Here is a 261,965-nt window from a genome sequence, read left to right on the forward strand (position 1 = left end):
CGGCTGCGAAACAGAAGGAGCTCTCGCCTTTCTAACAGCGTGGACGGACCTAGAGATTATTATGCCAAGTGAAGTAAGCCAGTCAGAGAAAGACAAGTATGGTATGATTTCACTCATACGTGGACTCTAATGAAGAATATAAACAAAATACAGACTCAGAGAGAACAGACTGACAGTTGTCAGGGGCAGGGGCTTGTGGGACTGGGTGGAAAAGGGGACGGGATTCGGCAACCCCCCAAAAAAACCCCCACAAACAAAAAACCCCTCACAGACACAGCGGCACGGTGCTCACCAGACGGAAGGGCGGCGGGGGAGGCAGAAGAGGGCAAAGCAGAGATAAACGGTGATGGAAGGAGACTCGACTTGGGGTGGTGAGCACGATACGGTGCACAGATGGCTTATCATAGACCTGTACACCTTAAACCTGTGTAATTCCATCAGCCAATGTCACCACAATAAATTAAAATACATACAAGTGCACAAGAAAAAAAGGTGGGACTAAATGTGGGCAGGGGCGGGGCGGGTAGGGCAGGGAGAGCAATGGGGGAAAATGAGGACAAGTGTAACTGAAGAACAACTAAAAAAAGGGGAAAAAATGAGAACTTCAATTTTAAACCAAACAACGTGCAAGATTTTTTTTCTGCTTTAAGTTACTCTGCTTGTATTTTGCTTTTTCTTTTCACTACTGAAGTTAACAGCTTTTCATATTACCTTAAATGAAGTAAGTGAGCTTAGAAGGTATTTTGAAACAAACAAAAAATAAACCAAAAAACTGTGAATATAAATAACAATTTTACATGAATTTTATTTAATAAAACGATATATTTACAATTCAAAAAGTCCTAATTTGATACACTTTACTAAATAAGGTAAAAGGTTAACTGTACAAGCAATTAAAACATGATATGTAGCAAGTGTTACCAGGAATCTTCTATCAGCAAACTATTTAAAATAGTCAAAACTGAACAGCTAAAAAGAATCTTTCCAAGTGAAACTCGCATCCAGATGAGACTCCAGGCCGAGCAGGGCCGGGCACAGGCGGCTGGGCTGCAGCCTCCCCCTCCGATGTCCTGTGGTGACATCACCCGCAGCTCGGCCACCGGCTCTCGAACAGCCCTCTGTGGAAAGGGGCCTCATGACCCTGCGCAGGGGCTGGGAACTTCCTGGCCTCTCCGGGGGACAGAGCAAACCAGTCAGACCGCACAGGGTCCCTGAACAGGTCGTGAAAACCCCTTCAGAACCAGAGATTTGGTCAGTGTTCCAGGCCGACATAGAATGCCACTTGACACCTTAACGCCCCACCGGTCCCTGTCTAAAGACGCGTCCAACTGAGAGGCCTCGTCAAGGGCTGGGACCGAACACAGGGGCACTTTCTGAGGGGCCCGCACCACTCTGTCCCGACTTAAGGAGCACCCTTGCAGAAAGCAAGGGACTCTACGCATCTTCCAGGAACAGAGCGCCCATGTCATGGAACGGAGGGCTACGCCTGTGAGGGGCAGCTAAGCCTGGTAACATTCAGCATCGTGGGGTCCGGCACTGGCTGCGTGGGCAGGTGCGAGACCCAGGGGAGGGCCAGCAGGTAAAGGCCGAGGCAGAGAGAGCATCTGGGATGCTCCGCAGCCTCCTGGGAGGGCGCAGAGAGGAGATGGGGGAACCAAGGCGGTTCTGGGGAAACCACACACACAGCAGAGCCAGGTGTGGGGCGCAAGGACCGCCGCAGCCCGGCAGCTGGCTACTGCGCCTGGAGGTGTCGCCAGCGGCCCGGCATATATAGAAAACCTATAAAAATAACACAGAGCCAGGCTCTACCCTCCACTGCAGGTCTCCGAGCCAAAGGCCGCACTCTCGAAGCCAAGGGCACGCCCCACGTCAGGGACAGGGCCGACCTGGAGACGCTCCCTGGGCAGACGGTGCAGCCCGGGAGGGCGGGGCCCCAGGCCCGGGGCAGCCCCACCGCGCAGCTGCCCTACGGGACCGGGACCGGGTCTACCCAGACACCCAGGGACTAGCGCGGGGCCTGCGTCCGTAGAGAAGTGCAGGTCCTGGGACTGCTCTGAGAAGAAGCTGCTCACGTCTCTGAATTCGGGTAACCAAAGCTCCTCATTCAAAGCCCTCAGGGAAATCTGGAGCAAAGGGGCTGGTGAACCTGGGGAAGCCGGCCAGAGCGGGAAGGCCGAGGGCAGAGACACCCTGCGTGATGAGCCTGGGCTGCGGGGCGAGTGCGGCTGCTTCTCTGTCCCTGCCACGGTCTACCTTTAGGCCAAATGCGCGAGGGCAACCGCAGCACCCAGGGCTGATGCTGCTGCGCAGGTGACAAAGGGCAGCAGAGCCTTCTGCGAGCAGCCCCCCTACATGCACGACTGTGTCTCCGAGGCCTGCGCAGAACCCAGCAGAGTGCCGGGGTGCAGGTCTCAGCGTCCTCGGCCTGGTCCCTCTGCTGTGACGTGGGGGGAGACTGTTTTCATTCCGCCCGCAGCAGCGCGAGGCCTTTCTCTGCTGCCCCGGCCTTCTGTGTGCACAGCCCCGCCTGCCCAAACTCTCCTCTGGCGTGCGACAGGGGCACCCTCCGGGGGCAGCGCGCTCCCACGGGATCTACACGGGCCCCCCCGGCCCTCGGGCGGCAGCTGTGGCGAGGCAGCGTGGCAAACGTGAGCCGGGGCGCTCCCCGGTGGCCGCCCTGAGAGCGCGTTGCCCCCAGTGCATCTTTGGTAGGCGGGCTTTAAAAACTGGCCCTCTGTTTCTGAAAGAGTTATCTCGATAACTAAACCAGCATCCCTTTCTTACCGAAATAGAGAACTAGGAGCCAGCCACTTCTCTGAGGTCCCCCAATCGCTCCTCATGCACCTCGGCTAAGAAAGACGGGTACGTCTTTTCCTAGAGTTGACATAATAGCATCACCATTTAATAGCTTCTGCCGGAGCAAAGGGAGGGGTTAGCTGCCGCCCTGTTTTCAAACCATGCGGGTGTGCAGTGGTTGCCAGGTCAATACTGGGTCGTCGTTCCACTGAACTCCTTAAGGCTAAGCCTCGGTTTAATTCTCTAAAAGTTTTGTTTGTTTGGTTTAAGGCCAACTCCAGTGTTAGGGATCCAACGCCATCCACAGCCCGTCCTCAGCCGCCAGCGCGTCCGCCCCGAACAACACAGGGGCGCTGGGTAGTCCGCTCCGGCGCCAGTGCGCGCCCACCTGCGCCTCAGTGTCTGAGCGACGGGCTTCCTTTCTCCGTGTCCCGGCTGTCCCTCTGCAACGCAGTCAGCACCTGGGAATCACAGGGAAGACGTCTATGGGCGACCTGCAACACACACTGACCCGCGTTCCCGAGATGCTCATGGGGTGACTCTGCTCCCCGCTTCTGCGGCTCCTGAGGCCCACCCTCTACACCTGCCCCCAGACCTGCCTTCCTAACACGGAGAGCCGCCACGCCCCCTCTGGGCGACGCCCTCCAGCCGTCCCACCAGCCACGGCACTGACATCGTGACGGGGCTCTGGGGCTCCCCCCACCTCCTACCCATCACCCTGCCACTAAAACAGGTGCCTCCCCGAAAGCGACTTAGCTGGCTCCCTTCTCTCTGCTCTCTCAGCTCCTGGCTAACACCTTCGTTTTTTATTTATTTTTATTTATTTTATTTTTTAAAGGTTTTATTTATTTACTTTTATTGAGAAGGGAAGGGAAGGAGAGAAAAAACAATGTGTGAGCGATACGTGGATTGGTTGTCTCTTGCTTGCCCCCCGCCGGGGCCCTGGGCGCACCCCAGGTGTGTGCCCAGACTGGGGGTCCAACTGGCGACCTCTCGGATGGCCGGCCAGCACTCGCTCCACTGAGCCGCACCAGCCCAAGCAGCACCTTTATTTTTTTAAAATATTACATTCCACTGTGACTGCTTATAGTAACAGTAGCAACAAAATCGGTGGTGGCAGTTCGGGAACGCCCACCCCCCCGATGCCGAGCAGAGCCCTTGCTCCACCAGGCAGTCCACGTACAGCGCGGGCCAACCCGCACAACCAGCTGAGGCAACGTTGCAACGGGCATCCGCGGGAGTTGCTCGCTCCAAGGCAACCAGCTCACGTGGATTCACACCCAACCTGTCGGATTTCAAAGCCCAGGGGCCCTTTGCGGCCCCCGAGTGCCCCACCGGAGGCCGGGCGCGGTGCCACTGTGCCTGCGCCCCAAGCTACCAACAGGGGTGGGGCGGGAACAATATGCGCAGGTGTCAGGGCAGGCGGCAGGGACGAGGGCCCCCGCCTCCAAGAGACAGGACTGCCACCCAAACGTAAACAGCGACTTGCCCTGTGACACTCACCAGCGCCCTCCCCTCAAGCACAGCATTTGAGAGGAGCGTGCCCAGACCACAGTTCCCATGGGAGCGAACGGCAGAACGCTGGGCGCTGCTGAGCCACACCCACCGCCAGGCGACCGCCCACCACTCGCCCACTGTTACAAAACATCCAGGACTCGATGCGCCTGACTTAGTTTTAATCAGTTATTTTTACTTAGTTCCTAAACGCAGGTAGCAAAATGTCAGATCTGGCTTTAACCCTCTCTCTGTGTGCGCGCACCTGGGTGTGGGTGGGCGCGTGGGTGTGTGTGTGGTTGGGCCGGCACATACATGGGTGTGTGCACGTCCGTGTGTGCGTCCGTGTGTGCGGGCGGGTGGGTGTGCGTGGGGCCGTGGGCGGATATGGGGGCGCGAACAGGTGTGGGGGCGACCGCAGGGCAGCAGTGCCACGGAGAGGAAGATGAGCGGATGCTGACACACTCGTTGGAAAGTGGGGGGAGTCGCACCACCCGGGGGTGCTGGGGCGGGACTGCTGTCACGGGAAGCCGCCCCCACCCTCCACGGGAGGAGGGGCCCCGCGAGGGCTGGCTCCCTTTGAGTTCCGTCTCTGTCATTTTTAAGGGGTGAGGGGCCTGGGTTACAAAACGCTGTCTACTCTACAGTGGGCGCCTGCTGCCACTAGGAGCTCCGACCCCCGGGTCCACTGCGGAAAGTGCGGGGCGGCCCCTCCGTCAGGCAGAGAGGCCCAGGAGGAAGCGGCTGCCTGAGGCCCCGCAGGGCCAGCCCGGCGCCGGGTCTCCAGCGCGAGCTCCTCTGGGGACAGGGCGCTTCCTCCGCGGGCCTCTGCACACAGCGCTTCCTGTGTCACACCCACTGAGCCCCTTTCCCCGGGGGAGACAGCGGAACAGGAGGCCCTCCTACCTGGGCCCACTTCTTGTTTCGACTCTGCATCTGAATTGTAGCTATGGAGGCAAAAAACTCCTCGGCGGGCAGCTGGTCGGGCAGCCTGGTGAGGAACTGGGCCATGTGGATGAAGTCCATCCCGGTCAGGATGTCCTCGAAGAGCTTCAGGAGGCCCAGCGCCGTGCGGAACAGAAACTCCTCCCCGTCGCGGCAGAACACGTCCCACACGCGGCAGGCCAGGTCCAGGGGCAGGGATTTACTGTATAAGGTGAAGATCCTGCAAAAGAAGGTGGGGCTCCTCAGGTCTGCATGGCACAAAGACAGACCCCTGGATCGGGCCTGCTCCATTACAAACGCCCCCCACCGAGTCGGCCACTTCAGCGCTCAGACACGCATGGGGGGGCCGAAGAAACCCCGGAACTTACTAAAAAGTGTGTACTTATTCTGACATGTGTGAACTCCAGTCCCCTTCAAAGTGCTCTCCACGTGAGGCAGTGCCCCTATCGAGACGTTTTTCCCTGCTCAGAAGTTTTTGAACTTGATTTTGATGCCTTTTAGTGCTTCTGCCATTTTTCGTTTCACCTCTTCCATTTTGTCGAAACACTGCCCTGTGAGGACTTTTATTCATCCAGGGAAACATAAAATGTAACTCGGGGCAAAACTGGGTGAACAGGGAGGGTGTGGCACAGGGGTCCTGCCATTTTTGGTCAATTGCTGAATACTCAGCATGGTGTGGGCAGGTGCACTTGTAAATCAACAACTGTGAAATGGGCAAACATGTTGAAAGAGTCTTCAAAAACTTCACTGAAGCTGAACGCAGCCTCTCACAACACCACCAGCTGGCACATTGATACAAATGGGTCCCTAGAACACTCAGAGGGGGAAGCCTGTACTACAAGGGGTCCATCCTCCAGAAGGTAATTCTGGTTTTTGGGGTCCCCCCTCATACATGCAGGGCTGGCAGTGTGGGAGCAAAAAGCCAATGTAAAAATGTTATGAAACAGCATTACTGGCTCTCACGCAGAAATTCAAACACAGTACAATCTCTGAACTGATACTGATTACTTTTATGTGCAACAAGTATTTAATGTGGCAGGGAGGGCTCGGAGCCTGGTGGGGGATAAACAGTGAACAGAAATTTAAAACTCTGCACACATGTACACCACACTCATGAAGAGTACTGTACATTTTTTCCCCAGTAGGGGTCAGCAACGAACAAAGTAAATTTTTCCACATAAATGTGACTGGATTACAAGAAACTGACCTTAACAATGCAGACCACCAGATGAAAAAATGAAACACAAATATATATCCCCTTAAAAAATGTGATAATCACATTGCAAACGGCCGAATAGACGCAATCCGGAGCGGCCTCAGCACCCGGCAGGCAGGGTCCCGGGGAGGGGCCGGCCGGCCGGCCTCTGCGAGCCCCCTCCCCTCAGTGGGGGCGTGGCCTGGTACCGTCCCCGGGCCCCCGGCCCCAGCCTGGCACTCTCGTGGCCCTGGTGCTCGTCACAAGGCCCCGGGCTTGCCTCTGTCTCCCTTGGAGGCGGCACAGGGCAGGGACCCTGCCCACTCCTCTCTGGACACAGCACCCAGTGTGGGGCGACCCTTGCTGAGCGGGGACACATTGCACAGACCCCGATCTGCTTCAGAGGTCAGAGGGGGTGGTTCTCACTGGGAGTGGGGACTCTCAGCTGGTGGGGACAGTCCCCGTCCCTCCTGGGAAGTCGTTCTTCCACAGATGTCGGTATTTCCCAAGAGCCCACGCCAGCTCGGGAGACACGGGGCCCAGCAGACACCTGAGCCCAGGCGCTGGGCGCGCACCACGGGCTGCCCCCAGCAGCGGGACTCTCGCCTCGCTGTAAGGAATCCCACCCGGGGCCCAGCGCCCTGTGAGGAGCCAGCCTGCACACAGGTCCCACGGGCACAGGCCTTCAGTCTGTGGTGAACGCTGGGACCCGACTCAGTCCAACACCCTCCCCCGCCCCCGCCCCCGCAGAGCGCTCTGCCTGGAAACAGCCGCTCCTCCAGACCCAGAGGATCATCCCTACACTCAACCCCGCATGCTGATGAAGCCCTGGCCGCACTCAAGGCCGCCCCTGTGAGTGCCTCTACCCCGCGTAAGATGCAGGGAAGGCAGAGCCATTTAGGGGAACAGGGAGACAGGTGTCAGAGGAAAACCACCCCGGTCCTGCCACAGTTGGTGGTAGAGCAAGACTCTGAGCCCGACCCCAAGCCCACACCCAGATTACCCAGACGTCCTGGGACCCAGAAAACAATCTCATCGCTGAGACTAGCAGACAGAGAAAGAGAGACGCAGGAGATCTCCGCTTCTGGTCTCAATCGAGAGAACGTTCTCACTTCTATCTAGGACATGCTTATTTATTATTATTATTTTTTAAAAATATGGGTCAAACTCACGGGGTTTCACATCACAGGTTTTCACATCGTGAACCTGAAACCCAGGCGTGTGCCGCAGTGGGAAGCGGACCAGCGGCGTTTTGGAGCTGAGCCACACGGGCTGAGGCCGGGCGCGCTCGTTTTTTAAAAACGGAGGCAGAACTGGTCAGATCGGTGATGCCGCTGCTTCCTGCCCGTTCATTCATGGAAATCAGGTTCTCCCATCTTAAAAGCAGCTTCAGGCGAAAATGATCAGAAATCAGAGAGGCTACAAGAAGAGGAATAGTGACAACAAAGAAATCTCTCCGACCTAACAGTCCTTAGCTCAGGAACGTGTAGGCTTCCATATGCTACTGGAGAGCCTTGGAGCCTCGTGAGGCAATGCCAGCATGTGGAGGAAACACCAACGACGCCCAGAGCCCGCGTGCTCCCTCGCCGCCCCCGCCACGCTCACTGCTCTCCGGAGCCGCCCGAGTGCGAGGCCGCAGGCCTCCCGCAACCCCGCAGGCGAGCAGGGGCGCTGAGCGCGAGCGCGGCCCCCAGGCCCAGGGAGACGGAGAACCGACCGCTAAGCACACGCTTCGTGCAGGGCAGCGCCGGCTGTACCACGCTTGGCACCATTTGCTGTTTTTTGTACTGAAATGGAGTTTTAAGGCCTTGAATGTCATTATATCTTAAGTGTGCCTTAGAAGTTTTTTTTTTAATTTCCACCTGGCAGCCCAGGGCCACCCTGAGAGCTACCGGTCACCAGGATGGGTCCCCAGTTCTCCCTGCCCCAGGGCCTCTCCCCTGCCCCCTCTTCTGCAGGTGGACCAGCTCGGCTGTGCCTCCCGCCCCCCCTTTTCTCTCCGCTCCCTATCACTTGAAAACCATTCACTACCAGCGGCTTCCAAATGCGTGACTGTATTTTAAACCACATTTAGATTCAAAATCCAGCTGTGAAGAGGACAAACACTCCTCTCCTGGTCTGCTCTGGGAAGTGGTTAAGCATCCATGCCTCCAAGGGGCCAGCACAGCCCCACCCGGGAGCTGACACCTACCACAGGCTCTGTCGTGGCCCCGCGCAGCCCGGCCGGGGGCTCAGAACGCTCCCATCAAGCCCTCGGAGCCTGTCCCAGCCAGCACGGCCGCGGCGCTCTTCCCACAGGAGGAAGGGGCCCTCAGGGACTTCTGCCCCCTGGACCGCTGCGTGCGTTCGCGCGCTGTGTATCAGCAGTGCTGACGTCAGGCACAGATTCAACCAACACAAACGGCGCGCCTCTCTGTGGCTGATGCCCCGCGGTGCCACAGGCTCACAGCGAGCACTACTGTGTGCGTGGGGGAGACAGACAGCACAGGCACTCTCCCGGCAGGCCTTGGCACCCCCAGGCGCGTCCCTCCTAAGGGCCTGCCTGAGAGCGCGAGGGGACAGGGCGAGGCTCCCTCTCTGACCCTGGCAGGGAGGGAGCTGCCTTCTGCCTGGCCGCTTCTTCCTGCTGCCCGGGTTCAAGCCCCAGGGGCAGGACTGGGCGCCTTGCCAGCTTCCTGTGCAGGCACCGGGATGCCCACCGCCCAGGACAAGCAGTCAGCCTTTCCCGCTCAGGAGCCTGTGGGCGCACGGAGGTCGTGGAGACCCGACTTGGGCCTGAGGGAAAGGGGCGGCGGTCCAGCAGGCTCACCCCTTGAGGAGCTACAGCCAGAGGGGGGGGCCTTCAGGAACGGACACCACCAGTTTCCAGCTGTGCCTAGTGTCCCCGTCCTGACTGGTTCCCAGGAGCAAGCCCTGCCCGCGGGCTGCTGGAGGAAGTGGCTGTGAGCCCTAGCCCTCAATCCTGGAAGCAATTATATGTACCTCCGTGCCCAGACGGCACCTTCTACCTTGCGCCCAAAGGCACTGTCACCTTTTGTCCCAGATCCTAGTAGGGAAGCAGACCCGCTGCACTGGACGGTAGGCTCCACCTTCGGCCAGGCCAGGGCGGCTGGTGACCAAGGCCGCGCAGGCCCTTCCCGAGAGCAGGTCCCCACCACCGGCGGGGGCCCTGCTCCTCCTCCCTTCATCCCTCCCTGCACACGACACCCACACCCACACCCACACCCGCATGCACGCACACCCGCACACGCGCACCCTCATACCCGCACCACCCGACCACCTCATACCCCACGCACACGCACCATACCCACTCCCGCACCTACCCGCACATCACCCTCCCACTCACCCGCACACGCGCACCCTCATACCCGCACTCACCCGCACACGCGCACCCTCATACCCGCACTCATATATGCAGGCTCAAGCACGCCCACGTACTCACACATGCACACATGCGCTCACACACGTGCCGCACACGACAAGCACATGACAGCCCCAGCACACGCCAGATGCCGATCCAGAAGCACGGGGGCTCAGCGCGACAGCCCCTGCTCTGGGAGAGGTCTGAGGCAGGCCCGGACCCCAGAGTTAAGGACCCTAAGAGAAAACTGCAAAACACCCTGGAAGCGAAACGCTTCCAACAGGGATTTCACCTTGAACTGGTCCTGTAAGGTAGAGATTCAATGTAATGATAGGCTCAAGTATCACTAAACATCGTTACAAAAGTCGTTTAATTGTGATACAGAATGTACCACTGGTTTCTTTAATTCAGGATTTTTTATTATAAAAGCCACTCGTGCCTTCAAATAATCCTGCCATTTGGCGGCATTATCAAAGCAGGAAATGCTTTGATAAGTTAAATGACCACGTTAGTCCTCCCACAAAACGTGGACACTCAAAACCCTGTAGGATGGCAACGCAGCTGGTGCGACCTTGTTATGATCCTCCCGGTGAGCACAGAAGAGCGACAGCCCCATGAAATAAGACTCGTTGCCAGGAAGGCAGGATCGACAAGTAAATCTAACAGTCAACTGGCAAAGCCCCAGAACCCACCCGCAGACGGCATCCGCCAGGGCCCACGGCGGAGGGCCATGCCCCAGCGGGCTCAGGCGGGATCCTGTGTGCGTGAACCCAGGAGGGCCCCGTGGGACAAAGACGTCTTCTCTGACCCAGGACTCTAGCCACACACAGGGCCAGGCACGAGAAACTCACAGATGACTGACGAAGCACAGCCCACGACAGACTGCGAGGACAGCCTCCGAGCAGGTCGGCGCTGGGCGGGGGGCACCCAACGTGGGGGCGGCGAGGTGGGGGCAGCGCCTCTGGACACACAACCCTCAAACCGGGCCGGTGGGGTCCTGCAGCGCGACCTGCACGGCGCAGAGAAGCTGGCCCAGACGGAAGCCTCGCCCTAGGGGGCCCGCGGGGGGGCAGGTAGCGCGGCAGGGCAGGGCCGGGGCACCCGCACCGCGCGCAGGGACGCTCGGCCGGCCAAACCGCATGCGCCCTCAGCCCCGTCACGGAGCAGAACAAGAAGGCCCGCTGCTCAGGGAGCGAGCCACTGGCGCCCCAGCCTTCCTTGCGCTGCACAGACCATGCGGTGCAGGACCGCCGCGCCCTGCAGCTCCGAGGCAGGGCCGGCTGCCCCGTGAGAGGCAATACGGCGCAGCAGGAAAAAGGAGGCAGGCCTGCCCCGCTCACTGCCGGTGGCCGCTGGAGAAGGGCCGCGGGCCTTCTGTGCAGCAGACGCACACCGGCCCCGGGCAACGGGACGATGGCAGCGCGAGGAGTCTCCATGAGGCCAGCACCGAGACGAGGGCCTGCATGCCCCCGTGCCTGCCCGCGTCTGCTCTGCGTCCCCTCCTCACTCTGGGCCCTGACCCAGAGCCTGGGGCGCCGCAGACCAGCCCCGCACGTGTGGCAGAGTAAACGAGGCCTGGCCTCCAGTTCCTGATCCAACCGTATTTACTAAGGACCTGCTGTGGGCCTAGCCCTGCGTAGGGCCTGCAAACAGACGACACGCGGTCCTTACTCTAAGAAGCAGTCAGGCACGTCACGTCCGTCCTCAAGCAGCCAGGAGCAAGCCGACCCCCGCGGTGGCCGCACCAAGGCGCAGCGGGCAGCGCTCACGGGGCACGAGCACCGACACGTCCTGTTATCAGGCGTCGGCAGCAGAACCCCGGAGCCTCCCTACTGCTCAGACCCCCGCACTCTGCTTCCCTTGGCACTGCAGGCAAGGCTGGCCCCTGCTTCGCCCTCCCGGGAGCACCGCCAGTGCGGTGACACCGTCTCTGGAGCCTGAGCCAGGGGCCCTTGCCGTGGGTCACGCTGCCTCGTGACAAAATCCCCCAGAAAGGACAAACCCCCTGGGGAAGTGAAGCTCTGGCGCAGGCAATGTGGGCCCAGGTGCCCGCTTTGCCCTTCAGCTCACCCCACGGCCCCGGCAGCCCGTCCGCCGCGGAGCCTCAAGCTCCTCCCCCGTGAGACGGAGGTGTCGCGGTTCACTCCGAGGCTGTTCTGAAGGCTCAGCAAGGCGACGCGTGAACGCCCTGCGGCCAGCCACTGCGGGCACCAGGGCCTCCGCCGCTTGGGTCACAGCCGTCTTCAGACTGGAGCAGGCAGGCGGGCCAGCCCCCCATCCCCAAAGGGCTGCTTCCTGGCCTGGCATGTCCTGTGCCCCAGTGACACCAGGACTTGCGGTGTCGGCTACAAGTTCCGACCTCCAGCCTCATCCCCAGCAGGAACCTGGGCGTCAGAGCAGCCTCAGGATTTGGGAGGAGGAGATAAACACCAAGGGCCCAAAGGCTCGTTCCCACGGGTGCAGACGAGTCTGCATCATGGAAGGATCGAGCCTTTACATTCCCCAAAGAAGCCTTTTATCTCCTGAAGAAGTGAGGAGAAAAACGAAAAATAAACCAGCTCTTTGTTCACGGTGGTTTAGATTTATGGTGCATGTCGGTGCTGCAGCCCAAACAGGCCTTTCTAACTGAGTGGCACCTCCTTTGCTTCTGCAGAGCCCCTCACGTAAGCTGGGGGCTGGGGCGGCCACCTTACAATGCCTGGTGACGTTCGTCATTGAGGTTAATGGAGGAGGAGACAGGCTCAGAGGGGTGAAAACCTCACGGAGGCCGCGAGGCAGGCCCCGGGCAGGCTACGCCCGAGTGGGCCGCGGGGTGCAGGGCCACAGCCGCACCATGTCCGCAGTGACCCACGAGACTGCTCACTTCGCTCCCAAGTGCGTCACCAGTCTTCTCGCCTAGCCCCCCAAAACATGCGCCCTCTGGGGTGACGCCCACCCTTGCCTCAGGCAACCACAGTACCTCTGTAGTAAGAGCCGCTCCAGCCCAGAACCCTCTGGAACCTCCTATCTGCATGTGTCCAACAGGCCCCTCAAAACCAGTGTCCAAAACCAAATCCATTGCCCATCCTGCCGAGGCTGGCCCCTGTGCCCTGCAGCCCCGCTCCAGCACGACACCGAACACAGGCGGCAGCTCCCGGCCGTCTGCTGCGCCCCCGCAAGCCCTCACAGGCACCCGCCACTTTCCTCTCTCGAGCTCTCTCCACTCCCCACTCCACCCACATTGCAGGCTCGGTTCCAGCCTGGCCTTTCCCCTGCTCTGTCTCTGCCTCCAGGTTCCCTGGCTCCCAAAAACCCAAAGCTTCCTCTGGAGGTACCCACCTTCCCCATCGCCCCAGTCGAAAGCCTTCCGGCGGGCCCTGCACCCCTGCCCAGGCCCCTCAGCGTGGCACCCGGGTCGCACGGGGACCTGGCCAGCCAAGCACTCGCCTGTTGCGCCCCACCCGCCCTTAGGCCCCACCCCACCAAGCGCCCACTCCCACCAGGCCCTGGCGTGGGGTCAGGCGTTAACCCTGCACCCTCTGACCCCTAAGCCTGGGTCCAGGGCTCTCTGTCCTTCCTGCCCAGCTTCAGCGACAGCACTTCCCACACCATACAGCGGTCCATGGGCACATGTCTCCCTCTAGTCAGGAGCACTCGATGGCAAACTCTGTGTCCTGCTCGCCACCAAGCTCTAGGCCCCGCAGAGAGCCCAGCCCAGACAGACTTGGTGCTCAGCAACACCTTGTTTAACAAATCGGTACGTGGCTCTTTGAAACCAAAGAGATCCGAGACACCACTCCCCGCTGAAGGAACGTAGAAAGACCAGCAGGGGCCACAGACAGCAACAAAGAGGAGCCAACAGCACCAGCGGACGACTGGGGCACTGGAGCTCAGGGAACAGGCGGCGGGCAGGCGGCGGCAGGGCAGGTGCCGAGCCCTGAAGGGCACTGGCTGTGAGGCGGCAGGGCAAAGGGGTGCGGAGGGCAAGCACTCTGAAAACAAAAACGCACACTTACCAATCAATTAGGTAGATGTCTGGAGTTAAGTTGTTTTTCTTGAAATGAGCAAATAATTTCGGCAAGTTTTCTTCAAAGAATACCTCAAACGCAGCAAAATAAGTCAACATCTGGGAAAATAATGTGAAAGACACGAAACCATCAGCACGTATTTCCAATTGACAAAACAAAGTCAATGTGCTTCCGCCCTTCGGATGGGAAAGCCGGGACCGGGGCGCACGGACACCTCCGTCTGCAGCGGGCACAGCTCGTCCACCGCCCCCCGGCCACCTCCCGCGCTCCGCAGACCCTGGGCCACTCACGCACCAACAGCTGGCGTGGCCCCGCGCCCGAGAGCCTGTGAGTGCCGCTGCCCCGCGAGCACGGGGCGGCAGGAGCCGCTGGCAGCACAGTGTTCTTCAGTCAAGGCAGGCGCGCTGCCTCAGAGGCAACGCCACGGCACGCCTTGCCGACCACAGAGCAGCGCAGCGCAGCTTTGCCCGCACTGGGAGACCAGGGCGTCTGGGACTTGCTCTGCTGAGATACCCTCCCCTGCGGTGGTCGGGAGCTAAGCCCACAGCATCTCTGACTATGGCTGCGAACGCAATCGCTGATCTTCACAGCAACGTCTCTGGTTATACCTTATTTCTTCAATTTATAAAGAAGAAAACTGAAACCACTTGCCAAGTAAGGACACAGCGCGCACGTGTCCGGGGCTCACACCGTCTGTCCCATGGCACGGCGTTCTTTTCTAAGAACCAGGAGTGAACTACCTGGGTAAGCACGCACACCCCCGCCCCCAACCCGAGCGCGCCCGGGGGGCTGTGACCCTGACATCTCTGGCCCGGGTGATACCGCCCGACCTCACCATGCAGCGAGGGAGGAAACGTGCGGGGAGAGGCGAGCGGCCATCGCCTCTAGTTTACAGCACAGGCTTCTCAGCCGCCCACAGGGCCTGCGGGTGAACAGGGCACAGGGCGGGGGGTGGTGTGGAACAGCAGCCACAGCCGCACGGGGAGTGGCACGAGCTGGAGGCAGGCGGCCGGTCTGCTCCACAGGCCGGAGGCAGGTGGGCAGGCGTGGCCCTCGGACGCTGCCTGCCCCTCAGTGGGCGCCGGTCATCCTGCAAACCAGTTATCAACGGGGCGGGCCGACTCTGCCTCCTAGGGGACATTTGGCCATGTCTGAGGACATTTTTGGTTGTCCCAACTAGGGGAGAGGTGCCACTGGCATCTAGGAGAGGCCAGAGAGGACACCCAGTGTACAGGACAGCCCCCACCGCCAACACCGCTGCTGCTGGGAGACCTGCTCTGAACGCAGGTCCCGTTCAGCGTTCCGAGGCTGAGTTTTCCTCAGTAATCAGGCTGAGGTTCTGAAGTACAGTTCTTATTCCTGTGCTGCCAAAGAGACAGCTGGGGTCTTATTTTCAAAATGGGGAGCTACTGAGATGTAAATCACTTTATTACACGTGAAAAGTGTTTTCTGACTGCGAGAGCAGTGTCTGTGAACGCCCACCGAAGAAAAGGCGAGGTCGCCCGCCAACGCTGCTCGCGCGTGCCGCGGTTCCTCTCCCAGGGAACTGCGGGAGCCTGGCGGCCTGTGTCCGTCTCTCGCACCTCCAGAAACATCAGCGTTCACCTTCAGTGCTTTGCCCCAGTGCGGCTCTTTGGAAACATCACTGCTGCACTGGGTATGTTGCCGGATTTCCGTTAACCGTTTTGTATTCCCCAAAAATCATTTTTAAAGGTTTTCACTTTCACACTGAAATATGATTTTAAGTTATTACAAAATAATTATAAATAATTGTGTGACGACCTGCTTTGTGCATAATGCTTTGTCCGCACTTTGACTTAGATCTTTACAAGCAGAATTACATACCGATGCCCTTTATCACTATTGACGCTTAACACCAAATTTATTCTAAAAGGAGTCTGCCTATTTACCCTTCCCCTAACAGCCAGTCAGCGAGCAACAGCTTTTAAATACCTTAAAAAAAAAAAAAAAAAGCGTGTGTACTGCATGAGCAAAACAGACTCAGGAGTCCTCAGGATACTACGCAGGGGAGGTTTCCAGCCGACCCACCCATCCGCCACCCTGGCCACGGGGCGCTGGTGCTGACTCCCAGCCCCTCTACCTGCAGATCAAGGAAGCTCTAATTCGAGAGACGATGTGTGTGTTAAACTGGTGGCTGTCCTCTGGGCCACACAGAGTCTGGGGCTCTGGACAAGGAAGGGACGTGCGCGTGGCGCTTTCCTAGGCCGGCAGGGGGCCGTGCCCAGGGCCTACCGCCCTGAGCCTCGCTTCCCTGTCCCGGAAGCACACACAGGGTCTCCTGGGCCGCAGCCCTCGCTGTGCACAGTGCCTGGCACCGAGAGGGGACTGAGTCAACGGGCCCCTCCGTTCATCCAGTGGCCGCAAACGCGCCCTGAACACACTGCTGCCTTTGTCCAAGGGCGGAGCTGGCCAGAAACGTGCCTCCTGGCCCGCGAAGAGCCCGCCACACTGGGCAGCGTCCTGACGTGCCAGCGGGCAGCCAGACAGCTCGATTACGCCGCACGCTGCGCGACAGGCGTGCGCACGGAGGCTGCCCCACACTGCGCGCCCCGTTCTGTCAGCGCCGCCCTCCTCCCGTGTGCGCTGGATGTGTTCTCAGAAATACTTCCTGAAAGAGTGGATTCGCAAGTTCATACATGTAACTGTCAGCCACGTGTCTTTAACAATCAACACAATGCCCCAATAACCCTCCACCTCCTATGGTGCTATTTATTCTAAAGCTCTCTCAGTAGAGTGAAAATGGTTTCTTTTTCCACTGACAACACAGACCGATGAGGTGATTCCTGCTGTGTGAAGGGGCAGACACAGGGCATGTACACAGGGGATACTTACAAGGCCATGGTCCACTCGAAAAAATGCCATTTGACAAGGCTTATTCAAAAGATTAGAAAACGCAATGAAGGCATCCGCAGTATCTAAGTTCAGGATCAGCACCGCGGCTATGAAGGACATGCCCTGGACCTGCGGGAGGAAAGAAGGGCGTGTTGGGCCCCAGCAGCCCGCACGGCGGGCCGGAGGCTGGATGCCCCACGCCCCCGCACCAGCAGCCCCGCCCGCAGCCACCCCCACGGGGAGCTGACAGCCTCGGCGCTGACCTGTCTCACCCGGGAGCACTGCTGCTGCACCGCATCGGCTGCCTTGCCTGCTCTCCTTCGCCCCGTGTCCCCGTGTCCCCGTGTCCCTAGGCACCTGCCATCTGAGTTCCTGCCCCCAGAATGCGGCTCCCTGGTGCCCAAGAGATGTGCGTCTAACAGCGGGTTAGACCTGGCACCGCGCACACACATCTGCTAAGCCGCAGACACAGCAGCAGCGCAGTTTTAACATGGTTACTACTAAAGGCTTTTGTTTCCATTTAATGCAGAAAAGTCACATGCAAGAAACAAAAATCAAATCAAATTACAATGTGACAAATGCCACAGAGTGGCCATGCCTGCGCCATTTCTTTACAAGGAAACAGGCGACTGACTCCGTGGCGTGGGACTTCTCATATTCAACCAAAGAGGAGGGCATTAGACTCAACCTCTGCCGCTAAGATGTTCCGGGCAATATTCTAACTTTCTTTTGAGATAATAACATTATAAAATATTGAAAAAGTTCACTTACATAGCCCACATCCGGTCGGTAACAAGTATAAGCGCCCAAAATACTGTGCAACATGTCATGATACGGGCCGCCCTGAAAGGAGCAACACACCGAAAGGACACATGCAGAAGTCTTGTTAGTGCTCGGGACCACCTCTGCGCCGTCGCGCCGCCGCTCCCGCCGTGCGCGGACGGGAGCTCGTTGCCAAGCGTGTGCCAGCAGCGCTACGCATATTACGGGACTTAGCGAATTAACCGCCCATCCAGTGCGCCGGGGGCCTGCAACCCCATCTGCCAAGCTGCTCTGAAAACGCTGGGGGCCAGGTAGGAGCCCCTTGCTAGAAACATACCCTCAACTTGGCGCTTGCGGTGTAACTGCGTCCCCTTCAAAGGCCCCCAGGGCCCCCCTGCCCAAGCAGGTGAGTGCTCCCCGCTGCCCCGACTGCCTGCCAGCTGCGCCCCTCCCCCCGTTGCAGCCTGGTTTCTTATTTTTCAATATGACAGATTTAGGAAATACACTCCAAGTCCTAAGTCCTAACAGCCTCCACTTACTCCAAACCTTCTCCCAGCTCCCCCATCCCTCCAGATTTCCATTTGTTCCTGTAACTCCTTCTAAAAACGTAGGTGTTGCGAATCCTTTTGCTCAGAGCACAGAGAAAGCAGGGTGCCTCACTTGGAGATTTCCATTTGTTCCTGTAACTCCTTCTAAAAACGTAGGTGTTGCGATTCCTTTTGCTCAGAGCACAGAGAAAGTGGGGGTGCCTCACTAGGACGTCAAGCGTCCGAAGGTACCACGAAAGGGCTGGCTCGGTCCCCAGCGCTGACTGCACGTGCCTTCCGCGGGCCTGCAGCCGGCGCAGGACTACAAAGCGTGCCCGGGGTGTGGCTGGCAGAAGCCACTGCACAGGTGACCGAGCGTGGCTCACAGAACACCATGGCCCGAACCATCGCGTTCTGACATGGAAAGTGACACTTCCAGAGCACAGAGGGACAAAGGAGAAAACACCGAAAGGGGGGCCAGAAAACAGGACAGTCTGGGCTAGAGGGCGACAGAAGGGGGATGGAGGGCCTCCGTGGCAGCACCCAATGCCTCCCGAGGACTGGTGGCCTCACCGACGACCAGCGCCCGGCCCAAGGCCACGTGGGGGACTCAGAGCGCTGCCCGGAACCTCTCTCAACGCCGCGTGCCTGCGACCTCCCTGGCTCCCGCCACTGTGCTCGTGTCCTCCTCGCTCGGGCGCCGCACATCCTCCCCTTGGTGCGAAGGCGGGGGCAGCAGACGCAGCGCCTGGCTGTAAACGTCCTCCGCTAGGCCTGGGCGGCTCGAGTCTCCCACTCTCCGCCCCACCCTTCGTTCACCGTGTTGCACTCACGGAATCTGCAACTGTGGCAGCTGCAGACGGAGGGACACACGCCCAGAGGAACCCAGCGGCAAAGAGAAAAGCCATTTGTCCTAAACCCGCTCAAAAGAGGACCCTAAGGTGCCCCTCTTTCTGCACCAAGTAATCACCCAGTGACTCCCAAAGCCAGCGCAGCTGTGTCCCCAAGGATGCTACGCGAGGACAACGGGGTCCGGGAACGGGAGGGGCTGGGCCTCCACTTGGACAGGCGTCGGGCCCCCAGGACGCCGTCCCCATGCCAGCCCTGCCCCTACGCGCTTCCCTCCAGAGCCGCGCTTCCCTCCAGAGCCGCGCGCCCGCAGCGGCTCCCGGCTCACACGGAGCAGCCAGCGAGTCAGGAGCGTCTAGAGGCCCGGGCTGCGTGGCTTCTGTGCGCTCCGCTAGTGAGGCCCTGTCTCCCAAAGGGAACTGGGGCTCGCCAACCCCGCAGGGGTCTGATACCTCCATCCCAGTCCTTCTGCCTAGGACGTCTTTCCGTTCTCTGGCAGACTGTCGTTTAAGCCTAGTCCAAGCACAACCTAAGGGCCGCTTCCCCAGCGACACCGACCCTGACCCCGCCCCATGGCCACACCACCGGGGAGCGAGCCTCACCCCTCGGCGCTGTCAGAGTGCCCGGGGCACACCCACGGCTTTGCAAGGCCCAAGGGTCAAACTCGGCAGCTCCCGCTCATTCCGGGTGGCCCGTCGCTGAGGCGCTCTGATTTGCCCCACGCCCCCTTCCCGGGTTCCCAGTGTTGTCAGGTCTGGTGGCAGAAACAAGGGAGTGACAGAATCCAACGGCAGACTCCAAGGTCGCTCTGGAGGCAGTTAGGTGACTGGACAGAGGAAGAGAAGGCTAGGAGACATGCGTGGAGGCCGGGGGCAGTGGGAGCGACCAGAAAAGATGAGGCTCTGAACTAAGTAAAGGCAGTGGGAGCAGAGAAGGGACAGGTTCAGAAAGGCCGCGGGCAGAGCGACCCGAACCATCATGCACGGGACAAGGCAGGGGTCAAGCAGGGCTGCTGGGCGAGTGTCTGCCGGCACCTCTGCCCCACTGGCCCCGACTCCGGCTGCTGGTAGCCCGGGGCCTGCGGGCAAGCGCCTCCCCGGAGAGGACGCCCGTCCCGTGGCCACGCTGGCTCGAGCAGCGTGCCCGCCCGCCCGCCTGCCCCGGAGCCCCGCGGGCCGCCAAGGGCTCCCCTCTGCCCCTCGGACAGTGGCGCGCGGGGACCGTCCTCGGCGCGCGTGGCCCCAGCTGCAGAAGCGGCCCCAGGGCCCGGAGAGGCCCCGGCGTGTCTGCTCTGAGAGCACAGAGCTGCCTGCGAAGGCAGGAATGTGGCCACGGTGAGCATTTGTCAGGAAGCATCAGTGACTCTTGTTTTTAAACGTCTCAGTGTGTTAACAGAAGACCCCCTCCTCCTCCTGCCCCTCCCCCAGAAAGCCCAGGTACTTTTCAAACTTGATGCAAATATACGCAGTTTGACATCTGTGACTTTTACACAAACATACTTGAAAGCAACAAATCACAACCACCTACTTGCTGGAAGATGCAGAGGTTAGGGAATGTTCTAGAAATGTCCAGTTTAATAAGCTCCAGGCTGGCTTCTCTGTCCGCTGCTGAACACCCGGCATCTATCAAAAGATGGAGAGTCACTGTGCCTCTCGGAGGCAGCGGACACGGCGTCATTCAACGGCTTGGCGGTGCCACAGCAGTGGGACCGGGGAAGCTTTTCAGACACACAGGCCGGATCGCCACGCAAGCCAGCGGTCCGCAGAGCTTCCTGCTCGAGGAGCACATGCCAGGCGCTCTCCCCCTGGGGGGCGGACCACGCCATTCCCGCCCCCACTTTTTCCCCACCCCCTCTTTCCCCACAGGCAGCGGCAGCAGGTCCCAGGCTGAGCCCCAGCCCTGTCCCCGCACCCCCTTTCCCCTGGCCCCCCAGCGAGCTAAGGCGCCTGCGCAGGCTCTCCTGCTGCTCCTTCTGTGCTCAGCCCCTATGTGTTTCATTGTCCCCAACTTTAACAAGTGCACCCTCATAGTCACCTGAAAAAAAAAAAAAGCAAATGTCGTGCCACACCATCTAACGCTAGATCATCACCAGGTATTTTCTAGAGTTTGAAATCTCTAGTTCAAAGTCTCGTTCACTACCACGTTTCATCAGCAGTCAGCGGAAGCATTAAGGATGAGGAAGGGAATGTGCACACAGTCACTCAAGGAATAGCAAACAATAAACACTCATCGTTGGATCTAAAACATCACTGGTACAAACTTCAGACCACACGAGCAGTATGGCCACAGGACACCTGTGTCCTCTGGCCAGTGAGTACTCGTGAATAACTTGGGCTACGTTTTTTTTGGCTTTTGATACCATGTAGATGGTATTTTAAAAGATCAGTAAGGAAGACACTGCTGAGCCCTGGCCGGGCGGCCCAGCTGGCTGGAGCGCTGTCTGCACACCAAAAGGTCGAGGTCTGCTTCCCGGTCAGGGCACAGGCCTGGGCTGGAGCCCATACAAGACACAACCGATCAGTGCTCCTTGCATTGCTGTTTCTCTCTCTTCCTCTCTCTCTAAAAATCAGTAAACATATCCTCAGGTGATGATTAAAAAGAAGAGGGAGACACAATGTAACCAGCAGAGCATTATCCTTGCACACTGTGGGGGGCGCTGAAAGCACCATCGAGCAAACGCGGTGCTCGGTGTCTTGGGAGGCAGTGCCCACGCTGCTCTCGAAGCTGCTGCTCAAGCGCCCTGGGTGCCAGGCCGCTGCTCGCCTCGCCAGTGTGAGCGAGGGAGGCCGCGGCGGTTGCAGGCGGCCTTCCGGCATGTGAGTGCACAAGCCCCTTGCAGGACCCTACATGTTCTCTTTCTTAGAAAAGGGTTTTTAAAAAAACAAAAACAAAAACAACAAACTCACTCTTTAAAAAAAAAGAAAAGAAAAAAAGAAAACCCCCCTTCTCCATAAAGCTTTCTGTAGCTTCGCCCCAGCACCGCCTGAGCCAAGCACCTTTCCCTTGCCGGGTGATGACGCACCCCGAGCAGGGCCACAGGCCTCGGCGGCGTACGCACCTTCACTCTCCACTTCGGAGCCGCCCGTGCTGAAGGACCGCCACCTCTCCTTGGCTCTGGCAAGGCAGATGTCGAAGAGCTCTGGAAGAAAAGCCCCCGGCTGAGTGCCACGCGCACAGCGAGTGGCTTCCTCAGAAACGCCAGCGGACACGCCGCCGCGTCGTGGGGGCGCTGTGAGTCCAACCACAGGCTGCACCCTCATTAAGGCCAGCCGCCCCAGTAGGCTGAAGGCTCCCGCGCTGTCTGAAGCCTCCCTGCTTGCAGACAGGAGCACCCGCACCGCTGCACCTGGCCTCTCCCTCCACCGCACAGCCGGCCTGGGGGCGGCGGCAGCAGCGGCATTAGGGTTGTGAGCCCATCGCTCCCGCCAGACTGTGAGCTCCCTGGGGTAAGACCATGAGGGTCCTCCCTTCACATCTGCATCCTCAGCAAACAGACCCATACCATCAAGGACTGACGGAGGGAGGGGGAGGCCAGCACAGAACCTGTGCACGCCCACAGCACCGGAAGTGATGCATGAAGAAACCTGGCAAAGCCTCCAAACAGAGGGGCTCTTGGGGCAGAGAAGTATCAAGACAGGCCTCCCACACATCTCCTCCGCGCCCTCTGCACTCGCAAACTTCCCGCTGCACACGGGCCTCCGTGGGCGTCTCCATGTGCCCTCCCTTGGGGGGAGTGAGCGTACCGACAGGGCCCACAGACTGCCGGGCCCCCCGCCCTGTCTCAGGTGCCTCCAGCCCCCCGAGGGCCCCCGAGGCCCGGGCCACCAGCGACCGTGAAGATGCCAACTGCAACTCCCCAGGGAATTTCTACCACTTTCCTTTCTCATTGCTACTTTTGGAAGATAGAGCAGAGCACAGCTGCCTTCTGGGCAGTGCACACTGTTTTATTAAACTGTAAGTCAAACTCTCTCGTGCCCCAACAAGTGAATTCTTGATTAATGACCTTCCAGCCTCACGAAGGACCTGATTTAACAATCGCTGCTCGTCCGCGGACAGGAGAGGGCACGACTGTGCACTGACTTCCTACCACCCTCCTTCCCCAGGGCAGCACGCATCCTCATGCGGACGCTGCCGAGGGCGGAGCTGCAGGCTGCGGGGTCGGGAGCCTCCGGCTGCTCTTGGTCTCCCAGAGGAGGGCCCAGCCTCCGTCATTTCGGCAGGAAGAGAAGGAATACAACTGTGTGCCCCCTGACGCCTGGGACCCGCTTCCCAAGTGAGGTATGTGACAGCTACAGCACAGACCTCAAGGTGCCAGAGTCCGCAGGCCCGAGCTCGGACATACCTCCGGCTCCACTGTGTGCCCGCTGGGGGCGGGCGGGGGGACGTTAGAACAGGGCACACCCTCTTCCCAGTCCCCTAGGAGTGAAGTAGTGACCGTACAACAGGGCACCTTTCAGTGTGTTTCCAACTGCAGAACCACGAGAAGAGCACGACTCTGGGGCTCCAGAGCCAACAGGGCCCTGGCCCCGCCACACGCCGGCCAGGCCGGGCCGTCCTCGGCCTTCCTCCGGACGCTCAGCTCTCACCAGGAGACTGAGGTCGCAGTACCAGTCACCCTTGTTAAATAAGACAAGCAGGTGAAGATCCTAACACAGTGCCTGGCCTCAGCATCTGGACTTCACAATCACCTGTGTCCTCATCCTGGCTCATCAATGCGCAGCGAAACTGAGGCTGAGAAGGACCTAATAAGGTGGCATCCATCCATCCATTCGTTCATACATTCGTCACTCAACAAACCCTCCTGGAGGGCCTGCCGTGTGCAGACAGCCTCGCGGGGCCCAGGGACAGAGCGGAGAGCATGGCAGGGGCAGCCCAGCGTCCCAAGTGCCAGTAACAGTGGTGGCAAGGGGCCGTCGGCAGCTAATCCTGCAAGACGACGCCGTTTATACAGCATGAGCCAAGAGGAGGAGTTAGACAAACTTTCAAGATGTGTAATTGATTACCTGGAATTGGCTAATTAGCTATTTAGCCTAATCTATCAATGATATAGTCCACAGAAGATTTTAATTTAAATAAAACCAACCCAGGCATCAGTCAGAGCCCACAATTACGTGCACGCGCGCACACACACACACACACACACTACCCTGCACGCTGTTCAGCTGGCTTCGTTTGACAGAGCTGTTGATCGTTTAGGAAACTTTCAAGAACGAGGACTGGAATAACTGATCCACATTTTCTCCAAACCTCTACTTTTGGGTATGCTTTTTAAAAACTATGTGTCTTAAATGTAGTTTAAGAGTATAACCCAAGTTAAATGTTATACTTCTTCTCAAGTGACTATGCTCAGTCTCCGGCAGGCACGGGTCAGCCACACACGGAACTGAGAGGGGGTCGCTCAGCAGGAGCCCGACGTGGCCCGCCCAGCGAGCGGCGGTGGCTCCAGACGGAGAGCCCTGGCGGGCCAGGCGGCAGTCACCGGGCGGACGAAGGTCTCACCAGGCAAAACCGTAATGGCATGAACCCAGGTACACAGAAAATATACAAATCAATCTATTTTAAAATCAAGGCCTTCAACTGCTGCCATCACCTCCACAAGCACTTAACTGGGTGCAAACAACATAAAGAAGATGAGGAAGGCGCTCCTGTCCCCTGCAGACAGGGAGGAAAAAGGGAAAAGCAAAGACTACCCGTTAGTAAGCACTTAATCCCAAGTTGGGGAGCTGCTGGCCCGGATTTCGCCGGGACGCAGTGCTGGGCGCAGGGCGGGCGGGGGTGGAGGGCGGGCACGCGCAGACTGAGGGAACGCAGGCCGCAAGGGAGCCCAACAGCCCGAGGGGAGCCGGTCCGATCTCACCTCCCGGTCGACACTTTAGTCCCTAGGACCTCAAGCCCCCAGCCCAGTGTAGACTGCTGCCCCCCTGCCCCAGAGGTGCTTATACAGAAGCTGCCTGGAAAAAAATGTCACAAAAAACAACAGGGCCGCGACCATGCCCCGCACCTCTGCTCCCTTCCCCTTCACGTCCTGACCAAGGTTTGCTTTCCATGGGGCCAGAGAAGGGGTCCTAACGAAGCTCCGCCCACTGGCGCTACAGCCCTGACATCACACCCCCAGGTGCTGCCAGCTCTTCAAGTGAAGCTGGAAGGGGTCAGGAAGAAGGCCGGCCACCTCTGGGTCCCCAGGCACCTGAGGTGCTGGGAGTGAGCCCAGGCCCGCCCACAGCCTCCTGCTCTGGGAGGGCACAGTCTCCCGGCCTGGCCTCACAGGAGTCGCAGCTGCCCAACGGCGCTTCCCTTTCTTCCCACCAGGGCAGACAGGAGCGGAGACGCCCCGGGACCCTGGGGGCGGTCCCCACGCCTGCGACCACGCGACCACGCGGGCACTCACCGTGGGTGATGTTTAGCTCGTTGCCGATGGCCAGGCTCCAGACTCTGCCCCTCACGCTGGGAGGGATGCCCTGCCACCACAGGTCCCGCACTTTTCTAGAGCAGCACCTGCACACAGAGGGAGCGCGAGGTCAGCAGCCGGCTCTCCCTGAGGACGCGTCGGCCACGTACCCGGCCCCCAGCCACGGCAGCAGGAGTGCACGGCACAGCGGGCCGATGCTCCTGCGTCCCGGAGACCGGTAGATCGACGACTATCGCCACGGGGTGCCTACAGCAACAGGCACGTCAAGGACACTGCACAGGCAGGGAGGGTGCCACCAGCCCGAGGAGCTCAGGGCTCCGTTCTGGAGCCAAATCCTCAGCAGCAGGCAGTGGTCTAAGCATGTCAAGGAAGGGCAGGACGTCCAGAGCAGAAAGTGCACCCACAGGAACCCACCCGCTGCTGCAAGAGCTGCTGACAGCTGTTGGGGGTCGGGGGCCCTGCCGCGGAGCTGCAGGTGCAGGCGCAGGGCAGCCTCCGCGCCCCCTCCTGCACGGGGGAGCGCTTGGGGACAGCTGCCCAGCTCTACTGGTGCAGCGACCTCTGCGAACTCGGGGCGCTCAGCTGCTCAAAGCTGTGGAGGCCTGCTGCGCACAGGGACTTGCCCTGCCCGCTGACGGGGCCCCAGTGGCGGAGGTGGCGGGCCAGGCCTGCACCCCAACTCCAGGCTTCCCTGGAACCCTGAGAAGGCCTCCTCCTCTCTGGGCTCAAGCTGAGGAAAGCCCCCTGGAGGGCTGTTGTGGTCACCAGAGAGTGCCCAGCAACAGAGGCGCTGTGCCTGGCACCCAGCTGGTGCGCTACGTGGAAGCCGCTGACGGGTGCGGCATCCGGGCCACACGGAGTGCCATCGGGGCAGGAGGGGCGGGGCGGGGTCTGCAGCCACACAGGGAGGTGGCCCAAGGCCTCTGAGGACCTCAACTGTCGTCACTGGGCCCCATTTGAGGGAACGGAGAGGCTCCTGACATGCCCAGCCTGGTCAGGAAAGGCACTGCCTAGAAAAGCAGGCTCCGGGGAATGCCGGCCTCCCCAGTGGACACCCTCAACGGGGCCATCTGAGCCCTGGAATGAGACTGAGGGACACTCAGCTAAGTGCCAGGAGGGAGGTCCCCACAGCCTGACAGGTGGGTCAGGTTGAAAAGGACAAGCCCAGAAAGGAGACTGGCACCTGCGCTCCCGGCGGCACCTGCTGTCCACACCCTGCCCTGCGCGTCCTGAACCACAGGGAGAAACGACCTACAGCTGTCCCTCTGATGTCAAGATGACAGCAGCTGCCAGGCCCTGCTGGGCACCGGCCACGGGGGACTGTCCTCTGAGAGAGAGGACGACAGAAGCAGCCTAGCCAGGGGCGTCCCCTCCAGCCGCCAGGGTAGGAGGTCCTCCCCACAAAGACCGAGCTCTAAAGAACGAGCCAGCTGTGGAGCCACAGGGCCAGGGCGCTGCAGGCGGCGGACGCACGTGCAGAGACCCTCAGCTCCCACCGAGAGGGCGCCCTGGGGGGACAGCGAGGGAGCAGGGGAGGCTCAGAGGAGGTAAGGCATTCCGGCTCTAAACAGCACAGGCCTGGGCGTGAGACCGCTCTGGCTGCTGGGCAGGAGGTGAGCTGCAAGAGGCAGGGGGAGCGTTTGCGGGATCCAGGGATGGTGCAGCTGAGCCACGGCCGGGGAGCTGACCCTAGGTCGCTTCATCAGAGGCGGCGCGATGACCCACAAGCAGCCCCGCCGCCACCTAGGGCCCCTAGAGACAAACGTCTGGGCCAGCGGCGCCCGCTCTGCAAGGCTCACACGGTCTCCCAGTGGGGCAGAATCTCATTGTTCCAGGTGAGGACAGCGTTCCCGATGCTCTCCTCTAGCCGGCACCTTTCTTCCAGCTGCTTCTTCCTCCGCTGGGCTTCTTTCAGCTCTGGAAATCACAACGGAAAAGAGGAAGAAAACATCCGTTAACGGGTCTCCACCGTTTTCGAGTGAGGTGGCTCCTCTCAGAGGCATGTGGCACAAACCCCAGAAGGGCGCCGATGGAGGGCGTGGGGGCCCTCCCGGGACGCGCTTCTACCGTGCGGACTTTGGGACACTCAGGTGCTGTCTGTCTCTGAGCAAGCTTTCACAGCAGGTCATTCCTACTGAAAGCTACACAAATAAAACACGATCAATCATCATCCAGTAGACAAACCTGCGCATCTACCATCTCAGTCAGAGAACAGCGTTACCAGACCCCAGAAGCCCCTCGTGTGCGCCCGCCCAGGCCCCTGCCCAGTGCGAGCTGTGGCCTCACTCCTTGCAGTGTGAGCGTAACTCTCAGTGCATGACAGCAACTCTGAGAAACACCGCACGTTCACTGTACATATACTTTTTTGTATTTTAGTGTAGTGAAATACACAAAACAAAACGGGCCATTTTAACCGTTTTACGTGCGCCGTCAGCGGCATTAAGCACACTCGTGTTGTCACACAACCATCGCCGACATCACCCCCAGAATGCGCCCATCTTCCCAAAACGAAACCGCACCCACTGAACGCGACCCCCCCTCCCCTGGCCCCTGGTGACCCCCATCCTACCCCCTGTCCCTATGATTCTGACTGCTCTCAGGGTCCCAGGGAAGCGAAGTCACACGCTGTTCCTGTTTGTCCTTCCTGACCGGTTTATTTCACTGAACAGAGAGCATCTTCAAGGTTTACCCAGGCGGAGGCATGGGCCACGATTTCCTTACTTTTTTTTAAATAAAGATTTTACTTATTTATTTTTAGAGACAGGAGAAGGGAGGGAGAAAGAAAGGGAGAGAAATGCCAATGTGGGAGAGACACATTGGTCGGCTGCCTCTTGCACAATTCCCACCGCAGCCCAGGCCTGTGCCCTGACTGGGGAGTGAACTGACGACCTTTCAGTTCATCGGCCAGCGCTCAGGCTGCACCAGCCAGGGTGAGGGTTTCCTTACCTTTTCAGGCCGAGGAACATTCCAGCGTATGAACAGACTACATTATGTTGACCACATATTCTTTTTAAACATCCTAGACCCAGAGGATGTTGCAAGGGATTTTACGAATCCCATCGCCTCTTACACACAAGGAAAACTGAGCGCAGGGAGGAGGGACCTGATCATTGCTCCTGGCTGAGGCTTTCTCAAATCCAGTGTTTTTACCCTAAACCTGTGCTCTTCAACCTTTTTCATCTCGTGGCACACATGAACTAATCACTAAAATTCTGTGACATACCCAAAAAGGTATTTTTTGCCGTACACAAATACACGGGCATGACGCGGATGCAGTCACACCAGACGGCCACGGCCGTGCCGGCTGCCGCCCGCTCTGCGCCCGAGCGCCGACGGGAGAGCGGTCCCTGCCCGCCTCACAGACGCTGCGCAGGGCCAACGCTCCTGCAGCGCGCGGCATGAAAACCGCCGCCCTGGACGGTCTCTTTTCCAGTGTAAATTCAAAGTGTTATTTCCTTGAGTAAAGGCTACCAGGAATGAGGTTAACAGAAGCATACGTTTTGGGTGGAAAGTTATAAATTTCGAAACACTAAAAGCATTCAATGCAGTTCAGGTTCTAGGGCTCCAGATGAGAAAGAGAAAACACTCTGACAGACGCAGCATCTTGTGCTGCCTTACGTAAGCAGCACGCGTGGTGACTCCCTTACCTCGCTTCTTGGCCTGCACCACCATCTCTTCATACTGCTGCCTGTGTTTCTGAGCTTCCTCCGCCGGCTTCGCTGGGAGGTTTCTTGATAGAAAACAAATAATTTTTCACCGTTATGAATATCAAATAAAATTCTTTGAGAAACAAAACTTGAAGCATTACTTACAAAAAAACTGAAAAGCTCAAATACATCAAAATGACAAAGTCACAGCTCTTTCATAATCTAAAAGTATTTTCTTACAAAAGTAAAATAAGCTCTCTGTGAAAATATTTGAAGTATAACAATCAGTAGAAAGAAGAAAGTAACAACTGCCCATAATTCCAATAGAGATAAACACTTTAAGTGCTTTTTCACCTGGTTCCAAAGAAACTTTGGTTTGACAGCAATGCACTAAGAGCTGCTGAAAGCAACCCGGGAAGGAGGGAACCCTAAAAGCGTATATTATGTATGTGTAGGAACACATTTTCTGGCCAATCTGCAAGCGTGCAAGTGTCACATTAGCTACGTGGTTCACTGCTTTCTTTGTTTGGTTGTTTTTAATCCTCGCCCAAGGACATGTTTATATTGATTTTGGAGAGAGAGGAAGGGAGAGAGAAACATCAATCAGCTGCCTTCTGCACACGCCCAGATTCGGGATCGAACCCATCACTTTTCGGTCAGCATCAGCACCAGCCAGTCAGCATCAGCTTTGTTTTTATACACAAATGTATATCACAGTTCTAAGCATCTGAATGTGATGCGCAAACACAAATCCAATTTAAGAAATAAAACGTGAGCTCCCTTTCAGAAATGTGAAGTCCATCAAACAGGAGATACCAGAGGAGGGACGTGCTAAGAGCACGTGCTCCTGCGGGCCCCAACCAGCCCAGCAGGCCAGTCCAGGCGCTGCTCGCCCGGCAGTGCTGGGCTGTGGCCAAAGCACCCGACCTCCAGCACACTGCCAGTGTGTGCGTGCAGGCACAAGCCAGTCTATAATTTTTAAGAGCTACTTAAGTATTTTTAAGTGCTAAATTAAAATGAAAAATAGGGAATAAAGAGGCATTTTTAACGAGTGCTATGGCTTCCTCCTCTTCTCCTTCCCTCCTGGGCCTCTCGCTCTCCCCCAATGAAACACCGACCACAGGGCAAGGTGTGCGCATCCATTGCAGCATGCGCTACAGGCTCTCTGCAGGACTCACGCGGGTCTGTCCTCCAGGATGAGTGCGGTGGTGGAGAGCGGCTCAAAGTCAAGATTCTTCCTCACATTCTGCTTCGGGGAGGGTGGCCTGCTAGGTCGTCCAGCCTTGTCTTCATATTCCTAGGACAAAGGACCCAGGGTTAACTCCAGGCCTGACCAACTCTGATAGGATGAAGCCCTTTTGAAAGCAAGAGTTTTTTGTTGTTAAGTTCTTTTAAGGTGAGTTTGAGGATGAGGGGCAGAAAGATCTCTTGCTATTCAAAAGGAAGAACTGCCCGGGAAAGGGGCTGTACGGCCCTGCAGCGCAGGCCGTCGCTTGACATACGAGGACGGTGGACTCCCCAGGTTGGTGGGAAGGTCACCAAGGACCTCGCTGTCCCAGCTACCCCTTTATGACAGCCACAGGCATCGCCCCAGGCCTCCTGTGCTTCCCCTGGGGTAGGGCTATGTTTTCTGGATGCTCTCAAGTTTAACTGATTATTAACAGCGGCCACCGGGAACCTCAGAGCCAGACCAAGGGCCACTGCGGGCACTCACCTGAGCCCGGCCCCGCCTCATACCCCACGCCCCGCCGATCCCCTACCCTCATCCTGGTAGCCCGTGGCATTTCATGTATGTTTGTTAGCCCTCTAAATCTTTTCTAAAATGAGGAATGGTTTAAAATTTTTTGCATAAACATGATAAAAGCTGTTCTATTTCTTAAACCAGAAACATCAAAACAGAAAATTGAAAATCCGTGTATGAAGCCACCCCTGTGAGTGTTCCACAAACGGCGGTGCCACGCTCTGGAAATGTAACAGAGCCCCTCTGCAACCGGGTCACGGCGGCGCCATCGCACCTGGTGACCCACATTCCAAACGCTCAGCCAGAAGGGCTCGGGGGAGCCAAGCAGGCCGGCGCCACGGAGGCCCGCTTCTGACACTGCGGGCGTGAGCGTGCGTGCCCTCAGCCCCTGCAGATTAAACCGAGCCCCCTGCACCGTCTCACTGCCCGTTAGAGACAAGGCGGTCCCCCCGGGAGGACGGGACAGGCAGATGGGTAGTTAACCTAAGGCTGAAACGACCATCCCGGGTGACAACAGAAGCAGTGTCACGAGTGGAAAGGGATTAACTGCTAAATGGATTCCATTGACACCAGCTGCCAAGAGGGGTGCTACTGGTAAGGTTGTTCGGCAAGCAATCATTCTCAGCCAGAAAAGCCTATGGAGGCCCCCGCAAGAGGAGAGGAAACACGATCCCCACGCAGGCGGGCGACGCCAGGGAGTGCGCCACGGCGCAGGCGGGGCCGTTTCTGTGCACCTGGATGTGCGAGTCTGGGCGTCTTGACACTGCGTGCCCCGACCTAACGTGGCTCCACTAAAACGCTGCAATGGCCTCCACCGACCGAAACCTGGGACCGCAGACGCCCATCTCCAGCGGGCCAAACATCTGAGCACCTCCGTGGCCGGGCGCTCAGCTGCAACACCACCGTCAGCAGGAAGCTTCTAACCTGGCGCCTAGAAGTCGAAGTCTTGAATTTTATAGGAAACCCACCCAAAGCTGTGTGCTGAGGAGCCTGAGGCCTGCCGCGTTCTAATGAGGATCAGCAATGAGTGCCCCACACGGTGCTGCTCACTCACTGGCCAACTCTGGTCTAGTGAACAGTGTTTTCAAGCCCAAAGATGTGCGTGCACCAGTGAGGCATCCCAGATTCTGGACGCCCATTTCCATATGCTTCTGCGTTTTACACATGTCACTGTCTCACTTTATGTTCATGACAAGCTCCGTGGCAAGTGGCAGCCCATTTTACACGTGTGGCAGCTGACTGCTCTCAAGGACACAGCCAGCGGGCCGGCCTGCAGGACCAGGGCGTAGAGAGGCCACTGTGGCTGCGAGCACAGGCTCTGGCGCAGAGAACGGACCCTGGTGGCTGGGGGCCACGCCCTCCTTCCCCTCGGACCTGACAGCTGTAAGGGGCAGAAAAGATGCTCTGGGGTCAGGCCCCGATCAGGGGCCCTGCGAGGTCTGCAAACAGAACACTTAGGAAAAGGAGCAGGAAAATGAATTAAAGGCCTGACTCACCACCAACACCATGAATTGTCTTCGGTTGGAGCTCAGAAGCTCTGGTACAAACAAGCGGTAGCAATGACAACTGTCAAGGGCTTCAGACACACCGAGTTAGCACCCCCCTCCCCGCCCTCTCAGGGAGGGGCTGCGTCCTGCCCCTGTCACAGCTGGGAAGGCCCAGAGACGGCCGCGGCTCGCCCCGCTGGGGAACCGGGATCAGAGGCCGAGCACCAGGCTCTGTGGCCACCTTCTCAGAGGACCGCCTCTCCAAAACTCACGCAGCCACTCTCAGACATGATCCAGGAGTAATTTAATCATTCACATTCAGCCTAAAAAAGCTTTTCAACTACGACAGAAACCTGTACTACTGAATTCAGTGCACACGCTTACATTTTAATCACAGGGCATTATATGATTTAAAGAAAGAGATGTGGCCTCGCCTGGCCTGCCTGTACTTGAAACCCCAGGGCAACCCTTTTCAAAGTTCGAAGCAGCATTTCAGAGTGTGAATGGCACCGGAAGCTGCTGCAGATCCTGCTCCAAATCCAGCTCCCCCACGGCTGCCTAGGGGCCAACGGCGAGCTCATTTTCCAACCCAGACAAACCAACTTCAGAAACAAGAAAGAGGACTGTTCACTCCAAGGGTCCTCGAGGGGAGTTGGGGAACAGAGGCAGAGTAGTCTGCAGAGACACCGGGGTCAGCGCGCGATGTGGCAAGAGCTAGGGCTTTGGAAGCAAAAGTCTTGGCTCTCAGTCCTGGCTCTGACTTCAGGCAACTCATCTTGCTTCTGGCTGGGCCTCGGCTTCCCCATTTGCAAAATGGGGGCCACTGGGAGACGCCCGCGATGTTGGGAGGACGTGCGTCACAGCTGTCCGCTGTCTGAGTGCCCTCTCTGGTGCCAGGCGGCGGCGGGGGGGGGCGGGGGCACCCCGGTCTGACTCGTTATTGCCGAGTAGACAGCTGGTCTCTGCTCGGGGTCCTTATGGGACTGAGTTTGAAGCCTCCTGGTTTAAACCATGTGGCAATGCCCTTCACTGTTGTGCTGAGCAGAAGCCCTGCAGGCTTGTCAATATAAACCGCCGTTCAAACGACGGCACGGGATTCCAGTGCCCTGTTCAAGAAGGAATTTAGAACAGGGTTCTTCAAAGTTCTAGTCGCCAGTTTAAGTGGTCCTGCCAGCGTTAAAAAAAACCAAACAATAAAAGCATCAGAGTGCATGTAGCAAGGCCAGTTTGTTCCCGTTGTATACCTGGTTTCACCTGTGCATCGAGTCTCAGACTGTCTACCAGGGTTGGGGGAAGGGGGGGTTGTCATGTCACAAAAGTTCGCAAGGCACTAACTGAGAAGCACAGGAGGTCAAGTCCCTGCCCTGAGCAGTTCGGCGCGGATCCTGCTGGAAGAGAAGACCAGCACCGGTGAGACAGCAGCCAACAAATCACGCCGCACCTAACAGGGGGCTGGGTTGTGGGGGGCCGTCTGGGAACCCGGCAAAGGGTCAGGGAAACGCAGGAGGCAAGAGCAACTGAGCAGGACCTCAGCTCCACAGAGGCATGAGCAGAACAAACTTAGCCGCGAGAAGATGGGAAGAGCCGCGTCTGGGCGGGGGCCACACGGGCCCAGGGCGTCAGGGGACCCTGGGACCCAGCCTGCAGGGCTCACTCTCGTAGGAGCACGTAAGGTGCCAGCAGAGGCCAGGGACCCAGGGCAGACTGTGAAAACCGCCACGAGAACGGGAGCCACCTGCCACGGGAGCCCTGAGGGCAGGGCGACCCAGGCCACGGGGGCGGGGCCTCCTGACGGCACTCGGGAGCCGGCTCACTCACGGCTTAGCAGGCGCGCTTTCAGCAGAGAGTGACGCTCAAAGTTGTTTGCTCTAGATTTTAAGGTCTCAACAACGATCTGACTAGAGCTGGGGGACAAGGAGGGTGGCAGGAGAGCTGGATGTGGTGCAGAGCCAGGACGTAAGCTGTGAGGGGCGGCGAGCCTGCTCCATGCCCTGCGGCAGGGTCTACAGCCCATGCAGGATCCAAGCAGTGCTAAAGGCAGAGGACAAGGGCATCCAAGTCCTGAACTAAGTGCATCATTGGCCAGTTAAAAAAGGAAGAAAACCTACCTCAACAGACATTTGCTTTAAGAGAACAAAGAAAAGACCAAGGCTCTCAGGTGATGGGAACATATTCCTGGTAGCATGACAAGAGGGCTGTCCCCGCTAGCCAGAGCTGGACAGAGCTGAAAGGCGGCCGGTCCTGCTGGCAGTCTGGCCAGGAGAAGCCCCTGGCTGCTGGGAAAGCTCTTGCAGCTAGAAGGAGAGGGGACACCAGTCACAACCGGGGCCTACGTCTCTGACTCGGCTGTATGCGCGGCAAGGTCAGCCTTTTAAAGTCACCACTGAGGGTTCTGGAGGCGGGTATGGAATCAAGCGTGGCACCTCTGAAAAGACGGGACACAAACCAACGTCCGAGACAGCGCGGCACTGTGCGCGCAGCCTGTGGGTGAAGCAGCTGGGAACAGCAGCCGGCCTGGGTCTGGACCAGCACCGCCGGGACCAGCAGCCTGACCTTGAGCACACTCCTTCCCCGTTCCAAGCCTGTCTCCCCATCTACTAAGTGAGAAGATTAAATGAGAATGAATTAACATAAACATGGAGCCACAGCAGGTGCCCAGACAATGACAGGGAGTATTAATTACTGTCCTTGCTTCACTACAAAATTGCTTTTCACAGTACTTCCCATTAAGGGCGCTTAACAGGGCTGACGCGGTGAGGGGGGAGTCCCGGAACACTGCAGCGGCCTCCACGCTGCCATTCGTACCAGCGATTCTGGGGAGGGAGGCGTTGCTTGAGAATCTGACAGGAGACCCGCTCTGTCTTCGTCTTTGGTGGGGAGAGGGGCCTGTGCAGGTCTCACCAATGCTCGGCTTTCAGAAAGGCGGCCCCACTGACCGCTGAGGCTCAACCTCACACGAAGAAGGTCCCCGCGGAGCCTGAGGGGCCCCTCGTACTTCAGTGCTTTCCCTGGCTTACCAAGCGCTATTTTCCCAGGAAGCACTCTCTAAGTGACTGGAAACACTGGCACCGGGGAAACCAACCCTTGGGAGACCTTTTCTAATGGTTACATTCCTCCCAGGTCACCGAGAACAGCAAAGTTACAACGTGGACTCACAGGGACGTGCACTGCAACCGAACTGTAGGTTTTAACAAGCCTGGCTGCTCCGGCAGTCCCACCGCCTTATTCCGACCCGACCCCGAGCAAACAGGGCGCTGTCTGATCCTCAGGCAAATGCTCCCTCCGCCAGGACCTCCGACAAGGCCTCCCAGACGGTTGCCTGGCCCGGACTAACCTGGATCCGAAGACGGGATGCAATCGCATCCTGAGTGGTAAAAATTAGGGTCGCAGGGCGCACTGGCTCTCCTCCTTAAAATTTCTAACCACACCCGTTAAAACTGAACCCTGTTAGAACATTCCGTGGAATCAGAGACACAAAGCAGGGCAGGGAAGAGAAAGGCGCACCGCGCGGCCCCAGGCAGGCTCCCTGCTCGCTCTCTCGCTGAACAGATGAATGTGACACCCAAGCGCCCGGTGCACCCGCGGAGGCGCCTCCGGCCGGTGACACACAGCAGGCCCCTCGCAGCAGCTCGGGCGGCCGGGCCCACTCACCATGAACGCCGCGGAGCTCAGAGGCGCGCGGCCGGCGGCTCCATGCCCGGGCGGGCGAGCAGGCTCCGGCGGCGGTGCAGGGGCCTCGGGCGGCGGCTGGGCGGGCGGGGGCGGCAGTCTGCTCAATCGCGCACAGATGCCGCGCGGCCGATCCGCGCGCTCCGTGTCGGCGCGTCAGGCCTGGCTCCCGGGACTCTGGGCGCAGGGGGCGGCGCTGGGGAGGCGGGTGGACCCAGGCTTCCCTCTTCTCGCTGGGTAGGGAGCCGGAGGCCCCACGGGACGCCTGCAGGGGTTTGGATGCTGGAGGTCCCGTTCCCAGCCCGCGCGGCCTCACCGCTCGGAGCAGCGCGTTGGGCTGCAGCCTCCGCACGGACCTCGGGCTGGCGGGCGACGTTCCCGCCAGGAGGCAGCGAGCGCCGGCACACAGCAAAGCTGGGCTTTGTCCGCCTTTGAAAAGGGAGAAACGTACACTCCTGAGACGCACTCACACCAGCGACCAGGGCTGGCAGCGTGGGGTAAGGGCGTGGTGGTGAGCAATTTTTATCCTCTTCTTTAGACCCTCGTGCGGGTCATATGTTTTCTACAATAGGAGTAATTCGATCAAAACATCAGAGACACAAAAATACATACGGACAGGAATCTGACCAGTGATTACTCATCAAAACTAATTAAACAGCACACTGCAGAGGAGAGCATTCCACTGTTTGCAAATTATCCCGCAATTTTTAAAAATGTTTAAAATATGCGCGATTGTTTCTGGCCCGCCGCAGGCCGCGTGTCGGAAGACCCACCGAACTTGGTCTGGGACAACACAAGACCCTCCTGTGAGGGAAATTCGCCAGCCCCGTGACGAGCAGCCCCCGGCTACACTCAGCGGACTTCTGGGTAAACCGCGTTGCCAAGGTGCCGCCCGAAACTTCCTGACTCCGGTGAGGCCTGTGGCGTCCACAGGCTACAATCAGAGGCAATGATGAGTGGTGGCAACCCTCTGGAGAAACAGGACGTTTCTCGCCTCACCTGGGAAAGAGCGGCACTGTCCTGTCTGCTTCCATATACACCTACCACGCTCCTACCCGCCCCCCAGGAGAAATGAAACACCCACAGAAAGACCTGTGTGCAGGTGTTCACAGCAGCACCGCCCCTAAGACCCACCCCCAAGGACGACGCGAAAGCCCCTGCCGCGTGGACCCGGCGCCCGGACGCCATCGGCGGGGGCGCACCACCCACGCCCTGCGCTACGGGTGGGCGGCGCAGGCGTGCGCGCCGCCAAGGGCCCAGACGGAGGGTGACGTGTGCGGTCCCATGTGTATGGAGCTCGCTGCACAGACGGATCTGCAGTGAGGAAGCAACTGAGCGGTCCGCCTGAAGCCGGAGGGGCCGGGGGCCGCCGCCAACCGGCGGGAGGGGCCCCCCGGGGCGGACGCGCTCTGAAGCAGGGCTGCCCTGGTAGGTGTGCGATTGCGTGCGTGCCTGCGCGAAAAACCGCTGCGCGCGCCCGGTGGCGCGTGCGTGTTAGGGTGCAGTAACTCCGCCTCAGCAGAGCCATTTTTAAAAAGTAACGGGGTAACTTGCTCACATCGAGTGTCGGTGCGCGGCCCGAGGACAGGAAGAAAGGCGCCGCGGAGTCGGCCCAGGCGGGCAAGGATGCAGGGAGCAGAGCTCGGGGCCAGGCCGGAACGAGGTGGTCCGAAGGCCGCGTTCAGGACCAGCCCACTAACCTGGTGCGGAGCCGCGTACGACCCGCTCAGTAAGGAAGGTCGAACCGCAAGTGTGTGGCCCCGGCTGCGGCCTCTGAGCGACTGAAGACCCGCGTTCCCCGGCCAGGGCGGCCCTGCAGACGTGCCTTGGGAAATGCCTCAGTCCGCCCGTTCCGGAGCGCAGAGCTCAAGGACTGCGCACCAGAAGCACCAACGGCTGCGGGGGCGAGTCCCGCCTGCTGGGGAACACGCGTGAACAGCAGGTCCCACCGGTTGTCCTTTGTGGAAAACCTTCTTTGAAAAAAAGTAATGGGGTAAAAATGGAGAGGTTGATTCTGACTGGAAGGATTAAAGAAAACCTCGTTAAGAAAAATTACTCAAAATTTGGAAATGAAACAGGACAGCGGCGGGGAAGTGGCCTTTCACTTCTTCCCTGGGAATTTTTAACACGCCTGCCGGAAGCTCATTTATTTCCCCAGGACAGTGTGAGCCCAGACACTGTGAGGTGACGTATTACTTGTGGATTTATGTCCAATGGAAAAGATAAGTCCAAAGTCCATTGTTTTCTCGTCCCAACTAGTTTGATTTAAATCTAAATTAGTGATCTTATTTTAATGGTCTGTATGCCTGTAAATGCCTAGTTTCTCAAATGCCCTTGTTCTCAATGTCACCATCTTACTCATCTCCACAATGTGTTGAATCGATCTTTGACCATGGTCATTAAAAAAGAAAAAAGGTAAACATCATTTAAAAAAATGGCAGAATAAGTGTTTTCTATTAAGAGACTAAAGGGACATGTAACTACGGGCACCTGGGGGAAGTCGGACGTGTCCCGTAGTGAACATGATCCAAACGTGCTCATGGTCAGAGGCTCCATGGGACTCCGGAGAGTTTCCCAAGGTGTGTTAACAGCTTCATGGATGCACAGGAGAAATGTCCCCACTCAGAAGAGCTACAGGCAGATATGCATAGGGGTGAACAGGCATGATATCTGCAACTTACTTTCAAACGGTCCTCCTTTTTAAAAATAGAAAAAGGCACAATGCAATGAATAAAACAAAATGTCAACAACTTCGGTCTAAGAGGAACCTGAATGGGCATTCATTAAGGCATTTTTCTGAACCCTCCCGTAGGACTGACATTTTTCCATTTTTCTTCACGGCGGGGGCTGGGGTGGGGCGCGGAGCCGGGCCGGGGGCCGGGGGGAGCCAGAGGGAGGCTGGGGCCAGCGGCTCTGCAGACCACGCCCGCCCCACAGGGTCCCCCAACAGCTCCACAAAGCCCCAGGGGCTTCTGTCCCAGCAGCAGCGGCTGTTCCCTCGCAGCGCTTCATCACAGCTTGCAATTACACAACTGCTTGATTAACAGTCATCTCCCGCAAGACAGTCTGAGAGCCAGACAGTCTGAGAGCCGGGACTTCAGTGGTCTTTTCACAACTAAAGGCGGCTCTGGGAAGAGCATGGCACTCGGCACTTGTGGGCTTGACCTCCCTCCCTCCCAGCTCAGCGGGGCCTGGCCCCGGGACGGAGATGAACACCGTCGCTGCCGGGGTCGCTGGCAGACCAGCACTCAAACTACCACTGCCCTACACAGGTGCCCACCCTGTCCCTGAGGGAAACCTGAGTTTCCAAGAGCCCCGGGAAGGGGACGGCTGCTTGGAGACCACTCCTGCAGGTGGAGGTGGCTCGTGCTATGATGCTCTGTGCTCACGGGGCCGCAAGGGTTCTCTGCCTCCCATGCCTCCTACCAGCACCTTGTGCCACACACACTTTGGACGTCAGCCAACCCAAGCCCACAGGCTCACTCAGCTTAAATGTGAGACACATCAAGCATCTGTTCAATATGCATTAGGCACTTACCTAAACACACAGCTTATCTCTTCGGGCCGGCTGTAACATGCAAGTCACTATATGTATTTCAGAACTGAGTGCCTTCTACAAGGTTTTTACTATGTATTAGACCTCGTGATGACAGCCAGACTGTCACTAAAAGTGAACAGTGGCCTCCAAACATGCCCGTGCATTAATCCCCGGGACCTGTGACTAACACCTTACATGGCAGAAGGGACTTTACAGATGTGACGTGGCCACTAGCCAAGGAATGCCGGCAGCTTCTAGAAGCTGGAAGAGAAAGAAGAGATTCTCTCCTGGAGCCTCTAGAAAGACCAGCGCAGTCAATACCTCCAGCCTAATCTGAAGACTGCTTTCGGACTTCTGGCCTCCGAAACCGTAGAATAAATCTGCATGGGTTTATGCCACCAAGTCTGTGGTAATTTGTCAGAGCAGCCACAGGAAACGAATGCAAGTACCTTCGGCATCATCTCCTCTGCCCCCTTTCCCCAGCTGCAGCAACCGAGGGTCCGAGGGACTTCCCTGTGAACAGCTGGTAAGTGGCAGCAGAAGGGAGGAATTTAAAGCCAAGCCCCTTACTGTCAACTCCCTAGATGCGCTGCTGCTGACCCAAGATCTCCATTTCCTAAGACAGCACGCCCTTCGCGGCCCCGAGGCCATGCGAACTCTCGGACACAGGCGCAAGCCCAGGGAACCGCCGCCGCCGCCTTGCCTGTTAACCCGGGGCGCAGCATGGGATCTCTAGTGCCAGTGAGAAGACTCCTTCCAAAGTGCTTCCACACGCTGACATAATGGCTCTTTATGTGACATTTTGAGTTCAACTCTGATAAGGGACTTAAAAGTAAAATTTAGAAATAGCCTCACTTTCCTCAAATCTTAGATTTCTCAAAGTCCAGTGCAGTTAATTGTGGAGGGGAGCAGACTATGCTCCCCCAAAACGTGCCACAGTGACACGCTATTTTCAATTAGTCACTTGAGAACGGCTGGTGCCAGGATGCTCCGACCCTCCTCTTCCCCCAAGAGCAGGAGATGGGTCTCCCACATGAAGGGGCTCCCCCCGAACCAGGGGTGAGGGAGGCTTCCTCACCACCAGAGACAGAATTCACGCCACACAGCCGTAGGAACAAACCTTGTTACTTCTTCAGCATTTATTCCCAAGCTCAAACACCTCTGCCTTGTCAACTCTTCACAAGTTGACTGTTTCCTTGTCTAAAAAATGTAAAACCCTCCGGCTTTGATCAGTTCTTTGAGCCTCATCTTTTTATGGTGCTCCTGTATGCATAACATTGAATGTTTTTCCCATGTTAACCTGTTACGTCAATGTAACTATCAGATTAGCCAAAGAGCCTGGAAGGGAAGGAGGGGAAATGCCACGGCCCCAGCACAGGAGGACTCGGCCTCCTCGGGGGCACTGTGCGCCAGGCCCTGAACTAGGCACGGGCGGTATGAGATGGGCCAGCCGGGCCCGTGCCCACGGGCCTCTGGGAAAGGCCCAAGCAAGTGGCTCCCCCACCTCCATTTTCGAACCTCTCTGGACATGCCTACAGCAGTTTTTTTGCTTTTTAAAAAATTTCATCCACTCATGAGGGTGAAGGTGTAGGCACGCTGGGGCCCTGGGACCCGGACAAGAGGCTACTGCCCTGGCCTGGCTCCCCAGACACCGCCCCGCCCTCCAGGAGTGGCCCAGCTCCTCCCACTCAAACCTCCCAGGCTCAAGCAGAATGGGCATGGCCTTTGCAGAGGGGGCCAAAGTTCAGAGCGGCACAGGTACTGGCGAAGGCCACACCGCAGACTGTGAAGGACAGAACCAGGACATAGACTCAAGGCCTCCGGATCCCTTGATCAAAGTCGGGGCCCTTCCAGGAACATGGGGAACGGCCTCAGCAGCCGTGCCACACACAGAGCCACTCTGCCCTGTGGGGAAAAGAAACCACGCTAACTGGCGAAAATTTACTTATTTAATGATAGGGTTTTCAGTTCGTTTATTTGCTCCTTGTACAGGTTAAGGTAGAAAATGAGATTATTGATTTGCGAACATTTTTACTATAAATGTCCTTCTCAGCACCGCATCCCACAAATTTTGTTAGCTGATCTTTTTGTTCCATTCCAAACATATTCTCATTTTTCTCATGACTTCCATATTGTCCCAGAGTTTAACTGTAAATAGGTTACTCATCTAATTCCCAAGTTTGGGGAGATGCTCTTGTTATCTTTGTCGTTGCTTTCTACTGTAATTCCACTGTGGTTAGAGAACTTATTTTGTGTTATTTTAACCTTTCAAATTCATAGCTGCTTTTGCAATGCAGCTACATGAGGGCTGTCTTTGTGAATGGCCCATGCGCCCTTGAAGAGAACGTGTGCCGCGCGCACGCTGCAGGGTGCGCGTCCTCTCAGCGCCAGCTGCTCTGTCCCGGCCAGTCCTGCCCACAGTTCGGTCGGTTGGTGTCCAGAGAGGATGGCTGGCACCCCAATTTCAGCGGTGGCCTGTGCGCCTGTCTCACATCTGTCAGTGCTGGCACCGGGTGTTTTGCTGCTGTTACCAGGCGCAAACACATTTAGAATCATTCCATCTCTGTTAGGTAATGTCCCACCTTCTCCTTCATTGATTTTCTGTGCTCTGCAGCCTTTTTCTGAAATTAATATATCTACTCCATCTTCATTTTGATTAGTATTTCCATGGTATATCTTACCCATCCTTTAATTTTAACCTATATGATTTATAGTTAAAGTAAGTTTCTTTTAGATAGCGTATAGTTGGGTAATTTTTTTTAACCCATTCTGACATCTGTCAGAACTGGGTGTTCAGACACACAAGTGTAACGCTCAGGCCTTTACATTAGTGTAATAGTTGATATATTTCAATGTAGACCTACTATCTTGTTTGTTGCCTGGTTTTCCTTCCGCTATTCTTTCCTATCTTGACTTCGGTTTTTTTAATTTATTTTATAATTCCATTTTAATTTATTGGGGTTTTGGCTTCTCTTTAGTAGGTGATCTAGGGATTAAAATATATTTAAAGTTTCACAACCTATTTAGAACCAGTATGTCACCACTTCAGGTGGAATGCAGACACTTGACCACCAACCGTATCGCCGCCCCCTTTATATTTTCTTTGTTTTATGTATTATATCTACACACACTGAAAACCCCAGACATTATCTTTTCCTTTCAACCAATGATATTTTAAAGAACTCAGTAAGAACACTATTTCTGATCCTCTTCCTTCCCAAGTCCCAAGTCTCCTCCTGGCGTAACATCCCTGTCTGAAAACTTTCCCCTGGCAATTCTTTTAGATCTGCTGGCCACAAATTCTCTTAGTTTCCTTCATCTGAAAACATCATTTTTTTCATTTTCATGTGTGGGCATTTTTGGAAGGTACAGAATTTTGGGTTAATAGTTCTTTTCTTTCAGCACTTTAAAAATGCTGTTTCATTTCCTTCTGACAAAACTCAGTCATTCCATTTGTTGTTCCCCAATAAGTGATGCATTTTTTCTGGTTGCTTACAAAATGTTTTGTCTTCAGTTTTGGAATTTAGTTATAATGTGCCTGGGCAGGGACTGCTTTGTCTTCATCCTGTTTGGAGTTCATGGAGCCCCTATCCCCAAATCTGTAGGTGTTTGTCTCTGGTCAGATTTGAAACATATTCGACCATTGTTTATTTCAACAGGTTTTCTGCATCACATTTTTCTCCTCTTCTCCTGAAACTCCAGCAACACAAATGTTGGGCTTTGATGTTGTCCTGCACGTCCCGAGGGCTCTGCTCATTTTTCCAGCCTTTTCCTCTGTATCACTCAGGCTAATTTCCAGTGATCTGAAAGGTCACTCATTCTTTCCTCTCCCATCTCCGCTCAGCGACTGAGCCTACCCACTTAGTTTTCTACCTCAGTTACCGTCTCTCTCAGTCACACAATTTTGGGGGAGCTCTTCTCTGCACTTTCCATTTCTTTGCTGACACAGCTTCCCTGCGCCTTTCAGGAGTGCCTGCCCTTCCGGGTGGGGACACCTGCAGGGTAATTCTAACACCTGCGTTGTCTGGGACTGTGGTCTGCTCTTTCTCTTTTCCCGTGCGCGCTGAGATTTCCCTAGTTTTTCATACGCCAAGGAATTCTGAGCTGCACTCTAGACACTGTGACTAGTGTCACGAGACTCTGGGTCTTGTCTAGACCCCTAGGGGAATGTCTGTATTGTCGTTTTAGGAAGCAAGTGACCTAGCTGGATTCCAGGCCCAAGTTCCGACCAGCCTGTGTTTGCTGTGGCTCAAAGCCTTCGCAGTGCTTGATGCATCCATCCCACGTGTGCCCGCCCAGTGCCCAGTCTCGGGATCTGTGTGGTGGTCTGCCCCCGAGGTCAGTTCTCAACGTCCATGTATGTTATCTGGGACAGACGCATGTATCCACAACTTGGGAGTAAGCCCAGGTGTTCAAAACAACCTTAAGGGGTCACTTTCCTGAGCGCCTCCGCCCCACACTGCCCCCAGGACTCAGTGGTTTCCTTGGTCCTCCCTTTTCTGGTTCCCTAGCCGCACTCTCCCACAACTACATCTGCCCTGGGGCCGACTGGTGGGAGAGGACAAGCCATTGGGGATTGGTCTGCCCTGCCTTCCTGAGAGGGGCAGGCTCCTGCCAGGCCTCGCCCGGGGCCGTGACGCTGCTTGGGGGCTGGGAGAGGAGGCCAGCAGGGAGTGCGGGGCCTCTGTGCTCCCTGAGCGCGTGGAGATTCGCTCCCCAGGGCTGAACTAGGGGCGCCCCCAGCCCTCTCAGTCCATGCTAACACCCGCTCCTGGGCTTGGCGCCACCCTGAATTCAGGCTGTGAAGTACCAGAGGCGGAAAAATAGGAAACTCAGCCCATTTATAGTGGTATCAATTCTGGTTTTCCTCCCCAAGTTTCCTGCTACTGTTACTTTTCCAAATCGTCAAACAGCTGTTCCATGTGTTGTGTTCAGATCTGTAGCTGCATCCCCTGGGAGAGCTGGAACGGAGTGTGTGTCTTGTCCTCCCCCAGAACTGGGTTCTGCTCTCTTTGTGAACTTGTTCAAACTCCTTTTCCAAAGGTGCATGGGATGATGGCAATGACAGAAGTTGTCTTATCTTAGAATTCACCTGGAGGCCCACCCCAGTTACCTGCACGGATCCCCGAGGCTTATCCTTCCTGCAATGGGCGAGGATTCATGATTTCCTAAGCACCGCAGACCTCTCAGAACCCAGAGGGGAGAGGGCCCGCGATCACTGTAAGATGTCCTGAATCCGCCCTCTTCTGGGGTTCTCTCTTTCACAGCTAGCAGCTGGCTTGAAATTCCAGAAGGCCACCCAAGCCATCCCGGGCTATAAAAATCCAAACCCACGCACGTGTCTCCGCTCACACGGCAGCATTTTATCTAGGACACTGAAGCCCACAAGCCCGTCCTCGGCTACAGCTCGGTCCCTGCCACGGTCGGCAGCTGCCTCGGGGCCCAGCCAGGACTGAGGCTTTGTGCTCAACTTCCTCTCCTGACAGCAGTGCCAGTTTCTCAAGTCTGTGCACCTAGTGCTGTGTCTAAAAGATTCACGAACGCTGCTTGAAAGCCTCCCCAAACGTCTGCAGCCCTCAGTGCCCCTGACATCCACACAGGTTACAAAGGCTCACTTGCACTTAAGTGGTCTTTTCTTTAAAAAAAAAATTAAAAAGAAAGTGGAAAAATTACTGAAAGGAAAAATACCAAAAGGCAAATAGTAGTTATTTGGGGGCAGTAAGACTCCTGGTGTTTTCTTTTTCTTAATTTGCTAATACCGTAAACATCTACAAATGAATATAAGCAGGGAGCATGCATGCTAACTTATCCTAAACACCCCACTCCGCATTTCGCAGTAACTGGAGCACTGCGGACGCAGCCTGCCAACCACCGCAGGCCGGCAGGCTACGCAGGGGGGCCCTGCCGCCACAGGCCACCCGCACAGCCTCACGGGGCATCGGGCTTCCCAGCCAGTCCCTGCCCCTCCAACGAGACCACACATCAGCTTCCCCCATGGAGCTTCGACAAACACAAAGCATCCGTTCTACCGGAAGGGGCAGTGACAAAAGGGGCCAAGTCTGTCACTGACTAAAATGAGGAAAGGTATGAAGGAACGGGTCCAACAGAGTGGAAAAAAGAAAACACAGTTTAGGCCTGTCCTTGGCAGACAGGCACCGCCTGTGAGCCGTCCCTGTGGAGCTGCGCGCGCGGCCAGCCGCCTGAGTCTGGGGCCCGGGGGCGCGGGGGCGCGGTCCCGGCAGCAGGCGCACGCGGGGTGTTGGTGCGGCAGCACCTGTGAGCCTCGAGTCCCGCTGAGGCGTCCCAGAGGGCGGCCACCACCAAACGCACGCGGGGCACCCTACCATGCAGAGGCTGCCCCGCAAGGGCCGCGGAAAGGCGGAGGGGAGGCTGCCTGAGACAAGGACTGAGAGACGACTACTTGGGTCAGGCAACCGGCAGCCACTTAAAAACCTTGGGTTCAGAGAAACGTGCTCAGTGTTGCAAAAACGCCTCTCAACGCTGCACCTCACCTCTGCACAACACTGGCCACGGCTGCAATTGCTTGTGAGTTGTTTCAATCTCACCCACAAGTTCCAGCGAAGGCAGAAACCAAGTAAGTTTTGCGCTTCGCTGTAATCCCGGGGTGGGCCCACACGGTGGCTCAAATTTGTAGGACAAATGAAAGGGCCGTGGAACCTGGCGGAGACGGCTCCTCTTCATTCACAAGGCAAAGGCCTGCACCGGAGACAGCGTCACCACCATGCCAGCGTGCCCAGGGCCCCACGGCACACGCCCCCGTGACGGCAGGCCCGGAGGCAGCCGTCCTCAAAGGCCTCTCCCGTCTCGGCTCTCAAGCGCACGTCCAGTTTGCAGCAACTGCTGAGACGTGCGTGCCGCACGCCGGCCCGTCACCTGGCCACTCGGGCGCAGCCGGCAGCTTTCCTCCCGCGGCCCGACGCGCTCCGCCTGCATCGCAGCAGCGGCTCACACGTAGGCTGGCGTCAGAGCCCCCCCACCCCCCCGCGCCCTTGGAGGGACACAGCGGGTGGCGCCTCGGCCCCGGTGTTTGCTCTGCGTGTCGGGGGTCAGGCCTGCTAACGCGTGTCTCTAACAAATGCCCGGGCGGTGACGGCTTCGGTCTGGGGGCCCCACTTTGAGGGCCCCTGTTCCAGTGTGATTCACACAGGTGTCCGTGGCCATGTTTATTTACCCTGTTAAGAAAATCCCTCTGATATCATAATGTAAGCTAATAGAAAATAACTTACTTTTCAAAATTTTTATGAAATTTGAAAAAATAACTGAAAGTAACATTTCAACATTTCCTAAAAATGGCTGCCATGTTTATAGAAGAGGTCTATTCGGAAGGTATCCAGCCATGTAATATGAAAAACAGACACTTATTGAAGGAGATGTAAGATCGAACAAGAAACACTGAGCATAGGACAATGACACCTCAGTCCCTTTCAAAGCAGGCACCTTGGGACCTCATGCAGGTCTCCCAGTCGTATTCAGCTGCCCCGTCATGTTTTCCTGATTTTCACTGACAATCTGAAATCTCTTCTTTCAAAGGTGATTTTCGTTTTGGAAAAAGCCTGAAGTCACAGGGCACCAAATCTGCGCTACAGGAGGACTGAGTCACCTGGGTGACTGGATGTTTCGTCAAAAAACTCCACACAAGACATGATGCATGAGAGGGCGTGTTGTTGTGATGAAGCTGCCAATCACCAGTTGCCCATAGCTGCGGCCTCTGAGTCATCCAAATAATTTCCATGGAGGAATGTTTAATAATGGGAAATTTGATGCAGATTCATTGCTCTACTTGCTCGGTCATCTTGAATGTGATGGCCACACAATACAGATGCTCACTAAATGGCGTCTACCGCCCCCACTGACTGGTACAATGAAGTCATCAGTGTTCACGCATGCGCGTTCCAGTCTACACCCCTTGGCTGCCAGGTTATATCAGTGTCATACAAATTGTTCTCATTACATTAACAATGGCTGGACTTTTTCCAGAGAGACCGTATGTGTATGTATATATCTCTCAAGCCAAGAGAATCTGGCCAAGTTGGAACGAAGTCGGATGTGCCCCCAAAGTGTCACTCACAGCACCTAGGCCACGCACTAGGCTTGCTAATACTGAAAGCCACGACCGCCACTCCCTGAGCACCGACTCCGGGACGCATGCTGTGCTAAAATGGACAGAAATATCTCACATCCATTGTCTCTTCATCTATAAGAATCCAGTGAGGAGGAAGCACAATGTCCACTTCACAAATGAGAAAACCAAGAAGTGACTGGTTCAAGGTCATAAGGATAAAAGTGAAGCTGAAATCACAGCCACGCCCGCAAGTCCGAAGATCAACCACGCTGCCTGGGGCATGGCGACCGGGCACCCAGCACGGCAGTGTCTGCTCCGCAAGCAAACCAAAGGGGCCAGGGAGGGCTCGGGCTCCGCCCGCACACCATCTCCCTCCTGCTGTCCAAGGGGGGAGTGCCACAGGACAAACAGCGGCAGCCAACGCTTCCCAGGGCTCATGGCACATGCTGCTGTGGGGAGCATGTGGTGAGCACTCCTCCATCCTCCCCGCAGAGGCGGACACGAGTCTCCCCAGGTTTCAGAGAGTAGGTAAAACGAAGCCACACAGCCTCAGGGGCAGAGCAGGGCCACAAGCCCTGGCGTCTGACTCCAGAGCCTGTGCTCTGAAATCAGGGCACGATGCTGCCTCTCGCCAGCGATAAGAACATTCCGGAGGAGAGGGAGGAGGGCTCTGCTTCCTAAACACCTCCCGAGGCCTTTGCGCCGCCTGGGGCTGTCACAGCCACTTGGGACCACGAGCACAGGCGCTCGGGCCCCAGCCCTGAGCACGGGCTCTCTGAGCATGGGGCTGATGTTTGTGGCAGCGCCAGCTCGAGCCCGGTGCCCAGGAGCCTCCCCGCAGGGGCAGTCCCTGGCTCTGGACCCTCTTGGGCCTTGCTCGCTTGGGGGAAACAGGAAGGGAGGAGACACGAGAGGGCCAGAGACACGCAGGCGACTGACCCGGCAGGACGGTCTGGCTCCCGCCGGTGCAGCTACGCCTTCGGTACTGACTGCGGGAGCCAGGTGGCCCTCCTGTCTGCGGGCTGTGTCGCCACACAAGCAGCTGTGGTGACAAAAGCCCTTTACGTCTGAGAACACACCTATGGTCACCTTTAAAAGAATGCATAAAAAACATAGCAAAGAAATTCAAACACGGTGCAAGTGATGTTAAGGGCCTGGGTAAAAATCTATTTAGCATGATAGTTACTTTCTTGAAACTATAGATTTCTTTTAAAATCTTTTAACCGCTTAGCTGCTTAAGAAATTTATCGCTGAGTTTTGCAAACAAATCCATCATCATATTTTAATTTTATCCTACTTTAATAAGCCTATACAATAAGTGATCCAAATTTAGAATGTATCAACCTCTAAGAGCGAGTTCCAACACTGGTTTATTTTGTGAGTCTCCTGGGCCCAGACCGCTGCTACAGGCCACGCTCAAAACAAACTTCCCTTGACAAGGCATCAAAAAGGCGCAGAGCTGCCTCTCTGTCCAGCCAGAACCGCGGCGTGTGCTCCCTGCCTCACCCGCCCACCGCGCCCCTGGGCCGAACGTGACCCCACAGCTGCTGCGGCACCGAGGCCAACTCCGCGCCCCCGCCCCCGACTGGTACAAGGGCCACGTCCGCACCAGCATGACCGCATCACCGGTCCCAGAGCCAGTCCAGGCACAGCACACCGTCCCCCCGTGGCCCCCTGGGGAGCCCCATGCCTGCCTCCTGGGCCACGCTGCCCCCTCCTGCAGAGGCGGAGAGCAGTGGGGGCCGACGGCCGGGCTGAGTTCCAGCTCTGACGCGCACGAGCTGTGCAGCCATTCAGCCTGTGTCTCAGTCCTTCTTGGGTACAACGAGGATGGTAACAGTATGTTCTTCAAGAGGTTGTTGGGAGTTTCACAAGAGCCAGAAGCCCAAGTGCTGACTCAGAGTCGGCACCCAGTGATCGCCCGGTGCACGACCCGCCCCAGTGTTATCCACTCCCCGTCACGCCTTACACTCCCGCTCCTGGGTGGCCTCGCCTGGCAGCCCTGCCTCCCTCCCCGTGCACCTGCGCTGCTCCTTCCAACACCTGCCCCGGAATCACTGCCTCCCCAAAGGGTGCGGCTCAGCACAGGCGCTGCGTCGTCCCTGACCCCAGTGCCAAGCACGAGGGCCCGCGTCCGCAGGTCCTCAGGTGTCCACTGAACAACTGCTGCTGAGCACAAAACTGGGGTGGGAGGGGCAAGGCTCCGGAGGGTGGGGGGCAGTGCCACAGCCCCGGGCACACAGCAGACCAGCAGGGTGGCCGGGACACGTGCAGGGACAGCGCCCGCCCCGGCCGTGCTGTGTCCCTGCACGAGCCCCACCTTGGGAAGGCGAGCACATGCCCCCAGCGGCTGGCACCTCCCCTCCACGGGAGCCCCTGGCCAGGAGACCCCACAGACCGTGGCCTGTGGCCCTGGCCGGACCCTGACCCCTATCCCCTTCCCGGCAGGCAGGTGGGGGAAGGGGGAAGGGGTCCCTGCTGCCCGGGGGGACAGGCCCTGGCCTTCCTGGCCAGAGCTGCCCTGGAAGGATCCAGTTCCAGAAACCCATGGGACAGAGGAAGAGCACGCTTTGATATCAACCACAATTTGTGAAAATTAGCAATACACACATTTGCAACTATTACTGGCAACTGATTAAATTAAATCATTATAAATGTCTAAAGGCCCACTCTCTCAAATGAACACTCCTATGTGCACATTATAAACTGTAAGAAATGATAAAGGTTAAAGTCACCAACATTTCAAGAGAGACTTAAATTTTAGGAACTTGGCATGCAAATTAATACAAAGTTTCCCACGTTCAAAGCCTCAAAAACAGTCATTTCTTTAAGGTTCATCAATATACGCCGCACAGCATGTTTCCATGTTTCTTATCTTGTATACCTTTTGTATTCTCTTTGACTCTTTCTGAGCATTCTCTCGGAGTGGTATTTTTCCAAATAACTTCCATCCCAAGTCATTTTGTTTGTCAAGTCTTGCATTTTGTTTTCTAGCAAGCAAATTCCTATAGGAAAAAAATAAAACGGTTAGGGAATTTCTTGGTGTTTACAGAAACACTAGGACAGCCCAGTCCCTCTCTAATGAAAACAAGCAGACTTCCTATGAGTGAACAATGTGAGGAACCACGAACTACTTTTTCAGACTTGATTTTCATGTAGACACAGAATTGTGCAGCAGGCGAAAGAACGTGAACCGCAGATAAGCTTTCTCTTATTCACTGCTATGTGTAATTCTGTAATTTAAAGAAATGTATTCTATCATAACAAAGTATATCAGGAACGGTGAGCTTTGGCGTCAGACCAAAGCGACCTGGGGCTCTGACTCAGCCACGCACTGGCTGCGTGACTCGGACCCGCACCCCCACCGCTCTGGGCCCTGGGGTCAGATGTCCGACGAGGGGCTCTGTGGGCGTCAGAGCAGCGGGCACCCCTCGGTGCCCAGGGAACGGCTGCTTTGGTGCGCGACCCCTCTCTAGGCCGGTGTAGATGACCTGAGGCTAGACCTCTGTCACCACCTACAGCGTCTTCGTGTATCATAAAGTGAAAGCCACCCACGAAACTGTCACCCAGTCTTCTCTCCCAACAGGTAAACACAATTCCCAAATAACGCAAAGAAATCCCAAACGGCAGCACAGGAGGAGCTGGCTTCTGGAAAGCGCCGGACTGGCGCACTCGGTAGCAACAAGAGGCCCCAGGGCCCACTGGGAAGGGCGCCACAGCGGCACCCGGGCGCGGGGAGGGGGAAAGCACCCGAGTAGCCAGGGTGCGCCTCATGGGGCGGCTGCCTGTTTGGGGGGGCTCCTTCGGGTGAGAGCTGTAACAGTTTAATCACCCACCTAAATAATGACTACATATATAAAACAAGGGACGATAATCCACTGACCAGAGCAGAGACGCCTGAGCCCCCAAGGATGCAGACCAGCGAGCAGGCATGAACGAGGCGGAGCGGAGTGGCAGAGCGCGCCCAGTGCCAGATAAAGGTGATGGGTCAGGAACTGACCCCAGCTGCTGAGCCTCTAAGCAGGATGAGTAACAGGAATTGTACACACAGTACCTCCCGCAAGGTACTTGTTAACCACAGAGGCAAAAACAGCTGCTCCACACTGGGGACACCTCCTCGACCAAGGGATCCACAGCAGCACCTCTGACGTCAAGAGAGACAGCACACGCCGCCGTGTGGTTGGCAGCTGCCCAAAAATGCACCCCCCGACTCTAACCTACAGGACACGCAGACACACCCAGACTGAGAGACAGGCTATGACACAGTGGTTCTAGACTCCAAGATGTCAGGGTCGCGGAAGGCAAAGCCAGGCGGAAGGCCCGTTTCAGGTTAAAAGGCGACTCAGAGAGCTGCCTCGTAAACGCAGCGGGCGAGCCCGGACTGCAGCCTGGGCCACGGGGGAAGCTACAGAGATTACTGGGAAAATTGACAGAACGTGAGTACAGAGCACGGATCAGCAAACCGCCCCGAGCTGGTGGCAGTAGAGCTCCCCACCTGAGAGCTGGGGAGCAGCCCGGTGAGAGGAGGCCCCGAGCTCAGGAGACACTCGTGCTCGGGGAGAGGGGCGTGGCACTGCCAGTGGGTTCTTCCAGGGCCCAGGGCCATGTCCCTTGAGCGCGGCGTGGCATGGCTCTGAGCTGTCCCCAGGATCCGGCCCCGGCCCCGCAGGCTGCCCACTGCCTCTGCTGACGCGCCCACGCTCTTCTCTCCACCCAGCGATCCGGGCCCCTCCTGAGAGCAGAGAGGTCACCGCAGCCCTGACCTCAAGGGCCCTGTTCGTGCGCCGCTGCCTCGCTGGTCTCTCTGCCCTCCCTCAACACGCTCCCCAAGAGGGGACACATGTGCCCACTAGACAGGAGCTGCCACCACCATCGGGTCCTTTCTCTGCTAGGGAACGGAGGGCCCAGCAGAGAGGGCTGTCTGTCTCGGCCTGAAGCCGCCGGCTGGGCCAGCACTCTGCACAAAGGACAGCAGGCCTTAGAGAGGCCTGGGTGAGGCCGCCAGGTTTGCAGGAACGGTGGCCTGAGGGAGGGCGGCCCCCACCTGGGGTCTGGCACCGGCGCCGGGAGGCGGCCTTGGGAAGGGGCCGCGCCCAGCTGCAAGGGAAAGCCGGGAGCCTCAGGGCCAGAGGAGCAGAGAGCCTGGGCGGGAGGCAGGGTCGCAGGGACGCAGGAGGCCTGCGGCCTTTCCCAGGGCTTCCCTTGGTCTCCATAGGTTACAACTTAGAGAAAAAGACGTGAGACACCAACGTAGATGAGAAAGGGACTCTCTCGTAAATTGAACATGTCCAGTGACCGAAAGTAACCTCACTGGGTTATGGGACCTAAGTCCCTGCCAGCAGGTCACGTGGGTTGTCACACCCAGGCCACTCCGTCCTTCAGTCAGAGGCCCACTTGCTGAGGGCCGGCCACCACTGAAGCGCTCCCGTTCCAGCTTCCCTGGTGGCCGGGCTGGCCCTCCGCGCCTCGGCTTCTCCCGCCACCAGGGAATCCTCCTTGGGTCCCCCTTAACCCCAACCTGTGAAAGCAGCTGCGGAGCTGCCCTCCGGCAGAGCGCCGCGGACCCTGCTCCCGCCCCAGCAGCGCAGGCCATTTAGTTCAAATACACTTTTATGGAAATTCCCTATAGATTTGAATGTTTCTTACGTCAATGCCAGTGACAAAGTAATGTTATAAAGAAGGGCGTGTTAGTGCCTGCCTGCCAGCTCTCTCGTGAAGCCAGAAGCTCACAGGTCCACTGTGGAAGGCCAGGTCACAAGTAAATGGTGTCCCTAGAACCGGGGCGAGGTGGGCCAGTGACACATTACACGGGCATGAAGCAGACGCGAGACGCCCGGCCCCCACCGCGGCTCCCCTTCCCCTGGCCTCCCCACACCCGCTCCCTGTCCCGGGCAGCACAGGGCTCCCAGAGGCGGGGGCACAGAGGAGACTGGCAGCGGGCGGGGGCCCTGGGGCTGCATGGGAGCGGGGAAAGCCCAAACCCTGGGTGTCGGAGCAGCCCTCGCCCGACACAGCTTTAGACCTGGGTGTCCGGCACGGGAGCCGCCACCACGGTGGCTCCTGAGCACCTGCCACGTGTATACTGCCATGTTGAAATACGTCAGCGTTAATGTGATGTTTCTGAAGTGTCACAAAAAGACTGAAAACAACCCAAGGGTTCAAGACACATTCATATATGGCATTAAGAAGGGTCTGAGGGCGCTTTCTGGAAGGAGTGTGAACTACGGTTAAAGGAAGAGGCGGGTACGTGGCCGTGTAACGTGCGTCCTGCGAAATCACATCGTGCTGGTGGAGACACGTACAGGCTACCTCTGGAGGAAGATGGGAACTGCTGCCAGCCATGGCTCCGGGACGGGTTCCTGGTGGCAAAAGGCACACGGCAGGGAGGGGACCTGACACCATACACTCTCCTAGACTTTTTCGATTTTGAACCATGCAAAGGTGTCGCCCACTGAAAAAAGTTAATAAACCTAGAAACCATTGTTAATAAGGCATTTCTGCCAATAAACGAGGAATGTTCTGGCACCCCTCCCCTCACCCTCCTTCCCGTCGGCAAGGCCCCACCAAACCTCGGCTGTGGCCGGTCTCCCTGCGCGCATGGCGCGGGCGGCTGTGTTGGGCAGAGCGCGCCCCGGGGCTGCAAAGGCTGAGGGGGCTCGAGAAAGCTCCGTGACGCCCTCCTGTGGAGAACACAGGCCCTGCAGAGGGACGAGTGAAAACGTGTTTATTCAGCTGCAGGAGCGCTGGGTTGGCCAAAAATTGAGCATGGTTTTTTCTGTAACGTAAAAGACATTTTCATTTTCACCAATAACTTTATTGCTTTGGCTATTTTGAGTACGTCAGCTCTCTTCCCGGTTAATGATGCTGATTGTTCTCAATTGATGTCTTGACTTGATTACAAGCAGCTTCAGCGGGTCTACCTGACTGTGGGGCATCCGCCAGGGAGAAAGCTCCAGCACCGAACTACCAGCCCCTCTGGACACATTTGAGCAGTCACAGCACCTTCTCCATACACCCCACAAATCTTTTTTTGCTTCTCAGTTGCATGTTTACCTTTCTTGAAATAATAAAGCTATTTAATATGCTGAAAATATGGTGTATTTTCTTTCATCTTCAATATTAAAATGACAACACAAAAATTCATCCATCTTGATAAGGTTTTTAAAGCGCACGCTGACATGACAGCGGTCACAATGCACTCTAACAAAATCGTCCTGAGTGAAGTTACAGACAACCAAGCACTACCATCGCCATCAGACGGAGAAGACCGAACGGACTTTTCGGGCCAACCCAGTACCATCACTGCACCACGTGTGCCTCGACACGGATCCTGGGGGGACTGCTGAGCGGGGGGCTGCGTGGAGTGCCGCCCCGTGGAGGTGTCCGCTCGTGAGAGCATCGCATGTGAAAGCGTCACGTGTGAGGACACCACCCGGGAAGGCATCGCCCGTGAAGGCGTCCGGCCCGGCAGCCCTCCCGGCCTGGTGGCTGACCTCATGCAGCAGCTCTGCGGAGCGAACGCCCGCCCACTGCACAGGGAAACGGTGAATGGTGGCAGTGAGGCTAGAGGCAGTGTCCCGGAGAAAATGGCTCAGAGCTTAGGCAAGCTCCTGAGGTCACCCATGAGGGACTGAGCCCCAGGCCCCCGCAGGGCGGCCTGGCCCGCTGCTGGTGACGCACGGAGTCTGCGCCATGGGATGCGCGGGTCAGCCCGCGGGTAACAGGAGAGGGCACACAAGCTCTGCCGCATCCCCAAGCTTCTCCGACCGGAGAGCGACGCTGCGAGGACGTGGGGAGGACCGGGCAAGAGCTGTGAGAGGGCAGAGCTGCCGGGAGGCCCGCCTGAGGCCTGGCGCTCATCTGCTCGCAGGGAACCCCTGCTGCGTCGGCACTGCTGCCACCTGCTGCGGGGCACGCCCGGGTGCTGGGGGGCTCTTACCATCTGGGGGTGAGGGTTGTAAGAAAATAAAAACCTTCATCATGTGTGACTATGAACACAAAATTAGGCACAAGTGACGGGGTCCTGAGGGAAAATTGTCATTAATGCCCTAAGCCCAACTCCTCCTACCCAGCTGCTGACCCCAGGACCAGAGCAGCGGCCGGGCTGCGCTCACAGGACGGGCTGCAGCTGAGCCCTCCCTGGAGGTCGGTCTCCCCGGTTTCCGACAAGGCTGGGTGCCCAAGGGCCATCCTGGGCGCCGCCGGGCTGAGGCTGTCCCTCCACGTCCACACCCCAGCGCCTGAGCCTGCAGACGCTTCCGAGGTCAAAAGGCGATTCCGGGAGCAATTTCAAATGACCAGACAGATCAGGAGGTGCTGGCCGGCCCGTGCTGCCGCAGCCGAGGCGCTCAGCGCTGCTCGGGGCGGGCTGGGGGCGGCGCAGGCCCTGCCACAGGCGCCCCAGCGGGGCCCTTCCACTTGTTTTCCTCATCTCATCACCGGAAAGGAATGTCCCCGAGGGTGAAAACAGCAGGTCCTTGAATAACACCACTGTCGAGTTACACACGGACCAGACGCCGGGAGGCTCTTCACTCGTGTAGACCTCAGGTAGCCCACGGGAGAGCTGGTCTGCTCCTGCGTCGTTGCACTTAAACGTGCAGAGCCTGTGGACAGGTGGAGTGAGGGCTCATGCTGCCGCCCCTTCTACTCGCTGGGAGCCCCCAGTCTAGAACAGCCCCTGGCATGCAGGGGAACACCCCAACTTACTCGGTGCCTGCTTTCCCGGAGGGCCTCCACAAGGGCCACGCGGGAATTATCCCTGCCCTTCTACACAGAGGCGGCGGGGGCTGGGACAGAGCGGGGAGTCCCACGCAAAGACGCCCCGGTCAGACCCAGGTCTCTGAGGCTGTCACCTGGCAACTCAGGAGTCGGCGCCGCCCTGAGGGCAGGCAGGGGACAGCCGAGCGGGAGGCAACCCTCCTGACCGCCCGGTGGAGCAGGTTCCACAAGCCACCAACTCTCAGCCGGGATTTCTCACCACCTCTCGGCCTTGAGAAATAGCCCTCGAAGCCCCCCTCCTTCAGTGCAAGCGAACTCCTGCCGCAACAGGTCACTCGCTCCCTGGGCCCCTGCTCGCCCGCGCCCTCCTCTCACCAACAGAAGCTATGGCAATGCGACCGGGAGTAAACAGGAACACGCAGCACCCAGTCCCACAGGAACAGATGGGCGTCTCCTCCCCCGCTTCCTGAGCTGTAGTTACCTTTCACAGATCACCTGTCAGGTACCTCGGACGGCGCCTGGCACATCACGTACATTTCATGTGTGCAACAGCCCTACAAGGAAGGTACTAGAGTTGCCATGGTACAGACAGGAGACAGGCCTGGGGAGGTCAGGAGACTTACATCCAAAGGGACATACACATCCTGGCACTTGCCAGGGGTGGAGAAGACAAAAATCTTGAACAATTCTTCTAATCCCACTTCACAGTTTGGTTTTTCCCAGCTCTCCGCCCCCCAAACACCGACAGGCTTCATGGCCACAGAAGCTCACACTGGCCTCTGACTCTGCCCTGGACGAACGGGAGGGTGGGCCTGCTGCGCCCACCGTCCCAGAAGCATGGGGAAGAGGGCGGCGCTCTGCAAAGCAAGCCTCCCATGCAACGAGCCCTCCTCCCCAGTGGGAGATACGGTGGCCAGTCCATGGGCCCCAAATTCCCAGTTCCACACACAACGGAAAGTCCCCAAGAGCTACAAATACATGGAGCTGCTGCTCCTTTAGAACCTGAGGGGGGCACCTGAAGGGGGTCTGAAGGGGGGCAAGTGCAGGAGGGGCCAGCAGCCCCGCGCACACCAGCCCCTGCTCCGGGCACGCGCAAGCCTGGCTGCGCCACGGGGCCACACCCGTCTACCGAAGGAGGACCCCGGGCACCGGCCCTGCCCAGGGCCGCGCGGGGGGCCAGAAACCCCACACCTGGGAACACCCGGCTCCAGCTACGGCTCCAGTGACAAAAGCAAGGAAAGGCCGGGCAGCGACCACCAACCTGTCCATGAACAGGAGCGCGGAGGAGACAGACATCGCGTCACTGTGGCCCCGCAGTTCTGCGAGGTGGCCGCAGTCCCAGGGGAGCACCGGATGCCACCAGGGCCAAGCCCAGAGCCGTCGGGAAGGTTCAGGCCCCGGAAGGTTAAGGTGTGCAGGACGGAGCAGACCAGGGAGCGGCGGGGCGGGGCGGCAGGCTCTGCCTCCTCCAGAGTCACAGGGCGGGGGAGGAGGGCGGGCAGTCTGGGAAGTGACACAGGCCTAACCGACCGTGGTGCGGGGGGGTGCTCAGCACAGCCACTCCACGGCTCACTGCCGCACAGGCCCAGAGCCACACACGCCAGGAGAGGCCAACGAGCCACAAAACCCACAGCACTTCTGCCTGGGAAGCAAGGCGAAGTCACACTTGCAACAGCTTAAGCGTCTCCCCTGTGGCAGATGCTGACGTCTGTGAAGAACAGGGCGGCTCTCGGGTGAGTCACCAACGGGGCCACAGAAACTCCTGGCCAGATCCCGGCCTCTGCCGTCCCCAGGCGCTTTCCCTGTTCTGACCTCAAACACCCTGAAAGTCTTCTGAGCCAAGCAGCAACCGTAAGGCGCGCAAACCTGGCCCAGGCCGCACCCACAAGCAGCTGCTCCCGGTGGGCCGGCCTGCACTTCTGGCGGCATCAGGCCCTCTTGGGTCACCAATGAGCCCCTGGTGAAACCACACTCCGCGCCCGGCCAGGGTCCCCTCCTAACCAGCCCCAGCATCGCCCTCCAGCCCCAGGAAACCGCCCATCGGTGTCCGTCTGTCCGCGGCTGCAGGGCGAGGCTGACCAGAGGCCGTTGGGAGCTGGCCGTCTCGGGCAAGAGGAGCTTCTGAGGGGCCAAGGTAGACATTTTAATTTTACTTTACTAATTTCTGTATTGCTGAACAAAAAAATCAAATGAGCATGTATTCTTCCTTTTGCGGTTACCAAAAATACGACAATCAAACAGGGGAGACAGCAGGGCACAGCAGGGGCACTAAGCGCCTGGTCGGTGCCGGGCCCTGAGACTATGAACAAAACCCACGAGCTCTCCGCCCCCACGCCGCTGGTGGGGGCGGGGTGGGACAGAGACAAGCAACGAGTACACAATGCCACGGGTCCCAGGGCGCGGTGCCTGGGCTCAAGGCAGCAGCCCCCGGGGCCTGGCTGGAACCCCCAGCGCCTGAGCCGCACGCAGGCCTCCCGACGAGACACCGCGGTGGGGCCCGGCCGCCTCTGTTCGCAGGAGCCCTCCAGCTGGCAGGCGCGTGCGCCACTCTTCTGACCTCTGGCACACTTCAGACTTCTTGACCCGTTCCTCACTCCCCGAGGGGTCGAATCCACACGCCCTGCTCCTCATGGCGGCAGAGCAGGGCAGGGCCGGGCAACGCAGAGCCATCACTCCTAAAGCGCCACATCCCCACCTCCGCCTCCGGACACCTGTGCTCTCCGTCCATGGCAGAGTCTACGGTTGCATGGTCCCAGAGCCCTCCAAACGCCTCCTCAGCCTGCAATGTTCAGGCCTGGTAATAATTATATGCCAGCAAAACAATTTCCAAAAGTATTTAACATTAGACCCTCACAAAGAAAGCTCAGGCTCAGATAGCCTCGCTGGTGAATTCTTTCAAACATTTAAGGAAGAAATACACAAGCTCTTTCAGAGAACAAAACTTTAACTCCTGCCCCACCACCCAGGAGGAATGTATTAGGTCATTCAGTGAGTACAGTTATGGGCATTATTCAACAAGAAAAAGCTTGTTCTATCAGGACTTTGTGATATCCTTCCGAGGAGCATCTGACAGAGTCTGTAAGCGTGTGCACGAACCTCGCCCCAAAATAATTTTTAAAAACTCCCCGTGAAAACCTTTTACTTTTTAATTCATATACAGTAACACTGACTTTCTGTCAGCTCTCACACATTGGTCGGCTGGGGGAACCTCACTGAGAAAGCACACAGCGGAACGCTCCTGAGCCCAGCTATGAGGCCGACACAACCTTGACACCACGACCTGACACGGGCGGTGTAAGAAAGGACAGTTAGAGACAGAAAAGTCACAGACGAAACTTCAGCAACTCGAGGCCACTGACAGAGGAGGAGGACGGAGTGGTGTGAGCAGATGGGGACTGCCCTCGGGTGTAGTTAGTTTACTTACCGTTACAAAAGTGCGATGTCAGAAACTGGGAGAGAACACAACCAACGAGTGCAGAAAAAGCATCTGATAAAATGTAACATGGTTGTGATCTCTTCTAAATCACAAAACTAGGAATAAAAGGGAACTTCCTTAATCTGATAAAAGGCACTTATAAAAAGTAAGGAATCTGATAAAAAAGACACTGTAAGGCACACGTCCAACTGCAGGGGGACAGGAAAGCTTCCCAGAGGCCCGACCCACCAAGCCAGACAAGGACCACAGGCCAGGCTCTCAGGGAGGGGCCCTTAGTCATTCGGGAGAGAAGGCAGGAAAACCAAGTGGAAGGGGTAAGGGCTGCAAACAAGACACGTTCAGACAGGTGACCTTCTGCACAGAAAACCCAAAAGCACCCACAGATAAACCATGAGAACAACTGAAGTCAACAAGGTCACAGGGTCCTCAGTCTACACGCGGATCGACTGCTATTTACAGCACGCGCTTATAAAATGTCATTGTAAAACCATCTGAAAATAACAAATACCTTCAAATATTTAATAAAAGAAGCACCAGACCTTTATATTTTTTTAAAAATAATATGAAATACTGTGAAAATTTTAAAGAAAAACTAAATAAATGGAAAGACATACCATACTCAGACATCAGAATTCTTCATATTCTTCATAGTAAAAAAATCAATAGATTTAATGTATATCCAAGAAACTACAGATTTTTGTGTAGTAATTGCCAAAGTTATTTTAAAATGTATATGGAAATGAAAAAGGACCTAAAACAGCCAAAATAATCTTAAAGAACAAAGAGGACTTCCTCTATCAGATAACAAGGCCTATTATACAGTTATTGTACTTTTTAAAAGTATTCTTGAAATTAGTGATATTAGTTAGAGGACCAATAGGTGACAGAACATATGTGGTCATGTGATTTATTTTAAGGTTCAGTGGGAAGGATGATCTTCATAGTAAATAAACACTAACCGCTACCTCACACAATACAGAAAACTAATTCTGATGAAGACTGGATCTAGTGAGTAGCGGCAAAACAAAGCTTCTAGAAGATAAGAGAATTTCCTTTTTTAATTAATTTTTGAAAAGATTTTACTTCTTTATTTTAGAGGGGAGGGTGGAGAGAAACTTCCATGTGTGGTTGCCTCTCACGCGCCCCCTAGTGGGGACCTGGCCTGTGACCCAGGCCTGACCCCTGACGGGGACTCAAACCGGCTACCCTTTGATTGGCAGGCCAGCACTCAATCCACTGAGCCCCACCAACCAGAGCAGAATTTCTTAAAAAAAACAAAAACAGGCACTAACCATAAAAAGAAATGATTCTATAGAGTAGAATTCACTACAATTCATAAGAAAACAAACGAATACAAAGGATGAAAAAGTAAGCCACAGAACAGAAGAGGTTTGCCACACACCCAGCTCGCAAGGGACCCTCACCCTGACCGCGTAAAGCACGCGTGCCCATCAGTGAGGCACCAGACAGGCCCCTTGGGAAAGATGGCGAGTGGCCAGGAAGACATGGAAAGGCGCACCATACCTGTAGGCACCAGGGGAACGTGCAGTAAAGGCAAACCCCCCAGCCCTGTCACCAGAGAGGCAAGAGAAAGCACACAAGAACCAACAGTGCCCGTCCCAGAGAGGTCGAAGAGCGCCTGGAAGGCCTCGCGCACTCGCTGCCACAGGAGGGTGACCGAGCACCCGGGAAGCCGCCGCGGAGCAGGGTCCACCGCAGCCGGCTCCGCCAGGCCGCCGGCACACGCCCGCGCCCGAGGACGTGTGCGAGGGCATCACCGCCGGCACGCTCCCTGAGTGCCACAGACGGAACGGGTGCCCCCCCACAGGAGGACACACCGAGCGACGTTTGCGCAGCGGAAAGCCACGCCGGACCCAGGGAGTGCTGCCGCCATGCAGGGGCGCTCCGGGTGAGCCTCAGGCAGAGCAGAGAGAGCCAGACACAGAAGCATGTGCTGTGTGACTCCATTTACCTAAAGTTCCAAAAAAAAAAAAAAAAAAAAAGGCAAAACGAATCTACGGTGCCAGCACGCAGAACAGCGGCTGCTCTGGGTGAGCGCGGCCCTGCCAGGGAAGGGACCAGACGGAGACTTCAGGGGCCCCGTGCCACTCCCCAGGGCCCTGCGCCCCAGCCCGGGCTCCTCTGGGCTCCTGGGCGCTTTAAAAGGTTCTCTGACAGGGAGCTGGGCCCTGATTTTAATTATTCCCATACCTCCTCCCACTCTGTCGGGCGCGTCCCACTTGGTCTCTGTACCCAGGGCCTGGCAGGACGCCTGCGGGACAGGACTGCACGAACCCGTCATTCATTAACTGACCCTGAAACGCACTCAGGCCTGTGTGTCCCCACTGATAAGCGAGAGTCCAAAACAAGGGCCGGCGCTTTGTGTCTCGGCCTCCTTGAAGTATCCTTCAAACACTCCCCAACACTCAAATAAACACAGGAAGGGGAAGCCCAGCAAGGATGCATGAGCCCGCTAACATCAGCCTCGGTCCTCACAAGGAGAAAGAGGGCGGCGCGGAAGTGTAACTTGGTACAGAACATTACCTGACAGAGGAAAAAATACGAATTTGTTTTTAATTTCCAACTGAATACTGAGAAGCAGTGGGGAAGAAGAGCTGCTAGTGAAAAGTCTGTCAGCGTCACCAACCATGAGCGGCCTGGGGCGCACGGCCCCAGCCCCGCGCAACGAGGCCTGCCTAAGGGGCCGAGGCTGTCCGCGGGACTCCGCACCCGCAGGTCTGGGCTCGAACCCCGACCTCAGAACAGGCTGCCCGACGCTGGGTGGAGCGAGCCTCTCTGCTCTCGCCTGTGCAGCAGAGGCACCTCTCACCAGGTCAGTGATGGTTCCGCGCGCTCCTTAGTGACACCGGGGCGGTTTCCTGTTACCCAGGGCCCAGCACCTCCTCTCACTTAATCCTAACGCTACTTACAGGCTATTTCTTTCATTCAACACACACACACTGAGCACCACCTCTGTCCCAGGCGGGCACTGTGCCGAGTACAGGGAATACAGCCACTGACGACCAGAGACGCAGGCCCCCATCCTCAAGGTGTTCATGTACGATTCTCCTCGCCTTAAAGATGATGCAATCCAGGGAGAGAGCCTTGCCCGTGGTCCCACAGTAAACTGAAGGGCGTGCATTTGGACTTAAGTCAGTACTCTTCACTGGTGGTTCTCAATCCTGGCTGCAAGCTCGAATCACCTACAGAACTTTTTAAAAATCCTAACACCCTAGGTCTCACCCCAAAACAATGAAAACTGATCTCTGAGGATGGGGCCTAGACGTCAATTTATTTTTTTAAAGCGTCCTGGACAATTCCTCTGTGCAGCTGGGGCTGAGAACTTTGTCCCTAACTAATAAATGTTTCCCTTGCTGTGTTCCCTCGTTTCTTTAATTGATGCTTTAATCTATATGAGCTGAAGATTAACTCCATTCCAGCAGTTTCCATAAATGGTGAATACAATCTTTTAGATTTTGCCTTAAACTACTCTAACAATCCTACTAACTAACGTAAAACAAAACTGGGACCAGCTGCCTGGCCATGTAAACTTCTCTAGGTGCCGCCCAATCTCCTATTCGCAGCAATGCAGGCTGTGTGCCGATTCCCACGCCGGGTGGCCTCTCCCTCTACCACCCACAAGCCTGGGCTGTGCCCCGGGATCCAGCAGGCCCCTGTCTTCTCCCACAGGTAAGACGCCCAGCGCTGAGCATGGCACCAAGAGGCCTGCCCGTGCAGACTGACGAAACCAGGGCCCACACCGTACAGGTGGGCAGAACCGAGCCGTTCTGTTGGTGTTCCAGGGCCACACAAGAACATTAGCCGGGGATCAGCGGCGACTAAGACCCAGGCTCTGTCCCTGAGGGGCTCACAGCGAGGGCAGGACATACCAAACAAAACCACACTGAAGTGAGGCTGCAGGAGAGCAGGCGCAGAGGGCGGCATGCGTGGAGGGGCCACCGCCACCCTGCGGGTGCCAGGAAGGCTTCGCAGAGGTGGCGGCGGCTGCGCTGGGCTCTGACGACGTACAGGAAGCCGGCAGAGGCACACAGGGCAGCAGAGGAGAAGGCACCGCAGGGAGGCAGGGGAATGTGGCCTGCCATTCCTGGGCTCACAGTCGGTCCCAGGAGCCAAAGCAAGGGCCCAGGAGTGGGCGAGGAGAAACCCGAAGGCACCTCCGCAGCTCGTGGGCCGCAGGGCCTACAAGGAGGAAGCCTGCCGCACTGCAGCTGACGGCGACCCGAGGCCAGAGCCACGGCCATTCTAACAGTCGGTCGGCGCTCGCGAGTGTCCTCATTCACACAACAGTGAACCTGTGCCAAGGTCAGAGGGCTCCTGGGGTTCACGCTAGCAGCTCGGGACAGGGCAGGCCGGGGCTGCCGGGGGTCGGAACGTGGTCAGAAAGCAGGCGGCACTTTCGGGATTCTGCCCAGGAAACGGTCTGTCATGTAGGCAACGCACCGGTGACATGCACACAGGTCATGTCAGCATCAGAAAGCAGGACAAAAACCACCTCCTGACTGTTAGATAAGTAAGTAATTAGCAGGAGAGAATATCACAAAGACATTAATAAGTGAGTAAGTTTTTAATTATGTGGGAAAATGTTTTCTATAAGTAAAAACGCAGGATATCAAACTGTAGAAACATTATGCATTTTTATATTTAAAATCCACAGAAAGTAAGGAAATACAGTAAAAGGGAAAAATCAGTAGTAGGCTTAAAAGTGGAAAGGAGAAAAATAGAATGATGAACTTAAGAAAAACCAAAATTTTCCTGTATGAGGTCTGTCCAGAAAATATCCATCTATGCAATATGAAAAATATAAACACTTATTGAATAAGATATGATACAAGAAACAGTATACATAGGACAATGATGCTTCAGTTCCCTTCAAAGCAGGCACCTTGAGATCTAAATACAAAATATGACGTATATTTGTTGCTCTACTCGCTCAGTCATTTTGATCGAGACGGCCACACAGTACACATGCTCACTCAACGGCGTCTACCGTCCCCACTGAGCAGTACAGTGAAGTTGTCATTGTTCACGCATGTGCATTCCAGTCCACTTGGCTGCCAGGTTAAATCCATGTCGCGCAAACCCTTCTCATTATATTAACAATGGTTGGATTTTTTCCAGACAGACCTCATACATTAAACTAAGAGAACCTTTAAAAAACATATTTTAAAAGGCTCATCATTTTAAAAAAAGAATCTCGTAAGAACGTGTCAGCTTGGCAGACACCAGAGGCGGGGATGCCATGTGGGCAACCTGAAACCGACACAGCGATGAGACCCAAGAAGGGAGGCTGAACGGTTGGGGACAGACCTCCCCCAATAGCTAGAACAGTAACATGATCCAAAAGGAAAATATTTTAATTTTAACAGTTAGGTGTACCAGGTCTCTTTATTACTTTTTTAGATTTACAGCCTACTCCTCATTCACTTACGATTATTTATTGAACACCCACTGAGTACCTGCACTGGCCAGGAAAACAGGCCATGAGAAGACGTGGCCCCTGCCCCCAGAAGCTCACAGTCCATGGGGCGGGGAGGTCAGTGTGGTTTCGAAAGCGTCCAGGAGCTGCGGGATCCAGACAAGGACTCTGAAAGGGGTGAGGGTGGCCAGAGAGGGCTTCTTAGAGGCGCTGTCACCTCACCCGAGCCCTGAAGGAAGGACAACAGGGGCTTGCCAGGCAGGGGAGGCAGAGCGGGCAGAGGCCCCGAGGCGAGGCGGCTGGCGGGGAGAGGTCGGACAGGCTCGGCTTCTGTGGCTGCAGCACAGAGAGCAGCCGGGGTCCTGCGAGGGGCAGGAGCCAGCGCTCCCTACGCCAGGCCAGGCAGCCTGGAGCTTATCCTGCAGGTGGTGAGGACTTCCACTGAGGCAACAGAGTGGCAAAGGCATTCAGTGCGCATGAAGAAGTTGAGAAGGGAAGGGGGACTGAGAAAAATGACCCCGAAAACTGGGCAAAGCACCCAGCCATTCTCCAAACCCGCTCCCTCACTGTCCCAGTGCTGGCTTCCCAGCCTCTCCGGCCAGTGGGCGTGGCCAGAGCGCTGCGTCCCGGCCAGCGACCTGCAGGTGTGGGGATGTGTGCTGCTGCACCGGCCTGGCCCCCGGACCCCACCCCGGGCACCTCTGGGTGCTTTCCTTTCTTGGCTTGACACAGAGGAGCCCGGCACCAGAGCCAGGAGATGTAAAGAACTTGGGAAATAAACATCCATTGCGTCTGAGCCATTCATCTGTGCCAAGTTTGTTATAGCAGCGAGCGATCACCTAAGTAAATATATATTCGAGTGTTTTTTCCACAAACTATGACCGCCATTCAATGTCTCCTGCTTTCAAAATAACCAATCTAAAGGAATTTTAAAAGGAATGAAGTCTGCTCATTCCAGGGTAAACACTTAAAATAAAGGTGCAGTCAGGTGCTGAGGCAAGGGCTGGTCCAGGAAGTGTTTTCCTCGTCTAACCGGCTCCTCGCCCTCTTCTTCCTCCTCCTGGGCTCCCCCCTGTCCCTGAAGGACTCTGGGGGACTGAGCCCACAGTCTCTCCACCTCTCTCTTTTCCTACATCTCCCCTCCTGGTAGGAAATGTATTTAACACCCAAATCTGAAACCTAAAGGCAAGTGGGACTTAAATCCTAATTTTCAAACGTTTCTCCTGCAAACATTTACTATTCCTGACACTGTACACAGAGCCTGGTCTTGAAAAGCTTCTGGCTGGACGCAAAGGGGAGTTAACAGGGAAGCTGGCCTGCTGCGGGGCCAAAACAGCTGTTAGGCAAGTGCAGGTGACTCATCGCCCTTCCACACACAGAGCCCTGCAGAACCCTGAAATAAACCGCAGCCGTTCGCAACGAAGAATCAGCAGAACTGGGCTGTAAGCAGCTCTCGGTGACAAACCCAGCTCACTCAACAGAAATAGGAACTAGCTGATGTGGCAATGTAGTCAGATGTGTGATGTGCGCGCACACAAAAACACAGGAAGCCCAAGAGGATTTAATGCCAGCTACGTCAGAGAGCCAGCGTCCTACAGCCAGGCGAACATTTTAGAATGGGCACTGGGCAAGTTAGGGAACAGAGTAAGACAGTTTAAACTCTGTTATTCCATGAACATTTTTTCAGAACAGATCTCATCCCCACTTGAGCAAAGGGAAGTTCATTTACTGAGAGAGCGTGGCTAGTGGGCAAAGGGCGGCTTTGCCTGTGTGTTTCTCAAGACCCCACCAAGTCCTGCGTGCCCACAAAGCACCTGCATGCCACACCGGGCCACGCTGCCAGGCTGCCATCACCCGGCCCAGGGCAGAGCCAAGCAGGCTGCAGGGCAGCTGAGCACAGAACCCAGGCGTCCCCATCAAGTCAGCGCGCGCCCTCCCCACAGAGCCGGCACACGCAACACGGGAAGCCGACCGAATCCTACAAAGAACAGATACATCCGCCTTTTCCCCAGCCCCCAAACGGCCTTTCCTACAGTTGAGGCATTCCCAAGGACAGGGACACCTTCCAGGAGCCAGGCATTGATGCTGCAGAGGAAGAGGGAAGTTCATCCAGAACCTGGCCTGGCAGGAGAGCAGGACGTCCACCTGGACACGCAGGTCCTTCCTGGTTCAGTTCCCGCCGCTCCTGCACGTCACTGACTCCCCATCTGGGGGGAACCAGGAACCACAATGTCGGCACCCACCGTGAAGAGGGGCTGAACTTAAAACGTTTCTTTCCTCAGATCAGAGAAGTTCCCCAAGCCTCCGAGGGAAGGGGAGGGTCATCAAGCACAGCTGGGCCACAGAACAGTTCCTGTGGCCTGACGGTCAGCTCCTAGTGGGGAGCTGGCCGGGTTGCAGGAAAACCAACCAGGGCCTGCTTTTAATCACATCAGAACTGACACAGAGGAAATCTACAGCGGCTCACCCTGCAGGACGGATTCACCCCTTGGCTTCTCCGCTTCCCCTCTTCTGCGGCTCATCTCATGGGCAAGTGGGCATCTGCTGGCACCCCCTCATCCGCCCACTCCCCCATTCCTTCGGGCGCCCCGCAGGGAAGCGCCCCCTGATACACTCTGGTGGGAGCACAGCCCTGACCCTGTGCCTGGCCTGAGTGCTCCACACGCCATTTCGGAAATAAGGAAACCAAGGTTCGGGAAAAGGAAGCAACTTGCCTGGTTGCCCCGCTGGCAGGGCAGAACCGACTCACATCTTGGTGCAACAAGCTCCCTCTGTGAACGCCCACAAGTCCATCCCCTTGAGGACACACCGCTGGGAGGTGCAGACTCCCCACCTCTGCTGTGTCACACACCCCAGACACTGAGACACACGCGCGCGTTCACAGGCAGCGTCAGAGAGGACCTCGCGTGACACTGTCAACACCTGCAGGACGGCCACTGCCCCAGCTGCAGAGGACAAAGCGGGTCAGGCCTGCCCGCCAACGCCTGCAGTGCTAGAGGCCACCTGGCATCCGTTTCCATCCCCTCCCCCAGGGCCCGGTGGGCGGCCCCTTCTGCGGGCTTCTCTCGTCTCCACGCGCCTCACCCCAATCTGTGCGCTCCTCAACCCCTGTGCGCTGCTGCGATGCACCACTGAGAGCGAAGGTGAAAAAGAATACAGCCAGGGCGCCACCGAGACGGTGCAGACCAGCGTTGAGCAACAGGGCTTCCCGCAAGGATGGGAAAGTTCAAATCTGAGTTGTGCAACGAGGCAGCCACTGGCCACATGCGGTGGCTACTGGGCACCGGCATGGGGCTGCTGTGACCGAGGGACCGGATTCCTCGTTTTAATGAAATGTGAACAGCGACGTGTGGCTCGCGGCTGACGCGCCAGGCAGCACAGCCCGGGCTCTCGCACAAGCCCCAGGTACGCCCCGGCCTGGGCCCCTAGGTGACCGGCAGGGCGGCTACAGAAACGCGCGTGGCCCGCTACAGGCCCAGCGGCACGACTGCAGGTCAGTGGAGGCCATCGGTCGGACGCGTGAAAAACGGGCAGGCCCCCACCAGTCTTGGAGCCCCTGCGCCACGGTGTCCTTCGACCAGACGCCTTTCTCCCTCATCTCTGCTCCGATGCTGCTTGCTCAGCGAGGCCTTCCCTGACCACTGTATTTAAAACGGAATCCCCCAGCCTCCCTCACCGCGCCCCAGGACCCCGCCACGTATTTCCCCCGGCACACGAAGCCCAACAGACCGCCGCTCTGGCAGCCGTGTGCGTGTAGCAGGCTCCAGAGGAAATGCGCTGCCACCCAGTACTTGTACTGGGGGGAGGGGCCGGCTGGCTGCTGAGTCCCCAACACCGCCTGAACTCAGCTGTTGGAAGAGCGCTTCCTGAGCCCTGGCGAGATGCCAGCGCGGGCTGAGCAGGCCACTGTCCCTCCAGGGGCCCCAGGCAGCGGGCGGGGGGCGGGGGGCATCGGATGACGCTGCACAACGGCCGCTGCCACAGCAATGGCACGAGCTGGGAGCCAGGGAACCTGGTAAGGGGAGCCCTCCGCGCTCCCTGCGGCTCTCTGGTGGGTTTTTCTATCTCAAGTGCGGCAGAAATGGAACCGACTCCAGGGGGCGGCCCCCAGCCCATGGGAGGAAAGGCAAGACGCAGGAAGGCCCCTGCTGCTGGGTCGCGCCGAGACCGCCCGCCCGGCCAACAGCGTATTTAGCGCGCACTAAATGCACGCGCACATGCGAAGGGGATGGCACCCACTGCCGCTGCGAGGGCTGCGCTCGGCGGCTCCCACAGCCCTTCCCCACACCCTCCCTGCTGCGCCCACGACATCCGGAGGCGCAACTGCTGTCGGTCCCTGCAGGTGTGGGGCTTCCCTGCAGGGTCCGCACTGACGCGGGTGGGCTCCAGCCCTGACGGGCGTGCCGAGCAGACTACTACTGGGCCGGCACCTGGGGACCTGGAACCACCAGGAGGTGGGGCCCACCAGGAGGGCCACCAAATTCACAGCCCCTAGACAGCTACAATGACACACTCAAGCCCCCCCCCCACCTTCCATGTGACCCTTCTGTGTGAGCACGCGACCCGTGGCACACGCAGAAGCCTGTGTGGCTGGTGCTCACATGGAGACTGGAGAGGGCCCTTCCGGCAGTGGCTAAGCCCCTGCAAAACAGCTCGGGGACAAGGTGGCCCTGGAAGGCTGCGGCCCCGCTGTCCACAGGCCCAGGCCCGGGCCAGGTGGCCGTCCGGGCGGTGCCTGGAGGGGATGCCAGAGGGAGTGCGGCCCAGCCACGGCAGCCAGCGGGGGCGAGAGCGGGCCTGCCGGAGAGGTGGGGACTGAGAGGAAGCGGTGCCGTGTGCCCGGCATGATGCCAGTCCACGGGCCTCGGGGGTTCCTCCTGGCACTTCCTTTCCCCCTCGCTGCTGTGGCCTGGGCCCCCACAGAGGACCACAGGAGGCGGGCCGCTGCAGGGCACAGGGAGGGGGCAGGCGCTCTGCCTGCGCAGGTCCTCGGCTGCGGGCCCGGGGGCAGGAAGCCCGCCCCCACTCAGAGCTGTTACCACGGCCTCCCCCGCGCCAGCCTTCCCTGAGGGCAGGGCACCAGCCACAGACGGGAGCCCTCTGACACCCAAGGCCTGCCCACCCAAGCAGTGCCGTCACCAGAATGCCCCAGGCGGAGCAGCCCCCCCCGCCCCGCCCCCCCCGCCTCACGCCCAGTGCACCAGGGCTGGGATGGAGGCACTTCGTGCCTTTCTTCAGAGGCACCAGACGCAGCTGGAACACGATGTGTCCGCCTAGGGCAGGGCTTTGCTGTCAGGCAGACCAGGTTGGGGAGCGGGGGCTAACCAACCCCCCAGGCCCCCGCCAACCAGCTGTGCGACCGCAGGCCTGTTTACCCACACGGTGAAGACGGCCCCACTGGCGGCGTCCCTGTCTTTCCGCCTCGCTCCTCCAATCCCACCACCCACTGGGGCCTCCATGGGTCGGGCCCCCTGCCCGTGCCTCACCGACCCCTCGTCCAGCTCAGAGGCGGGCCGCACTCCCGTCCGTGCCCTTGGCTCCCTGGCTGCCTGTCGCTGTGGCACTGCTCTGGCGCAGCCATCCCGCAGGCCCCCTCCCCCCCGCCCGGGCTGGAGCACATGGAGAAAGGGCACAAGCGCTGCCTGTCCGTCCCCGCTCCCTGTCACCCGGGCGGCCGTCCTGACCCTTCCTCAGCCCTCTGAGCCCATCCCTCCATTCCCACTCTCACTGTCCGCCCAGGACCCTGCTTCCTGCTCCACTGAGGAGCAAAGCAACAGAAAGAAAACTTCCACCGACACCAGCAAGTACGGGCAGGATGTAGAGCAGGACTGCTCCCTCCCGGCTCGTCGGGGGCGACGTGGTACAGTGATTTTGGAAGGAACTGTGGTGGTTTCTTATAAAGCAAAATATACTGCCCTGGTGGGTAGCTCAGTTGGTGATGGTTAGAGCGTCAGCCTGATATGCCAAGGTTGTGGGTTCAATCCCTGATCAGGGCACCTACAAGAATCAACCAATGAACGCATGAATAAATGGAACAAGAAATCTCTCTCAAAAAAACCAAAAAACAAAAAAACAACCCTAAACCAAACTAACCACGCCCTCACCCCTCCCCCAGCCATCAGGCTCCGTGGTACCTGCCCAAAGGAGCCGACCACTCACCCCCGCACCGAAACTGCACGCAGACGTTCACAGCAGCTGCGCTCACAACTGCCAGCCTTGGGGGCAAGAGCCCTCGGGCGGGGGAAGGAGTGAACGCCCTGCGGCCCATCCACACGGTGGGCTGTGGTCCAGCCTGAAGCGAAGCGCGCTGTGAAGCCATGAAAGGACGCGGCAGAACATAAACGCGCGCCACTAAGGGACAGAAGCCCCCCGCGAAGGCCGCACGCTGGTGCGGACCACCTGACGCTCCGGAGAAGACAAAGCCATGGAGACACCGGGAAGGCCGGTCGTCGGGGGTGGGGCGGGGCGCGAACAGGCAGGGCGCAGAGGGAGCCCAGGCCGGCGGGCCGCTCCCCGCGGCACTGGGAGGGCGACGCGCGTCCGGGCTGCATTTGCGCAGACCCGCGGAACCCGCGGCACCGGCACCGAGGGAGGTACCGATGTGTCAACGCAGGTCACTGATTACAACAAAGGCACTGCACGGGAGGGGAATGCTGGTAGCAGGGGAAGCTCTGTGTATGTGTGGCCGACGGTGTATGGAAAATCTCTGACTTCCTGTTTAATGTTGCTGTGAATATAAAACTGCTCTAAAATAATCAAGTCCATTAAAAAAAAAAAAAGTATGTTGAGCCCTGGCCAGCATGGCTCAATTGGTTGGGCATTGTCCCACAAACCAAAAGGTCGCGGGTTCGATACCTGGTCAGGGCACAGGCCTGGGTTGTGGATTCAGTCCTGGGTCAGGGCATGTAGAAGACGCAAAATCAATGTTTCTCTCCCTCTCTCTTTTCCTCCCTTCTCCTCTCTCTAAAATCAATCAGCACGTTTTCAGGTAAGGATAAAAAAAAAGTATGTTGAGATAAATAAAATCTGTATTCAACAAACAGTGAAGCAGCACTGAAAACAATAAAGCAGCCTACGCGCCCTACAGACAGACTCCGCCACCCTCCATAGCCAACCCGACTCCTGCCCTGAGCCTGCCCCACCCGGCGGCGGGGTGACTGCCACGCGGGTGCCCGGCCCCAGCCCTCCCCACGTGACTGCAGGAGGGCGCTCCAGCATGCCCTCCTCTTGCTGCACCGAGTTCTACTCTCCTACCGGGGTGTGCTCGGGAGTAGACAGAAACACACACTACTCTCGTCTTGGAAAACGGAGGAACCCCCCCCGCCCCCGGCTTCTGCAGCTGCCAGGCCATTTCTTTGGCCCAGCAGCACCCCCTACCCAGGGCTGTCTGTTCCCCCTTCCCAGCTCCTGCCCCGCTCGCCCTCCCTTACCTTCTCTCCAGTTCTCCTTCCTTCGCCTGCATCACCAAGTCACCAGTGACCTGCTTTCTCAAAATGGCCACTTCTCAGTCCTCACCTTCCTTGAGCTGCTGGCACCCTCTGCCCAGCGACTGCCTGTCCCACCTCTCGGTCTCCCCGGAGTCTCCCAGGGGCCCCCCCTCTCCGCAGGCTGCTCAGCGCTCCTCCCAGGCCCCCCCTGACCACTCCCTTCCATGACGACCTTACATCCTTCTGAACCACCCAGCTCCTATCTGCTGCCCAGACCCCCGCTGGGCCCAAACTCCTGCCCCACCGCCTGCTCCCCCTCCTCCTTGGAGTGACTCCGCTGTCTCAGGCTCAGCGAGGCCTCCTCGGCCTTCCTCTGCCCTCCCGAGCCCGTGTGCGCTGAGGGCAGCTCTCCCTTTCTGCTGGGTCAGGTCCAAACCCTAGTCTTTTTTGACGCCTTTCTTTTCTCCACACCCCAAATCCATCCTTCACGTTACAACTACTCCTCCCGTCCCCACGGTGGTCACCCAGTGCAGCCCCTCCCCTTGCCCAATGGCCCAACAGCCACTGCAGCCACACTGCTGGGACCGCGGGGAACCGATGCCCCCGCGGGGACAGAATCCTCACATGGCCCCTCCGAGTCCCTGCGCCTGGGGTCACGCCCCGGAGGGACCCCACGCTTGAGCGTGGGCATAACGCAGGAATGTGACGGCCCCCTGGGGTCGGGTCATGTCACATGGCACCGAGCGCAGTCAGGGCGACTACTCTCAGCGGGCCTCCCCTGCGCAGTGAGCCTGAAACAACTGGGCTCTTCCTGCAAGACACAAAGTGTGAGAGGAGCTTTACACAGGGACATTCTCTGTCGGCCAGCTCCAAGACAGAGGGGACTCGCGGCACGGCCCGTGGGAGGTCCCCTGGAACTGAGCGGCCGCCTGCTAACAGCCAGGGTCTGAGGACTGAGTCCTATCACCGCGAAGAACAGGGGTTCTGCCAACAACGTCTGGAAAGCAGGCACCTCCTTAGCCCAGCCTCCCAAGCGGCCACAGCTGGCCTGCAACCTGGTTCCATCCTTGTAAGGTCCTGAGAAAGCGCCTGGCCGCTCCTGAGGCGCTGGCAGTGCCTCCCGGAGCCGCGGTGTGGGGGGCGATGTGTTAGGGGCAGGAGACAGCCAGTGCAGCCCTCTGCTCAAAGCCCTGCCGCCGTGGCCCCTTCACTCCGCGCCACAGCCGCCGCCCTACAAGGAACGGCCTCCAAAGGTCCACACGGGAGCTGGTCCCGCCGACCTCAGTGCCCCCACCCCGCCCCCTGCTCACGCAGCATCACACAGGCCGCTGTGCTGCCCCTCCGAGGCCCGGCCTGGGCCCTTGCCAGGCCCGAGCGCCCCCTCCCAGGCACCTGCTTCGAGCTCCTCCTCTGCTCCTCCAAGCCTCTGCCGCGGCCCCGCCGCCTCTCTCACCTGACGGCACTGCGGGCGAGGGGGCCGCCCCCCAGCGATTCCGGGGGCTGCCCGCCCCCGCCTCCACCCTTCCCGCTGCCTCTGCTTCTCACTTTCTCCACAGCACCTCTCATGATCAACACACACACTTTATTTATTTCCTTATCTATTGAGGTTATTATCCGCCTCCTTCCACTGAAATGTAAGCTTTGAGGACAAGGTCTTTGTTTCACTCACAAATGACTCCCAAGGACTGGTGCCTTGGCATGTGGTAGAGGCTCAGCAAGTATTTCTTAAAAGAACGTATGATGAGAGGCATTTTAAGGGCCCGGCGCCACGCTGGCCCACTGTGGGCCCTCCCTACGCGACACCGCCACGGGCCGCGGCAGGGCGCTCACAAGCCTGCTGCTCTCCCGGAGCACGGCTGCGCGGCCACCGACGGGTCCCACAACCTCCTGCGTGTGTCCCGCACCCAGGCAGCCGCTTCCTGCGGCTCCTGCCAGCCACGTTTGCAGAGGGGTGTTACCTCCTGCATCCTCTCCAAACTCAAAGGACAACCTCCTGAGGAAGCTCACTGGAGTCGGGGAAACACCTCTGGCCAAGGCCGCCGGTGGCCTCCCAGCGCTGAAACCGCGGTGTCAGAGCTCAGCTGTGTAGCTCAGTGGCTGGGGAAGACGGGCAGGCACTCTGTAACCACGAGGGCCGAGCTGCTGAACACCCACCTGGTCCTGGACCACGCAGAGGGAAGGGAAGGCCCCAGGGTGGGAAGACCGCAGGCTCCGAGGAGCCAGGGTAAGCATGTGCCCGAGGAGTGGTCACAAGGGACAGAAAGGCAGAATCCTGAGTGACCAGGACGCCCCACGGACCTCGGTCAGTAACAGAGGTGGCCACCCTGCTGGTTCCCTGGCTCACGACGTCTGCCCTGCTTCTGTCCTGCTCCTGTCCTGCTCCAGGCCTCCCACTCCTTCCGCCGGTCTCCACCCGCCCCAGCCCCGCCCCGCCCCGCCCCGCCCCAGCAGGCCTCAGGCCTCAGAGCGGCCCCAGCCCCTGGAGGGCTTCCTCAACCTGCTAGCCCACAGTGCCCGCTTCCCACTGAGGAGCCCCCTCCTGCGCCCTGAGGAAGAGCCCAGGCTGACCTCCCCGCCCTGGGTTAGAGCCTCTGGACGCCTCCCGCCCAGCCTTCTGCAGAGGACCTGCCAGCCCCGCCGACGGCGAGCGGCCGGCACAAGCGGCCCTGCGCCGGACAGGCACATCTGCTCGCCCAGCGCCAACGGCCCCACCCTTCTGCTCTCAGCACAATGTACACAAGGCAGCGGAGTGGCTTCTGCAGGAAGGCATGGCCTCTGGAGCGGGACAAGGGCGTTTCAAGACACAGGTCTGCCACAGGGAGTCTGTGCGGTCAGCACCCCCCGCCCCACCCCGAGCTGGTCTCCGGTGTGGGGCCAGTCTCTACGGAAGAGCTGACGCTCAGGAGAGGAAGGCCTGGTGCCGCCCAGACCAGGGTGGCCACCGCCTCCTCCAGGGGAAGCTGCTCAGGAGGCGGCCCGAGCCCCTCCAGCCAGCTACCGTTAGGCGCCCCCATCAACATAGGGCACCTTGATGAGAGCAGACCTTTATCTTGTGCCCTTGGGGCTCGACCCCTGACCCGCCAGCTCCCTGCACTCTCACAGCTCTGCTGGGAGGGCATCCTCAGGTCGTTTTGCCAACGAGGACGGGAGCCCGGGGGGTGGAATGCCTGCCTGGCCTACGACCACAGGCTAGCACACAGCCAGGTCAAGGGGACAGCGGCCAGCGCTCCTTCCCAGGTACCACAGGGGTGCGTACACACATGCGCACACCCCCCAGGGGCTCAGATATTCAGCAGGTGCGTCCTGTCTATCCCTGATGCCAGGTCAAAGTCACCAGGAACATCAGCAAGCATATTTCATAGAAAAGTTCAAAGTTTGCAGTTCTCCCTGGCTGGCACTCTATTCATAACCAGAACTGGCAGCAAGGGGCTCTGCCCATTCTCTGCCTCCAGCTCGCGCGTGCCGATAAACCCTGAGGAACACGGTCCGGGGCGCGAACCAGTGGGCCCAACAGAACTCTGCCACGCCACGTCACGGTCTGTGAACGCCACCTGGCAGGCCCTTGGTGTCGCCTGTGACTCCCTGTGCTCTGGCTGTTGCATGTCTCTGAAGGGCACCCACCCCATTCGTAAGCTAACTCACCTCCCACAAGCAAGCAAAGAGCACCCATCTTCTTAAGCACTGCTCACGTCCCCTTCCAAATAACCGAGTCCCAAAAGCCTAGATCGGCACGGGACCTAACATTTTGGTTGGGTACTTCCACAGCAAATCAATGTGCCTACTTAAAGATGTATTTTTCTTATGCCAGTGGTTTCAAACTTTTTCATATAGGATCTTTAAAAAAAGCAGAATCTTGCATGAAACCCCAGCAAAGGTAGAAAGCAGGGCCAGAAATCCAACCTGCACTCTGGGTCTGTGCTCTGCCCAAAACTTTACCTGTGTTATCTTCTTTAACCCTCACACCAACTCTTTACAAAGAGATACAATTAGTCCTGGCTGGCGTGGTTCGGTGGATTGACCACCAGCCTGCAAACCAAGAGGTCACTGGTTTGATTCCATCAGGGCACATGCTTGGGTTGCGGGCCAGGTTCCCCTTTAGGGGTTATGTGAAAGGGTTTCTCTTCCTCTCTTTCTCCCCCTCCCTCCCCCACCTTCTAAAATAAATAAAATCTTTTTAAAAAAAATAAAAAGAGGTATAATGAATCCCATGTCACTCTGGAGCCCTGGGGATCACAGACATTGATTCTTGAGGTCACGCAGGTCAAAAATGGCAGAACTGGGGGCGAAGCCCAGGTCTGAGCACTCCCAGCTCTCAACCACTGCCCCTCTGGTCTGTCTGTGAATTTCAGCTCCATGCCAGGGTGAACAGGACACAGACTGTGCCCCCAGGGACTCTCGGCCAAGCCAGGAAGCAGGTGGGAAAAAGGCATCCTTACAGTCCCTTAAACACAGCCAAGGAACTGTAACACCTCCCCGCCCCGGTCCCCATCCTCGCTGGGCACACCCTTCTCCTAGCATCGCCCTTCAGCCAAGGACCCTCGGGCATCCCTGCTGAGACCTAACGGAGGGCTACCCAAAAGGAGGTGCAGGGGTCAGAGCTAATGGCGACCCTCCAGGGTAGCAGCCCTACCCTGGGCTTCTCCGCGACACCCGTCTCCTGGGGAATGCAAGTGTGTCACTCACGGCCTCTCACAGCTGCTGCCTGGGCTTCCAGACCAACACCACTCAACTGCACGGGGCTTAGAGGATCCCCTGAGACAGGCCCTCCCCTCTGTGCAGATGAGGGTCCTGCTCCAGTTACACTGCAGCAGCAAACTTCCTTTAGGGAGCAACTGAACGCTGACCTGTCACAGCCTGCCAGCGCCATGGTTCCCAAAGGCCGGGCGCTGTTGCCCACCCCGCCCTCCTGGAATGTTTAGCCCTTGCTCATTGTCGAAACTGGCGGTGCTACTGGCAGAGGCAGGGGATGCTGCCGAACAGCCTTCAGGGCACAGGAAACCGCGCCGCCCCCCCCCCCCACAAAGTTTCATCCATCCCGACATGTCAACAGTGCCCACATGGAGAAATCCTGGCCTCACTTTTCCAACCACAGATTGACTGAAGTATGCACATTATCAATGAGAACTGGAAAAAGCTTTAGAAAAAAAATTTTTAAGACACAATCATTATTTACATTAGAATCATAGGTAGCTGCTACTTAGATATTGCCAAGAAGTGTGCTAGATGCTTCACCTATTTGATCGCTAACCTTGCGTAGCACTTTACGCCTCTGTTAAGACTCAGAGAGATGAAGTCACTTGCCCAAGGTCACGTTGCTGCAGAGCAGAAGGGCTCACACTGAGCCGGGCCAGCCTGCCTCCTGAACCCCCGCCCCACCCGCAGTACCTGGTCCGTCTCCCCGCTCCCCCGGGAGACACTCCTTAAGGGCAGGGACTAGCTCCGAGGTCAGTGGCGCCCACCAGAGATGCGCATCACAGCCTGCACGAAGCAGACTGAAGGAGGAAGCGAGAGCCGGCCTGCAGCTCCCAGGCGGCCGTGCGCAGGCCTGAGCCAGCCTTCCCGCTGCGCGCCTGCTCCCCAGCCCCCGCCACCCTCTTCAGGAGAGTCTCCAACAGGCCTGCTCCCGAGGGCCCCGACGCCCTCCACGTCTTCCTCCCTCTGAGCCCCTTCCTCTCGATGAGCTTCCCACAAGACCGCCCACGTGGCCTCCTACCCCTCAGCAGAGGGCTCAGGGCGGAGATGGAGGGCAGAGGGCACCCGGGTCGGGAGAGTTGCTGGGGCTCAGGGGCTCAAGTGAAGCAACAAGATGGCTCAGAGGCCTGGGCTGGGAACAAAGGACCTGCCCTGGACCAACACTCCCACGGCCCGCAGCCCTGCGAGCGCCTGCTGCGGGCCAGGCCCTCGCGGTGACACCCCTGTGAATTCACTCACCCATAAAGTGTTTAGTAGGTTCCAAACGTTTTTGGCACAAAGCCCTTTCCCCTTCAAAGGAATTCTATATTGAAACTCTAGCCCTGGCTGCTGTGGTTCAGCGGACTGAGGGCCGGCCTGCAAACCAAGGGTCGCTGATGCCATTCCAGGTCAGGGCACCTGCCTGGGTTGTGGGCCAGGTCCCCAGGTCGGGGTGTGCAACCATTCGATATTTCTCTTGTGCATCGACCTTTCTCCCTCCCTTCCCTCTCTCTAAAAATAAATAAAATATTTAGGAAAAATAAACTCTCCTCTAACACTTTAAGATCCTAAGACAAGAAACGCACCCTGAGTTTGCCCATGATATCATGTACGTGATTCGTTTGTCCCTGATATTCCACCGGCCGCCCAGAGGAACCTAATGAGGGCTCACAGCAGTGTTGCAGCCACCGAGACAAAGACAAGGAAACAAGAGGCAAGGACTGAGGCAAAGAGGAGACATCTGACTTCTGGGACACAAAGCCAGCAAGGACTTCGCAGAGCCAGGGGCTGCAGGGGACCTGCAGGAACAGACGGGGCTCCCTGCGCAGGAGAGCACCCACAGGCCGGCAGAGGAAAGCGGCAGGCAGGCCGGGGCGGGGCGGGTTGCCACTGTAAGCCGCAGGGCAGCGAAGCCCCCCCGCCGGGGCCACCTCCTCCCCAGAGGCCCAGGGCAAAGGCCCCATCACGCCTACCACGCGGATGAGGAGGCCGAGACAGAAAGCGCAGGACGACGAGGACGACGAGGACGACGAGGACGACGAGGACGACGAGGACGACGAGGACGACGAGGACGACGAGGCTCAGGGAGGCGGACGAGACACGCCAGTGCCCGTGGGAGCACTCACTCGCGCTGTCTCCGAGGTGAGAGAGACAGCTAACGCCATGGTGAAGCGACCTGCGCCGGGTCACACAGCTGGGACAGGGCCCAGGCTCCTGAATTCCAAAGCTAAGCTCTCTCCTCGGGGCAGCTTCCCAGCCACCCTCCGTTGCAGCAAGGACCCCCAGTGACTGTAGGAACCTGTCCCCTGGGCCCTTCGCTGGGAGCCTGGTCCTGGAGGTCCGGGATGGCCCCAAGGGGCCGCGTGAACAGGCACCCAGGGGTGTTCGCAAACAGGAAACAGCGACGACGCTGGTCCAAGCAAAGGGATCCGCTCAGCCACAGAGCCGCGCTGCCATGACACGGTTTCAGGGCCACAGCTTCGGCAGGCAGGGTGACAGACAGCCTCCCCCAAAGTTCCCGGGCCGCTCCCAGCGGGGGCGATCGCTGGTGACTGCATTCGGAGACCGGGAGCGCTACTCACGGTAGCAGCACGTCTGCCTGTCGGCTCATCAGAGAGGAGGCGCCCTACGGAACACTGTCATGCCGCAGGCCGGTTCGCTCGGGACTGGTCCTGGACTCATCTGAGATGGTCTCCACGTGCAGCTAAGGACGCCACGGAGGCAGCAGCAAGGGTCAGCTTGTGTGTGCCCAGTCCAGATGTCCTGGCCAGCTCCGGCCAGCACATCCCAGCACCTCGGCGGGACACGTGCGCTGCAGCATCCAGCACGGGGTTTGCTGGCAGTGCACACAGGGGCAGCCAGGGTCAACCGCAGATGTGCTCCCACCGCCGAGCCCGGGGCCAGACCCTCCAAGGGGCCGCTGTGGGGCAGCCGGCCACTCCCTGCACGCTCCGCCACCCCCGCGCCCTCCTCACAGAGTTTTGCGATTTGGGGGCTCCCGTTTGTTCATGGGCCTGACTGCTGTGCCCGCTCCACCACCCCCACCTGGAAGCCCACCCACGTCTACCTGTGACCGCTTCCACCGCTGCGTGGCGCCTGCACTGCCTGCCAAGGGCAGAGCCTGGGACACAAACACTTGCTGAATGTACACAAAGATACCAGTAGGGGGCCGATGCTGCAGAAGCTGTCCCCACGGGGACCCCCAGCAGCCCTGGTTTGGCACCGGGGTGACAGAGCGCTATAGGGAGTGGAGTGCACAATCTTGTCCAAAACAAGTGAGAGCACACACCTCAGCAGCGACGCCGAGGCCAGAACATGAACCCCGGTGCACAACCACGCAGGAGCATGGGGACACAACCAGGAGAGCCCAAAAATGCCAGCTCCGAGTTACGCAAATGAGGGCAGGAGCTGGAAATGTGGGTTACTCACTCTGGTACCAGCCTCACCAGCACCCTCTGGCTGGCACAAGAAATTCAAGGTGTTAGCATGAAGGGCCCTTCAGAGGTTAAGACTGACAAAGTAAGGCTACTGATCTGCTAACGTAGACCGCTTGTGAGTCATCCTCAGCCGCAGCCGGTCAGAAGCCAGGAAGTGACAACAGACTGTGCGAGCGCGCCAGGGACACAGGAGCGACAGCTAGCAGAAGGAATCAAAGAGCAGCGTCACCAACAGATCAGTCCTACCCGACGCTCTGCAGGATTCAGGGCGTGATTACTGGTGCGACAGGGGCCTGCTCAACGGGGCAGGAAACATGCAACGCATGCTCGACAAGAACAGTTCAACTGGTCTGCATTCAGGAACCGACATCTTCCAGAGAAACAAAGATGTGTTACCTGGTAAAGAAGTTACTGAACGGTCCCAGTATTTTCAATTTACTTCCCTCCGCAACGGCATCTACACAGTCCTGCGGGTGCGGGTCATGGCTTTCCTTGGTGGAGCTCAAGGTGACGTCAGTAAACTGTGGGTCATCATCATTCTCCAGGGTCACGATGGCACTGGAGCTGCTCGTGACCACAAGGTCCAAGATGTCCTCATTGCTGACGGACAGTGTGGCGGACAACTCTGTGCCAAGACTGGACACGCTGCAGACCGAGACATCGTCGCTGCGGCTCAGGGCTTTGGAGGCGGGACTGTAGAGCTTGACCGAGTCGTAGCCCGTCCTGGGGAACGTGGAGGACTTCCGCACGCTCTGCTCCCCCTCAGCGCCGGAGGGGGCCGCCGGCGCGCAGGAGGGCAGCGGGCACGCGCTCTGGCAGGCCCGCTCAGGGACTATCTCCGACTCAGACTGCTTCCTCTTCACGTGCACCACGCTGCAGGGCACGGGCTCCGGGTTGCTGATCTCCAGGGTAGGAATGCCTGAGTCCACCGACTGCAGGCTGTGCTGATCCGGCGCCCCAAGTCTCAGCTTGGGCCCATACGCAGACAACGACAGGGACCGGGGCGCCTTGAGATTCCTGCGCTGCAGGTTCTGGATGTGGTTTCCTGGCTGCCCATCCAGAACGCCCATCAGGGCTACGCCATTCGTAGAGCTGGAAAGGCTTCCATCAGTCATCTTGGTCCAAGGAGAAACTAGGAAAAACACCAACATGGAAATTAGGGCCGTGGGGGTAAAAGCCAAAGACGCCACTCCTCCGATGCACAGCTCCAAAGTTCTGACACCTTTGTTAAAGAGAGATCCCTTGAAAAAAGTCCTGCATACCCAACTTCTAATTCAAGACTGGCAGCTGGAGGTTTAACATAAATTATCATGATATAAAATAACAAACAGGAAGGTAACTCAAATAAAAAATACACGTAGGGTAAAAATGGATAAAATAATCACCTGCGCCATCCTCATCGCCACCCGCCAGTCACATCTGTGACCCCAGCGCAGCTCCAGCAACAGCATGAGGGCTGTGCCAGGCAAAGTTGTTTTGGGTTTGTTCTTTTTTAAATGATAAACAGGCTCAGTTGAAAGCATGTGAATTCATAACCCCATATATAAGCCAACGTTCTCCTTGCTCTGAGACAGCATAAAAATCAAGCTGCTTTGTCCTGGCCAGAGGGCTCCGTGGGCTGGAACGCTGTCCTCTGCACCAAAAGTTTGCAGGTGTGATTCCCAATCAGGGCACATGCCTAGGTTGCAGGTTCAGTCCCTGGAGGCAACAAATCGATGTTTCTCTCTCTCTCTCTCTCTCTCTCTCTCTCTCTCAAATCAATAAACATATCCTCAGGTGAGGTTTTCTTTAAAAAACTCAAGTTGTTTTTAAAACAAGATCAATGGTACACGCAACATGCAGCGAGGTTACCCCGACCACATCGCCACCAGCAGCGGCCCCCACAAACGCTGTCATCACCTCACTCGGGCCTCAGAGCTGACGCTCACTGTCCCCCTTTCCACAGGGGAACCTGAGGCGCAGAGCTCAGGAAACGGGCCCAAGCTCACGTTTTCCTTAGCAGCAGGGCTGGGACGTGGGGGCCGACCCCTGGAGGGGCCACACCTACCGGATGAAGGGCCTCCTGTGGAGTGAGAGACACTCCCGACAGCAGGCTGGCTCAGTGAGGACAGATTGAGTGACAACAGCAAAAGGAAGACCAGAACCCTCCACGATAGGCTTGAGTGAGATGTCAAAACGGCCAGTGACATCCCCCCAGGGCCCTGCCCGCCATCCTCTGGCTTAAGACTGGGGTGGGGAGGAGGGGCGGGAGGGGTACCCCCTTGGACAGCGTCGTCCCCAGGGGACTGAATGCCCTGGCATATGGGACGTCACCCTCTACTGTCCTCTAAAAATGTCAAAACTAAAGAGATCTGGCTCTGTGGAGCAGACCACCACAGGACGGTCCTGGGTCCCGGCCTGGCCCCCCACGCTGCCGCGGGAGTTCACTTAAGCACCACAGAGAGGAAGCGCTCAGTGGGCTCCTATCAGCAGGCGCCATCCAGCAGGCTGTGGGCAGCTGCCGTCAGCACACGGAAAGTCTCGTAGGGCGCCCAGGCTGGGCTGCAACCACGCCCTCCGACAACCGCGCCCTCCGACAACCGCGCCTCCGACAACCACGCCCCCCCCCACTACCACGCCCTCCTGTGTGTTTTTTTAGTTTTTATAAAAAAGTCTTCCAGCTCCCCTTCAGGAATCTGGCCCCTCAACAACCCAAAGAGAATTCACTAAGAGCAGAAAAGGGAGGAGGGGTTCATCTCCTTCCCACCCCGAAAATGAAGGAACCAGTCAGTGGAGCGCTGGGGCAGAAATAGAAATATGAAGGAATGAATCAAAATGCAGAATTCAGAAATAGACTGAACCACATATAAAAACCTGGAATGGGACCCAGTGAAGAAGGATTATCTAAGCATGACGTTACACTCATGGGCTATCAGTTTCTCTAGAAAAGTGGAACCACACTGTGCTGCATCAAAACAAAAATGCAAACAAAACTAGAGTTTAATACAGAAACGAAACTGTCAAGTGCTGCGTATAAACAAGTGTTCTCCAGGCACGGGCAACAGTGCAGTTGGTAACTGCGCGGAGACGGGTACAGGAGATGGAAGAGGGTGGAGGGGAGATATGTGGCGATGCAAAAAACAATTAATTATTTAATTAAAAATAAATAAAAATTAAAAAATTCACAGTAAAAACTCAGTTCATCCCCCAAAAGTATCTGAGCCCAGCTCACTGCATGTGAACACATTTTAAAGGCTTTTCAGCTCACACCGCTCTGAATTTCCTGGGCTGTGGCCCTCCCAGGGTCCCCGGCAGGTCCTGAGCTACTCCCGAGCTAGGTCACCACAAACTGCCTCGGGGACCCTGCTCCGGGAGTCTCGGAACTGAGCCCACGCCGCGAAACGACAGGGCTCACACAAGGGAGACAGGGCAAGCCAGCCCTGCACAAGCCTGAAAGTTCTGCTTTTCTATTTCAATTAAAAGGGAAAACCATAGTTAAGAGTTAATCTTTGGTGACGTCAAAGGTCATGAGAATTATCAAAAGACCACCAACACTCCAACAGGTCAAAGTGGCAGAAAGCCCAACCTCAAGAGGAAACCCTGCAGAGGGACAGCCTCGGACAAGCCAGGCCAAGGCTCTGACTCCGCCACCTGCCAGCTGGGGCGACCTCGGGGGCGGGGGAGACGCGAGCCTTTCTGAGCCTCAACTTCCCTCCTCCCCAGCAGTGGCAAGGGGCCATCCCACAGAAATCCCAGGTGGCCTGGCGGTCACTGAAAGGAGGGGGTTTGGTGAAAGCGCCCGGCTGGCGCACCCTGCACCTGCCACACAGCAGGCACCCAATAAACAGAAGCTTTCTCTATTTTAGCCACATTAAAAGCTCAAGTACCTGCAAAAATATATATATATACATGAGTTTGAACTGAAATACAGGAGTGACAGAAACGCGTAACAAGTGCATTAAGCGAACCCAGGGACCCCTTCTCCTGAGTCACCCGTGAAAGCGCACAGGGAGGAACGGGAAGCACAGGCGCGGGCCTCGCGCCCCGTCCTCCCTCCGCCTCCGCAGAGAGCAGCCGAGGGCCTCCTCTAAGGGAGCCGCTGAGCCACCGTGGAGGCCTCTGCTGGTTCCAAGTCCAGTTTAAGTTCCTTAAGCTTCAGGAACAGGGTGTTCCTTCAGGGAAATAAACCTAAAAGGGAAAAACTACCTTCACTTGCAACACACCCTAAAACCAAAATCTGCAAGGGCTGAGGCCACCTGTCCTCAAACGTGCCCACCTGGTGCCTCCAGCCCTGGAAAACCAGGAGCCGCACTCCCGGGAGTGCCCCGCCTTCCAGGGGCGCCCTGCGGCCGGGGGGAGGTGGGGGTCGACGCGCCTGCTGAGACAGGCCGCGGGGCGAGCTCTGGACGCCCGCCAGGAGGCCGGCTGCCAGTGGCCTGCCTCCAAGTCACACGTTTCTAAAGACAGAATAAGCCTGCATTCCCCGAGCTGGCACAGGGTGCGCCAGATCCGTCCCTGCTGGCCCCCCAGCCCCACGCTGGTGCTGCTCTCGGCCCTCTCGCACCCAGGGTAACGGCGCCATGCCCGCATACTCTCCCAGCTGGGCCTTCCGTGCCCCTCGGGACCTGGCAGCAGATGCCACCAGGAGACAGCGCACTTCCAAGGCCACCTCCTCTGAGAAGCTTTCCTACCTCTCCCAGGAAGCTGCAGGCCCTCCCTCCTCCTTGGCTCCTCTTGGCTCCATCCCACGTAAAACGACTATATTTACAACTGTCCCCACGTCTCCCTGCACTGGCTTCAAAGCTCCAGGAAGGCACAGCACTAATAGCTCCCGGACACCACAGCCTGGCCAAATGCCTGGCATGGATTAAGGATTCAAAAATCTATTTGCCTAATTAACTATTACTGACAACTACATTCTAAGTGGGCAGGTTTCAGGAACAGTCCATCTAAGAAACATCTGCTGAGAAATGGGTTATGTTCCAAAAACGAGGTAAGCAGCAGAGGAAACAAGACAAGGAAAAAAATCCGTCCCAGAGGGCTCCTGGCACATGAGTGGACGACAGACACAGCAAGGGAGCGATGACCACCTGCGCCTCACGTCTGCTGCCAGGCCTGCCAGCGAGGAACGCTGCCCGCGGTGCACGGCGCAGGAAAGTAAAACACAACTCCCCCTCCACAGCTGCTTCCCCAAGGCCACACCACAACGGCCCGAGAACGCAAGCCCGCCGCAGTGGCCACCACAGGGCGCACCGCAGGCTCTCGGGCACACCCTGGCAGCAGCCACGGACACGCTCGATCCAAGTGCAGTGATGACCAGCCGCCACCTCCCAGACCAGAGAAAACGCACAAGCCGTCACGCATGGCAAAGAGGGAGGCTGCATTCGCCCTGGGCAGCACGACCACCTGAACTCCTTCGCCTGCTGTGAGGCTGGGCGCTGCAGGCAGCAGAGCCCCGAGGGATTCGAACAAGCTGCCCTCCGCTGGGGCCACGTCCTGGGTCAATACACGTCGGAACAGGGACAGTGGCTCTGCCCGTGGTTCTGAATAAGGCTGCGAAACAATTCCATCTGGAAGCAACAGTTTAATTTTCTCCTCCACAAAAAGCAATAGGACTAAGTCTTGACTAAGTCTTCATGAATAAAAGAGTTTATGAAGCCAAAACCAGATGATTTAGATGTGTCCCTAGGCAGGAAAGTGCACTCGTTGGTGGGTTCCGGGAGAGGGCGCACCGCCCGTCCACGCAGACGTCCTCCGGCTCCTTGCCGTCCACGACGCAGCCCTCCTGGTCCGGCTCCTCTCTGGAGACTGCGGAGGAGAGCCACCCCCTCGCGCCCGTCAGCGCCGGTCGACGCTGCTCTCCCTGGTCCGCCCAGGAGGCTGCGGGCACTCAGTTTCACTGCCTCGCTGCCCATCAACCCAGCCCCGCCCCGACTCCCTACCCTTCCTCTCCAGCGTCCAGCGCACCACTCTCTGCGTGGCACTTCCCCTGTGGATGAGCCGGCTCCGCAGAGGGCTCCGCAGCACCGCCCACCACCTTCCTCTTTTTAACTCAGGACCTGGCCCGGGCAGAAAGGCTCCAGGAAAGGAAGGCACAGGACGGCCCAGGGCTCAGGTGGCTCAGCATTAACAATTAACCACAGCAGCGGCCCCTGCTCGCCAAGCACGCGTCACACGCTAGGCGCCGTGTTCAGTGGTCCGTGTTCACACTCGCCCTCTGCGTGACCTCCACGACCCCTTCATTACCAGCTCACAGACACGCGACAGGCACAGAAGGTACATGTGACAAAGTGGTTGTGCCAGGGCTGACCTGACCCTAAAACACTTCCTCTTCACATGGCTTGCACAATGGCCTAAAACAATGGGTTGATCTGTATTTTGTAGGATGAAAAGTCAGCTATAAAAGTAGTCTGGTTTTTAAATGGGTTATTTAGAATTTTTTTAAATCCTAAAAATAAAAATTTCTTAGCTCAATATACTCCTCTGCAGGGTAAATGGCAACTTTTAGGCACCTGGAATTTAACACAATGTTGTTTAGTTAAGTTTTGTTCCACCAGCAAACTAGGCAGAAACTGGGGCTAAGCTGGTGAGGGTCCCCAAAGGCCCCTTTACAGACCTAAGGAGCAAACACTGACATTACAGTGTCTGATAGTGGCTATGTTGAAAGGCACAAGTGGGGGCATTTTAAACTAGGAGCTTTCAATGCGTGGGGACTTCCCCATGACCCCAAAATGTTTCAACTCCATTTAGTGATTTACCAAAACAAATCTTCACAAGCACCTCTGTGACAGGGGCAACTGGCAGGTGAGGGAGACATTCGGGCCACTTCCGAAAGCCAACATCATTTACACTCCCGATTACTAATAAAAGGCGCTGTTTACCGGAGACTTGCCACGGCCAAAGGTGCTGGGTGCCTCCGTCACCACAGGCCCTGTGAGTGCTCTGAGGATGCTGAGGTTCGGAGGGGCTGAGTACGTCACCGGGGCTCACACAGGAACAGGAACTGGACTCAAACCGGGCCTGACATCAAAGCCACAGAAATGACTTGCTGGAGCGCTGAGGAGCGCGGCTCAACGGTTAACAGCTTTTTCTGCGTGTATGTTAGCTTCAATAGGAACTTTTTAAAAGTAAAATAAACAAGGGGGAAGGTTCTGGAGGTAGCCTGTCTGGGGTCAAATCCCAGTCTTTCATTTCATATGACTTTGCACAAGTTTCTTGATTCTGTGCCTTAATTTCAAATGGGGCCAACAGCAGACCCTCTCTCCTTAGGCAGCTGACGGATTAGGGAGGTAATCCCCGCAAGCCTCTAGAGCTGTGCCAGGTGAGAGTTAAGCCTTGGAAAGCTGGCTGGTGTTCTTCTTTCCTGGGCACCAGATAGGGCCAGTCAGCTCTGGCCCACTATTTTAGCAACTCATTTGCATGAGCAAGCTCAGACACAACCAGCCTGCCCGCACAGCCTCCCTGCACAGCTTCTTCCTGTCCCTGACATCTCTCCTCTCTCTGCGCGGCGGCACTGACAGCTCTGGGCCTCCACTTCCCCACCTGTGAAACGAGGCGATCAGCCCAACTGATCTGCCTGAGGTCCTTCCAGCATGACATTCTGAATCCTAAACCCAGGCCCTAGAAAGTTTCTATCCACCCTAAATCACACATAACAAACAAAACAGCCATTTCCCTAAAATGCTTTCACATACTTTTAATGTCTATTTTGATGACAAATCTTCTCCAAGGTCTCAAAGGCTCCCCAGCAAGCACAGCACGCTGGGTAGGCATTCCCCACTCTGCGGCTGCGACAGGAAGGCCAGAGGCTCGGACCCGTGGGGGAGACAGACTCCCAAACAGGTGCTCTGAGAGGCGGGGCCCTCCCTGGTAGGGGAGGCCTTCAGCAGGGCACCCGCACAGGGAAGTGGACGCATGAAGAACAGGAGTGACTCACGGGACAGCGGGGAGGAAAAATGAGGGTGCAGAGGGGGCGGGAGGGGGCCTGTGGCGAGGACGGGAGGCAGTGAGCAGTGCCCAGTGAACACTCTCACCGACCTGGAGCCAGCCCACCCAGGCCCGGTGAGGTGCTGCGCACGGCCTCCCGGGACCGTGGGGGACACCGAGGTGCGCAGACCTGGAATCCCACCTTCCCCTGTCCCCCGTCAGGTGACCCTGAGCCAGTGCATCACATTACTTCCCTAGTTTAGTTTCCCAAACGGTGCGATCCCTCAATGCTGGGCCCAAGTCCAACAGCCAGGTTCTCACCAGGGCTGGGGACCAGGTGGAGCCCACAAACTCAAGGAGTCGAAGAGATGCGAGACCTAAGACAGCCTGGGGGTATAGGGGCACCGGGGACAGAGCAGGGTATGTAATAATACACGGGGAAGAAGTGGCTCCCAAGCTTGAGACGGGGGCTGGTCCTGGCCAGACGAGCAGGGCAGGAGGAAGTGTTCCGAGGCTGCCGAAGGAGAGCCGGCCCGGGCAAAGCCCCTCCCGGTGCCCGGCGCTCAGACCTGAAGGCTCGGCAGCAACACGCCCTCCGGAAAGGCGCCGGGACAAGGGCGAGGGCCACAGCACCAGACACCGGCCGCAAGGCCTCCTGCACGGACAACCCTCCAACGCACAGCTGCCCTCTCCACCTTGGCAAAAACAGTACCCTGTGCAATTTTAGGGCAGAAATGGTTTCACGTGCCCAGGCAAGGGCCCCGCCACTTGTGCCCAGTGTGGGGCCTCGGGACTAGAGCGTGCAGGGCCAGTCCGCTCCACCGCCGCCTCGCCGCCTCAGCTCCCAGCGCCGACTCCTTCCTCCAGGCAGCTCCCTGCGCAGCAAGGACCGCCTGGGCGGCACCCCTCACCCCCGACACACCCCGGCTGGGGCCCCCCGGCCTGGGTCACCGAGGCACAGGGGGTCCATGGCCGGGGGATGGGAGTCCTTGGCAGAGGCACAGTGTCCGAGTAGGTAGTGTCTGAGGCCTAGGAACAGGGATTCCAAGAAGGAAGGGGGTCAGAGGCTCCACCTCTGGTGGAGGGGGGAATCCAAGGAGCCGGGGACTCCGCGGTGGAAGGGTCCCGGCGGCCGGGAGGGGCAGATCCACGCGCCGAGCCGGCTCCACTCCGAGCCGGGAGCCTCGCGCATTTGAGGGGGCAAACTTCGTCAAGTTCCGGAAAAGAAGTGTGTCAGAGCGCGCGTCTCACTGAGGGGCGGTCGAGCGCCAAGTGCCGCCGGGGCCCCATAGAGTTCCCTCGGCCGCACGCGCTCCCCAGCGCGGGGCAAAGCGGCGACCGCGCAGCGAGGGGGCGCCGGGTCAGGACCCGGGCGGGCGCTGGCCATCGCCCCCACCCCGCCCGCCTGAGGCCGCCTCCCCGCTCCGGCCGACGCAGCAGCAGGTGGCAGCGGCCCCGCGCGCCTCGGGCCCCTTCCAGCCCCGCCCCCGCCGCAGGCCCTCAGTACCGGAGTTAGCTCGGCTCCGACTCCATCCCGGCGCGCAGGTACCCCCAGGTCCCGCGGGACCCGCAGCTTGCGCGGCGAGAATGCCTGGAGCGCGGCAGGGAGCGAGTCCGGGGAGCAGGTGCGCGCGAGCCGCCTGCGGCCAACGGCGGAGCGCGCCCTCGCCCCGCCCCGCGCGCCCTCGCCCCGCCCCGCGCGCCCTCGCCCCGCCCCGCGCGCCCTCGCCCCGCCCCGTCCCCTGCCGGCCGCGGCTGCTCTTCTGCCGGAGCTGCCGCCTCCCGCCGCGCCACCGCTGCAGCTCCTGAAACTCGACGCTCGCCCCGCAGCCCTTCCTGCGGCCCACTCGCCAGTCCCCCGAGGGCCCCGTAGCGGCGTCGCCGGCCCTTTTCTCTCCCGAGGACAAAGCGGGGTCGCGAGAGGTGCCTGAGGGGATCTTCTGGTTCGCAGAGCCCCCGTGGACACTCGCCTAGGGCCTCCTTACCTGGTCGGCTCCACCCGCGGCCATCTTGGAAGTGGGAAGCGGCCGGGAGGGGGAAGGGGCTCGAGCGGGCAGGGACCAGGCGTGGGGAGCCGAGCGGCGGAGCGCATCGATGGGCGCCCCTGCCTCTGGGCAGGTGTGCGCGAGAGGAGGGGCCTGGCTCCATCCTGGCGGAGGGTAGGAGGCCTCAGAACGTCGCCTTGGCGTCCGCGTTGCCTGGCCTTAATCTCTTAATCTGTAAAATGGGCTTTTCTGGTAGTTGTCCTCTGTTGAGCTCTTACTCAGTGCCTAGCGCCTGGGGATGTTTGAAAATGCCAAAACCCAGGCCAATTACTTGGAGGCGAGGTACAGTTTTGCAAGTTGTGTAATGTGCACCGAAGTTTGGGAACCGCTAGCCTAGCGTTTATGTGCATTATTTCGCGTCAACATTGCAGAAACGACTGGTCAGGGTCTGTGATCAACGCCGTGTAGTGTATAGAGAGACAGATGAGCGGTTTGCCCAAGACACCTGACAGTAGCTGGGAGGGGTCAGAAGCCAGATGGCGGGCCCAGTCCACCTTCCAAAACCTCGCGAGGCCCTAAGTGAGAAAGCTCTTGTCAGGCAGTAAGTAGCACGTTTGTCCTCCTAGGTGGAGGTGTCCTGAGAGGAACCTGGCCTGCCTTGTTTACTGTTGTGTTTCCTGCGCCTGGCAAATAGTAGACACTTAAATATTTGTTAAATTGTCATTGTATTTTGGGGACATCAATGCTGGAGGAAAGACTCCAGTGGCAGGGAGCCACAAGGCCTCGCTCGCCCACTAGGCTTTGATCCTGCCACCCAGGAGCCCTGAGCGCTGTCGCAGGCAGAATTACCAGAGAGGAAACCTCGGAGGCCGGCCAGCTGAGTCGAGGGAGGACCCGAGAGCAGACCAGCCGGGACAGGAAGGGTAATCTCGCCAGCCCAGAGAGCATCTGGGCGCCTGCAGTGGAAGATTACTTTGTGGGGGCTGTGGTCATGCCGGTTGGGCCAAAGAACCCCTGATGGTCTCGGGTCTCACAGCACTGCAAACGCTTAGCACTTCCTAGTTACGATGGCAGGAGGGTGGGAACTTGAAAATGACAAGCTCTTAATAGGGTACATTAACACTCTCACAGGGCTTGGTGCATAACAGGAGCTTCATAAATGCTTACATTTCTAGGTGGTTTTAAGGGAAAATAATACCAGGTCTCCTTCAACCCCCAACGTGGCCTCCCCAGCGTAAGGAAACACTAACAGAAAAGTACAGGCTTGCTTTGGGCCTGAATTAATTAGCAACATAATACGTCAGATTAATAAATCTGCTTTTACCGTGTTCCTTGTGACTCCACAAATCCCTCCCAGCCAGCCTTCGTTCTGAGTCTTGGGGTTTTAAAACCCCACGGCGACAAGGAACCATTGTCCTGAGTGCAGAACCAAATGAAGGTCGTGGTCCATGGGTTTGCCTTGGCGCCCTCTGTTTGCCTTTTTGTCACCCCCTGCCAGGCCCACTGTGCCCCCCGCCCCGCCCTTTTCCCGGGGCCCAGAGCCCCCCATAGAGCCCATTAGTCCCTTACACCCTCAGTCACTTACACCCCTGTCTTCCCATTTGTCATCGGCACCCAGAAGTGTTGTAGATGCGTCCTCATCACAACTGAGTCTAACAAAGTTAAAAAGACAGTGACCAAGGCCAGCTGTGTGGCCGTGCACAGCCACCCCTCTCAGCAGCTCAGTGCCTCCCTGCCCCCCTCGCTGATGTGGAGACGAGTGTCCGCGGGGTCCACGTGGACAGGCCAGAGACACAGGGACAGAGAAGTGCCCAAACAGCCGGAGTGGCCAGGACCAAGGAGCCTCTGCGCTTTGTTGCAAGAAGCAGCACGCAGACCATCACGCTGCAGCCACCAAATTGTATTTTACTCAGTTCTGCAAGTGCAGTCACCTGTCTCCTACCTGCACTGGGCTAAAGTCAGGGAATGTGGGAGGCAGGACTCCTCAAAGCACATTTGTGACGGAGGTGGTATGGCCTTAGCGAAGGAGGAAGCAGAAGAGAAAACTACAGCCCTCAGGGTTCCTGGGGTCCGACACACTCGTGAAATCACCCCCAGTCGCAGCCGGCCAATGCCACCGCAGTGTTATTTGCAACAAGGGAAGGGACATGGTATAGAAGCCCCACCAGGAGGGAAGGTTAACTCAATGGAGCCATCTTAAAAACCTTTAAAGAACTTATTACATAGCACAAAGGAAATGCTTGCACTATGAGTGATACGGAATTTGAAATAAAGGACAAAATTGAAGACTGTACTCCACACCCGCTGCCCCGCGCTGCCTGGGGCCGCCGGCCTGTGGCCATCTGCCGACCCAGGTCTCTTCTACCGGATGGGGCTTGGGCAAAGCCAACTTCAAGAGCTACCATGTAAAAGAAGACGGCGAGAGGGTAATGCTGACGACTAGGCCCGGAAATGCTCAGCAATCCAGGATAAAAATAAGCACAACGCACCCCAATACAGGGTGATAGTTCAGGCGACCAAGAAAGATCCCGTTGGTCAGGTTGCTTGTGCCTGTCAGGAAGGAGACGGGGTAGCCTGTGCAGCCCGTGCTCGTGAACCCCCCAGCAGCCCGCCCACGGGCGCCGCAGCAGGCTCGTCAGGGCCCCGGGGCGGCAACTGCGGTGCAGAAAGCGTCGAAGGTCTGCCTGCTGCCTTCGCCTGCTGTGCGGGTGCGGGGCTTGCCAGAGTGACCAATGGAAATAGTGTTGGGGCCCAGAAGGGAGCTGCGGATGGAGGCCTGTGTGCCCCTCGCGGTGCCACGCGAGTCTCCGGTCACGATTCAGAAAGCAAGGAATTGAGTGCAGGAGCGCATAATGGTCAGAAGGTCGCAGATGAGCCGCGTAACCTGATGGAGAAGACGGGGAGGCTTACGAGAGCAGTCCGCTCAGTGCGTGAGTGGGGCGCTGGGCAGGGGCCCGGGCCATGGGAGAAGGCCTGTGAGAGAGGGTAACGGCAGGTGGGGGGGCAGGCGTCCAGCAGGTCTCTCGCCCAGAAGACAGGCTGGGCAGTCCGAGGAAGGTAAGCATGGTGAGGGCTGGGAGCGGGCTGCCGGCAGCTAATAAACCGAACCGAGTTTTCAGGGATGAAGACCTGTCAGAGATGAGCAAACTTACTGACCAAGCCAAAAAAAACAAAAACAAAAACAAAGACTATAGAATTTGCGTGATCCATGCAGTAAAGGCAGGAAGAAAACACCGAAGGAATATAGCACACACGTGATTTGCTCCTGCCCCTAAATATTTTGAGACTTCGATTTCCCCAGAACGGACACACGCTTTATTTACAGTGAACAGGTGCTAAGATGCTCACTGGGGTGAGTCACAGACTTGGAAGAGCATGGTGACGTGGGGCCAGCGGGTGAGGGCTCTGAGGCCGTGGCCCTCTCACCAAAGCCCCACGAGAAGCAAGGCAAGGGCTGTGCCCGTTGTGTGGATGGGGAGACGCGGGCCCCAGGAGGCTGGGTGGCCGAGGCAGGGCCAGGCACTGGCTGTTACGGGAGTCCCGGCTGCAGAGCCCACCTTTGTCACAGTCTCTCTGACTGCCCCGGAGGCTCCACGATGCTGTATCATTGCCTTTTACTAGGGACACTTGAATCTAGGTGGGTCTGGCCCAAAATCAACTGTCACTCATTCCCAGGGCGCCCCAAGTAATTGACTGGAAGAAGTAAGTTACAAGGAAACCAGGGGCAGAGGCCCTCTGGCCTGTGGCTCCCGGCTGTTCACAGGTGCCCAGTGCAGGAGGCCTTACAGCTCTAGGTGTAAAGGAAGCAGGAGACGCTTGGGGGTGGGGCTCCCTGTTACCAGCACACCACAGTGGAATTTTCCAAACAGCCTTATTTTTTTTTTTAAGGTATCACCCAGTTTGCCTGCTGCTGCTACCGTCAGAAAGCAAAGCCCGATTTAGAGCCTGCAGCAAGAAGTCTCACATGGGAGCCACGTGAGGTGGGGGCAGAGGGGGCAGGAGCACGCAGCTCCCTCCTACCCCGATGACCCACTGTGGGGACCTCCCCCCCAGGGTGAGGCTGTTGCTGCGCCCGAGGTCTCTCCAGGCTCACAGAATTGCCTGCTGCCCCCAGAGCACCCCAGCGCCCTCTGCCCCCACCGTCGCACCTGCCCCACCCCCTACCGGGATCTCCGGGAACTCCCTCCCTCCTTTCCTTCCTCGTTCCCTCCAGGGGTGGCTCAGAAGGTCACCCGGGCCCTCTGGCCCTCGAACATGCTCCGCAGCTCTTACCCCACATCGCACCCCCAGGCTGCCACTGGGCTCCAGCAGCCTCTGGGCCACGTCCCAGATACCTTAGTGCCTTGCAGGGCCTCTCTGCCGCCCCCAGGCCCCAGCGGGCAGCTGGGCCCACGGAGGAGCGAGCAGCCGCGGATGAGCCCTGCCTGTGTGTCTGCTCCTATGTCCTCGCCCTCGGCAGAGAGGGGCCTGGGGGTCAGACGGGGAGACTTCCTGCCCGAGGCTGCAGGGCTGCTCGGGCCACGGGCAGGGTTTGAACCCAGGCCTTCTAACAGCAAGAGACAGACAGACAGACATGCGCGCGCGGCTGGCCTCAGCCCCTCCTGTTGACAGGGACAGGCTTCCTAAACGTCCCAGCACCTCTGCACGGCCCCCATCCTGCCTCCCTCCTGTACCCAGCACGGTGGGTGTTCCCAGCCCCTTCAAAACACCCCCCAGGGCGGCTCCTCGCCACATGCCCACCCCCATGCCCAAGCCTGGCAGGGCTGGCCACTCCCTCCTGTACACCCCCTTGCACATCCCCTGTGCCCCTCTGTAGCTGCCGTGAGGCGGGGGACCAGATCTGCCAAGGAGAGGCGGCACCAGCATTAAGGATCCCCCACTCCAGGCAGGCTGGCCCAGGAGGGGGCTCAGTAGCTAGTACCGGCTGAGTTGCCAAGATTGAGCCTTCCTCCTCCCTAGAGGGGAACAGAGGGACTCCAAATACAGGCCAAGAACCGTGGGGGTGAAGGGTGCTGTCTGCAGCTGCCCGGGAGCCGGCTTTCTCCTGGCGTCTCACCTGTCCCTGGGCCCCGGAACGTTGCCTCCTGGGGCCTGGTCAGTGCCCATCTGTCTGCCCCATCAGGCGGTGAACCTAACAGCGGCCCCCAGCAGGCACCAGGGCAGTTTGAGGGCAGCCGTTCCGGGCTGCGGGGCCTGCTCCCAGGACTGGAAGGCTGGGAGGAGCTCAGGTCCAGAAGGGAGGTGGAGGCCCCGTCTCCGGAGGCCATGTCCAGGCACCGGTTTCGGCCGCTGTCTGTGGCCCGCAGCTGTGAAGGGGAGCCCATGCGGCCAAGGAGGATGCCCAGGGATGACCAGTGGCCCAGCCAGGGCAGAGCTGCCCCCCGCAGGCGTCCCCTGCCCCACAAGCTCGCCGGCTTCCCCAGGACCCAGGGTGGGGTGGCGCCGAGGGGCTGCCAGGCAGGAACATTAGGGGGCCGGAGAAGGAAGAGCCTTCTAAGGAAGATGGCTGCTGGGCCGCAGGGGCCTTCACGCCTTGCCTTCCAAGCCAGCGCGGCGCGGCGTAGCTCAGACAGGCTGGAGCAGCCCCCGAAGCTTGCGGAGGAAGAGATCGTCTTTCTTTCCAGAAAACAAGGGCGGTTTCCTGATTTAGAAAAACAAAACTTATTACCAGCATCAGGTTTAGGACCCAGCATCTAGTAGGCTCTTGATACACGTTTGCTGAACGAATCAATGGATGAATGTTTACCAACCCTATTTGCAACCAAGGCCCTTTTTCCTCCTAATCAGCAGCTTGATGCCATCTCCCCTGCCCTCAAAGACCCCAACCTGCTGGCCCATTTGCGTCTGGAGGGTTCAGTAAGGCCAGCGGGCCTCACGGATCCACCGCTCACCCGCCTTGTCCAGGTCGCCCCTCGCTGCCAGGTGCCACGCCGCCAGGTCTGGGAGAAGCACCTGTGACCGGGCTACCTCAGTTCGGGGTGAAGCCCAGGCCCCTCCCCTTCCCAAGCTGGGTGCAGCTGGCAGTGGGTCTGGGAAAGGAGGAGAGGCAGGGACACGAGGGGCCTGGAGGGCCGCCTGTCCAGGCGGAAGGGGCTGGGCTCGCCTAGCATCCCTGGTGGGCACAGATCGGGGGATGGGGGGCTGCCCACGGACTGAAGGCAGCAAACACAGGTGCCCAGGGCGGGCACGGAGGCAGGCATGGCTGCTTTGCGTGTGGGGAGGGACCAGAGAGGGCATGGGCCGAGGCCGCGCAGCGCAGGGCGGTAGCTGAGAGCAGAGGTTTCCCGCTGTGAGCCTCGCCCGCCGGGGCCCCCCCTCCCCGCCCCCGTCAGGCAGCCAGGGCCGGCGCCGCTGAGCTGGGCGGCTCCATCACCGCGGGCTTGCCGCTTGCAGTCTGACACTGTGCCTGGCAGGAACTGGGGCCTAGGCGGACACCGCAGGGGCCCCAGGCCTGTGAGGAGCGGAGCAGGCGGGAAGGGGCCCGGACCTGCAGAGGCCCTCGGCAGGCCGGGGCTGCAGGTCCCAGGGTCACAGCCCCCAGCGCAGGGCTCTCTCGGTGCTGCTCCACCTCAGCGGCCGGGGGTGGGGTGGGGGAGCGTGGGGAGAGAGCTCCAGAAGCCTTTCCCAGGGCTGAGCTGGGGCCCGTGCTGGGCCCTCGGGGGACCTGCGCCCACAGCTCTGCAGCCAGCTCCGGTCCCTCTGGAGGCTCTTCCCTCTGCCTGGGCATCTGATGGCGGAGGGCAAGGAGCAGTGGGGTGGCGCCCACGCTGGCCTGGGGGTGACGCGCCGACAGCAGGCCCCGCCCGTTGCTGCGGGCGGGCTGCCCCGCCGGCTGGGAAGGGCCCGACACGGTGGGCATGGGGCAGAGGTGCCCTGGCTGTGGCAGCCGGGCCACAGCAGGAGCTCCTGGCGTGGGGGCCTGACCCAGCGGGCTGGGCCTGCCTCGGGATGTGGGGACCACGGGGACAGGGGTGCGCGTGCAGAGGAGCAGGAGCAGGAGCAGGGAGGAGAGCGTGTCCTCACACCGGGTGAGGTGAGGGAAGCTTCGCCTGCCCCGCACCAACAGGCCTGGCCTGGCCGTGGGAGGGAGCAGGAGGGGAGCCCATCCCAGTGAGGAAGAGAGGGACCGCGGCAGGGCCGCACAGCGACTGGGGGTCGGGGGGACAGGGGGACGGAGAAGGTCGGCGGGTGCCCGAGCACGAGGCGGGCCCACCACCCCGCTCCCTGCACGCAGCCGGGGTGCCGAGGCGCCACGGAGCCCTGCCGTCGGGGAGGGGCACAGGAGCGCCGTCCCCACCTGACTGCAGGCCGGGGTTCGGGGAAGCTGGGGCCTGTTGGGTTAGCCAGCCCAATGGCGGGCCCTTCTTCCGTCCCCCCAAACAGGCCTCCGCCAGCCCTTGGGGCCCCCCAGTGGTCCCAGGACAGTCTGAGCCGCGACAGGCCCCGTGCCTGCCCCTTCCCCGCAGGGCCGGGGCCTCCCGCCCCACGCCCCTGCTGCGGCCCCTGGGTCCTGGCCAGCGCCAGGAGCGACGGCGTGACCTCACCTCAGGGTGAGAGGGTAGGCCCGAGCCAGCCACAGGACGGCCGCGCGACCAAGTCAGCACCGCGGGGGGCCGGCCTCCCAGGACCGGACCCGAGGCAGGGACCGTCGCTGCCACCCATTTCTGGAGGGGAGGGGAGGGGAGGAAGTGAGGGGTGACCTACAGATGGGATTTTCTTGAGAGTTACTGGACTGGGGTGTGGCAACTTCTCCTTTGCGTTTCCGGCCGCCCTCTTTTCCCGTCCAGGGACCGCAGGGCGGCAGGTCGTGGAGGAGGGCAGGGCAGGGGCGTCTCGCTGGCTTTGCGCTCTGGCATCGTGTGGCTGCCCTGCCTCCCCCGCACGCCAGCCCACTGGGGGGTCCCGCTCGGCCCTCCGTTTACACCCAGGGACACAAGGCCTGGAGGCGAAGGGCCCAGCCCTGGGGCGCAGGGCCAGCGGGCGGCAGAGCCTGGACCCGGGCCCAGGTGTCCTGACCCAGCCTGGATGCTGCAGGTGACGCCCTCACAACACGGAACGCCCAACGATTAGAAAGAGGCTGCCTCGCTGCCATCGGCGACGACCCCCGCCATCTGTTGTTAGGTTTGTGGGGTCTTGGCCAGATGGAGCTTTGGGGACTGTCCAGTGGGTACCCGGTTCAGATCCTGGCTCCTCCGGTCACTAGGAGGGAGGCTACCAGGTGCTTCACTGCCTGTCATGCCTCAGTTGTCCCCTCTGTGAAACGGGTACGAGCACCACCTTGAGGCTTGTCAGTTCACACCGCGTAACACCTGCCGACGGTGGGTCCGCGCTGGCTGGGGCTGCCACCAACGCAGGCGGCACCGGCACCACCCAGACGGTAGGTGCTGCTGTCACTGCTGGTCCTTGCGGTTCGGTCGAGTGAGGCAATGGCCCCTGAACGTGTCACCAGCTGCCCACCCCAGCGATGCAAGGCCAGCGCAGGCTGCAGACGCCCAGCCCCGCGTCTGGGCTCGCAGCTGCACCGCGCCCAGTGTGTGAGGCCCCCCGTGGCTGCTTTCCAGAGACCGGGGCAGGGCCCTCCTTCCCGTTCCTGGGCGGCAGCACAGGCACAGGCCTCCCAGGCACTGTCCCAGACGCCGAGCCCGCACACCCAGAGCCTGTGGGGTGGCAGCTGCAGGGACGGCGGCCGCAGCATGGCCGCAGCACGGGCGCCCACAGCGGCGGGCCGAGCACTGTAGACACTTCATGTGAACAGAGGCCTCTACACCCCAGGGTGGTTGAGAAAGCACTCAGCTGTGACGTGAGCAACCCTGGGGACAGTGAGAGGCCAGGCCCGGGCCCGGACGGCTAACAGGCACGGGGCGCCCGCCTCACTCTTGCAGGTGTGGGCGCAAGTGAAGCAGCTGTGCTGACGGAGCTTCAAGAACCTCAGCGCGAGGGGACCCGTGCCAGCGAGGCCACCAGGCACACAGCCGAGCAGCGAGGCAAGCCCGCAGGAAAGGCACCTCCCGCCGATGATGGCCGCACCTGTGCAGGGGCCGCCTTGCAGGGGGGCCGCACTCTAGTCCTGCCTCAAGTGCCTCCTCCTCACCTGCCCGGGCCCAGCGGCCACGTGAGTCGCTCATGCCAGGAAGACGGGCTTTGGAATGACGCCCACGACAGCTCGGTCAGAAGCTTGTGGAGGGTGGAAGGCACCAGGTGCCGCTTTAAGTCCTTGCCTTAAGGACTGAACTGTGACTTACCCGAGGTCACAAGGCCAACAAGCCGTTGGGCCCGGGGTTCCACGCTGCAAGAGCCCAATACGGCTGTCCCTTCAGATCGGGGTGGCTAAGGGCTTTAGGAAGACGGTGTTGGTGGCTGGCCAGCGGGCTGGGGAAATGAGGCGAATCCTTAGGCCTCTCTCCTTATATATAACACACATGCTCCAAAGATAAACTCTACATAAAGCACAGGGGTTCTAGAAAAACCCGGGAAGACATTTTTATACTTTTAAAATGGAGAAAGCCTCAAAAACGTGCCTACAGGTTCCAGAAACCACAGGTTACAAAGTGGATGGAATGCAATTCATTACCTCCTTCTGATTAGAACCCACCTGTCTTCTGCCCAGATAAAAAGCAAGTGCTGACCCGAAAACCAGCCCCCGCTTCACGCCAGCAAAGCTATCAGCAGCTGATGGACATGAGAGGAGGGGAGTCCAGCTCCACGCACGGGCCCTGGCGACCTCCTGTTCTGTAGGATGTTGGCACCGTCGGCACACGCAGTGGCGGGTCCCCCGAGGGCTCGGATTCCCCTTGGGAGCCGCTGTGCAGGGAGGCCCCAGAAACGCAGCTCCGCACCCTGGCGAAGCCATGCAGGCCCGTGGAGGAGAAGGTCCATGCCGGGCTGCGGACACTGTGCAGGTCCGGAGTGACTGACATGAGGAGACGTCCGAGTAAGGACCGGCCTCTGAAGCCACAGGAGAGCGGTTACAGCACAGCCCTTCCGTGACCTCCTCTCTCCCTCTGTGTGTACATTCATATGTGCATCTGGCTGCCAAGAACAGTTCTGCACCCACGTCAGAAGCTGCCGCCTCAGGGTGATGGAAGTACAGACGGCTCTTCCTCTGTACTTCTTTAAAAATGCACTGGTTTCTTTTTTACAACGAACGTTATGTTCACATATATAGTATTCACAGATAGTCTTTTTTCAGAACAAAAAGGCTAAGCTTTGTCTACCACCTAGGGACAGAAGCACTGTGTTCTTTGCAGGACCGAGGGAGCAGTCGGGAGCAGGGAGGGAGGAGCCCCACCGCCCCCAGCCCCCCCCCAGCGCCCCCCGCCCCAGCCCAGCAGTACCAGCCCCAGCGAGCCACCGGCAGGGGGCGGGCCTTCCCTTGGAACACGTGACCTGGCACTTGCTCTCTTCCTCCATGCCCATAATTAAGAAGCTGGTGGTGATCTGTGCTATGACAAAGAAAGACAGCCAACTGTTTTTTAAACTTTTATTTTGGTGTTAACTCCACAAGAAAACAAAAAATCAGTTATTCCGGTGCACGTGAAATCAGAGCAATACAACCACGGGAGAGACCTCAGCCCGGGAATGGAAACGACACTTCAGTGCTACGGGTCTGCAGCGCGCCTCATGCCGCCGTGCGTCTCCACGTTTTGCCAACTTTTTGAAAAATGCTTTATCTTTGTGATCATCCATTCACAAAACTAAAAACCACACTTTCAACTCAGTTGCTGAAAGCCTCTGAGCTTCAGCCACTTAGCTACGAAAACAAATAAATACGTAATCTGTTAACCCCCTCGCCCCTGTACCCCCCGCCCCATTCCCCGCAGAAGGTGCAGGCAGCCTCTGGCAGCGCGGAAGGACGCCTGCACCCCCACCACCTGCCACCCTCTCTGTCCAAGGTCAGCTGAGCTCAAGGTGGTGTCTGAAATCTACTGATTTGGTCTCTGCTACACAAGCAACAGTTTCTAGGACAATCGTCATTGTAGTGATTTTAAGAATTTACAACATCCAATTCTTTTTTGCCTTTGCTGTTAAATTGTATTTCAGTGCAGATGCTAATGAATTTTTAGGAAGCTCTGGAAGAAAGAAAATACATAAAACCTTATAAAATCTGTAAATAAATAACAGCAACATAAAATCTTGCACACGCGCACGCGCACACACACACCCACTTTAAAGCGTCAGAGGACGTGCTGTGTGAGAGCAAGCCCTGGCGTGCGGCGCGGTCGCGCCCAGCGCTCCCTCGGGTTTCTCAGTGAGGGCGCAGGGAGCTGGGGCGACTCCACAGCCTTCGAGGGAGTTTTCTGTGTCATCAACTGAGGAAAAGGCAACCAAACCCAAAGCTCACAGTGAGGCATGTATTTCTCGGCCAATTCCACTCCCAGCTGGTGAACCATCACGTGGGGACTGCCTGCCAAATCAGTGGCGAAGCTGTCTTGTTCTCCTCAGACTTTTCTGCCGTTCCTCACGTTACAGACATGCGAAACTGATTTCACACGTTAGGTTTTTTTTTGTTTTTTGTTTTTGTTGTTTTTTTTTGTTTGTTTGTTGGTTTTTAATGAGTTGGTTAAAAAAGAAAAGCAATTCAAAACGTTCAGGTTTTGCAAACATTACTCCTCCCAACTTCCGCCTGTGGCACAGCAGTGAGAAGCTCGAGGAGGTGGCCGCGTGAGCGACAGGACTTGCACTGACCCCGGGCTCCGCCAGGAGGGGACACGAGCCCCAGGGGGCAATCGCTCGCGTGTGGGAGAAACCGATCCTCCACCCGCCCCCAGCCCAGCACACACAGAACTCAGCCAGCACATTCTCGCAAACACAAAGGAGATCTAACTACACTACATCACAGCCGCGAGAGGTGCCCGCTGCAGCAGCCAAGGACGCTTTCGGGTGACAGGGTGGCCTTCACTGCATGTCGCACGTTAGGATTTTGAGTCCTAGAGGTTTCAGCTAATGCAGGTTCTGAGGAAATCACAATTTGCAGCTGAGAGCCTCACCGAGTACAGCGAGCGCGCCAAGAGTACCTGGCAGGTGCCCCGGTGCACCAACAACGGCAGCACCGAGCAGGCCGGGCTTGCCCTCTGACCTCGCGGCGCCTCAGGAACCACCCCACACCCCACACCCGGGGCTTCTCCAGTTAGCAATAAAGTCACAACCACAGTTTCTTCCGTGATACTCTAGGGGGGAATCCTACGAGAGAAAACACAGCATTTTGTAAGTCTCTGAAAGCGCGCCCTGGTGGTCGCTACTTCCGATGTGCATGAGATCTTAGGGAATGGGGACCGCGGCGGCATCGCCCACGCCTCCCTCTCGCCTTCGGGAAGGCGCTGACCCGCTGTGGGGACGTGTTTCTGTCCCGGTGCTTAGAGGACAAAGCCTACATGTCCCAAGCTCAAGTCTCTGGAGAGCAGGGGGCATCGCGGGCGCCGCGGTGCCAAGGTGGTGGCAGGGACCTGCCCACAGTCCACAGGGCGTGGCCGCAGGCGGGATGCAAGGAGCAGTGGTACTTCTGAGACAAGCACATGCACACCCATTCTTGATTTGACAACACAATCTAGTCTATTTCAAATAGCCAAGAATTTAACAGCTTGGAAAAAAAATCTTCAACAGGCTAGCTGTTTTCAACTCTAAAATAAGCAAGAAGAGAAAGATAATTACTGATCTGACTCAGTTAACTGAGAAGAAACCTAAGTTGTTGTTTCAGATTAACAGGCCTCACAAAAGGGCGATTTCCATCCCGTTTCGTTTTTAAAGAACACCGCGTCCTACTCTGCAGGGTCAGAGATGAGTTCGAGAAAACAGCTCCTCGTCGCCGGGGTCCGCCCACTCGCCCGCGCCGGCCGAGCCCGTGGCCCCGGAGCCGGCGCCGGCGCTGGAGGACCGCTTCCTGCCGGGGCCCTCGGCCTCCGCTCCGGAGTCGCCCTCCGCTGCACACCTTGCTTCATAAACAGAAGACACCTAAGATGAAAGGAACACGTTTCAACACATCAAAAAAGCCAGACTTTTTCAAAAGGGCTACGTGACTACATACAAACCACGGATGTTTTCCTGTGGAGAGTTAAAAACCATAAAGAGTTTTGCTGTTAAACTGTCTCAAAGCAAATCAGCCTCCCCGCCCTGACCCAGAGGCGGGTGCCGGGCTGGACACGGGGACGCCACGCCGGGCCGCGCTCTCCCGGGGCTCCCATTCCTCGGCGGAGACCGCCAACCCAGCCAGCCGAAGCACACCGCCGGAGAGCGGGCCACTTCGGACCGGGGTCCGGGAGGGCGGGTCTTCCAGGAGCGGCGTCCCCACTGAGGCTGAGCAGGGAGCCGAGCCAAGTCACAGCCAGAGCCTGCCTGGGACCTGGGGGCTGTGCTTCTGAACGGGGGTCCGGTCAGTATCTGGCACTTTTAAGAGAAAACTCTGCGGTGTGGGACGGTCTCCCACCCCCCGTGTGGTCGCATCTCTGCCCCTGGGGCCCGAGTGCAAGCGGTGGCCCGCCCATCACAGCACCCAGCACGCTGCCCCCCATCACAGTAGATCGCCACCGCCGCCCTTCGCCCACAGGAGCTGTAAGGCCCCGCCCCCCAGAGCGTTAGCAGCGCCCCCCAGTCACAGCGACTGGCCACACACTCCACCCATCACAGCGACTAGTGACGCCCCGTCACAGGAACCAGCGAAGCCCCGCGGTCACAGGAACGAGCAGCACGCCCTCTCCAAGGGCAGCTCTGTCCCTGTTCAGAGCCCCTGAGGCAGCAGCACCGTGAGACGGCCACACTGAAGGAGGGGAGGCGGACGTGGGATGGGGGGGGGCCGGCGGGCACCAGCCGCACAGGGCCTCCCCCAGGGGCGTGGCGGGGAGGCGGGGTCTCGGCTCAGAAGGCAGCGGATGCCGGCTGGACGGTGGTCCTGAGTCCCGGCGGAGGCCCCGCCCGGGTCTGCACTGGGCCCGGGGCCGAGGACCCAGACTCCCTGGGCCTCGGTGTCCTCCCTGGCACCCGGCAGGCCCGTCACCGTGCCCGGGGCTTGCAGGGGGCCCTAAAAGGGGCAGTCAGACCTGCGTGGCCAGCTGCCCTGCCGCGTGGGGAAGAGGAAGAGCAAGGAAAAGCCCTGCCGCCGGGAGGGGGCACAAGAAGGTGGGACGGCTGAGGCAGGCGGCCAGGGCCGGCCCGAGGCCGCGTGGGGGGCAATGGGACGAGCAGCGGCACTGCGGGGCGCGCGGGAGACCACCCTCGCGGCCCCTGACCACACTGACGGTCCCACTGGGAAGAGAGAGAGGTGCCCTCCGGCTCACCCGCCTGCCTGCCTGCGCCAGGGCTCCCAGGCGGCGGCGGGGCGGCTCGCAGTCGGGCGCTGCGGCGGCTGTGTCCCCGGAGGGCACCGGCAGGGCTCCCGGGCTGGTGTGGGGGAGGGGAGGGGTGCCCGCCACGGGTCCTAAGGGCAGTGACAGGCCCCATTCGGAGGGAGACACCCCCGGGGCAGCCGTCAGTGCGAGGGACGGGTGGGGGGTGGGAAGAGAGGACTCACGAAGCCCAAGCGGCTGCGGTGGGAGGCGACACAGACCAAGCGAAGGGCCGCAGAGTTGAGAGGTCACATCCCCAAAGCGTGGCGACTGACTCAGGAGGGCGGGGGAGGGGGCAGCCCACAGGACTCCAGGGTTTCAGCTTGAGTTGCAGGGGGAGGGGCAGTGGCCATTCGTAAGTTAACGATAAGGAGCAGGACAGTCCACTTACCCTATTAAAATCTAACAGACGCTCTTCATTACTGGGGATTTCTTTAGCATCTGGACATTCTTCTATCCCATTCTCTCCCTTGGCATTTGTATAACATTCTTAATCATTTTGAATGGAGGGAAAAAAGGGAAAGGGGAAAGTCCATTAAGACACAGTCATGAAACAGGCGCTCTTGCCCCAGTTTCTGCTGCGAGTCGCACCGGCCGGGGCCCCAACCCTCGGGGAGCACAAGGGGCCCCTGGGAGCCGCCGGGGGGTGTGGAAAGTGCTGGCCCATTCGAGCGCTCTTTTAACAGACCGAGGTTTTTAAAACACCAGGCCAGCGTGACCGCAGACCCGTTGCCCCTCCACGACACAGTCGTGCAACAAACGCAAACAGCCACATCTTGCGTCGCTGCCTTCCACAGATTTACTTAAAAAAAAAACATTGGAGGCAAAACCCTCCACCAGCAAAAAGATTATGGCTCACTTTCCTGTGCACCCGCAACACCTTCGCGGCACATCTGGACCCACCCCCACAGCGTGACAGCCCTCAGAGCGCGCGCTGTAAGGAGGGGACAGGCGACAGACCACAGGTGTGTTCAGGTAATGAATGAATGAAGGGACTGGGACAGGGACTCAGCGGTGAGAGGACAAGGCAATGCGGCATCCCTGTCTGACCCTCCACACCCCAGCGGCGCACGGAGCCACGTCTTCTTTCCCCTGTGGACTAGGGACGGCGTGAGGCCAGCGGCCGGACAGGGTCAGCAGCCGGACAGGGTCGGCGGCCCCCAGACGGGGACGGGCGGGGAACGGTAAGCTGAAACTAGAAGGAACCAACTCTCGTATCCGACAGCCCTCACCCCGGGCGGTGCCTCCACACCCCCTTCAGGAGCCCGAAGGGGCGCCCACATGCCCCCACGCCCGGACACCCGCCCGCAATTCTAACTGAGCCGGCTGAGGCCTCGGCCCTTCCTGAAAAGCCCCGGGTGGCTCGGACACGCAGCCAGGGCTGAGCGCCATGGCCCCCACCTGGCCCGGCGGCTCCCTCCCCGACCCCAAGGGAAAGGCAGCCGGTGCAGAGGTGCGGCGGGGTGGGTGGGCCTGGCCAGCCTGGGCTGCATGTCATCCGTCTCCTAGGCGACCGATCTAATGGTGTGCTACCCCCTGTAAAACAGAGGACAGGGCCGGCGCTCAATGGCTGCTGTGCCCGCCAGCGGGGGGGCGGGTACTGTGCCAAAGGGAAGGCCACCCGGGTCCTGATGGGCCTCTCACCGAGGCCGCGCTGGCCACTCTGTGCCCGCCAAAACCTGCAGTTCTCTCTGACGGTTTCAGGTGCTTGGTGACCAGTTTAGGTTCCTGAAGAACCGGCACAGACAGACATGGACAGACAGACGTCCGTTGATTCCTGGTTACGCTACTTGGGAGGTAGCGGGGCAAACTGACCATGCCCCTCTGCGCCCCAGGCCCCTCATCTCCAACATGCATCACCACGCGCCCTTGCCAGCTCCCGTGCATGTTTGGGGATCGTGTGTGTGCGGCCCCGGGGCAGTGCCAGCACGTCCGGCAGCACCTGCCACAAGTGCTAAGGCCAAGGCCCGGCGCAGGGGCTGGCTTCTTAGCACAACCCCACACCCTGATGGGGCAGGAGACCCCGCTCACCCACTCTGGGCGGCCACCTTTTCCTCAGCTGGCCCGACCCAGCCCCCGCTGCCCACTCCCCACCCCACGGGGTGAGCATTTACCCCGGGTGAGGGGCGGGGGGGGGGTTCCCCTGACTAGGCTACAGGAGGAGCCGAATCCATGCTGCCCGTGACCCCGCATTTCCTCTTGCAGCTTAGGAATTATCTGTACCAGAGGGGGCTGTGGTGCCTCAGGCCGCAGGACCCTGTACATCGCTGTCAGCGTACCCGGGACCCGTACGGTGACAGCTGCTGTGTCCAGGCCAGGGTCTGGCCCAGGCTTCTCCAGGAACTTCGCTGCTCACATCGGCCTCCAGGGGCTTAGCTTTAGCCTTTTACAAACACAGTCCGTGGGGCGCAGAAAGGTCCACCTGTTGCCTGCGGTCCAGCAGCTGGTAGCAGGCCTGGGTGCCAACCTAGCTCTGTCTCCGGGGCCCTTCGCTGTTGTCTATGCTGTCTTCTTCCTACAGGGCTCTCCCTTTAAAACGAAAATCGCGCACACTTCCCGCGAGGTCAGCACCAAGGGCGCGAGCTCTGCAGAGCGCCACCCAGGCAGCTGCGCCCTCACTGCCTGCGGAGCCCAGCGCTCCCTCCACCCTGCAGCGTTCCCCGCGACAGGCCCGCTGGGCTCAGCGAGCGCGCTCTTACCCCAGCCAGCGCTCTTGCCCGGCCCCTCTGGCAGGTGGCAGCCGCTGCCACAGGGCTTGCGTCCTCCTTCCCTCGGGCCTTGCCTACTGTCAGCTTTTCAGGGGGCAGGGCGCAGTCTGTCTGCCTCGGCGCCCCCGGGACCTAGGACAGTGCCTGGCGTGGGAAGGCGTGCATGAGGCGTTTGCCCAGCGGATCCGGACAGATGCGCACAGCGAGGCTGCCAGACAGCAGGTGTGCGTGAGCTGGGCCCATGCGCTGCTCACACACCTGGACACGCTGCCTGCCTGCAGTGCCCGCCGCCTGCCTGCAGTGCCCCCTCCGCTGCCTGGAGCTCCCGGGGCAGCCCCTGACTCCGGGCGGCACGTGCGTGCTGTCAGCCATTAGCGACATCAGAGAGCTCGGGGGTCGAGATGAGGTGGCTGGGTGAGAGGCTGCCCACCCCCCCGGCCGGCCTCCAGGAGCTGCAGGCCCTGTGCCCCAGGAGGGAGGCACGAGGCTTCATGCACACATGAGTCCAAGGCTGTTCAAAAGCCCGGTTGCCGTTCCTTATCCACTGCGAGTCCCTCTGTGTGCCTCTCACAGTAAAAAAACCCTGTGTTCCTGCCACCGTCCACAGCACCTGGCGAGGGACCGTTCAGAGACCGAGAACCTAGAGCCCAGAGCGGGCACCGGGCTCCCTCCTGACGGTGGGCACGGGGCCAGGGCTGCCGGGAGAGCCCGGGACACTCCGACAGCGCGAGAAGCCCGGCAACCCGCACCGCGCAGGGCCCGGACTACACGTGGGTCACGGTAGCGTGTGCTCCCACCAGCGGGCACGTCCCTGGGCAACGGGCGCAGACAGCTGCCGGCGGCGGCGAAGCTTCCAACCGCACGTGACAGTCGCACTCAGGCGCAGTACCAGCTAAGGCATGGTTTTGGGCAAGCTGCTCACTCTGAGAATTGCTTCCCTGCCTAAAATCTAGGGGTGACGCTGCACAAGGCTTTTGAAGGAGTTATGTAACAAAATAACATTGAGGACACCTTGTAAATAATGAAAGGCTAATGGTGAAGCAACAGGCCTTCGCTAAGTACTATTAAACAAAGACGCCAGCAATGAAGGCCCGCTCTGTGCTCCCCTCGGGGCCCAGCAAACCTCTGTGAAGGGGGAGGCAGGGCTTGGGAAGCCGAGTGTGCGCCCACAGAATGGAGGGAAGCAGCCGCCAGCCTCCTCCGCAGCTGAGGCCAGGCTGCGCAGCAAGGCCAGTGGGGCGCCCGCGCGCTGGACCAGCGAGGCATCCCAGGCGGGGGGACGGCGTTGTGTCCATGTTAGTTACACAGGAGCTGGGGAGACGGGACACGTGAGCACGTAAACACTAGCAACGAGGCACATGCCCGCAGGGCTGACAGGAGAGCCTGGGAACCGACGCGAAGCCCGGAGGCCGTGGCACCCAGACGAGCTCCGCGGCCCGCTCCAACCGCTTTCGGCTTCCTCCTAGACCCCCACTTTTCCTGGGTTTTCTGATCGAGACAGTTCGTAGCTTCTGGGTTGGCCTACCTGGAGGGCTCCCAGATGAAAAGCACAGTCACGACAGCCCTGGGGCCCCTCTGCCTCTCTAGCTGGTCTCCCCCGGCTCCTTCTCGCTGCTCGCGCCTCACAGAACATCACCAACAGGCTCCGGCACCCTCTACGAAACCGCTGAGGCTGTGGCCCCTCTGCCACTAGCGGCCGAGTGCAGGCCTCCGTCCTCCCACTCCCAGGCTCTGCGAGAGCCCACGGGCCCCGCAGGCGCCCTTCCGCCTTCCCGGCCATCTCCGCGCTGTCATCAGGACCGTGTGAGAGCACAGCCCTGGCCCCTCCACCGGACGCCCTCTGCAGGTACTCCCGCCCTGCGCGTCCACTCTCCCTGCCTGAGCAGGGCTCCCAGGCCTCCTGACGGGCTCCGCCTTCCTGGCCGCAGTGACAGTCCAGCGGGGCCCCGTGGGTCCCCAGGCTCCTGACTTGCCACAGACCCTCTGGCCTCCGGGTGGCCTGTCCTATCCCCGGCCTGGCCCCTGCAGCTTCCCCCTGGGTCTTTCCGAGGCCTCCACGCTGACAGCTCCCCCGGGGCGGCTTCCTGGGCGCTGGCGCAGCCTTGTCAGGGCGTTGGGGGTCGGCGCCGCAGGCGTGCACCTCCGTCTTCCCGGTTGGGCCGCAGCAGTTTAGAAGCAGGGACCAGCTGCCTTCACCTCTGCGTCTCCAGTGCCTGACAAACGCCGGCCACACTGAACCTCCTAGTAAATGTTTTTTTTGGACTGATACTCATAGCAAAAGAATCTACCGCTCTTGCCCTGGCCGGTGTGGCTCAGTTGGTTGGAGGGCTGTCCTGTAAACTAAAAGTTTGCAGGCTCGGTCCCCATACACGGCACGCACAGGAGATTAAGTGACTGTTGTTTCACATCAGTGTTTTTCTCCCTCTCTCCCCCTCCCTCCCTTCCCCTCTCTTTAAAATCAATAATTATGTCCTCAGGTGAGGTTAAAAAAAAAAAAGCATCTACTGATCTTAATGGATTACAAATCTGAACGAAAGACGGGAGTTCAGGTCTCCTTACCTTCACACTCTGATGCAGGAAAAAGAGGCGAGTACAAGGCTTTTTCCCACCAGGTTTGCTTTTCTTGACTTCTATTCACTCCTTGTACATTGGTGTTCAATACGGGAAACTGTTCAGATTAAACCAGATACAGAAAAAGTTAACGCACTTCCAGGATCAAGGAAAAACTCAGGCATTAACTATGGACAACCAACCCAGGATTTTTAAATTGATGTGTTTTTTTTGTTTTATTGTTCTAGACAAGCTGAATTTAAAAAACCGAAGTGTTTGTAGCATATAAAGGGAGTTTTTCTTAAGAAGCATTTATAGTGGAAGTAGAATTATAATTTTTCTGAAAAAACTCACAAACCACCACAGCAGAACTCTTACAAGGCAAAACTTACACCAGGAACTACCCCCAGTAAGGCAGATTTCTAGCCTGTGGGGGTGCAGGGACACGGTGCTCTAGGGAAAACAGGGAGGGTATTGACCAGGCTCAAGGGGGCCAAGAAAGAAGAAACGGGACCAAAGTAGGTGTTACAGGCAGGTGTTAGCCCAATGTGCTCATGATGGAGCCATCTGCCTCCGTGAGAGCCAGCGGGCAGCTCCGTGTAAAACCCAGTGACACACAGTGCCGGGAGCAGGCCAGACGTAAGCCAGGGCACGCGCCCGGCACCCACCGCCTGTCCCCGGCCCTGGCAGGGGCCCCCAACTCTGGATGCAGGCTGTCTACTTTCGCCAGGACACTCCCCAGTCTGAGCCAGACCCTGCCCACCTGCCCAGGCAGTGGGGCCTGGGCGCCGTGAGAGCAGCCCTCAGGGACGAAGGAGTGGCAATCGGGGGCCCCGCGGCCAGCGGCGGCCACCGCAGCCTGCTGGTGCCGTGTGCCGGCGGGAGGGGGGGCGGGGGGGGCGGCGGTCTCCGTGCCTCTGCGCCCACAGCCCCGCGCGTCCTCACAGGCGTCTGCTCCGCAGGCAGGCCGGGCGTGCCGTGCACATCTCTGCCCAGAAGGCGCTTCTTTGTGTTCATTAAAATCCAAGCTGTTTTAGCAACTCATAATCATCAATTCTCTACCAGGATTTTGTTACTCTCTTAAAGTATTTTATGGGTCTAAAACTCTATAATTCAGCAATTGTGTGTTTTTTTTATTACTGAACTACATGGAAAACACACTTCAAAGTTTCATTTTCACTTAACACAATTTTTCAGAAATACTCCGAGATCAGGAATGGAAAGGGAGCTGTACTGCCCGCCCAGACGGCCGGTGGCCGTCCCTGTTTCCTCTTGCAGCTCATTCTGACCATGGGAATTGGCACTGTGACCAGCTACACAGACACCAAGGCCGACAGGACCAACGAGGCCAGGCCAAGTGCGAGCACGGCCAGCCGCACACCAGGTCTGTGGGTGGCTCGCCGTGACCAGTCGCACCTGCTCTGTAGTTCCCGGTGCCCCAAGACCTTTCCAGAAAGACCTCGCCTTCCCTCCAAGGCACACCTGGTCTGCGAGATTACTTAGGGAGCGTCCGGGGTTGTGTGAGCCACCCACACGGCTTATCTTTGAATCCTTCCCTGTGGCCGTGGAGCAGGGGAGGATGGGACCAGGTCAGGGATGCGCCTGGAGGGGGTCAAGGCAGCAGGAGGGGGCCAGTCCACACTGTGGAAGAGGAGGCTGGGTTTGCGCGGAGCCGCACCCTCACCCTCTGGAGGGTGGGGCCCGGCTCTTCAGCTCTGGACCCCCAGGCGCAGCGTCTGGCACAGCGGCTGCTCAGCACTCAGGCCTGAGGGAACGACCCCACCCAGCCTCAGGTCCCCACTCCCTCGCCTGCCGTGACCGTGACCGCTGTGCAGATCCCCAGTTTCTGCCACACTTGGAAGAATTTTTTCTGCATCCTCCATGTGAGTGTCAATTCCAACAGCAAAGACTGTTCTGTTTCATGCTACACCAAACACGTATTCCATGTAGAGGCATTATTTTTTATGCTCCTTTTGTCTCCTTATTGTTAAAATATAGTTAAAATACAACATTAAATTTGTCTCAGATACACAGCACAGCTCAGCATTTGCAAACCTAAGGAAGTGACCACCACAGCAAGCCTAGCGACCACCTGACGCTGTCAAGCTCATCGCAGTGTTGGGTCTATCACCTCTGCCGCAGGAATCTGCACTATCCTGTGATGTCTTTCCACTTAGCTATTTCCACCTTTTAGGCTGCACAGTAAAGGTGACCATGCTTTGCGTGAATGTCTTTTTACTGTATTCATTCAACTTCTGGTGTGGTTGAGAATGAAAAGAACGAAGAATGCAGGAAAAAACCGGCAGAACACAACCATAGGGGCGCCAGGCACACCCCGCCTGAGGCCCTCTCTGCTGCCCCCTGCAGATGCCTCCTGGCCCCCTCCTCACCTGCCTGCCCCCCTGGGGCTGCGCCTGCCCAGGACGCCTGCTCTCACCCTCGCTGCACTTTGGTCACCGGTCGCCGCGCTTTGGCGGCAGGTCCCCCACGGCACCCTCGCCCTGCCCTGCTCCGCCCTTCCCCCAGCACAGGCCCTCAGAGACCACAGCACTTCCTGCTCCCTGAGCCCAACCCCACAAACGCACCGCCTTTGCTCTAGAACAGTGCCCGGACACAGAGGCTCGTAATCAATGTTTGATGAATGAATGAAACGGCGCGGGGGGGGGGGGGGGGGGAGACGTAGCCTTAACCCAGAAAGCCTGGCCGGAAGTGTTTTTAGCAACGGATGTCAAGCTCAGTAATTCTTTAGAAGACGGAAGTTGGGCAAAGGCCCCCGCCTGCAATCCCCACTCCGCAGCCTCCTCCATGGAGGGGCCGGCGGGGCCTCTGGGCGACGCGTTCTGGGACGGACTTTCCCACAGTCAGCTCTCAATTTCTGGGCCACAAAAGGAAGAGAAGGACTTCCGTGAGCCTTGTTCTTTGGCAGGAAAGGAAGGAAACGTACGTGGAGAGCCAAGGGGAGCCACAGAGAGCCACGGGGAGCCACGGAGAGCCAACAAGAGCCCAACACTGGCTGTGTTAAGTTTCCTTTACTGACGGGAAGTGCAAAACAGCGCAAGGAACTCTGGCTCTGACCCTTAGTCTGGGATCTGGGGCAGGTGCTCCACCCTCTGGACCTAAGGCCCTCAGCGGCCAGGGAGGAACCTGCTGCAGGTGGTTTCGGATGGCCCACTCCCTCCGCTCACTAGAACCCTCTGCCTCGGCCGGGTGCCTCGGCCGGACGCCGCGGCCTCTGCTCCCGAGCCACACACTCCTGCAGGCGGGACCGCGCCTCTGCTGCGGCTCCGCGTTTCCAAGGGCCAGGCACTGCGCCAGCAGTGAGGCCCGTGGCAGCGCGCTTTCACCGTGAACCACGCCCAGAGGGAACCTGAGGCGCACTCTGCAGAAGCCACGAGCGACTGCCGGCAGCGGCCCGCACACGTGAGGAGCTAGTTCCAAGCCTTTCTGCCTTTGCTGACACTGCTCCTTCTGCCGAGTGTACTCCGCCTGCTTCTGCCCCTGAATCCACAGGTGCATCCCAAAGGCCCTCCTTAACTCTCTCGGGCTTGGAGGGCTCGCCTCCAGGCCCCGCGGCCCCCCTGTGCCACGCCACCTACCATGCGGCCTACGGTCCCCTACGGGACAAGGAGCTGGCCGGGTGAATCACGGTACATCCATACAACAGAGCAGTGTGTGGAAAATAACAAAAGGTGATTATGATAAAGTACCATTTTGGTAAAAAGAAGATAACAGGAGGAAGTAGATGTGAACGTAGCTTTGCCTACACTCTCAGGAAATGCCCTCGAAGGACCACCAGCGCGCACGCCCACGGCCGCGGCCAGGGACCCGCTTTGCGGGAAGCCTGCACTTCTAGCCCGCCCGCCCTGACAGAGGGGGGCAACCTGTCCCCCTGGGAGCCTTTTGGAACGGGGCTCCCAGGCCACCCTTGCTCAGGAAAGGGGGGAAGGCCCTGCAGGAGCCCCCAGGCTGACCAGGCAGCGTGAGGGAGCGGGGAGGCGCGGGTCCTGGTCCCAGCCTGACCTCGCTGTCTCTCCCGGCCACTCTCTCCACCTCCGCACACCTCACGGATCACTCCAGTGAGCTCGGACCTGGCTCTGAGCTGGGGTGGCGCCGTGGAGAGACAAGGGCGGGCAGCACCCACGACGTCTGGGCCACCAGGCAACCCCACAGCGCCCGCTGCGGACACCGCTGGCGCGGAACCCTTCCAGGCAACCCCACATTCTGAGAGCACGTAAAGGCAGCAACATACTAGAAAGCAGAGGAATATGGCAGTAGCACGGTGTGGGGTCACGCTCCTTCCCTCTTTTTCTTTCTTCCCAATCTGGAACCAGGTGAGATACAAAGTACATGAGGGAATATTAAAGGATGAAAGCAGGGCAATAGACAAACAGATAAAGGCTGGCAACATTGTTTTTTGTTCTCAGCAAGTTACGAACTCAGTGTTTCAATGAGATTCAGTGTCCATCTCTCTAAGGGCCTCCAGGTGAGCTACGAGTACAGTCTCTCTGCATCCGCGCGCCCGGGGCCCCGACTCCAACTGAGGAAGGCGTGGCCCATCTCCATAAGGAGCTTATACTCTAATGAAAGTACATACATGATTCATGAAAAATGAAAAAATCAATAAAAAAAGGCATGAAATGCATAAAAAAGAGAGGGGAGAAGCCATTTCCAAGGGGGGACGGAGCAGGGACAGGAGGGGCGCAGGGCCACGCCAGGGAAGGACGTGGGACCTGGGGAAGACGCGGGAGCTGGGGGGCCCCCAGCGTCGGCCCCGGCCAGGGTTGGACGGGCCAGAGGTGGGTGGCGTGTGCAGGACGGGGAGGAGGGCGACTCGCACAGGCCGCGGGCGCCGTGCCCTGTAACCCCGTCCAGCGGTCTGCAACACGCTGTCCCTGGGGAAGGGCCAGGCGCCGCTCCATCAGTGGCGGCTCGCGGCGGGCAGGCCACTCCACTTTACTGTGCCACAGGCCACCGCCTTAAGGGTTCTCACACAGTCAATCTAACCTCACACCGCCTCTTAGGAACAGCCAAAGGACACGATGACCCCATTAACAAAACCATTCCTCTTATTTGTCACACTGAACGGGTCATTCAGGAGGATGCGCGCTGCGTGACCGAGGTACAGCTGCGGAGGTTCTGTGGAAGCTGCTGGCTCCGCCTGGAAGGCGGGGTCCCGCTGACACGCACACCGTGCCTCCCACAGAGCTCTGCGCAGGTGTGATGATTTCAGGGTCAGGTGGGCCGCTGCAGCTGCTGAAGAACAGAGGGCTTTTGAAGAGTAAAGAGCCACCTTCTGACCCATCAACTTTGAAAGCTGTAATGCTGCTATGTTAGGTTTTGCTCTACGCGTAAGACGGGCATATTAAGACAACACATAAGAATCTTATATCCTGTGATTTATGTAAAAATGTCTTTCCTCTGCAGAAAATGTCTACCGTCTAGTTCAAATTTATAAATATCAAGTCGATTTTAAGTCCTTAGGTAAAATCCTAAGAACAACAGATTTTGAGACGGTTAAGCTCATTTCTCAACAGCAAAACCCCGTCTTTCCCCCCTTCACGTGGCTGCTCTCAGTTTAAAGCCTGAGCAGATCCTTCTGCCAAACACCAGCGCCCACAGGCACGTACCTCCTCCAGTGGCCCAGAGGAAACCGGGTCATCTTCACAAGCAGGGAACTGACAGCCTGCTTTGCAACTGCAAAAATTATTAATTTCTTCCTCACATTGTGTCATTATTTTACAATTCGCTTCTGAGCTTTCTAAGTTGATTTCCAGAGAGTCATCCCCGCTGCATCCCAAACACTGGCTCTGGTTCCCGCCTGGCAGGGCCCCCGCGGACTCCTCCTGGGAATCCAGCGATGTCTGAGCGCTCTTCTCCATCCCAGATTTCTTTAGCCTGGGGAGGAATTTTCCAGACTCCAGCTCTGATTGTCCATAGTAATGGCCTTCTTTCTCTGCATCTTCTTCCAGGGGTTTGAGATCTGCTTGTGGACCTTCAAATGCATCGACCTGAGAAGGAACGGGAATAATTGCTTCGTCTTTCTCAGATTCAAACTCCGACTCGCTTCCTCCTCCTGGGGACAGTTCAGATGCAGAAATTGGGCGAAAGTGAGTCCGAGGAGAGATCCGAATAGCCCTGTATTGCGTTCTGTCAACGCCACATATCCTGGGGTGAAAAACTTCACTGTCTGAATCAGAGCAGAGGATTGACTTCGGTTTAAAACTAGGGCTGAAAGATGCAATCCCTTCAGGTTCAAATGAACATTCTACGTGAAGAACTTGTGAGAATGGATTGTTTAAGTCGAAGGAAGAGAATGAATATTCAAGCCCAGGATCTTCAACTTGAAAGTTACCACAAGCTCCTAGTAAGTCTTCATGGAAGACAAAAGAAAATCCCTTATTTAATCCGTTTTCCCCACTCTTCGGCTGGTCATTCTGTTCAAATGACACAAAGGGTTTCCATAACTGCCTGTGACCCGGAGCGAAGCTGTTTCCCGGGGTCATGAAGACATCTGTGCCAGCTATCGTCACCACATCCGAGGCCGCGCACTGCAGCAAGCTCCCTCTGGCGTGCCCGGGGGGCAGCACCGCCCATTCCCCGTCGCTGCTGAAGGTTTTCAGCTCTCCGTAGACGCCTCCGAGAATGAAGGCGTTCTCCTTCTCCTGGGCCACACCCCAGGGCCTAGAGGGGGTGGTGTAGTCCCCGCCATCCGCCTCGGAGAGCTCGCTGGGAGCGAAAGCTCTTTTCTCCAGGTTCTCGCCCTGCCCCTCCCACAGGTGATACTCGGATCGCTGCACGGCCTTATTCGGCTCCTCAAGGGGCTCCGCTTTAGCTTCAGTATCCAGGCAGCAGCAGTAGTTACTCACATCTGTCGAAAACAGCTCGTCGGCGACTCTCTCTACTTCTACCATAGCCACGGACGAACCGTCGGCCATCTTCGTCCAGATGTCTTTCATGACCCCTGAGCTGTAGCCGCCTCCACGTGGACTGCCCTCGCGACACACTCGTGTAGTTTCAAAGGTTTTGTTTTCTGTTTTGTGTTCTAGCTGAATACCACAGACAGATTCTAGTTTAGATTTTTTTTTGAAAACTAACGTAGGAATTTCTCCTAAAGTTCTACTGTTTTGCTGGCAAGTTTCATCTTGCAAAAAATCTAGAAGTTCTTCATCTACATAATTTGACGAGACTCTTGGGACGACATAATTCATATCTTCTGCATTAAACTGCGTGGATTCTTCAAACTGAATATTTAACGTCTCGTTGTCTGACCGTGTTTCTTCTGAATGGGACCATGGACTACAGGTTCTTGTTGAAAGATTAGAACAGTGTTCGTTTTCTTCAAAGGCACTATTTCTGGTCCATATTAGCAACCTGGACTGTGTTTTCCCAAGCATGTTCGCACTAGAATCTGTATTTTCAGTTCCCAAGTTGAGTGTTTCAAAAGAAAATGGTAAAACAGAATTACTGCATTGCACTTCAAACACTGAAAAACAAGAGTTTATACCAGATCCTTCATTAATATCTGAAAAGAGCTCTTGATTGCCAGCAAGCAGATGCGGACTGAGGGCCGCGCTGTCTAAGATGGGAGACAGCCGAATCGGGGAGTCGCCCCCGAAGCTCTCCCCGTCGGCGTCGCCGGAGCTGGCCGAGCGGCACTCCCAGAGCCGAGCCAGGCCGCCCGGGTCCTGGCGCAGCAGCCCCTCGGCCCCCGCAGGGCGGCCTGGGTCTGTCCATATTGCACGTTCCCCTTGCAACTCCGTCCCGTCTAACACTATGCAACATTCTGCCTCAAAGTCTGTTTTCTCTTTGCTTTTTTGTCGAATCATATTCAAAATCCGACTTTCTCCTTGCATTGTTTCTGAGGCACCAGGATCCAACATGGATTGGTCAATATCCACTTCATAGAAGTGGGTTAATTCTGACAGATGAATATCATCCAAGTACTTGCTGTCCTCCGGGAGAGAACAGAACGAGGTCCCAGTGAGGTCGAGCTCCTCATCGATGACCGCAGGCATCTCTACAAAATGACCGTCAATGAAAGTGCCTGCTGCGAGGTATGTTTTATGAATATTACTGTTGCTGATACAAAGACCATGCACTGAGTCAGACAGCCCCTCCACCGCCTCTGCCATCGGGTCGTGCGCATCTTGTCTGTTCCGGTAGGTGGTCTCTAGCTTGCTTTTCCTGCTCAAAGGAACAAAATACTCCGCAATCGGCTCCGTGTACCACAGCGGCTCCTCCTTGTACTCCTTGTCGTTCCTGCCGTCCAGGTACAGGTCTCTCCCCTCAGCGCCGTCCGTGTCCCTCCTGCCCGCCTCCTTCAGCGGCCGCTTGGCCCGCCTGCACAGCTGTCTGCCGGAGCCGACGCTGCCGCCGCCGCCGCCGACGCCCGCGTGGGTGTTCCTCTCGGCCTTCTCGCCGTGCTTCAGCGCCAGCCGGCTCTGCCCGTTGCGCCCTTTCCTGTTTCGGATTTCTCGCGCCTTGTGCCTCACTTTCACACACTTCGCAGACGCCTTCGCCTCCCCCTGGTTGCCACTGGAGCTCGAGCCTGCCTCACTGGAGCCGGAAGACCAGGAGCGAGGGCGGACCTTTCCTTCGGGCTTGTGTCGGATCTGCTTTCTATACGAAGCAGGCTTTTCTTCCATCGGGCCGTTGCTGAACTTGTTCTCCTGCTCGCGTTTACTTCTGCTCGGGGTTTTCTCGTGCACGGTGGCGGGCGCGTCATCGCTTCGGTCCCTGTGGGCTTCGCCTTCACTGGTGCAGTCCTTGGGCGATGGCGTGTCTGTGCTGGCCGGCGGGGCTGTGGATGACGACGAGGAGCTGGAGTAAGAGCAGACCTTAGACTTGTTCCACACAGTCATGATCTCTTGCAGGCAGACTGGCTTCTCGGAAAGCGGTGGAAATGCTTCGTAGTACCTGAAATAGGGCGTAAAGAGGTCAGGAGTGCGCACTTAGCTGTATCAGAAAAACAAAAACATTACCAACTGGAAGAAGGAAATGTTTCATTTCAACAGCCAGCGAATTATTAACTTTTAAACAATTACTAATACAGTAGAATGTCCTTTACGTGTAGGCCAATGTACCAAGCACTGAAATAAGCATTATAATATTAACAAAATATGTAAAATGAGTTTCTATCTTCAAAATCTGAATTTTAATTAAGAAGCCATAAGTAAAAAATACAATGTTGTAGGAAAAAAAGTAGTATTTTGATAAGGGACATCTGAATTTCATTCCTGGCTCTGCCACTTACTATGCTTGTGACTTTAAGTTCGTTATGTAATGTCTTGGTCCACATTTTCTCAGCTGCAAATAGCGGTCCTATGACTTGCCTCGTGAGCCTTGTGGGCACTGGACGTAGATGGGGAGACACTGCAGAGCCACGTAGCGAAAATATAAGCTCTGAAGCTACACTTCTTGAATTCGAACCGACTGCCACTTTCTGGCTGGGTGACCTCAGGCGTGTTCTTACCCTCTCTGTGGCTCGGTTTCCCGACCTACACAATGGGGGCAGTAACAGTATCTGCCTCGGAGAGCCGTGAGGCGCAAAGGAATTAATATGACAAACGGGCCATAAACAGCACCGCGTCGTCGCTGTTACTCCCCGCCGAGGCACTGCGGAGGCCCTCAGAGACTGCGCTGCTCCCGCGCTAGTGAGGCCTAGAGCCACCAGAGCACGCAGGCCGCAGGGAGCCTCGAAGTTCCTCGAAGTTCCGGGCACCGGGCGGAGGGTGAGCGCTGGTTGGGAGGTGCAGCACCTGACCGGTGAGCAAGGACATGAAGCCACACTCGGAACAGGGACCAGGCCAGCCCTGTGACTCCTGGAAACGCGGAGCGGGAAGGCCAGGGGCTGGTTCCAGAGGGCTGGCAAGCAGGGAAGGCGAGTTTCCCGTTTGCTAGGACACCAGGGGCCACCGAAGGCTGCGCAACAAGACAGACTGCCAAAGGGAGGATCTGGAGTCAGGCTGGCTACCAAGGGGACTGTCAGTCCGCATGCCACAGTCAAGGTCACAGGCAAAGTAATGAAAGGCCGCACTTGCAGAGACTCTCCTTCTCCATGTGTCCCCGGGTTACCTGATGCAAATACATATTGTGTGCCTCCTGTGAAATTTTAATGTGGGAGGAGTCACCTTAAAAGTGTAAGTAAGAAACAGCCCTGGCTGGTGTTGCTCAGTGGATTGAGCACCGGCCTGTGAACCAAAAGGCCACCGGTTCGATTCCCGGTCAGGACACATGCCTGGGTTGCGGGTCAGGTCCCCAGTTGGGGGCACTCAAGAGGCAACCACACACTGTTGTTTCTCTCCCTCTCTTCCTCCCTTTCCTTCTCTCTAAAAACAAATAAATAGAATCTTTTTTAAAAAGTATAAAAAACAGGTGAAATTAATTCCAATAAGATATTTTACTTAACCAACTATAACCACGATAACATCATTTCAACAGGTACCTGATATGAAAAGATATTAGTGAAATAGCTGACATTCTTTTCCATACTAAGGCTTTGAAATCGGGTGGGACTTACACTCACAAGATGTCTCAGGTTGAAGTACCCACATCTCAAGGGCTCCGCAGCCACACCCAGCTTATGGCCACCAGGCTGGACAGCGCAGGCTTATGCCAACCAACCAAGTGCTACTTTTTCCCTTGGGTTTTAGAGGCTCAGAAGATTCAAATAAAATATATAACAAAGAAGTCTACTTACAATGCAGCTGATTTTAATACTAACCATTTACAAAGGAAGGGCTAGAAGCACCTCTAGCAAACAAGTTTGACCAGGTCAGTGACTGGCGCCCATTCCCTTTGGAATCAGCAGCGGGCACTTGGCTTCCTGTGTGTGAAGCATGGAGAAGCGTAATTTCTTTCCCTTGTCTCAAAGGACACAGGTGAACCTCAAAGGCCACAGGACATGAATGGGCTGTAAATAATAACCTCGCTTGGTTCATACAATCCCTGCACAAATATTGATTCAATATGTATATGAAAGATAGAAACATCTTTTCACCTTTGAATTCTGTGTCAAGTACGTAACTGCGTGCTCAATAAATGTTTCTGGAATTATAAAATATGAAACTACACACAACGGACAAAACCTGTAAACCATGCAGCGATTACTAGTCTGATTTTAACAAGCAGGCATCCTCAGTACGGACGCAACGTTACGTACATTTCCACTCGATCCTTTGCTGTGGGGGACAGTCCTGCCTCTGGAGATGGGGACCCCTCTAACTTCTTGTGAATCTTCTCTTCTGTTATGAAACAAAAATTCAGAAAGATCTGTCATGTTTTCAAAAGTTTACCAAGTAACTTCAACAAAAATTTTATAAGCTTTTGTGGCTTAAAAAGAACTCTATAGCAGTGTGTCTTTTTAACGAGACTATTTCTCAGCGCCAGCAGGAACTCCGCGGCCGCGCCCGGGAGTGTGGCTGAGAGGTGGGCGTGCCCCTCTCATGCGACCCAGGGCTCTAGGGGTGCGTTGCCGAGACACTGCGCGCCCCTGCGCACTTACTAATTACACCAGGGGGAGTGAATACCTGTTTAGATTCCAGAAATATTTCCCCACAAAATTCTGCACTCATGGACTTTTAAACCGACTCACCTTAATGAATACTATCCTGATCTGCAAAGAAAATTCTTAATCACAATTCACACTCTGTTACAGCCAGGTGACCAAGGGCTGTGTTTTAACTGAAACAGAATCAAAGGGCCGCATCCTTAGCTGAGCTCAGGATACTGACTGGGATTACCAACCCACTGACCACCGCGCCCTTCGCGGGACGGCGCAAGGCCTGGTGGGGAAAACAAGCATAAAAAGGACAAGGAAAACAAGGGGCCTTCGTCTCAGCCCGTAGCTCCCGTTCTGAGGGCCCGCAGAAAAGGTGGGGCAGGTGCTGGGGGGTGGTGAGTGGACCTGCCTTCCCCAAGGACTTCGACAGCCCAGGCAGCGGGGCCTCCGACCCTGAGGCGCTCGGCGCCGACGCCTCTGGGAGCCTGAGTGTCACGGGCAGGCGTCAACAGGGGCAAGAGGATGGGAAAGAGCCTCCATCTGAAGACAGAGGAAGGGAACGGCTCCTCCCTACACGGGGATGTGAAGTAACGCTCTGTGACAGCAGTGGCTCCACCCCAGGCGGCTGCGGGGCTGACCTGTGCTGGCCGGGAGATGGCCGCGGGCCGCAGAGGCCGGACGCCCGCCGCGGCAGCTGTCGCGCAGCCCTGAGCCCCCCGCCCCCCGCGCAGTGCCCCCCGGCCGCCCTCACCTTGCTTGCTCTGCAGGTCTTTCAGCCGGGAGCAGAGCTCCTCCACCAGTGTCTCGATGCCGGAGCTCTGCGGGGGAGAGACACACAGGGCTCACTGCCAGGCGTGCGCAAAGTCAGGGGCACGCTTTTGTTTTAATATAAAGATTCTATGAATAAACTAATTTTCCACGTTCCAAAAGAAATCCATTATCAATATTTAAATGAACACAAGAGTTTGAAAATTACACGTTCATAGAGCCCATTCAGTATACATACTCAGTTCTAATTAAGTGCGTTCAATGGCACCTACCCCCAAAATGGCTTCTGTCTTCCCAGGGTACAGCCATTAGCCAATGGGCCCACCTGAGCACCAAGATGCCCATCACGTGATTGAAAGACACCATCTATTCACGACCCGCATCAGCAAGGTCTTGGACCAAACTCAACATAAGGAAAAACCACGAGGAGCTCCCTCGAGTCGTCAAGGAGCTCACGGCCTGAAGAAAACAGGTGGTTTTCCTTTCCTACAGCGAGCACTTGTGACCGCAGCAAGGCACGTGCGGCACAGGGGGCAGGCCGCCCGCCGGCCTTGTGTTCCCACAGGGGCCCTGGTGGGGCACGGACGGGGCTCACCGGCCTCTATGAGAAATGGGGTACGACCGAGGGAGAGCCTGGGAAAGAGCCTGAAACTGGGAGCGTAGGGAAAAGAGCCCACCTTTAAAGAAGAAGGAATGTTGGAAACAGGCACAAATAGTCTTTTACTTATGTAGACTTTTAAACTTTAAAAATTCTCCATTTCTAACAAGAAGAAAGAAAAATGTTTTACAATGTATCAGAAAGAGCAAACGTATTTTTGAGCAGCCTTGTCCTTGTTCAGGGGCCTTAGAGCATTCACAGGGGGCCTGAGTCTCTCTAGGTGGGCACCACTGGAACAGGTGCTCATGCCTGTGCTCCGCCGGCTCCCTCCTGGGCCCTGCCGGGCTAAAAATAGAGCTTCGCCCCACTCGCTTAACTCAGTGACTCAGCACAAGCGTTACAGATACCCTAAGCAAGCACGGGGGGCCCTTACACCCTTTGAGCAGCAAGAAACAGACCCCAATGACAAGGGTTAATTGTAAACAACCATAGTTACATTCTATCCACATCAAACCACAGCTTTTACTAGAGAAACAGGATGGGGGAGACAGGGAAATGGCCCAAAAGAGAGCTGTTCTTCCCTCTCAAACACTCGTAACAACCAAGGCAGCGACTAGTCACGAATAGCGCTCTGGCCACACAGCCCCGTCGGAAAGGCTCTGCTTACCATGGCGCTCGAGGTGGGGTGAGGACGGCCGTTTTATTCCACTTCCTCCCGACCATGAACCTAACACCAGTGTCAGCTGACGTGTTCGCTGCTGCGTGCTGCTCTGTGCACCAGCCCGTGTCGCTGTGTTCCTGAGGCCGGTGCCAGGGCTGGACTCCGGGCCTAGGGGACTGCTTCCCCCCTTCCTCCAGGACTAGGGCGGCCGCCGCGCCACAGCCGGCGTGGCAGAGCCAGCACCCAACCCAGGGGCGCGGCGGCCCTCCTCGTGCTCCGCTGTGGGCATCACCTCCACACAACTGCAACACGCAGTTGTCCTGGACCGTAACACAAGGCAAAGTGCATGTGTTTGCTCTCATGTACACATGGCAAAGAAACGATGGCCTCCTTCACTCTGCACATAGAAGCAAGCTCTACTCATCAGGCTCCTGTCTTCCTCGTCTACTGCAGCACCCTTGTGTATAAGTGTGTGTGTATTTATTTACACATATATTTTTAAGTCATTAAACCCTTGGGTTATCATAACAGCAAAGTAAGAAGCAGCAACGGCATCAGAAGCAGCCGTCGGCCCCTATCACCTCCTGGCAGGCTCTCCTAATTGTTAACTCGGGGCTGTTGACGAAAGATTTTACTTGCTTTCTCAATTATAATATAAACTATTAGGTAATCTTAATAATCACATTTTTATAGTTACCATATCCACAGGGCATTGAAGAATACTGAGAGCCTACAGCGTCTTAACAAATAAAATAAACTATTCCCCTACTTTAGTGAGAATGAGCTGTAGGTAGAAAAAACAGTACTAACATTTTACCGCTTAACTCGACTCGCCTTCTCTCACTTATAAGTAGGACAGTGCCCCCTTCCCTCCAGCAGCAAACGCGCGCGACGCCACACAGCCCAAAGCCCCAAACCTCAGGTCGCAGCACTCCGCGGACGTGAGCGAGTGAGCGGCGAGCACAGGGTCCGTCCAGCAGCAGCCTTCCAAACGCACCATCACTTGCGGCCTCAGTCCCTTGGTCCCTCGGCCGGCAAACAGGGGGGCAGGCGCATCCCCAGCGCATCGGGCGGACCCAGGGAACAAGGTCCCTGCCCCCAGCACCCGCGCTCGAACTCCCACTTCTCCAGGGGGTGGCCGAGCGGGGTGTGTCCCGACCCGGGCTCCCCCAGGCCCGGGTCTGAATCCTGCCCGACCACGGGCTCGCGCGCCGGCAGGGCACATATGCTGCTTGTCGTCTCCAGACCAAGAGGGGCCTGTGCTTTGCCGGTGACCAGAGGCCCCACCTCTCCGTCGCCTTGCTCGCCCCGCACCCCACTTGGCCCCATGGAGACCCGCGGGGCGCACGCTCTGAGCAGGACAAGCACACCAGCAGACGGCCTCTCACCTAACCCCCGCCCCACACCGCCCAGCCCCACCAACCCCGGACACACGTCGCCAACTGCCTTTTCAAAATCCCTACTTAGCTCTTTCATAGTCTCTCACGTGCAAGTCTTATTCACACACCCCCCACCCCCCAGCCACCCCCCAATCGGTGCTCCTTCCCTCATTGCCTGTTTCTCAGGAAATGATGATCCTGCTCTTGCTGCTGCTCAGGCCAAACACCCTGCTGTCTCCCTCCGTTCCTCCCGTCCCTCCCTTTCCCCGCATCCAGCCCTGTCAGCTCCCCACCGCGGACACAGGCGGACCCCCTTGCCCCCAGACCCCAGCAGCAGGACCCCCTGGACTACTGAACAGCTTCTGCACCCTGCCATCTGGGCCGCTCTGCCCCCCCGCCCTGCCCCCACCCTGGGCCTGGCTAGTCTCCTGAAGCAGCCAGCAGGGTCCTACAGGTCGCACTGCCCTCTGCTCCAAACTCTGCAGCCTTCACGCTTCGCAGAGGAAAAGCCAAAGGTCTCCCTGAATGGCCCAGCTGCATCTGCACCCAGGAGACGGGGAGACGGAGCCCAGGCTTCCAGCGAGCGGGCTGTGAGCAGAGGGGGCGGGGCACTGTTAGCAACGGTGGCCGTCGGCTGCTCGGGGCCTGGCCTGTAGAGGGAGTACCGCGCACACGGAGCACCAGACAGGCACCACGTCTGTTCAGCGCTCAGTGAGTGATCCTTATCACTGTTTCGATGCTCTCGTTATCACCCAGAATGAAGAGCATTCAAATATCAGTGTGCAGAGACACAATGACTGTGTATGGTCATAACTACCCTGGGAAGCCCACTCCCTGAAATACCCGACGTGGCTTCTGTGGGGACAACCCTGCCTGGCATATGAGCACCACGGGTGTGACACGGCAGGGCTGCTTGCGCGCCTGCACCGGCCGGGTGAGCCTGGCCGGGGGCTCGGTGGGAACACGGGCCACTGCAGCGAGGCCCGCCGGGCCCGAGTGCGGGCCCTCGCTAAGGTCCTTGCCGCGGGCGGCGGCCGGGCTGCACCAGGGCCACCGGCTGCAGAGCCAGCTCCGCTGCAGTGCGTTACTGCTGCGCCCTCTCTCTACTCGCTCCCTGGACAGGGTTTTGGGTCTTCCAGCCACTCCCAGAGTGGGGGATGAAATCCTAGTTTTGATTCTGTTGTAAGGAGCACAATAAAAACAAAATAGAAAGATAACTAATTATTAAAAAACAAAACAAACATTACAAAAAGCTCTAACTCTGGGGATAGAACAAAACCAAGCAAACTTGAGGACTCAAAAAAAAACCCAGTTGGCACAATTCAACATTCTGTTTTATGATTTTTAAAGGGGAGAAAGAGAAGTCTGGATATATTTAACAGCATCACACACGCAGCGTGTCTACTGAAAACAAACACACAGTGTGGGGAAAGCGGCACAATAAAAAGCGGCCACCTGGGGGCGGGGGCTGGGTCAGGGCGCCACGCCTCCCCACAGGCCTCGTTTTGTACTGCAGACAAAGCAAGTGCAAAGCCCGCGGCAGACCGCGAACGCCCAGAGACCCGCATGTTAGGTATAGCCGTGAACCAAGGGAAGCAGCAAGCACAGCGCCCGCCAAGGCCACGATCTCCGAAGGCGTGAACTTCAACTGCTCGCAGACCTTTACGGATGAGGACAAACTTTAATCGATGCACCTAAAACCAAGTTTGGGCACACCTGAGTCCCCGTGCCGTTTCGGCAACACCCCTCAGATGCAATGCTGAGCGGGCCGGGCCAAGTCGGGCCGTCCGGCGGGTGCAGCCCGCCACCAGGGCAAAGCGGAGGCAGAACCCCACATCGCAGGCACGCACCAGGGAACTGGACAAGCGAGCCTTCCCGCCGCCGCCGCCGCCGCCGAGGGACAGCAAGGAGCCCGCTCCCACAGGGGCTGTGGCGCGGCACCTGCAACAGTCACACGCGCACCATGGACATGATGGAACCGGATTCAGTCTGGTGTGGCACGGTCACCTCTACCCGCTCACCTGCACTGCCTGTTCCACGGTCCTGTGATTAGGTCACTGGCACTTGAGTCAATTAGGCTGTAAACTTGTTCATGGCTTTTGACTTGGACCATTTGATAGTGACTATAAAGAGTTGCCTCTGGACTTGGAGGGAAAGAAAGCTGAGCACAGAACCACAGGCGTGACAATTCTCAGCGCTTAGGACAGGAACAACACGCCCATATGCAAACATTCACTGAGGCCAAAACAAAACTTTTGCATTATAATCTCTTGTGTAGGGTCTCTTTGCTCCTTTCATGGAAGCCACTAGGCAGATTCCAGAGAGCCTACAACTGGTAACTGACCAGTGATTCCTTTTTACTGTTTTAGGCCACTGTTAAAGAGGCCTGTTTCAAATTCTCTCCACTGGACCCCCAAGAGCCGGGAGAGCTGGCTCAAGGGCTCTGCGGACCGCAGTCTGGGACCCGGGGTCCGGGCCTCGGCACAGGCTGCTGCTGGCCGCTGGGGCAGGGCTGGCGGGCTCCCCGCGGCTCCCCTACTCCCCGAGCTCTCACCAGGCTCCCAGCACACCCCCGGCACGCTCTGTCCTCAGCCGATTTTAGTAAGAGGTAAAACACCACCACTATTAGGAAAAAACAATGCAACCTTTTTATAAGAAGGAAGTGATAAGCTAGGACAAATATGTTTCACTGAGTTCGAAAACAAAAATCCCACCTAGACAGGCAGGCAAAGGAAAGCCATTTCCCAGAGCAGCCATGCAAAGAACCAAAGAGCGTCACAAGCCACGGTCCCAGCCTCGCGCAGTTCGCGCCTCCCCACAAACTCGCCCAGCACATGGCGGACAGCGCAGCGGCGGGGCCCGGCGTGGCTGTGACCGGGTGCCTGCGCGCCGCACTTTCACCAGGGGCCGCAGCGGCCTTGTTCTCCCTCAGCTGCGCCGAGAGTCAAAGGCCAGTGTCATTTTCTCAGCGACTCGGGCCCAAAGCCAAAGTAAGATCCTTTCCCGGATGGAAACTCCCTACTCGTATTTTCCTCCCAACCATGACTCAGCAGCTTCTTGGGATTCGCTCAAAGAATTTACCTGAACTAACCCCTCCACCTTAAAAACCACCTGCGCTCTGAATTCCTTCAAAGCTCCAAGGGATTTTACGGACCGGCTGACTCAGTCCCCGTAGAAAACGTCTTCGGGTGACTGTCCGACCGCCCCCTTCTCTCTGAGGATGGCTCACTACTCGCTGCTCCTGCTGTGCGACGGGACCCTCAGGCCACGGGCCCCCTCCTCGCGGCTTCTCAAACCTGGGGGGGCCTGGCCGCCAGCTCTTCTTCCTGCACGGAGTGGCCCTGTGGGGCCACGACCGGCAGGGCCCTTCTCCGCCACCCAAGTGCCGAGGCTGAGGGAGCCAGGGCCGGGGTGCGGGGGGGCGACCCGGAGGCAGAGAGAGGTGCAGACGAGGGGCTGCAGGCCATCGGGGGGACAGCCGTGGTGCCCCCGTCCAGTGCAGGCCGCTCGGAGGCCGCCACCGTTCCCGCGCTTGGCTTCAGGGAGACGCCCCACACCTCTGGGTACAGCCCCATCTTTTCTTAAGTGGCGTGAGGTACGCTGCCGCTCTCCGTAACAAAGTGGTGCCCGACTAAGGAGCCCTACGAGTGGTGACTTCCAACCCCTGCCCCAGAGTCTGCGAGGCAGCAGCTTCGCGGGGTCGGAGGCTATAAACTGGGGGCAGAGGGAGGAGGACAGTGGGGAAGGGAAGGGACAGCCCCTTAACCAGCAAGCGCTCGATCCCATGGAAGAGAAACTTGCACCCTCTGTGTGATGGGCGCCCGCTCTGCTGGGTACTAGGAGGTGAAAAGATGGGCAACTCGCGTCCTGGCCCCAGGAGCCGTCCCATGGGGTGGGGGGGCAGGAGCGAGCAGCTGCAGTCCCGGCTGGGAGGGCTCCCCCGCTGGAGGCACCACACAGGCCCCAGGGCGCCCCCCGCAACCCCCCAGTTCTGGGCAGGATGAGAGCGCAGCCAGGCAGTGCTGGGCAGACTGTGACAGGCTCGGGGGCCGGGCGGCGGCCCGCAGGTCGACCTCTGGGTTACCGAGGGTGCCAGCGACCCGAGGGCAGCCCGTTAGCTCGCCGCGCTCCGGACGAAGCTTCCGGAGGCGGGGACTCTCCAGATGCCCGGTGTGACCCCTCTCCGTTTACCTTGGCGTTACAAAGGCACTGAAAACGACTCTAGCACGAGTAGAAGGGTAAAAGCAAAACAAAAACAATTTTCTAAGTATTAGTACTGATCTCAGAGATTACACTTCATAGTGAGTAATAAAATAATTCATAGTGCTTAGATAAAAGATTATATTCTGAAACTATTCTGCTATTTCAGGATGCTGAGAAACATGAGAAATATTTTATATGAAATGTTAAAATGTTAGGATGGCTGCCCCACTTCTAGGAATGTCTCCAAAAGAAATAATATGGGCTATGGAAAAAGCAAAGTGTGAAAATATCCCCAACAGTATAACAGAAAGTCAACAGCAAGCTAAGTATCCAGCAATAAGGACTACAGTATATTGCTGTTAGAATGTTATTTGATGAAAAATAACTTAGTATCTAAAAAGAATAAGGATGATATATTAACAAGATGAAATATATATTAAATAGGAAAAAAGGACATAAAGTTTTACATATACTCTACTTATAATGATACATATAAAATATTGCATAAAACTATATATATGTGCATACATACATTTTATTTTCTGTTGATTTTATATATATACATGCACACGCACACACACACACATATATATAAAAATACCTTAAAGGAAAAAGAGATGATGTTTATGTTAAAGTGGTAAGATAATGAGTAGTTAGTTTTTCTACGTTTTTTTGGTCAAAATGTTGTATTTGTAAACTTTTTTTTGCAGATTTTATTTATTTGAGAGAGGGGGGAAGGGAGGAAGAAAGAGGGAGAGAAACATCAATGTGTGGCTGCCTCTTGCACACCCCCTACTGAGGAACTGACCAGCAACCCAGGCATGTGCCCTGACTGGGATTTTGAACCAGAGACCCTTTGGTTCACAGGTCAGTGCTCAATCCACTGAGCCACAGCCAGGGCATATATTTGTAAACTTTTTAAAAACGCCCTCCCCTGCTTTTTCTCCTCTTAAGTATTAGAAATAAAATGACAACTTACTTCGTCAGAAGCAGACCGAAGACACTGGACAGCAGCCTGTTTTTTCATTTCTTCCAGAGTGAGATCTGAGCCCTTTTTCTTGCTCTTCCCCCATTTCTTGTAAGCTCCCTTCTCCCAGCCCAGGAAGATGTCATTCTCCTGCAGCGAGATGGAGACATTGCCGTGAGCAAGCAACAGGAGCAAGTTTCAGACACCGCTCTTTCCCACGCGCTTCCAGCCACGCCCCCAGCCACGCCCCCCAGCACGCCAGCTCGCGCGACAAGCGCACCGAGGGACTGCCGGGCACAGACCTGCCAGTCGGAGCCCCTCGGGGCCACCCGCACGCCTGGACCCTGTTACTGAGATTGCTGATTATTTATGATCTTAATAAATCTGGCCCACCTATATTCATAGTGAATGCTAATAAACAACTCAGACATTTGTATGTAAACTTAAGTATTATTTAAATTTCAGTATGAGTCCAAAACTATATACGCAATTAAATGTCTTCTCTTCTATACTTTCCAGGATTTAACAATTAAATGATTAAATCTCTATATGTTGTAGTCTAAAAAAAATATAAAATATTTTATGTTAGTATTTAAAGTTTATTTCCCCCTTGATTTTATAGGCCCATGATAAAAATCTGAGGCGCATTTGAAAGGTGGGAAGAAAGCAAGCACACTGCCCTCAATGACCCCCCGTGGCTGCCAGAATGGCTTGGTCCTGGTCTTTTTCTTCTGCTTTAAAACACACAATTGGATTCACAGTCTTTGTACACATTTTGTACTTGATTTAACTTACATATTGTGGACATTAGCCCTGTGTTACTACAAATTCTTTGAGTGCATAATATTTCAAGATGTTAGGTTTACTTAATTATTTCCCTAGACTGGGACGTTTTCAATTCAGTATTTTTAATCGTGTTGCTACTTTGTTTTATCGTTTAAAAACCCTTTATTTGATAAATTATGATTAAAACCAGTGGACAGACAACAAGGAAAAAAAGAAGAAAGAGACAGACAGCGGTGAAATTAAGAAGCCCCGTGACGGGCGCTCGGCCGCTGGCCGGCCCTCAGGGAGGGGATTCAGATGAACGAGAGAGGGGAGAGAAAACAACAAAACGACTTGTTCAAAAGATTTTTAAGACCAGATCATACCCACTTACCCCACTTTTACTTTAATCCAGTCCATAAAGCTGCTTTTAAGCGACCAGAAAAGAGCGCAAGAAGGGTCCTTCCTCCCCCTACGCGCCATCACTAGCACGCCTGTGGCTTCATTTCGTAGGTGCGTTTGCAGATCTAAGGAACGTGGACGTGTGTTTCCTGGCCGAGCAGTGTCAAGGCCACTGTCCAAGGGACAGTGTGCCTGGTAGCCAAGGGAGGGCTACAGTGTGTTCCCCCTTCTTGAACGCGTGTCAGGGGCTGGCCCCTGAAACTTGACGCTGCTTATCGGTGACATCGCCTGGAGACAGGGCTCGTCCTTCCACAGGAAGAGAGGACAGAACCAGAACAGTGTAGATTCAAAGCTTCTGAAGACAGGAACATAACCCTCTCTACTGTTCATCGTGTATAAAACAAGGGAGAAAAGGTATCTAATTATTGAAAACAAGCCTCTGCTCTGTGTGAGCTGCTGAGCTGCTCTTTCTCTGTCCCGAGCATCACACGCACGTTTCTCCACCGAAACTACGCTCCAGCTTGGCAGAGGCAGCGCACATTCAAAGGCCCTAACACAGCTTTATCACGTACACAGGACTTTCAAAATTCAGGGGACACGGTCAGTCCCTCTGGAGGGCAGTGTGACGATGCATCCCAAACATCTGACACATGTCCATGGACTCGCAAGCCAATGATTCCACTTCTGGGAACGCACCCTAAGGGAAACAGTCCCTGAGGCGCGTGCAGCTTCCGCTACAGCGATGGCAGCCCTGTGGAAGCAACTACGTGTCAAAGGAGGAGGACTTGGTTAGGTAAGTTTCGTTCATCCAGCTGATGAGACACTATAACCATTAAAGAGATTAGAAACATATTTATTGGCATGGAAAGCTATCCACAATATGTATAAGCAAAATAGATCACACAACAATATAATCTCATGTTTGGTTAAAATACACACACACACACACACACACACACACACACACACACACCCCTACTAGGCACTTAAAGGTCTGAGAAAACTGTACAAAAAGGTTGCTGGAAGCTTTCATGGTAGGTGTAGGGTACTATGGTTTTTCTTGTAATTAAGTCATACTCCTTTAACAGTCAAATGATTTGTGTGTGTGTGTGTGTGTTTTGTAATCCTCACCTGAGGATGTTTACTGATTTTAAAGAGAGAGGAAGAGGGGTAGAGAGAGGGAGGGAGAGACAGACAGACAGACAATTGATGTGAATGAGAAAGCTCGATCGGTTGCCTCCCACACACGCCATGACTGGGGATTGAACCCACGACCTTCTGGCGTACAGGAGAGTGCTCCAGCTGACTGAGCCACCCAGTCAGGTCTTCTTTGTTTCTTCATGGACAACTTTGAAGTCAAGAAGAGAGAAATGAGAAGAGCTCCTGGAGGTCGCCACCAAGTGCAGGTGCCTGGCACTAGCCTCGTGCTTCCTGTCTGGCAAGCCTTCGCCTGTAATGGGTGTATCTGCTCACCCAGCGTCTGTTTCGGCAACTCTTCTGTGGCACCCGGGGCTGTGAGAATGACTACAAGGCTGTCCCTGCCCACCAGAGGTCCACAATCCAGTGTGGAATAAAGATCTGGAGGTCAACGACTGCGGCATGGTTGTTGCTCTTATAAAGGTTTGTGGGAAGCCCTTCGGGAGCACAAGGGGGCATGTTTTTTTCTTGGCCGGGTTGGAAAGTAAAGGCATCCTTCAGAAGGAAGGGTCACCGAGCGGAGCCTCACAGAGAGCATCCAAGTCCAGGGGGAGTGAGAGGTACCGGCGGAAACAATGAGCTGAAGCCCTCGGTAGTGAACCTCTTCCATAAGGACAAAATAGAAAATATTTTAAACTTCATAGATCAAGAGGATATCAAGGGTATAATGTAGGCACTTTTACCAAATAAATAAATGTTCACAACAATTTACTGATGAGATTCAAAACAGAATTCAGTACAATTTTTGGTATCACAGGTCTACTAATGAGAAGAATGAAATTCCTTGGGGTGAGCAAGCTAACATTTGCTTAACCAGGACTCTCTGTCCTCAAAACCAGTAACAAATGTTCATCTGTTCATGCTCATTTTTCAAAATAATGGCTTTGTTGACATATAATTCACATACTATAAAATCTGCCCTTTTAAAGGGTACCATTCAGTGGCTTTTAGAGTAATTCACAGGGTTGTGTGACAATCACCACTATCTAATTTAACATATTTCCGTCTCCCCAGAAGGAACACTGTGGCCGCCAGCAGTCACTGCCCACTCTCCTGGGGAGTCGCCGCCAGCTACTCCCTGCTGCTCTGGGGACTCGCCCACTGCAGGCGCTGCAGGGAGATGGACCGCACCCAGTGCGCTCCGCTGGGTCTGGCAGCTTCCGCTCAGCACGACGTTTGGCAGCTCAGCCGTGTTGTGGTTGGGGCGAGCGCTTCGCTTCCTTCTCTGATGGAATAGCATTCCACTGCACGGGTGCACCTCAGCCTGTTTATCCATCCATCCTTGATGGACATGTGGCTGCTTCCTCCTCTCAGCTACTATGAACAATGCTGCTATAAATATTCCTATACAAGGGTTTGTACGGACATGGTTTTCAATTCCGTCGTATACCCCTAGCAGAAGTGCTGGGTCACACAGTGACTCCATGTTTAACCCCTGAGGAATTGCAGGATATTTTTCAGAGCAGCAACACCATGTTACAGCCCTGCCAGCGAGGTGTGAAGCCCCCACGTTCTCCACACCCTCGCCAGCACTCGCTGTCACCTGGGTTTTTGTCCCACCATCCAAGCAGGTGTGAAGCGCCTTTGCCACTTCCGGAAGACGCGGGGTGCGGGGGCGGGCCTCCGGGCCTCCTCTGCCCGTTGGAAACTGGTCCATCCAGGCCCCCCCCCATTTTTGAAAAGCCTCTCCTGAACACATCTCTCTTATCAGCTACGTGATTTACAAATATTTTCTCCAATTCTGTGGGTTGTCTTTTCACCTTCCTGATGGTGTCCTTTGAAGCACAGGAGTTTCCACCGTGATCCAGTCTAATTTACTGATGCGTCTGCCCTGGCTGCTGGTGCTTTGGGGTCCTGCCTAGGAAACCACTGCCTGACCCCAGTCACAAGGATTTCCTCCTATAAAACATTTTCTTCTAAGTGTTACCGTTTTAGCTCTTATGTTTCGGTCCCTAGTCCATCTGCGTTAATATGGGCATGCGGTGGGAAGGAGTGGCCCGTCTTCGCACTCCGGCACACGGCCACCCTGCTGTCCCAGTGTCTGGTGTCAAAAGGCTGTTCTTTCCCCACTGAAGGTTGGAGACCAACCTGCCATCAACATAAAGGCTTATTTCTAGACTCTCAGTGCCAGAGTGTCTTGACTGCTGGGGCTTTGTAATAAGTTTTGAAATTGGGAAGTAGGAGTCCTCCAACTTTGTTCTTCAAGATTTTTTAGGCTCTTCTGGGTCCCTAACATTTCCATACGCCTGTTAGGATCAGCCTGCCGATTTCTGCAATGAAGGCGGCTGGGACGGTGGCGGACTGCGCGGGCCGCATATCGGTCCGGGCCGCATATCGGTCGGGAGAGCGCTGGTGTCTTAGCTGAATCTTCTGGTCAGGCCCATGGGATGTTTCTCCACTTGTCAGGTCTTCTTTCGTTTCTTTCAGTGACATTTTATATTTTTAGTGCGCAACTCTTCAACTTCTTTTGTTAAACTTATTCACAAGCATTTTAATTCTTTTTGACACTATTATAAATGGAACTTCCTTAATTTCATCCTTACAATTTTCTTTATATAAGACCATGTCATATGTCAACAGAGTTATTTTTAGTTCTTCCTTCCCAATCTGAATGTCTTTTTTCTTACCTAACTGCCCTGATAATGCTGATTCACAATAAGATTTTACATATAGTATTTCACCTTTGAAAATGTCTTCCAACAAAGCTACTGCCAAATGCTGATGTTAGCTCCCAGGCACAAGTTTAACTGAAGATACTAATTCCTAAAAAGCGTTAATAAAGCTCCGTTGGCGGTTTCCCTTGACAGCTCCTTCTAGCCTGTCACCGCAGCGCGGAGCCCTCCCTCCCGGTGGCAGCCAGGCGGAAGCACCCCTGCCGCGGAGCTGACTGGACGCAGCCCTGCCTGGGCGCCGTGCCGGGGGGCAGGGGGCAGGCAGCGCCGCGGCGCCGGAGCGTGAGCTGGGACCACACGGCCGCTGCGGGTCAGGGTGGCAGCGCAGGCTCTGCTTCGGCCGTAACTTCTGACAGGAAAGTGTGTGACGCCACCTGGCACCGTCTATGATTCAGACAACGTCAGCTGCAGAGCGATTTTACTACGTTGTAAATGCTGCATAAGTGCTATTTTACCTTATAATTTTAGATTGGCTTCATTAAGAAACATGAAGTCTGCAGCAAAAGCTACACAAAAAACAGATACACTTTCCTGCCTTCTGCTCCTTCCACGTACTCTTTCTGAGAGCTCCTTCAGTCTGTGTTTTCCGGCTTCATGTCCTGTGTGAATGTATTGGACTTATCACCCAACAGCACTGAACTAGTAATCAGCTCTTAAAAGAACACAGTATTTATAAAAGGCTCGGGGTATTTCTGTTTTACTGTTTTCAGTCTCCTGTGCTGCACTAATTAAAAGCCATGTAGACATAAACATAAAGCGTTAGACATGTGCCAGCTGCTTCCTCAGGAAGCTCAGTGAACCAAGTGTGACTCTGCAAAGCCACAGTCCAAGGACAGAGCACAGGCGAGCACCGAGGGAAGATGTGGCGACGGGGCCCCTCAGCATGCGGGTCTCACAGGTGCCTCCCCAGGCACGGCGGTCCAGCGACGCAAGGCCACCGTTTGATTCACTTTCCCTTGCTGTCTCCTATCAAAAGTGAAACTGAGAACCGGAGGAAGAGAACCAACACACCCAGCTGAACTGCTGCTGGGGTCAGCGACGCCGGCAGGTTCCGGCTCACACCCCCGCCAGCGCCCACCCCGCCCATGCTCACGGGGAGCAGCGTCCTGAAGAACCAAAGCCCGCGCATCCACGCCGAACGCCTGCCACTCCCGGCTTGATAGAGTCAGGGCGCTTCATCCCTCTGACCCAGGCCTGGCTCAGAGGGAAATGAGGGGGAAGGGGGAGGTTTTGCTGGGAATGTAGGGAACACAGCCTCCAGAGAGAGTGCTAGGAAAATACGCGCACTGGGCCGCTGTCGCTTGCCCTCCAGCCCCAGGGGGCTGCTTCAGCCCCTAGCGGACGAGGGGGGGGCGGGGGGGGGCAGCCAGGCAGGGAGGCAGCGCTAAGGGTCTCTGTGGAGCCTGGAATGGAACCAGGCTGGGGCTGCCCTTCCTCCCTCAGAGCTTTCATTCATCTGAGGCTTCCCCCGACCCCCTCTGAAGCCAGTTTTGGGCTGCTTATAAATGAAAGATATCGCTAGAATTTGGAGAGGGAGGCCTCAGGAATGAATCTATGTCTCACTGCTCCAAAGAATTGCAATTTACCTCTAAAAAAATATGTGGCTCCCATTAAGCAAGCGTAATTTCAGGTGAACCACATCCACTGTTTCCCCCCTGGGTCTTCAGCCAAAGGTGACAGATTCCTCTCTGTCCTCCTGGCCCTTGGCTGCCCGGCCAGCACCCCGCACCCCCCACCCCCGACTCCGCCACGCACGCTGCTGCGTGCTGCCTGCGAAACACAGCGACGGGACTAAGCACCCACGGCCCAGGGCAGCCCATCGGTCTCTCGGCTCAGTGTCTGGCAGGCCGCCCCCAGCCTCGTCGCCCCTCCCCCTGCGGCCCTGCTGGCCTCCCACAGGCTGGCCCCTCCTGCCCCTGTGCCCCGTGCGCACATTTCCTCTGCTTCCTTCCAGGCGGTTCCAGTGCAGTCCCCTGCTGCTCCCATGCCCTGTCGCCGCGCACAGGGCCCCACGCTCTGCGCAGCCACAGGGTTTCACCAATCCCTAAACTGGCAGCTGTCTGTCAGGGACCATCCCTCGCCATCTCTGTATCCGTGACGCCTGCCACCGTGTCTGGCACATGTCATGGGCATAAGTAAAAAGCAAAAATGTACATTAAAGATAATCCTTACATGCAAAACACTTCTCTCTTTCATGGAAAGATTTTACAAACCCCACATTTTGTTACAGCACCTTGGGGAGTCCGTGGACATGAATCTGTGCCGCCCACCATTAGCTCCAACTCCTACTCGGGCCCCACCCAGGCAGGGCCATCCCTACGCGCACAGCGAATTCGCCTCCGCGGCGTGACTGCTGAAACACAGCACGTGCGGCGGGGCGCCCGGGGGGGTGGTCAGATTGGGTGGCTGTGCCTGCTAACGGGTGAGGCTGATCTGAAAGGAAAGCGCTGTGGGGGGCCGCCCCGCCGAGTGCGGAACGAGGCAGGAACAGACGCACACAGGCACTCTGTCTCGCCCTGCGGTCAGGGGTGGGTTCCCCTCATTTAACCGGTGGATGAATACAGAGTCTAGAGAAATCCAGCTGCATTTCCGGAACGATGGACTCAAGCTAAAAGAATGAGGGGATTTAAAAGGTGCAACAAAGTACAGTCATCAGAACAGTGTGGTAACGGTACAAAGCCAGACACGCGGACCAGTGGAGCGGGGCAGGGAGCCCAGAAACAGAGCCTCGCAGATGGGGTCAGGGGACTTCCCACAGGACGCTAAGGCCATTCCCCAGGGAAGGAGAGCCTCTCCAACACACGGTGCTGGGACAGCTGGACCGCCACAGGCCACGGAGGAGAGCTGGCCCTCTACTCACACCATATACAGCAACGAACTCAAAATGTGTAGGAGCTAAGAGTTATAATACTCTTGGAAGAAACACAGATCAAAGCCTCTTGACACTGGATTCAGCAATGATGTTTTTAATATGACACCAAAGGCACAGGCAACAACAGAAAAAATAGCCAAACTGGGCTTCCTAAAAATTTTAAAAATTTATGCATTAGAAGACACTATAAATAATGAAAAGGCAAACCACACAATGGAAGAAAATACTTGCATATCCTATCTGATAAGGGGTTAATATCCAGAATATATAGAGAGCTCCTAAGACTTGACAACAACAAAAAACAGCCAGATTAAAAAATGGGCAAAGGACCTACACAGGCATTTTTCCAAAGAAGATATACAAAAGCCAATAAACACATGAAAAGATGTTCAACATCACTCATTATCAAGGAAAATGCAAATCAGAACTACAAAGAAATACCACGTCACACCAATTGGAAAGGATACTGTCACAAAACCAGAAAGGAACAAGTGTCGGCAAGCACAAGGAGACGCTGGGCCCCGTACACCACCAGCGGGAACGTAAACCGGAGCAGCTGCCGGCGGCTCAGCAAAAGCTCCAAGCAGAATCGCCGCGTACCCGGCAAGCCTACTCCTAGGCACACGCCCCCGACGCTGAAAACAGGTCTCACGGTGTGTGCATGCCATGTTCAGGACAGCATTATTCACAAGAGCTGAAACGCCGAAGAAACCCAAGTGTCCTTGGGTGGATGGATGGATGGATGGATGGACAGACGGACGGACGGACAAAATGTGATGTATCCATACGATGGAATATCATTGAGCCTTAAAGAGAAAGTAAATTCTGACATACATACAACACGGATGAACCCTGAGAACATCATGCTCAGTGAGGTAAGCCAGCCACACAGAGACAGACACTGTCTGTCTGTCTGCAGACAGGAGGCGCCAAAGAGTAGTCAAAATCAGAGAGACAGAAAGTGTCGTGGTCATTGCCAGGGGCGGGGGAAGAGGCGAGGGAAGAGGCGAGGTCCAGTTTCACAGGATGAAAAGAGTCACGGGGACGGACGGTGGTGACGGCCACACAACGTTGATAAACGTGTCTGATACCACTGAGCCGTACACCTGAAAACGGTTAGGGCGGCCAATTCTGTGTCCTGTGTCCCCTACCACAACGAAAGAAGGCAGGCGGGACAGTGCAAGGGCAGGCCCCGTGTGCAGCTGCCGGGCAAACCAACGCGGGGCCGAAAACTGAGAGTGGACACCTTCCATTTTAAACCCAGTGCTCAGAGAGAGACCAAAGGGGGGACAAGCAAAATAAACACCAAACTAAACAAGTAAACAAATGAACACACTCCTCCAAAAAATAGCCGGTGGATGATCCGTCAAAAAAAATCGAATAAGCTTAACTTCATTAAAATACAAAACCGCTCTGTGAACAATGCCAAGTGGATTAGAAGACAAGCCACAGGCTGGGAGAACACATTCACCAGCCAAAATAAACGAAGAACTCTTAATGACTCAGTAAAAAGGAAACAAACACCCTGACAACAGCCTCAACAGACCTGTCTCCAAAGCAGAGACAGTGATGACATGCAAGCACAAGAGAGACGTTCCACGTCATGGCATCAGGGGGAGGCAAATTGAAACGATGCAGCGCCACTACATCCTCTGCCGACTGCACAAAATGCGGGACGCTGACACCACCTAGTGCCGGGAAGATGTGGGGCACAGGGCCGCTCCCTCCTGTTGGCAGGGGGAGGGGGGGTGGGGGTTGATGCAGCCACTGTGGCAGGCAGGCTGGCGGTGGCTTACAAAACTAACCACGCCCTCACCCCTCCCCCAGCCACCAGGCTCCGTGGTACCTGCCCAAAGGAGCCGACCACTCACCCCCGCACCGAAGCTGCAGGCAGACGTTCACAGCAGCTGCCAGCCTTGGGGGCAAGAGCCCTCGGGCGGGGGAAGGAGTGAACGCCCTGCGGCCCATCCACACGGTGGGCTGTGGTCCAGCCTGAAGCGAAGCGCGCTGTGAAGCCATGAAAGGACGCAGCAGAACATAAACGCGCGCCACTGAGGGACAGAAACCCCCCGCGAAGGCCGCACACTGGTGCGGACCACCTGACGCTCCGGAGAAGACAAAGCCAGGAGACACCGGGAAGACCGGTCGTCGGGGGTGGGGCGGGGCGCGAACAGGCAGGGCGCAGAGGGAGCCCAGGCCGGCGGGCCGCTCCCCGCGGCACTGGGAGGGCGACGCGCGTCACGGCTGCATTTGCGCAGACCCGTGGAACGCGCGGCACCGAGGGAGGCTCCCACTGTAAACTGTGGCCTCCGGGTGATTACGTGTCAATGTGGGTCCAGTCATCATGACAGGCGTCACTCTGGTGAGGAATACCGGTAACAGGGAGGCTATGCATGGGTGGCGTCAGGGATATATGCTCTAAAAACTCAAGTCTTTTAAAAAAGCAACCGACTCTCGTCACCTGAGGGGAGGGGCTGTGGGGGGAAAGGGTGAAGAGGTGAGGGGGTTAAGAAGTGCAGAGAGGGAGTCACAGGACAGCCGCGGGGACATACAGTACAGGGAATGGAGTGGCCACAAAACTTACACGCAGGTCCCGTGGATGGGACAACGATGTGGGGGTTGCCTGAGGGAGAGGGGGCTGCCAGGAGGAGGGGGACAAAGGGAGGGAATTGAGACAACTGTAATAGCCTAGTCAATAAAATAGAATTTTAAAATAAATAAATAAGTAACCAACTCTCAGAAGCACAAAAGCAACACACGGCCCCTGTGTGAAGGCATCGGCGGCCCGTGAGACCCTGAGAAGCCCGGGAGGCGGCCACCAGCGGGCACGGACGGGCAGCTGCTTTCTCCCCAGGACGTGCCGGTCCTAGGCCAGCGCGAGAGGCTAGAGAGAGGCGGCCTTTGGGGAGGCAGGGGAAGCAGCAGAGCTGCGGGCGGCGTCTCAGGGCCCTGAAGGTAAGAGCTAGAGATGAAGGTGCCGGCGTCTGGGAAAACCGGAGGCGTGGAGACAGCGGCAGGGCTGGACCCCCCAGCGCGAGAGAGGTCTGAGGCTGCGCGGGCGGAGGCGGCTTCTAGGCTGATGACCGTATGTTCTGTCTATTTGTCTGGGTGCAATTACATAGATGTGATCTTTGTGAAAATTCAACAATTTGCACCTTTTTCTGTATGCCTTTAATACCTCAATAAAAAGTTAAACGAGGGAAAAACCCTCTTGTATTCTTGTACAGATTTCATGCTTACTGCATATCTACAACAGTTAGTGAAATTCTAGGAGTCCTGGGACCTAAATTAAAAAGCTAACATCTGCCCCGGCTGGTGTGGGTCAGTGGACCGAGTGCTGGCCTGTGAACCAGGGGGTCGCTGGTTCAGTTCCTGGTCAGGGCACCGGCCTGGGTTGTGGGCCAGGGCCCCAGTGGGGGGCGGGTGAGAGGCAACCAACTGACATTCCTCTCTCACATCGATGTTTCTTTCTCTTTCTCACTCCGTCCCCCCTCTCTAAAAATAAATTTAAAAAATTTTAAAAATATGCTTATTTAGGGTAAGTGGGCATCAAAAAAGGAAAAATGGAGAGGAAAGAAATACAGTAAAAGTGGAAAGCTGCCAGCGACTGGTGAAAGCGAAGACTGCGTGAGGGTCCTTCATGCTGTTCTCACTATTCTCTTGATGTTTGAAATTATTTCTCAAGAAGTTAAACTTTTTAAAAGATGAACATGTGATTTCTGCCCATAAGAACCTTCCCTCCTGGGAAAGAGAGACACCTTCTGATAACTAAAATGACGAGGTCCACCGCAGAAAGGTACGCGCGTTTGGAGGAGAGGACCGTGTTTTCACCGGGGCCACCAGGAAAGGGTTCACAGGGCACCGCGACCGGCCCTGAAGAATGCGTCAGAAGCGCCGTTCACACTTCCATTTTAAAGTGGCGCACAGCCAACGCCTGATTATCTGAGAGCACGTTTACCACAGAGTGGCAATCACAACCAAAGGAGAAAAGGACAGGAAGGACAGAGAACAGAAAGCAGCATTTGTGGAAATAAAGCAACCGGGACACACGAGAAGGCCCACAGAGCACACCGCCGGCGCCACAAGGGCGCACGTGTCCCTGAGCCGGAGGCCCACGAGCGCCTGCGCGTCCCTCAGCCTCGACCGGGGCCCGGGCCGGGCCGTCTCGCTCCCTGGGCGGCCCAGTCACCCTGGGCGGTGGAGGCCGGAGTCGCGCACAGCAGCCATTTCCTGGAGCCCGTGAGCCCTCTAAGGGTTCGTTTTAACTGGGACTAGACCGGCAATCGATTAAACATGGCAGGTAAGGCTCACGGTTGAAGCATTGGCCTTAGAAGTGGTCATTTTCAAGTCCAGGTTCAACTAATTAAAAAACTGAGCAGGGGTGGAAAAGATGTGATAAAAGAGACACCCAAAAGTGGAGTCGCCTGACCTGCAACTGAGGGTCCGGGCCACCACGAGCCCAGGCCACCAGGACAGGCGGCGCGCTGCCTGCCTACAGCGGCTGCCGAGCGTGACCAGCAGCTGGAGTCCGAGTCGCAGAGGCCAGTCAGCCAGGCCCGTCTCTTCTCCCTCCTCCACCGAAGAAGACGCTCCCCTCCGCTCTGTGCCCTCGCGCCCTGCAGACCAGCGAGCACAGCATCCCCCTCGGTCAGGGAAACGTCAGGGAAACGTCAGGGAAACGTCATGGAGGCACTGACACACCCCTGGGTCCCCTTTATGGAAACGGATCGTTTTCAGTCGACCTTCCCCGTCAGCGTGGGACTCTGCACTCCTGCCCCGGGCTAAGGTGAAGAGCATTTTAGGGGCCTTTCGTTTTCCTGTGGCTTTTCATAACTCCAGACACGTCCTCTTTCGGTGATCTTTACCTGTCCCGTTCCCTGAAGAAGAACCAGGACTCTGGAGGAGTCCAGCACAGCGGGGCACCGGCGGCTGCCCAAACCCCCGCCTCCAGTCCCGGCTACCCAGACTCTGGGGGGACCCCCCAGCACGCCTTGCCAGAGACGCGCTCGGCCGGGGCCTCCACGGCAGGCCCGCGCTTCACACTCGCTTTGGTGTGTTGGAGCAGCGAACACATGAGTGCTTTGTGCCGACACCTTGCTTGGTGTTGATTAGGTATCTTAGGCTGATACTGTTAATATATAATTCTCAGGGCACACGATGTTTGAGTTAAGAGAAATAGCTTCCTCATTTCTGGAAATAAAAATTCTTCCATGTTTCTACATTGAACATTTTACTTGCCCCTAAAGACGTATATTTTACATTTACTGGAAAGATAATGGGAAATAATAGAGCCTCAGGAAGGAAATTTTATGTGCTACTGACCAGCAGAAAACATCCCTACGTATTAGGTTGTAAGTCGGTCCCCTGGAAGCTGACCTCGGCCCTGGGGGCAGGGAAGTGCAGCACTGGGCGGGGAAGGAGGGGAGCCCCCAGAGCGAGGCAGTGCCGCCCTGTGACGGGCGCCCAGCGCCCAGTGAAACCCTCTGTATTTACGACCCTGCGCCCTCCTGGGCTTCGGAAGGGCAACGCCAGCGCCCTCCGAGACTGTCCCTGCGCTCAGCGTCAGTGACAGTGTTTACGGGGTGCCCGGCCTTCCGGCACCTCTGAGCCGCACTAGAAGAGGAGGAGCTGTCGTGGGCCGCACATCAGCACATCAAATACACAAACGAATGGAAGCTGATGAGCCATGTAGAGGTTTTCAGTAAATTTACGCCTTGTTTGGGCCGCGGGTGGGACACCCCTGCAGCACAACCACAGGCACTACCCGTGACACGCTCTGTCTTGCGTGGCGTTTGCACACAAGAGTTGCCCAGAGACCACGTGTGTGCCCGGGATGACTCCACGTCCCTCCTGGCCAGACTCGCTCCCAGCAGCTCCTCTGGGAGAGGGACATCGAAGTTGAGATTTCTACTCAAGAGCCTACACCTGGCCGCTTTCTCGCTGTAAACTCAGCACGTAAGTCAAACAGGATGCTGTGACGGCCGGTGCACCAGGCGCTGCACAGCGGCTTAAGGCAAAGTCAGGTGTCTCGCCCTGCCTTTAAGTCTGCCGACGTGTAACACGTGCTTCGATTACTAAGCAGCTGAACATCATTCCTGCACATAAAATGGACTGTTGAACTTTGGGGCATTAAAACATACCGCTAACACAATGATCCAGCGGTCTAGCCGTCAGACCTGATGGCCCAACCCTCCGAGCAGCGCCACTCCCAGGCTGCGGGCAGGCCAACTGTCGCCTGCCTGCCACGAGCCAGTCTGCACCAGGGTGCAACCAACACTGGCAGGTCGCAGGGCGGAGCGCTCACTGGGAGCTTCGCGGCAGGGCTCGTGACCCCTCACCGACGGGGCCAAGGTCCGGGGCTGTGGCCGCCGGCAGCCCTGGTCTAGAGGGGGGAGTGCCCAGCCCGCGGCCCCACCACGCGCTGTCCCGGACCACGTAACAGGGGCACGCACCTGTTCCTGCAGGTCGTAGTCGTAGCTGTCGTGCAGCAGGAGGCTGAGGACGTAGCGAGTGTAAATCATGGCATCGATGCCACATTTCTCCAGCTCTTGCCCCAGCCAGGTCTGCACCGGGCCCAGCGCATGGAGCAGAGACATCTCGGAGACGGAGGCAGGGCCCGGGTGCGAGCTCGAGGGGCCTTCAGATGGTAAACCATCCACGACAGCGGCACAGGGAGGGCGCATGAATTTAGGTGGCCGGCATCCTTACAGCACGGAGCATGTTCTGGGGTTGGTGTTCTGGTGGTGTCTGGAGGGGGCTTTCACTCCAGGACAAAGGAGCGAAGCTTGGCATCTAGGGCAAGCATTGGCTTTGCTGGCAGTCAGCCGTCTAGAGCAGGACTACCCTCTTCAAGCATGACCGAGGACCGGCCTCCTACAGCGGTGTGCGCGGAGGTGCGGTGTTCTGCTTCACTTTCACATTGAGGCCAAACGCAAGTCTCCGGTGGAACCTACAAAAGTGAGAGAGAAACACGTATGTGTTATAAGAGATAGAAATTAAGTTACTGCGCTTTAGAAAAAATCCAAATGAACTGTTCCTCTTTATTAAAATACCTTTGGTGTCCTAGAACACTGATTTTTTTTTTTCTGTGATCTTTGATATTTTAAACAAAGTGACATTTTGAACTTTTAAAAGTTGAGTATTTCTTAAAAGAGAGGAAAATTCAGTAACGTATGTTCTTGTGCTGGTGCCGCATTATACACGTGTTTATGTTGCTATCTCAAGAGATGGAAGCAGTAAAACCCCGTCTGTGATGCCGAAAGAATTTATCTGGTAACACACCACTAGGCATTTTTAAGTATGACAGAAAACAAGCAGTTGAATAGTCACTTCACTGAAATACTGGCTTAAGAAACCAGTCCTTTTAAGTTTTACCGTAAAAAATCAATTATTTCGTAGGGCTGAACCTTTTGGACCCGCTCACTATGTGTTTAATGCAAGCAGCAGGGCGCTGCGGTGTCTCCGAGCCGCGCCGGGCTGTGCTGCCGCAGCCGCTGCCGCGCTTCTCGCTTCCTCCGCTGACTTTCTCACTGCTTGTGACAGATGCCACTTTTTTAATTTAATAGTTTCTCCCCCTAAATTAACATTTTCAGTATGTCAAACGAATCAAACCATGGCCTTACTAAACTGTGACAGTCTTTGTGCTGATTAATTAATGACTCAGAGAAGGGAAACTAACAAAGCGACAGGGAAAGCCCGGCGGCTCAGCCTCGGCTTGAATCAGCAGACAACAAGAGCGACGGCGAGAGCTCCACATCAGGCAGACTCTCCCTCAAAGATTCAGGACTCAGTTTCTTACATTTCATCTATAGTTAGAAAGAAATTTTACATATATCAAATATTTTTAAAAAGCTTAAATCATCATAGGACTAGGTTACTAAATTAATTTATCACTAATGTATATTCTGCTCCTTTCTAAAATCTTCTCTACTAATACTATCTTTTCTGAATTGTAAAAACTAGACAAATTAAAGATTTTCTATCATTTTCATCTGCTGAAATTTTCCAGCTGACTCTCAAAATTAAAACCATAAATTCTTTAATGTTCAGACCTCAAGATGCCAAACAGACCGTCAGTTAAATAACATTCAGTGGCTGAGTGGACTCGGGGAGAGGGAACGAGGGCTGGGAGCTCGCAAGCACAGGACCCGGGAAGGCGCCGCGCAGAGCGGGACGCCAGCGCCTGCTGAGGGCCGCGCCCACGCACCCAGGCCCCGTGCGCGGCCTGGCCAGGGGTGCTGCCTGTGTCCCACCGGCCAGACTCGAAACCCGCCTGACTCGGGACACCGGGAAGGGTGCTCAGAAGGGCCGCGGCTTAGTAGTGGAGAACAAGGCCCTAAACTCTGCCCTCGTCCTCCTAACAAATCTTAAAAGCAAGACCTCAAAGGACCAAACTGTTTCCAGCTAATTTCACCATAGTCCCAGAACAAAGCTCCAGAAATCTGTAGAAACACAAAAATATCCAACATCCGAGAAGATAAAATTAACAATGTGTGGCACCCGATCAAAATGAGCTGGGGCAGAGAGGCAGCAACAAAGGGGGCGGAGGCGAAGAGAAAGGTGACCAAGCGGAAGCCCACCCAGAATCGACACAGGAGTCCCAGTCAGCAGAGGCACCGCGGGGTGGCTCCTCCCTGCGCCGGGCTGACCTGGAACCGGGCGGCGGAGGGCGCGGCCGCCCTCCTCCTCCAAACCCGATGTGACAGAACGCGGGAAGACAATGACGCCAAGGCTGTTTCCTGCAGACAACAAGCGTGACGAAGCTCCAGTCAGAATGCTCAGGAAAGAGAGAGGCACAAACGGACAACGCCGGGATGGGAGCCGAGACCACCGCAGCTTCCACAGGTGTAAAAGGGAAAGGGGGATCAGAAGAGCGTAGCGCCAATAAATTCAACAACGTAGATGGAATGGACAAATTCCTTGAAAACACAAATTACCAAAGTTCACTCAAAAAGAAATAGAGCGAATAGTCCTCTATCTAAAAAGGAACCGAATTTATAGTTTAAAACTTTCCCACAAAAGAAATCTTCAGGCACAAACGGCTTCAAAGTTGAATTCTACCAAATACTGTATTTAAGGAGAACATAATGCCAGTTCTATACAAACTCTTCCAAAAATTTCAAGAGGAGAGAATACTTTCCAAATCTTGTTATGAGGCCAACATTATCATGATATGAAAACCAGACAAAGATATTACAAGAAAATTACAGGCTGATAATCCTCATGAATACATGTATAAAATTTCTAAACAAAATTTAGGAAATTGAATCCAAAAATATACATCAAACCCAGAGAGTTCAGGGATATCAGAAGTATACTCTAAGTGAAATCTACATAATTGTCTTTGCCGTGGGACCTCTAAAATATTTGTTTTAGTGTAAAACAGCTTAGTATAAGGCTTATTTCATTATTTAAACGCACAAAGATCTTAAAACTTCACATGACAGACTTGGTTCACTACAAAGACTGATAATGGAAATAATACTTTGGTTTCTTATCATGTTCACTTTAGAGCATGGTATCAACCCAACTACAAGATTCTCTCTATTGCCATTAAGAAATTTCGTGTTTCTTCAGGAAGGACTCAAGAAGTAGGTGAGAAAAAACCTGGAGAAAAAACACCAACGCAAAGTGAGACAAAGCACGCTGGACTCCCGCGGTCTCATCAAAAAGCCAGTTACGACAGTCACTTGCACTCTTACCCCTAATAGAGCTGCTCCCACACCTTGCTCAGTGGCTGCCTCCCCGTAATTTTTGAATCGGCCACACCCCTGGAGTTGCTAGTGGTCACACCTGTCTGCGCTCTCTGTGCAGTGCAGGCCGCGGAGGCCTGCGGAGGGCCAAGGAAACGACGGCCGGCACTGCCGAGCCGGCAGCTCCAGACGCCCCAGGCGTCTGCCCCCGGGCACTCACAGCAGGGCCTTAGACAGGAGCCCCGCAGCCACGTGGAGCTCACGCGTGCCCGTCCTCCTGACTTTGAACCTCCAACCGTTAGCAGAGGAGCCAGGGAGAGAAAACTGGGCCCCGGCTGGTGTGGCTCAGTGGGTTGGATGTCCGCCCATAAGCCAAGGGTGGCAGGTTCGATCCCAGTCAGGGTACAGGCCTAGGTTATAGGCCAGGTCCCCGGTTGGGGGAGTGAGAGAGGCAACCTACTGATGTTTCTCTCCCTCTCTTTCTCCCTCCTTTCCCCTCTCTCTAAAAAATAATTATAATAATAATAATATCTTTAAAATAGAAATAAAGAAGGAAAATTGGGTCATAACTAAGCTTCCTCTCCATCATCAGCTAGCCTTTGGTTGAGGGGCAAACATTTATCCGAGAGACTCTTTATTTCTAGAAATTTATTAAAATTTCTTTAAATTTTAAATGGTTTTTATCAAAGATGCAAAATGTACATATATCTCCCCATCAAGCCACGGGAATGCCCACGGAAGCCTCCCCCTGGAGCCTCCTTTAACTCAGGACAGGAGGGCGGGGGAGGGGAAGCACGCTAGTCCACCCGTCACCCTGACTAGGTTTTTGTGTCAGTCCCAGGTCTGCTACTTAATTGCTGGGTTTGTGCCCATAACTTCTTAGAGTCTTTGTTTTCTGATCAGTGCAATAAAGTAATAAATATTAGCCCTCCCCACCTCTCTAAACCACTCACAAGGCTGTTGCAATGAGCAAATGAGAAGTGCATCTATGTATTTTGTAGCCTATTTTGTAGTTCACAGAATGTCTTCCCAATGGAAGGTATTATAAACTAGCTTCCCTAACTGTTTTATATCTGCTTAATCTTGCAGTTCCTTCACTAATATGATTATATGAAGAATAGCAATTATGTAAAATAAACTGGCTTTTAGGAAAAAATGATTGATCTCCTTATGACCCTTTTTAAAAAAACTAAAATTGCCTTTATTTCGTTACTTACAATAAGTCAGTTCTCCACTACAAATTCAACTGTGACGCTGCAAAAACCACGAAGGGCTTCGCGCAGAGGAGCCCAGAAGTGCGGCGCACGCCCTCTGCTGGCAGCCTTGTGTTTGCACGCACCTGCCGCCAGTCTTGGCTCAAGCAGGCCACACCACGCCCCACAGCGCGGGGCGGAGAGGTCAGCACACACCCGGCTTCTCCTGCTGCCTAGTGGGCAATTTCGAGCTGCTTTAAGGACGCCAGGAGAAACACTCGCCCTGGTGGTGAATGAAATCATCCCCCAAAGACTGGGGCAGCTCTAGGCAGGCTTGGGGTCACCGGCAGCCTCACCACCTGATCCTGTGTGCGCCTGGAAGGGCAGGTGGTGGACCAAGCGGGGCATGCATCCAGCCCGGCTCCTCCCACAAGACACTGTCCAGGAAACCCCAGGCTGCCCGGGGCCCTGAGCCACTCACAGTAGAATACAGACTAGAACAACAAACTGAATTTAAAAATAAAAGCATGTAGTTCTTTATCTAATCTATATGTTTTCACAGTGATTATCATTAGTCCAAATGATTTGTTGATTAAGGAAAAAAAGGAAACAGATCTAGATACCAATTTATCCCATTAGTAAATACTTTTCCAACAAACAGACAAACAAGATGTGGTAATGACACAAATTTCAAGTGAGTAATTTACTAACAAAGGGTTTTGGTGGGAAGGGGATGGGATGAGGGCCGTCTTGCAGATGCTCACTGGGCTCCCGGAACCTCATCGCTTCGGAAACAGTGTCCTAAGAAACACAGTGCCACCATCGAACACTCTCTATGACAACACGCACTGCTGAAAGTAAATTCAGGTTACAGCTCTCACAGCGATCCAGGTCCGGAGGGCACACGGCAGTGTCCCCGGTGAGGGACGCGCACCATGTGCGGCCCCTGCAGCGCTCAGGTGCGGCGGACGCAGGCCCGGCTTCATTCGGAGATTAAGGTGCTTCCCCCGTGAGCACCCAGCTTGGGTGAATGGGGAGGCTGTGCCACTGGACCCTACAGGACACCCACTACATTACATTAGGCCACATCACCAAGACACAGAGTCACAGCAACTCTGCCTAATACAGAGAGACAAGCAGGGTGGCTGCCAAAATGAGCAGACAAAGAAAACATGGCCTAATGAAAGGACAGACCAAAACTCCAGAAAAAGAGCTAAAGGAAATGGAGTCAGATGCAGAGTCCAAAGCACTGGTTACAAGGATCCGCAAGGGACTTAGTGAGGACCTCAGCAGCATAAAAAAGACCCAGTCAGAAACGAAGGATTCACTAATTTAATGTAAAAGAACAATTTACAGGGAAACAACAGTAGAGTGCATAAAGCTGAGAATCAAATCAATGATTTGGAACATAAGGAAGCAAAAAACAACCATGCAGAACAACAAGAAGAAAAAAGAATCCAAAAAAAATGAGGACAGTGCAAGCAGCCTCTGGGACAACATCCAGTGGTCCAACATTCGCATCATAGGGGGGCCGGAAGGAGAGAGAAAGAGCAAAATATTGGAAATCTATGTGACAAATACTGAAAGAAAACTTCCCTAATTTGGTGAAGGAAATAGACGCACAAGTCCAGGAAGCACAGAGAGTCCCAAATAAGATGGATACAAAGAGGCCCGCTCCAAGACACATCATAATTAAAATGTGATAAAGAGAGAATCTTTAAAGCCATAAAAGAAGTTAGTTACCCTCAGGGGAGTTCCCCTATGATCCTCAGCTGACTTCTCAAAAGAAACTTTGAAGGCAAGAAGGGTCCGGCAAAGAATATTCAAAGTGAAGAAAAGCAAGGACCTACAACCAAGATTGCTATGCAGCAAAGCTGTCATTTAGAATGGAAGGGCAGATAAAGTGCTTCACAGACAAGGGAAACCTAAAGGAGCTCATCATCACCAAGCCACCATCACAGGAAACGTTAAAGGGACTTATTTAAGAAAAAGATCAAAACTATGAACATTAAAATAGCAACAAATTCACAAATATCAACAACTGAATCAAAAAACCAGATTAAGCAAACAACCAAAAGAGGATCAGAACCGTAGATATAGAGACCATTTGGAGGGTTATCAGCTGGGAGGGGGAGAGGGAGGGGGAAGAGTGAGGAAGAAGCACAGGGATGAAGCAGCATGACAGGAGGCGCAGAACAGGCAGGGGAGGGTAAGAATAGGAAAGGAAACCGAGAAGCCAAGGAACTTACGCGCACGGCCCATGGACATGAACTAAGGCGGGAGATTGCTGGGGGTGCGGGGTCGGGGGTGGCGGGTAGCAAGGGGGAAAAACTGGACAACTCTAATAGGATAATCAATAACATATATTTTAAAAAAATAAACCACAGTTTTGATACTGCCCTCCCCCCCCAAAAAAAAAAATGAGAGAGAGACCAAAGCCTGTTCTCAGGAAGGTTTCAGAGGCACACACGCTGCTGAAACTGACAGACCACAAGGCCAGCGGAGACCTCCCCCCACCCCGCCCGCCCCTCTAAGAAGCCTGCTCTAGCTGCTTCAGGCCACCCCGCTCTGTCCCCTTCCCCCTCTGCCCGGCCTGTGACAGCCATCCACACTCTTCCCCAGCTTTGCCCTGCATGTGGGCTCCTTCACCAACGCGGCTGAAAGCACTGTGGGGCCAGAGTGACGTATTCCCTGTGCCACTTAGCAGGCCGGTTAGGCCCTGCCTGGCAAGTGACAAAAACCATGTCAAACAAAACGCTTCCCCCATCTAGATGGGGGGATAAACTCTGAAAAACAGAGGCCGGCCATAACACCAGCACAGGGGGAAAGACTCACTCTCGGCGCCCCACACGCCCCGGAGGCTCTGGGGCCCAGAGGCCGGGCGTGGCGGCAACGGCAGGCAGGCAGCGGCCGTGGGCTCTCCCCCTCTGCGTGGGTCGCCCTGCATGAGTGGGCCTCAGTCTTTGTCCGCAGGCCAACCGCCTGGGCTTCTTTCCACGGAAACCCACCGCCTTCCCTTCGGTTGAGTGTGGGGCTTGTGCCTTTCAGCGCGTTTTCAATTGGCCCTCGCTCACTATACATGTCACAATAAATTGTTCAAGTGCTCAGTATTCAAGGGTATGCATTATTTTTTCATAATTCTTCAATTTGGGTGTCCAGAGAATTTTCACATAAAGAAAAGCCTTTTAAAGGGAAGAGTAAAGTATATAAAATATAAATGGAACACAGAAAAGAGAGTAAGGAAAGTGGGTGTTTGAAACACTAAGATTCTACTACTTTTCACCACGATCCTAAATAATGTTTGCCTGGCGAACCAGAGACGCGCACATGTAACCAGGCGGCCGCACACGACGCTTGCTCCCATTTTCTGCTCTCAGCACGTCCATCTGGGGCCAGGGCACGGCCCGTTCCTTTGGAAGGTAGACTGGCTCAGAGCCAGTCCGTGGCCAGAAGAGAAAATCATGAAGAAGCTACAGTCTGAACTGAAACACTCTAACGGAAGATGGGACCAAGCGCTCTCTGGCTGTCATGGGTGACGACACCCATTCAGCCGAGGCATCTGGGACGGACAAGCATACCTGCAGCCTCGTCCCCGTCCGGAGGTGCTTCCGTCCCAGCAGATGAATGAGGCTTCTCTTTAAGACAATGTCATCAGTAGCACTGACGTGGGACCTGAGCACTTTCTATGCAAATCGAAAGAACTGCATAAAGGTAAAGGGATTCCATGTTCACTGGCTGCATTATTAGAAGTCAACTGATTAGTGTATATTCTCTGGTGATGATTAAAGTGAAATCTTTTCAAGAATGTGAAATTGTTCTTATAGCTTACATTACTACTTGATAACAACAGGAATTAACAAATGTCTTAAATTACAGGCACAGGACAGACCCGATTAATCTCTCTGTTTCAAAGTGAAGGAAGAACCAAATATAGAATGATAAAATCTACGTGAAAGCACTTGGTTCTACACAGAATCTCACACAGTAAAGATGGTACCATTCCAAAGTCCCCACGTGCCCCATGCTTCAATGCTTGGAAAGGTTTACTGATCAAGAAGGTACACCAACTGAGAAGATGGAAGATCTAGCCCTCAAATCCATTTTAAGAAAGTAGAGAGTTAAGCTTCTTTTATGTCAAGGGGAGGGGAAATGGGAGGGGTAAGAGGTGATTGACAACAGAAGACACCAGCAGGGTCCAAGGAAGACTGTCCTTAGTTTGCTGACCCTAAATGATGTGAGTCCAATCACAAGGTTTCTAGAAATCTTTGATAAATGATACATACTTCTTGCTGGTAAGGGGCTGTTTTTGTAACACTGCCTAAAGCAGAATCCCTCTAGTGATGCGCAGAGCGGACTCAGCAGGGGCCACTAGCCTGAGGATCACGGGAACCAAGCAAGGTGTGAACAAGGCGGGGTCAGAGGCCAAGCGCGGCACTCCACCAGACTTCCATTAAAGCAAACCAGAGGGGTCCTAGGTCCACGAGTCCACGGGACGACATAAAAGGGAGGCGTGTCCCATCCAGCCGGGACAGGTTCTCCTCCACTGCCAGGGCCCCCGTCAAACCCTACAGAACTGGGGGCTGGGACCAGCTGAGTCCTTGCAGTCTTAGCTGGGCTGGCTGCTAAGCAGATGAACTGCTTACGTAAAGTAACATTGTTTCATTTCTCACTTTCACTTGACTAATTCATATTCATCTGTTAATATTTCTGGTTTTAAAAGCTGGACTGCTTTTCAAAGATTAAACTTCTTTGCAGGTGATCACATTAAATAACCATGAGGTATTTAGTTCATCTAGATCTATCAGATGATCTGCCTGTTAATCCTTAGCAGGGCTACAAAAATGGTAGTTTTTTTAATGCCTTCATAAAAGTCCTTACAGATTTTCAAAAATGCCCTTTTTCCATAAAAGGAGCAAACCTTGAGTTAGGCTGCTGTGGACAAAAAGGGCCACACACTAATCCTGACAAGCTCAGGGCGGTGGGGGCAGCCCGCACAGTGCGCCCTGCAAACCCAGAGACCGAAGTAGCCGCACGGGATGGCCTGGGCACCGAAGTCCCTGCCCAGAGGCGGGGCGTGGTGAGCAGCCCCGTGCAGGCCTGCAGCTTCCTTGACAAAGGGCAGGCTTTGCCTCTGGAATTGTGGCAGTCATCGTGCACCTCGGAGGACATACCTGTGCCCTTCTCTGTCGCCTCATGCGCCTGAAATAACATGCCTTTGCAGTGCCAGAGCCATCCGGCCCGAGCCCCGCGAAGGCACAGCCACGGCACCGGAGCAGGACTACAGCGCATCTTGCTGCCCACCCTACCCGCACCCCCGCTCTGCATGCGGTGCCTGTCCTGTGCCCGCCCACGCGGAAGAAGCCCGGGCGTCTCTGTCCGGCTGACTCTCTAACCTCAGAGGCTTCCCTGCCCTGCTCTCTCCCACCCCGTCACCTACCACCCATGGATTTCATGTGACCCCTTACGTCTCCTCCTCTGGTCCAAGTGGATAAAAGAAACTGCAAAATTGCCATTCTCCGGAGCGTCTCCTCAAACTGCTGAGATCTTGATTCCTGGCGGCTGTCGCTGGTTTGGCTCACCGAGCTCCTGTGACTCTCTTCTGAGGCTGTAGGTGGAGCTGGCTCGCAGGGCAAGGAGACCAGCATAAAGCCACTTGGTCGGGGGGGAGGGGGGACACAGAGGCCTCCTTCCTCTGGCAAAGACAGCAAAATAGCTCCCAAACAAAATCCAAAAACCAAAACAAAGCTGAGTTGTTTTTAATGAAATTCTAAAAGCTTTTAGAAAGCTTGTTGGAAAAGTGATAAAACAACTAAATTTCTGAAGTCTTAAAACTTCAGTTAGAATAAATTGAAACTGATCTTTATTTAAAGAAATGTAAATTTCAAAAATCCTGAGAAAGTTTAGAAATAAAAAATTAAAACAAGTACAATTCTTAGAACCTACTTTGTCCAACATGGAACATTTTATCAAGTGAAACACTAGATTACTGTGCACTAAAATAATTTTTCAAATTGATGCTGTAGCTTGTCAAAACGTCTGCATAAAAATCCTGCAGCTTTTAACTACTGACAGGAAAAACACAAAGCAGGGTGGGCGGGGGGAGGGCCTGAGAGCACTGGCGATGCGGTCGGCCGGCCTTTACTTACGTTCCTGTAAAAAGCCGTAAACTAGCAAACACATAATACAGTTGTCCAAAATAAAATCAGGTAATAAGGAATACTTAGGTAATGTCTTAATATCTGTCAATAAGAAATCTAATTCAATATAAAAACTTTAAATGGATTATCTGACTCATCCTCCTAGTTAGAAATTTTAAATTATCAGAATAAAATTCAATATTTGATTTTGCAGAAAGATACGCAGTTGAGAACTCGGAACAGGCTGAAAGGGCCTGCTCCAGAGCTTAAATCCTGGCGTAGGCGGGACTCCCACAACACCTGCAGTTCCAGTCCCTAGAAAGCTGCCGGAATGAGCAGGGGACAAACAGTGTCGTCCTCGCAGAGAGCCGGCTACTGTGTCCCCAAAGTGTGCTGTGGGTAATACAAATGCTATTATTTTTGCTCTAGAATTTCTTCCTTTTGCAAAACTTAGGGTAATACTGGAGCTGGAACAGAAGCAGCTTGTGTACTTGAGGGTGTCTTGAAGCTCTCATTACAGTGACGGGCACCAGGCACCCCAGGGAAGGAAACCCGAGATGGCGTTCTGCGCCCTTGTTCTTTTGTGGACCCCTCCGTGTCCGCCCGCACACACTTGGGGAGATAGGACTGTCTGACCAGGTAAAAATGGACATTTTCCCTAAGGCCCAAGTTATAAAGAAGACAGATCACCTCAGGCCCTTACATCCTAAGTTTCACAGGATTGAAAAGTTAAACTGAAAATATAATTTAGAAATAAGATCATTAAATATATCCTTCCTTTCTTTCCTTTAAATAATCTGCAGAAAAAGGACTCATGGACATGGACAACAGTGTGGTGACTGCCAGGGGAAGGGAGTATAAGGGGACTAAATGGTAATGGAAAAAAATACAATAAAGATTAAATAAAAAAATATGATGATTGGCACAAGCTGTACTGTCCCATACGGTCACTCAGTCAGCGCTCACGGTCTCAGAGGCCTCAGGCTCGCCCGGGCCCCCCAGGCTCGCGCTGCACAGCCCTGTCCTGGGGGCCCACCCCGCTTCCCCCTGGCCGTTCCGGGCGGGCAGCGAGGCAGGCCCCTGGGCATCGCCAGCGGTGAGGCGGTCCCGGGTTTCCTGCACCGCACGAGGCCGCCGGGCCGGTTTCAGTGGATCAAAGGACAGCACGGCGCTAACGGCGGAGCCCCGCAGAGCTGCGAGCTGCGGCCCCTGCTCCAGGGCTGCAGAGCAGGGCGGCGGGGGCGGAGCTCAGGGGGCGGGGCTTGGGGCGGGGCTGGGGGTGGCGCTGAAACCAGAAGCCGCGGTGTTCATCGACCATCTGCTGGTGTCAGGCACGGCTGCCAAAAATGCAGAAACGCTACTTAATTTAAGTGTCCTTTCGGGCATCCCGAGCCGGGGACACGTGCTAGAAGCCCCACTACGCTCAGAGCCACAGTGGAGTGGCACTAACATAACTGTCCATACGTGGGGTCCTCCCTTGTTGCTGACACAGACTGATTCCTCCAAACTCCACATACAGACACTTTACAGACAGGTTAACAAAGCAAAATTCTCAAAAATACATTCAGGACACTCAGCAGAGGTAGACACATTTTGAATTGCGCTTTGACACTAATTAAGACCCTTCTCAACAACTAGACTGAAATGAGCCCTATAAATGTTATTGCATCGATAAAGGTAGTTGTAAAGGAAGAAAAAAGGTAGCAGAAATATACACTGCATGGGTCAGAAAAACAAACAAAGCTGGAAGAAAAATAGTTATCTAAACACTAAACATAAAAATCAACTTTCAAATAACTCATGTTAAACATAAAATTGATTATTCCATCAAGTTTCCTATTATGAGAAATACTTGATTTGGGGGGTAAGTAGTAAGTATTCTGCTCAAGTGAATATGAAATTGGACAACTATGGAAATAGATTACCATACCTTGAAATATTTAATAAACCAGAGCAATCTTATCCAAATGCATCCTCCAGGCGTTGTCTAGCTACCAGTAACACTAGCTGCTGAAGTGACTTTTGCTCCGAGTTGTTTTGGACCCTGGAACATTCAGATGTCAATGTCAAAGATCTGTGTAACTTACACAAATGTCACAACCTACAAATCGAATCTCCTACCCTGACCTCGCAGTCTAAGCTCGCTTGGCCTCAGTCTGTACAAGAATTGCAAATAGGTGCCTCCCCTTTACCCGCTACCCTTCCTTCAGCGTTCGGCCATTCTTTCCTTCCCAAAGGAAACTTCACATCCGCAAACTCTGTCATTCTTCGCGCCCTGTGTCACCAACACCTTACTCTACATCTGAATCACCACTGTGTAATGATGTTCCAGCGAAATCCCCTTGGTGTCCTTGGTCCTCGGGGGCAGGAAAGATGTGGCCTCTGGGTTGGATTCAGCCTCCAGAGCACAGCCGCCACCCCCATACCTCACACGAAACTAACTTCCCGCAGGACGGAGCTGGGAGAGTGGCAGGTGCCGCAAGGCCCGCAGACGGCAGCGATGAAGGGCGCCACCCCCAGGCTTGGGGACCATTGCCACCAGAACAGCTGGGGAGGGCCTATGAGAGGAGGGAGTCTCTGGGACGGTCCCTTTCACCTGTCCACTTGACCGGACCTCGGGTGCCCAGAGATCCGGTTAAACACGATGCTGGGTGCACAGCGCGGGTGTTTAGGTGGAATCCGCATCCTGGTGGGCGGGCCGAGCCAGGCAGGGCCCTCCCAGGGCAGGGAGCCGCCCCCAGTGCCCAGAAGGCCTGAAGAGGCTAAGAAGCTGAGTAAGGGAGAGTCAGTCCCTTACAAACCTGAGAACACCGTCTTCAAACATCCTTCTCTGCCCTCACGTCAGAAAGATGCTGGTCTGCATCTTCTGAAAGTATTCAAGCTCTTCTTGTCACATTTGTGACAAGAAAGCCTCAAAGCACATTCGTACTTGAAAACAAGAAAAAATCCTCAAACTTTAAAGAACATTGGCCATCAGGAAACTTGGTAAATCAAACGCAGACTTTTTCTTCTCCTGGACGTGTCACATTGGCGGCAGACTGAACTCTTGTTCCCAGCTGTCCCCCCCTTCCCAGGACAACCCTTCACACAGCCAGCGCTGCGGTTGCCGCAGGAGGGACGGCGGTGCTCCCAGCAGGCTGTGGCATGGCCGCGCAGCTCCCGGACCCGGCCTGGCCGATGGACTGCAGGGGGCGTGACAGACACCATGCCCACACAGAGGCTTTCAAAGAGACCTGTGGACGCGGCCTGGCCCCTTCTCCGGGCGTCACGAGAACAGCATGTCCCAAACGGGCGGCCTCCTCAGCACAAGTCTGGGGATGAGAAGACACCTGGAGCTGAGCCTCAGGAGCCGGCTCGCAGCCACCAGAACACAACATCAGCCAGGAAGAAGTGCCGGGTGTTCAAGCCACTGAGACTTGGGGGTCTTTGTCACTACAGGACAACCTTGTGGAAATCTAATAAAACATTCAAGCCTTTAATCCATTGACACGTTATCTACATCTAGAATTAGTGAAATGGGATTGTGAAGAAAGCACCTAGTTTCTTTTTTTCTACATGGAAAACTGTCCCAGCATCGCCTTGGGGTCCCCCGCCCACCCCACCTGTAACACCAGGTCCCTCGGCACCGAAGTTCTGCACACCTCCCCACTGGCCGGCGGGGTTCTCGGTGCGCCCGGTACCACCAGCCCAAGCCAGCACCGCCTGCCCGAGCGGCTGGGCGGCATGCGGCGTCCTGGAACTCTCCGGGGTTGCCTGCCCTGTTCTCAGCCCTTTGCTTGTGCTTGTAATTTTAGATCCAGCCTGCACATTCTATGAGAAACCCCATGGGGATTTTGATTGACAGTGTGTTAAATACATAGATCCACGTGAGGAAAGGTGACTGCTTTACAGCACCCTTCCTACCTATGAACAAGGCCCACATCTCCATTTATTGAGGTATCCTTTCATGTCTTTCAAATAAGTTCTAATTTTTCACGCACAGGCCTTGGCTGTTAGAGCTACTCCTGGGCACCCGGTTACAGTCCTCTCAGGGTCTCCACGCAGTCAGCACCTGCCCGCGACAGCAGCCGTGTCTCTGGCACTGCCGCCCTGCTGCCTGTCTGCGCGGCCCCTGCCTGATGGGCCGGCCTCCGGTGGGATGGGAAGAGAGGCGCCAGCCGCTGCGGGGGACCTGCCTCCTTCCGGCTTGCCCACCCAGGAACTGTTCTGCGCTTCCCCACGCGGACCGCGTCTCCCCGCAAGCTCTCGGTGGACACCCGCAGCCGGCTGAGAGCACCTCCGTCCGCCTGGAGCTGCCGAGGCCGCAGAGAGCTCCGCTGCCTGCGCCCAGGGCCGGTGAGGGAGGAGGCGCCCTCCCGCGGTCACTGCGCCTTCCTTCCAGCAACGGCGGCAGCAGCAGCTTCTGTTCGCTGAACCCTCACTACCCAAGTGTCCCTCGTGTATTCTTGTTTCATTCTCACAGCCCAATGAGGTAGATGCTGTTATTACTCCTTTTTTTTAGATGATGAAACTGAAACTTAAAATAGAAAACTGATTTCCCCAAGGAGCAAGGAAGAGGAAGAACTGGGAGTTGAAAGCAGGTGGAACTAAGCCTAGAGCCGAGCACTTCGCTAGCACAGACCGCCTGGTGGCGCTCACACCTGCCCAGAAGGACCCTTCGGGCCCCGAACGGGGACCCTTGAGCAGCAAAGTCCTGCATCTTAACTCGGCCTTCCAAGAATCACACCCTGCTGTAAAGGGAGCCTGGCTTAACCACGGATTCCCTAGGAAGTCCTTCAAATCAGCAAAGCGGGACAAATTCAACAGCGGACAAGAGAGGTTGGATTAAGTGAACTGAGAATTTTAAATTCAAATAGGTTCCAAAATTTTGCAAATAAGCTATTGCATGAAGCTAAATGCCACTGACAGACATTTTAAAATATGCAGATTGCAAAAGTAAGTCAAGGGATCTCAACCATACACCAAGAAAAGAGCCTGCCGGCACAGGCACAGACACCGGGTGAAGTGACGAATCTCAGGAAGCCAGTGTTTACCCTGGGAAGAAAAGCCTGATGCTCTGTAGCTCTGTTCCCTCTCTCACCTCCCCCCACAGAGTGGGGGAGAGAGGAGTTGGGGCAGTCACAAAGAAAAGACGACACACTCCATTTTTCCAGAAGGCCAACCAATGACCAAACCAAACTAATCCAAAAAATTTTTTAAGAAATACACTGGCCACCTGTGGCAGACACTGAGAAGTACCAGCCAGCGCCACTGAGGACGGGTCAACCGCCACTGGGAGCGCTGTGTCCGCCCCACACCCAGCCGCTGGCGGTGAGCGCACCCAGGTCCGGTCATGAGGTCTGGCCCACGGCTCTCCCCGCTCCGCAGCTCCCCGTGGCCGGTCGAGGCTGTGGCCAGGCCTGCAAGGCGGCCCACCTTCCCCCTCCCTTGCTTCTGCGGCTGTAGACCCAGGCTACCCATCTGTCAGCGCTGCACCTCACCTGTCAGCAGCTGCTCTCCAGAGGCCCCGCCTCCCAAAGAGCCTATTACAGACCAGGCCACTAGTCAGCTTCCCACGCCCCTCACCCGCGTCCAGATCAGAAACTACCATCCCTCGGGGCATGTTCACTCGTGCAAGGCACAGTGAGGGGCATGGAGCAGCTTCATCCCGAGGCAGAGGTGGCACGCTGCCTGGTAATTTTCAAGCAAAGAGAGTGTGTTGCAGCACGTTCACCAGTCACCTCGATGGCTCGCATTGTCGTCTGCGCTGCGGGTGAACCCGGGGCCCCGTCCCCCTCCTCTGGCTCCGTGTTCTCTGCTTAGGTGCGTGGGTGTGCTCGCCAAGGTCCTGGGTCCGCCAGCCACTTTCAGTTTGTGGCTTCCTTTCATTCTCTCACAGCCACTATTCGCTTTCAACCCACCTCCACGGAGGCCTCACTCCGAAGGCTGCCGCCCTTGCAGGAAGGGGCGTGTGGTCCGAGACCCACCGAGGAGCAGCCTGGGAAGGCCGAGGGATGTCAGAGACTGCGGACAGCGGCAGAAGCCCGCAGAGCGGCACAGAGCATGGCCTCCCCCGGGGCCCCCGAAGGACCCAGCCCGGCCGCCCCCGGTGTCAGACTCCTGGCCCCCAGGACCAGAGAGAAGAAACCGCCGCCCCGAGCCCACCCCCCGGCTGCGTGTCTGCAGCGGCGGCCCCTGGACATGAGCACAGGTCCTGCACGGCACTTCCGCCCCTATGTCTGACCGATGCTCCTGCGATGGTCGTCTCAGTAAAAAGTACGTAGCAGCGATGTTCAGCCACTGTGCCGCGAGACAGTTTAAAACACGCAAGACCTGACTCTTGAGTCAGGGGCACTGACCTCTTTTCCCTTAAATTGTCAAATTTAAAAAAATGACAACAGCCAACACAACAGTAGCCATCTGATGCGAATGAATCAAAATAATACCTATTTTTTGGTCACAGTAGCAAGAAGTGTATTTTTCGGTGAGCCGCAGAATTTGAGTGATCAGTTTGTGTGCGCCGTGGGATGAGAGGGGTCGACAGTCGCTGGCGTGCAGGGCTGTGGCCGTGAGGGGAGAGAGCAGGGCTGACGAAGCGTCAGAAGTCGCCGCCTCTACACTCACGCAGCCCTGCCCCACTGCCGTCCACACATTTCTCCGAGTGGGAGAGCCCAGCGCTGGACCTGAGAAAGGTGCGCGCGGCACAGGCAAGCGAGGGAGCTGCCCCAGTGCCCTCCTTCGCACGCCTGCCGTAACTATCTACAAGGGGAGACCCCAAAAGCCCCTGGAATTTATTTATAAAAAAGTGTGTATTTATTCTCACGTTTAAACTTCAGTCACCTTCAAAGTGCTCTCCATTTGATGCAACACACCTATCAAGATGTTTGTTCCACGGCTCAAAATGGTTTTGGACTCATCAATTTTGAGGCCTTGTAGTGCTTCTGCCTTTTTTTGTTTCACCTCTTCCACATCCGCAAAATGTTTCCCTTCAAAGACCGATTTCATCCAGGAAAACAAAAAATGTCACTTGGGGCGAGACTGGGTGAATAGGGAAGGTAAGGCATAGAGGTCATTCCGTTTATGGTCCAAAACCACTGAATACTCAGCATGGTGTGAGGAGGTGCGCTCGTAAATCCCCCATCGTGAAACGGGCAAACGTGCTGAAAGAGTCTTCAGAAAATTCACTGGCTGAATGCAGCCTCTCACAACAACGCCCGCTGGTGCGCTGACACGGATGGGTCCGCTCACCTGGCCGGGGGAGCCTGACTACAAGGGGCCCGCCCTCCAGAAGGTAATTCCGGGGTTGTTTTTTTTTTTTTAGTTCTCCCTTGTAGACCCTCTAGATCTCTTTCATTCATTCATCCAATAAATACCTAAGCACCCGCTCGGTGCCCAACACTGCTTTCCCAGCATGAAAAGACTGAGCTGAGCCAAACCCCTTCAGGTGATGGATTAAGAAACAAACCTAGGTCAGGGCGCACTACCTGGGTGGCAGGTGTGGGCCTTAGTCGGAGCACACACAGACTGGAGGAAACCAACCGGTGTTTCTCTCACACGTTGATGCTTCTCTCCCTCCCTTCCCCTCTGGTGAGGATGAAAGAAAGAAAAGAAAGGAGGGGAGAGGGGAGGAGTGAGGGGAGGGAGGGGAGGAGAAAGGAGGGAGGGGAAGGGAGGGGAGGAGAGGGGACAACCACTCGCATTCAGGGTCCGCAGCAAGTCCGGGCCAGGGCCGCCGTGGGTCTAGCTCCGAAGCCGGTGCCCTGTCCACCCTACCATCCAGCTTACAGCCTGGCCACCACACAATTTTGGAAAACTCGGAGCAAAGTCTTTTGACTTTGCATTTAGCATATCCTCCTTAATCAAAGTTCCTGCGTTGGCCACTGATTGCTGCCCACTGTCCCGCGGGCCTGGAGGCGCTGTGAGAGGCTGTACCCCACGCCGGAGAGGAGGTGAGACCAGCCCCGGCCCTGCCTTAGCCGACGGCGGACTGCAGGGCGCTGCCTGATCCCCTTCAGGGCAGCCCTGTGCCGCCCTGGCAAGGCCGCGCGAGTTCCAGTTTCCGTGACGGCGCCCGTCGCGCGGCGAGGGCTACTGCTGTGAACACCACTCTCAAAAGCACAAGTGTGTTTCTGCCAAATGGGAGCATGAAATGTGTCGGAGGCGCGGGTGGGAGTGTAACGTTGAAGGAGAAAACACCCGCCTGCCGCTCTCCGGACACAGCTACCAACACGGGACAGAGGTGCCGCGGGGGCACTGGCCGGAACAGAAGACGGAGTAGGGCCGCCAAACCACGCAGACCGAAGTAACCAAATGACAGCCACGCAAAGCAGGAACGCCAGACTCTAAGTGTGAGTGACGGGCAGCAGCCATGCACACCCCCCGCCCCGGCGCCCCCCTGCCCCGCCCCGGCAGTGACCGCCACTCTAGGGCCTGACTGACCGGCGCACGGCACCCTGCGCACTCAGCGTGCGAAAAAGGAAGGCGAACTGGTCTCGGGGTAGTTCCACCGAGAGAAGCTGCAAGGTCAAAGCCCGGAGACACAGGCTTTGAGGAACCCCCGTCGCCTGCCAGCACTGAGTGCGTCACTGCTGTGGCTGATTCTACAAGGAGGGCACATTACAGCTCACGTCGACCAGGCCGCGTTCCAGTCGTGAAGGGGCTCACCTAAAACCGCCGCCTCCACCACAGCAACCGCAACCCTGGCCGGGAGCTCACGCGTTCGAGTGCCATCCCGTCACGTCCCCGTTAGCTCCCTGGCCAGGGCACGACGAGAATCAACTAATGACTGCATCCTTCAGTGGAACAAAAAGTTGATGGTTTTCCCTCCCCCTCCTTCACCTCTTTCTAAAATCAATAATTTGTTTTAAAAAATTTTAAAAATAAAGCTGTTTAGGGAGAGATGCCTGCCTATAGACCGCTTCCAAGGCTCGCTCGCTTCTCAGGAGCCAAGCCGCCGGCCACACCGCGGCCAGGCCCATGCGGGGCACCGCTCTTCCACCCACATGCCAGGCGAACCTTCGTGAAGCCCCCTGCCCGCAGACCCCAACCATCCCCGTGCTCCTGCCCGAGAACCCCCCTTCTCCAGCTCCTCAGGCCTCCTCCATTCGCACCGCCCAACGGCACAATCTGAGTCCGACGTATATAATTTAAAACTTTCTAGTAGCCATGTTAAAAAAGAAAAACAAGTTAAATTCATTTTAACATATTTTACGTAACTCAATATATCCAAAATATTGTCACTCTAAATATAATATAGGTAAAGATTGTGAATGACATTTTCATTCTTCTTTCTCCACACTAAGTCTTTGAAATCTGGTGCATATTTGGCACAAGACAGTGCCAGTAAAAAAAGCCACATTTCAAGTGCTCAAAGCCCACATGTGGCTCGTGGCTTCCTTCCTGACCTGCACCGACCCACCCGGCCACCAGCCCCATGATTTCAAACACCACCTATGCCGCGATTACTCCAAATGCCGCCTCTGCTCTACTCTCTCATGAACCCAGATTTCTGGGGCCATCAAATACAAGATAGTTAGGTGCCTAATGGGCATTTCCACTTACAACATGTCTTTAAAGAAACGGAGTTCCCACCATGGCCTTCCCAGTGTCAGCCAGGGCAGCCCAGGGAGCCCACTGCCCCAGCCGCAGCCGCGCTCACTCTGCCCGCCCGGCCACGCCCCCGCCACGCCCCCCGCCGCCCAGGGCGGTGCCTCCCGGGCCATGGCCAGGGCCGTCTCCTGTGGGGGCGTCCTGTCCAGCCCGCCCCCCGCCCTCGAGGTGCGGCTGTGCTCTGGGACAGCCTCGCTTCTTTCTCCCTGTTTCCTGCAGGCCTCAGCTCAAGTGTCATCTCATCAGAGCCCTTCCCTGTCCACCCCTATGACACAAACCTCCATATCCTACTGCTTTTTCTTCTTAGCAGGACCTGCTTGACATGCGCAGCCGCTGGTCACTCGTGTGGTCAGGCTCTCCCTGTCCCAACAAGGACAGAGAAGCGCGGCATGTGATGGCTACGTGGGTGTCCCCCTCAGACGGCCCTTCAAGAGACCCCGCTGTGGGAAGCCAAGCTGACCAACAGGCCTCTGGCTGCTGCAGGCCCCAAGTGTCCACAGAAAGGACAGCAGGCCCTGAGTCCCCCAGGCTGCCCCAGCAATGCTGATCACAGAGAGGCAGGAGACCCAGGCCCCTGCCCGAGCAGCCCTCCACCGCCGTCGGCCTGGCCCAGGCTCCCTCGAACCTGCCCTGGCCCGAGGCTGCTCCCCCAGCCCCTCCGCTCCTCCTTCCTTCCACAGGCACACCCTGAGCCCTCCTGTCCCTCCCCTCGGTCCCTCCCCAAGCAGCCCCCTGTGAGTTCCTGCAAGCCCAGTCCCTTCCTTCCCTGCCTGGGACAAAGGAGGTGGTCCGGCTCCTAGGCATGAACGCCCTCCAGGAGGAGCCGGGCAGGGGGAAGGACGGCACTTCAGGCTGCGAGGACGGGCTTGGGCCCCTGCCCTGCTGTGCTGTTTGCAACCTTAGGGGAGCTCCTCGAGACCTGAGCCACAGCCCCATCACCTGTGCCACGGAGATGGTGCCCCTGGCTCAGGCGCTGCGAGGAGAAGGAGGTGACAGTTTGCCTGAGGCCCCGACACGCAGCCTGGCACAGAGGCACTGCCGTAGAGGACGCAAGCTCTTTCTCTGCCTTACCGTCTCCTGCAGCTACTTGCGCGAATCCTTTGCCTTTTCCCTTCCCCATGAATTCTGACTGCTTTTCAATGAAATAAAGCCCCAAATGATCCTAGACACCCACTAGTGAACCCCTTGTCCAACAGGGTCTAATTGACAAATAAACTCTAGTTCCCTTTCTACACTGGGCTCCGAGGTGGTTACTGATTTGAGAAAGTAGGACCCCACCGGGTGGGCGCTGTCTCCCTAACGCCTCAAGAAAGCACACTTAGAAGCCAGTACAAGATCTAGAACTGCAGCTCAGTGCCAACTTCTTACGGCCGAGGTTTTTAGAGCCCCTTTAAAAATCTTTTTTAAGTTTGGAGCATTCTAGATTATTACAGCGATTTCAAAGACACTACACACTGACTTTGCGTGGATTTCAACTGGCAGTTTTTAAAGAGCCCCGTGTGTGCCGTGTGCGCGGTCGTTCACACGCCCCGGACGGCCCCAGGCAGGCAAGCCGGCGTGGGCGGCGAGCGGGGTCCCGGGGCTGGGGGCTGGGGGAATGAGGGGCTCCTACTGAACAGGCTTCTTCTGAAAGCCTTCACAGGACGAGACGTGACTGGGGCGGCGGACGCACAGCGCAGCATGCAGATGGCGGGCCGCGGGCCCGGGGACCGGGACCTCGTCCTTCTCTTAGCCGGTGTTGCCCCGGTGAATTCAACCGAAGGGACGCGCAAGTCAGTCAGTAAATTCTCTTTACAGAGCCAGCTACCTCACTTGCGGGGCCCGGCGCAGACTCACTGAGGACACCAAGACCACAGCCGCAGAGCACGAAGCCAGGCGAGGGCCCTGGGCCGCGGGCCTGCGTCGCTTTTATTAATCTGATATTTCCTGTGTAATACAAGAAGCTGTCATCCTTCATAACAGAATTGTATCACATGACTACTTCAGAGAAAAACATATTCAACCTTATATCTAAAATTATTGAAGTATATAGCTAGCAAGAAAAACCTGAACATGGTCAATGACAATTCAGAGAAGTCAGACACTTGCCAGTGTCTTGTAGGCTGTGTAGCGCCAAGAGGTCACTCGCGCGGCTCACCAGGACACACGCACGCACGACGCTGGCCACGGCAGCCCTGCGGTGCAAGAGCCCGGCCGGAAGCCCAGCCCTCCGGTGCGTGCCAGAACCCTTGGGCCATGACAAAAGCAGTGAAGTATCTCTGTACAGGGAGCAGGTGTATGTGTGCCGGTAAGAAAAGCGCCCGAGACACAAGGTGTGGCGTGTGTTCCCGCGCAGCAGGCTCGCTCCCGCGCCCCCACTGCTCCTGCGCACAGGCTTACTTTGCCCTCTGGCATCCAAGAAACGTGTTAGTGGGTCTTCAAGACGAGTACGAGATGGAAAGGGGGGAAGGAGATTTACTTTTCATCTTGTAATTTACTTTTTTAGAATTTTTAACATATGCTTTTAAATAAATAGAGAGGCCTTAAACAATTACTTACATTCAAAACAATGCTTTGGTAAATAATGCAAAATATACTGTAACAGTTTTAAATTAAGCTTCGTATTTTATAAAAACAGAAACTCCTTAGATGGTACTAGCAAAAAATTATTATACAATCAACAAACAAAAATACAATCATTACTCAATTACTTATGGTAGCAACCAAAGAAAAGAGTCGCAAGAAACAACCACTACCACCAAAAAATTTCAGCCTCCTCTCAACTAAAATCTTCCAGGAAGATGCTGACAGGGAGCAAAGTGTTAATCAGACTCCTAAGAAAAGGCTAGTAACTGAAGAGAAAAAGTGAAGAGCCTGAATAATCCCCAAACTGGGGAGACAACTTTGAGACAGTTATGTCCTGGTGGTTAAGATTCCAAAGGCACTCTGGAAAAAGCGATGCAGTGGGACACAGACGCAAACATTTTCGCAATTACTAACTTTCTGTTGTATCGCCTTTATTTCTAATACAGTTACTAGTTCATTCACTGGGGTAACACTGTCACCCCCAATTCTTTTAAAAAAAAATATTTATTTTTAGAGAAAGGGAAAGGAAGGGAGAAAGTGAGGGAAACATCAATGTGTGGTTGCCCCTCACATGCCCCGTACCGGGGACCTGGCCCACAACCTAGGCCTATGCCCTGACTGGGAATCGAACAGGTGACCTTTTGATTCCCAGGCCGGTGCTCAATCCACTGACCCGCACCAGCCAGGGCTCATCCCTAATTCTTTGGGGCAAGTTTTAAGAGCAGTTTATTAAGAATATGTAGATTTTTAATGATTTTTTTAAAAAGCTCATAATCAGAAATATAGTCAACCTACGTTAAATAGCAATTAACACATATTCTTACGTTGCTGCAACTAAGTAGCTCCATGTTATTATAGAACCAACCGAAGTCACTTTTTCAAGTTTCTGGATATAACTTGTTAAAAAGTAATTCATATAAACTGAAAAATGGTAACTAAATATTGAATTAAAAGTGTCCAAATTATACCTGCTTTTCCTCCCCTAGTTTCTTCCTGCCCAGCCAGCGGTGAGACCACTGAGCAGACAGAGCAGAGAGGGCGAAGAGAGAGCCTCATCAGGGGAAAAGCCTTGGCGATGATGTCAAAGACAGAATTTCAATTTCGACCGTCATTCCAAATACTACTAAATAGGGAGACTCTATTGCTTAAAGAAGTATTTCAAGATAAAAGATTAAAATGGGAACATTTGCTTTATTGAAAAATATACAATGTAAAATTCGACAATTTCCATTTCCCACTGACTTTCATAAGCCACATGCAAAAAAAAAAAATGACTCACCTACAGTTAGGCTTGCCCGTCTTCTGAATGGTTCTGAACCACCGTCATGAATCTGCTCGTTCAAAAACCCTCTCCAACCGAACGCTCACTTTTCTGCTTATTCCCAAAACTAAGGAAAAAACAGAGGTGCAGTTGGAGACAAGATGATTTCTTTTCTTTATACACAAGCGCCAGAAATAAACCCGTGAATGCTGCTACAGCAAACCAGCATAAGCTATATGACCAATCAACTTACCCAACCACTAGCCTTCTCTACACCTGCTCCAACTAGCAGCTAAAAGCGGCCACTTACTGAGCACTTACTACGTGCTGGGCCCTGTTCTGAGTGTGGCAGCAGGGTGGAGTCAAGAGACCCTCACGTAAAGCCAGTCCAGCCCTGCGCACCCTCTGCTGCGATCAGAGGCGACAGGATGAGGGAGTTAATTCGAACACTCAATGAACAAGTACCATGTAAAAGGCCACACTGCACATGAGAGGGAAGCAGCAATGGAAGAGATTCTCCTCTCTTCCCTCAAGGAGTCTGCAATCCAGAAGAGACCTCCATGTGGACTGAACGACAAAGTCAAAAGGAAAAAGCAGCTAAGTGGAGGCGGCAGTCAAGCGCCGTGTGGGAGAACAACGACAAGGGGTGAACGCTGAAAACTAGGGGCAGCCCCTTCACGCCTTCAGTATTAAGGGTTCTGGCAGGAAGAAAACGGCAGAAGGGACATTCCAGAATAAAGGAATTGGACAAATAACCATGACAGTAGCCAGAAGTCGAATGTAGACACACAAGGTGACGAGAGATGGAGTGAAACATCAAGCTCGAAGTCAGAATGAGCCCAGATGGCTTAGGTCTTGAAACGATTTCCTAACCTTTAACATTCATTCTTGCCCAGAAGGAATGGGCCAGGGGGCCGTGCATCCAAGGAGACCCTTGTGGGAGTCAGCCTGCAGCAGAACTGGGTCACATCCCTGAGCTGCGACAAAGTATGGGGGACTGCTGAGAGCCTCTGGTGGAGACACCAGGGGGAGGGTGTGCTGTGAGCTGACTGACACAGTAAATCATTCTGGTAACAGGGCACGGGAGGCCAGAGGGGCAGGAGAAGGGAGGCCGCGGGCAGGCCTGCGCTAACAATCCCCGGAAGGGCTGGCAGAGCCCGCAGGGGGCGGGGCGGAGCGGAGGAGCCCTAAAGAAAGGGGTGACGGAAAAGGCACGTGGGGGGGCTGGTGAACATCTGGTCGGGAAAGGGAAGACCCAAAATATTTCCGACCGAGGTAATAAGTAGGACGGAAGGGCTGCGAAGACAGGCACCTCATTACCTTGCACCTGAAAGAGGACATGCAGTACACAAAGCAGAAGCCACTCTAAGTGACACTACGAAGCAAAAATAGCACAAGCAAGGCTGTTCTCATTTCACAGAACAAAGAAACTCAAGTCCGAAGCGATGTAACCGACTTGCTGACTGGGGTGCGGGCCGAGTAGAGACACAGACCTGAGGCTCTCCGGTGCGTCTCGTCTCGTGGTCTTTAAATAAGCCCCCGCCCTGGCTGCCCTGGCTCAGGCGATAGAGCCTGCGAACCAACAGCTCACCGGTTCGACTCACAGGCAGGGCACAGGCCTGGGATGCTGGCCACACCCCCAGCTGGGGGCCTGCAAAGTGCAACCCATCAATGTTTCTCTCCCTCCCTTCCCCTCTCTCTAAAGATGAATAATAAAACCTTTAATAAATAAGCCCTACAAATGCGGATTACTATTTAATGAGTATAGTAAATCTTTCTTAAAAAACCGTTTTAATGAAAAAGCATGTAATCTGCTGGGAGTCCAATTCTATTTCAAAAGAAAGGAGTATTTTAAAACTTGTGCTCTGGTTCCCTTTTTCCAGGAGACAGGGTGCAGTGGCTTCAGGCAGCGATGCAGGCTCGTGGAGCCTGAAAGTTTAGACAGATGGGAGGTGGTTGTTTGTACTTCGTATAAAGATCCCACTTGGTATCATGTGAGAGGCCAAAAATAACTGAAAAGAAATATTCTAAGTATTAACTATCTTCAACAGAGCATAACTGCATTTCAAGTGCTGCGGTTGGCACTCTGTGTTTGTTATTAACATGCTTCATAATAATAATATACTACATAAGATGGATTACAGACTTTATTTAACAAACATCTGAATACTTTCATGTTTAAACTCCAGAGCGAGGTGTTGGGAGTAAAATAACAACGTGGTCACTACAGCATAGTTTAACATGCACGACACAGCATGACATAGGCAATAATAAGAGTAAAAATAGAGGATTATAATTGCAGAAATGAAGAACTCATTTTTACAGGATTTCCAAAGGGCTTCAGAGAGAACATAAAATCAGACGTGGACTTTTAAAAACCGGGAGGGACGGGAATGAGACATTCCAACGAGAGCAAAGACAACGGGCGAAGAAAGGGCGCAGCAGCTGGGCTTGTTCCGAGAACCAAGAGGAGCCCTGATTAGCAGCAGAGTGTGCAAAGGTGAGGAAGAGGACAGGTGAAGTTCAGAGACAACTGCGGCCAGGCCATGAGGGTCTCGAGCGTGACGCTGGCGGGCCCAGATTCCATTCTCCAACCAACAGGCCATGTCAGAGCTTCCTGCACCAGCGACCGGCAAGATCTGATCCAGCTTCAGAGAGGCAATGCCAGCAGCCAGACAGGAAGCGGAGGAGAGGAGCCTGAAGTCAACGCTTTAAGCCAAGAAAGGAATCGCCGGCGTCTTTGACCCACTGGCACTCTATTTCTAAGAGGGGCTGAACGTCGCTGGGATTCTTTCACATCTCCCCTAACTGGACCACCCAACCATCCTGAGACGGGTGTCATTGTGACTCCCATTTCACAGATGAGAAAACTGGCTCAGAGGCCGTTAACTGTTGATGTGAAATGACGCCAAAACAGAGAGAAAAGCCAGGGCTTTTCCACACTGGGAAAACAAATGTTTAAATCCTATTACTTTTGAAAAGTGCTACTATAAAACCTGAGTGATCTGTAACAGCATTAGAGAGGTGCTTAAAATCCATGTAATTCTCCTAAATGCTTGCAACTTGTGTAACAAATATGCTAATTTACCCTTAAAATAGTTACAGACCTGCTTTCTTTAAATGCCATGTTAAAGACCTGTAGCTTAAAAAAAAAAAAACCAACCCAAAAACAAAAAACCCATACCTCTAATTCCACTTGCTATATGGAATTAAATATTTAAGAGTAGTATTATTCTGCTCTCCATTCAATGTTCCAGTGGTCAAACTGGCATTTCATTGATGAAACAGGCTTAAGTGAAAACCATTATACATGTGCCCAAACTGAGGCAATAAACTACTTTTTGAATTATTAAAAATTCATTATTTAGCAGGTACAGCAATTGAATCTAGAATACAGGGTGAGGCAAAAGTAGGTTTACAGTGGTTTGTATGGAAAATAATACAATAAAAAATAACAAAAGAATAAACTCTGTTTCGCATAGGCACAATTGTAAACCTGCTCTGTCCCACCCTATATAAACAGTAAGTGCAAGGAGCTCACCTACAGATTCAGAAATAGTGTCTGTCACAAAGGAACGTCATAAGAGATCCTGAGACCCATTTAAGAACAGATAGATCCAAAACAACCGATAAGAGAGTATCTGCTCTTCAGGATGCAGAGTGGCAGATTTCCCCCTGTTTAACTTCAAAGTCTATGGAATGGCCAAAGTGTTCTGGCGCGGGTCTTATTTAACATGTACGGAAGCAATGAAGAAATCAAGCTTGCGGGTTTGAGTGCAGTTCCATTCCCAGCATCTACTACGAAGATTGCTTGCCCTCCCCACCCCACCAATCTTCTACCACCGTTTTTGTTTTTTGTTTCTAAGCAAGCAAAGACCCCAAGACAGAAAACCCCTTCTCAGGAACTTGGACGAAGTATTCAACCTAGATACCCAAGTGTCCAAGCCCGGTAATTATCAGCAGGAACCGCCTTTAGTTAAATCATTCCAACGAAGCCATGTACCCCTCCCCACTTATCGCCTATACTTTCACTAGGTTAGGTCTCCATAGCCGGCCTACCGCGGACAAAAACTGAGAGGCGGCGAAAGGGAAATCAGGGAAATCAAAACTCGGTTCGGCTACGATTTGGGGTCTGCTCCCGGGAACGCGCGGGCCCTGCCATCGCGCACCTCCGTCTGCACGCCGAATCCTGGAGCAGAACGCAGCATTTCACACGCGACAGCCCTCGTTTCTCGGGCAGAAAGGAGCGGAGAGCTCCGAGAGGCCGCGGCGGACGCGTGTGCTCCGGAGCCAGCGGGATCGGGACCCAGCGGGCTCAGGACCTCTCGCGCCGCGGCGGCGAGTGACTTTGTGGGCCTGTCATTCCTGCAGGCGGCCGTAACCTTCGCTAAACCTTGCGCCGCACCCGCCCCACCCCGCGCGCGCCCGGCTCCGCCCCCGCCAGTCCCCGCCCCCCACACGCTGCGCCACAGGCCAGGGCGCCCGTCAGTCAACGCCCGCCCCGCCCCACCCGGCCCCTCCCCCGTCGGCGGTTTCCCTTCCCGGGCCCCTAAAGGACAATGCTGGAGGGGAGGGGGCAGCGCAGCGAGTGTCCACCCGCCGGCCGGCAGGCCGGCCACTCCAGGAATCCCGCCGCCGCCTGCTCGGGGCTCCGCGCCCCTGCCCCACCTCCGGCCCCCGCCTCACTTCCCCCAAAGAGCCGCTCCCAGCGCTGTGACACCGGCCCATTGTGCGGACTCATCGTCCGCCCCCCGCTCGCCCGCAGCGCGGCCGCAAGCCGGGCCCCGGGCGGGGGTGCCCAAGCCCGCAGCCCACCACATGCCGGGGCCAAGCCGGGGGTCTCGAGGAGCCCGCGGCTCACGGAGCGGCCCGGCCTCCATCAGGCCGGCCCCAGAGTCCCGCGGCGGCGGCGGCGGCGGCCTGCGTGGTCCACACCCGCTCGGCCGAGGCTCCGCCGCCGCCCGCCCGCCCTGGTCTCCCCCAGTACCTGCCGAGCGGCGCGGCGGCTAGCGGCGGCGCCTTCTCTCCCTCCGAGGGCTCCGAGCGGCTGCCGAGCGCCGGGCGGCCCTGGCCTGCGCCTTACGTAAAGCGGCGGCGGCTCCGGCGCCACTCGCGGAGGGCGGGAGGCGGCGCGCCGTGGCCGCTCCGCTCCGTTACCCGGCAACTGGCCTCAGCGCCCCGCCAACCGGGCGCGCTCCATATCCTTCCGCCCAGGCGCCGGGATTACATCAGCGCCGGCGGCCCCGCCCCGGCCCCGCCTCTCCAGCCGGCCGCAGGGCTGCGGGAGCGGGAGGACGGGCGGAGCGCGCTGGCTCCGGCCGGAGTTGCGCAGCCAGGCGTGGGTGCCCAACGCTGCTGGAAGGTTGGCGGGCTGGAAGCCCACCCAATGTGCGAAGTGTCAGAGAGTAGACACCCCACATTAAAGGGCGCGTGGGGCTGCTCTTTGCAAAAGCCCTTAAACTCCGCCGCCGCTCCGGCCCCTGCCCGGGAAGTAGGGCGCGACTTGCGCCGCCCCACCCGCGGCACGGTGCAGCGCCAGCCCTCCCGGGCACACGCTCCACCTGTCTGCGCCCCTCCTCGCTGCGTCCTGGGATGGCTGGAGTGGGCGGTTTAAAATAAAGACAAGCTAAAAAAAAAAAGTGTAACGTGGCTTTTTATTAAGTAGGCAAAAATAAATTCTGGAAGATTCGGAAGTGGAAACCAAAAATGTACTCTAACCTTTTAATCAGCCTCTTCTCACCCACCCACTTTCCCACAATGTGATTCCTAGGGCTGGCCCCAGAAAGGAAATCACTGGTATAATAGGAACCAGGGAGGAAAGAGCAGAGAGGTTACCTGCTTACAAAGTGTAAGGGGGTTTAGGGGAGAGCAACCTGCCTGGGTCATTATTCACTGATTTACTTATTGAGCACCCACTAGGTACCAGGCACGGAGCTCTTCCGTTCAGAACTTGTGAGCAAAGTCCCCGCACCAGCTCACAGGCTCTTGGGAGGAGCAGACCTATGGACTTGGAGGGGGCACACGGGTCACTCCGTGCCGAGTGCTGGAGAGACAACCCCGGAGAGCCATCGTTTACACGCTACCTGCAAAGTGGCTTTCTGCAAGCGTTACTTTTGTTCTGCAGAAGAATCGTGGACCCAGGCATTAGCATCCCCCATTCCACGGGTGAGGAAACTGAGGCTCAAAATAAGCGATTTCAGCTCCAGGAGCACACAAGATCCTGTGACCCCTAAACCATGCTCTCTCTTGCAGGAGGCAGGACTTGAAGCCAGGCTCCTGGCTGCGAGGTCTGGGGTCTTTTGCTTTGCGTAGCTCTCTTTGGGGCTTGCTCACCGTTTTAGTCTCTGAAGGTTCATCTCAGCTACATGAATCTCACCATGAATCACAGTGCGTTCGTTCGATCAGTGTCTTATGAGCACCTGCTGTGGGCCTGGCGGTGCGCCTGGCTGGGGTGGCCCTACCCCTTCGGAGATCAGCCTCTGAAAAGGGAGGAAGAGGATGAAAGGAAGAGGAAATCCAGGGTTTTCCAATAATGGAGCCTCAGGGGCTAGTTCCCGGGTGCCCCTAGACCTAGAATTCACAGACTAGTAAAATGCCCCCCCCCTAAAGAAATATAGGGGCTTTGTAAGGAGTCGTCACCTTTTAATTTTGCCACATTGGTAACATTGTTGTCATCAACAGCCATTGTTTTATGAAAGGATTTACAGGAAAAAAAAAAAAGTAAAATTGTAACAATATATCTCAGATAGCCAGGCACAGATTAGAGAATAAAATTGTCTTGGTTTACTTTGTCTCCTTAATAATATAAACCACCAGGCCTTCAGATTGTTTGCTTTGCTAAAAGTCCTGGCAGCTTGGCTGACCCCAACCTCAGGACCTTCGCACTTAGCAATTCCTGTTCGAAGAACCCTCTCTCCCCAGATCTTTGCACACTTGGCTCCTGCTCAAGGCTCAGCTGCATTGTCACCTGCTCAGAGACACCTTCCCTGGTCCCCAATTTAGAGCAGCCAACCTTCCCAGTCATAAGGCCACCACCCTGTTTTGTTTTTTATCCGCAGCTCTGTTCAGTGTTTGGAATTATCTTAACTGTCGGTTAAGATCCCCAGGGAATGCAAAGGAGGCCATAGGACGCTGGTGTTAAAAAGCACAGTTGGTGTGGATCAGAAGAGTCCCACGCCAGGGTTTTCTGAAGAAAAACCACGCAGTCTCTGTGTATGTCCATGAACAGTCATTTCTCCAGGCTGAGGACAGCCTACCACAGCTCTTTAACCCCCGCAGGGGGGCGAGGCATGGCGCGGGGGGGTGGACAGGACAAGTCCCCGTGCCCTCTGACTTGGACATTCCGGGCGCCAGCTGGAGCACGGTTTGCGGCCACGTGCACGTGTGGTGAACAGAGGCTGAGGCTGCCCCGGGGCTGCTCCGTGATGCAGAGGCTGACAGGCAGCTAGACAGGGAGGGCCAGGTCCCCTGGCCTCCGTGACCTTCGGTGCATAACCTCCCACCTGCGCCTCCGACTCCCCGTGGCAGCAGCAAGGAATTTAGGCAGGAAGATTTTGATGCCTCCGCCTGCTCTTTTTTATTTTTTTCTGTGAACTTTGGAAACAAAATTTCAATGAAGCTGCACTTTGATAAAAGGGAGAGGCCATGTGTGGGGGGGGGCAGGAGGTGTATGGGAACTCTCTGTACTTTGTGCTCAGTTTCACTGTGAACCTTAAGCTGCTGTACGAAATCGTCTGTCTTAAAAAATGAAAGCATATGGATGAACCTCAGCCCTCGTCCAACACTAGCAATACCAGCTCATTTGCGGACCTCCAGCCGCCCGCCTGGTGCTTCTGTCACGTTGTCTGCACCCCCACAATACTCCAGGGGGAGACTATCCCCTTCTGCGCTGAGAGAAGGAGGCTCCAGAGAGGTTAGGTGGCTGGCCCCAGGCCAGGCAGCTCCTAGGCAGGTGGCAGGCTGCTATTTGATTGTATCCCTGCTCTTTGCACCGTGCAACACTGTTGCATTCAAGTCCCTCTTGAGTCAGCTTCTAATCTGTGTCCAGATAAGAGTCCCCAGCAGAGCTGCTCCCCTTGCCTCCCCAGGGGCCAACGCCCTCCTCTAGGGTTCTCCCCGGTCATCTCAGCTTGGACCCTGGCCATCAGGGCGGTTGGCTCATCTCCCCAGGCCTGCGGCCCCCCAGAGCCCCTCCTGTCCAAGGCCCCAAGCTGCTCTGAGAAACGTAAAGGCCGCTCCAGCTCTGACGCAGCCTCACAATATGACCCCGGGGAGCTCAGGGGGCTTCACAGGGCTTCCGAGTACATGGAGTGATGGAGCAAGGGCGGCGCTGGCGCTGGCCTGGCCCGGTCTGCCCGTGGTATTCAGGGCCAAACAAAGTCAGAGCTGCGGTGAGCTAAGAGATTGTAAGAAGCCCTGTAAATGTCAGGTCTCATCACCATTCTTTCAAACTTGTTCCAAGGGCTGAGGGCTTTTTCCTCACTCCTGCCCCCTGCCCCCATCCACAGAGACCAGCCAGGCCGCGGGCTCTACCTCGGGGCTGAAGCCGGCTCCGCCCTTTATGAGATTGCTGACCCAGGGGAGCTGTGTCGCCTCTCAGCATCCTCACCTGTGAACATCGCTGCAGCGCCTGCCTGAGGGGCTGGCGTGAGGGGAGGAGGGAATCCACGCAGAAGGTCGGAGCCGTGCCCGGCCCACAGGGCACACTCAACGGTTGCCCCACCTCTGGTCCCTCTTCCTCTGTCCTTCCTGGCTCCACGCCTGCGCTGTGCCTCGCCATGCTCCCGGGCAGTTCCATCCATGCTGCAGCCCACACTGCTGTGAGCGTGGCGGGGCAGCCCCATCTCCCCCGCCCCGACCTTTCTCCCGGCGCCCCGCCCGCCGCCACACTGTGCACCTGGCTGGGCCGGCCACAGCAGGTCCGCAGCTCGCCTGCAGCACGCCCGCAGCACGCCCGCAGCCAGCTCACACACCCTTCGCCCCCCGCTGTGCCCCCTCGCCCCCCGCTGTGTCATGTCAGCGCCCTCTCCTGCTAGCGTCCTCAGGCACTGCCCTGTCCGGCGGCCTCAGAAAGGACCTTGCAGGCAGCCTCTGCGCTCAGACAGCCGGCAGCTGTGCAGCCTTGGGCACGCTACCTCCTCTCTCCGATGTGGCTTCCGTGGCGCTGAAATATTGGGTTGGCCAAAAAGTCCATTATATTTTTTCCATAAAATAAAAGACATTTTTCATTTTCACCAACAGCGATGTGGGTATTTTGAGTGTCAGCTCTCTCACACTAGTGGCGCCTCGTGGGGAGAGGCCAGGGGCGCTGCTCAGCACCTTCCAATGCATAAGACAGTCCCATGGCAAAGAGTTATTTGGTCAAAATGTCAATGGTATCAAGAACTTTCACAAACTACTTTTGGCACGATCCGTCACAGCACTTTTCTGTACTCCTGTACAGAAAATTTCTGTAAATTTTTTAATTTTAGTTGCATTTTTACCTTTCTTGAAATAATAAAGCGTAATACGCCAAAAATGTTGTGTATCTTCTTCCATCTTCAATATTAAAATGGCAGCACAAAAATGCACCAATTCTGATAAGTTGTTTTTTGAAATACACGCTGATATGACAGCTGTCACAATGCAATGTAACAAAATTGTTTTGAATGCGGTTAAAAACAACGAAGCGCTACTAGAGCCATCGTATGGAAAAAACGTAACGGCCTTTTCGGCCGACCCAATAGCTACAACCAGAGCTCCGTCTCCTGATCTGGCTGCCCAGGGTATGAAGCCCCTTCTGGTGTTTAGGGCACCCTCCCACCTGGAGAAACCAGGTGAGAAGCAAGGCTAACATCCCTCTGCAGGGATGGAAGGGCGACGCCGACAGGACCTCCCGGCCTCAGCCCTGACGGCTTGTTACTATTAATGACATGAAACTGCCCGTGAGGCTCCGTCGGCGCTGCTTTCCCCTCGCACAGCCGGGAGCGCCCCGCGTCTGGGCGGCAGGCGCCAAGGGCTCGGAAGTGATTTCTAACCAAGGTGTTCACCCGTGAACACAGCCCGCCAGCAGCTGGCCAGCAGCCAGGCCTCCTGTCCGAGGGGCCGCTCCGGCCAGGCGGTATTCGAGGGCCTGGAGCAGAGGAGCTGAAAGGGAGTCATCCCCTCCTCTGCGTCCCGTGGGGCTTCCCCAGCCCTGGACCAGGAGGAGGAACACCGCCCAGAGAAGAAGGTCCCACCCATGGGAACCTGGGCTGGATGCAGAGCCTCTCCTTTCGCCTCCACCTCTGGGGCCAGACAGGTTCTCCTGGCGCACAGCATGGGGCAGGCCCCCGCCAGGCAAGAACGACAGGAAACGGGCCCTTTTCCTCCCACCACTCAGCGCCCAGGGCTCTTCTAAGGGCTCTGTGTGTGGGTACGAGTCACCCCACAGGCGCTCGCGGGCTGTGTTGCCCACCGGGGGCCCAGCTGAATCGGACGCAGAACCTCCGGGGGCCGCACGCACTGCCCACCGGGGACGGCGTGGACATGTACTGTGATACAGCCCCAAAAGAAGGGAGGCATGCTGACCTCACACGTCCCTCCACGGCTGCCGGGGAACGCTCCCCAAGCTCGGCGGCCAACACAGCAGGAACTTGTCTCAGCAGCGACGGCCAAGAGCCCAAAACCAAGGCACTGCAGGGCGGGCTCCCTGACGGCCCCTCCAGGTCCTGCCATTTGCCAGCCTCGGTGTCCGCAGCTGGGAGGCGCATCGGTCCAATAGCTGCTTCCTCGTCACGTGACCACTTTTCCCCCGTTTCTCTCTTTCTTATAAGGACACCCGCCACAGTGGACTTGGACCCACCCTACTCCAGGATGACTTCGTCTTAACTAATCCCGTCCGCAAAGCCCCAATTCCCAAATGAGACCCCCGAGGGGCTGGGGGTTACAGCTTCGATGCACCTTTTTTGGAGGGATGCAGGTCAACCCATAACGCCTACCACGCCCTTGGCCTTGCATCACACACACCATCTCATTTAATCCTCCAGAGAAGGGAGGAACAATTACTGTCTTTGACTCCCAAATGGAGAAATTAAGGCTCAGAGAATTGAAGTGATTTTCACAAGTTCGCAGTTCAGCTCGGATGTGCTCGGGCCGGGAATCAAACCCAGGTCGCTATCAACCCCAGATCCACTCCCCCCGCCCCCGGCCGCCATTCTTTTCTGCATCTTCTCAGCGGCCTTTACTGCGCAGAGCGCGGCAGGCGCCGCCTGGACCCTGGGTCGGTGTTGGTGAGTGAAATGGGCAGGTTCCATGGAACCTGCGGTCTCAGTAAGGATGGAGATTGACTATACAAATTGTTAAACCCATCGTTACAGGTGGCGATAAATGCCACAAGAAGAAAAAAAAAGCCAGGAGGAATCTGCTCAGCTGTGGTATCGGGAAACAGTTTCTCCGAAGAAGTGATCCTGAGGTTGAAGAATGAGGAGGACTCAGCCCTTCCTGAACAGGGAGGGAGGACAAGCTGGGACGAGTGTTCGGGTAGAGGAGCACGTACAAAGGTCCAGAGGTAGGAAAGGTCCCAGTGCACTGAGAGATCAAAAGCAGTCTGGCGTGAAGAGTTCCAGCTGCCATCGGAGACGTGCGTGCGTGCGTGCGTGCGTGCGTGCGTGTGTGTGTGTGTGAGCAGAGTGCAGATCAAGCCCAGCCTTGCAGGCTGTGACAAGGAGTTTGGGATGTGTTCCTAGCACAGAAGGGAAATGCAAGTCCACGGCAATGTGCTGTGGAATCCTTCGCTTACCTACTCAGCCGGTTTGCATCGACCCACGTGATGAGTTACTGGCTCCGGAGCGTTTGCCTTCCAAGTTCTCGGGTGCCAGGTCGGGCCTCATTCCGAAATGCCCACAAGGAAGTGCAGGAGGCAGCCCCGGGCTGCTGGACAAGCAGCCCCAGGAGCAGGCACCCGGGTTCCCAGTCTCCCCTGCTGCGTGACCCTGAGGGAACCATGTCCTCTCTGCCCTGGCAAAATCACCCGTGTTGTGTGCGCTTTCAGAAGCTCTGAAGGAGACAGAAAGAGGAAGGTCTCTTGGGTGGCCCTCTGTCCTTGACTGACTTCTAACCGTATCTCAGACTCACGTGAAGTTGCCGGTTCATGTAATGTCAAGAGCCAGGCTCTGGCTGAAGCTGCCCGGCGCTGGATGGCCACCGAGCCTCAGTTCCTCACCGGTGGGTTACTGACACCTGCCCTGCATAGAGAACGAGTGTTTAGAACTCCTGCTACACCTGGGATTGCCCTCCAGGAGGTCACACACATTTACCCTGTCAGCAGTGGGTGCTCTCCCTGAGCCCCGACTATGGGCAGGCGCTGTGCCAAGAGCTTTCACCTGTGTTACGTGTTTCAGCCTCACCCACCACCCCACAAGCCCCCACTTTACAGGTGAGGCTCAGAGAGGCAAAGTGACTTATTCAAGGTCACTGGGCTGAGCTCCGGGTCCCAGGTCATCCTCTCCATTTTGAATATCTTTAAGCAGCCGCAGGTATTATTCCAAGACGGATGACCCGTCTCAGGAGTGGTGAGCTGTTTGTATGTGGAGGATTCGCACATGGGCTGACCACTTAGCTGAGAGCCTGTAGGAGACCCAGAGGCCCTGGTACAGTCCGGGCCGCGTGCTCTCCAGGGATCCCTCCAACCCCGCGAGTTGGGGGCTACAGGACCGAAGGGTGGCTGAGGAGCTCATGTGTTAAGCCACATCCTGGGGAGGAGGCAGGGAGGGCGAGGAAAGGGCTGGAGTCTGGAGGCCTGGCTGCCGATCACTTTGGGGTACATCCCAGGGGCCTGCAAGCTCCTGAAGCCACACCGGCTGTTGTTGAGTCTCCCGGCTGTGCCAGGCCACTGGGGAAACCCAGGAAAAAGGTGGCTGTCACATGCCTGTGCCTTCCTGCACGTGCGATCACACAGCGACGCTTCCCCGCCTCAGTCCAATTGGAGTCAAGCTCTTGCATTAATGCTGGCGTCCGGGGGGCTGGCCCCTCCAGGGTCGCTGCCCGGCCTCGGGCAAAGTCCCTGCCCCGCTCGGAGCCATGGCTGCCTTATCTCCCGCTGCTACGTGGTTGCCCGTTTGAGGGGAGAGGACAACGTTTGTTGGTGAAATGCTGGCTCACTGCCTGGCTCAGAAATGGAGCCATAAGGAAGTAGCGTCCCCGGGGCTGGCAGGACACTGTGCTTGCCTGTGACTTTGCCGGGGAAAGAGGATCAGGAACCTCCGTGGGAAACGCGCTCTGAGAGGAGCCGAGATATTCAAACAGGAAGGAGGGTGACATTTGCTGGGCGCCCTAGCTTGTAACTTCCCCTTTTCTTTTCCCACCAGACCTTCAGTAAAACATGTGGGTTTGACGAAGCTTTTGGAATCAGATTTGACTTCTTTGGGGGACACGTGACGCGGGCTTTGGCCCTCCGCGCCGCGCCGCCCTCCTGCCGCGAACCCTCCAGCGGCTTTCCCTGCCTGGCACCGGAGGTCGAAGTCCTTTACTCACGGGGCCCTCCCGCTGGGCTTCCCACCTGCTCTCACATCCCCCCAGCGCCATGTGCGCAGCCGCATCGACTTCTTGCTGTTCCCCAAATCTGCTCAGGCAGCCTCGGGGCCTTGGCCCTTGCCCTGCCCCCACCCGCACCGCCCGGCCGCCACACACCGGCCCGGTGGCCTCCCCACTGCGTGCAGCCTGGGTCAGACGTTACGTGGATCAGTTTCCTGTGGCTACTGTAACAAATGACCACCAACTAGGTGGCGTACAGCAGCGGCAGTCCGTTCCTCCAGAGAGCAGAAATCGGGGTGTCTCAGAGCCCCACTCCCCACAGAGGCGCTGAGGGAGGCCCGGCGTCTCTCCAGCCTCAGAGCGGTCCAGACGTGGCTTGCCTGGCGGGCGCGTCCCTCCCGTGTCTGCCTTGTGGTCACGGGGCCTTCCCTGTGTGTCTGCGTCTCCCTCTCTGCCTCTTGCCATCGGGTCGTGAGCCCACCTGGACGATCCAGGGCAATCTCACCCTGAGAGCCTTCTCTTCATGACACCTGCAGAGAGCCGTTTTTTCAAATAAGGTCACAGTCTCAGGTTCTGGGTGGACATGCCTTTTAGGGGCCACCATTCACCCCACTACGTTACATTCCTAAAAATCTTCCATGGTCATAAAGTAGCGCAGCCGCCCGCCCTCCCCCCGGGTCACCTGGTTTTCTCTCCACAGCGGGGGCCTCCGCGGGCCTCCCTGTGTGTTTATTCATCTGGGGCTCTTCTCCCCGCAACAGCTGTGATTCCGGGGGGCGGGCCGGCCTCTGTCGACCCGGTGCTCGGCTGCACCCTCAGCCCCGGAACAGGGCCTCCCACACAGCAGCGCTCAAAATAAACCTTCCCTAAATGCATAAAGATCAAAGGATCCCGAAGACCCAAGGGCAGAGTTGTCCTAAGAGCTCCTGGTGCTACGGTGTTTACACAGATACGGATTAAAATGGATATTATGTTTATGTTTATATGCCACAATTATGTCATAATCTGATGACAGTGCTTAAATTCCCTGGGTGGGAAGCTGGCACCTTCCAGAAAGAAGCAACTTTAAGCGAGAAGACGCCCCAGGGAGAGCTGGGGGCCCAGGGCCTGCCACAGGGTAAGGCATCAGTCAAGCCCGGGGCTTTGTTCCTTGGAGCCTCCGTTTCCTAGGCGGAACAGCTGAGCTGGGTGGCCACTCCCCGAGGCCCCTTCAGTCAGGCCGGGGGGCCTTGGGGGCAGGAACGTCCGCCTGCCGCACCCCACCCCGGCCAGGGGTGTCTTCTCCACGGACCCCCCGGGCCCGGCGCTCCCACCGTTGCCCAGCGGCATTCCTCAGGGGTGAATGGAGAGTATCTGGGGCTGCTCCCGTCTCAAGCAGGAATCCCACTCACCCTTGGCCCCCATTTTCAGGAGCAGAAAGGCCCCCCGAAGCGTGGCAGCCGGGAGGGCGCACCTCTGGTGGGCGGCGTGGAGGCGGCTGGGCTTTGGGACGCGCAGGCTCCCTGTGAGGACCCTGGGGTCTCAGAAGGGGCTTCTCTACCCACAGAAGAGGGCAGCCGATGTCGGGGACGGGGCTTCACGAGGACCTAAATGGAGCAAATCCACCCTGGGCGCCCCGCCCGCTTTGTACGCTGGCTGGGAGGGACATGAAAGCAGCCCCCTGCCTCTGAGCATCTCCTGTGTTCCTACCTTGTCTCAGTTCATACTCCAAAGTACTCACAAAAAGAACGCCTCTCACAAGGCGGCGTTATGACTCCCATCCATTGTGTGAATGGGGAACCGATGGTTCAGAGACGTGAACCACCTCGTCAGGGTCGCCCAGCAATCCAGCTGGCCCCTCAGCCCTCAGCCTTGCAGCCTCTGCGGCCAGCCCTCGGGCCTCTGTGGGGCGGTTCCCAAGCCTGGCACTCTGCCCTGCACTCCTTCACCCTCCAAAGTCCAGCTCACCGGCCTTTTGCCCCGGAAAACCTCCCCCAGGTGCCCGGCCGCGCCCCTCTCCCGCCCCGCAGCTGCACTGAGACCTGTCTTCCCACGAGACAGAGCCCCTGGGTCCCTGATCTCTAGCCCCTCCAGCCCAGCACCCTCTGCTCAGCAAGGGCTCAAGACCCACCCCAAATGCCACCTCCTCCGGGAGGCCTCTGCGGGTCCCCACCTAGAGCTCCGCCTTCCCCTTGGCCAGACACTCCGCTGGCCCCCCCCCGAAAGCCCCCACCCCGTTACCCGTCTTTCTTCATAGCATCTACTCCTGTTTATTCACTTGTCTATTGCCTGTCTGCCCAACAGTGTGTCAGCCCCACATCAGGAACCGGGCCCAGAACACAGCTTGGGGCACGATAGGCGCCGGGCGGAAGACGGCTCCGGGCACCAGCAAGGACGGAAGGGCGGGGACGGGCACCTGTAGAACGTACCCGGGTGTCCTGCCTCAGCCTCCCTAGACCTCAGAGCTGGAAGGACCTGGGCGCCCCCCGCAGAGGCCCAGCAAGGGCAAGCGTGTGCCCAAGGCCGCAGGCAATGCCGCCTGGCACCTCCCCTTCCCTTCCCCATCTCCCCTCTCCCCCAGGGCCCCTGTGCGGCTCTCCTTCCAGAAGCCCCGCCTGCCCCGCCTTTTATCCATCCAGCACACGCACGCAGGCGGCTGTGCGGCAGAGCCCTGCCCCTCATCCTCCCGGCAGGGAGGGCTGGGCAGAGTGGGGTCCTTTCTTTTTCTTGGAAAAAAATTTTAATTGTAGTAAAATATACATAACACAAAATGTACCACCTTAACCATCTCTAAGCGCACAGGTCAGTGGTATCAAATACATTCGTGATGTTGTGCAACCGCCCCCGCCCCCACGCCTCGAATTCCGTATCTTCCCAGCCTGAAGCTGTTCCCATTAGACACTGGCTTCCCGTCACCCTCCCCAGCCCTTGGCAGCCACCATTCCCCTGTCTGTTCCTATGAATCTGCCCACTCCAGGGACCTTGTGTAAGTGAAACCACACAGAACGTGTCCTTGTGTAACTGGCTTGCTTCGCTCAGCAGAATGTCCTCAAGGTTCATCCATGGTGTAGCAGGTGTCAGAGTTTTATTCTTTGTAGGGCCAAACGATATTCCGTTGTATGGAGGGACCACATGTTATTTATCCACTCGCCCATTGACGAACTGCACATGTGTGGCTTCCACCTGCTGGCTGTGAGAGTTCCGCTACGACAGGTTCGTTCTTTTTAAGCCTCAGTCCTCATTTGTAAACGGTGTCCCTGTCCTTGTATCTGAGATGAGTCAACTCGCCTCCCGAATGCTTTGCAAGCCACGGAGGCCTGGAGAGCGGGGGCGACGTTAGCTTGCTGCGGGCTCTCCATGTGCCAGGGCCCTTCGGTGGACTTTACGTGTCTCTGGGCATCGGGTCTTCCCAGCCGTGTGAGGGGTGCCCGCGCCACCCCATTTCATGGCAGCAGAGAGAAATAGTGGCCTTGCCCAAAGTCACACAGCCAGGAAGCCACAGAGCGGGAATGGGGACTTGTGACCGACTCCAGGCCCAGCTCCCTCCGCCCCACGGCCTTCCGGGGTGGCCTCCTCCCGCTCCAGTCCCAGGCGCAGTGTGCGTGGGGGCTGTTCTCAGGACCACTTGTCCCCCCGCCTTGTCTCTCGCCCTCCCCGCAGTAGGGAGTGGGCCCCCAAAGGGGTCACCTCCAGTTGCGCTTCGGAGGAGGGTGGAGCAAGACACTCAAAAGCTCTGCCATCTCTCTGGCCACAATGTATCCAGTTGTTACCAAAAAGTAACATTCTTTCAACCCATCATTCCTAAAACAGAACAAAACCCATTCAAAAGCATGTAAAAACTCTTATTTTATACATCTTTTTTGGAAAAAAATGCTAAGGATATATTATTAATGCCCAAAACATCAAAATCTGTCACCTAACTCATCTCCACGATCAAACCGGGGGAGGGCCATCACATGCCACAGACTTGCCTGGAGGCAGGTCGGGCCCTGCAAGCCCCACTTTGCTGCCCCCGGGGCGATGGCACAGCCCCTCCAGGTCGCAGCTGGAGGACTGGGAGCGTCTGGGGACCCTGGGAATTTCTGCCTGAGACCTCTGGCCTAATTACTACCATGTGTGGCGCCAGGCCTGCAACTCGCCTTGGTTTGGAGGCGAAGGTGCTGGCAAGTACCTAGAGGAGCCCCCTCCCGGACCACCCAAAAGCCAGCCCCCTTCCTGGCAGCGTCAGCGTGGCTGGGACAAGTGTCACTGCGCTGGGCTGGAAGAAGTCAGCTGGCTCTTTGCATCCAGGAAACGAACAAACAAACAAACTTCTTTTGCCCCTAAGAGGGTTTGGCAGCGCCGGGTGGTAGCAAAGCATTTAGTTATTGTTTTTCTTTTCTGTAAAGAAGGAGACAAAGGGCTAGAACTACCAGGTCATTGTCATCAGCGGCCCTTATGCCCTGAGAAAGCAGCGGGCGCTTCTGACCCACCAGTGACCCCGGCAGGCCCCTCCCGCCCTTTGTCTCGGGAGCCCACCGGGGCTCTGAGGGGCAGCAGTCGGGCGGGCGGAGGCCTTGGCCGAGGGTGGGAACTCGGAGCGGGGGGTTAGGAGCAGAACGGCCAAGACCCCCTGGAAGGAGGAGGCAGCACTGACTGGCTCTGGGGGCACCTGGAGGGGAGCAGGGGCTGAGGGTTAAGGTTTGGGGGTCTTAGTTTGGGGCCCCTGAAGCAGACACTGGGGCAGGGATTCATTGCCAATGGTTTGTTGACACAGTCGGGTCCGCAGAGGAAAAGCCCCTAAGGATGCCCTATCCCCAAGCCTGGGAGTCTTCCGGGACTCTGTGGGAATGGGGACTTGGCGGGGCAGTGCGATGAGGGGCCTCCCCGAGGGGAGAAGACCCTCGATTATCTGGCTGGTCGTGGAACAGCGGGAAGGAAGGCAGAGGAGGGTCAGAGGGGCGCGGTGTGAGAAGGACTTCACCTGCTGGCTTTGAGGGTGGAGGCGGGGAGCAGAGGGCCTGGGAAAGTGGGCGAGGGGGAGGCTGGGAAAGGGAGGGACGAGCTCCCCCCCCCACCAGAGCCTCCAGGAAGGGCCACAGCTGGCCCACACCTCGATTTAGCCGGGGACACCCCCATGTCAGAGTCCTGACCTCCAAACCTGCGTTCGAATACATGCGTGCTGTTTAAGGTGTTACGTTCAGGGCCATTTGTTACAGCAGAGACAGGAAACTTAGTCGCCTGCGCCCAGGGCCCAGGGCTCCCAGTGAAAGTGGGAGGGGGTGGGAGGGGCTCTGATACATGCAGCCAAAGAGGGCCCTCGGGAAGACCGGCAGGCGCTAGGGGCCGGAGGCCGGTGAGAGGCAGCAGTGTGCAGGGACCCGATGGTGGGGTCCGGGCCTTGCGGGGCTTCCCATTGAGTTCAGGAATTCGCAGGCTCTCTAAGGTGCTGATCTGATGTTCCCCCTGCTCTACAGCCTCCCTTGGCTCCCCATTGCCCCGCAGCCCTGCCCGGCCCACCCCTCCGCCCCACAGCAGGGCCTGCCCACTTCCATAGGCAGACCCTGCCTCCTGCCCTCACGGGCTCCCACCCTCCAGATGCATCCAGCTCCTTGCACTCCCCCCGGGGGCCCGTACTTGTCACATGGAGACTTTGCAAACGTTGTTCCCACTGCCTGGAAACCCCTCCCCCTGCGTCTTCTTAACCACCGTGTTCGGCCAAGTGACCTGTTTCTCCTCCCGGTGGGGCTGCTGTGCCTGACTTGGCGCCGCCTCCTGGGCGCCCGGCTCAGGGCCCGACCTGCGGACACACAGCACAGCCTCGGCTGGGACGGCTCTGCAGACCCCGAGGCTCGGGGAAGGCCCGCCCTGCAGCCCACAGCCCACAGCCCAGCCCGGCCTCTCGCGGGGCTGTTTTTATTTCCTCGCTCAGCAGCGCGGAGGCCCGGGCGCGGGCTCTCCCACTGAGCCAGGGAGGCCTGCCAGAGCCCGCGAAGACACTTGTCCGGTGCTGCCCGGCCGGAGGCCACCGGGAATAGCCGCAGGGGCCCCTCCTCTGGGGGCCAGCCCCACGCCCTCAGCTGCTGCCTGGGGAGAGACCCCTGAGACGGAGCTGGGGGCAGGGCTGAGCGGCGCCGCCCTCTCACTGCGTGACCTCGAGGCAAGTCATGTTGCCCGTCTGCCAAAAGCGGGGTGGGGGGGCAGCTCTCCCTTGCAGGCCATTCTGAGGATCAAATGACAAACCAATAAGCTTAATTCAAATGTCACTTTAAATAGATCAAACAGTCACTTGATTCAAAATTTAAATTCAGAAAGGAGTATTTGATCAGTGCCAACCCGGCCCTCACCCGCAGGCCTCGGCCGGGTGTCCTCCCTGAAGGCTGTTTCTCGGTCCCCCCTCCCTCCCCTTTCTCTCTCTCTCTCAATGCATTTATTTATTTATACACATGTAAACATATACAGAGAAAGAGGTTGTTTTGCGGATAGGTATTTGTATTTCCATTTTTACACACACATATCACCACTACAGAGCACCTACTCTGTGCCTCATGTTTGACACCTAGTAGGTGCTCCCAAACAGCAGCTTTTGTGCTACACTCTCCTTCCGCAGCAGCTTCGAGGTTCTGGGCTTCCCATTTGGGCCATCCATTGGATGAGTTGTTCCCGGCACCGTGTCGGTTCCCAGCCGAGAATACCCGGTTTTGTGGATGAGGAAACAGAGGCCCGGGGAGGCTGCGTGGCTGGCCAAGGTCACACCGCCAGCTGGAGGCAGAGCTGGGAGTCAGGCCCCTGTCTGTGGACCTCACAGCCGGTGTCGGGTGCCACTCGGCTTCACTCTGCGGCCACTGTGCCTGCCGGACCCCAAGGAAGCGCGGTTTCTCTCCACACCGGCTCCCAGGCACCGTCCCCGCGTCCCAGGCGTGACGGGCTCACCCTAGCTGTCCCCGGGAGGGCCCGCGTTCTTTGGACAAGCAATAGGGAGGAATGTGTCCGCCCTGCCTCCCACACATCTGAGGGGGCCCTGCCTCCCTCCTGGAATCACCAGGGTCAGGCCATCAGTGTGGCTTCTGAAGGGCGGCACAGTGTCCCAATTGGGCAGGGCCGTGCCCTAAGTCACACAGCAAGAGAACACAGGGTCAGCCCTGCCCTGCCCCGCCCTGTTGCAGGGGAAGTGTTTAATGGAGCCAGCCTGGAAGGGGTGTCCCGCCCATCCCTTGTTAGGGCGCCCCAAAGCGCCCCTGGGGCTCTGGCTCACAGGTCGGGGCCACCCTCATTAAACCCTGGAAGGTGGGACCCCCCACGGCGTGTTTGTCTTTGTATCCCCGCCCCTCCCTGCCCCCTTCCCTGTGCTCCTGGGACGGCCGACGAGGCTGGAGGAATGCAGGAGAGGATTCTTCAACTCCTCTGACACCAGGTTATTACGAACTGGAATCTAGACTCATAAAATAAGAGCTCTTGGTGTTTATATTCTGTAGCATGTGGTTCTTCGGGTATGGGAGGCCCTGGGCGTGGAATCGGAAGACTCTTCTGAATCCTGGTTGTCCCACTTACCGGCTCTGCGACGTCGCAGGACTCGCTGAACCTCCCCGAGCCTGCGTTTCCTGTCTGTCAGACGAAAGGAATCAAACCTACTATGTAGGCCACGGCGAGGGCAAAATCAGATGGTGTGAGTAAAAGTGCCTGGCAGATCAGGATAAAATCGTATTAAGTACAACACCCCGACACACGCAGCGCCCCTTTTCTGTTCGGGGCGCTGGGCGCCCCATCTTCTTTCTGCGGGGCAGGGCCGTTAGTACACACTGCCGTTCGCCCCGGGTTTCTGCATGTCTTATGTCGCTCAGCCACCTGAGTTAGAATGTGCTCGCCAATCTGTTCGCTGTCTGTCGTTCCCCCGTGAGAACGCCCCTGTCGGGACATTCTGTTCACCCCTCCACCCCCAGCACCGGGACCCGCCATTGGCACATGGCAGCTGTTGGTTAAGGATCTGTTGAGCGAATGCTCAGTTCAGTAACTTTTCCGTTTCACAGATGAGGAAACCAAGGCGCAGGCTGATAGAAGGGGCTCGCTCTCTCAGGCATGTCCACGCTCCCCCCTTCCCTGCGGTTCAAATGTGGAGCTGCCGGGAGTGGAGGGGCGCAGGGTGCGGGCCCTGGAGCCAGGCCACCCGCACGCAAGGCCTGGCTCTGCCGCTTACTAGCTGTGCGACCTAAGGCAAGTCACTTGAGCCCTCTGGTCCTGTTTCCTGTCCGTAAAACCGAGGTGGTGATGGTAGCCGCCTCTTGGGGTTGTAGGAGAATGAAATGAGGTCAGTCTGCACAGCAATTAACACAGCGTGGGGCCAGGAGACAGCTGAAGGAAGGTCAGCTGTCGACCACGCCCTCTGTGACACAGAGAAGAAACAGGTCTGGAGAGAGGTGACTCAGCCCCACTCACGAGGCTAAACCCCACCCCCCCCCGCACCTGCTGCCCTTGGGGACCGACCACACTTGGGGAGCGAGCCAGGCGGATCCGTGGGCTCCCAAGACAGTCGGCATGCTGGCGTGCTCTATCCGGGGCTGGGCCAGGCCTGGGGACTGTTATCGGGCCGCGTTCAGCTCCTGGAAATGGGCGTGTCCACGGGGACCCGCGTTGGCCTGCGTTGCCACAGCTGCTGAGGCCCCGGCTGGGTGGGAGGCAGAGCAGGACTCTGGGCCTGTCAGGGACCTGGGGATGGGAGAACGGGACCGGAGAGCACGCTGAGAGGGAGGGGCCCCCCATTGCTGGAAGCCTGCCTCTGCCTCAGCGGCGCCCAGGCACAGACCCAAACTGTTATGGGCCGGGGCTCCGGAGGGCCCCCATCCTGCTCCGGAGGGCTGGCTTTCTTGACCAGACTCCCAGGGACCAGAAGGCAGATCCAGATGCCAAGGTGTCGATTCACAATGAGCCGTGGGTCAGTTCAGCAGATAAGAACCAGCACGTCCACCATCACCCTGCCCCAGGACAGAAGTAGATTCTGGTCGAGAGCCTGGGTGTAGGCTTCCGAGACCCTCTGGAATTTAGGTCACTTCCAGGGGGCTTGGAATAAGCTGTTGCAAAGGGTTGGCATGATGTGGTTCAAAGGATGAGGGCTTGGGGACCAGGCGGCCCTGTCCCTGCCTCTTAGCCTCTGTGTGACCGCCCTCAGCCTCAGCCTCCCCATCTGGTGAAGGGGCGTGATGACAAACCCTCGCGGCCCTTCCTCCCAGAAGACCCTCCTCCCAGCCGGAGAGACCGCAGCCCAGCGGCCCTGCAGGAGCCCGGCGCGCGGGAACGCCTCTTCCTGGGCAGGGGCCGGTCACCCGCCCCGCTCCCACGCTCCGGGCGCGAGGGTTGGCCGGGGAGCGGGGGCACCGCCCGGCCCCGCATGGCCGCAGGGCCCTTGCCGTCCTCTGACTTGGATTCCGTGCGCCCTTCCCCGCTGCTTCGGGGCCCAGGGTTTCTGCCCAGCTCCTGTCCAAAGCGGGACAGCCTGAGACATCTCTTTCCACCGCAGAGCAGACCTGCTGTGGGGGTAGGAACCAAACAGGTGGCCTGAGTGTCAGAGCTAAATCTGAGCTCTGACTGCACTGTGGGGCTCTGGGCAGGCCGCTCCCTCTCCCTGAGCGCACTGCTCTTTTGGAAAATGGCATAATCGTTGCCCCGGGCGGGGGGTTGGGGTGTTGGCTGTTGCTGGCTCAGCGCAGGAAGAGCATCCTTCTCCCATCCCCAAGGCGGGGTTCGGGGGTCTCTGCCACGTGGCTCCGGCCACCGGGGCCCCAGGATCACAGAGGACACCGGACTCTGGGAGGGAGCCCTGGGTGGTGTCTGAGCTCCCAGAGAGACGGTGCTGCTGGAGAGGGTGCCTCAACCATGCCAGCCGAGAACAGAGGGCCCGGGGGTCTGTGACCACGCCACGGAGTCCCTTCTGCCCCAGGAGAGGGTCTGGTGGAAGGCAGGGCTCAGAGGACCTCCCTGAGGGCAGGGGCACATGGACAGGGAGCAGTGACAAGCTCAGGCCACGAGAGCAGAAGCCAGAAGCCTGCGCCAGGCCCAGGACTGTCCCAGAGGGCGGCCAACAGCGGGCACGGGGACCATTAGGGCCCTGAACGTGGGACTCCACCCACGTTTGTCTTTGTCAGCTCCACCTGTGTCCCTTTAAGCAGGAAGGGCGTGGTGCTTGGTCCCACGGGAAGCAGCGGCCAGTCTCCCTGAGGCTGGGGAGGAAAGGAGGGGGCCCACCCTGGCCCATGGGAGGAGCGGGAGGCTGGGAGGCTGGCCAGGCCCCGAGAGGCGCTCTCTGGGGCTATGTGTGATGCCGGCCCCATCGGGGACATTTCAGAAAGCTGTGTTCCTCGTCACACCGTTGTCCTCGTTGTCCCTGTGAGGTCCTCCCCCTGCAGATGGAGGCCGTGAGGCGCTCTGCGTGGTTGGACTGGACGGCACTGAGGCAGGGCCCTCGGTCGAGGAGCTGCGACTGCCCGGGCCCCGGCCGTGACCCGCAGGACTTGCTGCAGATGGCTCAGAGTTGTCCCGTGAGCCCTAGAAAGATGACAAAACAATGTGTTCAAGAGTGACATGGCCAAGGCAAGTGACAAGGCAGGAGGTCCTCAGGGCCTCTCCAGGCCGTCAGGAGCCCCTCGTCTCCACTCACGAGTGAGGAGGGCGCATGCACAGAGGGGTGGGGACCGGAACAACCAAGTGCAGGTCCCCGGGCACCAGGCGCTACGCACAGAGAGTTGTGGGCGCCCGGGGCCTGGTGAGGTCAGGGGGGCGTTCGGTTTCACAGGAGAAACACAAGGCTGAGAAAGGCGGAGCCACCCAGTCGAGCTCCCTGGGCTGCTCCCTCATTTCTCCTGACACCTCGTCTCATATGGTCTTATCATCGCCTTTGTCTCCGCCTCCCTCGCTCCCTCGTTCTGTTCCTCCTTTACAGGTGATTTCATGGAGTAACACCCGCAGGTCTGAGGCATGCGTTTCGCCAGGCGTGCACACTGCTCCCATCCAGGCCTAGAATGTTTCTGTCTCCTGAGTCCCTCCCCTCACACCCCTTTCTAATCGACGCCCCTCCCCCCCCCAGCACCCCTCCTACCCTCACGGATTGGGTTTTGCTTGTTTTGGAACCTCCCGTGCTGGGTTCAGGGTGGCTCTCTTGGCGTGTTGTTTTGCTTTCACTGTGAGACGGGGACAGGCGGGGGCGGGGGATGGAGGGGCAGGTGAGGAAGGCTGAGGCCAGGCTCCGTCCCAGGGAACAGCGTTTTCTGAACTGCGCGTCCTTGGGGCCCGGCTCCCCCAAGCGGGGTGTGCGTGTCCCCAGCACGTCCCTTCCCCACCCCCCTCTGAGCAGCACACTGACCCACTTTCCCTCCCGCTGATCCGCCTGCGGCTGGATGCCGCAGAACCTGGCCCAGAACCTTCCTTCAGAGCCCTTGGCACAGCTGTGATGAATCGCTGGTCATATTATTTTTTCTTCAACACCTGCGCCCCCCCACGCAAGGTCAGTTTCCAGGGCCCGCCCAGGTGCAGCTAGCCCGCGCGCTCCCTGGGCTCAGCAGGGGTTTGTTGAACAATTGCCTGTAGGATAACATGTGTGTGTGTGTGTATGTGTGTGTCCATGTGGGCGAGAGAAAATGGCACGTGGGCCGGGAGCGCAGACTGGCTCCGGGCGGCCCTGCCTGGGAGGCCGGGGAGAGCAGCCGCGGGTGGGGTTCACTGAAGCTGGCACAGACCCGCGCACTTTGCCTGCGCGCACCCTCTAACTCCTTACCGGCTACCTGTGGGGAAGGGGCCTCCATCGCCTCGTTTTACAGACCAGGAAAGAGGTCTAGTGGGGTTCAGCAGCTTAGCCCAGGCCGCACCAGGCCAGTGTCCTCTGTGCTTCTTGGTCGAAGCAGCAATGGGCCCACCCAGGGTCAGGCGGCGGTGATGTGTGCACCCCTACCCCCATACAGGGAATTTTGGGGCCATGTCTTAAAAGCATCACTATGCTTAATTAAATAAATGAAAAAATATCTAAAATTTATGGAGTGCTTGTCAGAGCCAGGCATTGTGCTAAACCTATTTATGTCACCAATACGATATAGAATATACACTTACATTTGACATTTAACATAAATGTAGCAGTAAAAACATGCGGGTAAAAGTCACGGGGCCGCGCTTCCTCCCCCGGCCACACCGGTCACGGTGAGCACGGGCAACAGTCGGGGGGTCCTGTGGCACCCACAGCTCCCCACGCCCGCCCGGGGCGGCGCCCAGCCCCGCCCAGCCCTCCCCCAAGTCAGAGGCTACTTGCCACTCCCACCCCCCACACAGGACTTAGCTGCTCCCTCCTGGGCAGACGGGCTGCCCAGTCTTTGCTCCTCCTGCCTCCTCCCTTCGCTGACCATCAGGCCGGAGCCTCTGAAGGCTCTCGGTGCCTCCCTGTCGCAGGAACATGGGACGGCTGCCCAAACCTGACCCTTGGTCCACCCTGAACACAGGGCGGCGGGAGGGAGGGAAGGGCTGCACGGTGAGCCCTTGGGGCCGCACAGTGACGTGGAGTGACCGCTGTGGCTGGGGACAGGGCTGCCTCTGTCCTCAGCCCACCAAGGGACGCCTCCCCTGGGGAGCGGGTGGCACTGAGATCCCTTAGAGACAGGACAGGGCTACAAGCTGCGGTGAGCAGCTCCCCTGTCCCCACAGGCTGCCTGTGAGTGCGCGAGGGGCGAGGCAGCAGGAGAGGAAGGGCACCTGTGCGTAGGTCGCTTAACCTGCTCATCCAACAGGAGCGCAGACAGCGTGGTGACCAGATGGAGCCACTGCCGTCTGGACATGCCACGCCCAGAGAGGGGTTTGGGGGGCAACTTTGGAACCATACCTAGGGACACCTAGGGACACATACCTGGGCATCGTGTAGTCTGCCCTTCCTGTTTTACAGATGGGGAAACTGAGGTCCAGAGAGAGGGAGGCTTTGTCTGAGGTTCCATGCACACGAGTGGTTTCCTTTCTGAGCCCTGGTTTTCTCATCTGCAAAATGGCCCACGTGGCTGGGCTCGGGCTCCGAACCGTCCCAGGCTGCTGCCCCGTGCCTGGGGAGCACTCTTCCGTGATCGGAACATTTTGTGTCTCAGTTTCGGAGGATGAAATCTTGATGTTGAAGTGTCACATATAATAGCAGAGGAGGACAAACCACCCTTATTTTTATGACTTTTCTGGTTGACTCTGCTTAGAGCACTTCTGGTATTTTCCACGCCTGGGGCGTCACCAGCTGCCCCTTGGGGCCTGAGCAACCTTTCCTCCCAGACCCCAGATACCATCTCAGCTGCAGGAGGCCTGGTAGCCGTTTGGACGGGTCTCTGCTCGCCTCCCCTAGACATGTGTGGTGAGTGGGCCAGAGTTTCCTTCCTGAGACCTGGGGGCTGGGGCCTGCCCTAGCGAAGTCGGGGCGCAGTGGGGGTGGTAGAGTCAGAGCCCAGAGGCCTGGGCCTCGCCCCACAAACCACCTCCTCTGTCATCTCAGGCAGCCAGCCTAACCTCTCTGAGCCTAATCCCTCCACTCAGCTGTGCCCAGCCTGCGCCAGCCAGGGCACAGGGCCGAGCAGCTGAGCAGCGGGGACTCAAGAGTGAGTCAAACGAGCCCTCCCTCCACGCACTCCCAGTTTCATGAGAGAGACAACCAGGCAAGTGGAGAGGGACAGGCACTGGGACTTTTCTGTGGCTGCAGGAGGTGCTGGGAGGACTTCCTGGAGGAGGCAAGATCTGGGCACCATTTTCCTCCTCTGTGAATTGAGAGAGTCATAATAACTAACATGTTGTATTTGGGAGTATAATTTTATTTTAAACCATTTTATGATAAAAGTAATTCTTGCGCCTGGCCACAGTTTTCAGGAGAGCAGAAAGGCAGTGAGTGAAAAGTCGTTCCCGGAAGGAACTGCTGTCCACAGCCTCTCACGCAGTCTTCCGGAAGTGTTCCACGTGCTCAGGAACCCACGTGGGAAAACTGTTAAAGGCCCAGATGAATAATAACAGCAGCTCCCATCTGTGGGGTGTTCACTAGGTGCCAGGCTCACCGATGGTGCTTACTCTTGTCACTTACCAGTGTCTCTACATCCAGAACCTGCTTTTCAAGACACTACAGAAGACACCTGGTGTGGGCTGGGGGTCACGTGGATAAACAGGGGTCCCCGCCTTCGTCGGAAGCTGCCTGGCTCCCAGGGAAGCCCCCCTATGGTTGAGTTGCTGTTTCCTCAGCGTTCAGATGGGGAAACCGAGCCTCCAGAAGGCCAGGTGACCTTCCGAGGCAGCAAGGCGACCAGGGGCAGTGCCATGCTGTGATTAACGGGCCAGCCATGTGGGGGCCTGGGCCCCGTGGGGTGCCACGCTGCCCTGGAGTCCTGGGCTCCGGACGAGAGCAGGATGAAATATGACCCAGGTAGGCCGGAGGCAGGGTGGACGCACGGGCTTAACCCGAAGGCGTAGTCGGCCAAAGGGCAGCACCACCCTACCCTGCCGGGCTCCAGGAACAACCTCACCAACCTGTCCCTCTGGGTTCAGGCTGGTGGCCCTCGCTCCCACTCACCCAGGGGCCCTCGCAGCACAAGGCTCTGTCCCCGAAGGTGTCACTCAGCAGCTCTGACCTCACGACTCTGCTTCTGGAAATCAGGGTCCTGGTGCTGGACACGGCGCTTGGTGGGTACAGGGCTCCGCAGGGCGGCCTGTGGTTGGCCCAACCGGAGAATCACCGCAGCTCCTTCCCTCATCACCCACTGGCTGGACCTGAGCCTGGGCGAGTCGCTTGCCTTTATCTCTCCTTTTCCAAACATTGGGATGGAGTTCATATAACACAAAATTGTCTGTTTTAAAGCGGCATCAGGCACATTCACAATATTGTGAGGTTGCCACCTTATCTACTTCCCGATCATTGTCATCTTCCCCCAGAGGAGACCCCAGACCCATGAAGCAGTCACCCCACCTCCCGCCAGCCCCTGACAGCCACCTGTCTGGTTTCCATCCTTATGGATGTGCCTATCCAGGATGTTTCACATAAATGCTGTCATACAGCACGTGGTCTTTGGTGATGGGCCTTTCTTTCACTCAGCACAATGTGTTTGAAGCCCCTCCGTGGTGCAGCGGGGCCAGCACTTCATTTCTCGCTGTAGCTGAGTGATATTCCATTGTGTGACACACCGCACTCTGCTTGTCCATCCTCTGCCTCCGGGCATCTGGGCTGCCTCCGCCTTTCGGCCCCTGTGAATAGCACTGCTGTGATGCTCGGTCTTTCTCACAGCTGTGAAATGGAGGTGACAAATGCAGCCACTCCTGGGGGCTTCTGGGAGAAGTCAGTGGGCCACAAGCATAAAGCCCCTACCGGGCACGTGGTAAACGCTCCGTTGTTGTTTCTATGGGGTGTTTACTGCACAACCTAACGTTTATGGAGCCCTTACTGTGTGCGATTATAAGCCCTTTAACTCATAAGTCATTTCTACCTGTTTTCACTCATCCATGGCGATGCTTTCCATTCATGTATTTGTTAATTTCTCCAGCCACTGGATGGGGCAGGCCTCACCGATCAGTTTCACTTTCTAGAAAACCTAGGCCTGGAGAGGTCGGCTGACGCGGTGCTGATGGACGAAGGATTTGAACCAGCTGGTGCGATCCTGAAGCCTGTGCTCCTTCTGGGGTGCCTGCTGGTCGTTCCTCGAGGGTGGGGACAGCGGTTTGTCCCCATGGCCACCCACAGTGACGTCTAGAACAGTTGCTGGACCGTGGGCACTTTCACTTTCTTTTCCTGGACTTTCTCTGTTTTGCGCGTCTGTTACTGATTCGTTTGTTTTTGCAATGAGCAGATAATAATTCTGTGGTCAGGAAAACAGGAAACATGATTTTAGCCGATGGCACATTATATGTTCAGCACAAAGAGCCACACGCACGCAGTTCTGCATGAGTGAGCCCCCCGCCATGCAGGCAAGTGCCCGGGAGGCCCCAGGAGCTCCTTGCGGCACCTCAGTGGGAGGACCGTCTCTGTGGGCTGGCGGTGGGGCGGGGCGGGAGGTCTGATTTTTCATACAAGTTTGGTATCTTTCCAGCTTTTCCAACTTTATTTTGACAACAAACACGTTTTGCTTTTAGATCCAGAAAGAAAGTGACTTTGTAAAAAAAGACAGACCTTCCCAGCTCCGGGGTGTCTCTGTTTCAGGCTTCGGGCCCGGCTGGCCAGGTGCGCCTGGTCCGTGACAGCCAGGGAACCAGGGGAAGCTGGCAGACGGGAGTTTCCTGCAATCGAGGGCCAGGCCCGGGGATTGCTAGCCTGACACCACGTTTGTCACCCCGTCCCCACCCCAGGGACACAGAGAGGACACCCCACCTTCAGGGCCTCCGCCTCGGCCCTGGGCTGTTCCCGTACTGCCCGCTGTTCCAGCCCCCTCCCCTGGGCTTGTCCACTGCCTTCCACCTGGGGGTCCCCTTCACCCTCTACGGCCCTTCGGGCCCCGTCAGCGGGGCCCAGTGGGGCATTAAGAGGAGCCGACTGCAATTAAAGAAGGCATCAGCCGGGCTGCGGTAGACGAGGCGCCTCCGCGCTGTGAGGCCGTGCTACCTGTGCCCATCACGGCAGCGTTCCTGGGTCCCAGGACAGGCCCTGGCACACAGCAGGCGCTCAGTACAGCCTGGATGCGTGGTATCGGTACTGGCCCTACCTAGAAAGAAGATACCCAAGGCCCAGAAAGGTTAAGCAACTTGGCTTAGGCCACACAGCCAGGCAGAGGCTGGGCCACGGAGCTCTGTCCTGTGCTGCGCCAGGGCTCTCGGCAGCATTCCCCCTCTGTGGGTTCTGGTTTCCAGTGGGAGCTGGTCCTCGGTGATGGCCAGAGGCCAGATCCCAGCTCTGCCGCTTCCTGGCTGTGTGACTGAGCAAGTTTCCTGACCCCCCCGTGCCCCAGTTTCCCCATCTGTAAATGGGTACAGCAGCAGTGTCCTCCACGCTGACTGTCGTCAGGAAAGAGGGGCCCTGCCTGGTCCAGAGTGCACGTGCTATTTGCTAGTTAAAGAAAAGCGAGCTTCTTAAAGGGCCAGCTGAGCTGCTGGGCAGGGCCAGGCACCAAGCCATCGCACCGGAGGCTGCTGGATGCTGCGCTGGGCGGAGGCGGCGGCCAGGCCTCCTCCCAGCCCGGGGCGGCTGCTGCGCCCATTGCCTCGGCTGGACGGCTCCGTCTCCCTGACACATGCCTGGTTCTGGGACCCCTATGCCCCCACACGCCTTGGTGTAAAGTGTCCCCCGTCACCTAAGAAAGGGGAGAGTCAAGCCTCCCAGGCAGGGAGGGGGACTTCTGCGGCAGCCAGGATGGCCAAAGAGAGGGCTGGAGCTTTGGTGACAAGGAAGCAGGGGCAGAGCCCGTCTGGGGAAGTCCGGAAGTTTCCTGGAGGCAGCGCCTTCGACAGGGACAGGGTGTGGTGCTGGTTGGCGCTGACTTGATGAGCCGAGAGGAGAAAGACTCCTCGGCTGTGGAGGAGCAGCGTGTGCAAAGGCGGGGATGGCAGAGAGCGCTGCGTCTGACCCCGCAGCCACCTTTGCTTTGGCAGGACACCCAGGGCGGGCCGCCCTCCCCTGACAGCAGCTGCCAGGAAAGCAGGTCAGAGCAGGACAGACCCTGGCCGCACTGCACGCGAGCTCAGTGGGGACACCAGGGCGGGTGGGCTGGGCAGGAACAGGCTACCGGGCTGGCCCCTCGACCTCCCTGAGACCGTCACTCCCGCCCTGCTGCCCGGGCCACCCAGCGAGTTTGCAGGCCAGTCCCAACCAGCAGCTGGGGGGAGGGGGGAGGAAGGGGAAGCCCAGAGCCTGGTGGGAGCCCTGCGCCCGCCCAGCGGTCCTGAGCCCGCTCCGCCCAGGAACTAGGCCCCGCCTCTGCCGGCTGGCTCTGCCCTTAGCCCAGGTCACCCTGGCGGAGGGCGAGCACTCTGAGCCTCCGTTTGCCCTTTGCAAATGGAGACAAGAATGCCCTCCCTCACAGGGCATCAGAGCGCCCAGGGAGCTGACGTGTGCGAGCCATGCGTGGAAGCAGCGGGCAGCCGCCGCCGCGGCGACCATTACTGTTCCTGCGCGGTCAGGGTCGGCGCAGCTGGCGCTCCACTTGGTGGGAGAGGCCCCACCGCCCTGGATTCGAATTCTAGTTCTGCTCCTGGGGAGCCGTGGATCTGGGCGAATCACTGCTTTGAGTCTCAGTTTCCCCGTCTGTAATCATCTAGGAGGGGTGTGTCCCTGGCTGGGCAGGGGGGGAGGCTGGTCTCCGGGAAAGGCCAAGGTCAGCCCAGAAGGGCAGGGCCCAGCCAGGGCGGCTGCAAAGCCAGAGGCACTCTTGGGCCAAGGCCAGGCCCCTGTCTTGACCTCCTGACGCCATCACTGCCCCTGACGCCTCTCCGCCCCACCCCCGCACCCAGCCAGCCGGCGGCGCTGAACGTCATAACCCCTCACCCCTGCGCGAACCCTCCCGGCTTAGGAGGCGCTCCACCTAAGGGGCCGCTGCCGCGTCTCACACAGCCGCACTGTTCGGCTGCAGCCCGGGCAGGCCCTGGCGCCTGGGCCCACAGAAGCCACAGGCCGGCACAGACAGACAGACGACCGCGGCCGGCACCCCCTCTGAAGCCCAGCACAGGGGTCAGGGCTTTGCGAGAGATCCGCAAGGCTCTCCTGAGGCTGCGGCCGTGGGCGGGGCCTCAGTCCCCCCGCCACTTGAGACTAGGGTCGTGGTGGGTGCCCACAGCCCAGCATGTGTACACCTAGTGAATGGGATGGGGCCTGGTATTCTTCCTGGGGACAGAGCGGAACTCCGGAAAGTCCCTCAGTTGAGACTCTCAGGGTGTAATTGGAATGGTAGAAAATCCTCCTTGGCTACCAGATACAGTGGCCCCAGTCCCCCTCCCAGGCTTGTCACTCAGAGTCCCTCCAGGCCTAGACCGCCCAAGGGCAGGGGAGTCCTGGCAGCTGCTGCCTGCGCTGGGCCCTGCGGCCTCAGGCCACCCGCCGGCCTCCCTTGGCCTCAGTCTTTCCCACCTGTGAAATGGGACCGTGACCGCAGTGTGCCCAGGGCTGTGTGGGGGTGAGAGAGCTTAGCTCCTGATCCCTGGAGCCCCCAGGGTCCCTGGGGAGACCCCGTGGGGGTTCAGAGAAGGCAGCTCTCTTATTGGCAGCTCCCAGGCCCCGGGAGCCCGCCGCGCGGGCGACTGGCACCCTCTTTAATTATCGCGTCTGTCCCCGTGCCCCAGAGCAGCTCCATCTGCCTGAGCACACTCATTAGACCCCCTCAAACGGGGTGACGATGAGGCATGCCAGAGATGAGAGGACAAGGCCTCACCGAAGCCTCTGGGCTCCAGCAGGCGCCAGGAGGGCAGGCTGGGGCCCCCGGGGTCAGCGGGGCAGCGTCTGCTGAAGGGCCCGCAGGGTCTGGGCCGGCCTCCCCTCGGCGGGGAGGTGAATGAGGCGGACAGAGAGGGATGGGCGGTCCAGGGTGTGGGAAGGAGAGAGGCAGTGAGGGAGAAGGGCAAGGAGGGGACTCTCGGGACGGATGATCTGGGCGCTGCAGTTCTCGCCCAGGCACGGGCGGTCCCCAGGCCTGGGTGGCCCTTCCGAAGCACACAGAAGCCTGGGGGGCGGGCGCTGGAGAGGGGGTGCGGCCAGATTGGGAGGGCCTCCAGCGGTCCCCTCCGCCCTGCCCCCAGTACTGGTCAGCTCTCGCACTCTCCCCGTCCCGGGCAAACACGCATGTGGCCGCCAACACACCTTCACACACACGTGCACTCACACGCTCACCGTCTCGCTCACAGGCACACAGGCCCGTACTGCACGGTCAGTCTTACCCCGAGAACCCCGGTCTGCCAGGACAGCGAGCTCGGGCCCAGGCACGGGAGCACATACCCGCGGCCTTGTCCCCTGCAGCTACCTGTGTCCTGGGCTCGCAAGTAACGCGGAGCCTGGCGGGTCCCGGAGCCTCCTGGGCCCCCTGTGGGAGGCGCTGTTCCCTGCAGGGGCTGCGCAGCCCCCGCTTCAGAGCTGACCCTGCCTGCCCTCCATTTGTTCCCCGGTGAAGGCAGCGGCGGGGGCCTGCCCCTTGGAGACCCCTCGCAAGGGGCTTCTATGCCAGAACCCCACTGCCTACGCTGTCCCCCTGCTCCCCACTGGCCCTGGTGCGACACAGCTTCCAATGCACGCGAGGCACTGATAATCCACTCCCAGCGGGCGTCATGAACAGAGCGGGGCGTAGGGCACGGGGTGGGTGGGGGAGACAAAAGGGCGCGTCACAGGACAGCAGTGCTGAAGATATCCAGATGTGGCAGCTGAGGGAGCGGGCAGCCCACCCCGCTCTGCCCCCCCAACATCCAGGGCAGCCCCCGCCCAGCAGCCCCTGCCCACGATAGTTCCAACAGAATGTTCTGCCTGGAGTGGAGGATTGAGCTCTCCCACCTCCATTGTGGTCAACCTGCTTCTTCAGGGTGGATTCGTAACAGTTGCAAAATCCAAAAACAGGCCCGGGATGCTCCCTCAGGGGAGTGGGTTCCCACCAAAGCCGCTCTGTGCCCGGGGAGCGCAGAATAACTGAGGGCTGCCGTTTTTATCCATTCACAAACCACCGCCCCCCGGCCGCCGTTTACTCTTTTTAGTCACATTTTTTATTTAGATTAATTTACGTAACATACAATTTGTCCTTTTAAAGTATACAATCCAGTGGTTTTCAGTATATTCATAATGCTGTGCAACCATCACCACCGTCTAATTCTAGAACATTCCCATCACCCTCCAAAGAAGCCGCGTACCAAATTAGCAGTCACACCGATCGCCGCCTCCCCTGCCCTGGGACCCACGATCTACTTCCTGTCCCCATGCATTCGCCTGTGCGGACGTTTCATTCACGCAGCATCACACGCTGTGGGGCCTTCCGGGCTGGCTTCTTTGCATCGCAGTTTTGAGGTTCGTCCGCGCCGTAGCCTGTGTCTGTACTTAATTTCTTTTTACAGTTGGGTGACAATGCGTAGCGTGGACAGGCCACGCTTCGTCACCCACTTGTCCACTGATGGCCACGTGGACTGTTTCAAACACACTTTTAAGCGACGTTGTTCACAGAGCAGTTTTGGAAGCATCCATATGCGGTTGACTACTGTCCTTTCTCGTTTGCCCTATTCTGAGAACAGGTCCTTCCTTTGCTTAAATGTTTTTCTTCCTTTAGGAAAGAATGGTGACACTGGATGGGAGCTTTTGACTGAATGAGTCGACTCTCTGCCCTTTTCTACTCCCTTGGTCCTGAAGGCCCAGGGCTGGCGACCCAGCAGAGCCTGTTCCGGATGTGTCACCTTTCCCCAGGCACCCACACCATTCTGTGTGCGCGGCCTCCCCGCCCTGGGGGCTGGCTCTGTCCTGGGGAGGGGACGGGAGGGTTGTGAGCTCACGTCCACTGAGTCACCAAGGTGCTGGTTTTGCCTGTGCTCCTTGTTCCTGGCTGTCAACTCAGGATACCAAGAAACGACACTTGTCAACGGCGCGCTGTTGCCCCCAGGTAAGCTGAGGTCTGGCAGTGGCCGTGGGGGCGGGGTTGTGGAAAGGCGGTAAGAAGCGCGGCCGTCTCATGGGTTAACACATAAGCACATCAAAGTTTCAAAAATAGGGAAAGAAAGAAAAAGCCACCTTTACTCTCACCCCCCAATAAGCACTCACAGAAGAAGGCAGCGCACACCCACGCCCACAGGAAGCTGGAGATGCTGTCCCCCGGGCTGAAGGCAAACGTGCAGGCCAGTGCAAAACGGAGCCCGGGACAGGGCCTGGCGGCTCGCGTGCTGGGCAGGGGACTTGCAACGAGAGTGCCGGGCCGTTCCGTGGGCAGAGCGCAGGCTTGTTGACAGCTGGGGCTGGGAAAACGGGGTCCCCACATACAGAGAATGAAGCTGGACCCGTATGGGGCACCACGTACAAAAATGAAGTTAAAAATGGATCTAAACGTAAGCGCTAAAACTATACAACGCTTAGAAGAAAATATTGGAGAAAAGCTTCATGGCTTTGAATTGGGCGACGATTTCTTGGATACGATACCAAAAGCATGGGCAGCAAGAAAAAAATAGACACATTGGGCTTCATCGAAATTAAACACTTCTGAGCATTAGAGGACACTGTCAACAGAGTAAAAAGGCAACCCATGGAATGAGAGAAAATATTTGCAGACCATACGTCTAATAAGAAATGACTGTCGAGACTAAAGAACTCCTGTGACTCAACAACAAAACCCCCTAACAACCTGATTTTAAAACGGGCAAAGGGCCCTGTTCTGTGTGGCTGCAGTGTCGTCATGTAAGTGAAAGTTTGCGCATTCGGTTCCTGGTCTGGGCACACACGATTCCCCATCCCGGCAGGCACGGGAGGCAACCGACTGATGCTTCACTCTCGTGTTGATGTTTCTCTCTCTCCCTTCTGCTCTAAAAGCAATGAAAAACATCCTTGGGTGAGGACAAAAAGATGGGGGGAGGGGCAAAGAGCTGGAATTGGCATTGGTTGGACTGATCTTTGGGTTCGACTTGGTTCTGAGCACCCTGACTTTTCTGGTGACAGAGAGACGCTTCTCCAAGGAGGTGGCAGCTGGCAGAGAAGGATGGCTGGAATTTTCCAGCAGGCAGAGTGTCCCTGGCTGAGTGGGTTCCTGCCACCTGCCTTCCCATGGCTGGCCCTGCTCCAGGCTCTCCTGGCGGCCTCCCAACCATCTGCCCCCCATGGCTGGGTCACAGTGGTGGGGCTGCAAGGCCTGGGGTCAGAGAAGGCCTCAGTGGAGCCAGGGGGCCACCTCAGCCTTTCCCACGTGGTACACCAGCTCCCTGGGAAGCCACCTCCTTAAGGGGCAAGGAGACCAGATTTTGGGGACCTCCGGGGCAGGAAGCTGGGCACCTCCCAAGGCGGTAAATGGTGAATGGTGACTAGACTAGCCAGTGGCCGCCCCTGCGGAGGCCGGATCGGTTTGGCCGTGAGAAATGGGAGAGGGCCATTTTATCATCTTGAGGAATTCAAAACCGGTTGGCTGCTCCCCGCACGGGGAGGGAGCGCACCTGTGTTGGAGGACAGACTCGAAGACAGGTTCCTGTTGGTGGAGCGGCCTGTGTTTTGTCATCTGCCCGCAGCAGATGTGGGTTTGGAACACCCACACAGCCTGGGCGCCTCGTTCGCCCAGATAAACGTCAAGTCTGCACCCTAAGGAGGCTATAAAAAAGGCCACGGGGAATGGGAGGCAGAGGAGGTTTTAGGAGTGGCCCCTCTGAAGCTGAGAATTACTCTCTTCCCCATGCGAGTGAGTGGGATTGTTCTCGGGTGACCCTGGCCAGGCGCAGAAAGGGGGCCGCCAGGGCCTCGCGCGGTCCAGCCCGGTCTGAGAAACCCCTGTGCAGAGTTCAGCAAGTGAAACAGGGTTTTTGAACCCTGACGTCATTCTATTTCTTCTTAGATTTTTTTTTTGCATGATAAAACATATGTGTTTATTATAATAGCTTAGAAAATATAAGTACAACATAAAGAAAACAAAAATGACCTTTAATTCCATCTCTCAGCAACAATCACTGTTACCATTTTGGTGCGTTTTTTTCTTTCTCTGTCTCCTCTTTTCTCTGCCTCTCTCCTGGCTCCTTCCTCCCCCTCATCAATGCACTTATACTTTAAAAAAAAAAAAAAGGAAAAAAAAAAGATTGCATTCTGCCTTTTGCACCCACTAGGTATGACTGACGGATAGAGGAGCGAATCAGCAGGCAAGGGCCCACCCTCTTGGAGCTCCGTCTGGAGGGGAGACACAAAATACACTTATAAGTGAACTTTCGGTTTCTTTCCAGTTTTCCTGTTACAAACAATATGGCAGTGAGCCAAGTGTCTGAATACACGCGTCGATTGCATCAGGAAAACTGTCAAAAAGTGGCATTTATGAGATGGGCATTACCCATTATGAAAAAAGCAATAATGATCATCTTGGTGTCTATTTATATTCGTATATTGATAGTGTCTGATGAATTCCTCCGCTGCCTGTCGTAGCCGCTTTTCAATTATAGATCTCTGGATTCTCCGGGTTGGAGGGGGTTGGCAGCTTGCCCAGCTACCCCCTCATCCTGCACCTGATCTAGCTTACATACCCCCCCGGACAGAGAGCTCATTCCTTCCGTAGGCGGTTCGTTCCATCTCTGCGTGGCTCTGTCCTGGGCCATGTTCCCCTATATTGACATGAAATTGTTCCTCCTGGGCTTCCCACACTGACTGATTCATGAGACCATGCACGGCAAATCCAGGCCCCTCCCCACACCGACCCAGCTGAGCACAAGGCCGGCTCCACGTCCCCTCTGCACGGCTGCTTGCGCAGTCCCCACTGCCTGCTGAACAGCACCTCCTTTCTTGGGATTCCATCCAGGGATTGCCTCACCTCCCCCAGGGAGCCTTCCCTGACCACCTCTTCCCCAAGGAGAGGGTGGCCCGGCTCCTACGCACCCCTGCTCCTGCCCCCTCCATGGAGACACCCTCCTGTTTTACTGGCCGCCTCCTTCCTGCGGGGGCTTCAGCTCCATCTGGGTTGAAACCTGTCGAGTAAACAGGACAGGATTCTCATGCCTGCTTCTCAGACAAACGCTGTGACCTCAGGCACACCCCAAGTTGTGTCTGGGCCTGCTCTGTGAAGTGGACGCCAAGTCAGTGTCCTGGGGTTGTGGGTGCGCTAGAAACGTCCACTTAGCCAGGACTGAGCGCCTTGCACGGTGCTGAGAACCAGGCATGAGGGGGCGGACAGGACTGGCCAGCTCCTGCTTCCCTTGTACGGAAATAGGTGAGTGAACCCTGGCCTTGCTGAGGTCTAGGGAGGGGCTCTGTGGGGGTTGGGGGGGTCAACAGGAAGTGGCTAAGGGGGGTGGCCAGGGCGGCCCACCCTGGGATGGGCGGTTCCAGCTGAGACCGGAGGAGGAGGAAGGTGCTTAGGGAAGGGGTTGGGGGTGAGGGGTGCGGCAGGACTCCGGGGCCCCAGGAACAGCAGGGCAAAGGTCTTGAGGAAGGACCAAGCCAGGGGTACCCCAAATTGACCAGAGGTCAAGTGAAGGGCTTCTTCATCCAACTGATATTTGCGGAGCAGCGGGTGCCCAGCCCAGGGCTGTGTGTGGGCTCTGGGTGCGTGGGGAGGAAACGGCCCCACGCCCTGGAAGGGCTGAGAGCGGAGTGGGGAAGATCAGATGATTTAGACAGATTAGGGGTTCCCGCCTGCGCCCCCTGATCACAGTAATGCGGTAGTTGATCCACTAACTCATGGCTTCATTGATTCATAGCCTGAGTCCTTCACAGGGCAGTTGTTTTGTTCACTTGTTCATCTCACCCATCTTGGAGTAGCCTTCTGGGAGCTGGGCTTTGGGGGATGGGCTCGGATAAGACAGACTGCTCTCTGATCTGTGAAGCTTACCCTCTGGAGAGACCAGACAAATGCTAAATATGCGGGAATCAAACAGGGCCAGGAGACGGAGCAGACTGGGCGGCAGATCCCCGTGCAAGGGGGAGGCGTGCGCTGACTCTCAGGCTTGGAGAGGCAGGAGGCGGCCCCACCGAGGCCGCAGGAGCAGCCCGCGTGAAGGCGCAGCGCCAGAGCAGGCGGCGCACGGAGGACCGAGGACGCCTGCTCTCCAGGGAGGTGTTTAGCCTTTCACAAATCACTCCCTAATCTGAAAGGGCTGCCAGCAAAGGGGTGCCCGTCTCGGGCCACACACAGAGCATTGGCTTCCTGGAAACCAGCAAAAGCAGCCTCCGCGTGTCCCCGCGGCTGGCACGGGCTCCTCCCGAGGAGCTGGCGGCTGGGCGGTGGGGAGAACAGGGCCACATTGTGAACGGCCCACGGGAGCCAGGGGCAAACAGAAGGCCCAAGTGTGTCCCGGGCAGGCCGGCTGGGAGCTCAGAAGAGCTCACTGAGCAGCTGGTGGCCAGGCCAGGAGGGCAGCCAGGAAGAAACAGGTCTTTATTAAGGGGAGGCCACACTGGGCCATCCATTTGCGACCCTCCTGAGGCTTCGGGAGGGGTGGGGGCCGGACGCAGGCCACAGCACAGATGGACGCGGCGAGTCTGTGTGCACGGCACACAGACACTTGTCTTCCGTGGGGAGACACACACGCATGCACGTGCACACGCCTTCCTTCCCCCCTCATCTCCCCCAAAGACAGAAAAACAATTTTTAAATTTCCAAAGGGAGGGTGGAGGCCAGGGAATAACACCAAGGCGCCACCTGAGCTCCTCAGCACGCCGGCTGCGCGGGCCCTTAGCAACCCCTCCCTGCAGGCGAGTGGACTGGGGGCCGGAGACCCGGGCTCAGGGCTGGTGAATGACAGGGCAGGGTTGCAGCCCAGGTCTTCCCGAGCCCGGCACCTGTGTATTTCACCACTGAGGGGCGTGTGTGCATGTGTGTATGCATCACACGTATGTGAGTGTATGTGTGAGGGGGACCTGGTTGTTCCAGGGCACATTCAGAAATTTGACTCAGAACACATAAGGTGAGCTTACGTGCAACTACCGTGGAAAAATAGCCCACAGTGCTCCCTGGCAGTGACCAGAGTGGGGTGCCTGTTCTCGAGGCCGGGCATCTCCTCCACGGGGTCAGGGCCCGGGAGAGCTGGTCAGTCCCCAAAGGCTGGTGCGCAGGGAAAGGAGCCGAGCCCCAGACGGAGGCGCGCGAGGGGCGGGGCCTGCGGAAGCCCGGGCCTCACCGCAGACCCTGCCTGGGAAGGGGACTCCAGCGTGCATGGGCGTGACCTGCTACAACGGTTCGCCAGCCTCTGAGCAGGCCCTCCCACCCGTCCTCCTCCGCGTGGTGCCAGAGGGTCCCTCAGTCCAACCTGGTGGCCGTTCTTCTTGTTTAGGCCTTTGTGGAGACAGGCTCCAAGGCCTCAGGACCCGGCCTCCACCAGCCCTCGCCTCCTCCCTCCTGACTTTGGACTTGGTGCTCCGATGAAGCCCTCCAAGCCCACAGGAGGGTCCAGGCCTCCGTGCCTGTGCTGGGCAGCCGCTCAGCGCAACTCCCTGGCGGCTCCCCCCCGCACGCTCCTCTCCCCCTGTCAGGCTGGGGGCGGCGCCTCTCCCTGTCCATCGGGCTCCGGCCCCTTGCAATTCCCCTGCCCAGCGCTTGTCCCAGTGAAGATCGATGACTCACTCAGCTGTCCCACTTCTGAGCTGCTCTCTGCTGCTCCCCGCCCACCAGGGGAAGCCCCATTACTCTGACTATGGAGCAAATTACCCCGAGACTTTGTGGCCTGAAGCAGCCATTTGTTAAGCTCGCAGATTGTGTGGGTCAGGAGTTTGGACTCATCTCCGCCCTATGCCTCCTGCGGCCTCAGCCAGAATCACGTGGAGGCCTGTCCGCTTGGGGCCGCCCGCACTGGCTGCCCACTGGGGCCTCCACGCCTCCCCTGGTGGCTAGTTTGGGCTTCCTCACAGCAGGCGGCTAGCTTCCCCCAGAGTGAGCGTCCCCAAAGCTGGAGCAGGTGGATGGGAGCTCCAAGGAGAGGGGGACAGACACGCCCACTGCTTCGTGGAAGAGTGTCCAGGTCACGGTGTAAGGAGAGCCCGCGAGACTGTGCCGTTTTGGAAGACGCAACCACTACACACCGCGTCCCCGAGCCCAGCGCAGGGCGGCCCACAGCAGCAGCAGGGAGATTTCTGTTGAGCTCGCGGAGTCCCGGCCCAGCCTCCGCAGGAGAAATCTGAGACGCGAGATTCGCAGCAACCTGCTGCAGGCCCTCCGCTCCGGGGACGCGGGCCCAGCTGCGCCGCGCCGCCCCCTAGTGGCCAGAGGCGGCGTGTCGCGGGGCCTCGCAAGGCTCGGGAACCTGCGGTGACGTGGGAAACCCGATCCTGCCGTTCCTGGGCCTCGGGGACCAACTCTGGAACCTTGGCAGGGTCAGGAGTACCGAGTGATCCCTGCACATTGTGTCATCACACTCCGTCATCCTGGTGACCCCTGCCCCCAGCAGTGACGCCCTCAGCGATCTCTGCGGTCACCAGGGGCCAGTGTGGGGCAGGCTGGACCTGCTGCTGCCTGCTGAGTGGCTGGGGGTGTCTACAGGGCAAAGCTTCTCTGACTTACTGGAGAAGCCATTCGGCGGCTCCCGCTGTCCCCAGGGTGGGCTCCCCTGGGCCCACAGGTAACAGGCACTCCCTGGAGGTCAGCTGCTCCCAGGAGGCAACGTGGGGCTGCGTCCTGTGCTTCATTTCCCGTGGGCTGGGACAGGCAGGAGGCTTTTCCCTGTGGGCGAAGCATTTCTAAGTGAGATTCCCCGCCCAGGAGGCTGGGAGGGGACCACAGCGCCTGCTGGGGGACCACTGACTGCATGCCCACCGGCGGAGGCCACCAAAGAGGAGGGAGCCGCAGGGGACAGCGGCTGTGACTCAGGAGCTCCCCCAGCTGGGAAGTGGCACCAAGGCACCCGAGGCTTACAACCAGGACCCAGACAAATCACTCCTCCTTGGAGGTGGGGGCAGTAGATAAACAAGATGTGGTCCATCCATACAAAGGAATATTAGTCAGCCGTAAAAAGGAAGGACATTCTGACATGTGCTCGATGGGGGGAACCCTGAGGACGTTGTGCTGAGTGAAGCAAGCCAGTCGCACCAGACAAATACTGTGTGACTGCGTTCACATGAGGTCCCCAGAGGAGACATGTTCGTGGAGACAGAGTGGAATGGCGGGGGCTGGGGCTGGGGAGCGGGTGGGAGTTGTGTAATGGGGACAGAGTGTCAGTTTTGCAAGACGGAACGAGCTCCAGAGGCGGGCGGCGGTGCTGGTTGCACAACAGCGGGCACGGACGTGGCGCCGCTGAACCGGGCCCTGAGAAACGGCGAAGGTGGTGAACTTGCGTGACGTGGGTTTTACCGCAAATTTTTAAAAAAGTACAACAATGATTAATTTTTTTAATTAGTAAAAATAGAAAAATAAGAGCGCTGACATTTCCAGCTTAAAAGCCTTCCTGAACCACCTTCGGAAGCGGAGGGCTGGCATTTGAAACTCAGCATGTCCCTCCCACATCTCGTCACAAACCCCGCAAAACCTCCTGGCCTGTCGCCTCTCATCTCAGTTCAATGTCACAGGGAACGAGAGGAAAGTCTGCCAGGAAGCGTCTCTGCTGCCAAGGAATTGTGACAGACATTTTGCAGGGGAGGAAGGTGGAGGGCGGGGAGGGGGGAAGGCCTGCCTTTCTTCCCTGAGAACACACGGAACGGGCTTTCTGGTTCTGCCGGACGAGGAGCTGCATTGCCGGCCACGGGGCCTGTCGGACGCAGCCTCCCCGTTCATCCTCCGGTCCCCTCTCATTCATTTGCCAGATGCCTTTGGGGGGACCTGCTCTGTGCCAGACACTGTCCCAGGTGACAAGGATTTGGGGGCACATAAAACAGACAAAGGCCACACTCCTTGCCCTGGTTGGGTGACAGAACAACAAACAAACAAATGAATGAACAAGCTGCTTCTGGAGAGAGGGAGTCACAGGGACAGCAGAATGGGAGAGAGGCCTGGCCCTCATCCACAGTGCCTGCCAGATGGGCTGTTCCCCTTCTACACCCCACACAAGATGAGCAGCCCTGGGGGACAACTGTGCTCCCCACACTGCGAGCCTTCGCGTTGGGCAGAGCCTAGTCACTGAATCCCCAGCGCCCAGAGCCCTGACTACCGGCTGCCGTTTTGTTTTAGTTCCTGAAGGCTGGGCTGCACCGGCTACTTCCAGGCCTTTCCTGCTCCGCCAGTGCCCCCTGCTGGACAGGGGCTGTTCCTACAACCAGTCGGACTCGTAGGCTCCTATAGGAGGGGGCAGCGGAGAACCGCGATCGCCCTCACCCTACCCACCCCCGCCTCTAGTAGACAAGACAGGCTCAGTCAAGGTGAAGATTGACCTTTGTCGGGGAGATACCGGCCTAGGGCATGACTAAGCATTATGACTCGCGTTTACTTACAAAGTTTTAATTTCAGACCATTGTATGTGGTTACTTTTAGCCTCTGAGTTTGCAAGGCCACCATGAGGGCCTCCCTCGAGCTTGTCAAGTTTAGTATGTGGCCCCTTTTTTGTCCACGTTAACATTTGGACTTGATCCTAACATAATAAGAAGGTATTGAACGTTTTAAGCAAAGCCCAATATATCTGATTTACGGGTTTCAAAGCCCCCGTTGGCTGCCGTGCAGCGTGTGGAGGGTGGCTTGGAGAGGGGACAGGGAAACCGCTTTTGAGACATTTCAGTAGGCAGGCGAGGTGGGGTGGGCAGAGGAGGCGGCGAGTCCAGGGTGTCTTGGGCGGTGCCGCAGTCGCACTGAGAAGTGCGCGCTGGCTCTGTTAACAGCGGATCATTCCGATCCGACATCCTTAGAAGTCACTCCTGCAAGAGTGTCTGTGCAGCAAAGTTTCTGGTAGAGCGGGGGCGATGAGGCAGATGGGGCCCCGACAGGGGGTCCACCTGCTTGTGCCTGTGCCTCACATCCAAGAGGGGCTGGTGACCTGGGCTCGGCCCACCTCCGCCACCCAGAGCCTGCCTTTCCCCTCGCTCCCTTCCGGCAGCAGGAAGATCCCTGGGACGCCAGCTTCCCATCTCCCTCTGCTGCCCCGCACAACTGTGTAGCCAAGGCAGTTTAAAATTTCACATTCCTGGCCATTCTTCGTTTTTATCTCTCATCACGTCTCTTGAGTTTCGAGAAATGCTGTTTCTGTAAGTTGAGTTGTATCCGCACACTGCCCGCGCTTGCTCGTGGTACATCACCTGTGGCTGCTTTGTGCGAGCGCAGGGCCCCCAAGTCGCTCGGAGACCTCACTACGTGCGATCCCATTTACTGTCGGGCCCTCTGTTGACCCCTGGCCTCCATCCTAGTCGGCAGGCTCACGCCAGGCTGACCCTGCCCCACCTCCTCACACACCACCCGAGAGTCACATTCCTGCAAGTCCTGGTGTGGGAAGAGCAGCCCGGAAGTGCTCTCTAGCTCACGCACACCCCATTTCACGTGCGTGCACAGCCTGACTACAGGAGCGCGGGGCTGCCCGGAACTGGCTGAGGAGATGTCCCCAAGGGCTTACCGTGCTCTTGGGCGTGGGAGAAAGAACAAGTCAACTGATGCCAGTGTGACTGCAGGCTGCCCCTCGCAAGCTGTATTAACCCATCTCCGTTTAATCTCCTGGGAAGGGAAGGAGCTCCAGACTCCAGCAGGTGAGACACTCCGCAAGGTCACCCAAGAACACAGCCGAGCCCCCCACCCCCCGGCCAGCTTCCCTGGGTTAACTGACTTATGAAGAGGTGAGGGGACCCTCTTAACTCGCCAGTTGGTCAGGGGTGGGGGAGGAGGGAGCCAGGAGGCCTGAAGGTGGCAGTGCTGGAGAGAACGGGGTGCCTGGCTTCCCCAAGCCCCACTGGAGACCAATGACCTTCATCTGCTGTGTTTTGTGCCGAGCAGGCCAGCTTCAAACATCCCACTCCAACCACGGTCCTGCGCTAATCTCCACTTAGAAGCCACATAAGCAGCAGCGATTGGCCCACGTCCCTTGGAGTTCAGCTGCACATATATAATCATGTCAGCTGTCATCTAGACCAGAACTTAAAAAAATAATATTGCCAGAAAATGATATATGGCTAGCTCAAAAGCTGTTAAGCTGAATTTTCATTTTTAAAAAAATCTTGTCTTTTGTCCTATTAGCGTTTAGTCCCTGTATGTCCCCTCCCCCCGCACCCCAGGCGTCAGTCTGCTCGCCTTCTAGGAGTCTGTCCCCATTTTGTTTGTTTCCTCGTTAGTTCATTCTTTCACCGGTGACTACACTTTTAATTTTCTCAACCCAATTTACTTTTTTGTAGGTAAGTAAATATTTAAGCATTATGTATTCCAAATTAAAAAAGTTTTTCTTTACAGCACCCTTGTTAACTTACGCTTTCTGGAACTTGCAGTGTCTTTATGCAGATATTAAACCTCAGCTTTTAAATTATTCTAATTTTTCCTAATTTGTCCTAATTACTACCTGCTGCTTAATATCAACCATAAGTTTAAAAACCGTTCCAGCAACATAGATGTTGCGTAAGGAAGCTGTTTTCATATTCAGTGACTGCGCTGTAGGGATATACTAATTACTTACAGCCGTACCCAGTAGCTGCCAAATAGTAAACACAGCTTAATTGTTCTTTCAGCTTCTGAACTCAGTTTTTCAGTTTGTAACCAGTGAACCACCTGAACAAAAAAATATAAATGTGTAACGACACAGAAGGTCCACGAAAGCTCTGGCTGAGGTTACACTGTCAACCTCTCCATGATGTACTGAGAAATGAGAATTATACCCGTCTGTGAACACGCTCGATTGGCCTCCAAGATCTCAGATAAATGACACGAAAGCAACCTATGCTGCATGGTCACCGAAGGTCTGCTGCCTAAGAGGACCATCTTACAAGACAGTGTTTAAGAGCAAGATCGACGCCTCTTGTATCTCCAAGGAATCCTGAAGGTTCTACGTTGTTGGGGTGAAAGAACAAAACCCTCATGCCAGTCACCCAAACAAATGATTTGACTGTTCATTTTGAGGGGAAAGAAACGGCATGCTGTGGCTCAGTGTGCCACGGTGTCCTCCTAAGGGGCGCGCTCCCACACCCCTTTACCGCGCTCCTAAAACCCAACGAGCAACACATCTACTTTCAGACCAACAGAAAAGGAAGTAAATATGTAAAGTCCTTTCCACAGAAAGCTTTTCCAGTAAAATTAAGAAATTTTAATTAGTTTAAATTATAAACCAAGGCTTGGCAACCGTATATAGACATGTTTGCTGTGAACAAATGAAAGACTGTGACGTTATAGTGTCAATTCCAGCTTCAGAATTAGTTGCAATAATTTACAAAATTTTCTGAGAAACTGTACAATTTCCTTAGGTTTACAACCAACGTGGAAAATTTAATACGATAAATAATTTACTACTTATCGCAAGAATAAGCTATAGAAAACTGCATCACTATTAGGATCGAATAATAAGAAAGCTTTAATGGCTCAGTAGTTTTTCCAGAGAGTGTATAAATATATAAATCTTTTAAAAGTAATACTATTTGTTGGGCCGCAAAACCCATCAAAGTAACAGTTTTGCCACAATGCACAGGTAAGTTCATTCGCTTTGCTTGCCGCATAGCTCCCACCAAGCAGCTTTCAGGTGAGAACTGGAAGACATTTAAAAAGCATACTCTCCGTGAAATAACGAAGACGGTGAGAAACAGTGTGCAAACAATAAACTTTAAAATTCCGCACTCCGACAGCATATGCCTATTAACAGGATTTTTCAATCGATTTAGTTAATACTCGAGATAATCTGAGAAGGCAGCGTCCTCTCGCAGTGTGGTCCGGCCAACTCAGATCGGAGGTCTTTCGCTGCAACAGGGAAAGTGGTCCTCGGTCCGAAACAGGACGGGGGGCTCGTAGCGAGTCTGCCGGGGCCCAGTTGGGGGCGCCTTGTTGAAAATGGAAGGCACGGGAATCGTATGCAGTAGTTTCCGGAACGTACTGGGGAAAGACCCCAGCTCGGCCTCTGCCTTGGCGACCTGCTCTTCCATTCGGGCCACGCTGGCGCCGACCATGCCGACGAAGGCCTCGAGTCTGTCGATCTTGCCGTACACCCGCCGCATCTCGGTGGCCTTCGCGTAGATGCGAGGCACGCCCTCGCTGACGACGTGGGAGGAGTCGCCGCGCAGCATGTCCAGCATTCCCACGAACTCGTCCACCCTGGTGAGCAGCTCCTCCAGGCTCGCGTCCAGGGCCTCCACCTCCGGCCGCGCTCCGGCGCCGGGCAGCAGGCAGGCGGCGTAGCCCGCTGCGGCGCGGCGCAGCAGCGGCAGGTCGCGGCCCGGCGCGCCCAACTCCGGGCCCTCGTCCTCCCACGGCCCCGAGGCGCTGCTCTGGCTCTGGGACACGTTGCCGCTATCCCCGCTCCAGCCCACGCCCTGGGGGTCGGCCTCCTCCGCCCCTGATTCCTCCTGACATAGACCGCCGTCTGCAGAGTGACCCTCCATAGCCCGTGACTTCCGGGCTCCCAGGCTGCTTCCGGCCTCTGCGTACGCGCACGCACAGTAGCACGCCATTGCTTCCGGCCCGCGTGCTCGCGCACGCACCACTACGACCCCCCCCTTGCGGGCTCCGCGCGCGCACTCACGCGCGTGCACGCTGAGGGCTCTGTGCGCATGCTTCAGTCAGAAACTGCATTTAAAAACGAAGGTGTACCGGCAGGGCGGTGAAGTGCTTACAGCCTAACGGTGCATGTTCGTTACTTTTTGCATCTCATATAAGCGTGTAATCTCTGTGGGTGAAAAGGGGCCACATACGAAACCTGACAAGTCCAGGGAAGGTCTGCGTGACAGCCATATGCACTCAGAGACAGAAAGTAACAGCACAGGATATAGTCTGAAGTTAAACTAACCAAAAGCAGGCTAGGCGGGCAGTCATTGCCCTGGGCTAGGATCTAGTAACAAAAAGTTAATCTTTACCTTGATTGAGCCTGCCTGTTGTCTTTTTGTATCTATGGTAACAGAGCTTTGGAATGTCAGGTCACTTCCCTTTATTCCAAACTCCTGGGGCACAACCCCCGCCACCAACCACCCAGATGCCCTCACTGTTACTCTTGTTCCTTGTTGACTGTTAACTATCCTGCCCCCGCCCCCCGCCTGTGTAAAGAAGTGCGTGTCTATCATTTCACCCTCTTAGCCAAGGCCAGAGGTTTCCCCGCTTTGCTTTCTCCCGCCTCCCTAATCTCTCACCAGCAGATTTCATGTAACCTGATTGTAATGTATAAAATAAGGTGCAAAACTGCCATTTCTGGAACATTTTCTCAAACTGTTGAGGTGTTGCTTCCTGGCAATTGTCATCGGTTTGGCTCAAATAAGCTCATAAAAGTTCTTACAGGTTTGGATGTTTCTTCTGTTGACACCTCTGTCCTGATGAAGATAAAGAACGTGCTCAAGACCAGGAAGGGTTCCTTTCTGTTCCCAGCTTTTTCTTGCTACTTACAGTGAAATGGAAGAGAGGAGAGATTAACAAAAGATATGCTTGATGACTTTGAAAGTTTCCAGCCTCTTCAGATGGCTAAAAACACAGGGATAAAATTAAGAAATGGTTTCATAGCAAAGATGAAATCTAGGGCACTGCCAGAAAAACCAAAGGGTTTGACTGTAAAATCCTTCAGTTGTCCTATATATTGTTAAACAAGACAAGACATCTTTGTCTGAAGTGCCTAACTTTCACCCATTTTTATGCTCAATTATTAGGCGTTGAGTGGAGAAAACTTAGAAAACAGAAGGAGACATCTTTCTGAGGCAGCATAGTAAGAAACTTGGAAAATTCCTTGGCAAAAAGAGGAGGGAAACAGAGGCAGAGAGCTGAGCAGTGTGCAGCCGGGTGTGGAGGAGCAGCAGGGCGGAAGGCAGGCAGCGGGCAAAGCTGGGAAGACAAGGACCTTAGCCCCAGGGTAACCTCTCCTCCGGGCCTTTCCTCCCTGAAAATAACATCTAGGCCTGAGGTGTGTTTCAGCTCTAGGCCCAGAAAAGCAGCAAAACCAGACAAATGACTGCACTCTAACCTTGGGACCAGCTGCACTGAATAATGACCCCTGCCCTGGCGCCGACCAACGGTGAAGCCACGCCCCAGAGCGGACACCCTGGAAAGCCGGTGCACACGCTCTGCAGAGCCTCGCGAGGATCTCCACCCTCAAAAGCTTTGACGAGGAAGGACCCGCAAGCAATCTCACTCCCCGCCGCCCCCCCGCCCCCGCCGAGCATGCCTGTGCCTTTCTGCCCTCCTCTTTCTTCCCGTCCCCAGCCATGTACCTCCTAAACTCCGGGGGACCCCATGAGCCTTGTGCCTGGGACAGCCATGGGCAGCGACTGTTTATCCTGGGCAGATGCCCTGAACTTGTCCCCAAAGCCCCCCCTTTTCTCTGACTGCCCAGGAAGCTAAAGCAGCGGGCCGAGGCTCACTTCTGAGCCCTCCTGTTGCTTTCTCTGTGTTATGCCCAACCTTGTTCTCCTGTTCCGGCTTTAATAAATGTACCTCATAGTCACCTAGACTTGTGTGAAATCTTTCCTACAGGAAGTCAAGAACCCACGCACTACCAACCGGCCCTAGGCAGACCACTTTCCGGTAACATTTCTGTGGCAGAAAGCAAGGACATGTTCAAATAACTTTGGGGACATGTCAAAAGGACACAGAGGCCAGCCTAAGTGGGTGCCCACAGGCATATCAGGGACAATTTGGTCATCAGAATAATGGTAGTAATGATTACAACCCGTTGAATAATACTGGGGACTCTGAGTTCATAGAAATATAAATACATGAATAAATTAAGTGCTTAAGGAACAGAATATTTCCATAGTTTCAAAGTACCTCAGTACAAATTCTTATTAGTTGCAAAGGTGAAAAGAATAACTCGATAGTGGAGACGTGTTTGGTTGTGCCCGTGGGAGCCTATCAGGCTGGCTTCTGTGTCCTTTCCACGGATACCGGTCATTCTTCAAACGCGTCCTTACTTTCTGTCAGAACAAGATGGTTAGATACAGCAAGATCTTTCTTGCCCAGCTCTGGAATGGCCCATTTTTTTCAAATACCGTCTTAATCTAGTGATCAAAGTGACCACACTGAGCTACAGGACAGACTTCGAAGTCTTCGAAGTATCGAGTGCAGGGGAGGTCAAGGGGGGAGAACAGCTCATTGGGGACAAACAGCAAGGGGCCAGGCCGGAAGGCCGTGGTGTGGAGGGGGCGCCCTGAGAGCACCCAGGGCTGCGGCGAGGAAGGTGGCTCCAAAGGCCACGGGAAGGAGGAGCTGGGAGGAAGGCAGGTGAGAAGGCAGAGGGGGCAGGGTAGCCGACAACCAGTGCCTCCGGGCTTGCAGGGGGGACAGGGAGAATGGTCTAGAAATGCCCAGGAACCCTGACGGAAGCGTGCGGGATGGTGGAAGTCACCGTGCGGGAGAAGCTGGTGCTGTTTTCCGAGGGGCCAGGAGCTGTGTGGGTGGCGGGCAGGGCGTGCAGGCAGCCGGTCCTGCAGGACGGGGGCGGGTCTGGGGTGTGCGGGTACAGCCAGGGTTGGTGCTGAGCAGGGAAGGAGTGACTTGTGTTAAGCTGTGGTGGCGAGGAGCTCTCTAGGCCCACTGCTGCCACACTGAGGGGACCCCTGAGGGGGACAGGCCTGGGGGATTGAAGCCTGAGTTCGGGCTGGGCCTAGCCGACAGGGCCCGTGACCTGCTGTGCTCAGCCAAGAGTTAGTCAGCCAGGCTGCAGTGGCCTCGGCGTCCACTGGCATACGGGCACTCTACCTGGAGAAGGTGAGAGTGCACCGTCCTCGCTTGGGGACAGAGCTGGGCCGAGCACCAATTCTGCAAGTCATCAGCAGGGGGCGCTGGCTGTAGCCTGACGGCCCAGGAGCCCTCTCTGGCTGCTTCTGCTGGAGGAAATGCAATTACCAATCATGATAGGGCAGAGACACCTGTCCTGGATTAAATATTTTTTTTTTTGTATGTGTTTTTTAACAGTCTGGCCCTGGCCAGTGTGGTTCAGTGGATTGAGCACCAGCCTGCGAACTGAAAGGTTGCTGGTTTGATTCCCAGTCAGGGCACAAGCCTGGGTTGCCAGCCAGGTCCCCAGTAGGGGGCGTGCGGGAGGCAACCGATGTTTCTCTAGTGCATTGATATTTCTCTCCTTCTCTTTCTCCCTCTCCTCTCCTCTCTCCAAAATAAATAAAATCTTTTTTAAAAATTTAAAAAGTCTGAAATAACCCAGGTATCCATCAATGGATGAACGGATAAGCCAAATGTGATGTATCCATACAAAGGACTATTATTCAGCCTTAGAAAGGAAGGAAACTCTCATCCCTGCTACAATGCTGATGCGCCTGGAGGACAGGGTGGTGAGCGGGATGGGTCAGTCACAGCAAGACAAACACTGCGTGGTTCCACTGATGCGGGCTCCCTGGCAGAGTCAAATCACAGAGGAACTAGATGTGCTTGCCGGGCCTCGCAGGGGGTTGTTTAATGAGCATGCAGTTTCAGCTTTGCAAGATGAAAAATTTTGGAGCTCGGCTGCACAGCAAGGTGAATATATTTAACACTACCGAACTGTACGTTTAGAAATGCCTAAGATAGGCCCTGGATGGTGTGGCTCACTGGATTCAGCACCAGCCTGCAAACCAAAGCGTCGCCGGTTCGATTCCCAGTCAGGGCACCTGCCTGGGTTGCCAGCCAGGTCCCCAGTAGGGTGTGTGTGAGAGGCAACTGCACATTGATGTTTCTTTCCTTCTCTTTCTCCTCCCTTTCCCTCTGTCTAAAAACAAATAAAATCTCTTTAAAAAATAAAAATTACCTGGCTGGGTAGCTCAATTGGTTAGAGCATCATCCCAGCATGCCAAGGCTGTGGGTTTGATTCCCCAGTCAGAGTACAAACAAGAGCCAACCAATAAACACATCAATAAGAGGAACAACAAATTGAAGTCTCTCCCTTCGTCCCTCTCTCTAAAATCAATAAATAAAATTTAAAAATAAATAAATAAAACACAAAAAATGATTAATATAATACATTTTATGTTGTATATTTTTACCACTATAAAAAATTTTCCCCTGATCTAGTAATCCTGGTTACAAATGGAATTCGTTTTGGGGAAATTAGCTGAGCTTAAGTTAAAGATATATGCATGAAAATAAACAAAAACTAAGAACAAACTATCTTTAATAATGAGCAAACGTGGGTAACCTCATTCCGGTGAACTCCATGCAACCATTAAAAAGTGCTCATTGGACACGGCTTCCGCTTCACGAGGTGCCAGACACCAGGTGTCCCCTGGGAAGCCATGAACTCCACGGAGGTGACCGAGGAGCGAGCACTCTGCCTCCTGCTCAGGGGACCTGCACAGAGATGGGTGACAGAGAACCGAGGGAGGCTGTTCTTTGCAGCCGGAGTCTGCTCGGCCCACCAGCCGGGGGCCGGGAGGAGCGGCGGTGAGACAGAATTCCTGGGCCTCCGTGCCACCGCGGGGCCTGCATGTGCCAGGAAAAGGGTCTGCCTCAAAGCCGGGCACTTTGATGGAGACTGTCCTGTGGGGTGAAATTGGAGAGATGGATGGACATGGGCCCTATTGTCTTTCAGGGTTGAGGCTGGGACTTGTAAGGACCTGTCCAAGATGCCCAAGGGCACTGGCAGGGAGTGGTGTGCGGCTACTCACCTCCCCAGCCGGCTGCGCTCTTAGCTGGTAAGCATGGAACGCCGCCCGCCCCAGGTGAGGGTGGTTCACTGGATCTTGGCCAAGAGGCCAAGAGGCGGTAGGTGATGAGGACTCAGAAGAGACTTTGCTCCTTGAAGCAGCTGAGTAGGTCAGGGTTGCTGCCGCCTGGAGAGCCGGGGCAGGACTCCGCGGCTGGAAGCTTCTGCAGCCCTGCTGCCGAACCCGCGGGTTTCTCCAGTCCCCACTCTTGGCATCGGTTGTCCCACCGCAAGTCCGCGGCCTCAGGTCCCTGCACCCCGGCTGTAAGCAAGGCCAGGGAGCGAGGGCCCCGGTGTGGGCAGCAGCTTCTGCAGGCTCTGTCCCCTCGCCGGTGATGTCATGCACAGGATGGTGACTCACTTGTGAAGGAGCAAGAAAAAAGGAAAAACGACCTCCGCTCTGGACCACACTTCCAGCTCCCCGCCGTGGCATGTGCACCTGGCTTTTCACACTTTACTTAAACGTGCATCTGCTCTCATCTACTTTAATGAAATCCTCCTTGATCAAAAACACAGTCATCCCTTCCCCCTCAAGGGACAAACCAAAGCCTCAGCATTGGTGAGTACGCGGTCAAGGTCAGGGTCTCTCAGTGATGCCCAATCCTGCTCTGGGGACAGTGGCTCCTCCGGTCCAAAGCAGGTCAAGTCGCTGACCTAATCCCCAGCTGCGGTTGCTCTCCAAAGACTGGGAGCATTGGAGACGTGACCGGCTGCTCACTGGGGTGATTCTAATGCTCGCTTAGGATTCCTTTCTTCTCTGTTACTGTGTTTTATGTTCTTCATGGCCAAAAAAGAAAAAATAGCATTGCACCAATAAAAGATGTTACCTGACCAAACATGTTCGGAGAGGCAGAAGGTGGAGGGAGGGGTCAGGGCTTGATGAGTGGACACACAACGGACTGAACGGAGGCATGTCCCGCGGTCCTCCCTGGGGTCCAGTCTAGGGTGGCGATCCCCATGCTGAACAAACAGAAGCAGGGGCGAGCCTCCCCTGCTGGGCTGGCTCGGGGTGGGCGCTCAGGAAGTGGCCCCAGAACGGACTACCAGCCCGCCTCTGTCCTTCCTTCTCCGCGTCTCCACCGGTCAAGTGAGGAGCACCCAGTGACAAATCAGTGTGTTCTTTGGTGTATGTGGTACTGAGGCTTTAAAGAAATAATCAGTTTCTGAGACCAGGGTCATTTCACAAGTATTTTATTAATCAGACGGCCATCAGTTCGATCAGCCCAGAGAAATAATCACTGTCAGGAGCTTTCTGGAAGCCGGGGGCCTGCTCCTGTGCCCCCTTCAGGAATCCGGGCCGGCAGGGTGTCAGTTGAGTCCCTTCTGCTGGAAGAAGGAGTGACAGGCAGACGTGATGGCAGCCACAAACACTATGAACTCGTTGAAGTCCACCGTGGCATCTCCGTTGGCGTCCAGGTCCTTGAGCAGTTTGTCCACGGTCTCCTTGTCCCTTCCGGTCTAGAGGAGACAGGGGCCCAGGGTCAGCGGTGAAGGCGCCGCAGGGCAGAGGAAGGGAAGCCGACCTGAGCCCGGCCCGCCGTGCACCCCAAACACCGGCGCCTGTAAAGGAAAGACTCTGGGCGGTGGGACCTGCCCTGACGTATTTCGAGGGGACCGTCTCTGGGTCACATAATGCTCCCCACCATGAGGGTGCCCAGAAAAGGAAACGCGCTCTCGAGCTCTGGCCCTGCTCGGTTGCTGCGTTCCACTGGCCCTGTGGGTGTCGCTGTAGCGGGCACGGCTCAGGTCCCGGTCCGGGGCGCGAGACAGGGCACCGATCGGACCTGCCCGAGACACCAGGGAGCAGCAGGAATCCGAGGTTCAGACAAGGTCCTCGCCCTCCCCAGCTTGGGCCCCAAGGCGCCAGGCTTCTTGCGGAGGACCGGGTGCGGGGTCTCCCAGCAGCTGCTCACAGGACAGCGCGAGCGCGGACCTCAGGGAGGGAACAAGCACCTCACGGTACGGATCCGAGCAGCAGCAGCAGAGGGCGCTGACGACCCAGCCCCGGACCCGCAAATCCGAGAGCCACCGAACCCGGTGCGGCCGCAGGGCGGGACGCTTGAAGCCTTAAAGAGGGAGCCGGCCCGACCGCCACCCAGGGCTCATGAAACCCCGACTACACATCGGGGAGACGCCACGGTGGGCGTCGCATAGTGCAGCCAAGCCCCCGGCTGTGCCAGGTTGCTCCGTGATTCCATAGGAACCCCAGTTTGGGAGTCCCTGGCTTCGCTGCTGGTTCTCCAAAGGCACTCCCAGGGCCAGCTGCGTGGGGCAGGGTATGCAGGGAGTATGCACGCTAAGTTCAAAAGGAAGTGAAATTGCATATAAACGAGAAATTCGTTCACATCAGCTTTCACGTGGAAAGAGGCTGTGTGGGGGGGGGGTCTCTTCCCTCCACATTTTTGTATTTTTACATTTTCTACCAGACATACTTACAATACTAGAGAAAGGCAAGTGAACTTAAGTTTTAAAAATATATCTTGGTTGTGTGCATGTCTGGACAGAGAAAGACGTGATGCACCCCGGCGCTGGGTGTCTTTTAAGTGATAAGTAAGGCTCAGCGTTCCTGGCTGCTGTTCTTCAAGAAACAGTGTCATCCCGGACCCTCAGGGGGCAGGTCTCAGAGCTGCTTAGAGGCGGAGGAGGAAGTGAATAAAGGGCGGGGGTGGGGCGGGCAGCGGAGGCTGCAGAGGAAGACAGATCCTCTGCTCAAGCCCCCTGGGGAGGCCCCTCTGGGAGGCTCCCAGAAGGTCAGCTCTGGACAGACAGGGGCCAGGATGGGACCTCCTCTGGCTGTACTCCTGTCGGTCTCACGGACACCAGGCCGCAGGGACCTGGGAATGGGGGGAGGAAGCCAGCAGGCAGCCAGTGGACAGGGGTGTTTGGGGCCAGCTGCCCCCACCCCCCGACTCAGGTCCCGTCCCGCACAGGGCCACGGGGGCGCCAGAAGAGGAAGGATGCTGGCCACAGGTCAGCTGGTGCTTCAGCTCTTGCAGGGCTTGCCCGGCCCGTCCCCTTCTTTTCTAGAAGCTCCAGAGAGTCCCCTGCCCGCACCTCCCCCCACACCCTGCCCCGCACCCGCCCTGCCTCAACATTCCTCAGTGGCGGGAGCCTCCCCGTGGGGCAGCCTCGGCTTGACAGTGTCTGCCCCTTCCTTCTCCCTGCCTGTCCCCATGCTCCCTCCCCCAGCAGGCCCCCTCCGCAGGGGGAGCCCCTCATTCTGCCTCCACCCGCGCCTCACCTGCAGGAAGCCCGGCAGCTCCTTCTCCAGGAGCGCCTTCATCTCCCCCTTGCTCAGGCTCCTCCCATTGCCGTCCGCGCCCGCGTACTGGGCAAAGACCTCGATGATCAAGGCCATGGCGGTCTCCAGGCGCGACATGGTGCTGGTCGCAGCTCCGCGTCCCTGGGGGTGGCTGGTGTGGCTGAGGAAACGGTCCAGAGGCGGCCTCTTGGCACTTTTAAAGCCCAACTTCCTGTTGACACAGAGGGTGGGACGAGCAGGGCTGGACGGTTGGGCAAACCCTGCCCCTCCCTGTCCTGCATTACTCAGCTCCTGAGAAATGCGTCGTGGTAGTTTCCTGGTGCCCTGACCTGGGACCCCCCCAGGCCCAGGTAGAGCCCCCCCATTTTACTGTGCTTCCCTTGGTCTCGGGGTTGTCACCGATCGACAGCGGCGACGACACCACCCTGGGGGCGTTGGCTGTGGTGTCGTCGGCTGAGTAACGGGCGAGTGGGCCCGCGCTTCGCCCCGTCGTCCCGTGGCCATCAGGCAGGCCTGGGGCCCCGTGGGCAGACAGAGAACGCATCTGTGTGAAGGAGCGTGGGTCTGAGCGCCGCTGTGCCCTGTGGCCTGCCCGCTCTTCAGAACACCCTGTGGGTCATTCGGTGGACCCGCCGCCTCAGCTCTGGGCGGCTCCACGACCTCGCAGTTACAGGTTGGATGTGAAGGTCCCGCCCGGCTTCTGCCCGGGGGCAGGGCCGGTCTGGAGCCCTCAGCAGCTACCAGGGTGCGGGCGGAGGGGCCCCACCGGAAGCCTGACCAGCTCTGGGGAGGCCTTCCTCACTCAGGGACGGAAAGTAACCCCCCGGGATGGTCTGAGATTAAACCTTCCTGACTGAAGGCCAGGCAGCAGTTGTTGCCCTGAGCTAGAACCTTCCAGTAACAAAAAGGTCAATCTCTACCTTGATGAGCCTGCCTATTGTCTCTCTGGTATCTATGGTAACAGAGCTTTGGAAGGTCAGGTAACTTCCTTTTATTCCAAACCCCTGGGGCACAACCACAGCACTGGAGCAGAGCGGAACCCACAAAAGACCTTACTGTTACTGTCTTCGGGTTCACTGTTAACTGTCCTGCCTGGGCCTGTGTAAACGAAGCCCGGCTACCGTTTAACGCCTCACCCAAGCCGGCAGGCTTCCCTGCTTCGCTTTCTCCCGCCTCCCCAGTCTCTCACCAGGGGGTTGCAGGTAACCCCCTTAGGCCTCTGCTTTGATGGTTGCACATAAAATGAGGTGCAAAACTGCCAGTTTCCTGGAGCATTTTTCTCAAGCTGTTGAAGGTTTGCTTCCCAGCAATTGTTGTCAGTTTGGCTCAGATAAACTCACAAGGGTTCTTACAGGTTTGGCCCTTTCTGACGCGGAAAAGGGGAAGACAAGGAGAGGCCCTGGGGCTTTGTGTGGCCAGGAGGGGTCTGGGTCACATCTGTGCCCCTCCCCCGGCGGCCTCTCGCTTCTCCCCAGCGGGGGGGCATGGACGTGGAAGTGCTGTCCCCGGGGAAGCCTGCAGGACCCCCGCTGCCCTCCGTGGACGCAGGGGGAGAGCCTGGATAGAACCTGAGGAGCAAGGAGTGGGTTGGCACTTAACAGGACCAGCCACAGCGACCGTGGCCGGTGCTCTCTGGCCATGTCGCCTTCTTCCAGGCTGCCTGTCCCAGTGTGACTCCCCCCACCCCCGGTGGGTCCTTTGGGAAGAGGGAAGGACAGCTCCACTCACTCGTCTTAGGGGGAGATTCTAGGGCCCAAGTTCTGGGGCTGTGGCCTCCAGACCAGGAGGTGGAGCCCCGCAAAGGGACCTACCAGCCCCGATGCTATCAGCCCAGCAAAAGGGGAGCGCTAGCGCCCGGGCTGTTAAAGCCTGGCCTGGCTGGCCGACGGGGGATGGCCAGTTTCCGTGTGTGGAAGGAAAGGGGCCGCATATTAACCTGACCGGCCCGGGGAGGCCGGCTGCACGGGAGGGCTGCAGAGGGAAAGGGAGTGTGGGAGCACGGGGGACCTCTGTCCCTGGTGAACCGCTGCGCCCCAGACCCAGTCAGAAGCCAGTCTTACCTGTAGGAGCGTAATTACCTCTCCTGCACTTTGTCATGTACACAAGGTAAAATTAGAGCCTAAAAGATGATTTCATGGCGTAAACAGTATTACTGGAAACCTCCTACTGCAGCTCATAAAGTATATGGAAAACGTTCCATCTGCCCAAAATACAGCCGAGGGAAGTCGTGCCCTGGCACGCAGGGACACCTCACACTCTTTAGCTCCAGGTGTGGTCGCTGGGTTTTATCCAAATGCCACTGTCTCAAGATTATAAAAAATGTATTACTTATGATTTTGTATGGGCCGAGGCCTTCCCTTGCAAGGGAGTGATAGCTTTAATGGTAGGTAAATTATTTTTAAAAATTAATTCCCAAGTTGGGGGATCCCCTCTGAGTCGGTGATGGAGGGGCTCCTTTACTAGGCAGGTGACGCAATCCATTGGTGATATTTGGCCTGTTCTATAGTATTTCCATTCTGCCTATCACCCCCAGGTCTCTGGGTTGGTAGAGCACACAAATGGTACGAGGAAAACGCAGCTAGGGACATCTTCCGAAGTTTGTCACCTCCCTTGGCCGCAGGCTGTCCTGGTAGCGCTCCTCAGCCTGAAGTCTATGGCAAACACAGCCTTTCTCCTAATGAACCGGTCACCCGCCGCCCTGTGAGTCTAAAGGGAGGGATGGATGAGTCAACATTACCTAGCAGAGGCATTCTGCATGATGATGACGATGATAATGATGATGAAGATGAAGGCTCATTCACCAGCTTACAGGGACTAATAAATTAGTAACGTTTCACTGTGTGCTTCCAGACGGCGAAGACTTCAAAGACCACGGCTTATCACAAGGAGATTTTTGTCCATCAGAAAAGACATTAAAGGCTCCCCAATACTGTTGGAAGGGACCTTACTAGGGGTCTAAGGGCAAATGGACACGTGCCCCTGTCCCCGACACTCACCCCATCTACAGAGAGGTCAAGGACTTTTCAAGGACAGGAAGCCGCCTACCACGAAGGCGGAGAGCTACCCCGGCCAGCAACAAGGCCTGCATGTTCACACGCTGGTGCTGCTATTGGCTGAATGTACATAAGATGGTTTTTAGGTTGTTATTTTCTTCCTTGTGGCTTCCTAATGGAAACAGTGCCTGCCTCCCTAGAGCCCCTCCCTTACGAGATATGAAACATTTGACGGGGGTACCTGCTCATCTTTCCTACCTACTGGACAATAATACTCCAATTATTAGTCACAGTAATGAAGTTAATGCTTTGCTGGCCACACATTGGGCTTCCCCTACGATGAATATGCACTTTGGTACATTTTTTCTCTATGTATCTATTATCAAGGACCCACCCTCGGGGAATCCCTCCAAGAACACATCCCTGAGGATTCCCCTGGGGACCTTGGTATATGAGCCATATGAGGGCGTCCCTTAGTGAGGAGTGCGCAGCTCCGGCAGGGGATGAGGGAGAGCTCCGAAAACACCCGGATGTGGTGGGGAAGGCGAGCAGCGACCTGCTCTGGGTGTCACGGTGTGTCCTGTCCTCGCACTCAGCAGCCACACACTTGTGGCCGGATGTCTGTGAAACAAGGGAAAAACAGTATCAATGGGTCCCCCCTTCAAAAATTCGGATGAGATGTGCAGAGCGTGTGCGGTTGGCTGGGACGCTTGTTCCCCCAGGCGCTTCCTTGTCTCATGTTAGACATTTTCTGTTCCCAGTGGGTGTTTTGGGTTTAGTGCCATTACTCCTGTCCCTGAAGGTAAATGTTACATGGGATGCAGGAGAACGGAAGACAAGCCCTAAAAAGACTCGGGTCATGGCAGCTCAAACATTAGAAATGATCCAGAATGTTTTTTAACAAGGACAGACGAGATCTGAGTGTCTCCCATTCGCCTGCCCTTTTTTTTTTTGGAACAATAATGACAATCTGACCTTGACTGGCCCCTGAGGTTATGGGCTTGTCCCATCCCCAGCGCCCGCCCTGTCCGGCCAGACCCACGCTGACTCCCAGACTTCCCAGGTGTGAGCCTGCCCGGCGCCGTGGGGCCCCACTGCCCAACCTGAGTGTCGGTCATCGGTGCATCCTCTGGATTGAGTTATGACCAAAAGGGGGGCGTGTGGAAGAACAGGGGCCACAGGTTAACCTCACAAGCTCAGGGGAGGCCTGAGCGACAGTTTCAGGCCCTCAGAGACCTAAAGTACTCACACAGGGTGGTCTGAAAAAATGAAACTGTTAACTAAACGCAGTTCAGGGCAGGCAGTCCTGTCCTCGGCAGACGGATTTCCCCTGACAAAGGTTAGCCTTGACCTTCACTGAGCTTGTCTGTCGTCTTTTTGCACCTGGGATGACTGACCTTTGGAAGGTCAAGGTAACTTCCCTTTTTCCCAAACCCCTGGGGCACCAACTGAGACCACAAATCCCCTCATTGTTTTTGCTGTCCGGTTAATTGTTGACTTAACTATGCTGCACCCACCTGTGTAGAAGCAGCACCTGTGTAGGATGTTTGCTTTTTATCCCACCCCAGAGGTTCCCCCACCCTTTGCTTTCCGCAGCTTCCCTAATCTACCTCCGACGGATTTGCATAGCCCCCTGTGGATCCTCCTTTGATGCTAATGTGCAAATAAAATAAGGCGCTAGACTGCCTTTCTTAGGAGCATTTCTCAATCTGTGGAGATTTTGCTTCCAGGCAATTGTTGGCAGTTTAGCTCAAATAAACTCACCCACAATTCTCTCTGGGTTTGAAATGTTGGCACAAGAAGGAGTCATACTGATACCTCTGTGTCAGAGGCCCCGTTAGAGGAAAAGTGTTTCTTCACTTGGTGGAACAGCGGGAAGACGATCCAAGACGATCGCAACAGGAGTCATGAGAACAGAAAGAGAGGAGAGAGACGGGGTTCAGCTCCAGATGGGACAGGGACAGCTGGGCATTCACAGCCGGCGGGGGGCGGGGCGGGGGCAGACAGAGTGAGGGGTCGCCCGTGGAAGGTGACTAAGAGGAGATGTCAGGGATTGGGGATTCTGGCTAACGGCAGGCCCAGGACTTGGCCTCCAGGGCTGTGGGTTTGAGGAGACGGCTGGGCCAGGCAGGCTGAAGACAGGGAGCGCGCTGAAGTGTGCTCCCGGAGAGGGTTCGTCAGACCAGCGGACAGTGCCCAGAAGGCTGTGTGAAGACATGGGACAGGAGAGGGCGGGCCTGGGGCTGTCTCCCCCCAGCGGCTGCCTGACCGGGGCTGGCGCGCCCAGGGGAGGTGCTGTGGAGAGAGGGCTCCGTGGGGCCTGTGGCCAGCCAGGGCCAGGCCAGTGCCCGCGTGGGTCTGGCCCACCCTCACCAGCTATCTCCCCACCTCTGTGCTAAAATAGAGGGTGCTTCTCTCTGAAAATGTAGTGAATGAATGTTTTTTTCCCGTTTTGTGTTCTCGTTTGTTGCAGAAGTCAGAGCAGGCCCACACAAAGGCCTGTCTTGGTGGCGATCTCTGCAGGGATATTCCAAAAGTAGCCAGAATGTCACTGGCTGAGCGAACACAAACAGGAGAGAACGCCGGTCCTTGTCCTCTCTCCACAGACAGTCTCCGTGTGGGCAGAGACTGAATGTCCCCCAGTGGGTGTTTGCGCGCCTCAACATTTCACAGCAATTGCATTTGTCCGGGAACATAGTTTCTCCCCAAAAGAAGACTGGGGATCACATCATGCAAGAAAGCCCCTTTTCTGCCCCTGACCGAGGAGGGGCCATTTCTCTTCCCACCCTCCAGCCGTGGGCCTCCCTGGTCAGCGGTTTCCGCCACGGTCTCCTTTGCAGGTTCTGTGGGGTCCTGGGCTAGAGGAGTATCAGCGAGGCGGAGAGCAGGGCGTGGGGGCAGGACCGGTCATCTTCCTGGCCGCCGCCCCGCCCCCCTCGGGGGGCCGGGAGGGTCGTCTCCTGCCGGCTCCGCAGGGTGTCCTGGACGGGCCGGGGCAGGAAATGGAGGCACTGCCCTCAGCACCTGCGCCCCCACATCGTCCTCCCCCACAGTCGGCGCTGCCCGGTCCAACAGTGGGTGCTGCCCGGTCAGACACACAGGGAAGGCGGCCGATACCTTTGCCCTCGAGGGGGCCACGGGCCTGAGCCGGGCCTCCGCCTTCCCCTGCGCTCCTGTCCCGGGTCACCCATGCCCCGCCCCCCCGCCCCCACACTCAGCCCGGCTGACTCAGACACCTGGGTGCAGGCTCCTCCCAGGTCCAGGGTCAAGAGAGGTCAGGCAAACTGGAATGACCACTTTCCTCCACATTAAGCAGGTGAACCAGAAACACAAAGGTAATCAATCAGTCACCCAGAGGCCTTGCCCAGGAGGCGCAAGGAGCCCAAGGGAGTGACCTGCTTCTTGGGGGGAGGGGTGGGCGGGAAATGTCTCCTGTGGGTCTGAGCCTGCAGGGGTCGGGGGAGGATCAGGGGATGGGGAAGTTCTGGGAAAGCCCCCGTGTGGGTGCAAGGCTAACCTCCGGGGTCTGCATTAGGCGAGGTGTCTGAGGTCGTCTGCGCTCAGCAAGTACCAGGGGAGGCCCCTCCTCGTGTGCGGCCCTCGGTCAGCACAGGCCCCAGACCACTCGTTGGGGCAGCAAGTCCATGTGAGTCACCAAGTCGCTGCATGGGGCTGGGGGACACACCATGAGAGAGACTCAGATCCTGACCTCAGGGGGTCCCCAGCGAGAGAGGGAGGGGCAAGGCAGAGGTGACCCAGGGAGAGGAGGAGCAGAGGTCAGGGAGGATTTGGCCACAAGGGGCACGTAAAAGATGAAGCGGAGTTTACAGAGGGAGGAGGTGGGCTGGGAGGAGCAGTGCCGCTGGGACCAGGGGCAGCCAGCGCTCACGGGGCGGGGGCGGGGGCACCGACACGCTGGGGGAGCAGGCAGTTGGGGTGAGCTGGAGCGGGGCGCACAGACCAGGGAAGGCCCTGCAGGCCGGCCTCACCAGGCCCTTCCGTAGGCTGGGCCTCCAAACCTGGCTGCACAGCAAACCCTGGGGGGCTTTGAGTGTCAGCTCCACCTGGGCCCCGCCCACACAGCTGCGCACTTTGTTGGGCCGAGTTGGCCCAAAGCTTCCCAAGGGCCCCTGCTGTGCAGCCAGCCAGCGGGGAGGGATGTGGCCGCAGGATCGAGGCCCCCTTGGCCGCTGGAAGCTGGGGGTGAGGCTGGAGTTGGGAGGCTGCGTAGTGAGGAGCCCACAGAGGGTCCTGCAGCCACCTGCCCTAAGGACACCTGGGAGCTGGTAGAGGCCTGGGCAGGGAGTAGAGGAGAAGGAGGGGCCTGGCTCTCTGTGCAACCTCCACACTTGGAGGACGGGGAAACCGAGGCTCAGGACAGCGACGTGGGCGAACAAGCCCCCTTGGTGACTCCTCTCCACTCTCCCTGCCCAGACAGATCCGCATCAAACCAGCTTTTTCCCGATAATTTCCAAGACAAATACTTTGGTGAGGGTGGAGGTTGAGAGAGTTTGGAAACTGAGTTTCACAGGAACGAGCTGAATGTCGGCGATCCTGCACCACGAAGCAGCGAGGGCAGGGCCTCATCTTGCTCTGGGCCCGCTCCTGGGGAAGGCGGCAGAGAGCCCCGGAGCAGGGCGGCTATTTGCAAACCTTTCTCCGGGCGAAGCTTCTCATCTGGCCGGCAGCCCTTGGAGCTCCTGGGCCTTGCATCTACGTGACTCCAATTCCTGCCTCTGCCATCACATGACCTTCTTCCCTCCGTGTGTCTGTCCCTTCCCAGGACACCAGCCACATTGGATTAAGGGCTAACTCTACTCAAGCCATGGCTTCATCCTCACTTACTCCCTCTACAATGACCTACTTTCTAATAAGGTCCTCTTCTGAGGTTCCGGGAAGGACATAGCTTTTGGGGGACACCACTCGACCCAGTACATCGGCGCAGCGCCGATGACCGTGAACGCCTGGCATTGTGGAAAGCCTTCCGCTGGCTTCACTTTGATTCCTGCTCCTGTCTTTCATTGGCTCTGTGACCCCTGGGACAAGTTCTGCTGTAACCGGGGATCAATATTCCAGGAAATGCTGATAACACTGTCGCCGGTCCGAGGCGCAGAGAGCACTAAAAGGTGGCGAAGGTGCAGGGAGACCCGCGGCGGAGCGGGTCCAGCCCTGGAGGGCCCCCGGCGCTCAGCACCGACTGCCGTTCCTCTCCCTTCTCTTCCCTCCAACTTCCCTGCTGCCTTCTCTGCAGCAGATGCTCTAAGGCACAGCTGCGCCCGGGCATTGAGAAGCAAGCAGACAGGAACATGACAGGGTTGAGCCAGAGGCCTGTGGGAGCCTGGAAAGCTTCTGGGGGAGGTGGTGCTTAAGATGAGGCAATGAGACAAAGGGGCTTGCTTGCTCAGCCCAGCGGTCTCCGGCACGGGCCCCAGGCCGGCAGCATCGGTGCCCTCTGAGTTAGGAACCCTGGGGCAGGGCCCTGGCCCCAAGGGAGGCTGAGAGCTGGAGCCAGACAATCTTCCAGGTGGTTCTGACACTGCTCCAGAGTGAGAACCGCTTGTCCAGGCAAAGGCGGGTGGAGGGGCGGTCATTCTCCCGACAGAGAATTGAAATGTGAAAAAATGTGTAATGAGAATTTCATGACTTTCGTTTCTTTTCGTTCTTAACTCTGCCACATTCCAAAGTATGACTGTGTCCCTTTGACTGGAAAACAGAAGCCAAGCCCATGGCACTTGTCAAGCTGGATTCCTGAAATTTTTCTCGCTGTTTTGTGATTGGGTCAACAGGATAGGAAGTGAACTTATCTCTCTCTCTCAAATTTTTGTGTTGAGCAGTGCTTTCTTTTTTCCATTTGAATGAAGTTGAATTTGCATTTTAAACAGAAGACATTCTGAAATAACAAATAAAAGAATAAAGATATACAATTGTAAGTCACATTTGAAAAACTTATCCAGAGTGCCTGGGGTTCAAAATACACTGTGAAAGTCCACAGCTTTTATTCAATTCATCGTTCAATTCGCCACTTCATTTCTTTACTAAAATTTTACAACCAGCTATATTCCAGTTATCTTAATACTACTACTCAGATATACACTAAATTATTCATTCTCAAATGGATCCATTCATTTAGAATGTAGGATTAGGTAATTAACTTGTGCATAAAAATGAAAAGAAAACCCAAACAAATTGATCAGATGGTATAAGGTTTTATGGGGCTTTAGTAATTAGCTTCAGAATATCCCTTGGCCCTGGCCGGGCAGCTTGGTGGGTCGGAGTGTCATCCGGGCACCGGGGTTTCGGTTGGGTCCTCAGCTACCGTGCAAGAGGCAACCGATGAATGAGTGGATGGGTGAAGCAGCAAAGTGATATTTCTCTCTCAGATCAATAAATTAAAAAAAAAAAATTCCTTTCAGCTCAGTTTCCAGAACTAATGAGCTTCTCTTCAGCTATTGCTAGATAGAGCTGTAGCCAGTGTTGCATGTGAAGATCTCTTATTTACCTTTTTAAGAAAATTTAATTTATTGGGGTGACATTGGTTAATAGTTATATAGGTTTCAGGTGTACAACTCTGTATCATCTGTATATTGACTATATTGTGTGTTCACCACCCCAAGTCTCCTTCCATCAAATTGACCTCCCTTTACCCTCTTCCACCTCCCCCCACCGCCCTTCTGTCTGGTGAGCAGCCTGCTGTTGTCGGTGTCTGCAAGGCTTTGTTTTCTCGTTTTTTGGCTTCATCCCTTCACCTTTTTGACCTTGCCCTGCAATCCTGCTCACCTCTAACAGCTGTCCGTCTCTGTTCTCTATGATGTTTTTATTTTGCTCATTAATTTATTTCATTCATTAGACTCCACATGTAAATGAGATCATATGGTGTTTGTCTTCCTCTGACTGGCTCATTTCACTTAGCATAATAATTTCCAGGTCCATCCACGCTGTCACAAAAGGTAGTATTTTCTTTTACAGCCAAGTAGAATTCCACTGTGTAAACGGGACAGAGTTTTTTATCCACTCATCTACTGATGGGCACTTGGGCTGCTTCCAAATCTTGGTAATTTGCTGCAACAAACATAAGGGTGCATATATTCTTCCAAATTAGTGTTTCAGGACTCGTAGGATATTTTCCCAGAAGTGGGATCGCTGTGTCAAAAGGCAGTTCTGTCTTTAATGTTTTTGAGGAAACTCCATACTGTTTTCCGCAGTGGCTGCACTAGTCTGCATTCCCATCAACAGTGCACTAGGGTTCCCTTCTCTCTTCATCCCTGCCAAGGTTTATTGTTTGATTTATCTCATTGGGATCACAATGAGACAGATATCTCATTGCGGTTTTCCCTTGCATCTCTCCGATTACTGACGCGGAGCATCTTTTCACGTGTCTTTTGACCATCTGCACGTCCTCTTTAGAGAGGAGTGATGTTGAAGCAAATTTTTTGATAGGTGCCAAGCTCTGCTCAGGCCTTTAGGGACACCTAGTTGAATAAGACCCCGCCCCCTCCCACCCCCTATCCGCAGAGCCCTGATTCTGACGAGGAAGGGTCTGTTAGGGTTTGCCCAGGGATGCCACAGCCTTTGCATACATAATTGCCATAGCATCTTCTTTCCGTGTATGTATATCTCGTTTCTGTCTTAAAAACATTTAATTTAGACGACCTCTAGGAGGAGAGGGTACAGCAGAGGCACTCTTCCCAGAGCCAGGGCAGCAGAGAGGCGTGGCCAGGCTGGGCCGGAAAGGGAACCGCCGGGAGCGTGCGTGCTCGCGCTCGTGTTCGTGCGCGCGCTCCGCGGAGGAGCTGGCCGCATCGTTCTCCGTTGACGTGCGCGCGCCCGCGCTCGTGGTACTAGCGGCGTGACCGTAAAGAGGCACGGCCGTGTCGTGAACGGGGCCGCGACACGCAGGGGACTGGTTGACGGCCGCGACTCCATTTTGTTCGCCGCTTCTCTGCTCGTAAGTCGCGTCTTGCCGTGGCTTCTCTGAGCCGGAAAGTTTAAAAAGGGTAAAAGTTTTCAAGAATATTCTGGAACTCTGTTGTTAAGCCTAGCGACTCTCCATTTTCTCTCCGCAGCAGACGCCGAGACCGGTTCCGGAGGAGCGGCGAGGATGCGGCCCTTGGACATCGTCGAGCTGGCGGAACCGGAGGAAGTGGAGGTGCTGGAGCCCGAGGAGGACTTCGAGCAGTTCCTGCTGCCCGTCATCAATGAGATGCGGGAGGACATCGCGGCGCTGACGCGGGAGCACGGGCGCGCGTACCTGCGGAACCGGAGCAAGCTGTGGGAGATGGACAATATGCTCATCCAGATCAAAACGCAGGTGGAGGCCTCGGAGGAGAGCGCCCTGAACCACCTGCAGAGCGCCGGCGACGGCGGCGAGGGCCGGGCGGCCAAGCGGGGCGAGAAGGCCGAGGAGAAGGCCAAGGAGATCGCGAAGATGGCAGAGATGTTGGTGGAACTGGTCCGGCGGATAGAGAAAAGCGAGTCGTCCTGAGCGAGGGTCGGCGGTAAGGCGGGGGCCCGCGGGCGCCGGGTGGAAGGCTACCCCCGGCAGGCGCCCTACCCTGGGCTCATTTTTTGGAACTTACTTAATAGGGGTCCTCGCGGGAGGGAGGTTGGGGGGAGGGGAGGAGAAACGCATGCTCAATTTTTACTGTAGGAGGTGTCAGAAAATGCTATTAATTTCTTCTACGTTGGTAATTAGGAAGAAAACAGTTTTTCTTGGTTTGGTATGTGTTTGCTTAGTTGTGGCATAATGAGCGTAACAGTTGCTATGGCAGCTAGAGCACAACGTCGGTCGTGGAGTAAGGGGGCAGCGAATTAGACTTTTCAGGGGGCAGGTCATTATCTGACGGACAGTCGGAGACCTTCCTTGCCAGCCTCCGGGAGCGGGAGCGGGTGAGGTGGCGTCCAGACGAGGGGCGTCCAGGTTGCGGGGTGGGTTCCAGTTGTGAGGGATTTGGATTTCACTAACGATTGGCCTCATAATGATGGGTTTTCTTCCAATTGCCTTCCTCAGGTTTACAGCCAATGGATTCTGGTCCACTCATGGAGATTGGCTGACACCCTGGAGAAGCTGAAACCAGAGAGCCTTTTGTTTTCTCCCTTGTTTTCTCTGTCCTCTGTCCTCATTTACACTACGTTTCTGCTGTGGTCTGCGGTTGATGACCTCAATATGAGTTTTGACTGTCCGATGTTTTTGTTTGGGGAAGTAGGGCCTAGATTGTAAGCTCTTGCAGCAGTCCCGTTTGTTCCTGGGCTTTGGTTATTTCTAAATGTTGAGGCGCTTTGCTCTTTTCTCGTGTGACCTGATAGCTCCCTGGAACTTTGGGTCTGTGTGTGACACATGAGGCTCAGAGTTGGGGTTCTCCAGCTCTGGAGGCGCTGAAGGAGCTGCTTGACTTCTGAAGACGACTCCATGCAGCAGTGGCTGAAGAAGCTGACGGAGGGACCAGACTTCAACTGGGAACGGGAGTGGGCCCGTCTGGCCGGGCTCATGGATCAGAAGAAGGTGGAAGATGGCGTTGTCTGTGTTTTGGGACTCGAAGTTCTTTCTGTGTGAGACCAAAGGAGGAGAGGTGTATTTTGTTCAAAACTTAAGTTTTATCAGGCACACTGTCCGGTGTAGCCTGTCTGGTCAGTTTGTTTGGACAACCTAACGCAGCTTTACCTGACATGGAACCTAGAGTAGGAGGTGAGATCTTGCACCCCGCACACCGTGCTTCGATGCCCTGGTGCGGTGCAGAGGGTAAAGTGGAAGAGGTACTGGCCAAGGCCCATGAGAGGCTGTGGAGGGAAAGCAAGGACTGTCTGCATTGGACCCTAACATGGACAGGGACTAGGCATCTTTAAGGTTCATAAGTTGTCCAGCTCTAAGTTCATTTGAGTAGCAGACCTGACACGTCTTTGAGGTCAAAACCCTACCATGTGTTTTAAAAAAAGTTACCATGTTAATAAAAGTATTCATTTGCTTGAAAAGACAAATGACCAAAGGAGTTATTGACTAAGAAATTTTGCTTTTGGAATGAAATCTTTCTCCTTGTCATCATCGCCAAATGGAGAACAAATTTCTGAACACTTTTTTTTTATGCTCTCAGCAAGCCTCTAATGTTAGGGCAGGTTCGTCTCCGCGCGCCGCACTGGGAACCGAGTGAGGGGAGGAACCTCATGTTCTGCGGTCCAGGCTCCTGCCTTCAGGAGCCAAATACATTCCTATTTCTACCTTGAAAATAGAAACAATTTAGCTCTAGTCCTTGCACTAGGAACAAAGTGGTCCGTCATGGTGAGGTGGCGGGGTGAAGGACTTACTCCCCCGCCAGCTGCAAGTGTGGCTGACGGGTGGCCCTCGCTGGTGCGCCCACTGAGCACGGCCTCCGCCTCAGAGCTGCCTTAGCCACGGCCAGGCCCCTTTCCTGGTGGCCGTGCCCGTGAGGAAGGGGCCGGGGTCTAAGGGCCCTGTCCCTCTGCACCTTGGGACAACTCTGAAGGACCTCTCCGCTTCAGAGCCAGCTCCCTGGGGGGTCTGCAGATGCTTCCATTACGGCTCCGTGACAGCCCTGCAGCTCCTGTGCCCCATCTGGGTTTCCCCGCCCCGCCACAAGTATTAACCCCGACGGGGCTCCCTGCGCTGCAGTGTCCATCAGTCCGCTTCCGGGGGAGCCCCGCTGACAAATGCAACCAGGAGAAAGTCAGTCTGGGTTGTGTGTCTTACGGGAGCACTGAGGGGGCATTCAGAGCAAGAAAGTGGGGAGCTCGGCCGGAGAGAGTGAGGACAGCTTCCATGGGCCAGGAGACACAAGGGTCCCAGGCCCAGGGACGGTGGGAGGAGGCCCGAGACGGGATTTGGGAGCCTGCCCGAGCGCCGAGGAGAACCAGGAAACCACTGCCACCGACACCGCGTTTGGTTCATTTGTTAAAACGGGAATAAGCGTTGGTACAATGCTGTGAACTAGACTACAGGCTTGATTCTCGTTTCACCGGCTTTCCACTCAGGCCCTTTTTCTGTTTTAGGGTACCACGTTGCATTTGGCAGTCGATTTTTAAAGTAGGTAATAAAAATGGCAAAAAAATCAAAGATGCAAAAGTGATCTCCACTCCCCAGCTTCCCCGTTCCCCTCCGGGAAGACAGCTGTTTACAGTGTCGTGCATCCTTCCTTTCAAATGTGGGTGTTAGGGCACATACAGAGAGAACGCTCCCCGACTTTTTTAAAGCTTTTGATTTCTGTTACATAAAAGATAACATACATAACATGCGAATGGCCTTAGTTTTGTGTTGCTTTTTTCACCTGCACCATAGTTTGAAGCTCTGGCCAGGTAGCTCGGTTAGAGTGTCACCCCAGTATGCCAAGGTTGCAGGTTCAATCCCCGCTCAGGGCGCGCACAAGAATCAACCAGTAAGTGCATAAAGAAGTGGAACCTCAAATGAAAGTCTCTCTCCCTTCCTCTCTCAAATCAATTAAAAAGAAAAACAAACCTTACCTTGAAAATCTTACTCTATGTAAACATCTAGATCTACCTTTTTAAAGAAAAAAACAACAAAACTGGCTGCATGTGTTCACTGTATTATAAATGTTATGTATCAGCGAGAGCTCTTACACCAGTCTGAGAACTATTGTCCGAAATTATTTTCTAGTAACTTCTTATCCTCTCCTTGCGATTCCAGCCGCAACTGCAAACCTGCCACCTAGTCCCGATTTCCCAGCTCCGTAAGTCTGTCCGGGCTTGCCAGTGATTGGAGAGGCGACTGAATCGCTTGCGTTTTCCTAAGCAAAAAGCCGGAAGGGGAACCGTTCCGAGAGGCCAGGCTGAGTGGCTGGGGCTGTGGGTGTTGGTCACGGCAGATCCCGTTGTCTGTCCCTGTCGTGGCAGCCCTTCAGCACTCAGGTCCCGGGTGCTGTGCAGAAGGGGGGCTCCTGGAGGGGTTCCTGACACTGCAAAGGCTGCCTGAGGCTGGGACCTCTCTGCTCCGGTAGCGCAGGTGCGACAAGTGTCCTTTCATGCCGGAGTGGTGTGACGGGAGGAATCGGGAGGTGCGGGAGCGTGGAGGGAGAGGCAACGAGCTCCGATGAGAAGTGGTAGCAGAGGGTCAGAGTCCCCTCCGAGCCCGAACCCAGCGGGGGAGACGGCACACAAGGGAGCATTGCAGAGGCTTCTGCTTCCAGATGGGCCTTCAGCCGTGACCCCTGGGGGGGAAGGACATTACGGGAGGACTGGCAACAGCCAAGGACACAGTCAGCCCTTGGCCGGGGAGGGGAGGCATTGACAAAAGTAACCTTCCCAAAGATAAAACCCCAGAACGGCCCTGGCGGCCGCTCAGTTGGATGGAGCGTCACCCAACAGCAAAAGTCTGTGGGTTTGAACCCTGACCGGGGACACAGAGGCTGTGGTTTAGGTCCGCGGTCGGGGTGGGTATGGGAGGCAACCGATTGATGTTTCTCTCTCTCTCCTCTCTCTCAAACATATTCTAGGGTAAGGATTAAGAAAACAACAACAATCCCTCCCAATCCGGGCTGCCCTGGAACAGGGGCTGGGACACAAGTCCTGGCTCCCAGATCCCTGCTCCCTGCGTGACCCTGAGCAGGCGTGGCTTCGGGAACTCACACCAGCCCGGCGTAAACTGCTGTGGGGCAGCGGGCGCTGTGGGGTTCCCAGCCTTCCTGGCATGTGGGGGTTGCCCTCCCGCGCCCTGGGGGTGCTGGCGGTGGCGGTGGCGGGGTGTGTGTGTGACCGATTCTGGTCACTGAACTATGGAAGAAAGTCACATCCACGCCAGGACCTCTAACGAGAGACCCTCTGGAGCCCTCCCCCGCCCCAGCTCGGGGACCAGCAACACGGGAGGCTGGTGGTTGACCATCAGCCTGTGATCCTGGGGTGAGGAGTTAAAAAAAAAAAAAAGGCAAAAAACAATGAGGGGCCAGAGAGGTTTTAAAAAGTGCCGGTGACAGGGACGGAGCTGGTTTGCTGTGAGCACAGCCCCAGCCACCCCGGGGGTGAGTGGCCCAGGGGCGTGGAGGAGCGTCTGCGCGTCTGCGCGTCTGCGCGTCTGCCGTGAGGAAGCCCCGGGCCGCGAGGCCGGGTGCAGGACGCTGGCCGGGTGAGCAGGGAGCCCTCCCAGGGAGGCGCGGGACACGGGGCGGGAAGGAAGACTGGGCACCAGGCGCCAAAGGGTAGAGTAAACGTGGAGGGGGCCCGATGGGGGGCGGGGGCTGGGGGTGGGGGCGGACAAGGGAGTGGGGAGGACAGTCGCATGAGCGGCGAGTGCTCCCACGGAGAGCCATTTTATTATTTTTTATTTTTGGAGTGCCATTTCAGACACGAGGGAGGGCGAGGGCTGGTGTCGCAAAGGCCAGGGGAGAAGGTGGCCCCAGCCCCTGAACAAGGCACGAAGGACAGACGTGGGGGAGTGAGCGGCTTTCTCTTTCCAGGCCCGAGGCCGAAGCGGCGCCATTGTGTGGGGACAGTCCAGCCGGGGGCAAGGGGCAGGGCAGCGGCGGGGCAGGGGCCGTCAGCAGCCCCGCAGGCGCGGGAGGCGGGCGGGGCGGGCGGGCACCGCGGGAAGCCTGCATGCCAGCCCTGGGGCTGACTTCTCCTCCTTCATCACGGGAGGGCGCGGGGGTCAGGTGGTAAATGTGGTCCTGAACTTAGTCTCTCCGTGTGGGGGGCAGAGCCTTGGCGTGACCTCCATGGTAGAGCCAAAGAAGTGGCAGCTGGACGTTGTCACTCAGCTCTGCTCCCTACAGCATCTTTTTTGAAGGAGACCTGAGAGGCCCCCACCACTGGACATTGGGGGCTGAAAATGGGAAGGGTTTCTGCATCCCCGGCGGAAGCTGTTGGGAGAAGGCTCTGGACGAAGATGTCTTAGCGAGGAGACCCGACCGAGGGCCTGCGGCCGGTCTCAGGCACCTCCTCAAAGGCTCTCCACGCAGTGGCTGTCAGCCAGGCGGCAGCAAGGCCGGCTTGCAGCGGCCCCCTTCCTACCAAAGGCGGTCGTTCCACACGGGCATCGCCGAGTTGACAGAGTAGGGGAAGGACGGAGCAGAGGCCAGTCAATGAAACCACCAGACTCTTCAGGGGCTTTTTGGCTGTGATCACTGCCACTGGCCCTGACCGGGAGCAAGCAGACCGGGAGCGCCCGTGGGTTTTGAAGACGTTGTATCGCCAACGCGGCTCCAAGCCGGGCGTGGTGGCTCAGCCTCTGGGGGCGCCCCGCAGCCCGGCGCCCGCGGGGGCGCGGGAAGCGCCTTCCGCGGCGGCATCGCCCCAGGGCGGCGCGCTGGCTGCGGCGCCTTTCGGAAGTGGTCTGGGGAGCGAATAGACTCCCCGAGCGCTCCTCCCAGGGGACGCCACCCGGTGGGCCCGGGCTCGGCGGGGCGCCCTGCTCTCCTGCCCGGGCCCTCTGACGGGGTCCGGGGCTGGAGGCGCTGGGCGCTCCCAGCCGCCCCTTTTCCGAATGGAAGGCTCATGCCGCTGTCCTCCCCCGACTCCTCGCCGCGCACAGACCTGCCCTCGGGCAGCCCAGGCGCGCAACTCTCCCCGCGGACGGGAGAGCCCACGGAGGCTGCAGCCGTACAGCTCCGCAGGGCGCGGACACGGGTCAGGCCCCGCTTCGGGCCGTTCCGACGGTTAGCAGCGAGCCCAGCCCGCGCTCCAGGGGAGGGGACCACATTCCACCTCCTGACCAGAGAAGCAGCAAAACATTTGCGGACATGGTTTTAAAACTGCCACAGCTGTTACCATTACATTCCAACGACCCGATGCTTCTGAAACATCAGAGGTTCGAATCTCTAAAGATAAATCGTCAGCCTTCGTGGTAGAGTTTAGCAAGGTTTGGAGACACAAAATCAGTACACGAAAGTCAGGAGTGTTTCTGTTCACCGGGAACAAAGAGAACATAAATTTTCTAAAAGGTGTCGTTTATAATAGGACCGAAACAACTTTAATGGCATATTATTTTCTAGGGATGCCATAATTGCCACACACTGAGTGGCTTAAAACAATGGAAATTTCTTCTCGCACGGGTTGGGGGGCAGACGTCAGGAATCGAGGCGTTGCGGGGCTGCGTCCCTCTGAAGGCGCCCGCGGAGAGTCTTTGCCAGGCTCGCCCAGCTCCTGGTGGAGGGGGGCCCTTGGCGCTATCGGGCTTGGAGGTGCACCAGTGCAGTCGCCGCCTCTGTCTCACGTGCCCCTCTTCCCTGTGTCTCTGTCTTCACAAGGCCTCACGTGAGGGTGCCAGTCACTGAGTTCAGGGCACACCCCAACCCAGCGCGACCGCCTATTAACTAATCACCGCTGCCGAGGCCTGTTTGCATAAGGTCGCATCCTGAGTCAGAGTGGACAGGCCCTGCGGCGCGGAGGGATACCGTTCAACCCAGACACACGGTACCTAGGAAAGTTTTACGAAAATAATGTAAAATCACTATGCATGAAATTATAAAATTACATTGAAATACAGTAAAGAACAACGAAAGAGAATGGCAGAATTAGTACTGTAATTCTCCAAATTGGTCCAATGAGTCCATTTAATCTCAGTTAGAAAATATCTCACCAGGAGGGTCTGTTTGATTGTTTTGGTCAAAAGTAAAAAAAACAATTCAAGATTTAGATGGGCAAGTAGAAACGCCAGCACATTCCTGAAAAAGAAGCAGCCGCGGGGGACTTGCCATACTTACCCAGCTATCAGTACTTACCATGAAGCTATTTCGTAATTAAGTCAATGGCGTAATAGCCCAGAGACGGGGACCAGAGAGTGGGAGAGAACAGACACAGGCACAGGCTAATCCAGAGGCCTGACCCGTGGCAGGCGCTACACCGCCGGCCAGAGGGGGTGGATCAAATACGCAGTGAGCGGGGCTGCGGTGACCGGCTCCGCACGCCAGGGAAGTGCGATTAGACCCCGGCCTCGGGCCTCATTTCCAGATGGATTTCTCACAAACATGAAAAACCAGCACTGCGTGTTTCCGAAGAGAATATAAAGGAACGTTTTTAATGACCTCATGGTAGAGAAGAACTTCTTAAAGTAAGATAAACAAGAAAAAGCATAGAAGAAATGCTATTATATACAATGCCAAAAGGTGGAAGCAACGCAAATAGTCATCGGTGGATGAATGGATAAACAAATGGCGGTTTACCCATGAAATAATACTATTCAGCCATAAAGGGGAATGCAGCACTGAGAAGCGCGACTGCTCGGACAAAGCCCGAGAATATCGCGCCAAATGAAAGAAGCCAGACACAAAAGGCCGCATACTGCAGGATTCCTTTTACATGAAATGTCCAAAGGAGACGGAACTGTGTTCCCTAAACTTCATATGTTGAAGCCCTAACCCCCAACGTGACTGTGTGTGGAGGCAGGGCCTTGGTCTTAGTCCAATTGTGCTGTTAAAACAAAACACCACAGACTGGGTATCTTAACAACAGAAGTTTATTTCTCACAGTTGACAGATTTGAAAGCATCTAAAGATAAATCATCAGCATTAGTAGTAGAATTTAGTAACGTTTCTAGAAACAAAATCAGCTGGGAGATCAAGTCTTGGTGGGAGTTCTCTTCTTAGTTCCTAGCCAGTGCCTGCCTGCTGAGTCCTCACGTGGCCGAGGAGCTCTGTGGGAACTCCCTCAGAACAGCGTCCGTGCCACCGCTGGGGCTCCATCGTGGCGACCCCGCCACCTCCCGCAGGCCGTCTCCCAGCACCATCACACGGGTAGCTGAGCTTGCAACATACGGGTTTTGGGGGAGGGGCACAGACATTCAGACCACAGCAGCCTTTACAGAGGTTAACAGAGGCCACCCAGAATGATTCATATCCTTACAAGAAGAGTAAGGGGTACCAGGGACGCTCCTGCACAGAAGAAAGGGCATGCGAGGACGCAGCGGGAAGGCAGCCGTCTGCCAGCAAAAGGGGAAAAGGCCTTGGAGAAATCAGACCTGCCAGCACCTCGATCCTGGACTTCCAGGCTCCAGACCGGCGAGAAAATGAATTTCTGGTGTTTAAACTGCCCATTTGTGGTATTCTGTTGTGGCAGCTTTAGGAAAACCAATACAGATTAGAAAAATCCATAGACAAAAGGCAGACTAGTGGTGGCCGGGCGATGAAGGGGGGTGGAATGTGGAGCGAAGGCTAAACGGGCAGTGGGTGTTTTCAGAGGGGAAAACAGGAGGCCTAGAGAATCTCTGGTCCGCAGCAATTCTGAAATCCCGCTGTGCCACCACGTTTCCGGCTCTTCAGTGATGGCTCACTCTTGCTACTTGGGAACAACCTCTGTGACTCTGGCTCCACCCCCGGGCTCTCAGTTCTGACCTTTCGATCATCTTTTTCCCCCTCATAAGATACAGCTAGGGATTGCAGCTGAGTAGTTTCTTCAGTCTGCTTCTTGCCTATAGATATTTCGATTTCCAAAATTCCCTTTTCATTCGGTATCGTCTCTGTCTCCTTTAGCGCAAAATGATGAAATTCCTTTAAAAATGTTGTGACTTTCTTGTTCATTTATTCTTAATGGATTAATAGATTTACTTGCAAAAACCACACCCACAAGACCCACTGAAATAAGCCCTTCTCTACTTTGGCCTCCAGTGACATGTGCAGGGGCAACGCCCTTTAGACGGTCAGAGACCCTGTTCAAAAGAAACGACCTACGAGGCAGGCCTTTCAAATCCTTTAAGACCTTTTGTGGGTTTGAAAGGCTCTCCTGAGGCAGCACCAGGCGTCCTCAGAGCATGTTTTCCTGACGGCGACCTGGGCGTGGTCTCTGCCCAGAGGCCCTGTTCTTGTTGGCATCCTTTGCCGACTAGCGTGGCCGGCGAGGAGGAACAGTTTTGTTGGCACACCCAGCAAGTCCTGGCTTGTTTGTTTATTGCATTTTATTTTTTGTTTATATTTTACAGCTGTTTCTTTAGCTTCTTTCTCCACTCTTACACTTTACTTCTAAGCAACTAGAAGAAGCCAGGCAACACCTTCAGCACAGCCTTCAAATGTCCTTAGCTCACTCACCCAGTTCAATGGCCACTTGTTCTCTTTTCCATTTTTCTGCCAGTCATAGTGTTGCCAAATTCTCTGCTGCTGTGTGACAAGGATCTCTTTCCTCCAGATTCCTCACTTTTCTTTAAGCCTTCACAGAAAGACTTCTCAAGCCACCAGGCCTTTTCTCTCTCCCCTGTATTCCCAACTTCTGTCCACTGCTCAGCCCCAAAGTCACTCCCACATTTCCGATTGTTCCAGCAGCACCCCATTTTCCGCTACCGGTATCTCTTTCAGTTATCTGTTGCTAAGTAAAAAAAGTCACTTGAAAACTTACTGGCTTAAAATGCACACTTAATTCTGATATAAATAAATTCCTCCTTTTAAGTCTTTACACTGTTGGTTATGTTGAACCAGCTCCCAGCTCTGTAATTAATCACTTGATGGAAAGCTTCTCCCAAGTGGGTTTTATTTCACAGATTGTAAATTACAGATGATTAGTGGGAACCAAAAGGCACTGGGGGAAGCTGGAATCAAGACTTTTTTCCTTTCTCTCCTGTTGTCTCTGTCCATCTCCTGCTTCCTCAGAGTCTCATGGTAATAGCAATGTGATGTTGCTTATAAAAAATGTACAAGGTTCTGAGAACATTATTTTCTCATGGGGTGATAATATTAAAAGTGGCTGTAGTGATGGTTGATTGTTTTTTTAAAATTTGTGAGTCTGGTGCTGCAGCATCCATGCAAGTAGGACACAGGTTCAGGGTGCAGGAGGGGTGAAAATGAGATAGAGGAGTTTTACAGGTGCAAAAGGGGGGAATACCACTTCCATCAGATACTCCAGTCTGAAGTTTCTAAAGAAAAAACCCCAGAGCATTAGGGCATCTTGTTGAGATTCCTCCACCTGAGACTGAACCAAATACAAATGTGGACGGAGTAAAGGAGAGTTTGGCATTTTGTTTGGGATTATAATCTCACCTCAAAAGGCTTCACAGTAAGTGCACCAGTCGGCTTTTGCTTCACAAGCCCCTCCAAATCCAGTAACAACAATAAACATTTCTCAAGTGCCTGCAGGTTGGCTAGGAGTTAGGTGATCTAGACGGACTCAGTGGTGGGCCTGCGGGCTGGCTGATCCAGGCTGAGTCTGTCTAGGATGGCTTGGTCCAATGTTCCTCTCCTCTTCCTCCTTAGATGTGTGAGACAACCAGCTTAGTCTTCTCATGGCCGAGGCAGAGACGAGAATAAAGAGGGCCCGGCCATGTTAGTATGCTTCGAGTGTGTGCCTGTTTTATGTCTGCTGATGTCTCAATGGCCGAGATGCAAGGCAAAGGGCATGGGCGCAGGAAGGGGTGGAGAACTGAGACTGCGTAATACAACCCACCACGATCTGCGCCCTTGGCCCCCAGTTACACATGTAAAATTCCCTTTCCACTTCCCTATCCAAATACCCGCAAAGTTTCTTCCAGTTAGGTCATCAGGCTGGAAATCCAGGATCTTGTGACCCCATCAGGTTTAAATATGCATTTTCATGGCCCAGAGGCCTTTGAACTTTTAAAAACACAAGTTATTGCCCACTGTCTTCGTCAGTTCAAGCCGCTGTGACAAACAGCACAGACTGCGTGGCTTAAAACAGCAAACATTTATTTCTCATAGTTCTGGAGGCTAGGAAGTCCAAGGTCAAGATACTTACAAGCTTGGCATCTGGTGAGAGCGCCCTTCCTGGCCTGCAGACGCCTGCCTTCCTACTGTCTCCTCACACAGCGGAGAGTGAGCTAGCTAGCGCTCCGGGGTCTCTTCTCCTAAGGAGCCTATCATGGGGGCTCCTCCCTCATGACCCAATTGCCTCCCGAAGACCCAATCTCTAATTGGGGGTTAGAGTTTCCACATACAATTTGGGGGGGACACAACATGCAATCTATAATACCCACACAAACCCAATATACAATGGTAGGAGCGGGACAAGGTAACGCCCATTTGTAAGGGAAGGAGCAACGCGGAAATCACGGAATTGTAACAATTTTGACATTCTGTGGGGCACATGTTGCCATGTTTATCTACTTTAAACAGAAGAAAAATTCCTTGATAAGGCTTTGGTTCTGAAACCTAGAAGCGGTTCACTAGGGCAGGGATTGGCAAACTTTTCCTATAAAGATAGTATATATATATTTTTTAGACTTTGTGGGCCAAACACAGTCTCTGTCACATATTCCTGCTCTTCTTTTACGTAGCCCTTTGACGACGTGAGACCCACGCTTAGTTCGGGGGCTGTCCTTGCCTGTTGCTCTCCGTCGGAGCGTCTGGGCTCTCCCGTGCGTTCTTCCTTACCCATCTCACTCCTTGGCCACGTTGGAAGAGAGCTTTGAAAAATATGCCAGTTTTTGGCCGCAGAGCCTACTTTCTGCTGGTAGAAAATCGGGAGTCTAGAAGTCTTTTTGCATTTTGAACAGTCTTAGTCTCTCTTCGTCCAGGTGGGCAGCGTTTTTGCTAATATGGCTGCCTCAAAAATTGTGTGGATTTGCCATGTATTTTATTCCATCCACTCATGTACCAAAGCAAGCAACACCAGTCCTTGTGAGGGATGTTTAGCTCTCTAGACTTAACGACCATTACTTTTGTCATATCCAGCTGCCGTGAGACCATGCCCTGAGCATTCCTGGGATCCTGTGATGCCCCCCTGTGATCTTTGCTCCCGGGGGTTACTCCTGTGATTATATTCCATTATATCGCAAAAGGGAGATTATTCAGGTACACCTAATCCATTCATGAGAGCCCCTTGAAAGCAGTTTTCTTTGGCTAGGAGCACAAGGGGTGTCAGAGACATTCAGAGGTTGAGAATGATTTGACGAGCTGTTGCTGGCTTTGAATATGGAGGGGACCATGGGCAGCGATCAGAGAGTGGCCTACAGAAGCTGAGTCACCCCTGGCCAACCAATGAAGAGGGTCTCCCCAGTATTACCTGCTAGCTGGACAAAGACTAAACAACCTAGAAACATCATCCATCTCGCAATGACAACATACAGTAGTAATTGCATATACATATATCTGTTGGGAAATAATGTCAATGCAACATTTTTTGAGCGCCTACTGTGTGCCACGCGTGATGGCTGTAGGGAAATAGATGACCAAGTACTTGCCCCGAGGGCTTGTAGTCTCATAGAGGTGCTTATACAGCATAATGAAGAATGAATTCTTTCAGTATTATTCTCGGAGGGCATACTCGGTGCCAGATTGGGGGCGGGAGAACAGTGCTGAATTACACCTACACTAATTCCGTAAAGCAAGACGCATACAACACCAAAACCCAAGACAAAGGCAGGGGCGGAGTTTGGGTAGGGCTGTAAGGAGAACAAGGCCATTGGCATCAGCACTGTCGTATCGCAGTTCTCAGCTGGCTTCCGGGAAAAGCAACTGCCCGACAACCGTGTCGAGGCTGAAATGCACACACCGGGTAAGTCACCTACTTGCTCGGGGTGTGCAAACATTCTAACAGTACCAACTTCACTTGCTAGTTTATGGCTCAGAACGGTAAGGACTTAAAGCGTAACACAGTAAGCGCTAGAGTAAGCTACTTTACTACACTGGTGCAGAGAGGGCGACGGGCTAGACACGGAATCCGGGCAGAAGACTTCGGGCGCTAGAGCGCTGGAGGGCGACGGGAGCGTGCACGTGCGAGCGCGTGTCAGCCAGTTCCCACCAGCTGCGTGACCGTAAAGGAGCTCCAACGCGTCGTAAAAGGGCCGCACGCCAGCAGAGCTCCGGCAGACGGCTGGGAGTCCATTTTGGACGCCGCCTCGGCTGCGAAAGTTCAAAGAACCTGTTGCTCGTCACAGTGGCGGTTCCACCGAGCTCAGCCCCGCGCCCGGCGCTCGCTGTCGGCCGGCCGGCCTCTCGGGCGCGGTGACCGGGCTGCGGGGGCCGCGGGGCGACGAGGGGCGGCGGGGGGCGGCAGCGGGCGGCGCGATGCGGCCCGTGGACGCGGACGAGGAGCGGGAGCCCGAGCAGGACTGGGAGAGGTGCCTCAGCCCCGCACTGCACGCTGTCCGCCGGGACGTCACCGCCCTCGAGCGCGAGCACGTGCGCGCGCACCTGAGAGCCCGCCGGAAGCTGCTGGAGATCGAGAGCCTGCTGGACGAAATCAAGAGCGAGGTGGAGGCCTCGGAGGAGAGCGCCCTGGACCCCGCCCGCAGCCCGGGCGCCGAGGCGGAGGAGCGGGTGATGAAGCTGTGTGAGAAGGTGGAGAAAAAGGCGGTGGAGGCCGCGCTGATGGGGAAGCGGATCGTGGAGCTCCACCAGCTGATAGACAGCTACGAGTGTTACTGAAGGATGCGGGGACAGGTGCGTCTCGGGCCGGCGGCGACCGGCTTGCTGGAGGGGGATTTAATGCGCTGCCCCGAAGTGCATCGCTGCTGGGCGGTGGGAGGCGGTGTGGGGCCGCGGAGGCCGGCGGAGGTCGAGGAGACTGCTGCGACTTTCGCTTAAGATACGATTTTACTTTCTTAACGTTAGTGATGAGAAGGAAGTAGATTGGTATGCAGTTGTGAAACATAACGCTTAGAGGAACTATTTGCAGAATGGGGACCAGCCCAGCCACTAAGGTGGAAACATAGGCCACAGGGCAAAAGAAGAGGAGACGCGTGGGAGAATTGTGAAACTGAAGTCAGGCTGGAAACTGGTAAATGTTTCGGTGAAATTGCAGCGTTTCAGGATGACCCTGTGGCAGGGGGCAGCTTTGTGCACGGCGGAGGGTGTGTGTTTACGTTGTGTTCTTTTATGCTGATGGGTTTCCCCGCTTGTTCTCCAGGTTATCCGCTGACGGGCTCTGCGCGGCTGGTAAGGAGGACTGACCGCTTGGAGAGGCTGAAACCACGAGTCTGTCTCTCTCTCCTGTTTTTCTGTCCGCGTTTTCATCATAGTAAACGCGCCATCTCCAGTACCATTCTGGCAGATGAATTCAGTATTATATTGTCATATGTGGATTATGATTGTTAGGTGTATTCAGCTTGGAAAAGACAGTTTAGATGCATTTTACTTTTTATTAAATGCTCTTACATAAACAAAGAGAAGGAAAAAACAGGACCTAGATGTAAGCTGCTGTGTGGTCATATTTGTTACTGTGGCTCTTGTATTTTTAAAGTTTGCAAGTATACCTTGTGCTTTGCTATTTTTTTATGCTTCCTGGAATTTGGGCCCCCCGAGGTCAGAGTTCTGCAAGAGACAAGACGCACCTTGGCTGCAGCTGCTGAAGCAAGAACCCATCCCGCAGGGGAGGGTGTGGAGGCCTCTTTGGATCCGACTGGGACGGCCCAGAGGACAGTCCGGCGCGGAGGATGGTGGTGAATGAATTTAGGGACAGTGCACTCTGTCAGATCAGAGGAAAAAAGCTGTGGTTATTTTTTTTTTCTTTTTTTCAGAAATGTAATTTTTCTGTGTCATGTTAATTGGTGCACATCATGTAACCTGTCTGGTGAGTAACCTAGGATAGGGGATGTATTCTAGTTACTACATGTACTTGCTGACTTTTATATAATAGTCACGTGTTTTAGGGGCTTCTCTGCCGAAATGCACATAACCTCGGGGCGGGGGGCGGGGGGATTGGGGAGGAAAGCACGGGCCGGCGGCCACAGAGCCCCGGACTGGCAGCGGGAGGCGACTTCCAGGCTTAGCTGGCTCCCATCCCAGGCCAGCAGAGCTCGAAGCTTGTTACGATAAAGTTCATTTGCCTGGAAGAACAGATGCCGAAAGCCAGTTTTTAGAATCTTTGTACAAATGACCAAAGCCATTGACTTGGCCAGGAAAAGGTGAGATGAATAAATTTCTTTCAAAATGGAAGTTTCTCATTGGCTGTCATTGTGACCTGGAGGTCAGGGGCTTATTGAGGAAAGTTCAAAGCCTGTGGAGCCCCAGGCAGGTGGGGGTGTGGGGACCGGGACTGGGGGGGGGAGGGGCAGAGCAGGAAGGGACCTCATGGGAGAATCTGGCCCGGCCCCGCCCTCAGGAAGCTGTAATCCACGCGGTCACAGAGTCCTGCGACCATGTGCCGTTCCACCCCACTGCACACCAGGGGCTTCCAGGAGAGGTGGCCGAGCTGTTTAAGATAGTCCTGCGCGCGCGCTCATCCTGCACTCCCCACGAGCGCCCCCAGGTGTGCAGCCGCAGCAGTGCACCCGCGCGGAGCTCCGACAAGTCGGTCTGCCGTTCGCAGGCTTAGAGCCGACCCTGGCCCTGGTAAGGCAGGAGGCAAGGTTACATGTTATGGCATCAGTAAGTCCTGTAGGAAAAACAGAAAGGGTGCTGCTGATTGCACAGGGTGGTCAGGTGACACCTTGGACAGTGGCACTTGAGAGGCATGTGGGGTGCACAGGGCCATCCAGGGAGGGGTTCCAGACAGGTGGGATGAGCAGGCACCCAGGTGGCAGGACTAGTGGGAACCGACGGGTCAGAAGGAGCTGTTACCTGGTTGAGCGACGGGGGTTCTGACCACGTAGGAAGAGGCTCCCCAGCTGCTACGGGGGACGCTGACCATGGGGACTGAGCAAGGAGGAGAGCTGGGAGGCGTCCCATGACAAGCCGGGGGCGCCTGGGCCCCATGGTCATGCAGGCATGGGCCGGGGTGTGCACGGCGCTGTGGAGGTGCTGCTTGTGGGGTGCGCTGAGGGGCGGTTGGGGGCGTGCAAGGGACGGGCTTGCTGCCCGCGCTCCCTCGTAGGGTGGCCACGTCTTTTGTCAGACGAGCCAGGGCATCTTTGCAGGTGGAAGACGGTCCTGGGAATAACCAGCCTGGGACCCCAAGTGCAGGCCAGGACGTGCCAGCAGACCAGCGTGGGCAGCGGTGTCCGCCGTGGACAGGGCACAGCGGAGGAGCGGCTGGGCGTGGGGAGGTTGAGGGTGCTTCTCAGAGCCGGTGACCTGTGGTCTGGGCCCAGAAGCATAAGCCCCCCAGGCCCAGGGGACACGGGTCTGGAACCGGCCGGGTGCCGCTGGAGAGGGCTGTGGGTGTTCCGAGGGAGCTGGGAGGCAGGGCTGTGGAGGTCTTCCTGTGACTTGGAAGACTTTAAACCTGACCCACGTGTCTGCTCTCCACCTGGGGTCTCTGCTCTGGGACCTGATGCCCAGGGACACACTGGTGCCTTCTGAAGTCTCAATTTACTTGAATGTTTGACAGGAAAAAGTATTTTTTACTTAAGATGACATACCACTGCCTACAGAAGTCTCACACGTGCGGCTGCTTCTGGAGCCCTGGAGCAGGGCTGTTCAGAGTTCAAGTGCACCCGGACCCCTGGGGTGTTACAGAAGTGCAGGTAGTAACCTTGTAGGCAAGCGCCTGTCGCTCCGACTTCTGACGAGCTCCAGAACAGGGAGCGGCAGGGCCCTCCGGGGTTTGCTGAAAACGGGCGGGCGAGCGCCGGCAGCGCAGAGGAGCCCCCATCAGCAGCTTCGGGCTGCGGCCCGTGGCAGGGCCCGGGCGGGGGGAGCCCAGAGAAGTGGTCAGAGCGGGGCGCTTAGGGTCCGCTCTTTGTTTTGTTATTATACTTCCCTATATTAAAAAAAAAACCAAATGAGTAAAGTACCAAAATAATCATTTTCTAATAAAGTAATAAAAATGTGAAAGAAGATTAAAGGTGAAATGTTGAGAGCCTTCCAAACATTCGGCCCCTTTGACTCTGCAGCCCTGCCTGGGCGTCTGGAGAGGGGCAGGCGGGGCCTCGCAGGGGAGCGAGCGCCGAGGCGGTGCGCTGTGCTGGCCTGACCCCCGGGGCTGAGAACTCCCACCGCGCTCACCGCCCCTTTGGAGGCAGGTGCGGCTCACTGTGTGGGTGAGAGCTTGAGGTGCGGAGAGGAACGACCTCCAGGCCCTCCGCTCCTGGCTCTGCCGCGTCCTGAGCACAGCCCTCACGAGGGGGACACCCCACAGCGGGGAGAGCTGGGCTGCGGATGGGTCTGAGGTGGCGGCGGGCACCGGCGGCCGGCCTCTGGCCCCTTCTCGGGGCTCCTCTTTTTCCAGCTGGCAGGGCTGCACCCCGTGGGGAGTGGCTGCCCCTCCAGACTCCATTCTGGGAGGAGGAGGGATGAGCCCCATTTGGCCCCAGGTCCAAGGCAGCTTCTCCTTGGATTTCAGCCCCCGGCTCGTGTCCCCTGGGCGAGGAGGCACCCACGGCAGCCCCGGCCTCCCCGGGCCTCACCCGTCCCCATCCTGGCTGCACCAGGCAGGGGGCGGCGGGGGTGGGGGGGCGGGCAGGGCTAACGAAGCTGCTGGCCCTTCTCCCGGCTTCTGGCACGGTGCCTGGCATATTTGACACGTGAGGGGGTAGTTTTTAATCCCCCTCCTCTCTATGGCAAGTTACCTGCAGGAATAAGCAGGAACTAAAACTATGTGTGATGGTGTAGGCATTTCATCTCAAAATAGACCAATTGCCACCTCCTTTGCATAAAACTTGTCTTTGTTGTGCCCTACGGGGTCAGTGTCTTGAAGGGCGCCCGCTTCATGTTTCTTAACGAAATAAAGAATGTGTGTGGACCGGTTGCCGGTCTCAGAACACAAAGGGCCTCAAGGTCCTCCAAGGTCCCAAAGGACAGACAAGCACAGCTACGCATTCGATGGCGTCACTACCTGGGGACCTGTGCAGTGACCCGGAATGTATCTATCAGGCTCTCCCCCGAAACCCTTGTCCTGTCCTAAGTGATCAGCCGGAGCATCTGCAGTCCTCACGCTCTGTGCTCGACTTCCGTCCCCGCCACAGGGCTCCAGCCTCCCCAGGCGTGTCCTGGGTGACTCGGCGGGCTCCGGGGTGGTGGCTGCTCACCCATCCAGGAAGATCAGGAGCCTATGGCCACCGGGCTTGGCGTGCCCCGCCCATCCCCCACTTTGCACAGGGGAGAAGGGCTGGGGACGGAGCTGAGGGTCGCTGCCGCTTGCGTGATGAAGCCTTCATGCAACCCGAAGGCTGCTGGGCCGGGGAACGCGCGCTCGTGCTGAGAGGGTGGGCTCCCCGGCTCCTGTGCCCGGGGACCCTGTTCCTCTGTATGTGCCCATCGGAGTCCTTGATGATACACCAGTGAGCACGCGCTTCCCTGAGCTCCGAGAGCCGGGCTAGGGGGCTATCAGACCCAAGGAGTGCGTGTGGGAACCGTGACTCACGGCTGCTCCGTCAGGGCAGGCGACAGCCTGAGACTTGCGATTGGTGTCTGAGGTGGGGGCAGCCTGGCGGAACTGACCCCTTCCCCTGTGGGTCCGACGCTAACTCTAGGCAGGCAGTGTCAGAGGGGAACGGAGCTGTGGACGGCAGCTGGTGGCCGGGGAATGGCCGGGTCGGTTTACACGGCACACGTGGTGCCCGACGTGAAGGGAGGTTCCATGTGAGGCGGTGTGCAAGTAAAAGGGACACACAAGAGCGAGCTTTTCCTCTCAGATGAGTCTCCTGTAATATTTGCTATAACTAAGTGTCCACTAATTAGTAGGTGAATTTTAATTAAACCGAAAACTCTGCAAAAGGTGCAGTTTAGGCAACTAGTAAGTTATACCACTAATGTAACATTTTATTTTCTTAATTAACTCCTTAGTATTACAGCAATTAACAATGAAAAAATACATTTTAAAGGTATGGTTCAAATTAAAATGCATTATTTATTAGATAAAATTTGCACTTATCCAATGAAAGTAACTCACTGCATTTTAAATTACAAACATAAAAGTCCAAGTGGTCACGTAGGATGTAAGACCGAAAAGAGCGAGTTTGTTTCTTTGCCCTCATGGTAACTGTGCTGTCGCCATCGCTGAGGTGCAGCTGGGCCCGAAGGTGAGCCGCGCGCAAAGCCGGCGCGAATGCCCCTGGGCGGCCAGGAGTGTCTGCTCTGAAGGATGCGCAGAACTGATTCCCCGTGTGTGTGTGTGTGGGGGGGGCAGCTCTACAGCGGGAAGCTTCCGCGTTGACGTCTGTGCAGAATAAATGCTAGAGGAGAAATGCGTTCGAAGGAGCTAACGTTAAGCTTGCACCTGCACTTGTCTCCTGTGGCTGCTGCAATAAGTGATCGCCACCTGAGTGGCTTAAAACCGCACGCGGTCAGCCCATTACAGGCCTGGAGGGCGGGAGTCTAATCAGGGAGGCAGCAGGCCGGGGTCCTCCTGAGGCTGCGGCGGGGAACCTGCTCCCTTGTCTCTCAGAGCTTCTCCAGGCCGCCCCTGCCCATCCCTCCCTCACGGTTCCATCTCCTTCCCTGACTCTGACCCCTCCTCCTCTCTCACCAGGTTACCTGGGCCCACGCGGGTAATCCAGGGCCACCTCCCGACTCGTCAGTTCCATCCGCAAAGTCCCGCTGGGCACGACGAACAACATTGGCAGCTGCAGGGGGTTAGGACTTGGGCCCCTTGGGGCTTAGTCAGCCCTCCCCGCACACACATTTGGGGGAGGAGTGTTCATCTCATCGCTGATGATGTTTGAGTGGCTTGTGAGCAGTGATAACAAGCAGACGAAGTCGGTTTCCTTGGCTTTAAATGCCCCATAGACACAGCACCCTGTACGATGCCCGCTTCCCGGTGGCCGCCCTGCCCTGGGCCCACTGCGGCCCCCGCCCCCACTCGCTCACCCACCCGGAGCCCCCGGTGGAGCTGTCACATTTCCCTTTTCCCTCGTCCGAATGGGCAAAATCACACTTGCAGTCCTGCGAGCGGTTCTGCCCTCCCCGGCAGCCCCGGGGCGTCGTAGGCAGAAGCCGGGCAGTTCCTGCCGCGGAACTGAGGCGGGACTTGTTCCCCCTCAGGTTGGAAACCGAACAGTTTGTCCTGCACCGCGTGAAGCGAGGCAGGGCCGTGAGGGGCAAGAGTGGGAACTCGGAGGCCCGTGGCTTGGCTCTGAACCCCGCGGGGCAGCAGGAAAGGGGACTTTTGTCTCTCCTGATGCCGTTGGGGGGGGGCGTGGGGGGCCCCGTGGACGAGCGCGGGCTGGAGCACAGCCCTGGGACACCTGAGAGTCTGCCCTGGGGGCGGGGGTAGGACCGAAGCCGCCCCACACCTGTGGTCCCAGCGAGCCCGGCCCCGCTGCCCCGTGACGGGGCCTGGAGCCTGAGTGGCGCCCAGCTCCAGGCTGGGAGAAGGCTGAGCTGGCGGGGGTGCCCCCCCATCCCCGTGCTCTTTGAACCCCGCCGGCTCCCGGGCGCTCACACCGCCCTGCTCCCTCCGCTTCTGGCCTTGAACAGCCCCTCAAAACCAAATTTGGAGGGTGTCGGAAAGGGAGGGGGGTGGGACGTTTGCAGGGTCCCAGGTTTTGTCTGGTGCCTGGGAGAGGAGGAAGGAGATGGGCGATAGAGCCGTCTGGGGACGGTGGGGCGCCATGATTCTTCTGATATCCCAATAAACAAATACAGCTTATCCACAATGATTAGGGCAAACAAAACAAAACAAAACAAAACAAAACAAAAAACACCCCAGGGAGTGAGTACTAACAAAATTGAAAAGACCTGTAGAAATTTCAAAATAATGAGGGGAAAAGAAGGAGTAAAACAGAAACCTGCCCAGTTGAAAAGGAGGGAAAACCCCCCAGCAACAATGAAGTAAAATTCATTTCAGGGAGAGAGAAGTGCCGTGTGATCATACCAACTTTTCTAAAAACACAGAAGCACAGAAATTGGGAGGTCAAAACTGAACCCCGGGTGTGCGCTATTTACAAGCACACATCCTATGATGGAGGGACACAAGGAGAGTACGAGAAGAAAGGAATAAAGTGGAATTTAAGGTCACACGCATGAAGCAGGAGAAAGAGGGACATCATGTAACGATAAAGATGGGATTTACAAAGAAGCCGTGTATTTCCGTCACCTCTTGCTGTGTTCAAAACGCTCCAAAACTTAATGGGCTAGAACCCCCGCAGCCTCCTGTCTCAGGCCTGCGGGCGCCGGGCGGCGCTGGGGCCCGGGCGGTCACGGCGTGGCCCGGCTCCCGCCACACGGAGTCCCTGCCCGCGGAGCCGGGTCTCGGCTGAAACTGGCCGACGCGCCGCGGGGAGGTGGGTCGGGGTGGAGAGCGAGCCGCCCCCGCCGCAGCCCGAGACCCCCGCGCCGACAAAGCCTTACAGGTTAGGTGTGACTTCGGATTTGTTTTTTCTATTCTCTTTCACCTAGGTCTTTCTCACACTTTTGTATTTTTTCTTTTTAACATTTTTATTTTCTGTGAATAAGGCAATATGTGTGTGTACGTACGTCTTATATATGTAATATATGTTTACATAGGGAATACGTCATACATGATATAGAGGAAGTCTGCTGCATGCCATGTTATATGTAGTATATATAACTATAATAATACATAATTTGAAAGGAAACACACATGTAACCACCCCCCACGGCAGGAAGTAAAGCCACGCCGACGTCCCCAGAAGTTCCGCTGCGTCGCTCCCTAACCCCGCCCTGCCTCCAGCCCCGGGAGGCGTCCCCGCCTGTGGCTTTTGGCTGCCAATCGCTTTGCCTTTCTGTCCTGTGCTGGGAGCTATGACTACAATCCTAAGCGGCGTGGTACCGTTCCCCCACGCTGAGCTCCGTGTAAACGGGGTCATCGTGCCCCTCTGCACGCACGTCCGCCTGCGCGGACGCGGCTGGCGCAGGCCTCGCGCTCGACGGCCCCGCGGCGGGGCCCTCCGCCTGCCACGCGCGCCAGGACGGCCAGGAGCTGGTTAAGACACGCTGCCCGGCTCCCTCTACGGGGGCTGGTTCATTTGGTCTCGGGGAGGGCTTGATACTTTGTAGTTCTTTTTTTAAAAATTTATCTTCATTTTTAATTTTAGAGAGAGGGAAAGGGGTGGAAAAAGAGAGGGAGAGAAACATTGGCTGGCCACCTTCTGTACTCACCCCAGATGGGGCTGTACCAGCCATGCGCCCTGACCGGGCATTGACCGCCGGCCTTTCAGTTTGCAGGATGGCGCTCAACCAGCTGGGCCACGCAGGCCGGGCGAGCCACTTGTCTAGTGATGGGCTGATTTGTATTTCTAACAGCTTCCCAAGTGCTGCTTGGACTACCGGTCTTGGGGTCCAACTTGGAGACCCACTGTCCTCTTGTTTACCTGCGCTGCTGTGGCTGGCTCTTTGGGTCACTTACAATTTGCAGCTGTCACGAACAAGGCCACATCTTCCTCAATGACCAAAGTCTGTCAGTCCCACCTGGTACTGAAAACACAGGGCTTGGACGCTCCGTGGAAACCTCGTCTGGCGTTTCCCCAGCCATTTCAGTACCTGGAGATCTCTCTGCACACAGACACACAAGCTGTGCTCTCTGGGGTCGCAGGGAGTTGAATTGTGTCCTCCCAAAGAGGGGCTGAAGTCTTGACCCCCGGGCCTGTGAATGGGAGCTTCTCTGGAAATAGGATCTTGGCAGAAGTGGCCACGTGAGAGGAGGCCGTGCGGCCATGGGGCGGGGTCTTGCCCCTGTGACTGGTGTCCCCATGAGAAGAGACACGGAGGCAGGATGGCCCTGTGACCGTGGAGGCAGAGAGACATGGGAGTGAGGCAGCTGCGCGTCGGGGAAGACCAGGGACCGCGGGGGCCACCGGGGCTGGAGCCTAAGAGGGAATCCTTGCCAGCGGCCCTCAGCGGGCGCCTGGCCCTGGGCGCTCCTTTATTGTGGGCTCCTGGCCTCCACACCTGGGAGGCCATCCATTTCTGTCACCAAGTCCCCCCGTTTGGGGCACTTTGTTACGGCAGCCCTAGAGCCCTAACGCAAGGGTGTTCTCCAAGGTGCTTTCGTTTCCTCCTGAAGAGGTGCCGAGTGTATTTTCTCAGCCGAATAACGGTTCCGTCCAGCAGGCCCATCGCGGCCTGGCACTCAGAACATCCTTGCGGCGCTTCCCCGCCGCCTTGTCCCTTGCATGATCGCTCACAAGGGTCCCCTGGGTCCCTCTGGTGTCAGCCCTCCCTCAGTGGTCCTCAGAGATAACTAAAGACCCTGAAAATTGGCACAAAAAAAAAGGTGAGGTGGCCTGCAAGTGAACGTTCTGCTTACACGGTCGCGGAAAGTTGGTTATGCATTGTTCACATGGGCCCACAGCTGCGGGGCTGCGACTGTGAGCCCCAGCCCCGGGGACACTGCTCCCCACGCCCAGAGGGCTGGCCCGCCGGGGCGAGGGGCCGGTGAGCGAGGCGGGGATTTCCTCCGTTTTGGGGACTGGTGCACCCGCACTGCAGGAATATCAGCGTGCCAGTGTCCAGGGCCACCGTACAAACGGCCCCAGACTAGGACTTATTTTCTGGAAGTCCCGGGTCAAGGGTCAAACGCTGGAGGTCAGGCTCCTGGAGGGCAGACCCAGGGAGCGAGGGTGGGTCGGTGGCAAGGGGTGCTGGCTCCGAGAGGGCTCGGGTGCGGGTGCAGCCCCAGGCATTTGCCCGTCTCAGCCAGTGTGAGCCCTCAGGCTTCTCCCACAGGCTCTGGAGGACAGAGGACATGGTGCCAGTGTGCCCGTCCCGCAAACCCCCAGGTACTCAGCGGAACTGCCAGGCCGTTCCTCTCTTGCGATCACGCAGAATTGGTTATGTTCGCGCTCTTCCCCTGCAGCCACGGCCTGCTCAAGAGCGGTCCCGAGGCGGCCGACATGCCTGACACGCAGGTGACTCTGCGTGTACAGGGGCTGCGGGCACCTGGCCCCCCGCAGCGCCGCGGAGTGCCGCACCATGCGGGCAGAACCCGGTGGGCACTGGCCTCGCTCTAGACAATCGGCTATTCGGACCCACGTCACAAAACTCTCTTCAGGCTGGCACACCAGGCCTGGCCCTAGGGAGCACTGTCGCTGCAGTGGAAGGCCACCCCTGGTGCAGGGACACTGAGCCTCTGCGGTTGTCACAAAAACTGCCACGACTTGCCCCGCCCAGGACCCTTCGGCCTCCACACTGTGACAACGCATGCGCCTCCCTTGGAAGCCCCCATCCGGGGTGCGCCCTCTAGCGGCCGGAGTGGACCATGGCCGCCTCATGAAGGACTTGACCCCGGGAGAGAGTGTCAGCGGGCTGTGGAGGCAGCCCCGATGCTGGGAGAGTGTCAGCCACACCAAGTGCAGAAGGGTTGCTGGAGCGGCCGGGGCAGAGGGAGGGTGGAGGCACGGAAAGATCCAGGGATGTGGGCATGGGCTACGGAGAGGTGGACGTGCCTCAGAGAACGCCCCGCTCACCAAGCAGGGCCACTCTGTGGGTCACAAGCATGTGGCAGCCCACCCAGCTTCAGCGGGAGAAGACACACACTCCGTCTCTCAGTGGGAGGAGGTCAAGGTTGTGTCCCGTGATGTACTCCTTGGATGGGGGATCTTGTGTGGCCATCTCAGGGACTAGAGCGGGGACATACTTATCAGATAGACTCAGTGGCTTAACCCCACGCCAGCCGTTGGTTCCTCGCGTCCTAGTCTGCTGGCTTCCTCAGGGGCCTCCGCCCGTGGCTCTGGGGGTCCTTAGAGGGCTCCCGTTCGGCCAGCCTGGAAGGGAAGTGGGGCTGAAATGGGCTACATGGCCCCCGTGGGGTAGGGCGGCTGGGAGCTGGGTCTGGCCAAGCATCCGGGGGCGTCAGGAGGACACGGGTGGTGGGAGACACTTTCCTGTTGCATCCAGTGAGGGTGTGACCGGAGGAGCGGAGGGTCCTGCCTGACTCGGAGACGGACCCCTCCAGGTGAGCTTACTGCAGGACGGCGGGGCGGCCGCTGCGGAGGCGCGTCATGCCCTGGCGGTGCCAGCAAATGCAGCCCGGGAGGCCAGCCCCTGGGTTCTCAGGCCGCGCGCCCCAAACACGGATCCCCTGCTCTGGGGACACAGAGGTGGCTCCCGCCAACAGGCTCGCCCCTGCGGGCTGCACCAGTGGGAACTGGCAGTCCCCCAGGGTAGGCTGGGGACACAGAAGCTGTCACCTCAGTGCTTGGTGTCACTGAATACACAGCTCCTCTACTGCTGCCCTGTTTCCTGGATGCGCCACTGGAGTCAGAGCTAGAATGTCTTGCCAAGGTCCATCTGGGGTCCCAGGCCTAATTCCCAGTATCTGGGACAGCCCTGCTTCCACACTCGCTGAAAGCGAGTGACACTCACACACTTGCTGTGACCTTGGGTAAGTCCTTGTGAAGCCCAGGACTCCCACTTAAAGTGGGGACAGGACAGGGGCCACTCTGGGGGAGAGGAGGTCAGGGCAGGTTCCCTGGTGGTGGCAGGGGCCAGGACCCCGGCAGACCCAGGGTGGGGGAGTGGGTCCCCTGGTGCACAGCTGCACACCCTCGGGCCTCAGGCCAACCTCACCCCGCAGCTGGCCTCGCCACACCTGGGCTTGCGGTCACCAGGTCCCTGGCTCAGTCTCAGGACACTGTTCTGTCGCACAGCACAGGTGCAGACAGGCAAGGGTGGGGCACAGGGGAGACAGGCGTGGGGGAAGCCTGGAGGAAGAGCCACGTGTACCTGAGCTCGGTCACCTACTGAGAGAGACGCTGCCCCCCGCGGTGCCCACCCTGTCCCCCGGGGGCCTACCTCGCGCAGCCTGCACACCCTCGCCCACCTTGCTGCACAGCTGGTCCCGACCAACCTTCCCTTCAAGAGAACAGGAGCTGAGGTCTCGAAGTCCCGCCGGCCCCGGTGGCGGCACCTCCCAGCAGAGGACTGAGCTGAATTTTACAGGGCAAACTCTGGGTGCAGGAGCCCAGCCCAGAGGGTGCAGGCACCGGGTTGGGGAAGGGGCACTCCCTGGCCAGAGGGATGTCTGCTGGGCTGGCGGTGGCATTTTGGATTTGGCTTCAA

The 261,965-nt window shown here is 56.6% G+C and overlaps 6 protein-coding genes across 20 annotated transcripts; 2 read left to right on the forward strand and 4 right to left on the reverse strand.

The window, feature by feature from the left end:
- Window positions 1-825: 825 nt before the first annotated feature.
- Window positions 826-90,401, reverse strand: TBC1D14 (TBC1 domain family member 14). 6 transcript variants are annotated; one of them, XM_054581911.1, is made up of 14 exons: window positions 90,380-90,401; window positions 80,886-81,621; window positions 50,248-50,368; window positions 30,024-30,142; window positions 28,846-28,928; window positions 26,998-27,115; window positions 25,178-25,284; window positions 21,848-21,928; window positions 20,317-20,411; window positions 17,423-17,494; window positions 16,652-16,780; window positions 13,787-13,896; window positions 5,197-5,455; window positions 826-3,257 (listed from the first exon to the last, which is right to left on the reverse strand). In XM_054581911.1, the coding sequence occupies exons 2-14, from the start codon at window positions 81,602-81,604 to the stop codon at window positions 3,192-3,194; spliced, it is 2,079 nt and encodes a 692-aa protein (XP_054437886.1). In that variant the 5' UTR covers window positions 81,605-81,621; window positions 90,380-90,401; the 3' UTR covers window positions 826-3,191. The 6 variants fall into 6 exon arrangements, with proteins under 6 accessions (XP_054437886.1, XP_054437888.1, XP_054437887.1 ...); XM_054581913.1 differs by lacking the exon at window positions 90,380-90,401 and adding an exon at window positions 89,902-90,049; XM_054581912.1 differs by lacking the exons at window positions 17,423-17,494; window positions 90,380-90,401 and adding an exon at window positions 89,902-90,020.
- A 10,773-nt stretch (window positions 90,402-101,174) lies between these two features.
- On the reverse strand, window positions 101,175-173,545 carry KIAA0232 (KIAA0232 ortholog). 7 transcript variants are annotated; one of them, XM_054581920.1, is made up of 11 exons: window positions 173,360-173,545; window positions 168,395-168,499; window positions 144,389-144,885; window positions 130,041-130,178; window positions 122,204-122,270; window positions 121,114-121,195; window positions 115,580-118,868; window positions 114,202-114,273; window positions 109,962-110,070; window positions 105,086-105,183; window positions 101,175-103,327 (listed from the first exon to the last, which is right to left on the reverse strand). In XM_054581920.1, exons 3-11 carry the CDS (start codon window positions 144,617-144,619, stop codon window positions 103,148-103,150), a joined length of 4,266 nt encoding a protein of 1,421 aa, XP_054437895.1. In that variant the 5' UTR covers window positions 144,620-144,885; window positions 168,395-168,499; window positions 173,360-173,545; the 3' UTR covers window positions 101,175-103,147. The 7 variants fall into 7 exon arrangements, with proteins under 7 accessions (XP_054437895.1, XP_054437892.1, XP_054437893.1 ...); XM_054581917.1 differs by having other exon boundaries at window positions 168,391-168,499; XM_054581918.1 differs by lacking the exon at window positions 173,360-173,545 and adding an exon at window positions 172,542-172,710 and having other exon boundaries at window positions 168,391-168,499.
- A 40,962-nt stretch (window positions 173,546-214,507) lies between these two features.
- BLOC1S4 (biogenesis of lysosomal organelles complex 1 subunit 4) lies at window positions 214,508-215,830 on the reverse strand. Its single transcript, XM_054582218.1, has one exon. The coding sequence runs from the start codon at window positions 215,810-215,812 to the stop codon at window positions 215,156-215,158; it is 657 nt and encodes a 218-aa protein (XP_054438193.1). The 5' UTR covers window positions 215,813-215,830; the 3' UTR covers window positions 214,508-215,155.
- A 6,391-nt stretch (window positions 215,831-222,221) lies between these two features.
- Window positions 222,222-224,503, reverse strand: S100P (S100 calcium binding protein P). The gene is made up of 2 exons (XM_054582219.1): window positions 224,282-224,503; window positions 222,222-222,498 (listed from the first exon to the last, which is right to left on the reverse strand). The coding sequence occupies exons 1-2, from the start codon at window positions 224,417-224,419 to the stop codon at window positions 222,349-222,351; spliced, it is 288 nt and encodes a 95-aa protein (XP_054438194.1). The 5' UTR covers window positions 224,420-224,503; the 3' UTR covers window positions 222,222-222,348.
- A 10,665-nt stretch (window positions 224,504-235,168) lies between these two features.
- On the forward strand, window positions 235,169-237,267 carry LOC129077515 (MORF4 family-associated protein 1). Of its 2 annotated transcripts, none has more exons than XM_054581924.1 (3): window positions 235,169-235,240; window positions 235,359-235,790; window positions 236,303-237,267. In XM_054581924.1, exon 2 carries the CDS (start codon window positions 235,394-235,396, stop codon window positions 235,775-235,777), a length of 384 nt encoding a protein of 127 aa, XP_054437899.1. In that variant the 5' UTR covers window positions 235,169-235,240; window positions 235,359-235,393; the 3' UTR covers window positions 235,778-235,790; window positions 236,303-237,267. The 2 variants fall into 2 exon arrangements, with proteins under 2 accessions (XP_054437899.1, XP_054437900.1); XM_054581925.1 differs by having other exon boundaries at window positions 235,219-235,240; window positions 235,362-235,790.
- Window positions 237,268-249,082: 11,815 nt separating this feature from the next.
- On the forward strand, window positions 249,083-250,786 carry MRFAP1L2 (Morf4 family associated protein 1 like 2). Of its 3 annotated transcripts, XM_054582223.1 has the most exons (3): window positions 249,083-249,566; window positions 250,033-250,061; window positions 250,433-250,786. In XM_054582223.1, the coding sequence occupies exon 1, from the start codon at window positions 249,192-249,194 to the stop codon at window positions 249,549-249,551; it is 360 nt and encodes a 119-aa protein (XP_054438198.1). In that variant the 5' UTR covers window positions 249,083-249,191; the 3' UTR covers window positions 249,552-249,566; window positions 250,033-250,061; window positions 250,433-250,786. The 3 variants fall into 3 exon arrangements, with proteins under 3 accessions (XP_054438198.1, XP_054438195.1, XP_054438196.1); XM_054582220.1 differs by having other exon boundaries at window positions 250,033-250,786; XM_054582221.1 differs by lacking the exons at window positions 250,033-250,061; window positions 250,433-250,786 and adding an exon at window positions 249,802-249,966.
- The last annotated feature ends 11,179 nt before the right edge of the window (window positions 250,787-261,965 follow it).

The sequence above is a fragment of the Pteronotus mesoamericanus genome, unplaced genomic scaffold (assembly GCF_021234165.1).
Source record: "Pteronotus mesoamericanus isolate MK-2021 breed Mesoamerican mustached bat unplaced genomic scaffold, CSHL_Meso_final contig_68, whole genome shotgun sequence".
Classification (NCBI taxonomy): domain Eukaryota; kingdom Metazoa; phylum Chordata; class Mammalia; order Chiroptera; family Mormoopidae; genus Pteronotus; species Pteronotus mesoamericanus.

Bases quoted from the DNA above. Each gene is read 5' to 3' on its own strand.
- MRFAP1L2 (XM_054582220.1), top strand. From the start codon at position 249,192: ATGCGGCCCGTGGACGCGGACGAGGAGCGGGAGCCCGAGCAGGACTGG.
- TBC1D14 (XM_054581911.1), bottom strand. From the start codon at position 81,604: ATGACTGATGGAAGCCTTTCCAGCTCTACGAATGGCGTAGCCCTGATG. The intron at 27,116-28,845 runs GTAAGGGAGTCA...TGTGATTTCCAG, and splicing joins GGTGCAGGCCAAGAAGCGAG to AGCTGAAAGAAGCCCAGCGG. The intron at 17,495-20,316 runs GTAGGTGGTTGT...TGCTCCTTTCAG, and splicing joins ACCTCTGCATCTTCCAGCAA to GGCGGCCCGTATCATGACAT.
- S100P (XM_054582219.1), bottom strand. From the start codon at position 224,419: ATGTCGCGCCTGGAGACCGCCATGGCCTTGATCATCGAGGTCTTTGCC. The intron at 222,499-224,281 runs GTGAGGCGCGGG...TGTCTCCTCTAG, and splicing joins AGCTGCCGGGCTTCCTGCAG to ACCGGAAGGGACAAGGAGAC.
- LOC129077515 (XM_054581924.1), top strand. From the start codon at position 235,394: ATGCGGCCCTTGGACATCGTCGAGCTGGCGGAACCGGAGGAAGTGGAG.
- KIAA0232 (XM_054581919.1), bottom strand. From the start codon at position 144,619: ATGCGCCCTCCCTGTGCCGCTGTCGTGGATGGTTTACCATCTGAAGGC. The intron at 114,274-115,579 runs GTACGTGCCTGT...ACCTGGTTCCAG, and splicing joins CCTCTGGGCCACTGGAGGAG to ATTGGGAAGAAAGAAAAAGA. The intron at 103,328-105,085 runs GTAAGTGGACTG...CTTTCATCTTAG, and splicing joins GTCTGTTAGATTTTAATAGG to GTGTCTTCTGTTTATGAAGC.
- BLOC1S4 (XM_054582218.1), bottom strand. From the start codon at position 215,812: ATGGAGGGTCACTCTGCAGACGGCGGTCTATGTCAGGAGGAATCAGGG.